This window comes from Sylvia atricapilla, chromosome 17 (assembly GCF_009819655.1).
Source record: "Sylvia atricapilla isolate bSylAtr1 chromosome 17, bSylAtr1.pri, whole genome shotgun sequence".
Classification (NCBI taxonomy): domain Eukaryota; kingdom Metazoa; phylum Chordata; class Aves; order Passeriformes; family Sylviidae; genus Sylvia; species Sylvia atricapilla.
In genome coordinates this window covers 3,165,210-3,405,467 of record NC_089156.1, presented here as the reverse complement: position 1 = coordinate 3,405,467, position 240,258 = coordinate 3,165,210, and the positions used below count along the sequence as shown (strand labels likewise).

The 240,258-nt window shown below is 45.9% G+C and overlaps 11 protein-coding genes and 1 long non-coding RNA gene across 23 annotated transcripts; 7 read left to right on the top strand and 5 right to left on the bottom strand.

The window, feature by feature from the left end:
- The first annotated feature begins 450 nt into the window (after positions 1–450).
- CABP1 (calcium binding protein 1) lies at positions 451–27,175 on the top strand. Of its 3 annotated transcripts, none has more exons than XM_066331291.1 (7): positions 463–1,236; positions 18,336–18,512; positions 22,043–22,073; positions 22,744–22,887; positions 24,147–24,256; positions 24,667–24,814; positions 26,555–27,175. In XM_066331291.1, exons 1-7 carry the CDS (start codon positions 634–636, stop codon positions 26,578–26,580), a joined length of 1,239 nt encoding a protein of 412 aa, XP_066187388.1. In that variant the 5' UTR covers positions 463–633; the 3' UTR covers positions 26,581–27,175. The 3 variants fall into 3 exon arrangements, with proteins under 3 accessions (XP_066187389.1, XP_066187388.1, XP_066187390.1); XM_066331293.1 differs by lacking the exon at positions 463–1,236 and adding an exon at positions 13,526–13,729; XM_066331292.1 differs by lacking the exon at positions 18,336–18,512 and having other exon boundaries at positions 451–1,236.
- A 4,745-nt stretch (positions 27,176–31,920) lies between these two features.
- On the top strand, positions 31,921–44,663 carry MLEC (malectin). The gene is made up of 5 exons (XM_066331289.1): positions 31,921–32,141; positions 35,697–35,875; positions 37,194–37,370; positions 37,531–37,588; positions 38,729–44,663. Exons 1-5 carry the CDS (start codon positions 31,952–31,954, stop codon positions 38,956–38,958), a joined length of 834 nt encoding a protein of 277 aa, XP_066187386.1. The 5' UTR covers positions 31,921–31,951; the 3' UTR covers positions 38,959–44,663.
- A 1,376-nt stretch (positions 44,664–46,039) lies between these two features.
- UNC119B (unc-119 lipid binding chaperone B) lies at positions 46,040–52,661 on the top strand. The gene is made up of 5 exons (XM_066331288.1): positions 46,040–46,247; positions 46,695–46,808; positions 47,317–47,428; positions 47,620–47,792; positions 48,653–52,661. Exons 1-5 carry the CDS (start codon positions 46,040–46,042, stop codon positions 48,763–48,765), a joined length of 720 nt encoding a protein of 239 aa, XP_066187385.1. The 3' UTR covers positions 48,766–52,661.
- Positions 52,662–52,837: 176 nt separating this feature from the next.
- ACADS (acyl-CoA dehydrogenase short chain) lies at positions 52,838–60,183 on the top strand. The gene is made up of 10 exons (XM_066331287.1): positions 52,838–52,929; positions 53,216–53,376; positions 54,827–54,976; positions 55,127–55,238; positions 55,614–55,765; positions 56,038–56,208; positions 57,395–57,532; positions 57,790–57,885; positions 58,155–58,211; positions 58,839–60,183. The coding sequence occupies exons 1-10, from the start codon at positions 52,869–52,871 to the stop codon at positions 58,989–58,991; spliced, it is 1,251 nt and encodes a 416-aa protein (XP_066187384.1). The 5' UTR covers positions 52,838–52,868; the 3' UTR covers positions 58,992–60,183.
- A 2,525-nt stretch (positions 60,184–62,708) lies between these two features.
- Positions 62,709–120,061, bottom strand: SPPL3 (signal peptide peptidase like 3). 3 transcript variants are annotated; one of them, XM_066331284.1, is made up of 11 exons: positions 119,731–120,061; positions 86,757–86,834; positions 81,196–81,290; positions 78,331–78,450; positions 75,120–75,198; positions 74,288–74,400; positions 68,420–68,526; positions 67,276–67,439; positions 65,884–66,083; positions 64,772–64,881; positions 62,709–64,098 (listed from the first exon to the last, which is right to left on the bottom strand). In XM_066331284.1, exons 1-11 carry the CDS (start codon positions 119,751–119,753, stop codon positions 64,027–64,029), a joined length of 1,161 nt encoding a protein of 386 aa, XP_066187381.1. In that variant the 5' UTR covers positions 119,754–120,061; the 3' UTR covers positions 62,709–64,026. The 3 variants fall into 3 exon arrangements, with proteins under 3 accessions (XP_066187381.1, XP_066187382.1, XP_066187383.1); XM_066331285.1 differs by having other exon boundaries at positions 81,202–81,290; XM_066331286.1 differs by lacking the exon at positions 119,731–120,061 and adding an exon at positions 119,309–119,491.
- Positions 120,062–124,610: 4,549 nt separating this feature from the next.
- LOC136368849 (uncharacterized) lies at positions 124,611–138,110 on the bottom strand. Its single transcript, XR_010744913.1, has 3 exons — positions 137,627–138,110; positions 131,875–132,030; positions 124,611–126,407 (listed from the first exon to the last, which is right to left on the bottom strand). It is a non-coding gene; the product is annotated as an uncharacterized lncRNA (long non-coding RNA).
- Positions 127,690–142,086, top strand: HNF1A (HNF1 homeobox A). Of its 2 annotated transcripts, XM_066331272.1 has the most exons (10): positions 127,690–128,310; positions 134,931–135,130; positions 135,251–135,437; positions 135,747–135,985; positions 136,731–136,888; positions 138,278–138,479; positions 139,682–139,873; positions 140,134–140,255; positions 140,548–140,689; positions 141,275–142,086. In XM_066331272.1, exons 1-10 carry the CDS (start codon positions 127,985–127,987, stop codon positions 141,400–141,402), a joined length of 1,896 nt encoding a protein of 631 aa, XP_066187369.1. In that variant the 5' UTR covers positions 127,690–127,984; the 3' UTR covers positions 141,403–142,086. The 2 variants fall into 2 exon arrangements, with proteins under 2 accessions (XP_066187369.1, XP_066187368.1); XM_066331271.1 differs by having other exon boundaries at positions 134,931–135,437.
- Positions 142,087–143,401: 1,315 nt separating this feature from the next.
- On the bottom strand, positions 143,402–146,928 carry C17H12orf43 (chromosome 17 C12orf43 homolog). The gene is made up of 6 exons (XM_066331283.1): positions 146,759–146,928; positions 146,325–146,372; positions 145,971–146,070; positions 145,266–145,339; positions 144,856–144,943; positions 143,402–144,470 (listed from the first exon to the last, which is right to left on the bottom strand). The coding sequence occupies exons 1-6, from the start codon at positions 146,904–146,906 to the stop codon at positions 144,125–144,127; spliced, it is 804 nt and encodes a 267-aa protein (XP_066187380.1). The 5' UTR covers positions 146,907–146,928; the 3' UTR covers positions 143,402–144,124.
- Positions 146,929–147,105: 177 nt separating this feature from the next.
- RNF185 (ring finger protein 185) lies at positions 147,106–162,550 on the top strand. 5 transcript variants are annotated; one of them, XR_010744912.1, is made up of 8 exons: positions 147,969–148,110; positions 153,794–154,026; positions 155,570–155,588; positions 156,232–156,344; positions 156,851–156,905; positions 158,842–158,959; positions 160,073–161,332; positions 161,726–162,550. XR_010744912.1 is itself a non-coding variant. In XM_066331281.1 (7 exons), exons 2-7 carry the CDS (start codon positions 153,845–153,847, stop codon positions 160,168–160,170), a joined length of 585 nt encoding a protein of 194 aa, XP_066187378.1. In that variant the 5' UTR covers positions 147,106–147,248; positions 153,794–153,844; the 3' UTR covers positions 160,171–162,550. The 5 variants fall into 5 exon arrangements, 4 of the variants coding, with proteins under 4 accessions (XP_066187378.1, XP_066187375.1, XP_066187377.1 ...); XM_066331281.1 differs by lacking the exon at positions 147,969–148,110 and adding an exon at positions 147,106–147,248 and having other exon boundaries at positions 160,073–162,550; XM_066331278.1 differs by having other exon boundaries at positions 160,073–162,550.
- Positions 162,551–162,776: 226 nt separating this feature from the next.
- On the top strand, positions 162,777–193,500 carry LIMK2 (LIM domain kinase 2). 2 transcript variants are annotated; one of them, XM_066331273.1, is made up of 16 exons: positions 162,777–162,818; positions 165,260–165,359; positions 177,830–177,965; positions 179,224–179,333; positions 179,559–179,747; positions 180,144–180,249; positions 181,578–181,774; positions 182,494–182,680; positions 185,064–185,150; positions 185,869–186,000; positions 186,268–186,324; positions 186,499–186,564; positions 187,344–187,518; positions 188,924–188,979; positions 190,758–190,915; positions 191,447–193,500. In XM_066331273.1, exons 1-16 carry the CDS (start codon positions 162,803–162,805, stop codon positions 191,601–191,603), a joined length of 1,929 nt encoding a protein of 642 aa, XP_066187370.1. In that variant the 5' UTR covers positions 162,777–162,802; the 3' UTR covers positions 191,604–193,500. The 2 variants fall into 2 exon arrangements, with proteins under 2 accessions (XP_066187370.1, XP_066187372.1); XM_066331275.1 differs by lacking the exons at positions 162,777–162,818; positions 165,260–165,359 and adding an exon at positions 172,686–172,953.
- A 754-nt stretch (positions 193,501–194,254) lies between these two features.
- PIK3IP1 (phosphoinositide-3-kinase interacting protein 1) lies at positions 194,255–200,929 on the bottom strand. The gene is made up of 6 exons (XM_066331277.1): positions 200,742–200,929; positions 200,476–200,592; positions 200,272–200,388; positions 198,103–198,288; positions 197,890–197,968; positions 194,255–195,875 (listed from the first exon to the last, which is right to left on the bottom strand). Exons 1-6 carry the CDS (start codon positions 200,824–200,826, stop codon positions 195,668–195,670), a joined length of 792 nt encoding a protein of 263 aa, XP_066187374.1. The 5' UTR covers positions 200,827–200,929; the 3' UTR covers positions 194,255–195,667.
- Positions 200,930–211,947: 11,018 nt separating this feature from the next.
- On the bottom strand, positions 211,948–231,160 carry PATZ1 (POZ/BTB and AT hook containing zinc finger 1). Of its 2 annotated transcripts, XM_066331270.1 has the most exons (5): positions 229,875–231,160; positions 227,438–227,501; positions 221,734–221,905; positions 215,987–216,124; positions 211,948–214,199 (listed from the first exon to the last, which is right to left on the bottom strand). In XM_066331270.1, exons 1-5 carry the CDS (start codon positions 231,158–231,160, stop codon positions 213,781–213,783), a joined length of 2,079 nt encoding a protein of 692 aa, XP_066187367.1. In that variant the 3' UTR covers positions 211,948–213,780. The 2 variants fall into 2 exon arrangements, with proteins under 2 accessions (XP_066187367.1, XP_066187366.1); XM_066331269.1 differs by lacking the exon at positions 215,987–216,124.
- Positions 231,161–240,258: the final 9,098 nt, after the last annotated feature.

Below are 240,258 nucleotides of genomic sequence, written 5' to 3'. Positions count from 1 at the left end.
GCGGAGGAGCTGTCCCAGGGGCACACACGTGGGCAGATGGGTCACCCCGCGGGGCAGGAGTGCTCGCCCTCCCGGCTCTGCCCTCGGGGGCACTCGGCTCCTTCCCTGCGAGCTGAGGGAGACTTGGCGGTCGGGCCTCCCCCACCGTCGCCCCCGGGACGCCGCCAACCTCGCTTTCCGCGCCGCCGGGGGCGACGGTCCCGCGGCTGCCGCCCGCCGCCGCGCCGGGGGCCGCGGCCCGGCGGCTCCCACCGCCGTGCCCGGGGCTGCCGGGCCCTGCCCGCCCGCCGCGCTGCGGGAGCGCCGCCCGCCGCCTCCCGCACCCCTCGGCGGCGCCGCTTCGCCTGCGGCGCGCCCCGGCCCGAGCCGGCCCCCGGCGGGGGGAGGCCCCGGCTCACCTGGAGAGGCGGCGGCGGCACTGGGGCGGGGGGCGGGAGAGCCCTGGAGGGGGAGACGGTGCCCGCCAGCCCCCGCCGGAGCGCCCCTGCCGCGGCCTTTGTGTGCGCTGTCACATGGGCCGCGGTGCGGGATTTAAGCGGGTCTCCGCAGGACATGCCGTGAGCGGCGCGCCGCAGCCCTGCCCGCAGCGGCAGCGCTCCGCCCGGCCGGGGATGCGGCTCTAGCGGCCCCGCGATGAGCGGCTCCTCCATGGCGAAGAGCGAGTCCCGCACTTCGCTGCTGAAGGCGGCGGGGAGCCGGCGGGCGGCGGGCGGCCAGCCCCAGCCCCGCGGCAGCCGCGTCCGGGACGGCAAAGGACAAGGCGGGCAGATGGGGAGGGAGCCGAGCCAGGAGCAGCTCCCCGGGGAGCCCAGTGCCCGCAGGCCGCTCTGCCACCCGGGCGCCCGGGAGGACGGAGCGAGGGGCGCGGGGAAGCTGTCACATGGACGGGGGGAGAGCCAGCCCGAGCCGGCGGAAGGAGGTCCAAGGAGAGGCAGCGGCAAGGAACCGGTGCGGACATCTAGGCAGCATCACCACCTCCCGCCGCACGCCAGCCACGGTCACCCCCAGGACCAGCATCAGCTCTCAGACAGGGATGGGGAGGAGGCAGAGGAGGACTTTTTCTTCAGTCACAGGCAGAGGTCCAGCAGAGAGTCCCTGAAGCTCTCGGAAGGCGCTTCACCTCTGTCCAAATCCAGCAGCAAGTGCTCCACCAAGTCCAGCGGCAGCGATCGGTCAGTGGAAGCGGATCCCCTCATCCAGCAGCTGCACCCCATGCTCAGCTCGGTCTTCGGCCAGGTAAGGGGCAAAGCGCCCCTCGCCACCCCCCCCCCCCCTTTTCTTCCCACCCTCTTTCCCTTCGCGCCCCCTCCTCCTGCGGCTCATGGACCTTCGGCTCCTCGCTCCGGAGCCCCCCGGGCGCAGCCCGCCGCTGTAAATGCACTGCTTCCTGGCCGCCCCTGCCCAACTTCTGCCGGTGCTGCGGCACGGCCGGGGCGCTGCGGGGTCGGCCCCGAGGAGGGCTCCGCGCCGGGCACGGGGCGCGGGTCAGAATCCCCGGGCCCGCCGGGCGCTGCGGAGGGCGCTCTCGGTGGTGCTGACGGGGGAAGTGCCGGTGCTCTCCCCGCCGCCGGGGGAAGTTGTGCCTCTGCCTGCTGAGGGTGAGAGTCAGAGAAGCGGATTTTTAAAAGCTATTTACTTATTAGATTCCATCTCTCTGGCTTCCCGCCTTGCTTTGCTGTATTTGTTTACATCTCCTTATGGTACATTTCTGTTCAATCAGCATATGAATCATTTCTGATGGCAGAAGCTGTCAGGAGAAGGTAGTGGGGAGGACGACAAAAAAAAAAAAAAAAAAAAAAATCCTGACCCAATTCCGAAGCCTTCCCAGTCACTATGTTAGAATGGAACAGATGCTTTTGGTGTTTGCAAGCTCTTTTGGTACAAAGCTGTCGCTTTTAGCTTTTGGTAGTGAAATTACCCAACAGGGTTACCCTCCAAAAATGAAAAGGCAGAGGGAGACTAGCTTGAAATTTTCTTTTAGAGACATCTAGGGATGTTACTGGAAAATGTAATCTCTGGGAAGATTAATGTAACTGCAATCTTCCAGAAGCACAATTATAGGTATAAGCCAGTAGCCTGGGTGGCTAAGTTCCATCCAGCCCTGGAAATGATCAATTAGACCAGTATTATGATTTTTGGAGTTTATTGTTGAGTTTTTTCTTGCTTATCTCTTTATTATTATTATTATTATTAAATGTGTGTTTGGGAGTCTTTGCAGGGAGCCGATTCAGACTGAGATTAGCGAGAGAATTAGAATAATTTTTGTGATTGAGTGGAAGGAGGTGATACACCCATATGTTTAATAAGGGAGTGTTGGCTGCTTCTGTTCATCTTGACTTCTCCAGATAAAAGTCAAAGCACATCTGTTCTCTCCAAAGCACAACGCTTTTCCATCATCGCTGACAGTCTGCTGTTTAGGAATGTTACAGTTGTGTTTAACTCAAAACCAGTATTACCTTTCCTGTGCCAATAGTGCACCTGAAGTCTAGATTAAAATTTTGCTGTAACAATAAGGAAGAGCCTGGTCAGCGGATTGATGCTCAACCAGGTTATAAAAAAGCAATATTCCAGCACCAGGCTTTGAAGTGCGTGGTCTTGGCTCTGACTTACACTGTAGTTCTGAGAGAAGTGAAGATGTATCCAAGAAAAGATTTAAAGTCTATGGGGCTGTATGCCCCCGAAACATCAGAAATACAAACAAATCCAGGTCTCCCACTCATGGAAACCCCTCTGGTTTTGAACTCAGTCCTTACCTGAACAGCATCTTTATTTTATCTGCTCTGCTGCTTGCATTCCAGTGTCAAAAGACACTTCTGAAAGCCGTAAATGTAGCAAAATTTGTCTGTGGTGTTGAACAATGCCCTTTACTGAAATGAGAGAGATACAATTCTAATTTTCACCTTTGCACTGAGTACATTGCACCAGTGTTTGCACACACACACCAGCATCTTTCTTTCGGAGTGTAGTGTTATTTATTCCATTTTCTCTCTATATTCATCTCTCATTTGCTTTTTTTTGAAGTGACTATGACAGAATGAAAATTTAGTGGAGATTTTAGGACTGACTTTTAGGACTGGGCTGTAGTAGATCCCCCTGTACAGGGGCAGGATGAGGAGCTATAATTTTTTTATAATATAGGATACACAAAGAGCTGATTACAGAAAGACATACATGAAGGTGTTTTGTTTTTTTTTGTTTGTTTTTTTTTTTTTTTTTTTTTTTATATCAAAATCCTGGGATGAATGAAGGCCCAGGGGTAAGATGTATGGAAATTCTGTCATGGCACAAAATGATACAATTTTTGTTTCTGTGAATGAAGAAATAAATGCCCAGCATTGTGTAAAAATGTTTGTGAAGGTTTGAGACAGGCAAAGAGTCTTGCACCTGCAAGATCCCAGACTGCAGCCATAGGTGCAGACGTGTCCAGGGCTGCAGTCTGAGGCAGCAGGTGCTGTAACACCATTCTGCTCCACATTGTGATTAGAAGACAGCAACAGCTCAGCAAATAATTCATTTAATATGAGAACTTCTTTCTAGCCCACACAGACCACTGTGAAACAGTTAAAACAGTAATTTTGCAGTACATAGGAGAGGAGCACAGTGATGCATATCACAGCAGCAGAGCACTGTGGTCCAGCAGCACCACAGTATATCTTGTTCCAGCTCTACAGATGTGGAACATCATCACCCTGTTCCATGGTGGTGCAGTGATGTGGTCGCAGATGCAGACACTACAGTGGTACAATCAGATACACAAAGATTGCAGGGATGACTCCATGGAGAATGTTATTATTGCAGTAACAGCAAAAAGGAGCAGTTCAGGACTAGAGGGTTTGTCTGAGGGAGACAGATTTGTAGCTGTGCAGAAAAAAAGACAGAGTGAAGGAAGAAGCGCCGTGTTTATATAACCAGCACAGCAATATAGTGCACTGTGGGTGTGTACTCCAGGAGAATGCTAAGATACTGCCAGGATACAGGATGCAGTGATATTTTATTAATTAGGCTTGTGCTATATTGGTGCAGTGATGTTCTAATACCATTAAGCAGTAATACTCTTTCAGGATATTTTACCATTTTGTAATTGAGTGGTATGTGAATTAACCAAAGTAGGGTAGTGTAATGATGCATTAAGCATAAGCCAGGATGTCATCTTAGCCTAATGTCATGTTTGCACACTGGCTCGGCGCAGCAGTTGCAGGAGAGCACTCTGCTGTGGACTTTATAGTGCCTTGGGATGCAGTGCCTGCAGCCCCGAGTGCCTGGAGAGCACGGCACTGACAATGCAGTGGTGTGGTAACGCAATCCTGGGGCACGGCAGAGACGTGATACTGGTGCCATGTGGTAGGAGTTTGGCAGTGCACGGGTGTGATAATTGTGGAGTGTTGTAGCCTGACAGAAGAGTTTAGCAGTCTACTGATGTAGTAATACAATATTCCAGACAAGAGCCATTCTGTACAGCAGTGATCACTTCTGGTGTGATATTTGCAAAGGGCTGCGCTGATCTGACAGCACCATCCCGCTGTAGCAGAAGGCAGCAAGTGAAGTGTTACCCCCATGGCAGTTTTGGAAGTATGGCTGTGAGTTAGCAAGAGGACAACGCCACAGACTTTCCTGGTGACAGTGCAGTGTGAGTATGGGCTGGTTTTATGCGGGGTGGTGGGACAGCAGGGTTTGAAAGTGGCCCTGCAGTGGCAGGAGCTCGGTGCAGTTCGAGAGCAGTGCTGTGACTCATGGGTGTAGTTGGCGAGGAGTGTGTGTATGAAAATGCAGCAAAGTGGGAAAGTGGCAAGAAAGGGAGCGTGAGGAGGATGTTTTATATGATTTTGACCTGATAGGATAGTGCTGGAGGGGCCAAGTGGCTAAACTGTGTTGTGAAGCATAAGGGAGAATGCTTATTACCCCTGCGGAGCAGAAGAGCGTGAGGGTCCTGTGGTGTCTCTAGCGTGGCTACAGATCACAGTTCAGCAACAGAAGAGGAGTGGTGACCCGTCAGCAGCTGGTGTGGCGGTGAGGTGGCAGCCTGGCAGCAAGACACAGTTTATTAATGTGACAACAGTAGCAACAGCAGCACAGAGAGCGGGACAGCAGTGCGGTGGCAGCAGGACCGCAGTGCAAGTTTTGTGGCCTTCCTGGGGCAGCGGTGATGTGGCTGCAGTGCCTAGGGTGCAGCAGCCGCTTGGCACCTGGCTCACCGCAGCTCTGAACGGGGACTGCGGCACAGACATTCATTCCTCCTGTGCCTCAGCGCTGGCCTAGCTGGCACCTTCAAGAAGAGCTTTTTCCGGGCATTTGCTATGCAATATTAATTTGTAAGCGATCCTGCCATGTGAGACCTGAACGTTTTCAGAGCCGTTTAGCTTTCACACCCTACCTGACTGTTAAATTTTTCAGTGAAGTGATTCCCCAACAGTTTTCTGTCAATTGCTTCTGGTAGCATGGGGATCAAAGGGGTCAAACAATTGCCTAGAGAACCATGAAATATTTACAGGGTTCTGCTGTTAGCACCGTGGCCAAAGGAGCTTTTGTATTTCTATTTGTACAGGGAGTTTAAAGCCTCTCCTGCACCATCTCCCATTCCTGCTTTAATGTCCGTGTCCACATTACCATTAAAATAGGGAAGGAATCGTTCTGTACTTCCTGTGAAATTTCTTTCTCTTCTCCTGCTCCATGCCCCTTTATTCTTAAGCTTTAGTTCTTAAGAGGTTTTAATGGACCCTACAGCAAACTGGGGTGACAGAAGTGTCCTCATTTTGGGGCAGGAGGTGACCCCAGACTACCTGTGTGGAAAGCATGTGTCAAGAAAATTCTTCTCCAGCTGAGAGCGTGTAGGGAAAAGGTGCCCTGTCCACATCCTCACCTTTCTGGTCTTCTCATCTGCCAGATGACTTTGGCTTCAGTTGATTCTAACGGGCGTTTTGCCCAAGAGCAGTCACAGCATCAGGACCATTCTTGGAGATCCAGCCGTGGAGAATTAGGAAGCCCTGGCCAGTCCTGCCAGGGTAGAGTGGCTCCTGGCTTAGTAATGGAAGTTTTCAGCTGGCCCTGTGTATTAGCAGGGAAGGCTGCACCATGTTGGGCTGCTCTGGAGCAGTAACGCCAGCAGTGGAAACTTTCACGTGTCACGCCGTGGGGTGGCGAGGTGAAGGTGGAAGGTCTGTGTTTCCAGGTGCTCACGTGCTGTGTTGTGCCTGTAAGGCAGGTGAAGCAGTGGCGTGTCAGGGCTCCTGACAAACTGAGACAGTCTCTAACTACACTGCTCATTAACACTTCAATCGGCACAGTAATTTGGGGCGAACAGACTTCTGGCTTAGCATGACTGACCGCCGAAGTGATGCTGGTCCCGTGGCACGGTCTTGTCTCGCTTGGAGTATGGAGCGTGGGTGCATAGATTAGAAGGCGGAAAAAAACCCGGAGAAATGCCGAATGCACCGGCTTTTCCTCCGTGTTTTATGGCACCTCTGAAGGCTTTTACCGGCCCCAAAAGGCTCCTTAAGGGGGCGGGAGGAGAGGGAAGGGCGCCCCGTGGCCGCAGGGGACACTCCCGCACACAGCAGTATTCCGTCTGCTGCCGCCCGTCCCGCCGGGGCTCCCCGGGATCGGCGCTAGGGGCGGCCGGTGCCCCCGGTCCCCCCGGTCCCCCCGGTCCCCCCGGTCCCCCTGCGGGGCGGCGGAAGGGCCGGCCCGGGCTCCGGCAGCCCCGGCGCGCCCCCGCGCGGCCCGGCCCGGGGCCCTCCGCCGTCCGGGGAGCCGCCGGGACACGGACCCGCCGCGCTCTGGGCTCCCGGGGCTGCCCTGTCCCTGGGCTGCCCCGTGAGTGTGTCACACCCGGGGAGAGCCCCGCTGCTGCCGGGAAGTAGGCGAGAGCCGCTCCCAACTGCGTCTTCACAGGAGTCCGGGTGTCTGCGTGCGGCCCGTACAGCTTCTGTGCTTCCATCCCTGCATGAGTTGCCACAGCCCATGTCCGTGCATGTAGATTGACATTACAAGCCTTCGTATACATGTCTTGTCTATGTACACACAGCCTGCTCGTGCAGCCTCTGCTACATCTTCTGTGTGGCTACACAACACGCTTATGCATTCCTGTGCTTAAAACATCGCTCGGCATTTGTCTGCACGCCTGCCTGCTGACACCTGCCACACCTTCCAAGGTACGTCTCATGTTTTATATGTAATGAACTCAGACACAGAGAAACATTGTTCCACTTGAGCATATCCACTCAGTTACCCCCTTGCTCAGCTTGGAGAAAAGTTCATCACATTTATTGCTTGTAAAGAGCTTGAGGGATGTGAGCCAGACGTACAGAATCACTAAGGGGCAATGGATAAGCCTCCTGCCTGTAGTGGGTCTGCCAGCAAGCATTAATCTTTGTCAGTGATTTACTTTTTAAACAAATCTGTTTTAAAAGGCTATAGAAAGACATCAAAATAAAACCAAGCTAAAAGAACATTCATTAAATATTCTGTTCATGAAATATACAGCAGTATGATCTAATGCACTGAAATACACAAACCTTCTGGTTAGATTCAGCTTATCTTTGGAGAGGAAAAAAAAGCAGTGATAAATTAATCATCATTTTTGTAAGTCCACTGTCCATTTTGTTAAGCTTTACCACCTTGATTTTTGTTTCATGCAATCCTGGGTTTCAACACAATGTCAGGGAAGTTTAGCTTTAGATGTAGTGGCTGGGCTGCAGGTTGTCATCTGAATTAGCTGTGATCCTTTGTAACATTCCAGCTTCAGTAACTGTTTTTCCCTGATGAGTCCATGAGTGGTATTGATTTCCGATAACAAGCAGCTATATGGTGTGCATTTAGTAAAAGATGCCTAGCTAACTTTGGGCTCCCTTTCAATAATCCTCTGACATTCCTGTGACCTTAGAGAGCAGCAGCAGTGCTCATGAACCTGAGTAGTCCTCAAATTTCAATCAAATGCCCCACTTAAAAATAAAGGAAAAGAACTGTCCTAGCTATGGTCATATTTAGATTTTTAGTTGCTTTCTGCAACAACGTAAGACCATGAACTCAATGCTATCCATGAATGAAGACATTAGCAATATTCCAATATTTCTTCTGCCCATTCCTCTCCTAGTGTACTTTGAATCTTGCAACCATCTTTGGAAGGAATACACAGCATTGTTTCATCCCACTCAGACAAAATACATTCTCTGCTCTTGGAAGGAAACAGGCAACCGTGTAACGTTGTGAAGCATCATGTCACAACAGCTGAAGGCAGGAAGTAGAAAACCACCAGCAACCCCAGTGTGTTCTGCTGAAACAAGACACAAAGGGTTTAGATACTTTGGGACCAGCTGTTCTGAGATATAGCCAAAGACCTGGGATACATAGTTTAGCCCTTTTAAAGGTGCTGTCAGATCCTTACTCAAATTAGAAGTGAGGCAGATCTCCGTTTTAGTGTGGCAAATCTCATGTAATGCTGCAGGGTTCATTCGGAGTACTTGGTTGATATTAGTTTTCAGGCCTCTGCTCATCTGATGATCAGGCACATTTTCAGTAGCACCTCAGCATGCCATCTAAACAGCGACCCCCTGTCCCTCTTATTTCCAAAGAGGTGAGAGAGCCCAGGCAGAATTAACTGCTTTTGCATTGGTCAGAGTTGGACAGAGTGGCACAAAATTCCCATAATCTGGAGCAAAGAGAAGGAACCATGTAAGGTTTATTTTAAACAACCCCTGTGCTCCATATACATGACAAATCCTCACAGCAGTTGCTGAGCTGTCAAGTTTGTACTTGTCTTTTTGTAGCCCATTGATGATCTTTAGGATCATCATCAGGAAATATCCACAGTACATTGTGCTCTGGCCAACGCATCTTCTGCGTAGGAACTTGGAAGCTGGGCTAATGCAAAATCTTGGATCAGATCTACAGGGAAGGTGTCAGGAGAAGGCACATTCCCATCTATTTTCATCTAATGCAAAAGGAAGCCAGCTATTTACAGACAGAGCTGTTCTAAACAGAAGTTGACAGGCAGTCCAGGCTTTGTTACCTTGAGAGGGATAGAAAATATTCTTATTCTTTTTAATAAACATTCTGTTGTTTGTGATTGATTATGATCCAATTGCTCTAATGGAGGAGAATATTATGCACAGCATGAGTCAGCAACACTTTCCTCCTGGAACAGATGACAGCAAAGAAAGTTCCCAAACTCTCTGCAGAATTCCTCTCCCTAGATGAGAGTCTGGACTGCATCCACCAATACCTACTGGTGCCTCTCCTTGAGATGGACCTGTTCTTGTCTGACTGGCATATGGAAGGTTCATTTGAGGTTAGAAGACACAACTCAATGTGCAACAAAAGCACTTGGAAGCGGATGCAGAAGAAGAAAGGGAAATCAGTTGCAGAAGTTCAGTGTACAAGTGCATCTTACAGTGGTTGGGAGCTTCAAAATGAGGTCCTTGGCATAACTGGCAACAGGAAGATGTTATCTAATCCAAATGCTTTGGCTCATCTGTGGTCATTCAGTAAACAAGACAGTTTCTGTAAAACTATATGTTTCCTGTGAAATATGGATATAACCACCACATAAAGAGTTATTGGAAGCAGATTTGAAAGCTACTAATCCATATGTGCACTCTCCACTCTGGGACAGGAAAAAGTTCAACAAAAATTCCTGCCCTATTAGGATAAATTAAGTAAGGGGATGTATTTTAATATAATAAATGTTTGAAGCATTTAATGGGCTCTTGGTAGAACTATGGACTTCAGTGAAGAGATACTAGGAAAGGGTTTTCCCTGCTTTACTCTACAATACCCACTGTTTACTGACATTACCCTGTAGCAGTGTTTATGTTGTGTTGAGAACAATGATGTAATGTTCCAGCACATGAAGGACTGTGCACTGAAACAGGCCTAGCATCTGAACAGTTCCTATACAAATCCATACTTCCACTGAAAATTTTTGCCAAGCAAAGCTACAGTTTGATAAGCAATCACAAGTTTTGGATTGATTTTTTTTCTTTCTGTTATGTCTGTTGGATATTTGCTGCCACTGGATGAAGTTTCTGGCAGCTGCCAAGTGATTAGCTATGAGGAGTTCCGACATTTTCCTATGAAATGAGCATTTCTGCCAAAGGTGCCAGTCCAAAGCACAGCAGTGCTGCTTTTTAAAGTATCCAGACATATTAAACACCTAAATCATTTCTTGTTCAATACCAAGTCAGCCAGCCTTCTCCCTCCCCTGTGCTCAGGTCAGTCAGGGTGCCAAAAGCTTCTCTCCCGTGAGCTGAGACCTTGCTCTGTGCCAGGCTGCATCCCCTGAGGTCTCTGCACTCCACCCTGGACCTCGGGATGAAGGGAGGGATGCATGAACAGCAGCAAGACTTGCATTTCACAAAGTTCTTACAGATTTTCAGAAAGTTTACAACAGAGACACAGACCTTAAAAGAACAGTGTGATTGCCACAAAGAACAGTGTGGGAAAACCAGTATACATGCATGTGCAACCCTCCCACATGCATACTGACTACCCCAGATATAGGCATACCCACAGATCAGCACCTACACAGAAATGTTTCTGACACACTTATTCTCAGCATCCTGTTCTCTTACAGCAGCCTCACTTGGAGGAAGGGAGAAAATATGTTCCTTCTAACCTAATCTTTTAATGACCTTTCTGCCAACTCCACTTTCCTGCCTATCTCTAAGCTACTGTGGTGGTGATGGGAACAAGATCCCACTGTAGAGAGATTTTCCTCCTCAGAGCTCTAGCTGTCTGCTAGATTGTGATGTCCTGCCCAGTTGCTCTTAAGAGAGTCAGGGTAAATAAGGAGATTAAGAAAATTGTTTATGATCACATCTCTTGGGCCTCTTGCAGCTCCACTAGAGTTCTTACAGAGCCGAAGGATTGTGACCATGCTGCAAACTTGGTGCACGTGGGTTCCCATTCCCTCTTCCCTTCCTGGATTGTGAACTCCCTGCCAAGCCTGGCAGCAGGTCTCAGCCCTCTCACTCTGCCCTGCACATTTCCTACAACCGTCTGTACCTGCAGGGAAGAAAAGCTGGAGAGTAGGCAAACACAGCGATGTACCACAGTGGCTGGCTCTGAATGCTCTGGTACAAACCAGTATTTAAAGTGTGATCAATTCGTTGAGAGGCTTTTCGAGCTCAGTAAGGCACACTCCACAGCTGTATTCCAAAGCTATCCTGCAGTAGTCTGGGGACTGGGATGGATTTTTCTGGCAGGAGAAATCTGACTCCCTTTCTTCCCCTCCCTCTCTCTGGGACAATGTGGGAGATGGGCACTTCTCAGTTGCAGGGCATTCCTGGCCTCCATGTTCCTGTCAGGGAGAGATTCATTAGCAGCAGAAAGGCAATTCTCCCTCCTCTCCGCTCTGGAATTGAAGTCGTTTGTCTCGGGAAGGAGCCCAGGCGCCTCACTCGCTGTGTGGCAGCTTCTGCTCAAGGGAGACAAGCACTTCGTCAATAAACAAGGAGCCTGGGGAATGGCTGCAGCTGACAGAGGACATTATTAATGACTAGCACTTTGTCAGAGGGTAGATCAGCCTCCCATTAGCTGCTTTAAGAGGGAAAAGAGAAATAGGGCTAAAGATGGAAGCCTGAGAGCAGCTGGGAGTTTCAGCGTCCTCCTGCAAAGCCCCCCACTGCAAGGCCCAGGGCTGGCACGGCACCCAGGGAGTGACTGTATTTTTCCTCAGCATCTCCTGTGATAGCAGGAGACAGGCCCAGCTCAGGAAGAGTTTTGCTTCCCAGCCTAATGGGTGGGCTCTGCTATGGAGATCTTCCCCTCTATCTCCCTCTCAGTCAGCCCTGGGCACAAGGGGCAGACAAGGAGTGTCTTCCAGCATCTCCTGCTGCAGCTTCTTGTTTTGGAGAGCATGTGGACCTTTGTGCAGCTCCTACCCACGTCATTCAATGAAGAAGGCATTGAGGGAATCTGAGAGGAGGCTGTCCCACTGCCTTCACTCTTGGGAAGCCGTTAGTACAAGGAAGAGCAAGAAACACCATTCCCTAAAGCCATGCTGTAACTGGAGAAGCTGTGGACTTTTGTCATACTTGGACTCCTAAACTCATCTCATTAGGTGGAAGAAACCTCTAAGCTCTAAAGCAACTGTTGAGTCACCTTAGAATCACACTTGATTTGTCACAGCACCATCAGGGTGGAAGGAGAAACCTCTGCTTTGTTGTGACATTGACAGTTCATCCTTCTCTGTCCTACAGCCCTAGAGCTGCCAGGAGAGTGAGTCCTTGGCTCCTTCACAAAAAGCATGTGGTGCAAGTACTCAGTCTGTGGAGCAGGTCTTTGTAGAAGCTTTTGTTTGGAACCACACTTGCAAACAAAGATGTGAAATCTTTCAGCTCAGCACCTGAGTGAGTGTCCAACCAGCCTGCTGCATATCAGGGTGTAAGATCAGTGTCATCCTGGTCTCTAAGGTATTTGAAGGAGGTAGCTCTTCATACTTCTTATCACTGTGGAGCTGCAGCTGTGGTGCCTTCATAGCTAAAGGTGCATTCACTGTCCTGCTCAGATCCTGTTGCCTGAGTGTGATGATGTATTTTTTATGCAATTTAAATCTCTTTTGAGGCTGAATGCTCTTATGCTCAGCCTGAGATCAAGAGAAAATGTACTGGGGACTCATCCCTTTTCTTTCAGAGATCATTCTATGTCACAGGCATAAAGTCCAAAGTTTAGAGCCAGCTCTAGGTTCAGATGTCCCTTATTTATTCCAGGATTTGGGCTCTTGCAAACGGAATGGATGGATCTGACATCAAAATTCTTTGATTCACCTTATCTAACCTGAGACTGTTTAGGTTTAAGATTCAGGTGTGAGCCCATCTTTGGCAGACTTGTGTGGGTTAAACTGCCAATTGATTTTTACTTGCAGAAAGCTGGAAAAACTTTAATGCGAGAATAGCTCAAGGTCTCTCCCTTGTGGTTAAATATTACTATCCTGGGGCTGAGAGTGTTGTAGAGTCCCAGGACTGCTGTCTCCAGGCTTGCTATCACTGTGACAGGAAAAAAATCAGACACTTCTAAGTCTGCTGGTATTTATAAGCTGAAACAGGTCCCACCCAGATAAATGGTCCATTTCTGCTCCGAAACGAGCTGTGGTCTGCTCCAAGCCCCTAAGTGGATTGCCTTCTGGCCAGCCTGGTGCTGTGGTGATTGAAAAGCCCAGAGGAGTTAGAAGGGGGGTGGGTAGGGATGCAGTGTTCAGAGGCTGTGTGGACCCAAACTAGCTAGATTCACGGAACTCATCACCGAAATCACTTCTTGCACTGCCTCTCTGTTTTAATTCTCCCTGAAACAGCCCTCTCCTATGAGTGAAACGATCTTGCCTGCAGATTGAGGGGGGTGGGAGGGATTTGAACATTAATCTGATGTAGATTATACATCCGCCTCCCTCTCTCCCCCCTTCTCACTCACTCTCTCTCTCTCCCTCTCTCTCCTTCTCTTTCTGTCTGTTTCTCTCCCCTCCCTCTCCTTCCTGCTTCATCTCTTCAAGAAAGTGAACATAAAGTAAAATACGGAGAGAGAGAGGCAGAGAGAGAAAAAGCTCCCTGAAGAGGGAAAGCCCCAGCAGCCAGTAACTGTTTGGATTTGCCTGGTGCTGCCTTTCTTGCTTTGCTCCCAAGGAATACCTTTAATGGGATCAATTGCTTCAGTTCCTTTATAACCAAGTCCAACGGAAAGGCAGCCTCAACATATTATGGGCAACTGTGTGAAGTCTCCTCTGAGAAACCTCTCTAAAAAGGTATGTTCCCTGAATCCAAGTGCGCTGTGCATTTCCAGCCCTGCTTCTTGGGATGGGTGACCTTGTGGGGCAGATGAGCCTGGGAGGTGGGAGAAACACAGAGATGAGTATGAAGGTTTCAGCTTCTTCACCAGACTTTTTCTGTAAGAGCTGCTCATGCAAGTGCAGCCAGTAGAGCCCAGGCTGCTGAGAGCCATAATATGTATAAATAAAGGTGTGTGTAGGCTCGTGTCCTGCTCACTGTGTGTGTACAGCTCTCCTCTGGCTACGTGCAAGCATGTGCTTGTCAATGTGCACAGTGTGCTGGCACACTCCTGTCAGGGCATCTTGACTTGCGGGTGTGTGTGTGAGCTTGTGCGTGTGCACGTGCTTCAGTTGGGAGTTACCTGCTTGAGTAATCACGGGTGTCATGGCTGTAGGGACATACATGCATGTGTACATGAGGGGTCATGTGTCTGTACGTGTTGCCGTTGCTGGGTAAGACTATGCACACCTATGGGCCCATCTGAGGTACGTGTGTATCCTTAGCTCTTTGTCTCTACACAGGCATCCCGAGTGCCTGAGCAGGATTGCTGTGAGTGCAGAAGGAGGGAATTTCTATGCATCACACACATGCCCTTGCTTGTATGGTGCTGTGTGTGCTCACCTGCTGGTGCATGCCCTCACAGAAGTCTGTGTGTAGGCATGCACATGCTTTTATGTCTATCCATCCTTGCATATACACACAATTAGTTTTGTTGGTATGTGTTTGGGTACAGAAGCATGTTTTTCTCTCTGTTCTGCTTGTCCATGCATCAGTTTGTGAGTGGATACACTGAGCCCTGGCTGCATGTTTGTGCATCATGTTGCACGTCAGTGTGGCCCATGCTTGGGCCCAGCTGGACTTCATCTGCAAGTTGCCACATGTATCTGTTAGGCTTCAGCCCACAGTCTGCTCTGTGCTGAGGTTTTGCAGTGGTCCGGGGACAAATTAGATTCAGGAATAGTTCTGCTGTTATGGACTGGGTTTGAATGGGAATGACATGCCCCAGAAACATTTCTTGTTTGACTGAGGAAGACCTTAGAGCACTGTGTACCTGTCAGCCACACTGTTCTCATTTGGCATTGCTGAAAATCTAATAGCTCAGCAAAAAGCTATGCAGTTAATTCTCCCTAAATGATAAAGTTATGCTGATCATCCAAAGTATTGCAATGAGATGCTGCCTCTGTGGAGACTGTGACAACAGTGAAATGCTGTTGATGCCACTGCCATCAAGATGCTCCATCCAGGAGACCTTGCCACCTAGGAAAGCTTCTCTGGGATGGAGATGTCTGGGAGAGGACCTCCATCGTAGAGTGTTTCTTTTGGCTGTATGTTGGCCTCTTCTGTATAGAAACACAATTTGCTTGTTATCTTGGCTGCTGTAAACAAAGCCAGTAATGGCATAGTGCTTCTGTGGGGGAGCTGAGATATTTGATGAGGGAATTCATCACTGAGCAATTAGGCAGTGCTGAGACCAGTCCCTAGGTCAGTGTGACCTGCAGGGAGATGTAGAAGTAGCTGAGGTTCACCCAAATGTTGCACTTATGAAAAACCAACTTGGTTGCTTGTAGATTGCCTCCAGCTTGGCATAAAAGGAGTTGGCTCCAGCTGTGCAAGGCAATTGCAATTAAAGTCTGACATGTAGCCAGGCTGCTTGAATCAAAAAAGATTCAAGAACCTGTAAATTCTGTGTTGTCAGACTTTGAGGTAATTGATGCTTTCTTTCCTAAAAGCTGCTTCGAATAACTCACTTTGTGCCTAGTTACAAGACCTGGGATGTCAGGACTGAAGAGAAGAAGTTGCAAAGCTGAATTAGAGAATTTCTCAGACATCACTCTAGTGAGCTATGAAATAAGGCTCTCATCCTGACAGGTCCTGGTTCTCTGCCATTCTTTTGATCACAGCACACATGATTATAGTGGAGACTTTGCAGATCAGTCTTAACATTGCCCAACTTCATTTGGCTGTTGTACGATCCCAGTCACTTTTCTCTGATTTTACTTTGAGCAAACTCATTTTGCTGAAATGTTAAAGAGGAGAGACTGCAGACAACATGTGTGGAAGCTGCTCTAGAGTGACAGTCACAACTCTTGAATACATGATTTCAACCCAAAATTTGGGATTCACTCCCAGGCACCAGCTGGCTTGGTCTGGATCTGGATGACACCAGAGTACCTTGCTTGTTCAGGCTCTGACCCCATGTCTGTTGTTGGAAGCTTCAGTTTCCTATTGTCACGATGTCCTCCCCAGTGATCATGGGAGCCATCCTGGCTGCTTTTCCCTCCAGGAGATACTGCAGTTGGGATCAGGGCCCCTCTTGGCTTGCTGTTCTGCAAAGTCCCTCTGACACTCAGGCAGGAAAATGAAGTGAATGCTGGTGTGCTTCTGCTGTGCAGAAATTAAAAGCCTTGGCATCCAGGTCCCTCACTTTACCACCTCCCCGCCACTTTGGCCATCTCTAGATCAACCAGGTCTCTTCCCACTCCATAATCTGCTGGTCTGACACAGCCAAGGGCCAGACTTGGCCAGGAAGGTTAGTAGTCCTTTGCTCAGGGAAGGGCCGAGGAAAGCCTCATCTCTCCAGTCCTATCCTTGCATTTTCTTTGTCATGCACACTGCTGTTTCCCCTGTCATGGGTGGCTGATGTTTCTTTGCCCCATACCAATATCACAGCTCCCTTGCCCTCGCTTCTGGGATGTAGAAGGAACATGGTAAAGGAAACTTGTGTGGATATTTGCAGGAGAACCTATGAAACTGCTGGCAGAGGGAACACTGAATTCCATAAATCCTGCCTGCAGTGGCAGGGCAGGGAGCCTCGCTGAGCTGTTCGCCTTGGTATTCTGGCACTGCAGCAGTTTGTCTGGTCACAGTCCTCAGTGGCTCTTGGCAACTGTTTTTTGTCAAACTGGCAACCTCTATCGAGACAGAAAAATAATGGGGTGACTATTAGGAGGTACTGCTGGATAGCTCGGTAATAAACTACTGACTGGAAGTGTCAGCAAGCAAACATTTGGGACTGTGGGGCTTTGTATCTTTCACATGGCTTCACTGGAATTAAACACAGAACTGATGTGGGGTATTTAAGTGATTCATATTATTTCATATATTAAACTGAAAAATGTCCCAGGAAATAAAGCTGATAATTTTGAAAATACATTGCACTGATGTCACAAAGCTGTGTAGCTCAACACAGATGTCTTGACATTTAGCTGAGCTAGTAATATGCCATTCGTGGATGGATGTTCATCATCAGTTTTTTAAGGACAAGTGTCCTATGTGTCAGAATTAATCAGAGACAGATTCCATTCTCATCCATGACTGCAACGAAAATGCTTTTCTGCTTCATTGTTTTCTTTCTCCATGGCTTGCTTTTTGAGTTATTTTTGTTTTGATGCTTGATGTTCACATGACATTATACATGAGCAGATTGGTGTAAGACTGTGTACAAAAAGGCAAATTACAAACCATGCATGCAATGTAACAGCACATGGCAGACACAGCCAGTAGATACAATAGTCTCCGACAAGTGTGAATGGGGGGTGTTTGTGTCTGGTCTTTTAGCCTGAAAATATACCTCAGGCTTTAAGGAAAGAGTTAATGGAGACAATGACAAGTGACAGAGCTTCTCTGATCACCCCTGGGAACACTGGCTGTAAAAGTAGAATCATTCCTGAAGAGGAATCTGATGTATGATTAATGTTTATTCTGTAAAACCAAGGGTCCTGTGGGTTGTGTTGGCTTTTTATAGCTGCATGGGAATATCAGGATAAGAGGTTTTTTGCAGAGCCAGGGAAATGCATTTCTATAAAAGGAAAGCAGTGCCTCCTTATAAAATCCAATGCTGGATTCTGTTCTGGAGCCTTAGCTTAGCAGGACGTGTGCACTTAGGAAAATGTGCAAATGCAAACACTCAAAAATGTTGTCCCCGTGCCTGATCTCCACTTTGGGACTGTCAGTGATTAAAAGAGGCCAGGGCAGTAAGTGCCTCAAACCCTGAGGATATAACTAATTAGTACCTGCACAAGGCAGCGGGAGCCTGCGGTTGGCCGGGCCACCCGATGCTGTAAACCGTCTTCTGATGCCGTGATAAAGCGTGTGATGCTGTGTTGCTGCACAGTACCGTGGAGCCTGTGCAGTGGCTTGGTGCCTGCTCTGCCTGGTCTCCTGGGGCTGCCCTGGCCACGGCGGCTCTGCCCGGGCACGGGCTGGCACACGTACTGTTAGGTTGGCATCTGCTTGTCCTTTGCAGCTCATTCAAGGCAGTGTTAACTCCGGGCTGATTGTGGGAGTGTGGCACTTCGGGCCGTGTCTGGGTAGATGTGAACAGTGCTCAGAGTTTGATGTCATTTCAAAGTGAATTTCTCGTGGCAGGTTGTTCCTCTTTCAGCTTTTGAAAGTGAACTCCTGGACTTACTGCTTCTGTACAAATCCTAATAGGCTGGTGGGGGGGACGCAGTGTGCACCAGATGAAAGAAACTGAGCTATTATGTCTCTGCGAGGCGGTTCAGTAAAACTTCAGAGGCACGAGATGGGGAGGTAACATCCTCTGTTGTGTTGTTTGCTTGCTGCTGGTTGGCTGGGAAGATCCGCCATGACGAGAAGACGAGCTATAAAGCTGTCCAGACGAGCGAAGAGGGGTCGTCGGCTGGCGAGTACCAGGGTCCGCTCATGGTGCTGGCCCAGAACTGCGCCGTCATGCACAACCTGCTGGGGCCAGCATGCATCTTCCTGAGGAAGGGCTTCGCAGAAAACAGGCAGCCTGTACGTAAGTTACACCCAGCGGGGCGACACACGCACAAAGCCACGTGGACGCGAGTCGGGGATGCGGAGCCGCCCCCGTGCTCCGTCTGCGTGGAGCTCTGTGACTCCCAGCCCTGGATCTCGAGCATCCTGGCTCCAGCTCCAAGTGCAGAGACAGTCACAGGCAAATGTCTAACCTGAAGGATGTGCAGATACCCTTGGGCCTAAACACCAAGAAAGGAGGATTCTAAACTCGCAGCTATGGAAGATAGATCCAAGCCTACACTCAAGTAGCCATAATCATATGAATTCAGGAAAAGGTTTTAAGACTTCAGGACTTGCATAATCATATGAACTCAGGAAGAGTCCAGTGCTCAAAACTCTTATTCCAGCAAGACACGCACCTCCCATTCCCGGGCTCTGATTAGCACTTAAACCCTAAATAGCCAGTTAAATGCAGATCAGGGCATCTGTATTGGGAACAGGCTGTCCATATTTGATACTGTTTCTATCAGTTCACGGTGAGCACACTAGTACCAGCAGAAATAAATCGACAGCTGCCTCCTCCCAGATACCCAAACATAATCTCTTGTGCACTGGCATACCCAGCCTGACACTGCAGCAATCTCAGCCAGTTAAACTGAGGAACATCAGGCTGTCCTTATATTTGCAAATAGTGCCAGGCTACCAAATGCTATTACCCTCCCACACGGAGAGAGAGAAATAGCAAAACCGCATCTATTCATTCAGTCACACCTATTGTAACTAGGTGTTCATATGCATCCAATGTATGCATTTATATATAAACAATTAAAATATATGCTTGTATGTGTATGCACCCCAATATTGGGTCTTTACAAGAACTAAAATGTATTTTTGCCCCCAAACCTCCTACTCCTGCAATAACATGAATTTAAAGACAAACAGGAACATATCAACACATCTTTTATGGATACATATGAGTGAATAAGTGCATTGTCCGATATTCACCCAGTGCCTTCCATGTTCTTGGGGTGAAACAAAGCAAACCCCAATTGCCTCAGAACCAGATGTTTATTGCCTCTGTAAGAAACCTCTGCTTCACAGAGGCAATATGGTCATCTACAGCTGTAGGAGACGTGTAGGTCTTTATTTCTGAAACCTCTGCTTTAACCAACAACTCAAAAAAGAGTAATTATGTGTCACTTTGATCAAAGGGCTTTTGTTCTTCCTAACCTACAGCCAGTAAGTAATCACATAGTCCCTGTCCCAGGTCACTAAAACATGAAACACGCTTGCTGACCTGCACAGAGCCACCTGTCACAGGAGACAGGTCCACCTCCCCAGTGGACAGCTGGACAAATGTCCATCCTGTTTAGGCCATGGAAGATCACTGTACCCTAAGTGGTCTCCAAAATAGGATTAGTGATGTTTCTAAGTACCCTGATGAAGTGCATCTAATACACAGCTTTACTTTTACTGACTCTCTAGACCAACAGGATTTATTGTGCATAGAACAGAAATAAATGAGGGTAAGACCATTAAGTGTAATGGAATCTTTGGGGGCCACATCTGCTCAAATCTAGGATCTACACTCTTGGAATAGTTTTATTCCTCTTTCTATAGGTTCTCTGAAAGCTTTAGAGTAATTCAGCCCATTTTATCCCAAACAATTTTACTCTCTAATAATTGTAGGAGATCTTTCAAATTTAAAACAGAAAACCTCTTCATGATGTTAGTTATCACTTGAGTCAGATTTTTGGAGGGACATAAACCCTCCTCCTCCCTCTGCATTTGCAGTCTGTGGCAAACACAAATTCTTTGGCGTGCAAAATTAGAGTCAGTGCTGAAGCCCCCACTTCTGACAAGTGTCACCAGTGTCAGTTGCAGTGTGGTCTTCAGTGAGGGAGGAGGAGGAGGATGATCTTGTGAGGACTGTGCTGGAGGAGGGCCCGGGTCCTGCCCTGGGCACTCTCACAAGACAGTGGCTACCGCGGGTGAGTCACAGTGCCCTTTGCCACGCGGCACCGGCGCTCACAGCCCTGCACCTGCCCTGCACCCAGCACTATCTCCAGGGATCAGTGTTTGCAGTCGCTGGGATAAAGTGCACAAGGTGCTGGAACTGATCATGGCTGGCTTTCTTCTGTTATTTTATCTAAGGCAGGAGGGCAGTTATGAGGCAATTATGCCTCCTGCATCCGGTCTGAGGAGTTTGAATTGTTTTATTACTTGGTGTTGATGAAAGCAGAACAAATGGGATGACATGTTTGAAAATACCAGGTCTGTGAAGGATGAAACGGCAGAGCCAGCAGGCTCTGACAGTTCCATCCAGCACAGAGATGCCTCTGGGAAGGTTACAAGTGGCAAGCTGGTCATTTCTCTGGCACAGCCCACTTCTGCACAGACGTAAACCAGTGTGTGTCCTAGTTTGCTATGCACTCTGAGCAGCTGCCATTAGAGTTTCCAGAGGAGCCTGTGGTTAAATAGCAAAGGATCATCCTTCTCACATTGATCAAAGGCACCGTCTCCAGGCACGTGTGGTGAGGCTGGAGGACACCTGGAAGGCAAGGAGAAACTCCCCACAGTTGGGGGGAAAAGCTGAGAGTGAGACGACAAAAGAGATCGCGTTTCTGTGTTTCCAAATTCTGAGATGTTTTGGATTTGCCTGGGAGCCATGAGACGAATTAGAAAGGGCATTTAAACCAGAAAGCAGTGCATTTCCATTCTCATCTCTTCTTCCTGGTGCAGTGTTGGAACTTTCCTATACTCTTATATCCTCCCCCTTCTTCCAAGAAATTCAAATTGGATGTTTGAAGTTGCAGTGTTTCCTGAACATGGTGAATCCTTGTCCTGTTTCATTGTAGATGACCTTGATGATGTATATGTTGTGTGTCTGCCTTTACAACTGGTTTCAAAATGCTTGTGTATGGAGTTGAGGCTGGGGGGAAGGGGGAAGTTCCTCCCTTTTTGTGGGGGCAGATTGTAGGAGATGTCACTGAGACATTGACTGTGAGAGACCTCACGGCTGTTGCTGTCCTGCCAGAAGGACAGAGATCAAGCAGTGATCTGAGCAGATGATGGTCTAGACCTGCTGGTTACAAGGACTGCTTCCAGCTGCTTTGATCTGTGTGTGTCAGCGGGAGTGGCAATAGAAATACAATCAGAGCTCCAGAGGAGATCATAACTGCTGCAGGGACAGTCTGCTCCAGAACTCGGTGCACGGGAATGATGAAGCAGCTTCATGGAGGTGCCAATAGTACCGTCAGTGGGGAGGCCACAAATGCTATGTTGGTCCAGGTCTGTTCTGTTCAGGGACCACCCGTCATCCCCCCCATCCACCAGATGAGAGGGAGAGGGGCTTCCAGAGAAATGTGTGCAGGTTAACACCCCTCTCTTTGGGAAGGAAAGCTGGGAAGCCTTCCTAGGTAGATGGTATTAAACATGTCATCACCTTCTTGTTTCTTCTCTCACTTTCTGGCTTGTTCCAGAACCCTTTGTACCAACAAGTGCTATTTTGAAACTATGTTTGTGACCAACAGAGGTCTTTAACATAATATGTTCTCTTTTTGCAGGATAGAGAACTGCGTCCGGAAGAAATTGAAGGTAAAAATTGTTGCTCCTTCTTCGTCCTCTTTCTCCCTGCCCAGTGAAAACTTACTGGCCCTTTCATGTTGGCCCCCATGGGTTAAAATAACTTGGGGAAAATCAAGGGAGATGATTATTGGAATAATTCCTGGAAGTCCCAGCAAAAGAAATAATGTATAAAACTGAAAGAGTTCTGACTGTGAAGGAATTTGCATCCATTCCATATTCTTCAGGGTGAGAGGATAAGTAAGTGATGGGATATTGGCTGTTAGGGAACTGCTGTCCCTCCAGCTCCCACAGAAACTGTTGTGGAGCATGATACTATAATATGGCTCCAAGGAAGCTGTTTTACCTGCTAATCCCTACAGTGAGGGGTATATAATGGAGTGCAGAGGTAAAAGTTGGAAAAACTTACTGGTTGCAGTTTCTTTAGGGAGCACAGTTTAGCAATGAAGTGTTTGTGACACTCGTAGTCCAAGCAAGCTTTCCTGTAAGGAATGGGTCAGCAGCACTGCTGACAGAAGAGCTTCACTTTGCTGCAGTCATTACCTCATGTAGGGAAATCTGGAGGGAAAATTCTGAGTATCTTAGAGAGTCTGGTTTCATAAAGTGCTGTTGATTCTGGGGAGTTTACTTGGAAAAGGTATTTCAAGCTGTCACTGACAATATTGTTCTTCCATTCCTGCAGAATTAAGAGAAGCCTTTAAGGAGTTTGATAAAGACAAGGATGGGTTTATTAACTGCAGGGACCTGGGGAACTGCATGCGGACCATGGGCTACATGCCTACTGAGATGGAGCTAATAGAGCTCTCCCAGCAGATCAACATGAACTGTGAGTAATGCCCACCCAGCTGTACCTGCCTGTTGCTGCTGTGCCCTGCATCGTTGCTTCAGGCTCTCTTGGTCTCTGCTGCCTCTTTTCCTTTGGATTTTCCCCCTCTCTTCTTCGGTTCTGATTTTCACTCCTTATCATCTCTCCTGCTTGCTTGTGGTCCCTAGAAGTTGATGCCTTTGTTTTTGCTTATCAAAGGGACTGTGGACTGTAGTGTATATGGAAACAGTGAGTGGAAGGGTTGTCCTTCATGCTTATGTTGTCAGGTATAAAACTGCTCTTAATGTGGGCAGTCAGGCACTGCTGCACAGGTTCTGTGTGTTGTCACGTTGAAGCTGTTGTCAGATGGTGTCAGACTGAAGAGCAAGCCTGGGAAGATGGGGATGCTTTGATCAGATGGGTGATGGACAGGCTGTTGTTCTGTGCTGGTTTTTTGAGTATCTGCTGTGTGCCTGGGGATGGGCTGTGAGCGAGCTGTGCTGCCAGCATGGGATGGGAGCATCTGCTGCAGTCATGGAAAGATGTGACAAATGCATCTGATTCACTGCAACTGTGTTTGTGGCCCTTGTCTTTCACCATCGTTTTTGTCACTTCTCATCTGTGGCAGGGCAGGGTATCACCCTCAGAGGAGAAGCATATCTAGTGCATGTTATTTCTGACACAGGATCATGTTAAAAGGACAAATTACTTGGTCAAGGGAAGGAAAACAGCTGTGACATATGCAAGCAGTCACACACGAAAGCAGCTGATAGCCCTGGCACACAAGTGCTTGGGAATTTGAGAGTGTTGCTGACAGCTCTCAGGGCACTAACAAGTGAAAGAACTAATACAATGAACAAACAATTGGACATACATTAGCTGCTGTAATGGAGCAGGACTGCAGCACTGCTGCAGGGCACTGCCCGGGCTTTGCAGGAACACGGTGCTGTGCCCTTGCCGTGCCCTTTGGCACAGGCACAGCAGAGAGCTGCTATAAGCACCACAACGATCAAGCCTCGGATACATACTGTGTGATGCAATAAGGGTGTGACAGTCCATGGCAGCCTAGGATGGAATAGCTTGGGCTCATTCTGCCCAGTCCATAATCCAGAAAATACAGGGTAAAACTACCTCTCCTTTTGCTTCCACTGTCCCGCACCCTCTGTGCTTGTGCATCCTGGAGGGCCAAGCGCTCTCTGGGGCACACAGAAATGCAAAGTGAGTGCTGGTCTTGGCTAACTTATGGAGTTCTTACACACAATCTTTTATCTTGTCCCAAGTGGGTGGCCATGTGGATTTTGAAGATTTTGTTGAGCTGATGGGACCAAAACTTCTAGCAGAGACTGCCGACATGATTGGTGTAAAAGAACTTCGTGATGCCTTCAGAGAGGTGAGTGATCGGTTCCGCATGCCCCCAGAGAGGTGAGCAACACAGGATAGAGAGAAGACCCACTGGAGAAGAGAAGAAAAGAGGAGGAGGAGAGAGCAGTGCAGTGGAAGACCTAGAAAGAGCCCAGTCAGGCATGGAATAAGGGAGGAGCAGAGAACATTGCTAAGATAAGGATACTCTTGAGGCAAGGAAGAGAAAAAAGCTGGTGCAGACACAGCATTTGCAAGGGTTTCCTGAGGAGAAAAGACAGACTGGATCCAAAAGACACCCAAAGGAAGAAAAGGAGGGACATGGAGAAGATGGAGAAAATATAGGGCACTCAGGATCAGGACAATACAAAAACCAAGCCAGAGCAAGATCTGTTTCCATTAACTGTATTTCCCCTGCTGGTGTTTTTCATGTGCTTGCAGTTTGACACCAATGGTGATGGGGAGATCAGCACCAGTGAGCTGCGAGAAGCCATGAAGAAACTTCTAGGGCAGCAGGTGGGTCACCGGGATATTGAAGAGATCATCCGGGACGTGGATCTGAATGGAGATGGGCGTGTTGATTTTGAAGGTGAGAAGGGATCAGTGCTCACTGTCCATCTGCTCTGGTGTGAGGCAGGATTTCAGATCAGAAGCTGAAATGGAAGATTTGCAGACTCAGGGCCCAGGGTTCTGAAGTATGGAGAAAAAAGAATTTAATTTTTTTCAGTCAGATGAATTGTTCATTTGTGTATCATCTCTTGCTGCATCTCAGTTTCGATTAGGTCTCCATAATTCTAGCATGGTAAGAGATAGAACCTGTCATACAGAAGCAGATCCTGGTGTACACATGCTGTGCCTACCATTGTTTTATGGGGCATTTTCCTTTCTTTAAATCTACTGCAAGAGCTGTGAGGTGGCTGGATTGCTTTGGAGAATGCATTGCACCTTCCATTTCCTCTGGCTACCTTTGCTATATTTGTTTATAGAGAATTTGTTTCTGTTTCTTTATGCCAGAAGATGGTCACATGCCAGCTGTGCTCACTAAGACTGCAGATAGCTGATCTGCAGATGGTGTCACGTTAAATTTTAGAGATAATCCATTTATTTTCACACTTTTCATGCCAGAAGGACTTTGAAAAATAAGAGTAGTTAGCTACTATCCTAGCCATTAGCTATGGCAGGAGCAGTGTTAATAGAGCCCAGGGTTTCTGGCAAGGAAGCAGTTGATATCAGACAGCTAATAAGATATAAGAGCTGGAAGGTGTGAGAGCATGGCAGGCTGCTCTTTTCCCTGGTGGAAATCCAGGTGTCCCTTTGCAGTAAGGGTGAAGTACAAGAACTATAAAATTAAAGTACAATTGACGTAAATTTTTTTGGCTCAGCAGCATTCCTGGGTCTCCTGCAGGACAAAGCATCTCAGTCGTCAGGATTACTGCAGCCTCTGAGCAGTAATCCTTTGAAAATATTAGAATACCTCCATCTTCCTAGAAAGTATCTGATAGCTGCAGTTGTTCTAATGCACTGACTGATTACATGACAGTAGCTGTACTTGTTTCCAACAGCTAAATTATGTTAGACAGCTAAAATACATGAAATGCTATCCCAGTATCAATTTCTCTGTGAGTTACCATTTTAGTTGTCAAAGGACACCTCCATCAATGGAAAAGGAGAAGTCAAGGGGGTAATTTCCACTGCCCTCTTCGCAGAATCATTAGTTCCTCAGCAATTCAAGTGCAGAATGAAAACGCATTAATATTTGGTGGCATTTACACTCAATTTGAAAAATTGTAATTGACTTCACAAACTGCGGGGTAGTCAAGAAAAAGATACAGGGTATCCTTACAATCCACATGTATCTTTATAAACAAGAAGTCCCTTAAAGTAAGCTTTTCTCTACAAGAATGCCAATATCTAGCAACACTCCTGTTTTCCCACGCTAGTATCTCTGTGAAGTGGCACGTTTACTAAGAAATCATACCGTGTTCCCGAAACTGTTACTCAAGGTTCCCTGAAGCTACAGCGAAGGCAGACAATGCTTGCTGTAGTGTTGCACAAAGAGTTGCTTGTGCAAACAAGACCGTAGGTGGCTGGGAAGGAGTCCAAGGCAATGAACTGACCTGCTAGAGGGATCTTATCACCATATCTAATGCCAGGATTAAAGCCCATGCTGTGTGAGCTCTAAGGGCCACTCTCGGAGCGCACAGACTTTGCTGGCAGCCTGGGGACTCCCAGTCTCACCCTGGCTGCTTGCTGTCCCCAGTGAAGGACAGCTGAGTTGGGGACCGTGGATGCCTTCTGGCTTAGGGCTGTCTTGTGTTGTTGGTTGCAGAGTTTGTTCGCATGATGTCCCGTTGAAGATTATTCTCAGCTAAAGAAGAATCAGCACCTTAGAGAGGGCAGAAGAGGACCTAGATGGAGCATCTAGCCCCGATGTTCCTACATGAAGGTTTATCGGCTGGCTGCAATTAGGACATTGCAAGATGACCTGCTGCTCCTCCCTCATGGTGGTCCCCATGCCCCTCCACCCTTTCACACTGTGAAAGACTTGCAACTTCCTACAACTGGAACCATTCCTTGAAGATGATTGCAGGAAACTGCAGAGCCAGGACTTGCCATGATGCTTTCATGGGATATTTGCAACTTTAAACTCCTCCTCCCCAGCTTTATTCTCCCACCAGCTGCTGCAGAGCAAAAGCAGGAGAAATCCTCTTGGCTTGGTGGATGAGAGCAAAGCCATTGGGACTGGTGGCAGCCTCAGGGCGTGCTCTGCACTTCTTGATTTCCCTTGGTGAACCATGTCTGTGTTTGCTGTCTCAGTGTGTGTCTATCTGTGTGAAGTTATTTATGCTTCCCCAACATTTATTTGCATCTCCCGTGGTTATGTTTACCAAGAGTAAATTCAAATATATGTCTTGCGGGGGGAAAGTGATAAATATGCACGTTGAAACGATGTGGAGCCTGGATGTCCCTGTGCGAGGTGGTGACCGGACTGGGGAAGAAGCGCTTGGGCAGTGCACACCCCAGTGTCTGCACCAGGATCCAGAGGCAAGCCCCTGCCACAGAAAGGGGAGTCAGTGCTGGCCACTGAGTGTGTGTCAGGACTCTGCCCTCCCTCCACCGTCTCTCTGGCCGAGGGCCTGGAGCTGCCTCACAGTGAGGGCAGTGTGAAAGGTCTCCATCGCTGCATCCCCTCCACTGGCATGGGCACAGGTGAGGCCCCCGCAGTATTGTGGGAAGGAAAAATGGGAGAAAGGGCCCAGAGGGGACCTGGGTGGGAAGGGGACAATAACAGCCAACCTCACCCCTTTCAGATCATTTTAAACACAACTGTGAGCACATGTATGGTGGGGCCATGCTGTGGGAGCTGACCTGTAACTCCACTGGTGCTGGGGATTGGCTGGGAGCCTCTGTGTGGCAGTGCCCTGCTCTCCAACCTCTTCACAGTCAGAAATGCTGCACATGTCTGCAGCAGTAATGACAGCAGCCTCCATGCCCTACCAGCTGCTTCCAGACACATCAGATCTTATCCTCCTTTCCCCAAGATGCTCCCTACCTACCACTTCTTTCCCCTGCTCTACCAGACCTACAGTTGTCTCCTTTCTCTATGCAAAAGTTCAGTCACAAGTTGCCAGGATTAATTTCTGCTTGCCTTTGAAGGCCACCATCATCACTGTGTGTTTCTTGGTGTGACTGGGAGCTGTTTTCCTCTTGGTTGCCTCCTTACTCAAACTGGGAGGTCAAGGACCAATATCCTCCTGCTTCCTGCATTTCAGGTCTTTCAATTCTGAGGTTCTCTTTCAGATTTTTGGGGTCCACAAATCCATGTTTCAAAGGAGGAATTTCTCTTCTGCTTTCCTGTTGCTGTGCCAACTGGCATAGCTGTAGTGATGGCTGATGCTCCAGTGATGGAAAAACCATGTTACTCCTTATATTTGTGTGTATGTGTGTGTTTCCTTGTGTTTGCACAGGTGTGTGCACTAGGAAGGGTTTGTGTGTGTGCACATAAAAGCAAGAAGTGTAAATAGGTACCTGGGAGTGCAGCAGTAGAAGAGTTTGTATGCAAGTGGGTGTATGCAAACTGTGTGTGTTTATCTATGGAGCTGGTCCCATCTTGGAAATGTGGGTGTGAGCCAAGAAATTGGAAAATGGCTATTTACAGATCTCCACATTTACTGGCTCAACAGCTGTATTGTTGAGGGTAATATTGGAGATGAGGGTGATAAACTGAACAGAGTCCAGAGTCCTGGTAGGTTATAGATGTGGTTAGGGTAATACTGGGGAGGGGGAGCCATGTGCAGGCTCGTGTCTGCCAAAGGGAGTGCTGGTACACAACGTGCCTCTCTTACAGTGGAGCCTGTTGAAGAAAGAGCTGCCTGTGCCTGTGGAGCAGGACAGCTGTGCTGCTGCCTGTGTGCTGCAGGGTGCGGTGCCTGCCTGTGGGCACTGGGAATGGCTTGGTTCATATGCCTTGTGCCACAGCCAGCCTGCAGGAGCCCTGTGCACAGTCAGAGGCCACAAGCATGGTGGCTGCTTCTGCCTGTTCCTTCCCAGACTTTGCCCTGAGCAGTTGCAGCTTGTGCCCGGAGCATCAGATAGCAGGACAGTCTTCATTTAAAATGGTTACTGCATGTGTAGAGGCTGGACTGATCCACAGTGCAGCATCACGGTGGCTGGGCATCTTTCCTGCAAACTATGGCCACTTTTGCTTAGGCAGGTCCCTGTGTTTGTAGTGTGGCAGAGCTGTGCCTGTCACCCCAAGAGTACTAGGCAAAGGCTGGCTGCAGGACATCTTTGTGTCATTGCAGAGGCAGTCCTGGAACCGTAGGTAACTTCTGAGGAAAGCTGAGTCTGCCAAATCATCTGTAGCTCTTTTCTGCCAGGTCTCACCACGATACAGTGAACAGGTCAGAAAGGGCAGGTCTCAAAAGCCTTCATTTTTTTTTTTTTCTTCCAGCAGAAGCTCTTGAGCTCCTGCTGCTAGCCTGATTTTACTTTCACAACAAACCCCAAATAATCCCAGGGAGTTTTACTATTTTCTTGTGTAGACAGGGGCAGAGATTAAAGATCCAATCTAAATAATCTAATTCCAGAGATAATCCTTTTGCTCTCATCTCCAATTTGGTACCAGTGAGGCTTCCAATGAGCTCTACATGGCAGGGCACAGCTGGTCCCCTGTGGGCACTTGAGCCTTGTAGTCCTGCACCATTTGGGAGGGCTATGGGACAGTGGGGCTGGCTCACACTGATTTCTTAGATGTCTCATTAGCCATGAGGCCTCCTTCTGATCCACACATCTTGGCCGCTCCTTTTGGACATCCCAAATCCTGTCCCATTTTCCAGCAGGAAATGGTTAATACCTTAAACATGTGCCCCTCATTTGCTCATGAACAATCAGGGTGGTAGGGTAGACCAGGCAGGACTGATTCAAGAAGTCATTTTGCCACAGCTACCAGGGGACAGGGAGAGATCAGGGGATTGAGAAAATCATCCTGAGCCTTTCACTTGTAGGTTACTGGTGTAAATCCAGCCTGCATCAATGGACTGACTGATGGCTCAGTGGATTAGTAACAGGATGGAGCCTTTGACATCTGGGGCACAAACTGGCATCAAGTTGCTGGTGTGACAGCGAGTATTGATTCGGGGCAGCAGTGTAGGACACCACGGACACAGGCCAAACAGCATCTGCCATCCTCTGCCAGGAGCTGTGACCAGGAGCCAGGGCCAGGGCTCCTCTTGCCCCCAAGTGAGCACAGCCACTGTCCCTCCTCACTGCTGCTCAGTTAATCCCTCTTGATTTGTGATGCACTACTGACTCTTGGGAAATGATCACCCAAGTTAATGTTTAGAAAATGCTCACCCTGGGGACACTTGGTAACACTTGAAGTGTTTATGTGCTTCAAAGTTGTGTTTCTGACCCACAGACCACTGTTTAAAGTGTAGGATTAGGGAGGATCATTTGTAATCAGCACAAATGAGCTCTAATGAGGCCTCCCTCAGCCTCACCAACTGGACAGCATTGTCCCGGCCACGGCTGCTTGCACTCCTTTGGAAACAGAACTTGGGGGACACCCAAGAGGTCACAAACACAGCAGGGATACAGGAGATTAGCCTGGATTTGATCAGATGCTGCCAGGGCTGGGGTCTGTAACGCTGAGATGATTTGCCAGGAATCAGCGTGAGGTGGCTGAATCTGGAGAGGTGCTAAGCCATTTCGTGCTACTAATCTGGATGAGGTTTCCTAAGGCACCCTGTAGTTTCGGAACCCCTTCCTGGCAGCAGTGCTCATGTGGGAGTCCAGCAGTGCCATATCTGTCCTGGCCCAGTTATACCAGGAGTCCAAGAACTGATGTCACAGCAGCAGGAACGTGCTTTGGGGTCCACTCCAAGCCGGGCAGAGCAGACTGGGGAGCAGGGGGTGGGTGGTTGCACATTCCAACAAACAGTTCACTTCTCCAAGACTGTCTGGTTAAGAGGCCCACAGGTGCATTACAAAAGCAACAAATGCATTTAATTCTCAGTCTGTAGCACCAAGTCCTTATTTATAAAAGCAAATACTTTGCGAAAGACTTGAATTAATAAAACATCACTGACACTTAGAAGCAGCCAATGCTAATGCAGCCGGTGCCAGGAGCACAACCCTGAGGCCTGGCCGGTATCTGATGCCTCAAGGAACACGGTGATTGGACTGAAGGGCAAACATTAAGTTGTTTGTTCCCTCTTTGTGTAAGGAGTGAGTTTCATTCGACCTCTGCCTGGGATATCTCACTCCAGCTACCCAAGACCTTGCCAAAGTCCTCCAGAAAACAAAGCCAGGATTTTAGATTCTTCTATAAAGTGCAAGCCAGGGATCAGCCTGCGGGCAGTGTCACGGTCACCTCCCCGCCTTCTCCTTCCCTGGCCGTTTTGCTTCTCAGGCAGATTATTGTGGTGCGAGGCGCTTGCACGCCCCCGGCCGCTTCGCTCCGTACGGGGCGGGCGGCAGCTGCCTTATTCCCTTACCCCATGGCAGGGGAGAACCAGCGTGTTCTGCCAAGGCAGCGAGCCGGGCTTGGGAGCTGCCGTTCGGAGCACCGCGGGCACGGAGCTACCGGGACGTGGCGAGGAGCCGCCCCCGACGGCGGTGGAGCTCCCGCTGCCCCAGCTCCGCTTCCAGCCCCTTCCCCGAGCACACCGGCTCCGTTCCGGTCCGCGCTGCCGCAGCGCCGTCCGTTGCCCCGGCAACCGTCCGTCTGCGCTTCCCGCCGCCGCCCCGCCGTGCTCCGCGTTCCGCCGCGCTGGAGCCCCGCGATTGGCGGCGCGGAGGGGCGGGCTCTGCCCACCAGCAGCCGGCGCTCAGGCCAGTTCGCCGGGCTGTCCCCGCTCCGGACACGGCGCCGGGGAGCCTCGTCCGTCCCCGCCGCTCCTTCCTGCGGGAGCCGGTTCCGCACCGCTCCCTGCGCGGGCGGGACCGGCCCCGAGCAGCCCAGCCCGCAGGGACCCGGCTCCCGCGCCGCTCCCGCCGCTGTCCCCGCGCCGCTCAGCCCAGCCCGCCCATCGCCGCCGCTCATTCGCCCGCCGCCTTATGAATATGCAAATATGGACCCGCGGCCGACTAATGGCAGACGGGCAGGTAATTAATATTCTCGTTTCGGCGCGCGGATTGGCCGGAGCTCGTCCCGCCCCGGCAGCGGGGTGAGCCGCCCCCTGTCGGCGGCAGGAAGGGGCGGGCGCGGCGCCGGGAGCGCGACATGGTGGGCGCTGGTGCGCGCGGGGCGCCGCTGCTGCCGCCCGTGCTGCTGCTGCCGCTGCTGCTGCGGGGCGCGGCGGGCGGCATCGCCGACAGCGTCGTCTGGGCCGTCAACGCGGGCGGCGATGCCCATGTGGACGTGAACGGCATCCACTTCCGCAAGGACCCGCTCGAGGGCCGCGTGGGCCGAGGTGAGGGCGGGGGACACGCCGCGGCCGGGGGGTTTCGGCGGGACAGCCCGCGGGGTCCCGCTCCGCTCCGCTGCGGCTGCGAGGCCCCGCTGTGCCGGCGGGCTCCGGGACCCGCGCGGCCCCGGCGCCGTCCTTGCCCTCTGCAGCCCCGGCGGGTCGGTGGCTGTCCCCGCAGGACGGCGGGGGCTCCTCTCCCGCAGCCGCCCGGGGACGGTGTGGCCCGAAGGCAGCGCCAGCGGAACCGCGGCCAGGGTCCTCCCGCGCTCCTCCCGCCGGGCCCGGCTGGGGCCGCATCAGCCGTCCCCGTGGCGGTGCGGGCCCCGGGCCCCGGAGGCGGCGGGATGAGCCCTGCGGGGTTGTGTAATGCCGGAGGGGAAGTGGCTCTGCCAGGGCTGGAGTGGGATTTCGGCTGGAAAGGCGACGGGAGCGGTCAAGGTGCCAGCCCTGCCGCGTGCACCCGCCGCTCTCTTTTTCTTTCCCGTTTTCCGCTGAAGAGTCCGTGTTCCACAGCAGGATGGCCAGTTCGCAGCCCTGTGCGCAGCGTGCGCGGTGCAGTGGGAACAAGCTTTTCCAGCCCTCTGCAGCCGGATCTGGGTCGCGCACGATGTGGGCTGATGCTTGCAGCATTCTGGTCCCGACAGCGAAGAGCACAAGCTGCTCGCTGGAGCCCCGGTGCTGGGCCCGGCGGGGGAAGGTGCAGCCGGCCGGTCTGCTCCGTGCCCCAGTCACGGCTGGGTGTTCAAGGGCAGGGACACGAGCAGAAGGACAGGCAGATGGGAAATCTTCGGCTGCTCGAACTACCAAGTCAGTAAAATCTTCAGCCTGCTATTTAAGACAGGATGGAGAACTAATTGCACTTGGGTTATCTTTTCCTACTTCCCCCAAGACCACCACAGTTTGAATTGTGCACGTTTCTGATAATTGGCGTACCAAAACTTAGTCGATTCACTAATATGTTGAAAAGCTAGCTATGCTGAGCTGCTCTGCTGTCAGTTACAGGTGAGTGGTGGTATGTGGAGAAGATGAGCTCTCTGTTGACTTTTGAGCCTAGCCTTTGCTGTTTCCATGTAGGATGGTGAGGATTTTCCTGTGCTATACAGCTGGAACTGCTATTGCATACTCTACATGAATGCCATCTCAAATGGAGAACCTTTTGGGCACACTGGATATAATGGAGGTCACATTTAAATCCTAACACAGTTTTTCACACCCATGGAAGCTGCTGCTCCACTTGCGCAGGGTGCCCTGGTCACTGTAGGTCAGCTTCTCTTAATAGACCTTTCATATTTGTAAGTTGAATGTCCTTGTGAACTTGAACTATTTATTTTTGAGTTGAGGAGAAAAAAGGGTCTTTTTCAAGCACATTGTGACATGCACTTCCTTTGTGGAAAGCCCGTGGTGTTTCCTCTGAGCAGCAGGCTGTTAAAGTAATCCTGCTTCAGCCAGTGGTGCCAGGCACAGTGGAGACTTTACCCCTTTGAGCTCTCAGCTGCCTTTCCCTCAATGGCTTTTTACTGCACCATTGTTCATTTACTCTGGGCTCCTCTCTGTGTTGATCGACATGTAGGGGCTATAGCAGAAATGTATGGCTGACTGGGAGGAAATGACCTAGGGATAGTAATTCTGGGCTGTGCTGCCTCTGGGCAATTTAAAACCCTTTTTTTTTTTTTTTTTTTCCAAGCCTCTGTTCAGCTGCTGTGCCCTAAAGGACTGACTGTGCTGATGCCAATTACAGAATAGGCAGGTGCCAAACATAGTTGGGTTACAGTTTGGTGTGTACTGCTCGCTCCCAGAGAGGACCCAGTGTGCTGTGAAATCCATCTCGCTTCCACAGCTCTGTCAACAGAGCTCTGACATGCAGGTGACAGGTCTTCCTCTCCAGTTACCTTCTCAGCTATTAAAGGACTTTCTTCCTGTGCAGGCTTTCCTTTAATAGGAGCTGACTTCTGTGGAGTCCTTGGTTTGCTATCACTGTAATCTGTAGCTGGTCAGAAATTCCTGTGTGGGAGGACAGGGTAAACTTTTCACCCTCTGTATTTCTGGTGATGTTACCTCAAGTTTGCCTGCTTTTCACTGTTTGCATTTCGTTCTCACGCAGCTTCAAGTAAACTATGTATGTTTTTAGAAATTATATCTTTTACATGCTTCTCCTTACTAGGAGGAGAAAGATGATTGATGGTGATGTTCACCAACAAGGTTGAAGAGGTGGCTACCTGTGTGGTCAATCTTGGCCTGTCCATAAAATTGTATATATATAGAGTCAGAAAAATAAAGTAGAGAGCTTTCCTGCTTGACCTCCTGCTGTCTGCTTCATCCTTTCGTGCTCCTAACAGCAGTCACATGGTGGTTAGAGTCTTCAGTCTTTATGCCCAAGCTCGAGCAGTAAAGAGAAGTGGAAGATTGCCTGAGCAGCTCTGTGTGAAACAGGAGACTAAGGACTGGCATTAATTTCCTCTTGCTCGTTTGCATTGGCTCTGTCTTTGGCAACGTGTGCTGGGTTAGTAGTTCTTGCTTTGTCTTGGCCAGTGCAGTGTCTGTTCCCATGGAAATGGGGGTGGGAGAGGTAAGTGCCAGTGGAGAACTTCATCTGGATCAACTTCTGCCTGAAGTGCCAGTGGACAGATGGTGTCCGCAGTCCCCTCCTGCCCTGCCTCGCTGGGGAATTGTTTGATGTGCAGCTCTGGAGGCATTGCATCAGTTTGCATTTATACAGGAACCCTGATGCAGTAGCATACCAAGCGGGGGTTAAAGTTTTTGGGGGGCTGCTGTAGAGATGGTGAAACACTGAAAAGGGGAAAATTTTGTGATTTCTCTTATTTTGTCAGTTATTGTTCTATTTGGGCCCTTCTCGAGGGCTCTTTAGATGTCTGCAGACAACACCCATTTCAGCTGGGTGGCTCTGACAACATCAGTTGATGGAGCTGCTGGTGCTTTTGAAATACTTGTGTATCTTTTTTGCTTCCTTCATCCCGTCTTTGTGCTGACAGGTATTGTGGGGCTGTGGTGAGAAAAAAGGGCTTTGTAAGATGCCTAATGTTTCTCACCCTTCTGCCATTCCCCAGCTTCTTAGTTGAGGGGAATGAGTCTCTAAACCCCAATGCTATCAACTTCTAACTTCGAATCTGTTGTATCAATGAGTCAAGTCAGTCCTATGGTAACTGTTTTAGTTTTGTACTTGGAGTTTGAAATTTGAAAATGTTGTAAAATTATTCTAGGTGTTTTCACTCTTTAAAGCAAGAGCCAATGGCCAAGTCCTTTGGTTTTGTGTAACGCTTTTGAAACGGGCTTTATTTCTGAAATGGAGCAAGTGAGCTTACTGTGTCAGACTGCAGCAGGTCTCCAGACCTGTTTTCCTACATTTCTTGGATTTTGGGGCTTTGGCTTCTTGTGCTTCTGCTCTGGTAGTGCCGCCACCCGGTCAGAGCAAGCAGGGGATGGGTCTGATGGGTTGTGAGTGCTAATGCCACTTACGGAGTTAAGTGCTTCAGGAATATATAAAGCGTTTCTTCCTCAGAGTGTAACCCTTCCTCTCACTGTTTTGTGCTCCAAACCCAGCTTCTGACTATGGTATGAAACTGCCGATCCTGCGCTCCAACGCGGAAGACCAGATTCTGTACCAGACTGAGCGTTACAACGAGGAAACCTTTGGCTATGAAGTTCCCATCAAAGAGGAGGGGGACTATGTGCTGGTGTTGAAGTTTGCAGAGGTCTATTTTGCACAGTCTCAGCAGAAGGTAAGCAATAGCTCCCTGTGTGTCTCTGATGTGAGTTCCTGGCTAAGAGTGCGTGTGCTCGGGTTGCCTCTGTTGCTCTGCATGCTGGAGGAAGGAGTAAGGCACTCACTGTTAACTTAGGTCTCAGCCTCTCCCAGGCTCTGAACCTTTAGAGCTCTCTTCTACATCCCAGCTATACAGTTGGACTGGAAAACTTAATTTCAAAGTATTCAAACAAATATGTGCAGCTAAACATAACTAGCAATAGTTTTATGACCTGTTTAGGCTGTGCTGGCTTTTGAGAAGTTTTTTTTTCCTTTTTCTTGAGCACTTGCTTCTTACTTGACAGCGTAGTTATGCTGGAGGAAGTACTGCATAGATTGAGGCAGGGAGGTAGCCTACTCAAAACAATTTTTACAAATGTATTAAGTCTTGATATTGGCTCAGTCTGATCCTGAAAGTGGAGTCAAATTCCACTGCTTTTTGCTTTTTAGAGAAGAATAATCCTTGTCCACTTTTGAAATCCCTCACGTACAGAAGTGGAAACAGAAGCAAGCAGAACTCAAAGTCCTGTAATAAACTGGGGGTAGGAGTGGTTTGTGTTCCTCTGATTCCATCACCTTCTTTAGGGCTGATCTTGTTAAGCACTGTGCTGCCTTCGTGCCAGAGGAATATTTCAGGGAGCAGAACTGGTGGGGCTAGCTTACAGAACGGATGCAAAAAGCAGCCACAGATTAAACTGAAGGGCTGAGGCATCTTTGGTTCCTCTTCCTTCATGTGGTTCTGCTGGGATTCCCCAGGTGCTGTGTGAAGCTTGAGTCATTACTGCCCTGAGGAGGACTTTCACTCTGAATTCACAGATGTGGTTAGCAGTTAAACATTTTACCTCCTTCAAACCCTCTGTTCTTCACCAGCTTGTTTCCTCTTCTCTCTTCTGCTGCAGGCTGTTAGTTAGAAATGGCTTAATTCCCTAGGGTGTGGTGTGTCAGCCACCCCAGGGTGGCAAGAGCAGGTTTTCAGGCTGGAGAAAAGTTGTGAAAGAGAAGCATGAATAAACAAGAATAAAACTGTGCTGTCCTCAGATCTAAACAGCTGATGTAGGGGCTGTTTTAAAAGGAGAAGGCAGATTTCAGGGTATTTGAAAGCACTGTTAATGCTTTGGTGTCTTTACCTGGCTGCTTTTGGGCTCTAAATCCTTCCCAAAGGAGTGAGCCAGAACATGTTAAAATGCTCTCTGGTCCTGCATGCATGAAAAGCAGAGACCTTTCCTGTTGTGTTCCCATTTCAACTGTCACGTGCCTGAATCTGCTCTGACTCTGTCACTTCTTCCACCCTGAAGGTATTTGATGTTCGCTTGAATGGCCACGTGGTGGTGAAAGACTTGGACATTTTTGACAGAGTCGGACACAGCACAGCTCACGATGAGATCATTCCCATGAGTATCAAAAAGGGAAAACTCAGTGTCCAGGGAGAGGTTTCAACATTCACAGGAAAGCTCCACATTGAGTTTGTAAAGGTAAATAAGCTTTTCAGGGCAGAGCCTTGATCTTCCCTTTCCACTTCTTACCCAGTCATGTGGTGCAGCTGTGTGCTGGAGGAGGGGAGGTGTTGGTAGGTGGGGAGACCTTTCCTTTTCTCAGAGCTGAAGCACTGACTGCTGCCTTTGCTTTTTCTAGGGCTACTATGACAATCCGAAAATCTGTGCCCTATACATCCTGCAAGGAACAGTGGAAGGTAAGCACAGTCTCTGAGCCAGAAGCCTCTTCCCTCTTGGAGAGCAGCCTGTTGCTTCTCAGACTATGAGATCATAGCTCTTGCTGAGCCACATCTGCCAAAATTGTTTCTCTTTCGCTGAGTTCCCACAGAGTGCAGTTGCAGAGTGAAGTAGGTGTGTACTGTCCTTATTCTCCTCTAAGTCACAAAGCTTGTGTCATTTTGGAATGAGAAAAATCAATTTGTTTTGGAATTTCCTGTATATGGGGTAGAGGAGAAGTGAACATGTCTGGTCTGTCTCAGTGTATAGCTACAGATAAATACCCTCTGGCCTTGGATATCAGCAGCAACTCCGCAGACAAATAATTTACAGTTATTTTAGCTACTGCTGAGGTATTTCTTACCTGGAGCTTTGTTTTGCCTTCTCAGCTTGAAGACAAGGCAGTGTATTTTTCCAGATACCAGTTCTTCTGGATAGCTCTGGCAAGTGCTGGAAAGGTCCTTGTTCTTTCATCGCCCTCTTTGTAAGTGAGCTGGAATTGAAGCCCCTCCAGCTTGTGAACTAGGAGGGTTTAGGATCCCTCTCTGACCAAAGCATCAATTTGCTTTACCATGGGATGGTCAGGTGCTGCTGAAGAACCTTGTGGCTAGGTGGCACCTGCAGCTCAGGCCCCAGGCTCAGAAGGCTGGATGTGAATGGGGCTTGGCCATGCTGCTCTCACAGCTCTAGCTTTGAGGGGTGCAGCCATATGGAGGTGGACTGATTATGGAAAGGGGTTTTCCCACTCCTGTTTGCACCTGTATCTGCTGGTCCTGCAGGCAGCAGCTGCTTGTTCTTAACTAGATGTTACTGAGCAGCTGCTGTATCTGAGTGTATGCTCTCAGTGTGCTTTTATGCATTAACTTGTCCATGTGACATGTTGATGGTGTGGAAGGATGTTTTTCTTCAGGCTGGATCCTTGGATGCTCTTATCTTGCAAAGAAGAGAAATAGTGGTGTGGTATTCGTCTCTTCTGGGGTGTTCTGGTTGTGCTTTTGAGGGGGTCTCAGGTGCCCCTCTTGCTGATGTTCATGTTGGATCGGGGAGAGGGGAAGGAAATGTCTCGAGTCATCTCCCAGTTTACATCCTGCCTCCTTGCAACCTTTTGTCTTGTTCAACAGATGTTCCAAAGCTGCAGCCACACCCAGGTCTGGAGAAAAAAGAGGAAGATGATGATGAAGATGACTATGATGATGGCTCCAGTGTCAAAAAACAGGCAAATAAGAACCGGGTTCAGTCAGGCCCACGCACACCAAACCCCTATGCCTCGGACAACAGCAGCCTCATGTTTCCCATATTGGTGGCCTTTGGTGTCTTCATTCCTACCCTCTTCTGCCTCTGCCGATTGTGAGAGCAAGCCCCACAGTGCATCAGCCCAGGGGCTGGGAGGGAAGGAGTTGGACCAAATATGGTTGCTTTCAATTTCTCCATATTGTTCATAATTTAAAGGAAAAAAAAAAAGAAAAAAAAAAGAGGTGATTAATTTGGAATGAATAGCAATGAATAGCAGGTCCAGGTAAGAGGGAGCTTACCTTCCCCCTACCAGCAGCAAGGCCCTCGCCTTCCCCTTCGCACCATGTGCAGCCTCTGATTCTCCCTGGGGCATCCAAGAGTGACCTGAGTCCTGGCTGGGTGTGTGTTGGGCCACTGAAAGCTGATGCTACGAGTCCTGGGCCATGTCCCACACTGAGAGAAAGCCATGTGCTGTAGGATCTCTGCCTTTACTGGTGGAATACAGTTCCTTAAGCAGGAAAGCAGTTCTTAAAACAAGGCCAAGGTACACACTTTGTCCAGGAGTGTCGAAGTGTTGTGGTGCTGTTGGGTGTCAAGTGGCTGCAGAGGACAGTGCCTGGCTCAGCATCTCCCTGAGTGTGTGCAACACGATGTATGGTACTCGCCTGCGTGAAGATACCAAGGCTCCAGACCAGCCTCCGTGGAGACAGCCCCCTCCTGAGACTGCAAGCTGCGCCAGGAGCAGAGGGATTTATCTGGCCTGATTTGCTGCACCAGTTGGGAGACTTTCCTAGTCTGGCAACTGCAATGTTGGTTCCATCGCAGAGGGATTCTGCTGTAGCCTGCGAGAGGCTGACGTTGTTAGCGTCTGATCAGATGCACTTGTTTTCTGTATTGATTATGGCTTTTGTTTCCTTTAATATCCTTTTATTTTCAAAGGTTTTGTTTTAAGCCCAGCTCCTTTTTTTTGCCTTTCCTAGCAAGTGACGTCTTCTTAGGAAGAAGCTGAGTATCAAGTGAACTAGAGAGGGAGGTTCAAGACTTGTTCCTTAACCTTCCTAGTGGTGAGCTCCCTTCTCCATGACTCCAGACAACCCGTGCCGTAGGACAGAGCAGAGCAACCTGGTGGATGCTCCCTGTGGTCTCTCATTCCCTCTGGAGGGACCAGCCCTGGCTGTGGCAGTGAGGAGTGGAGCTGGTCAGTGTTTGACCTTAGCCTTTTGCATATCCAGGCCCTGTAGTGAAGGGGCAGATGATAAACATTTCAGTCCTGTGGAGCAAGGTGGTTCTTTGCCATCCAGAGATCTGGAAGTGAGCAATGCACTGGAGACAAGGTCACCTGCTTCCCCCAGGGATATTTCTGCAAGAGGCTTCTGTTCCCACATGCAGAGCCTGTGTCTGCCTGGCAGAGGCTGAACAGAGCAAAAGCCACTGCTGCGCCTTCTGGTCCAGAGTTGCAGGCCCTGAGGAAATGTCTTCTCACAATCTCAGCCTCCATCATGTTGAGCATTTCTGGTTGACGAGGAGAGAGATGTTCTGTGCTGGAGCAGGATCTGTCCCAGGCAGGGTTAGATTTTTGCAGATCAGCTTTGTTGCTGCTGAGCTCTGGGGCTCACAGAGCGCTTTACCTCATGCTCTCTCGTTGTCCTCAGAAGTGTTCTGTCTTTCCCTAGAGCAGTGGCACTGAGCAGTGACCTCTGCCTCTCTGGGCCTGTGTTTTCCTAGCAGTTGTTCCTGGGTTTGATCCCCTGCAGTGCCTCAGCCTTTCTTTGAGCTGAGCGGGGCCAGCAGACTTACCGAGTTTCTGGCAAGGGAACTGGAGGAGCCTCTTCTGTTCTGCTGGGCCCAGACAGCTGAAGCCTTTGCTTCCTCTAAACCCTCAAGCTGTGATAGGAGCTGTCAGCTCAGGGACTCCAGAGTGAAAGCTGGGGGAGGTGACAAAACGCTGCTCTCTGCAGCAGTGCCACTGAACCCTGCCTTTCTGAGCACATCACTGCTACAGGCCTGACCCTGATTCTGTATCTGTGAGCTGAAAAACAAGCAGGACCTTAATGATCTCTCCAACTGCACAAGGGGTCGTTTGAGAGAGAAGGAAGAAAGTCCCTGCCCCAGTTAAAGGAGAATACAGGCTTTAGAGAGAGCAGATCTTGAAGAACAAACCTTAGCATGGAAGGTGGTACGCTTGAAGTTGTCTGCTTCAACTTCTAGCTACTGTTAAAATCCTAAGACTTACAAAATTGCTATAAAATATGAGCTCTGATACGTTCAGTGACAGTGCCTGCAGGGATTCTCCAGCATTTTTGGGATTGCTCTAACTGGATAGAGGAGACATTTACATCTTTATCAGTTTTGAGAACCATGAACTGTGCTGATTTGTTAAGTAAAGAACCTGGAGTTGAAAGCAGGCGTCTCTTTGAGGAGCTGCTCTCCTCCAGGCCTTTTAGGGTGCATTTTATTTGGGCATCCTTGAAGCAAGGAATCATTCAGCTTCTTGTATCTCACCTAGTAATCTCAGCACCTTGCCTACCATGAGAGAAAGGTGTGTGTTTAGCTGTGCAGAAGTTGGAGACAAGTCTTCCAGGATAGTTTATCCTGGCCTCTCCTAGCAGCCAGGGCACCCATTTGGTGCCATCGGCTGCCCCAAGGCAGAGCTCTACAGGGTGTGATCTAGTTTGTTCCAGTTGCTCAGTTCAAATGAATTTCTTATTTGAGTAAGAATAGGGAGGAGAAATAGTTCATCCTTCGTGACTTCAATTTAGTTGTTTTCCCTCTGGTTTTATGCATCTTTCTCACTACAGAGCTGATTTCTGGGGAGTTCCTGACCCTGTTACTGTCCTGTGAGCAGTTTCCTTCATGGTTGATCCTCTCCTGGCAGGTTTGCTTTGGAAGGAGCCTTCAAACAAAGCATGTGGGAGCACTTAGGATATGGGGATGGCCAGTGAGCACCTTGCTGGGAATGGAGTACTCCAGCTCCCCTGGCCATCTGTCTAGTATCTGCAAGCCAGACTCAGGGGTGTAAGGAGGTACCTGGTCCTGACCAGGGAAAGAAAAAGTTTGGGCTGGCTTGTAGCTTACCAGAATGGGTGTTTGAGGGAATATCCAAGACATTGTTTAGCTGAGACAGGTCAGAGACAAGCCTGTTTGTGCTGATTCGTCTGGCAGCAGCAGGCAGATGGAGTGCAGCAGTGTGGGGAGCTGGGTCAGAACAGACCCTGGCTTGATTCATGTTGTGTAGAGAGGGGCAGATATGGCAATTTTAATAAAGCTTCCACTTAATAAAGGGAAAATCACTGTCTATGACGTTTCAGGCCTGGATCCAGCCTCAGCATAGTCGTGTCAAAGCTTATTTTAACTGTCCCATCAGCCCCTCTTTTTAGCCAGTCTATTGAAGTCTTCTCTGTGTGTGACTAAACATCTCTGACCCTTTTGAGTGTCCCAGGTGGCAGTGAACAGAAAGCCAAATGAATTCCCTTCTCTTTTTGGTGCCTTTGTCTCAGGCTTTGAATAAAAGTCTATTTGAAGGAGCTTCTTTTTTTTCAAGGAGCTTCTGAGTTTTTTCTTTTTCTTCAAGGGACGGGCATTCCCTGCCCTTGAAATCAGATGGGGACTGTCTCCCTGTCCCCAAATGCCAGCTCTGGACGTCACAGAAGAGGTCACAGCTGAAGTAGAGAACTGTGAGCAAGTATCTTTATTTTCAGCCCTTAAAGTCAATGGAAGAAAAGTCTAGCAGGGGATAGAAGAACTGGAAAAGCTCCTTCAGGTCTGGTCTCCCCCAGAAATCTCCTGAAGGCAGGATGGAGAACTTGCAGACAGTCTGGTGCCTGGGTGTCTGCAGTTCAGAGCTGAGTGAGTCATGCCGGGTCCTGGTAGTTGTATGGCACTTACAGACTGGGGCTTGGGGGGTCCTGCACCCCTCGTTTACTCACTGAGGGCTTGCCCTATGCTGCTTAGGTCTGAGCAGAGCAGGGTCCTGTGCCTTGTCCCTTGGCCATTATGTTGGAAGAGGATTGCAACAGCCAGGGAAGTGTCTTGCTGCAGGAGCTCTGGGCTGAACAAGCCTGTTGCTGATAGAATACAGGAGAGAGAGGGCCATCGAGAGCAGCTTCAGCCCTTGATGTGAGACAGATTCTGAGCAGCTGCGAAGTACCAAGTGTTTCAGGCTCTGTTTGGTGCTCAAATGTGGGAGAGATCCGTCTGCTTCTTGCGTGTATGGTGGGGAGGGAAATATCCTTGCTGAGAATCCAAGGGAAATGGGAACTGGGCCAGCACTGAGCTAATTTACCTACTGGCACTTCTGCATCTCCACAACAAATGCCAAAGCCTAATACAATTCAAGGATGCTATTTTAACGCCGGCCTGGTTCCACCAGTCTGTCTCCACCGGCTGGTCCCAAACAGGCTCACACAAATGTTCTCAACAGCACAAACACACCAGGCTGGAGCTGTGAAGGCTCAGAAACGTGATCACACGGCTGGGCCTCCAGTGCTGCAGCCCTGCTTCGTGCTGCCCAGCGGGTCTGGGGCACATGCAGTCACCTTGGATCCAAATGGATTGACCCAGGAGTATTGTAGCATTGAAAGGTGCTGGGATGAATGGGAGAGGTGAAAGTGGGTCCATGTCTTCCGGGACTCTGGCTTGCTCAGAGTTTATTGCTGTAAATTAAATACTATTTTTGGAGATTGAGGGGAAGATGAGGGTGGGGAGGGATGTGACGATGCTGTCCCCAGTCTGATTGGTGGGATGCTGCTGCAGGTTATTGATAGGTTTTGATTTTTTTTTTTCCCCCAAAAAGTGCTTTATTAAAAAAAAAAAAAAAAATCAACAGAACAAGTGCTTTCCACCCTCCTAGAAACTGTGCTGGCTGATTAGAAAATGTGAATAATCTTTTGCAAACATCAAAGGTTTCTGCTAAAGAGTTTGTGTGATGGAGATTTGAAGGCAAGGGGCAAAGAACAGCTTGAACCAGTTTAGCTGGGAAGAGTGTGAATCCAGGAACTGCAGGACCTCTGCCCTGGAGTTGTTCCCAGTCACACATAATGGGGATGTGCTCTCCTGTGCTACTGTGGCTGTTCTGTCACACTGTGGCAGTTCCTGAGCTGGTGTTCTGGAGTGGAGCAGTGGCTGGAGACTGGCTGACAAGTGTAGGCTTGAATTTTTTGTGGTTTCCTCAGGGGCTTTGTGCATTGAGGGCTCTCCCACTTGAGAAGCAGCTGGGTTGGTAAAGCAGCCCTGTGAGAGCAGAGGCAGGATCCGTGCTCCATGCCAGGAGGCAGCAACCAGGACTGTAAGATGTGGTGTGTTTGGTTCCTGTTGGGGTAGCAGCAGTCAGCACTGGCACATGATCCATTGTTCCATAGTGCCTGGCTGTGGATGTGTGGAAGTGACCTGTGCCGCTGGCATTAAGGGCACATCACAAACTCCGCAAAGCTGCGGGTCTTAGTTGTCTGTAAAGGCTGAAGCAGTGTGGGGAGAAATCTCCATCTGTATGTGTCACCAGTACAAAGGTTTTTTGAGGAGGATTTTTCATTTTGCTGCCCATTGCTTTGTGTTATAACAACTTGCAGTGACATTTTTTAGTTTGGTTTGCAGCAAGCTTGGGCCCTAGGTGAAAAGCACAGATACCTATTTCTGATTGCATCTGCTTTGCAGGGACTCGTTTGGGGGAGATGGGCATGAGGGTGGGTTATTTTATTTTTGGTACACGGTAGCAGTTTTATTTTTTAATTTTCCCAGGATGTTTGGTCGAGGGAATGTTCTGAAATCTACTGTCTGGCAGTTTAACCAGCAGTGTGCTAAAGGAAAATAAACAAAATTATATTGTCACTTGGATGAGATGGTCCCTCTTTTCTGGTGGTGGGGGCAGAGGAGCCCCCTCTGGTTGACACCCACCGGAGGAAGGCTGAGCCTGGCTCACTGCCAGGTAACATCGTGCTGCTGCTTCCAGTACGGCCCTGGCCATCTCTTGCCCGTTGTTTGGAGTGATTAAGTGCAAATCGAATGGTACAACATCCTCTTAGAAGTGCTGATGAACTTGTTGCTTCCTGCTCAGAGCCGCAGCACCGGAGAGATGTAATCTGCCGTCTGGGGCTTTGCGAGCTGCCCTGCTCTCATCCTGAAACAGTGTCCCAGGCGGATGGGGCTGGGGCTGGAGCAGAGAGAAAGCAGCAGCCTGGTGCTCCAGGTGCCTGGTCCCATGCAGAGAAGGTGCTTTTCCAGAAGGCCTGTGTCTGGCCTTCCTTAGGGCACAGGATGGAGGCACCCAGCTCACGCAGTGAGGAGGATTTAGGAGCACTGGTGTGGGCGGGTTTTTTTGAAACGACATTTGGCTGGCAGTAGCAGGAGTGTGCTGCGCACAAGCCACAGCAAGCGTCACAAACCACTACTCCAAATCTGGTTCTGGTCATCATGAGCTTGTTCAGCGTTGGCTGGAGTCCGAAAAGACGGTGCAGATGTTTTTTGTTCTTGCCCCAGTTCCCCGGAGGGGCGGAGGTGACTCTTGGCAGCTCTTCCGTGCCTGCTGCGGGCTGGTGGGCTGCCCCTCTTTGGGAAGAAACATTCTTTCCTCCCTCTGTGTTGCTCCTGCGGGTCCCTCCAAGTGGGACCTCCCCAGTTCTGCCACCAGGCTGGGGAGACTCGTCCGATGTCTGTCACCGCCACCTCCGCTGTGTGGCCGTGACACTGACTGACCCGGGGCTGTCGCTGTCCCGCTGCCCACGGACAGCAGCTGCGGTGTCCCCGGGCAGGAGCATGGTGTGCCCTTCCATGGCATCCTCTCGCTGCCGCTGCTGCTCTCCGGAAAGCGCTCGCCATCGTCCCCTGAACAGAGCAGGGCTCTCGGCGAATACCTGCTCTGTGTCCCCGCCTGCGCTGCGGGTTCGGGCCGTGTCTTCAGAACCGGGAGCCCAGCTGGTCAGCGAGGGGCGACCACCGGCTGGCCGCTCGATGGGGCGGGAGCGTGGCCGGTCCTGTTCGTTCCTTGTGCAGTTCTCCCTCCGGTAACTCGGCGTTCCAGCCGGCCCGGCGCGGAGGGAGCGGCTGCCGCGCCGGCGGTGCCCGTGCGGGGTCTGGGGTCACCCATCCGGGCGCGACCGGGGCGGGCTCTGCTGAGCTTCGGGCGCGGCGTTGCCAGGCAACGGCCCCCGCCCCGCCCCGCGCTCCCATAGCTACCGAGGCGGGCGGCGGCCATCTTGGCATCGGCCATGAGCGGCTCCAGGGCGCGGGCGGCGGCGGCGGCGCCGGGGCCGGACAAGAAGCTGCCGCCGGGCTCCGCGGGGCCGCTCAGCCGCCTGCGGGGCCGACGCGGATCGGCCGAAGCGCCGCCACGGCAGCCCTGGACCGAGTCTGAGTTGTTGGCGCTGGAGACCGTCCGGCCCGAGCACGTCCTGGGGCTGTGCCGGGTGACGGAGAGTGAGTGCGGCGGTCCCCGGAGCCGGGGGCTGTGAGGGCCGGGCCTTGGGCCGGGGCAGCGGCGGGGGACGCGGCGGCTCGGGAGCGCTGCCCGCGGGGCTCGGGCTGCGCCCGCCGGGAGCGCCCGTGCAACTTCCAGAAAGTTTGGGGGCTTTTGTGTTGTCTGTGGGGTTTGATTTGTTTGAGGGTTTTTCTGGGTTTGTTTTTTCCTCTGGGCTACAGAACTCTGCTTTTCTGTCCCGATCTCATCCCTTTCTTGCTCTGCTACCTGGCACCTACCATGCCTTTGTTTCTCGCATCCTTAATTTTGTCCTGCTTTCGTGAAGCTTCTGCAAAACAACGAGCAGTCCATATTTTATCGGGCTGGGGCTAACAAAAAGGGAAATTGATTTGGTAAGTGGTCACAGGTGTTTTGAAATGTTACTGTATTTTTTCTGTCTCTTCTAGATTATTTGTGCAAACCTGAGGACAACATTTACAACATTGACTTCACCAGGTTTAAAATCCGGGACCTTGAAACTGGAACAGTACTGTTTGAAATTGCCAAGCCATCTGCCTCAGGTACAGCATGCAAACGTTGCAAGGGTAGAGTCAGAGAGCTGAGAGGCTGCAGTGCATGACCCATGCAAACCGAGCAGAAGGGTCCTTTGGTATATGTCTTGATGACTTAAAATCCTCTCCTTTAAGCATAGGATTGAGTTTATCTCTGCTGAGAAACTTGTGATAAAAATGTGATTATTGTTGGATGGGAGAGAACTATCGACTGGCAATCTTCCTTTTTTGGGCTGGTTATAATAGAGATTTGTTAATTTGCACTGGCAGTTGTGAGGGGAGGTATCCTGTGAGATTGAGGGAGGGGTGGCTCCAGAACTGGAGCCACCAAGGCTGGCCAACTGTCATGGCAAGTCTTTACTTTTACTTCATGCCAGTAGAAGTCTCAGACCAATTATTAAGTGTGTTTACATTCAGTCCCTAAGCAGTAGGCAGCTTGTCCTGATACACCCACTAGGCAGTATCACCTGACGTGTACGCTACGAGCAGGGTAACTCCAGGCTGGTGCGTTTTCTAGAGCACGATGAAGAGGATGAGGATGAGGGCAGTGAGCTGGACGCGAGTGCAGGTCGCTTTGTTCGGTACCAGTTCACCCCAGCGTTCCTCCGCCTTCGGACTGTTGGAGCAACGTGAGTATGAGTTCATGGAGAGAGGGAGAGCTGGATGTTTACAGAGTGGTACTTGGCAGTTTATGGCAAAACTGGGGAGAGCCTATCTTCGACTACAAATACCAAACTCTCTGTAGAGAACTCTTGTGTAGCCTCATGCCCAAGGCTCTGCTCTTCCCAATCGCTGTTTCTTTCCTAATGCTTCCATGCAGAGTGGAATTCACAGTGGGAGAAAAGCCAGTGTCAAACTTCCGAATGATTGAGAGACATTACTTCCGAGATCGCTTGCTGAAGAACTTTGATTTTGATTTTGGTTTCTGCATCCCCAGTAGCAGGAACACATGTGAACACATTTATGAATTCCCTCAGCTCTCAGAAGACCTTAGTAAGTACCTCCTTTTCCACAATGAGTGATGTTTTGTTTGTGTGTGTGTCTGCTCATTCTCTCCCTCTGCTTGTGAAAGAAGTTGTGACTGGGATTGAGGGGCCAGGAACAAACAGATACAGGTTTTCAGTTTAGCAATGTGTAATCTTGTCTGACTTAGAGGTTTATGCTGCAAAGTCTCCTTTGAAAATGAAAGCCTAAGACAACCTGTGCTGAGTTACAGGCTGCAAGAATTTATCAAAGTTACAGGGCTGACGTGCCTCATGCCTCATGGTGTAGCCCAGAAGAAAACAAAACACCGAAGAAAGGGATTTTTTCATAGCCATCCATCTGTTTTCTGCACTTGCTTGTTAGGGCTAGAGCCTCCTGCTTTGGAACAGAATTGGCTCTCCCTGAGGTCTGTTTTTAAGCCTGCTAAGATCTGTGCAAATACAAGATTGCACAGGGTATGTTTGTCCTCGGGGGTTGGATAGAGCAGAGGCACAGGGGCCCTTCTGGGGCTGCCTGGCTCTGAGGTAGGTTTGGGGTTTTCTTCCTGCCTGTGTACGTGTGGGGAGTGCCACAAACGAGCTCCTTCTGCTTAAAGAAGTGCTGGCTGCTTGGCTCCACTCAGTTTCTAAGGTTATTTTGAGTAAGGTTACTTGATTCCCCCTGTGTTTGCTTTTGACAGCACTTATCCTGTGAACAGGTAGAAAGGAAAGGGCAGGCTGCAGCCTTTGAAGTGTGCTCAGCAGAGCAGTTTGCTTCTCTTCCTTGGGAAGGGCAGAGCATCAGCCTTGTAAATCCAGTGGAGCTGGCAGAGTCCTTTTTATCCTGACTGTGGCTGGCTGTTGAATGTAATGGAGCTTTCTCTTTCACAGTCCGTCTGATGGTTGAGAACCCGTACGAGACGCGCTCGGACAGCTTTTACTTTGTGGACAACAAGTTGATTATGCACAACAAGGCCGACTATGCTTACAATGGAGGACAGTAATCATTCTGTCTGCTGGATGCTGTGATGCCCTTAACCATTCCAGATGTGCAGGAGTGGACTGGAGTTGCTGTCTCGTGCAAAAAGGCTTCTTGCCAAACTTTTTCTCTGTGCATGAGGCTGAGGACATGAAGCAAAGACGACAGCTCCTGAAAGGAAATCTCCCTGCAACACCTCTCTGTCTGACACTCAGCGTATCCTGCCTCTCTTTCTCTGTTCCTGGCTGTCTTCTGGTAACCTTGGTTAGGTCAGTGATCAGAGGCACTCTTAGACCATTCTTGCTCTTAGTCTTTCTAGTTAGGTTGCACCTTTAGTGCTTCTGATGTTTCACCTCTTGGGCGAATATACTTTTTCAACAGATCAGGTTGTTTGTGTTAAGCTATTTCTTAGAAGGAAAATCCTAACCCCTTCAAATAGTCAGTGATGCTTGAAGAGCTGATCTTTTGTTCAGTTGGATAGATCTCTTCAGTGGCAGTGGTTTTGTTTGTGGCATGGCTGACATTGTTTTTTAGGGTGCATCCCAATATTCTTCAGTAGGAAAGAGACTAATTCAGCTTCTAATCAGCAGGAATATTCCATATGCCTCTGGAGGCCTGAGCTGCCCCTAAGAACATTTAATCTCTGTTTTGCCAGAGATTTCACTCGAGATACAAGGTAGGGGAAAAAGGGGGCTAACCCTCTGATAACATTCCTCTTTGAGCTTTTGTGAGCTAACTATCGAATTTTGGAGCTCAGGGGTCAACCTTAGAGCTGAAGATAATCTCTCTGTATTTACCATTTCTCCGTCTTCCCTTTGTATTGAATTTTGGCCCTTGCTACAGAATGTATTGGTTTTTAGGTGGACAGCACATTGTCAGCCTGACTAGGGTGGAGGTGTCACTCTAGTGGGGCTTAGAGGAAAAAGGGAGAATGTGGAAAATCACTTGAAAACTTAGTAGGAAGCAGAGCTTCCTAGACTTCAGTGTATACTTGTAAACCTGACTGGTCTGTCAGAGTTGCTGTGAGCAGCACCAGCTCGTTTTCTTTGTTGCAGTGGAGATAATAGTACCTAAAAGCTTCCCAGGTCAGATTACTCAGAGTGGGATCCTTGGAAAGTGAGAATGTACATGGTTCTCTTTTCATTGTTCCCATCACTGCTCTGCCGGCTCAGCTGCTGATTTATGGTGTAGGAAGTCACGCTGCCAAGGTTGATACCACAGCTGTGTTTGTCATCTGGCAGTGGGAGATGGCATCACGCAGTGGAAGGGGAGGACCTGAGTCTTGCCAGTAGCTATGCTGGGGCCCAGCCCCAACTGCAAAATCTCAGCTATCAGACCCCTGGTTTGCCACTTTTCCTGTCTCTTGTTAGGAGAGTTGTGTCTAGACTGGTGGCCTTTCCTAATACTAGTTCCTTCTGTTCTTGAGATGGTTAAAACCTAACTCTTGGATGGTTACCTGTTACATTAAGAGGGATTCAGCATAGTTTGTGTTTTAGCAGGATTGAGTGGGGTGGACAGCAGAGCCTAGAGCCTGTTAATGCACAGACTGCAATAGGAAACCACTGCCTTTACTTCCAGATTAGTGAAAGCTGCTTTGGCATGGAACATCAGCTGGCATCAGAGTAAGCAGTGAGAGTGTGTGGGGTAGCAGCCATGAAAGAATCTCCAGCTCTTAGGAAGATATTTAATTATCATTAACCACAACAAATGACCTGGTCTGGGTGGAGCATTAATCATGAGCAACCACAACAAATGTCTTGAGAATGTGGAGGGGCAAGGTCTGCCTGATGGAAAGATGAAGAACAATTCTGCCACCATCGTTCCCCTCCAGCATCTCCACAGGCACTAATGGAATCTTTTTTAGGATCTTCAGGTTTAGTTAAAGCTGCTGGTGAGGTGGAGCTCAGTGAACACCTTCAGCAGCCCTCATGCTGTGCCTCTGAGGTGGGAAGCCTTTGCTTTAGGTTACTCACCACAAGGCAGAACTGCCTGGAAGTGTGCTTTTCATCCTGAAGTGTTCAGAAATAGTGTCTGAAGAGCTCACTAGTTACTCCCCGGCAAATTTTAGCACATTGAGCTTAGTTTTGTATGTGGTATAAACCCAGGTGCCTTGAAAGTTACTTTTATCACATTTTCTACGTGAAGCAACCTCTCGCTTTTCTTACGAGTGTGACGGTGCCCATCTGTTTCTCTTGTCACTCTAAAGGTTCCTCAAGGGCGGATGGGCTCGTGACCGGAGCGGACGGACGCGGGCGGGGGCGCGCACGGGCGATGGGAGCGCGCACGGGCGGCGCGCGCCATCTAGCGGCTGCTGGCGGCGGGAGCGCGCTGCCGGGGTTGGGTCCGCTAGGAAAAGGGAATTCCTGTCCTTGGCCATCGGCCGGAGACCAGGAAACGGCACTGAAGCGGTTGCTTTCACTCTGGTGAATGTGTCGGCTATTCAGCAATAAAAGGGAGAGCTGGAGGAGAACCGGGACACTCGCAGGCAGCAGTAGCACCCTGCGGTTTTTAGCTGGGTTTGTTTGCTTTGCCAAATCAGAAGATCTTTGCCCTAAAATCATGCTGCAGGAAAAAGAAAGTCCCTACAAGAGGGCAACCCTGCACTGAAAAAGTTGATTGTAAACCAGAAAGTCAGGGATTTCCAAACTCCCGTTTCTACTTTAATAGCTTCCCTAGGATTCATTTTCTCTTAGGTACTTTCTATAAAGCCTCTTATCTTTGTGGCAGGGATGATGTCTTTGGTAAATAATGGTTTAGCAGACCAGTTTTCTTCTGAAGTGTGTGCTATGGTGTTTCAATGATGGGTCAAAGCTACTCATGCCAGTGAGCTTGGAAGAAATTCCACTGGGATCACATCCTTGACAGGTGGATGGTCAGTCCTAGCCTGGTGCTGCAGGCAGAGTAGATGCTTTCAGTGTCAGTTGGAGTTTGAGCAAGGGAAAAGATGTCAAAGACTACTCTCAGGTTGAGCTGGAAGAAGAAAGAAGTTGGGACCATACTGAGTTCTGCTGAAAGCTTCAAAAAGAAAGGGACCAAACCCACAAACTCATAGTATGTTTTTTCCAGTATTTGTCCTCTTAGTACCAGGACCTCTTTTTCCTATTTTTGAGGCAAGGGCTTTGGATCCATGCCAGCAAACTTCCTGGAGAGCTATTTTCATACCTTGAGTGTGGAATACATACAGCACCTTGTGAAGGAAGGTCATCTCTCGTTGTATGGACTGGGTACTTCTGTCCTTGTCCTCTGTTTTTGGTAGGAAGTGTCTTCTTTTGTGTGTGTACTTGAGGATTTTCAATGCCTCTTGTTGCAGAGAAGCAGCAGCCTCTTCTCTGGTGCTTGGGGATGCTTATTCCATTATCTGAGGGTTCAGGAAGAATAAAACAAGTGTTTAGCAGTCAGAAATGAAGGAGGAAGGTGGTGGTGAAGCAGTGAGCTCCAAATGTAGCAACTCCACTTCTCAGCTGTGTTTCATCACGTCATCTTCAGCTGTTTCCCAGTCTTCTGCGCTGCTGTCCTGTGACATGGAGCTGCTTTGTGCTACCCCCGAGCCTGGCTCGCTGTTGGCTGTGACCCTCGGACATAAACACTGCCATCTCGTGTCCTTGACGAGGACAAGGCTGAGTGATGGCAGCCTGGCAGAGTCAGCACCTCTTCCTCTGCAGCAGCAGGAAAATGAACACCAGCAAACGCCCTCTCTGCCTGGATCCCGGCGCTGTTACAGGACATGTATTTATATCTCTCACAGTGTGGCCTTGGGGCTGCTGGCACATGGACTCCCCTGTGCTGTCCCCTTCGGACCTGCTCCCGTGGCCGTGGCAGCGCCGCGGGGCTGTCCTGGTGGCCGGGGTGTCCCCGCGGTGCCGCTGTGTTTGTACCCCCATGGTTTTGTCACCAGCAGTAGGAATAAAGGACCTTCCTTTCCTTTTAGCTCCTTTCTTCCCTTCTCTCTCCTCGCAGCGCGGCCCGGGCCGCCGGGGGGCGGGGCCAAGGGCGGGGCCGGGCCGCCGGGGGGCGGGGCCAAGGGCGGGGCCGGGCCGCCGGGGGCGGGGCCACCACGGGGGCGGGACCGGGCCGCCGGGGGGCGGGGCCAAGGGCGGGGCCGGGCGTCACGCTCCCACAGGCGGCGCGATGGCGGCGGCGGCGATGGCGGCGGCCGTGTCCCGCTGCGGGGGCGGCGGAGCCCGCCGGGGTGAGGGCGGCGGGAGCGGCTCCGCTTTGCTGCGGCTGCTCGGGGGGCCGCGGGGCAGGCGGGAGGGGCGGGAAGAGGCCGCGGCCTGCGCGGGAGGTGGCGTCCCGGTGCCCTTCAGGGCCTGCCTGGGGCGCGTCCCCTCAGGCGCGGGAGTGGCGCCGCCCTTCAGCCGGGCCGCGGGCGCTGTCCCGGAGTGTGGGGACGCCCGGAGCCCCTCACGGGCCGCGCCCAGCCCTGGCCCGCTGTGAGGGGCAGCGGCGGCGCTGAGTCCCCTCCCCGCTTCCAGCGCTGGCCCTGCGGTGCCGCCGGCTGCACACCGTGTACCAGAGCGCCGAGCTGCCCGAGACGCACCAGATGCTGCGGCAGACGGTCCGCGACTTCGCGGAGAAGGAGCTGATGCCGATCGCAGCGCAGCTGGACAAGGAGCACCGCTTCCCGGCCGAGCAGGTGGGTGCGAGCCTTGGGATGGCACAGGCAGAGACCCCGTCCTGCTGCTCTGGGGCCGGACCGCTCGGCCGAGGCAAAATGTACATCCAGCTCCGGTTTAGCACAAAATTGGAGCTTAGATCAACTCGTTGCTCTGAATGTGGACGTTGTATTTCTCACGGGGCATTTCAAGCTCTTCACTCGTGTTTCTCTGTATCTGGCTTTAGTACCACTGATTTTTTAGTTCTCTTACTAACTTACCTGTGAGCTGTAATACAAATGATAAAATTGATTTATAAAATTAAATACTTTTACAGACTGCACATAGTGGTTTATGGTGAGGAAGCATAGATGATGGGAATGCATTTCAGGTGATGGAAAAAAGTGATCAGGAGGTACATGCTGCTCATCCTTTGGAGCTGTAAATAAATTGAAATTCCAGCCAAACCAGTGATTTCTCCTGTGGAAAGACATACCACTGTGCATGTTAAGCAATGAAATACAAAGCTCCAGCAAAACAGATCATGTTACATTAGCCAAGGGACTCCAGGAAAACACTGTCGCAGGCATGAGAGTTTTGTCACATTTCTCTTTCTCGTAAGGCTTAAGTATGGTAGCAAGGAAAGTCACACTTACCTACCCTAAGGAAGAAAATAACTTTACTCCTTACTGTTCTCATCTGAGAATTTTAGATTTGATTCTGAGTCTTTTGAATGTGTAGGGGAAAATTCAAGATGCAAACAAATGTTTAATAAGATAAAGCAACATATATATAACATATATATAACATATATATATCAGTGGCTGCTTGTTAATCTTCTGGTTTTAATGTGGAGAATTGGTGTTTTGGGTGCCCACATAGGATGGAAATTATTTATCTAAAAATTCTCCCTGGTTGCTCTAAAAGTAAGCAGAGGCTTGTGGTTGCAAAGCAAAGGGTCTGGCTGTGAAACTTGGGGTAGATTGCAATGTAACTAATAAAAAAATTCTCTGGAAAGCAAGATCTGGCTTTATTTGGAATGAAAAACATCATCTTGCATCACTGTTTTCTGCAGTCATTCATTCTGTAAAATTCTTCCCTTGTGCAGTCCTAGGCTGAAGCCTCAGCAGACTCAAAGGTAAAGTTCTGATAATTTTTATCAGCTAGATTTCCCGTTTCTACTGACAGGAGACATGCAAGGGTAGAGCTTTGGTGGGAGGCTGAGGAAATGCTGGTGGAATTCTGTCTCCCCATTTTACCTTCAGAGGGCTCCCCCCTTCCCAGTACTGAAGAGAGCTCTTTAAACAAGCAAGAGCCTAAACATCAGTCCCTGTGTACAGCTCGTGCTGAAGGACCTGGGGACACTTGGCAGTTTGTTCAGACTCCCATTTCACCAGGAGCTGTGTGCATCTTTTCCTCTCGTGGCGTGTCTGTCTGTGTCTGCGGCACGCTGGTGCTGCAGGGGCTGTGACTGTCTGTTCCCCTGTGCAGGTGAAGAAGATGGGTGCCCTGGGGCTGCTGGCCATGGACGTGCCAGAGAAGTACAAAGGAGCAGGGCTCGACTACCTGGCCTATTCCATCGCCGTGGAGGAGATCAGCAGGGGCTGCGCGTCCACCGGCGTCATCGTCAGCGTCAATAACGTGAGGGACGGGTGGTGGTGGTGTGGCACGGGGGTGCTGGGAGGGCTGCATCTGTTCCTCTGGACGGTCCTGGGGTGCTGGAGAGCACCCTAGGGAGTTACCTGGTTGGCTGGACCTTCAAGAGGCACTAACAACACTAAATTCTTAAAGTCCCTGTATTTAGGGCCGATACTCAAGTTTGGCTCTGAAGAGCAGAAGCACCAGTGGATCGCTCCTTTCACCAGTGGAGAGAAAATTGGATGTTTTGCCCTCAGTGAACCAGGTGATGTGACTGTTACCATATCTGTTGCAAAACCTGTGGGGTAGCTTCTTTCTTTGGTCAGGATTAGGATGGACTTTTGGTCTTTGAAACTGGAACAATTTGTAGAAGGGTGGTTTATAGCAGTTCTGTGTGAGTGAAGTCTCAGTACGCAGGGTATGAACTGCTATCCTCTGGTCCCTGCTGAAAATACTCACTGTCTGTGTGAGCAGAGCTCTGCACACACCTTGCACACGTGGGCCTTTCCCTGTCCTGTGGGAGGAACAACGGGGACAGTGGCACAGTTTGTGCTGTGAGCTGATGAGGTGCAGGTGTGGGGTGGGTTTGCCCCCAGTGTGTCCGGATCACCTGAGGTTTGGTTGGTGCTGCTTTGCCCAGGGAACGGCAGCGACGCCGGCGCTGCCTCCACCGTGGCGCGCCTGGATGGGGACGAGTGGGTGCTGAACGGCACCAAGGCCTGGATCACCAACGCCTGGGACGCCTCGGCCACCGTGGTGTTTGCTACCACCGACAAGTCCCTGAAGCACAAGGTGTGATAGTTTGTATCAGTCAGGAGAAACTGGTGGGACTGAGGGAGTTGGGGAGAAGCACTCTGCCACAGCTGGGCCTGTTTTTGGAGCTGTGCAGGCATCGAGCAGAGGAGGGGCTGATGTGTGCTGGTTTTATTCTCTCTCAGCTCTGCCCTCCCTCCTCCTGGTTACTTGGACATGTGGCTTCTATGTAAAATGGAGGGTGCCTTTGACAGGCAAGGAAGTGGGAAGGTAAGAAGACACCATTTTTAAGAGTTTGGGTCTTGTTGCAGGGCATTAGTGCATTCCTGGTTCCCATGCCAACACCTGGGCTGTCACTGGGGAAGAAAGAAGACAAACTGGGAATCCGAGCCTCTTCCACTGCCAACCTGATATTTGAGGACTGCCGGATACCCAAGGCCAACCTCCTGGGGCAGGCAGGAATGGGCTTCAAAATCGCCATGGTAGGAGAGGGCTGGGGGCAGCTGTGGGTGTGTACAGCCCTAGCTCCCAAGGTTACTGTTTCATAAACCATTCATAAACCAGCGGCAGTCACTTCAGTGGGACTGCTTGCATAAGCTGTTCTCTGTCATGTTAAGCTGTTAACCCTTCTTGCCAACATGGGAGGAATCATTCCTAGAGCTTGATGAATGTTTAATTTACACAGATCTTTGACAGCACTTTTATTGTGGCAGTTCTTAGCTGGAGTAGTGCTGATGCCACTGAGCTGCTGTTTCAACAGAGGCAGTATATTTTAATTTTTCTTCTTTCCCAATCCTCTGTACCTCTGTACCCATAGATAAAGGGAAAACATGGCATTTCCCCAGGTGAATACAGTGGCAGAGGAAGGTTGTCCTGGAGGCCCAGGACAACTTCTGGAGAGTGTCCCAAGGTGAATGACAGCTGAGTTATGGTATGCATGTGACCTCTGAGGAGGAGCAAGGCAGTAGGGAACAGCTTTGTTTTCTGCAGTGAAGCACTGTCCTGTGAGAGTGGTCACTGCTTTCTCTGGAGGGGCAAAACACCCTTTGTTGGCCTGACACTTTAGGCCAAGCAGAGCCCATTCCATTATGTCCAGAACTAAAAGTGGTTGGTGTCTGAGGGATTCTTTAAAAGACCTTCAGCCTAGGGTTGGGAACATGAAGCCTTTTCTCCCTGTGCTGTGATTTCTTCCTGTGCAGGAGGGGCAGAGCAGGTGTTTGTACTGTCAGGTAATTGGGTTCACTAATCAGTTTGAAAAATGCTTTCACATGTATGTCCCAACAATGAGGGTAAAAAAGGAAAACTGACGAGATTTCCAAAGTAAAATCAGCTGCAGAGTGAGGTGGGTCTGCCTGAAGAGCTCTTTCCAGCCCCTTGCAGAGCAGATCCTTGTTGAGCTCTTTCCCTTATTTTGCCGCCTCTTGTTTTCTCCCAGCTAATAAGCAATCCCTCTCCTTTCTCCTTCTGTTGTTGAGCTCCTGCCTTCCCTCTGCAGTGGCAGTGCCTGTTACAGCTCTCTTCTCCTGGATACCTGGGAATATTCTGAGTTGAGGAGGTCTCTGACCAGAGGATTCTAAGGCTACAGCAGCTTTCCAGCAACACCAGAAATGTGCATGTACTGTCCTTGGTCAGGTATGGCTTGACATATATATTTCATGTCTTTCTCAGCAAACTCTGGATGGAGGAAGGATTGGTATTGCCTCACAGGCACTTGGAATAGCACAGGCAGCTCTGGACTGTGCTGTGGATTATGCTGAGAAGAGAATGGCCTTTGGGTCACCCATCACAAAGCTCCAGGCAGTGCAGGTATGAGCTGGGCACACGGGGCAGTTCCACAGGGGGCTGGTGGAAGGTCTGTGTGTGCTCTTGGGCATGGTATCAGGCACACAGTACACTTTGTACTGTCTGTGATAAACAGGGTGATAATTCTGTTTTCAAATGCTGTTAAAACTAATTGCAGAGGCTCCTTTTCCTTAGATAGCCACAGGGCTGGGAGAATTCAGCTGTCCCCTTGTGCAGGCAGAGGCCTGGACCAAAGGCACTGTTTGTGTTTGTTGTTGCAGTTCAAGCTGGCAGACATGGCTGTGGCCTTGGAGGGTGCACGCCTGCTCACCTGGAGAGCTGCTATGCTGAAGGACAATGGAAAGCCCTTCACTAAGGTATCCCCAGCCCTTTGTCCAGCAGCCACAGCACAGGACACAGCTCAGGGCCAGGAAAGCCCAATCCTTAGAGCACTGCTGGGCTGTAACTCAGGGCAGCCCCCTGGGTTCAGGCTGTAGGCCAGGGGAGGGGTGGCTGCTCTCAGCTGGCACCATCATCAGGCCTGTCTCTCTGCACAGCTGCCCTGGCAGCATTCAAGCCCCTCCTGCAGGTGAGGGGTTCCTTTTTGTGACAGCTGCACCCTCAGTGATGTTTTCCTTCCCCAAAGGAAGCGGCAATGGCCAAACTGGCTGCATCAGAAGCTGCAACGTCCATCGCTCATCAGGTAACTCAACTGACAACTCTGACATATGTCACGTGGGAAGGGATTTTGGATGTCTCACAAGTGCTTTGAGAAGGTGGGATGGAATTTACTAATTTATGTTTGAAACACACCAACCAAGCAAACAACCATCCCTGTGGCTGAAGCTGATTAGCACAACCATCTTCACAGGTTATGGGGAAGTAGGAGGATGGCAGGGGTTTATACTGGCCTGTGGCAGCTGTATTTAAAGTGGCCTGTGTCTGCTGCTGTCCAGAGCAGTGGCAGTTTTAAGAAGGAGCAGCAATGTGGTAGAGAGCATGGAGCCAGCAGTCATCACCACTGCACCTGGATGGGATCCTCTGTTTAGTGTTCCCTGTCTTTACTGAAAGCATCTTAGAATACAGACCACTACCAATACCTCTGAAGCAGTAACTGCCCACGTGGAATACCCATGTTGCTGTTCTGCAGATCAGTCCTGTGTACTCCTATGGTCACAAATGGCCTGCAGTCATCCCCACGTGTCCCGCCCTCCCCATCATGCTTGCAGTGGGCTCAATTCCTCTTAAAAAGGCTGTGTGTGTCTGTGTGCATTCTGTGGAAGAGATTTCTTGAGCCCACTTCGTTTCCAAGCTGCTGCCTTTGTTCCAGGCCATCCAGATCCTGGGTGGGATGGGCTACGTGACAGAGATGCCGGCGGAGCGCCACTACCGCGACGCTCGCATCACCGAGATCTACGAGGGGACCAGTGAGATCCAGAGACTGGTGATTGCAGCCCAGCTGCTCAGGGCCTACCGAGGCTGAGCTGGAGCAGCCGCTGCCCCAAGTGCCTCAGAATGGTGCACACTGATGGAGTCTGACCCTCTTGAATGAGCCTGTTGATGGAGGTTTTCCCCACCAATGAGTAACTGACCCTCTAGTTAAAATGTGCTGATTCTTCTTTGGACAAAGTATGGCGCACAGAGGCTGGACTGAGGTTTGTAAGTGATGGCTGTGAGTGCAGGAAGGAGGAGACAACCTGTGCTCACAGGGCAGCCTGGGGCTTTTCCTAAACTGGACTGCTGGAAGCAGTAGTTTGGTAGTGGCAAAAAGACAGCACTTGCCAGCCAGTGCCTGTTTTGCTAAATTTGTCACTACATGGCACTGGATAACCAGTGCCAGAGTGAGAGGTGCTGAGAGCCATGACCCCTGTGCCCTGCTTCAGGCTGCTGGTCACATGCCTCTGCAGATCAGGCTTCAGTGGAGTTCAGGTGTGGGATGCAGCTGTGTGTGAGCCCCTAATGGCAGAGCCTGGGCTGAGGTGATCCCTGCAGCAGGGCCCTTCTCACTTCCAGCAGGAGAGAAGCCAGACAGGAGGACATGCAGGGACAACCCACACACACAGAGGGCTCTGAGCACAAACTGTGGTTGCTCTCTGCATAGATGTGAAAACACAGATCAGAAAAGATCCCTCGATATGGGCCAGCAGAGGCCAGCACCTGCTCACTCAGCTGCTCTGGGATGTAGGGATAGAAGCAGAGGACAGCAAAGCTGCAATGCCTAGGACTACTTTGTGGAAAAAAAAAAAAAAAAAGCCACCACGAAAACACCTCTGCTTCCAAGTCTGCTTCTCCAAGATGGGGAAAAAAAATCTCCCTGCAGGAAAGGAAGTGCCTGATAGGGCAGTAACAGCTTTTAATCTCTACGTGTTTTGGGCAACGAGGCAATGAAGAGATGACATGCAAACCTCAGCAGTAGCACATCCTCAATCGGTGATCATTGATAAGACATTAACTTTAGAAGTGTCAACAGCCAAAGGAAAAGCTCTGAACTCAGGAGAAGAGGGAGAGGATTAAGACTAGAGCCTGTATGGTCCAGTCCGCCTCCTTGTCCAAACAAGTACACTAGAGGGAAATGGTTATTTTTCTGTGGTGCCTTTTATTTAGACTTGTGTGCAGAGAAGAGCTTCTGTTACACAAGAGAGCAGAGAAGACAAATAAAACCTGATTTTAAAGGACCACCACTCCCTCACCTTTTTTTTTAAATGCAGATGTGAATTAATTTAGAGTAATTTCTTCCCATCACAAGACAGAGGAGCAGAAGCCAGCAGGGCCTGCGTGCACCAGTGGGACCAGTTCTCAGTGATGTCAGTCATCCCTGACAGCCCTGGGGGGCAACAGCGTGTTGGGGCAAGAGCCTCAAGTGCTGAGTTTCTCCCTGTTGTTCTCCCATGCATAAGGATTGACAGAACTTGCCAGGCAGGGCATTCAACAGGATCATTCCTACTGGAAAACCATTCCAGTGATGGTGAATGTGTTGTAAATTATGGAGGGCTTCTCTGGATGAAGCTTGATTTCAGCCTGTGTCACCACTTTGATTGCTGCAGGCTCACTTCTATGATGGATGGCACCTGAACATGTGGGATACTGTTTTACACTAACTTCTTTCAGCCACCCAGGTAGAACAGGAGCTGCAGGGCCGTGAGGAGTTCAGCAGTGCAGAGTTCCTGCTGTGCTGTGCCCCAGCTGGATCCCCAGTGAGCCAGCACAGTCAGTCACTTCTGCCCTCTCCCCTCTGGTCCAGGTGCTTCTGTCAGCTCTGCTGTGCTGTCAGTGCTTGCTGCCTGCCTCTCCTCACCCTCAGCCGCCCTCATTCCCTGCTCTAATTTGCTGCAGTTCAGAGTGAAACATTCCCTGTTACTCCTCCTGGTGGCTGCGACCACCTCAGCTGACAGAGGAGAGAGAACCTACAGCCTTGAGGTAGAGACAAAAAAAGGAGGTGCAAAAGCTTTCAAAAAGGTTTCTGCAAGTTTTCCCCTGCTGCCATAGGTTCAGAGAGAGCTCAGTGCCCTGTGACCCTGCACTGCTTTGAGGGTAAACAGCAGGGTTACACACAAAGGCCCAGAGCTCCCAGAGCAAAGCAATGGCTTTTCTCAGAGCAAGATACTTCCAGCTTACTCCTTGCTGCTGCTGGATGAGAGAACTTTGTGTGCTGAGTGTGCTGCTCCTCAGGGCTGTTGCAGAGGAACTGCTGAAAGGGCAAAACACAAACGAGTTCTGCAGCATTAAATGAGAAGCTCTTACCAAGCCACCCTCAGCACAAACCCAGGTGTGGGCAGGGCCAGGCTCTCCGGGGAGAAAAGGGTCTGTTCACACATGAAGCCACAACTTTCTGTCAACTGAAAAACTCAGCCAACATTGCATTTAACCTAAAGTTCTGGGAATGCACTTTCTCTTAGGACAGTTAAACTTCAGTGAACCTCTGCCAAGCACCAAAATCCTTTTCCTGTCAGCTGAAGGGGCAGCAAACCCCTCCCAGTGCAGTGGGTGCTCACCTGGGCAGGGCCCCAGCCCGACCTGAGGGGCAGAGACACAGGGCTCAGTAACAGCTCACTCGGGGCTCCTGGTGCAAGACAAGGGCACAGAGTGCAGGGAGGGGCAGGACAACAAGGAAGGCCAGGCTTTTTCAGCAAAGCTAAATTGATTCTCATTAATTGTGTTTATCAGTTAGCACCTGTAGAACTTTCTCCAAAAATTGTTCATAAGGACGCTTACCAGGCATGGCCTAAAAATGCTGCTGCAAAACAGAGAAAGACCTTGTATTTTTTAATTCCAGAGGAAGTCCAAAGAAATAATTCCAAAGGAGGGAACTGCTGTGAAGCTGATGGCACCTGAGCTGTGCACAGTTGTCAGGCAGGTGCAAAGGCTGGAGCAAAGTGGATCTGAAGCTGCTATTCCACTGCTTGGAACCTCTCCGCAAAACAAAAGCCACCAAAAAAGTATTTTTATTTGAATACCCACCTCAGTATTTTATTCACCTTACTTTTGAGGTATAGCTCAAAACTGATGCCTTTTTACTGTCCCAAGCAAGTCTAGGACCTAGCACCTGGCACGAACAGAAAAAGCAGATTCTCAGAACTATTAATTTTATGAAAAAGTGACAGTGATCTGAGGATGAGCACTGCAGGCACATGGCAGAGGGAGTGCTTTCATCTAAGGGAAAGAAAAGAACTCGGGGTGTGTGAAAGTGCCAACATCCCCCCTGCCACACCCATCCACATTTGCTAAATCAGCACCCTTGCCCTCCACCCAAGGGCTGAGCTGTGTCTTACTGTTTTTCCTGGGACGTCCCAGCTGTCTTGGAAGTGCATCCCAGCCCTCTGCCACCTGTGCCACACCTGCCTGAGAACAGAGGAAGGGTTAATTAATGACATTAATGACAGTGCACACATGTGGCTGAACAAAATCTCCTGCCATGTCCAATAAGCTCTTCTTGTACGACCTGACAGTGCTGAGAGCTTCAGGTGTGTGACCAAGCCCTCCCTCACCTGGACTAAAACTGGTCCCACAGTCCTCTCACTGCTCAGTCACCGTCACTCCTCCTCCCCTGCCACTAACACTTCCCAGCACCTGTCAACTAACAAGAGCCATCAGCTCTCAGGAGAGCTCCCCAAACCCTGCCCGGCACAGTGCTTGAAAGGAATAAAGTTTAGTTACCTCAGGGGAGCCTTTCAGTCAATAAAATAACAACTGGAACAGCTGGTTTTAAAAAAGAAAGAATAAAATCCACATTTTAACAGGCTACAGGTACAAAGCAGTCAACACACAAACTCCAACCAGTCACAACAGTAAAGGACAGTTTTTTTCTTTTTTTTTCTTTGAGGGGCAGGGGCATGGAAAAATACAGCACACTAATGAAACAAGATGCAAAAAATACAAAAAAATAGAAAATAGAAAAAATGTATTTACAAGTGATACATTACTATGATCAGAAAGCACAAAGACATTTGCTGCTATAATACATGCACTGGTCAAGAAGGAACTACTAAAAACCTGCAAGGGAGCTGTTTGTAAAAAAAAAAAAAAATCAAAAAAAGAGAAAAAAAAGAAAAAAGACACCCCCGATCTCCTCCCCCCTCAGACACACAGGGCTGGGTTTGAACTTTTTTCTTCCCTAGTTTGCTACATTGATCAAATCAAATATCCCCTAAAGTCCATGGTACAACCAGTACAAATACTACACTTGGTTTTAAACTGCAGGTTCAGTTGTAGGAGGGGGGAAAAAACAGCAGCTCATTGTAGATCCATATACATAAAGCCAGAGTAACTGCGCTACATGCTAAAAATTACAGCAAGCCCCTGTCTGCTACACAGCATGATCTTAGCAGGTTTTCCTTTTATTTATTCATATATATATCTATATGTGTGTATATATATATGTATAAAAATCGTGCCCTTTTTCACTGCAATATGACATCTGGGTGGAAATGTAACTTGTTACAACAAATTTTTATATGTATACTGCAAGAAGTCACTCAATGTCTGTGGATTTAATAAGTAACCTCACACCACAGGAAATATTTAATAAATCAAAAAACCCCAGTATTGTGACAGAAGACCTTCTGTCTCAGTTCTTTTCAAAACCGAAGTCCCGCAGGAAACTGGTCCCAATGTCCACGAGGGGTTCGCTGAAGAAGCCTCAGTTTGCTTCACTGTTTTTGTGTTTAGTGTTCACGAGTTTTTGAACGACTTCAAGCCGTTTTTAGTTTCAAGTCTGTCTCTTCCTCTCTCACAAAGGTAATAGTCTGGTACTAATCCATCCGAGTGAGGAGAAGAGGAAAGTGGCTGCAGTTGCACAAAGGGTCCCCAATTCCACATCTGCAGGGAGATACGGAGTCACACGGAGCTCGGTGATTTTAGCTTTTGTTTCTTTCCCTCCTTTAATACAAAGTCCTTTCATACATATCCCATCACTGGTACCTTCCCAAGTACCAGCCAGTCCAGCTTTAGGTGACAACAAAGCCACAAGTTAAAGTGAAAAGGACCAAGGCAGAAGTTCAGGTCACTTCCTGTCCATTCCATCATACTTCCAGGAAACGGGAGCTGCTGGACTTGGAGTGGAAAGGCTCAGACCACATGCGACGTAGATCGCCCTAGGCAGGGAACCAGCACAAGGAACATGCCCTCAGAAACTCAGCTCTGCTTAGAATTCACATTTTAAAATGCACACAGAATTGCAAACATGTCTTAGAGTAAATCTATTCTTCACCTGTTTTGCAAATTACAATAAAGACAGTAAAAACCTTTCTCTGTCAGGCCAGAATGCCTTACTTTTAGAGCAGATATACCCAAAATAGGTTTCTGAACGGAAGGAAATAATTACTCAGATTGAAAATCCTGCCCTTTCTTATGTTCTGCTCTGCAGAGTGCTAGATGTGTGCTTCAACAACAGCCCAGGAAAGGAAAGGTAAAATTTACAACTTCTGTTCAGAACAAGTGACTGGGAAGAGGCAAGTAAGTTCTGCCTCTCCAGTCACTGTTCAAGCTTGGTGCACATGGTATTTCATGACCAACTGGACAAGGACAAATTCAATTATTCAATCAAAGCAGAAATTAATATTTCAGAATTTATTTCTTTTAGAATTACTGTTACTTTATGTGCATTAATGATCTTCTATTTCAGGCACTCCTCTCAGTTGCTCAGTCCTCTGAAATGAAGACTGAGCCGACAGCAGTGGCTGCTCTGTTCTGGCCCAGGGCTGCCAGGGACACTGACCCTGCTGCCAGCTGGCCAGAGCTCCCTGTGCCCACGTCCTCCCCTCTTACCTTTAAATAGGCCATGGTGAGGAGTGGCAATAAAGTGAATGGTACCAAATAGAGCAGGGCAGGCTGGGCTGCCCGGTGAATACGAGAAGCTACTGTTGCAGTTAATAAACCTGTAAGAGAAAAAAGTCACTATAAATATCTTCAGGTTGCAGGTGGATGTTCTCAGCATTTCATCCACTGAGGCTTCCTTCACCCCCATTCTGAGAGACAGGTGAGCATAAGTTATTTCTCTGCACTTTGCTTTCCCCGAGTGCAGTTGAAACAAACAACACAGTGAAAAATTATTCTATTTTAGCATTAGACTGTGTTGGGCCAATTTTGAATCTCAGACTAAGCCAGGAATGATTCAGACAAAATACAACACAAGGTGCCGGGGGAAGCTGAGTGCCCTGCACTGAAATGCTGCTCTTGGCACTGTTGTTGTGTGGCCCTGGCCTGAGCAGTCAGGGCTCAGAGTAAGGGCTGTGCCCTGGACACTTGCCAGAAAGGAATACGGGGGAAATCGAGGTGTGGGGGAAGGAAGGCTATGGGCAGGAAATGATCTTTCCTTTTCAGCCTCACAAGGGCTGTGGGAGGTCAGGATATGCACACACACGCCCTAAAAGCCTATTTTATATTAGGTAGGAAACGGCTGGCTACAGCAAATTATAAACAGCATTCCAGTTGTAACTATTGATGATTTTCTGTACTGCTATGTCAGGATCAGAATACAAAAATGCAGGAATTGCCTAAGTGAATTGCTTAAATTTGCTCTGTACTATGCACAGCATAATTCATCTGGACACTTCCATATTTTTCCCATCACTCAGGTATGAGCTACAACACTTTTTAAGCCAATGAAGCAAAGCACAAGTGCTAGAAAAAACACACTGATATTCTCTTTCATCCTCTAAATAAAATACAACACCTACAAAACAAAAATCTTGAAGACTATAAAAAGGCTTTTGTCCCTAGACCATGCCAATGAACTCAAAGAGAAGAGGATTAAAAAGAACAGAACCAAGCATCCTCTCAAAGCCTCTTTACACTTGCTTTCATCATCTTTTAAACCTACTACAATAATCCCACATCTGCTCACTTAGGCAGCTCTTACTGTTGGACTCATTACTCACCTACAAAATAGCCAATAAGTGTGCAGTGAAAGTAAGAGACCTTCTGCATACGCCCAGAGATGTTCCCTGGTCCTGGGGCACCGCAGGAATCGCTGTTGGCTTGTTTTTTGTAGTTATCATAACGCAGGACAAAGCAGAGCAGAAGCCCTGGCATCACAATATCTCCAATCCCCAGCATGGAGAAGTGGCTGCCTGTGGAACTGAAGAGCAACTGGAATTGGGTTCATGGCCAAAACAAAAGGTGACAAGCTCTAGACTCCACCACTGTGGTTTTGAGCATCGTTTGGCACAGCCCCTCTTTTGACCAGCAAACTTGCTCACTGCAGAACCCAGTGCTGGCTAATGAGGTTTCCTCAGTGATTTCTTCACCACCTCCGCTTACACAAACCCATCTGGGCAGGGATGACATTGCTCCAAACCAGTTTACTTCTCTCAGTAGTGTTTGAGCTGCTTTAGCCCTTAAATCTCTCAATGAAACAGATCCATTTTCCCAGTATTTCAGTCCTCTCCCTCCTCAGCATTGATGGGAGGGACCAACTGGCCCTTGGATCTGACTGTTGATTACCACTGAAGTGCATCTTCACCCCTGTGCACACAGATCTAAAACAAGGCAGTACACCCATTCGGGACATTCAGACAAAACAGAAAACTAGTCTTGCCAGATTCCCAGAAGACAGCCAATTGTGAAAAAGACTGGAAACTAAATTCATCCATTATATTAAATCCAAAATACTTTTCATGAAAATGAAGGCAAATTACGTTATCACAAAGTTGACAAAGGGAACAATTTTGGTTTTATTGCTGTAGACAATCAACTTCTAAATCTCTGTAATTTTAGCATCCCAACATCTAAAGAAACAAGAAGAGAGTAATACCCCAACAAAACTTACTGCCTGACAGCTGCTGCACTGATCTCACTGCCCCACCAGGCCCTGGGTGTGTCTGCTCACAGATCTGAGCCACCAAGGAACCCCTGGAGCAGTGACATGGAATAATCTCCCTTCAGCACTGTGCTTGCCTGGTAAGCCCATCTTGCTTAGATCAGTTTCCAACCCCTTCCCTGTCATCTGCAATTATGCAATAATCCAATAATTCTGATGTTATACTAAACCTCAGATCTTTTGCTTTTAAGTGTGAGGTCACACTTACAATCATCAGGCTGCAGAACTCTCACAAATGCTGAGAAATGTATCCTGCTCTGAACAGGGCACCTTTACCCCAGTCAGGGTGTTTTTGCTATGAATAACCCAAGTGTTCAGTCCTCAGTGCTCATTACACTCTCCTTTAGCATGAAGAGGGGAGGACTGAACAGGGATTCTCCAACAGAATTAGTACTACTAGGTATACAGAGGGAATATGTTTCTCATGCAGTACAGTAAAAGAAGCCTTTACCTTGGGAATACAAGTTTGCCAGGCAGTGACAGACGGGGAACATCTCTGCCTACATTTGGTCCCAGGTGAAGTTTCCGGGATAACACGTCCAGGGGATTATCAGCTGGTTGTGTGGCCACTTTCACCATAACATTGCTGTTAAAGATGTAGGCAGAAAAAAAGACCTACAGAACAAGGTAATCAGAAGATACAAACTGCAATTACACAGCAGCACAAGCTGAATGTATTTTTGCTTTGCTATTCAAGGAAAGAAAGGATATTTTCCTTATACATACTCCATATATAATGATAAAAGGCAAAATGTATTTCAAAAAATGAGATAGTGCTTTTTACACTATTAATCCTCAAGAATAACTGGAATATACTTTCTGATATCAAGATATTGATTAATATCTCGAGATGCTTTGATAAGGGATCTGTCTGGACAACAAGCAGATAGTGTGGGATGACAAATGCAAATAACAGCACCCTGAAAATAGAAGAAAGCTGCAGAACAGAGAGGAGGTGAGCACGGTGCTTTCTCACAAACGGAATGAGGCAGCCCTTGTCTCCAACAGGCTTTTATGCTCCAGCCCATCCCACTGGAATCTTTGGCTGCCAGAGCTGCCAGTGGCTGCTGCCCTGGATCAGTGCTCGGTGTTATGCAAAGGTAAAACAAACCCCTCTCGCTATTTCAGAACACATCCTGTCAGGTTCCTTGTAGAAGTACTCTAAGATTTTATGCCAACCTGTCTGGTTGTCCTGTAAGTCCATTTGCATTCCTGTTGTGCAGATTTCACTGCTGATCAGAAGGCAGCATGTGTGCTCTGTGCCACTGTGGACACAGCTTTGTGTGTGGGAAATGCTTGTTCTCATCTTCAGCCAGCTTTCAAAATTTGAGGTCCAAATTCCTTTTCTTTTACTAATATGCAAAAGTCAAAATATTCTAATCTTATTTCTGCTTTATTTCAAGTAATTAGTAAGGAAATAATTCTGTATCCTGTTGTAGAATTCAGCATCTCAGAATGGAGTGGTGGAGCCCATCTTCTGCCTTTGCCAGATTTCCTCAGTTTCATACCAAGAGAATTTATGTAAAACTGGCCCAAGGCCGATTACAAATCCAAAGCATAAAAACAGTTTTAGCAAAACCAAACCAAACACTTACCCAAAAGACATCATAAATTAGTAACCCAGAGAGCAGCAAGCAGGAAACCTTCAGGCTCGGCAGGCGAACAAAGGCTATCATTGCAACACACAGGCCCATAGCCAGAGCTACAAAATGCAAGACATCATTAGTTCATTAAAAATAGCAAAACAAACAGAAAAACACCAATCAAGACAGTATCTCCCCCTCCAGGACCCCAAAGAAGCCTCTGTTTGCGCCTGTGCAGCTCTGCATGCACTAGGTGACTGTCTGTCATTTCCAGACAGTGACATCCTCCTTACCAGGGTTAAGCACAGTCAAAATGTGTCCAGAGCCAACTGCAAACACGTCCCCATGGAAGCAGAGATCCCTCTGCAGCACAACCTCCTGTTCCACTCAACTTCCACCACCCACCACAACAAAATGTTTCCATGTCCTCTGTCCTAGAGACTCCAGCTCCTCTGTACAACCCTGACTACACAACTTAGAGCAGAAGCAACAAAACAACTTTGAACTCTTTGTGCCCCAAACACAAACATCTACTTTTCCTCTAATGGTTTTTTTTAAAGAAATGCCTAAAATAAATAAGATCCTTGACTCTTAATTCAGAAAGGGCATGGTTACATGACTTGTTAGAACTTGGTCTGACAAAAACCCACTCAAACCAAACTTCTGCTTGGGCAAGACTGTGCAAGACTGTCTGAACACTATGAAACATCATCATTTGGATATCCAGGGATTTCCCAATAACCAAAATGCGTGTGAAAGCTTCAGGGAAAAAAATATGGGTAATTTTTTTTCCTAATTCTTCCTAAGGGTGAGTTTCCAGCCAGATCAACAAGCTGAAAAACATGACACAGCTCAGATTTTCACTCTGTACCAAGGGGAATTCTGTCAGGGTAGACAGATAAGATTTTAAACAAAAACCCAGCCATCACATTTGTGTCATTGCCTGCTTCTTTGAGTCCAGCCTCATCTACCAAGGATACTCAACTGACAACTGAATGTGTTTCTACTGGTTTTAAGTAAATCCCCAAAGAAATACTTACAATAAAACAAATTTTAAAAATACTTAAAAAGCAAATCAGCTTTCATCTGTGATATCAGTCTATCTGCAAGGAATAATGGAGCCCTGTTGGGATCAGATTACAGTCAGTCATGCAGACATTTGTCAACAAAATGTCTTTGTCTTACATGACACAGAATTTGTAAGAAGTTACAATGCCATTTTTGCCAACTGGAATTGCAGGGGAAGCCAATTCATTACACACATGCCCAGCAGTGTGACATCTGGACTCAGCCAAAATGGACAAATTCACCTCTGGATTCTCAGGCTGCAATTATGGGGCTGTGAAGCCACCTTCCACCTGCATTTCACCTGAAAGCTGAGAAGCTCTTCCATCCACTCACCAGGGAAACACATCCATACGCATTCAAGGGACACACATGCCCTGGGCCTCCATCCCAGCAATCCTGCCCAGCCCATCCCTTATCTCCTGAGAGCTGGCAACTTTAGCACAACCCCAAGGGTCACTTTTAACAAAGCTGTGGGATCACTGACATAAAAACATACCCTAAGTCACACTGCATGACTGTAACTAGTAACAAAATGTCACCAAATTATTGAGGTTTAAAGAATTTGCCACAGCAAAGCAGCAGGAAAAAGAACTGCATTCAGTAATTCAGAATAGCCCTGAGTTACAGACTCCCTCGGCAGAAGAGCAAATACAAGGGAACAGACTGTTTTAAATCAAAGAGGTTTCTCTAAAGCCAGTGTTAATAATAGCTCAAGTAAGCCTATATTTAGGAGAGGATTTCCAGGTTATAATTAATGAGAAATGGAAATACTGTAGCCAGGATGAGTTTTATCTATTGTTCACACATTCCATTTCTCACTCATTGAAATGAGCACAAGCACATGCACAAGGCATCAAACAAAGCAAATACTGGGTAGAAAAGAAGATGGAAAAAATCCTTCAGCTGGTAGTGAAATACACATGCTAATAATTACCCAGTTTTGCAAATGCTTTAAGAAACTCTAATAAATTTTAAAAACAAGCAGGAATGCCCGAGAGCAAGTACAATTAATATGGGCCAAAGTGCAGGCAATGGACTTCTCTAAATGGAAGCCAGCTCTCCTATCCAAGCTCATGCATAGTGTTGACAAACTATATACTGCAGATCTTCACTGAAATATACTTCAAATCATTAAAAAAAAATCCAAAGATGAGAGGAAGACAGAAGGAGAGGCAGAGCAGCCACACAGCCAGCAGCTCTGGTTTGGAATTGCTGGGCAATGCTTAACAAGGCTGAATAAGGAAGCACTGGAGGAGTTAACCACCAATTAACAGAACAAATTAACTCCAGGGTCCCTGCAAACACACTCTTTATGGAACAGGGATATTCTGAGGACTAAGAATATTCTTGCATATGTGATTAGACCCTGTGGCAGCTTTCCAGCTCTCCTGCAGCCAGAGCAGGTGAAAGCTCCAAGAAGCTGCTGGTGCAGGGTCAGGCTTGCAAAGCACTGTGTAAGCTGGGAGGCTTTAACTTCCCCCACAGGCCACCAGGTGAAGCTCTGATCTGATCACAGTGTATTTTAAAAGAGGGAATATGAACACAGGCCAAACTGCTGCAGCAGCTCCCGGGGTATCCATGACCAGGCAATTCACTCTGTACCAACAGATACTCCACTCATCTATAGCATTCCAGCTCTGTCCACTATTTAGGAAGGCTTTTATTTTAACCAGGCTTTACCAGGGCCCAGTGACCATCCCTGCTGATTCTGTCATCCAACAATCTCCTCTGAGAAATACTCATTTCAATACCTATAAAGGTGTCTCGCCACAGGCCAGAACAGCCCCCCAGAGCCAACACGGGCTCACTGTGCCCTGTAACCCGTCCCTGCCTGTAGAAGCACTTCAGCCAAGGGCTGTGCAGGCAGGGGCAGGGTGGGATTTGGGCACCCAGAGCTGTTCCAGCAGGAACCACCACACCTCGATTTCGTAAGGACTGGCAATTACCAAGGAGCATTTCCCGTGTTCTCCTCAGCTCTGGAGCAGCAAAGCTCCTCTGCAGTGCCCCCCGAGCTCCCCAGGCGCTGCTGCTCAGCAGGAAACCGCGCCCCGTTCCTCTGCCCGTTCCGGGCCACGAGCAGCACGGTCACAGCACCGGGCTCCTCCTGTGCCGCGGCCGCCCCCGGGACCCGCACCGAGGCCCTGCTGTCCCGGGCACTGCCGGCAGGACACGGTGAGCGGCACTGGGCACGGCACCGAGGCCCTGCTGTCCCGGGGCACGGCCGGCAGGACACGGTGAGCGGCACTGTGCCCCGCACCGAGGCCCTGCTGTCCCGGGCACTGCCGGCAGGACACGGTGAGCGGCACTGGGCACGGCACCGAGGCCCTGCTGTCCCGGGGCACGGCCGGCAGGACACGGTGAGCGGCACTGGGCACGGCACCGAGGCCCTGCTGTCCCGGGGCACGGCCGGCAGGACACGGTGAGCGGCACTGTGCCCCGCACCGAGGCCCTGCTGTCCCGGGCACTGCCGGCAGGACACGGTGAGCGGCACTGGGCACGGCACCGAGGCCCTGCTGTCCCGGGGCACGGCCGGCAGGACACGGTGAGCGGCACTGTGCCCCGCACCGAGGCCCTGCTGTCCCGGGCACTGCCGGCAGGACACGGTGAGCGGCACTGGGCACGGCACCGAGGCCCTGCTGTCCCGGGGCACGGCCGGCAGGACACGGTGAGCGGCACTGTGCCCCGCACCGAGGCCCTGCTGTCCCGGGGCACGGCCGGCAGGACACGGTGAGCGGCACTGGGCACGGCACCGAGGCCCTGCTGTCCCGGGCACTGCCGGCAGGACACGGTGAGCGGCACTGGGCACGGCACCGAGGCCCTGCTGTCCCGGGGCACGGCCGGCAGGACACGGTGAGCGGCACTGTGCCCCGCACCGAGGCCCTGCTGTCCGGGCACTGCCGGCAGGACACGGTGAGCGGCACTGTGCACGGCACCGAGGCCCTGCTGTCCCGGGGCACGGCCGGCAGGACACGGTGAGCGGCACTGTGCCCCGCACCGAGGCCCTGCTGTCCCGGGGCACGGCCGGCAGGACACGGTGAGCGGCACTGGGCACGGCACCGAGGCCCTGCTGTCCCGGGACACGGCCGGCAGGACACGGTGAGCGGCACTGGGCACGGCACCGAGGCCCTGCTGTCCCGGGGCACGGCCGCAGGGAAGGAGCAGATGATGCGCTCCCACAAGCAGCAGCACAGGACCAGGACTAAACCTCCCGGTTGTTTCCCTGACAAAGGCCAGTAAAAGCTCTTCCCTGTTTAGTGTCACTGGCAATCACTGATTTAATTGGATCTGAACAAATGACACGAGGATCACCTATACAGTTCAAGCTCCCTTAATAAACTACATAAAATAATTCAAAGTGAGACAGCAACAACACAATTCAGTAAATCATAAAAAACCTCCGAGAGAAATAAAAGCCAGACACCATTCTGCACCGGCAGCCCAGAGCTCTGTAGATGAATTATTGCAAGTCCACCATATCAGACTGAAGCACTCACAAAAATAACTATTTTTAACTAAATGCTTCTGCTGATACCTCAGTGTAGACAACTCTTCAGATTCTGCCAAAATCCACACTTGACATTCCTTTAGCTTTGCAGCTACTGCAGATCAAGTGCCACCCTTGATTTCATGGTGGGCTACTCTGCTTATCACAAAACAGACTTTGTCTGCATTTTTTCATTTACTATCTGGTATTTTAAAAAAGGTATTTCCCTTCCATTTAACAGGTGGGACTTCTAAAGCAGTTCAAACTATGAATGAAGCACAGTGCCCATATACAGAAGAATGAATGATGGTGCCAGGAGAGGTTTCAGTGCTAAGGGTGTTCTGCTGCTGCAACCCCATTTCGGAGGAGCTGGGAGCTGGTAAGATGAATGTTTTCTATTGTAACAAACAATTTCAAGGGTAGGTAATGTTGTTGCAGTAGTTTTTCCTCAAGCAATCACAACCTCAGGGTGCCATTACGTGTCCCAAGCCAATTTAGCTGCCTGACAAGGCTGAGAAGCAGAGGTTCTGCTCCTGGCTACCCCTTCATACCTATTACGTCCTCTCCATCCCTCAGATCCCATCATGCTGCCACTTACCTTCTGCCAAATTTAGCACATACCTGACTACACAATAATTCAATTCATCTCCCTGCAGCAGCAGAAAAATATGCTGGCAAAACCCAAGTATGCTGCCATTCTAGTGAGCTGGATCAGTTTACCATGTGATTAAATGAGTGCCAGAAGTAGCACAAGAGATGTGGAAGGCAGGAGGGAAGGATGAAGGCTCCTTTTTGGAACAGTAAGCTCTAAATTCAGGTCAACCACCACGAAAAAACCTAATAAATCACAGCCTCAAGCCAGCTGGCTGATTGCCAGTTTTGCCCATCTCACCACACAAACTAAGCATCCCTGAGATCAAAGACAACCAGCTACTGTGAGCTGCCTCACAACAAATTACTTCAGCATCAGAACCAATAAACAAGATGTACAGCAAAAATGAACCAGGTTTTTTAGGATCAAGCTATGAATCATAAGCAACCACTGTCTCCACACATCTTTAACTCAATCTGGCATTTACCCTACACACACAGGTACAGAATATCTTTCATGAGTGTTCTGGCACTTCCCTGGAAGCTCTGACAAACCAGAAAAACAGGTGTTCCAAGCACTCCTCTGGCATGTTGCTGGCAGTGGCTCTTCAGGGAGTCTGCCACACAGCCCAGCAGCCAAGCCATTAATATGAGAAATTTCACCCATCATCACCAGGCAAATGATGTGTCAGAACAGGCACAAACCAGGAGAAAAACCCCTTAACTCACATACTCACCATCCATTAGGAGCCAGTGGCCAGTTAGGACCCAGATAAGGACAAGCATCACAGACAGGGAAAATGAGAGCAACTCAGCAGCAGTGAAACGCCCACAGCAGCCAAAGGAAATCCTAGAACAACACACAAACATCAGCTGGAAGACTTCATGTTTCCATTTAAAGAACAGAAAATGGACACTGTTGGAACAAGGCTCAACTGCTGATGAAAGATGCCAAGAACAACTGAAGGGAAGTTCCTTTGCCACAAATAGGTACCAAAACAGCAACAAAATAAAAGCTTTCCCCACATTCAAATACTGTGTGTAAAGCATGAACTGCAGAGATGGAAAAACCCTGTAAATCTTGGCACCTCTCTTGAAATTGCCACCATTCCTAGCACCACCTATGATAGTGCTTTTAGCAACATGAACTCCAATCACAAGGTTAAAAATAAAATTGGTTTCAAAACATGACATTAACAACTGTAATTTCCACTGGTTTAACTACAGTCTTCAAAAGAGCCAGCATGAAAATCCAGAGTCCCATGTTAACAAACATTAAAATCCAATGCCAAATCCCAAACTCTGAAATCTCAGCCAAAGCAAGCCAAACTCATTAAAAAATCACTGTTGGGAAATCTAGTTCCCTGTAATGGTCTTGCATTTCCCAGGCTGGCAAGTGTGAGTGACTTGCAGAAATTGTGCTTCCTACTTTCAAAGGGGGAACATGATGTTGGCACAAAAAATATGCACAAACATCAGCCCTGAGGTTAATGCTTATTAAAGAATTCTCATTAAAAGAAAGAAATACAGCACACAAGAAAAGGAGCAAAGGATTGCTCAAGTCCTTACTTGTTCTGAGGTGAGCAAGGCCGTGTCAAGTACTGGCACATCGGGAGCAGAAGGAAAGCAAAAGCTATTGTTGCAAGGACTAGGAAAAGAAGAAAAGGTAATGTTAGGACATTCAGACCTAATTTCTACAGTACACAAACAGGCTTCTCCAATTCGAAAAAGCTCTTGCAACAATGTCCTATTATCATATGCTCAGCATTATTCCAGCATGAGCAGCTCAAAGCTCTGAGGTTTTCTGCACAACAGTGAGCCTTCAGACTGAAATAAAATGAAAGTTCTCAAAGGAATGTAACGCCCCATCCCCAAACCTTAAAGAACAAGTCTTAAATCTATTCATGATCATGTCAGGAAAAAGAAACAGTTTTCACATATTCTGAGTTAAAAAAAATCTACTACAAACTGGTTGTGAGCTTTTCTTACAATCTTTCAACGTACAACACAGACTAACTCAGCATAGTAAAGGGTTTTTTTGCACTGTTTAAATCAGATAGTAATTTCTCCCTCATCTCACTCAAAACTCTTTATTCATTACTAAAACACAGTACAACTTCAAGTAACTTACAGCCAGTAGCTGGCAACCTCACTATTTAAAAATACAAAGTACTTAAAAGTTTTTGAAAACAGAATGATAAAAATACATAAATATCTAAACACACTATTTCAATAAACATTTTCTTTTTCAAGCAGCATACTTATCCCACCCACACGTTTGCAAAAATGTTTAGTAACTGCTGCTAGTTATAATCATTTTTCCATCCAGCTTTTTAAAAGGACTGTTTAAAAGGCTGGAGCATGAGGGCGTGGAGACACAGACATGTCAGCAGCACCCATCCAAAACTGTGCAGCAAGAACAGACTGCAGTGAAAATGGAAGTAATTTGGAAATTCTTGCATGCTGCTGTTCAGATCTTTGTGCTGTCCTCTACTTATTCCTTTAGAAACTTTGATTGCTGATTTTTAGGAGGGATTTTTCTTCTCTTTGCAAATGAAGATGATGGGAAAGAATCAAACACTCTCTTACAGTTTAAGCAATTTTCTACAGTTTAAGCCAAGTGGAGAAAAATTTGTTTGGTCAAACCACATCTTTCCTTCTGGTGGGAGGAAAATTTGAAACGAAACAAAACAAGAACTCAAATGATCTAAAAAGAACATTTAAGAAGTGTCTTCATACAAACAACACCGCAGAAACTCAGAGTTCTATCAGTATTTCAGAGGGAGGAAGAAAACCAGAAGTGGTGGGGAAAGGAGGAACAGTGTGGCAACTCTGCACAAACTGAGCTCAGAACCTCTCTGGAGGAGCTTGGCAAAGAACACCACCCAAAACCCTGTGTCCCTGCTGCCCCAAGTGCTGCCTGCCCTCCCTGCTCCCTGCCTGCCTCCACCAGTACAGGCTCAACCCCTTTGCCCCTGGAATCTCTCCTCCCCTTTCCTCTGGTCAGCTCTGCCCAGAGGGAACCTGCACCTCCTGCCCTGAGCTGGGCTCCTCCCGAGTGGGGTTAAACTGCAATGACTCCAAAGCAGAGAGCCCAGAGGACCTGAGGGGCTGCTCCCAGCCTGCTCAGGCTTCCAGCCCCAAGCCTCAATCCCGATGATTCCGTGGGGAATCCCTTCACTCCTGTGTGCAGGCAATGGCAGCTCTGGCCTCTGCCCTCCGCCGAGCACGGGCTCCTGGCCTTGGCTGCTTACTGCACCTACGCTTGCTCCTGACTCTTCCCTGAAAGCAAATCTCTGTGGGAGGAAGAGTTGAGAGGGGCTTAAGAAACCACACATCAGCTGTAATTCAGCAGTGCCCCACATCAGCCCCTACTAGCTACAAGAGCATGACCTGAGCTTGGTCTGTCCCCCTCAAGAGACAGAGGCACCAAGTTCCACAGCCCCAGGTTTGCAGCTCCAGCAGATCCCCATCCTGCTGCACAGCCTCTGAGGAAGCTTTTGCATTGCAGAGCTTCTGGGCTTGATGACAGCCTCTGATGCAAGCCCATGGAAAAGCACAAATATACCATAAAACCAGGTTCAAGAATGAAGATACCCAAGAGCACTGACCCCCAGCCCCCTGAGACCTGCAACAAGCCCCAAGGGACACAGGATCCTTTAGTTACACACGGAATGTTACAAATAAAGTTACCAAGGTCATCTTATAAATAAATGGACCAATAACCCAAACAAATTAAAATTACTCTTCTACCATAAATATTTCCTTGTAATATATTAAGTATTTGTGTGTATATATCTCCTTGATATCTAGCATACATTAGAATCTATCTGAAGTACTTTTTTTAATAGGAAAGAACATATGTGTCATAGGTCAAAGTTATAAAAGCAGAATTCAACAGGCCTCTGCAGGAGGTAGAATTAGACAAGAGTCTCAAGACTAGAGATTTAGATTTCACCCATCAACATCAGCCCTCTTTAAGAGGCTGGCACAGCTCAAGAGTTAAACCGTAAGGACAAAGCCTGCAGTGAAGTAGGAGAGGATGAGAGGTATTTAGAAGTTTAAGAATCTTCACAGACTCAGTAGGTGGACTGAGTACAATTTTTAGAAGCTGCTGTGTATCTAGAGCAGTAGGAAAAATCTTGCTGCTCTCAACAGCAGCTGGTCTCTTGAAGAAATGCGAAAAGATCAATAGGCCAAAATTTTCCAGAAAGCAATGCCCTGGCATTTATTTAGAAGACAAAATGTAAATGCCAAACAGGACTGAAGGATCTGCAATTTATTTGCACGTAAGCTTCAATTTTGTTCTAAATTCAAGCAGTGCAAAAAACTAATATTCAAATGTTAGTGAGACCAGAAACAGAAAAACTGCATGAAAGCAAAACAAAATTAAAGTAGGAAGTCAGTCTCTGGACAAGATCCCCAAAGTTATTTCCCATGAAGTACTTGAATTATGAAATACCATGTACAGTTCTGAGCACCGATTTATAAACAAGTGAACTTCATGCAAAATAACACATCTGGGCATGTTTAGACCTCTGGCAATTTATAGTTCAGTAGGTTGAGCACATCTCCAAGTGGAAAATACTTCTCAAATAATACTTATCACTTTATTTATAGCTACACAGACATGAAAATACAACTGTGAAACCTGATGATTCTTTTCTTTTTTTTTTTTAATGTACTGTGACACATATCATAATTCTTACCAACAGCATTTAATTGTATCAACACTTTGTGCTCTATTCCAAGCCTTATAACGAGAAGAGAACTTAGTCACCTGCTGTGCATATTGTAAAGACGACTTGAACTGAGTCGAAGAAGAAGAACATAACGAGGAGAGACACGGAGGCTCCGATGGGCAGGAACAAGGCCTGGGTGGAATCGATGGTTTGAATACCTGCAGGAGAGAGGGGACACTGGGCTTGTGTTTGGGGACACACAGGGACACTGCCAGCACATTCCCTCCCAGTGCTGCTGCAGCAGGCACTGCCCTGGTGCCCCCTGAGCCCAGCACGTGTGCAGGGACACTCTGAGTGTGCACTGCACAGCCCCGGGGGACGAACACAGGAACTGAAAGTTCAGCTTGATCTCGTGCCACAGATAGAACAAATGACAAGTTATGGAAATATTATTTAGGGATTAGAGTCACTTTACACAGAGACACATAAATGTGTTCAACAGAGAATATGTAAGGTTTATTTAATCTCTGAACAAGGTGAAAAACCTGACCAGTGTTAGTCTGACCCAGTTCATGCAGAGAGTGCCACAGCTTCAAATTCCACTTGGGTGAAGGCCACCAAGCTCTTAGATTTCATCACAGGCTGCAGTAATGAGATAATATCAAGCCTAACAATAAAGGGCAGTTTTCAAAAAACACCCGAAGTCATTTACCTGTTTATGAAACCACCAGGTCAGTGAAGTGCACTGCAATTGCCTTCTTGCTAAAAACCAACATGAATTCAGGCTCACATTTCATAGTTGGCAGTAATTTTAAACAGGGCAGAGATGCTGAACTATTTTATTCCTAGTATTTCCCTCATCTCACCCATGCAGTGCATACCAGGGATGTTAATCATGGGATAGGACAACTTTTACTGTATTTCTGAGTTTTCAGAATTAACAGCAAAATTGAGAAACCCACCTAATCCCACAAATTCCAAGACTTTACCAGTCTCTGTAGCTTAATTTACTTTTGATCCCTGAGGGGGAAAGAAGCCATAAGCAGCAACCCAATTAAAAATACAAGACACACTTCTACTTGTGGAGCACTAAAGTAACAACAGGGAACATCTGAAGTTGTCACTTGGTAAGTGACCAATGGAAAATAATACAAGACTAAGAGGTTGAAGAGATGTAAAACCAGCTTGACATCAACTGTGTTATCCCAAAACAACCGAACACTGCTGTATGAAGGAGGTTTTACCAATCCCAGGATTTGAAGGACAAACCTTTAAGGTTGTGAGACAAACCCAAGTGTGACAGTTTTGGCTGTAAATACACACACAGATTGCGTGTCTGTGCTCCTGTGTGAGGCTGTGTCTTATTTTATTTTTCCCTGTCAGGAGTGCCAAGTCATATAAATAACAGGGTACCTGGACAACTCAGTTACCAATGTATCTGATTATGTTTAGAGACCTCAAACACACATGAAATACACTGACTACAACTTAGTATTGTTATAAATATTCAACCATTTTCTTAAAAGAAAAGTTGAACAAAAAGCATGGAAGTCATGACACTTGCACATGCTCATATCAATTATTAGTTCATGCTATTAAACATAACTTAAACATAAGTTGCACAATAAATTCCAAAAATAAAAAGCTGAAGAACTCAGTCACTTGGGATTTCTACATTGCTGAGGTCCAGTACATTAAGGTAAAGTGCAATGTAGATAGTCCAGTGATGACAGTGTGAAGACACCAAAGTTCTAATCTGTGACTTAGATCTGATTCCTCCTGCTCTGAGAAAGCAAATTTATTCACATACCCTTCATCTTCCCAAGGGAAAACCCCAACAAAACAAAACCCAAAAATTACACCCTCCACACCACCTTGGAATCTGGGAATTAGTGCCTGCAGCATTAAATGTCAGAGTTCTTCATTTCATTTCTGATCATTTTGACAGCTAATCCCCTTAATGTGCTTATTCCCCAGCCCCAAACTGTCTCCTCTTCCTTCCCAGATGCCAAAAGCCTCAACTGCTCACTGCTGTATCACCAAGCACAGCAACCTCTCTGCTCTGTGCTGCCAACAGAAGCTGTGCTCTGACAACTATTTAAATTAAAGAGTCTACATTTAAAAAGACAAAATCAGCAAGAGACATGCACAACATATGTTATTTCATTTACCATTTTAAAGCTATACTTCTTGCTTTAAACACAACAAGCTTAGCATTCAGGCTTTTATGCCCAGGGCTTCTCACTCCTGCCTTCTATACTCTGGCAAACTATTTCATTCTAGAGCCTTTTCTCAAAATATGGCAATATAAATTACCTTAAGTAAGGCTCAAGTCTGAATTTATAACACACCGAGTTCCACTCTAACTGATCAGTTCCATATTTTCACCTGCAGAACTGTGCATGTCAGATGGCCAAGCTGCCTGGGATCTATTTATAGATTACAGAAGGGACAGTCACACACAGGAGCTGACATGTTAATCCCACTCTGAACAGACAGTGTGCAGACACATATTTTTTTGTGCATTATAAATGAGTTGCCCAGAGCCATGTGAACTCTCTACTTCAGTTTCTCTACTGATAAGGTGAATTCTCTTTAGGGACTTGTCAGCACACCCCCAATCTCTCCCTGCTTACAGACTGGCCAACACACCAGAGCACTGAGCTCCAGACAAAAAGGAATTGCTCTCCCTTCTCCTAACTGTGAGGTGACTTTTTTAAAAGTAAAGCTGTTTCCATTTCCAGTCAAACCTGACAAATTGTGCCACATGCCATGTTTATGCATTATGGAAATGTTGATGTTTTAAATGCAGGTTGCAGGGGCGTGCCCCAGCCGTGGACAGCAGTATCAGAGCACAGCCTGGGATCAGGTGAATCTGCAATGCAGCAGCTCACACACGTGCACTGGTGAAGCAGGAGGTGCAGCACTGAGGTGCAGCCAAAAGGGTGAGGGGTAAAGCTGACCCTTACTGTTATTGGTGCTGTTGCCATTAAAAGACCCAGCGGCGCTGCTGTTGTCTTTCTCTTTGTCTTGATTCTCAAAGTCCATGTTCAGAGACCTGCAGGGAACAAAGCAAAGGTGGCAGGTGAGTTCCAAACTCCTGGTTAGGCTCATCAGCTGCAGTCTCATTCCCACTGCCACAGCACCCTCCCCCTGGAAGCCCTGTAATGCTGGTTATTAGAAACACCACCAGACACAGTGGGAAATTAAAATAACTGAAGTGCTTAGTTCCAAAAATGAGGCCCCACAACCCAGATTCTGACAGTGAGATCAGTCACCAGTGTCTACACTGGGGAGTGTTGAGTATCTGTGCTGCTGTTTGTTGTTACCTGATGTCTGGGAAGTGTAGAACATGATGGAAGCACAATAAACATTTCAATTCTCTTGTGAATTTGAACTCCTTCACTCATTTTTGTTCCTTTTCATTCAAATTTGACTATCAGGTTTCATTTTTAAGACAATAATATTTCCTTCCTCGAAATGTTGTTATGAATGACCCGAACTAGCTTTTAAGTGTCTGCTTAATGTAAGGTCTTACCACACTGAAAAAATTTCAGCAAAGCCTAGAAAATAACCAGACATGCACACAGAACAGATGACTAGAGAATCATCTAAATGAATAGTACAAATTGATACACTTTTATTAATCCACAGGAGCTGACAACAGTGGCCTGAGTACCCAGCTCAGTTGTTAATGATTAATCTTTTCATGCTGATATAAACACTTTTTAGAGTTCCAGTTTAGCACAGTATTCTACCCCTTTTGCCACAGTCCTTCATTTTGATACAACTCCCAAATTATATTTTAACCGATTTGGCATAACTTTCTGAAAAGGAGGAATTTCACTTAAGGTCTGTTTTGCCCAGCAATAATTTCGATTGTTAAATCTGACGTGCAGCAATCAAGTTTACCATGACACTTTCTCATTCTGAGGCATGGATGGTATCCACGATTTAGCTGCCTTTGATTTATTCAAACCAGCTACAGAGAACCACCAGAAGCACTGTGCATCTCCCACTGTACAGCTCCTGTCTTCACCTTACAGCAGAATGCAAGTACTTAAATAAAACCTCCAGCTCAACAGGCATTAAACTTCTTTTCAAGTTTAGCTTAACTGAATTACACAAAGTCAACAAATTCTATTCATTTATCAGAACACTACTAAATACACCACCATCTTCTAAACTGTTCTAGAGGTGTCACAGATATTTTATTGTAGTGCATCTACTGCAATGCCCAGGTGAGCATGTCTGTGCTGCAGTCCCAGAACCTGGAATCAGGCACAATCTGGTCTATAGGATCAAAACCTGGTGTATTAAAGACAGAGAGGTTGAGCAACTTCACTCCATGAAACAAAACCAATAAAAAGGCTTCTCCAGCACAGAACTGGTTTGTTTCCTTTGCTTCTATTAAGCAAGTGCTCCCCAACAGTGTTATGAGATTAAAACAGCTTTTGGTCTCGGGAAGAACACGAGGAAGTTTCCACCTCAGACCCACAGTGCTTCTACACAGGCCATGGATCATCAGCTGAAGAGTTATGGAAAATACAAAGAGGCAATGGAGAACACTAAAATTCTAACAAATTAATCTGTTGTTCTTAGCTTGTTCTCCTAAAGATCTCTTTGCTCTGCCCTTTGTTTGGAGTGCCTCCATCCTTCACTCACACTCCCTTTTTCCCCATTATGCATTGTAGCTTTATCATTTTCCTCTCAAGCTATAAAAATCTAGGAGGAGGCTGACAGCCCTCCAGGACTTGGTCCAAGATTCAGGCAAACAAGATAATTCTTTTCTCAGTGCAGTGTTTTGTTCCCCTCTGAATTAACACAGTTTAGCAGGAACCTCACACCATCATTCTCCCAGTGGCATCAGGCAACTCATAACTTAAAGGATTGCTACTAGCAGAGAAAACTGTAAAGAAAACTATTAGACATACTGCTCATAAACAACCTCAGCCCCTCTCTTTTCATTGCCATAGTGTCAGCAATTATTATTACCTATAAATATCCCTGCCTCCAAAATAAGCATAAATTAGGAAATTACTTTCACTTAACAACACAGCTGCTCCTCCAAGCCAACCTCTGAATAATCTCCAACTGTTTTATGATTTGGCTCTTCCCTCTGCTACAAATTATCACTAACATAATGAAAAAATTTGAGAAGTGATCACTAAAACACCTTTCAAGAAAGTTCAAAATCATACTGTAAAACAAGATAAACTCCAAACGACTGGGCTGTAGAGAAATGACCAGCTGGGAAACATTTGCTGTTTTGTTCAAGTCTCTCTTGGGCTCCCAAAGGGAATGTTGAGTCAGCATCTCCCCTGGGGCACTGAACTGCTCCATTGTTTCCTCTGTGGGTCCTCAGAGCTCCAGCTGGTTGCATTTCCAGCGCAGGGTTTCAAAGCAAGAGTCACCCTCCCACAGGGAGCCCCTCGGGAGGGTTACACTGAGGCCACAGGAATGAGTAAGCTGCTGGCAGGGCACTGCCTGCAAAGTTCAGATTCAACTATGGATCACTCCACTGCAGAAATGCCTCAGGGAACCTTGCAGGAGATGTTCTTAAACAATGGAGAAAACAGGAACATGAGGATCTATCTATAGAAAGATGCAATTTATTGAGAAGTTCCTTCTTGCTCTACCAGTGAGGACAGTCACCCATCCCAGAGCTCTGGGAGCATGGGGATGCCAGGCTGGAAAGCCAAGCCTCAGCACACCACGTCCACATGGCACTGGGTTCACCCTGGGAGCTACTCTGTACTCACACCCACACTGTGGATCCCCAAAGCCCCAAGGCACAGAAAGCCCAGGGTCATCCCACACTTCTCGGTTTGGCTCAGAAGCAGGTATCTGAACAGGGAGATTCTGGGTTAAATCTGGCTTTGCATAAGCTGAGAGCCCATGTCTGGGGCTGTGATAGGATAGAAAAAGATTTAGCTGTTACCTGCAAAGCAACTCCAACATCTAAGTCACAGAGAAGCATTTGGACAAGAACAGGTGCCTGTCTTGCCCTCAGAGACAACCTGTTCGAAGCTGAGCTCACCTTCTTAAAAATCCACAACTAACAAATCTACCAGTGTACAGCTTGTTTAAAGGATTAGAGCTGCCCCTTTGGCAGCCAACAACAAAAGTATGTCAAGCTCAAGGACTGAGAGCAGTCAGAACGTACATGGGAGAGAGTTCACAAGGGCTGGGAGCTAAAACTCCTGACCCAGCCCAAATGTGGGCAGGAAATGCTCGTTCATGCACAGTCAGAGAAGGGGAACTCAACTCTGTCACTGCACTTTGTTCTGCTTCTGGGCTTCACCCACGATTTATTAGACATTCTTCAGAGCATACTGGGGGTTTGAGATTTTGTTCATTTGTTTTGGACAAATGCTACTTCTATTAATAAGGACAGTGGACCAAGGCTTTCCTCTGTTCCTGCCTGCCTTAGATTAGATCCACCACACACGTGGATTTTATCCTAATAACTCACCCACCCAATTCTTTCTGATCCTATTACTGCACTTCTGTTTCAGCCACTTGCCAGGAGCACAATAACTCTACCTGCTTCTTTTCAGTTGAAAATCAGAAACCAAATCCACCTTCTGCAACACAAAGGTTAACTAAGGAGTGCTATTATTATCTTTTTGTCTTACACCAGCTCTGCGGGAGACCAGCACTCAACTCCAGATGAACACACCACTGCTGACAGATGAGAATGAGCACCCTAAGCTGTAACTTTTATCTTTCCAACACATCAGTTTTCTAAGAAAATTCATCCACTTTGCCAGTTTTCATTTTACTACTTTAAGAATTTCCAGATTAGTATCATTTTGTAACTTACTGCCACGTTTCAATTTCTTAAATAACCTAACTGCACTTCAGACTACTTTGTTAACACCACTGCACAATTTTCTGTAAAAATCTGCTCTTGACCTTGCTCACTGATCAAAGACCATCAGAGTTTGTCCAAGTCCCCAGCATAACTGTGGGTTTCAGCTCAGACACTTGCCAGAGAAACCACACATAGAAGAATTATTAGGACTCTGGGACCCTATTTTGGTCTGTAACTGACTTCAGGATACACACAAAGGCAAAGGACTAAAAGAGGACATTTCCTCAATGGATTTGTATCCATCACCATCCCACCACTGCATCCAGTGAGTCAGATTGCTCTGGAGTTAGCAGTCCTTGCTAGGTGAGTAGTTTCACATGTGAACTACAGGAAAAAATGCTAAGAGTATGTGTAGGTACCAATAGCAATAGGAGGGCAAACAGCAGGGGAATTTTTGAAGGGCAAGGAGCTCCAAGAAAGATAAGCAATTTAAGCTCACTCACTCCTGCTGTTTTATACTGCACTACATTTCCATAATCAAATTCTAATAAATGCTATGGCTTCTTGCAGGCAAATGCATAGTTCCTTTTTACACAACTGCATAAATTGAAATAGTTAAAAATTTAATTAGTCCCTCAACTATATGCTAATCTGACTCACAACTTGAAGAAAAAACAAACAAATACAAGCTCTGATTACTTTTTTATTCTGATCATCTCTAGACTTTGTTTTCCCAAAGCCTTCTATTTTAATTTCACAGCAGTGCTGTTACCTAACGCTTGCTAACAACAACAGACAGCTCTTGCAAAAAAATTGGCTCTTTCATTACATGACTTTGTTAACTTACAGTAGTGATATAAAACCTCTTATCCTAAACCAGCTGCAGCTTACATCATATGGATGAGCACAGCCATCATCTATTTCAGGAATACTCAGAGCAGTTCAGACACTCCGTAGTGAGTCTAAGGCCTTTTATCACAGAGCTGTGAAATGAAGCAATGTTCTTCATGAAGCAGAAAGAAAAACATGCTGTATTTAAGTTTAGAAAAATAACACTTTCATATTGTGGCTATATTGTTTTAATGTGTCAGTATGAGCCTCATTTCTTAGGCGCCCCTACAGTATAACAACTGGAAGCCTAAAAGCATAATTGTGTTTTCTCTAAACTACACTCCAGTCTCCTAAAATGAGGCCAATTTGATTTCTGAAGACTCAAACTCATCCTGCAGCAGTGCTCAGATGCTTTGCAGGAATTTAGCACTGCCAGTGTCCCCCGCTCTCTGTGAAGCTTTAAGTGACACTGGAGTGGGACCGGGGTCGCTGTTCTAAGGACAGGTTTGAAATCCCAGCAGAGCACTGTCAATCCACCACCACTGGCTGACGCACAGAAAATTCTGCCATTGGGAACATCACCTTCTGTCTCAGCAATCCTTTTCTACTCTAAAATACGGTTTTACAGAGCTGTCCTCAAGGACTGACTATTACGTTATCTCATATATGCTTGTACCATGACAAACAATTACATCTTTCAGAAACCCCAGCTATTATTCCTTCCTTTTCCATTTCCTTCTCAGAAGCAAATAATTTTTTTGTTGCCTGTGTCTGGCAAAGATACAATGAAACAAAAAGGCATAAACTGTATTCAGTCACTTGCAATATATTTACACGAAAAATAAAAACTCTGCAGAACATTAAAAAAAATCTTACCTGAAACTCCCATAAACTATGAGGAGAATAGAAATCAGGAAGGTAGACACTTGACTGGAATCCACAAGGGAATATGCCCTGGAATTAGGAAAAAGAAGGCAGGTTTGTCATTCTGAGTGTCCACTTCTCCAGTGTCATTTGCTAATTCTTTTTCTTATTTTAATACAAATACAGAACTAGATGACAAATCACAGCTGCTCCCTCTGAAGTTCTTGTCTCACCTAGAACACAAAACTTGTAGCTTGTGAGTTAACTTACTATATTCAAGGCTGCGCCATGGAAAATCTGTACAACCACCAAAGGACAATTCCTTAAACTCATTAAAAGTGCTTCAATTGAAGCTACTGCAAAACCTGCATGTCAATAACAGTAACAGTTTTCCATAACACTTCTTATATCTTCAAAGTGCAATATATATATCTGCAATATATATATATCTGCAAACTATATATCTGCAATATGACAGTTAAGGTTCACCGAGCTGGGTGGAAAACCCCCAAACAAACAAAAGAAACCCCCCAAAACCAAAGCCCAAACCTGACAACAAGCAGCAAGGTGCGTTTATTAAACCACACACAATCATTTCCCTATTCCACCTTACAGATCACTCAGTGCAGGATTACTGACGGACATTCCAGCAGGAAGCTTAAACCCAGCTTTATGTGATTGATTTCCTAATGTAACACACTGTGTTTAAAGCATGGAAATATGAACATTAATGCAGCAGAGGCCACTGTGCTGACAGGGGCAAGGAGAGGCTCTGGGAGTCACTCTGCAACTCCCAACAGGTTTTCCATCACTTCTGCTAAAGTAATGGAAAAGAAGAATAATACTCCATGTTAATTGCTTCAGACTTATCCTACAAAAGACAAAACTGAATATTTCTGAAACCAACCAAAAAGCCTAATTTCAGCAAGGCTATATGGATATGGAACAAAGTTAATTGAATTACATGACTGCTCCAAATTAAGTATCACTGAGCAAATAAAAACTGAAGATACGAGACAGTTAAAGAAACACTCATCTCGTTCCCAATTCAAAAGCAATTCAGAGGTAATTACCAAACCACTAGACACACAATTTAAAATACTTTCTTTTACTATATAAACACAAATGTGAATATTCTACGACAGAAATCCAATATTAAACATCACTGACAAACAGACTGCCTCTTTTAGATGAAATTATATACTTGTGCAATAAGCTTTTAAGAAATTAGAAACTACTTTGGTTAATTACCATGAAAAATTTCCACATATCTCCTCCACACTAAAAGTGAAAAACAGGTATCTTATTTGCTCATAATGTTGGCCAACACATAATGACAATCTTAAGCTTTAAGTATCAACTTTTTTTCTGTGTGTATGACCTTTAGTTACCAGGCCGTGGAATAGAGGCCTAAAAAGCATTTGTGAAGATCAATATAGTGATTTACAAATACACAGAACGTAATATCTCAGCACTTACAACCAGTGCACACATAAATGTTCAGTTTATACACAATATAGTTCACAGCACATTATTTTCCTGCTATGGTTACAGCTCAACTCCCACCAAAGGAAACAGCCTGAGGACAATCACACAGGTTTGGTTCTAACTCTGATTTCAGAGGGAAGCATTCCCTCATTGTGCAGAGGGAAAGGAAAGTTTTGCATTGTTTGGATTTGAGAATAAATAGTGGAACTCTTCTATTAAAAGAATACTCAGAACCTCCACATCTATGAGGAAAACAAAATGAATGGAATTTCAGAATGGATTAAACATGGCCAGGATTATGAACTGAATTTTATTAACTTATGTTCATAAAATTTTATCTTCACAAATCGGCAAATACTTCTGAAATGAACAATGTTTTCTACATCATTCTTCACTCAGTGACAACACTGGAGGCTATGATAATTAAAATGCCATTTTGTCATAATTTCAAACATTAGTCAAAACAACGCTGTAAATGTTAAAAAGATTCATACAGCAGATAAAATAGAGATGATACATGGATCAGCCCTATGCATAATCCATAAGTTTTGCATTAAAACTGAGCCCTCTGGTTTGATGAAAGAAACTGAAGGCAGGCAAACCCATGCTGGACACTGATCTAGCACACGCCAGGCCTGCTGACAGGACAGCAACCTGCTGATTCTGTGCAAGGCAGAAATGAGAACTGAAATCCTTCCATCCTGCATAAGAGACGTGCAACAGAATAACGAGAAACTTGTCACAGACCAGTGATGTTTCCTGACCCTTCCCATAGAGATCTTGTAACAGGACAATCTAAAAGTTGGTACCAGGATCATGGTCTGGGGAAATTCATGTTCACTGATATTCCAGCAAACAGGGCCAGGGAGATACAGTCACACTTTCCTTCTTCCTGAGGCAGATGGAAAAAGAAAAGGCAAAACACACAGAGTGTGACAGGCTGAACCAGGAGAGCAGCTCGGGCAAGTCCAGATTCCATCCAAAGTTTCCAACACGAGTAACCCACAAACAAACCTGAAGAATAATTTTACAATGCCCGGGTGAATCTCACTGTAATAAAACCTCCCATCTTTTACACATTAAATTTCCCTACATTATCTAATGTATTGCACAAGACCTGGAACCAGAAAGACCTGAACCACAAGATCTGAAACCTGCTTCCTAAAATCCTAACCACTAACTGGATGGATAGTTGGTTAAGAGACTAAAATTCCTTGATCCCAAACAAATCCTTCCTAACACATTAATCTAGGTTAGAGCTAATAAGCAAATGACTGTCACATGAAAGAATCAAAAAGTATTATTACTTCCAAGTTTTTAATATTATTCAGAATGACAGTGTCTTGCAAACAAATGTGTAATTTAAACTGAAATTTAGCTAACCTTCTACAAATCCAGCAGATTCCACATGCACACAACGGGATTCTCCTATAGGCATATTCCAAGTATGCAAGTTCATATATTCTCAAACCAAACAGCATCAGTGCCATGTTCTTCTCAAGTGGCATCAGCCAAAACCAGAACCCACACCAATGACAGTTTTTAGAAGTTGCAGTCACATTCAACCAGCCTTCCACTGCACATATAAAAATGAAACCAGCTTCCTTCTAATAAGGTATTTCTGTAAAACTGTTCAATCCTGGAATAAGTAATGGAAGTTATGCATAGAAAATGACTGTAACAAGCTTGTGCACAGTTGTCCTTTGCCTTAAATGCTGATTTTAGATTTTAGATGCTATTCTCAGTACATACAATATGACAATCCGCCAAAAAAATACTATTCTTCATCCTCAATCTGAAAATTAATACTGGATAAGGCCATACTAAAGGCTCCTTTGATGACTGCCTTCAGTGCAGTTCACCTGGGTGCCGTGTCACAAGAACAACTCCCAACTCATTTCCAAACTCCAGCACATGTGCAGAACACTGCTCAAAATACAAAGACAACATTGGTTTTCCCAAGGAAGTACATTTTTCAGGATTCTTGCACTACCACACCTGAAATTCAACATCCATGTAAGGAAACTGGTGTAAGAATTGTAATTAATAAAGCTATCAGATTCTTACTTAGTTAACTAACAAGTAACTGATTATGACACCCTAGTACTCAATAAAACCAAGCACACCGGTGCCTTAGGAGCGTTTTCTCATCCAGCTGCTGAGAGGTGACTCCTCCTCTGCAACCTGAGATCTCCCTCTGAACCAGCATCTTTACATGGCTGAGATCTATTGTCATAAATTCTCTGCCATTAGGCAACTCCTTCTGGCAGCTTCATGGGCAAGTGCTCCCAACACAGAGCCTGCCAAGGCCGCCAGGGCAGAGACACAGCAAGCACTGTTCCATAAGATATTCTGTGTGTCTGCCCTCCAGGCTCACAGTGAGAGCATTGTCCACACAACAATCCCAGCAGCGAGCTCCCCAGCCTGGCACAGGCTGCTCCATAGACCTTTACCTACAGAACAATTCCAGGGATGCCCAGACACTGTGACACACCAGCCCTCCCAAACAGTAACCATGCTAAATACTCCACACCACCGAGAGCCGGCGTTCCAGGCAGCACTCTCCCCTCTGCTGGGAAAAAATGAATAACTTCTGTATTCCCAAGGGAACAGAGACCCACTTCATTCCCAGCTAGGGAAGTGGGAACCAGCTAAGGAAAGCTGCCACAACAACAGTAATGGTGCTACACTGGAAACACTTGTAAGCTCTTTTCTAGGGATCAGCAGCTGCAGGTCAAGCTCTTCTCCTCCTGGTCCAAGCTCACCTGTCTTTGTGGACATTCACCCTACAAGGTCTCTGCCATCTGCCTACTGTTTTCCTATTCTCTACTTTTTGGGGTTTTTATCTTTTGCATTTCCACTCAAGAAAATCACTCAGTCAATATAAGCACTGGTTTTCATGTTTCAGCTCCTCCTTACGACCAAAAGATAAGCAGTTTCTGGATATCAGTCCTTCCAAGCCTACAGAAGGAACTCTTGGGCAAAGTCTGGTGATTCATTTTGCCCTCTGTGGTGAGCAATAAGAATCTGCAACTCGCCTTGTCCAATGAAGACGCAAAGAAGGAACCAAAGGTGTCTCCAGATGACAGTGCAGAGCATTACCCTCTGCACAACCCACCTGTCATGGGCAAGCTGAAATGACCACAAGGCAACACAGCCATTACAAAAGCAACTTCTCACCTTTTCCAATCACCTGTTCTTTTTCATCTCATCTCTGCGAAACCAGACTGAGGAACCTGCCTGCCTGAATAATACTGAAGGTTGAACAGAAAATTTCTCAAGTGACTCATACTCCTGATCTGTCCCATCTCTGGACATAAAATCAAAATGAAAAGACTTTTCAGCATTAAGCATTAGCTTAAGTATCCCAAAATTATTGCTCAAGGTATCAGGGAAGTTTTATGTATTTGGAATAAAAACCTGTTTCTGTTTACACAAGATGCCTACTAAATGTATGATCATAAAAATTCAGCCCATGGATGTTTCAGTGGCAAATACCACTCCTTACTTCCAGGTACAAGGGAAATTATTGTGAAGAATTCTGCCATGGGGGGAATGAGAAGCCTGTGCCCTGAAGTTTCCATAGCAATGCACACTAAAGGCCTTGGACACGCATCATTCTCATACAAAAGCTGCTGTAACAGCAGCAAGACAAACCTTCCCTGCATATCTACTGTAGCTATACAAGAATGCAGACAATAGGCAACAAATAAATCACAATGACTTAGAAAGTGCAGCAGATGAATTAAGTTCACTAAAGCTCACATGAAGACAGATTGCAGTTCATCATGTATTTTTCTTTACCAGTGATCAAAACATCCAAGAGTTCACAAGATTAAGGAAAACAAGCCTATAAAAGGATGGTGAGCACACCAGATAGGCTTGGGGATGGATGGATTAAAATAGAGGAGCTTTTGCTGTGTCTAATGGAACTGAATCTACAACTTGCAGACATCACAGAATCACAAATTCACACTAGGAATGTAAGGAGGTAATTTAATTCACTGATCTTATTCTGGGGAGCGACAATCAGTCATGACAAGTGTTTACTTCATCTGTTGTTTAACATACTAACTGGTGAAATTAAGGGACTCTCTTTAAATGTAATATCAATCTTTTTGCCTACAATTTTATTTCACAATTCTTCTCCTATACAAAAGTCCTTTTCAAAACTTACGGAGAGCTTTTCATACTGGCCACATCTTGGGTACAATGGATCCATACATGAATCTACTCACATATTTCAGTTTCTGAAAGATGTGGCTTCTTGAGAAGTGACCACACAAAACTTCAAATGTTCTTCAGCCCACATTAAATCCATGACTATTTACCCAATCAGTATGGTGCTCTTCACCTGCATTTCAAATACCACCCTTGTAATCAAACGTCCACTGTCTCCTCACAAGGTAAGAGACAATAGTCCACACCCAACAAAACACACATCCCAATTATCTTAGAAAGGAAATTCCTCATCGGTAGGTACCAGCACCAGAAGAGTGACAATAAAGCACCTCCCTCTCTCTCCCTGCTCTGTGCTCATCATTCATTTTCAGAACTTGCTGAGGGCACACATTCAGTGTGAGGGTCCCATCTCAGCTGATGGGCAACTCTTTCAAAGGGAAATAGGAAAAAAAACCCAACAAAACATAAAAAAACCCCCCACTAAACCAAATCCAAACAATCAACTTCTGCTCAAAATCTGGTGCTCAGTGTCAAAATCAAGGATGGAGAAAGTTTCCATTCCCATCCCTCCAAGGATTTCATATATTTCAAGGCTTTTTTAGTGTGTTTATTCCATCAGTGATTGTCTTAGCAACAGAAAAACAGAAAGTCAAGAAATAGCAGTTGGTAAACTCAAGGCAAGTTGAAAAGTATTTCTGCACTTCCTCTGCCCCACACCAGGTTTCAGAGCTATTAACTCCACACAGAAAACATTCACCTTCACACTGCTGCACTGACCCAGGACCTGCGGCTTTTTTGGATCATTCAAGAATGTGCCACTCATGAGGAAAACATTTCCCTGAATCTATCTGTTTTGTAAGCTTTTAAAATATTCTACTATTTTATTCCTTAAAAAGAGTGTGTGGTAACTCAGGGATTAGGGCTATTTATTGCTAAGAGCAATTCACTTCTGATGCTCCAGTACCTGGCATTTGAGAGCTGCCACTGTAGAATTATTTATTAAGAGCACAAATCAAACTCAAGGACTCCAGAGCGCAGTCCTAGGGCACATGAAAGAAGAGCACTGCCATGGATGTGAAGATCAATTACAGTTAATTGCACAAATACTCATTTTGGCTGGGGGTGGACTCACTCCATAGGTAAAACCAATACTACTTTTTTCCTTCACTGGATTCCAGGTCAAGGGTATGACTAAAAAGCCTCTTTCAGCTGCCTTATGTGTGTAAGATATATACATATTTAAGAGCCTCCATTAGGCTTGCTGCCAAACCAAAGTTAAACCTGAGTGTAACAGTTAAAGGTATAATTTTAAGCATGAAGTCATGGCACCCACAGCTGTAAACATATCTCAACACTATTCCATTCTTTAGTGTGATTCATAGGAAAAGCAAGCAAATGGCTGTGGCTTCGCTCACGTTAAAGGAATCGCTGTTTTCTAAAGCAAGTTTACAATTCCATCCCATTGTCACTGCAGATAAGGTATGCTAAGTACGAGTGACTCATGGAAACATGGGTCATGTCAGAAATAAACTTAAAACTAGCCTTAAATGAAACACAACAACAACAAGAAGAAGAAAAGAGTATTATGAAATGTCCCACTAAAACCAGACTTTGCTACACAGACTCTGTTAGGGCTCAGGCAGGCATTTCAACCTGTAACCAGAGAACAATTCTGCTGTTTCCCAGGCAGAGGTCTCAGAACAACATTTTCACACTATTAAATACGATACATATATATTTTTTTCTACCCATACAATTTTAAATCCCAACTACCTCTTCTATCCTTTGCAGAAAGATGTTTTCCTAAATTATCTCTGCAAAACCAAATTCGAAGCTCCCAGCTAAATTGCTAAGAGCAAACACTCCTCTGAGCTCACTTGGAGAGGAAATTGAAGTATCCAGTAAGGCGCTGGGAGACACAGTCTTGAAAAAGAAAATATTTTCTGTTAAAAACATTCTCTAAGCTACTCCTTTGGTTCACCCGACTGTTTGCCAACAGAACAAAGAATTACATGTTTCACAGTGTTTAGGAATTACAGCCACTGGAAGATTTCCAGATTTCACATTCAGCTTGGAGCACTCGTTTCCTCGCAGGAATGGGAGCACAATTTCCAGTCCTGCATGGAGGGATAACAATACTGCACTCATTGAAGGAGCATTACTCCAAATCAACACAGGATAGTGCCCACATACCTCAAAAGTATTTTCAGCTCCTGATATCCCCAGAGCTCCAGTGGAACCACAGTAAACAGGATATTTGAGAGCAAAAATTTGCCATCAGTGGTTAATGGAGAAAAATTAACCAGTACAGCTTCAAGTAAGTTGCACTGGACACACACATCTGAGTATGAAGCAGCCTGAACCAAAATAAATTATCCAAAAATCATACTGATTGTCTTTGACACTGTTGTCACAGAAAACATTGCCTTTTTTATTTTACACTGGAATGGGAGCCTGGATACATAATCTCTTACCTAAACACACACACACAACACTATTTTGATGCTCCTTATGTTATTGAGGAGAGTTGGTTGATTGATTTAGAGTGGGTTGAGAGTTTTGCTCTAAACTTGACAAATGAAAAAAGATCTGGGAACTTTCCCTCCTTTCCTTCTCAAAGAAAGAAAAAAACAAGCAGCCATGAAAAGCAGGGAATGCTTTTGCTGCCAAATACATGTGACCACCAGCCAAGGAATCCTCTCCAGGAGCAAGATTTTGAAATTGTATTACCAGGTTTTTGAAAATGTGAAAAGAACATCTATACAGTGATGTCTGCAATAGGGGACCTCCACTGAAGGAGGAGTATCTTTTCAATGAGTTAAACTGAACAAGAATATGTGGAAAAACACATTTGATATCAAGATACAGAACTTGTTAGTAGCAAATGTTTTACTTGGTTTCGTATTTTAATTGTGTCATGTTTGTTTTAATTCAGCTGTATCAGATCAGGCAACTTCTAGAACACTGGCATCCTACTGCAGACCAGCCCCAGCAAACTGCTGAGCCAAGGCATAGCCCTGCCTCCATTTCCTAAAACTATTGTTACTTTTATCCCTTCCTGACCATTAAATCTGAAGGACTCCAGCTTATGACAGGATTTGCCTATGTTGGTTTGAAAATCGAAGGCTTGAAGCAAGAAAAGTCTAACAGGCTCCACTTCAAGTTGTATCCACTTCAGTTTGCTCACGTCTGACTTCAGCGGCATTAAGAGTTTTGCCAACAAAACCTGCTTTTTCAAATACTAGCCCACTACAATTCGCTTGGGTTTTGATACTAAAACTTATTCAAGGACAGGAGAGGAAGAAAAAGTGGAAAAATTGTTGCAGCCCCATTTCTGTGAAGTGAGTTTTCATTCAGGACAGCAGCTGCACAGTCAGCAGGTGAGACAAAGGGGAAAGGAGTCAAGATGTGGCCAGGACAAGGTGGGACTAAAATCCTTTTGGGAACAGCTTACAGTGAGATCTCACTAAGCACATTGTAATACACACACCTGTAATCCAAGCTTTGCTGGAGCTAATGAAAATGAAACAAAACTAACCTTCCTATCGTCCTGTAACTAACCTTCCAGGCAGAAGTAAGCACTGCTTTAATTAAGTTAATTCTCAAAATGGACCACAAGCACTGTAGTTGCTGCAATATATGACAACATTTTCTAATATTTTGTGCTATTTCAGTCCTCCCAGATGTGTTTTTCACTAGTAGACTGCAGACAACTTTGCTCCAGCAGCACAGCCTCACCACAGTATAACACCTCGAGGCACTGGCAATAAACCTAACGAACAATAAACCCCAGCACCAACAACAAATGGGGAAATCAGTGAGGTGCAAAAAGTAGCCATACTGCATTTGCAAGGGCCAAACTATCAGTTTGTTTAAAAGATGTTTGAGGATGAAAAAAAAATATTAAATCCATTTGCTGAACTAATTAAAGAACCTGTATTGTCTTTAGCTGTCTTCATAGTTTATCACTTTACAGAAGACTTCGGTTTACTGCGGAGGGTAGATTCAAATTTTGCTGCAGTACCATAAAAACTGCCAAACAAAAATATGAATACAATGTTTCTGTGGAAGAATTAAACCCAGCAAATATTAGAACAAGATGCAAATATATAACTATGACAGTGCACATAAATATATGTATGAGAGAGCAAGAGAGTTGCAGCTTAGCCGCAAGGAAGAACTGACCACACAGGGAGACTTTTCCTCATCTAGAGAACTGCTTCCACTTTCCACAAATAATCAAGAGGAGTGGAAGGAGGGAGAAGAGAGGAGGTCAAATCAAGATCTGTTACGCACAATCCTCTCCTGCCAGAGCCACAAGTATATTTCTTGATGCAAATTTTCAGATTCCAACAGACCAGTGAACTCTGCAAAGGTCAGTCCAATATTTAGCCTACCCCAAAGACTTGCTGAAACAGCTCTTCTATCTAAATTACCACTTTCAACTGTATGAACTTCCAAAAAATAGCCCTTTTTACATCAGGAAAAAACAAATCAAGGGTGTGGTTACTGTAATTCAAGTCTACAAAGTACCACTGTGCAAGCTGTCTACAGTTTTATGCTAGACAGCCTCATCGTGATCCAAGTAACATCGTGTTTCAGAAAGGGCCATTTGGAAAAGTCAGTGGTTATCCTTGGCACAGGAAGGTTTCTGCAATTCTGATGGCTAAGACCTCTTTGGGTTATAAAGGTATCAATTTATATCCCAGTCATATATGTAACCTGGAGTTTTCAATCACTTGGTGGCACAGCTCTGCATTTCAGAGAAGGCTGCTCAGTGCTGGGTATCATTTTATGGCACTTATTCTAATTACAGGGAAAAACTAAAAACTTCCCCAGAATATTCACCCTAGGCTCCCATCTATGTTTTGATCTCTGTAAGTCTTTTTTTTACACTTGTGAAAAACGAGATTCACTTTTTATGTAAATTTGAAGAAATAGGATAATAGATAAGACAATTAGGAGATAAAAAACCAAAGTACGACCGGCCAGGTGACTTGGCATTCAGCCAACTCCAGCCCCTGCTATTTCAGAGACTTTCTTTAAATTTCCTTTCTATTGTATCAATCTGTTGAATATTCCTATTTTTCCATAAACTAGTTTCCATATTCCAGGGACTGTTTTGCATGGCCCCTCCTTGGGTGTGCCTTTTTAGAGCATTTGTGTTTCTTGGCTGTGTCTTCATTATCACCTCCAGATTGGGCCTTGGTCCGTGCTTTCTTCAGATGGGAGATGCTGATAGCTGGTGTATCAACAGCAGAGTCTTCTTTTCATCTTCACTGGATGTTATCCCAGCCAAACAGACAGTTTAAGCATACTATATCACTACTACCCCTATGCCTAATTTCCTTTACTAACAGCAGAAATAAAAACTTATATCCTTACCACAAAGTTATTAATCATATAGCACATGTCTTGCAAAAAGCCAACTTTATAACAGGCATTTATACCACACTTAACAGAAAAGTCCATTAGAATGCCAATAATCATACACAACAGGAGGATGCTGCCTATTTTCAGTTTCCAGTAAAACACATTTCCCTTGAAGAGCGAGTCCCAGGCTCTGCCAGAGAAGGATCCCCCAGGCCCTGAGAAAGCCCGGTGCAGGTGACACAGGAGATGTCTGTGCCCAGCAGCTGCTGCTGCCAGCCCCAGCTCGGGCACAGCTCCCACAGGAGCCCTCTGGGGCAGGGTTAGCGGCATCACAGCGCCGATGCTGACGGCGATTTCTCCCGTGACTCAAGGCTGTGAACGCGGCCGCCACACCACAAGTTCTGCATTCAGCCAACACATCTCAGAGGACCCTAAGCCATGAGCTGATAAAACGTGGGAGTTGCTGTAATTTGGAGTTAAATATTTATCTCAGTCCTCACTGCTGCTCCATCTGGACCTGGAAGACAGCGGTGAGCAAATAGCTCATTTCTGCCTCACAATTAAGGGATTCATATTTACTCTGCAAGTTATTGCCAAACAATTCATGTACCACCTCTGACAGTGTTTTCTGTGACACTGTCTACACACACAGTAATTCATGTTTTCACTAAAGGAAAATTAAACGGAACCAAATCCAACCTTCTCTCTAAAACAGCCAGAGGACATCACAACAAACTCATAAAATTGGACATAGCCTTACTTTTGAGTATTTTCAAACTATGACACTCAGACTTCAACTCGTTCTAAATTTAGAAAAGTGGGATAGGAAGACTTCAGCTCTACACTTGTTCATGTCAAGCACTACAAGAAGCTACTTGGCTCTGTAACAGACCCAAAGCTCTGTAGGAGTATCACGTTACCTTGGCAGACACAGGCACAGAACTAAGCTGAAGCAGTCTATATTCCAAATATACAAATATGATCAAAAGACACCCTGATATAAGCAGAAAGTGTTATCATTATTCCTGATGATACAAGAAAAAAGTGCTGGTGGGGCAAAAATGAGCTTCAAGTAGGTCAAGGAATACCAGCAATGACTCCAGAAAATGCAAGGTACATTTCTATTCTTCCTTGAAGCACAAGCACTGACTGACCCCTACTACTTTGTTATGTAAGTGAAAAGCAAGGAGTTAAAAAGAAAAAGAAAAAACCAACAAAACAACAACAACAGCAAAACCAAACCTTCCATGGAGCTAGAACAAAAAGTTTGAAGTAAAATCTCACACCTGTAATATTGTAATGATAATATTTCACAGGTTTAGTACTTCATCTTCTAAGAATAAGGCACTGCTATTCACAAACCCAGAAATATAATTTGCTTTTCAAAAACCAAATGCAAGGCAACTTCTTTATAAACACTAAACTCCTTTAAATAGGAAATAAATTAGGATCTGCATTACCAGTATGTCAAAGAGCAGCTTTTCAGTACTGAATGGATCCCACCCAGAGAGAATGCACAAAGGCCTATTTGAACACACCAAGATTCCCATGCTTAGTTCAGTTACAACTGACGTGGTACAAAGGGGAAATTAGGTTTAAAACCGGGAATTTCCTCCTGTTCTGATGCAATTCACACCTACAAGCACAGGACACACTCCACAAGGTCTCTTAATCAATGGGAAGCAATTAGTATTTTACTTAGCACAGAAGGACAACCCAAACAAGCAAATGTGTGTTTATTAGAGGAAGAAAATTTCTGAGCATAAAGCACCGAGATGAGACACTACACACAAATACAGCCAACCAATGCAAGGCATCTGTGCCAAAGGCTGGGTGACTCAGGGTGTCATGAAGCAGGAAACAGAACTGCAGCTTCAATTGTTAGCATGGCACTAAATGCACATAAGCAGACTCTAATGCAATTAACTTGTTAAAACTGCGTATGATTTACTACAGAACTCAATTAGGGTTCTACATTATGAGCATTATGATTTCCCCATACTAGTGAGCCTACTAACGCCAGTATTTGGATGGACACTTTTTTTTTCCCTGAGGTGTTCTCTTAATTTTCATTTTTTTGAGTCATGTGGTGTAAGAGCACACAATCTCTCCAGCACAGAAGGGACAGAGGACTGCAGAGGGGGAAGGAAGGCTCGGGTATGAATTTAGCTTCAGTGTGAGCAGAGTTATTAGCCTGTCACTAGGATGAGGGCAGAGAAGTTTCTAAGATGACTGGGAGAGATAGGAACTGAGTTTATTTAGTCTAGAAAAATAGACAGTAGGGGGGAAAGCTGGCTTACAGGCAAAAGGAAACACCAAGTGGGAGAACTACGAGATTAAAACGACCCCAAATTGTTGCTCCTCACAACAGCGGAACTTACACTCTTTCCCAACAGCAACCTGTAAACTGATCCAATTTCCCCTCAAATCCAATTTCTTTTTCCAATTAACATCTCCATAGTCACAGCAACACTAGTGACAACACAACAAGTGGCAGTTCTTCAAAGTTTCACTCACTGTGCTTTTTTGGGGGAGGGGACACTAAAACCCAAGGAACACAAAAACCAAGTGGACCAGTTCCAAATGTATTACCCAGTATGCTCTTTTCAGCCTCGAGAAACAAGAAAAAGAAGGAGAACATGTCCTACTGCTCTTTTGTACTCACTTATTCTGAACAGTAGAGGTTTAATTAAATGGTAATGTTCAGAGATTATTAGAGGCATCTCACATGCTGAGCTGAGCCTCCAAACTCTGAAATGCTTATTAACAGGAAATTTTCTTAACAGCAGCTGTCATGTCTTCAATATTGCATCACACCAACCTTTTGGACAAACTGAGGTACAGGAGTCTTCATGTATGAGATCAAATGAAGTCTCCTTTTGACCAGCATCACATTACATCCACTTGAAAATTGAACTAGTTTTATCAGAGATATTGTCATTTCATTATGTATCATTCTCCTGCAAACGCAGAACTGAAACACACACCCCAGATCCAGCATCAGACAACACACAGGGTGAGGCTGTAATATTCTGCAAGCTCAGGGATAACCAGGTTTGAAAGCTACTAGAAATCCCAAACCAAAAGACTATTTTTACTGGCCAAAATGTTTCCCTTTTAAAAAGCAAATTTCTAGGGAAAGGCATTGAGAAAACATTACATAGGAAAGTAAGTTCTCTCCTGTTTCAGGCCATCCACTAATCTGCACCAGTCATTCTAAACACACGTTTCATTAATTCAAGCTCTACTCCTTTAATGTGTGTTTGAGGCAAGAGAAACTGCAACACAGCAGAGATCCACTTCTAAACAGTTGTTTTTCCTTCAATATTCATTAAATGCCACGGCAGAGTCAGATGACATCTTTCCCAGCATACACTGAACCCAGACAAAACACCAGTCCAGCCCTGACAGGAGCAGCCACATCAGATTTTTCAGGAGTTAGTAAAAATCATGACACTTCCACCCACATGGATAGAAAGGAAAACACATAAACGCAAGCCAGGTTAACTTCTGTCCATCTCATCTTTAACAGAACTGCTTTGAAAAGTGCAAACACACTTTAGTATGAATCCTGAACCCACAGAAACAATGGTCTCCAATTTTGGCATTAACTTAAAATGATTTCCCCAAGGGTTGGGGAATGGACAGCTCAATTCTTTCAGGAAAAACACAGAACTCAACAGGATGTCCATGCAGCAGCAGGCTCAGAACAACTTAATATATGCCTGGCATCCAGGAGCTACTATAAAACAAACACAATGTGGTTTTGAGCACAGGCTGCTGAGGCCATAGCAGAAGACTCAGCTTTCCAGGAAATTTTACATGCTGGAAGCCTGAATGCTGATCCTTCACCATCTGTTTCAGTTCACATTTTCATGTAATGTATGTAGTGAGTAACAAAAATACAAATCCAAGCGAGTGACCAGGTTTAAGCAATTCAAATAAACAAAACAGTCTTTTCAACTCGCACCAGTCTCCCACTAAGAAGAGGCAAACCAGTGAAATCAAACTGTATTTGTGGGGAGGAGAAACCCCTCATCACACCAGCAAATACAGAGCTGGAGAGAGCCCATACACACAAGAGTTTTGATATCCTCAAGGGGTACATAAAACAACTATGCATCAATTAGTTTTAAAAATTGCCTCCCACCAGAAGTAGATTTCTCATTTTATCAACAATATTAGAAAACTGGAATAGTAACTAACATTTGAAAATCTAAAGTTTTCCTCCTTTAGGAAAAAAAAGAATATAGAGCTAAAGACACTCAAAATGTACTGAAAAAATGAAAAGGGGATATCACAGTTCTGTAAGCAGTGCCTGGAAACTGCTGGGGGAGAAAAATAACCCTGAGCTGGAAATGCAATGTTTCAGCAATCAACATTTTCATAACACATTAGCATATTTTCATAAGACTTTTGATCTAGCTATTCAAGGTCCAAACTAGGCAGCCAGGATACATTTTAAAAGCAGTATTCTGTATAATCAAGGGTGCAAGACAGCTCATATAAAAGAGAAATCAGCCTCTTTTTGAAGTTATTTCAGTTTTAATTCATTTAACTTTCACAACTGAGCTTGAGGGTTTTTTCCCATACACATGCAACATACATGGGAAAGACTTAAAATCATTACAAATAGATTTTCTACTCCAAATCCTGTATCATACTTGTACCATTTTTAAAATTTCTGAATCCAGAAAACTGTTTAACACTGATAGAGAACAATTTTCTCCAATCAACAGATCTCAATTTTTTTCAGCCAGAATGCAAACACCTGGAGTCCTAGAAACATTTCAAATATAATAATAATGTTCCCCATAACCACTCCTAATTTGGCAACTCTGCTTGGTTTCATCCCTGCTCTGGATTGCAAAGTCTCAAAGACACCTACAAAAATACTACAGACCTAAATCCTCCCAATATCCTTCCATAATCCCAGAGGTACTTTAAGCAACAGACCAGTCTGAAAATACCCAAGTGCCCTGGGAAGACAGAGATTACACTCTGCTGTGCTGCATCTATATTTCTGCTGATATTTCTTGCTCAGAAACAAAATGCTTTCTTGGAAAGGGTTCTGTAGTGAACATCCAGATGTTTAACCTTCCTAAAAATAACCAAGTTCACCCTTGGAACAGTCGTAATTCCAGAGGACCCTTCAGGCAAAAGCACTCACATCAGAACTAGAACATACATTCACTCCAACCAAAGTTAAACTCAGGAAAATGTTGTAGCAAGATGACAAAGCTGATTTGAACATTAGAATTTTTGGTTGATTGTCGAAGACACCTACTAAATTTAGACAATACAATTCACAGTGAGTTTGTCACATGCATTGATTCCTGTACCTAAAAACAATATGCTATTTTGAGACCAAAATAATATGAAAATGATGTTTCACTTTCATAGCATTATTCAAATTTGATTGTGCAGAGCGAATAAAGTGAAATGAAAAATGTAAAAATATCCCTTAATCATCCTTAATGTTTTGTTTGAAAACTACTTTTGCGTAAGAAGTAAAGCGCTATGAGGAAGTAGGTGATATAAATTTTAAGTTGTTTTTAAAACACTGTCTCACCACTGTTTGGCACTGGGGAGACTTTCAGTTAAGATTTTACACATGAGCAACTGCAGCTTGTGTTGCCCAACAACAACCACAACAGCCCAAAGTTTCAGACATCTCCCCTGCCTCTTTTATTGTCTATATTTAAAGATAGTTCTAAATCTAAGTATTTGAAATGCAAGAAAAGGCAAATAATTATGTAATATGAACAAAGTTGGGCAACATTTTAATATGAGAAAGAGAGAAAAATGTGACAAAAAGGTGACAAATATGACTTGTAGATGAAAAAATGAAAAGAACTTTACTTCCAAGTGAACTTTTTTGACTCAGGACTGAACACTGGTTTGTCTAAATATTTTTCCCTCTCTCCCAAAATTACTTTTAAATATAACAGTATATCTCTTGGAAAACACATTTTCAACCCCAAACCAGTTCTAGAAATACTAAACACATACAGAAGCCCACACCTCTTAAGGCAAGGGCTGCATTTATTAGTGATGCTGCAGGAAATGTTGAGGCTGCACTGGTGCAAGTCAGAGCCAAGTTGTCAATCAGCAACCAGGACTTGCTGCACCTCAGCAGGGAGATGGGAACAGTTCCCTTTCTCTGGAACTGCTGTGCTCTCTATAAATTTGTAATGTTCAGTCAGATTGACACAGGTTATCCAAGTCCCTCTTCCCCGGGCACCTGAAGCCCTTCATTTCCCAGAGCAGCTCCCTGCCCAGGGCTGACAAGTGTCCTCGGCTCTCTCCATTCCCTTCAGGTGCTTATCCAACCCTAGAGCTGAAGTTTAGAGTTTAGCTGATGTGAATAATCACCCCATAACTTCTGATATATTTCTGGTATACACCAGTAAGAATTCAATTCATCTACCTAAGTTTTGTATAATAGTTGGTATTTTCTGTCTCTGATTAATAACTAATCACAAAGGAATGAAATACTGGGATTAAAAGGAGTATGATTTTAAAGGACTACATGCAAAACATGCATGCAACCCCCTAGAGTTTTTGCTCAGTTCAGCTCATGATGAAGTTTTCAATCTCTCCTCTTTCAACAGCTCTCACTTATTATGTTCACCTAAGCAACCCCATGGGAAACCACAGACATTACTAAATATTAGAAACTCTGTGGAAGGCAAATGCTGGATTTGACCAGGAATGTGATGACAAAGAGTTTGCTCTAGGCTTCTTTCATGTTTTAGAAAGCCAATTTGCTTTCAGTTCATTTTAGGGGGAGAATGACATAGATTCCAGAGACGTAGTCAGCTATATGAAATCTTGTTTCACAAAACAGAAAATAGGAACCACAATGTCTGCTCTCCTGGGAACAGAGGATAAACATCTAATCACACAGGCCCTTACAAAGGAAAACATTCTCTTTTATTAAGAAGAAAAACTAGAAAAACATTCTTTTTCAATATTAGGCATTTGATTTTCTGCAGTAAGTGTGCAATTACAGTACAACCCAGTTCCAGACACGGTGCAGTATGAATTACCACAATGCCATTGGTAAGGCTGATGATTTTCATCTTTTTCTATCAAACAAGATCTAGTAATAACTGTTTTTGAAGAGAGAAGAAAGTATACAAATCACCCACCAAATTTCAGGCAAGATGGAATTTAATTCATTTTACCTCTAACAACAGGAAAAAAAAAAAAGGCAGAAATAGGATTTGGTTCACGATACACAGCCACAACATAGCAACAGAATTATTAGTTTTAGAGTGTCCACTCTAAGACATGGACAACAAAGACACTGCCATCAGCTTTCTTCAGCATTGATACTTCCCTAGTGTTTAACACATTGCTTAAATAGGACTCCTAATTTTTCTTTGAACTCCAACCAACATCAGAATAATCTATTGGACTTATTGCTCACTTGCCAGGTTCTCCAGTGGCTTCCCATTTATTTCACAGTTACAAAAGTCTCCTTTGGGTTTGCAAGACCCGTGCAAGAATCTCTGCTCAGCATGAAACTGCCAGAGTCAGCAGTTCCTCAGGGAGCTCGTGGCCTTGCCCGTTGTCAGCCCTGAGCAGCGGGTCTCTCTCCATGTTTCTCCCTTGTGGAGCAAAAACCTGGGGCACAGCACTGCTCCTAACCCTGTGTCTCCACATGCCCCAGACAAACCAGGTCTGGCTCTTCCCTCCTCCCTTCAGGAGACAGACCATGAATCAGTAGCTCATGTATCTTCCTTGGTAAACCATGAGCCACCTTGGCTCTAACTGCTCCAGAAATTTATAAGACAGATAAATTGTGAGTGTAAGTAAGCTGTATTCCTTCCCTGCCCATCCTTCTGCGCAATTCTAACAGTCTTAATTAGCAGCATGAATTATTTGCCATGGTAATAGGGAGATATTCAAAGCACAGAATGATAATTTCCCTGAAAGTTCAAACGAGACGCTGGCTGGAGATGCACCTCCTGAGACATTATTAGGAAAAGACACATAAAAATATAAGCATCTCTACCACATCCAAGGGCAGACTATTGCACAAGTGAAAAACTTCTTTAGAAAATACAGGTACATGAATGCTGTGAGGCTTCTCATGGTGAGCTATGAAAAATGTAAGTAACTAAGCCTGGAAAAGTCCAAGCACAACTGTGCTAGCTCCTAATGAAGTTCAGACAATTGTCACAGGCAAACTGTGGTGAAACAGCAGCTGATTACAGACTTCTGGTGCCATAGCATAAGCCATTCAGTAGCAATTATTTTCTTTCAAGGGCCTAAACAATTATCAATTGCTAAAAGAAAGAAAGAAAGACAACAAAAAATAAGCCCTCAGCCCAAGTATAGAAGCCATTCCACCAAACAGAAATCCACATCAGCTCCTAATTTCCATTCTGACTGTAGGGAATGTGCCTCAGTGTGGAAATCACACCTGGTACAGAACCCAAGTGTTAATAAGCAAAGCAGGTATCTGATTACCCTGTCACTAAACTCTGATATCATGGCCTTCCAATTCTCTCTCAGTGTCATGAAAACGACAACAGATCTTAAATCCAACCAACACAGTCACAGAAAGGGTTTCTCAGACATTCTCTTCACATTTACTACTTCAAGTTTTCCTAACTTTCCAGGTGGGAAAGCAGAGTTTGGCTGGCAGCAAGGAGGGTCTGTCACTGATCTAAACCAGAGCAACACTTCAAGAGGAATTCAGAAGCACACAGCAACCAAAACACACGACCTTCCTCCAGCCTTACCCAGCACACCTTCACATTCATGGGATCTTTCCTCTTGGAAAGAATGGGACCCGATTCACTTTGGTCAATTCCCTAATTGCAAAATCAAAAGCAGCTTCTGACACATTTAAATCTTACAAAGCAACTTGAAAGAAGATTACTTTTGTGAAGCAAATTGCAAATGGCAGTAGAGTTGTGCGGGATTTTTACCACCATTTGGCCTTAGCCCACTTGCCTCGCATCAGAAATGGGTAGGTGGCATATCCTTAAGTTTAGTGAGATTTTTTTTAAAAAGGAAAAAAAAGGCCTAGTTACAACATGCTAAAAATTCCCCATCATCAAGAAAACATCCACTCAGCACTGATTACTAAAAATATCTCAACATACATACCCAAGGCACGTTTAGTTACAAAACATCTACTACTCAAAGCAACTTTTGTTTCCAAAATAAAAGCCCTACAAATTTCTGTTAGCTGGCCATTTTGCAGAGTTACTGCCCTCAGGTGTCTACAACTATTAGAAAGTCTAAATTCTTGTTTCATTTTACAGTGCTTGCATAGAACAACTACAGGACATCGCTCTCCTGATAAGGTGCCACACTAGCTAAGATCCATGAATTCACATCATTCCTACAACTATTTTTAAATTATTTCCTTTGTTCCTCTCTCTGTACAAACTGTCAGCAAAAGAATTAACTGTCACAGAAATGAAGGATAAGTTGGATCTCTTTGGATGATTTGGGGCATTATTCAGTGCCCAGAGGGGTCGGGAGATTCTGTGATCTCACTTCAACAGATTTGGAAAGACTATAGCACTGCAGCCTTTCCAAATTAGTCATATAGACACTATAAATAGATTTTCACCGAGTTCTAGAATCCTGCTCCTCCAAAGCTATCCATTTCCTACGCAGCACCAAGGTACAGGACATTCAGCAGCCAGTTTCCTAACAGCACTGGAAAACTCCATTACAATAAAACTTCCAAGAGTTGAACTATGATCAGCAAAATAAGGTCTAGCTACTATTAGTAACAAGGGATAACAAATTTTCACACTTTACCCTAATGAAAAGGAACTGTGTTAGTGTCTTTAGAACTGGAGCAGTAAGTTATTTGAACCAAGTTCTAGATAATTGAGTCTTTAACATAAGAAAACACAGCCTGTCTTCTATTAATGCAATTCAGCCTCATCCCAGCCGCTGACATCCAAGTCCACAAGTGGCATTTTTCTGAATAAGGTTGTTCAAGATAAAAACTCTACAACTAATTGCCCAACTCCACCCTTCTCTTGGTCCTCTAACAGCCACATTACCCAAGAGTCAGAATGTGCTGCAGATCCAGGGCTAAGTTCATCTAAAGTGCAGCTGAGGCAGGCACATCATCCTGGGCATATTCTTTGTCAACGTTCCATCATACACAGAATATTGTGGTTGTCATGGTGCCAGGGAGAAGTCAAAAAAGGACAAAAGAAAACAGATTATTATGTGGCAGAAAGGGAGGACTCTCAGGATATAGAGGGCAGTTCTTGCTGGCCTGCACTACTGTGCCAAGAGCCCCAGAGCAGTGCTGTGCTCACTGTCCCTCAGCCCGGGACACCAGCACAGGCTCTGCAGGGCCCCGGAGCTCAGCCCGTCTGACACCTGCCAAGGTGTGAACTGAACTCGCTGCTGCTCCCTCACTGCTCCAGGAGCTGCCACCGCCCTGCCGAACAGCACAAATGACCCAGCACCACAGACAGGACAAGTGTGTCGCCTCTGAGGACCTCAGGAATGATTTCACCTTGAAAATCTTACTGCAATGCTCTGTAAGACAAACTGTAATAGTTTTGGCAGCTTTGCTTGGGCAGGGAACAACACACTGTACAAAAGGACTGCTTCAATATTTATGACAACAAATCTTACTGAATCTGTAACCTGACTTCTTATGGGATGCAGAGAGGTGGGTAACAGACTAAACCAAAAAAGTTCAGACCCAAGTATGTATCTCCATCTGAAGCAACACAAAGAACACGCACAAGAAGTACAACAGGTTTCCTAACAAGCACACAGAGGAATACCACTATTTGATGCCATACTTGATCACTGATGCTCATCCAGAATCCAAAACCAGAAGATGAAGTTGATCCTCTCTGATGTGGACAGTTTCACTCAAGACACCCAGATGATACTTGAGTGGCCTAACTTGCTCTCACAGTATTACCTAAGGACAGTCTGTGCAAATTCCTGCTTAACCTCTTTACCAGCTCCATCCTTCACCCCCAGCTCTCACTCCAGCCCTGCTCCTCACCTTGCACAGCCATCTCAGGGTTCTAATAAAAGCTGCACTCCAGGAGACCAACCTGCCCCAGATCACCAAAAGTCTGTGCCCAGTTCTGGACTTGGTCACTCTCGATGTACCAGCAGTAGAGAAATTCTTCCATCTAACCTTGTTCTATCTGGAGAATGATTCTCACTGCAGTGAAGGACTAATAGAAGAAGGATTTATTCACATTCATAACATTTCTCTTGTAAGTGACAGAGTCGGTCATGCAGAGCAGAACTCTGACAGCAGAACGCACCGCAAATCCCATCTCCCTGCTAAGTCACTGCCTCCCCATAAAGCAAATGCAACAACTGAAGAAAAACAGTGGTTCAGAGCAAGAAGGAGCAGGAATACTTGTACTAGAACCATACAGCTGGTTTATCTGTGAGACAGAGGTGTTTCTGGCAATGAATGTGGCAAAAGGTTAACATATCCACCCATGCTGGCACTACTGGGTTAACACCTAGAACAGGTCCCAGGAAGATACCACAGCAAAGACCCCAGGGTCTGGATCTTTTCCCTAAACCAGGAATCATCACTTTGTAGATTACACAGGTTCAAAAGGGCAGCTGGCCTAACTGATGGAAGGACACTCACCCAAGACATAGTGCACAAGGACATTACAGTTGCCTCAGGCATGGAGGATATTGATCTGAACACTACACTGCTTCCCAGACAAAACACATCCTTCCAGCCCAATATAAAACAAACAAGTCTTATTTCGAGGTTTCATTTCCACAGCAATTCTTGTACTTAAGTGACAAATATGCTGAATACAATGATACTAATCTTTTTTTTTAAGTTATCAAGACACAGTGGGCTCTCTAGTATGAAAGAGGTTGGTTGTTTTTATCACAGAAACCAGAAAACAGGATGTTTTCTCACCTATACTGACTCTACCGTTGACTTAAAAAGTCAAACCAAAACCTCAGCTCATACCTCTGACATTTAGACTGGTGCTTAGATTGCTTATGTGCTTAGAAATCCAAACTCTTTTTAGCAATGTATTCAGATAAAAAAATAAAACTAACAACTAATAGTTTAATCGAAGCATTTAACAATCACGCCTTACAATGAACAAGGCAGAACCAAAATCAGATTGACCAATATGACCTTGTCAGAAAGAGCAGCTCTCAGTGCTACTGATGAGTTGTTTTACCCACAGAGGACAGAGTTACATACTTTATCACCACGTGCCTGGGTGGAATGAAATATTATTTTATCAGCATTCCATAAAAGAATCAGCACCCAAGTACAACTCTCCAGTGACAGTGGTGAAAGTACACTGCTGTGTCAGTCAAAGCCATGGAGTAGCCAGTCTGTCTAGCCAGATGTAAGCAGCTTTCCTCGTGCTGGCCCTGTATTAAGACAAATTCATGTTGTCAGATGACGGCTGTGAGAATCTGAAATGAACATGACTATTCACAACTGCACCAAGTCACGAGGGGATGCAACTGGCATGAAAATACAAAATACTGACCATCAAAACAGGCACCCTGCTTTTGCCACCTCCTACTGAGATGCAAACTCAAAAATAAAAGGGTCTTGAGTTGTCCTGAGCTCGACTGGCCAGGGCCTGATCACTGCCTCACAACCTGCACGCAGAAGCACAGGACACTAACAGCCCCAAGTGCCAGGGTGAGGGCAGCTGAGTCAGTTCGAGGTGTACAAAACAGGTAGCAGGACAGACAGAGACTGTTTTCAACAAACTCGCGCCCAAATAGCAAAGAAGCTTTTCTCCCGTCAACAAAAAGTAGGAACATTCTTTAAAGAGGATGTTTTGGAAATCTTATGAAACTTTTTCCAGTAAAGCCCCCCCGCAGAGAAGTATTTTTGGTTTATGGCAGACTCTTCTCATCTTTTGATTCAGCTTTAAGGTAGTGTGCTTTTTTTATCTGCACAAATATAAAATATAAAGAGAAAGATTACTAGCTGGAATACTAACATTGGGGTTCTTCTAAGGCACTTAAACATGATAAAGAGGTTCTTTCTGTTCTGTACCATCTGTAACTGCTTACAGCTGCATCTGCTTTAGAAGTAGTCAACCTAGCAGAAAATTAAAAGAAGAAAGTTCAGCTCTTCACTATTTAGCTTTAAAGTTTCCTTTTTCTTGAGAAAAAAAGCACTCTTTAAACTATTTTCAACATAAAGCTTAATTAGATTCTACTCTTCATCTTCAAAACCCTGCAGAGATCATAATATTCCCCATGAGAGCTTTTAGCCCTTTGCGGTAACTTCTTGGAGCAGCTACTGAAGTGAAGGTATAGGATCAGCCACTTCAAGGAGAGTTCAGGGAGCAGATAATCTTTCCTCCAGCACACAGCCCATCAATCTGAACTTCTAAAAGGGAGCAGCCACAATGACCTTACGCCATCAAACCTAGAAAGCAAGACAGACACACCTCACCTCAGCAGTCTGCAACGCAGCCTACAGAAATCCACAGAGCCAGCTCTGTTTGCTCCTTTGCCTCCTATTTCACCTACCTCACCTTTAGCTAACAGTGACCTAGAGAAGGGACTTCCCATTGACTAAATAAGTCTAAGTCACACTACACCTATTTTATCTTGCAAATGGGTCTGACAGAGATGATGGTGAGATAAATCACAAACTGCCACCTGTGAAGTGGCACCAGTAAAATCACTTCTTTGTATAACAACCCACCACTGAGCTTTGGTCTTACACATTCAATGGATCTGTACCAACAGCTGGCTGATACTAACTACAGTCATTACTCAGAATTCACTGCTGAATTCCTACTCACTACTAAAATTTCCAGAGAAATTTAAATCGAGTTGTAAGCCTGCTCTATCTGTCTGACCAGGGAAGGGGTGTCAGATGGCCAGGAGCCACAAGACACCAGAAAAAGACTGAGTGGAGCCATAACTCAGCTGCTGTGCTCACGTCTGTCCTGCTAATTGCGCTACCACAGAGCTCAAACATTTTGTAACATTGGGTCTTGTCCAAGCTGTGCTATCTCAACTGGAGTCACTTGAGACTGACTGATAATAAGCTGGGCTTATTATTCCAGTAATGACTCAAATTCAAATAAATCCTGAGGATATACACTTGCTACTAGCTTAACCCATATAGAGAACCCCTCTGCAAAACTGTGTGTGCTGAAGAGAAACGTCACTGCTGTAGAGAGACGTGCACAAATTTACACACTGAGATCACCCGATGTTCTTTTTACCACCTGAAACACTCTGCACCAGGAACCCACATGTACAGGTTTTTGCTATTCTAACATGAAGCTGCTACTTGCAGTACTAGGGTCATGAAAAAATGGCTTAAGCAGAGCTCCCAGACTTCTGTGATTCAGTGAAACACTATCAATTCTTAACATTTCTATTGATCTCTAAACTTTTGAAATACTGTGAAATATACTTAAAATTATGTATCATTGCAAGTTTACTAGAAGTTACCTGCTGGCTACTTATCAGATGAACAAAAGGACTTTTAGAAGATATTTCTGCCCAAAAAAACAGCAGAGTCCATAGGAAGAAGAAGGAAATTTGGACTGCCAAAATCAGCAAGCAGAGAAGCACTAACTGTACAACTATGAGGACTGAAGGATGCTCAGCTTTAACAGCCAGTAGTTAATGCTGCACAGAACTATTTTTTTCCTTTTAGATGAACTGAATAATAATCTAGATTTGAACCTATTTCTTGAACAGGCAAGGTAAGCTTGCCAACTCATGGCTGAAGTTAAAGACTGTGTATGAACAGAGGGTGGAAGCCCCTGGGTCTCCTCCTGCTTCCCCCCACAACCTTTGCTGTGGAGGTGCCTGCAGGAACAAGGTTATGGCACAAAAATGGAAGAGAATCCTGCCACAGTCTTTGGCTACAAACCTGCCTGCATGGGAAAATAGCTTTTTGAGTCAGAAGTCTATGTACTAGCTGCAGGAAGTAAAGGAAGAACACTCAAACCTGGAGTCACAGTAGGAAAAAAATTAGAGTCAAACAGTGTAATTTTGCCTTCAGATTCTACTGGCCAGGGAAAATGGTACCATAGACAAACTCCGAGATATGATTTTATCCCTCCAACTTCTACATTGTCAGCTTCAGTAATAAAGGAGGAATCTCAAACATAACACTGTACAGTAGAGAATTATCTTCTTAGTGCTTTCTCCCCTACTTTGTGACACTGTGATGGTTTTAAAGAACCTCCATTCTGACACCCTGAAAAAACAGTAACTTCAGCCTTATTTCTTACATTTATTATTTTGAATCATTGTGGTAAGATATTAACAATGTTTACTTGGTTAGTTATCAGTTACAAAGTGTCCCTCCAAAGAGCCAGCAGAACATTCCCACTTTCTGACAGCCCCGTCTCTACCACAGCACTTGATGTGACACACAGACATGGAGGAGATCCAAGGGAATCGCAGACCTCAGGCGTAGGTCTGGCCCCAAAAAGAAATACTCAACAGAATCTAATAATGAAGATGACAGCAACACAGCTACACAATTAATGAGCTCTGGGATAATGTCATCGTGGTGGTTCTGGTGGACAGAGAGACACTTAATGTATGGTGAGAGCTGAGCTGCTCTCGGGAAGCACAGGGGGGAGAACCCTGGTCTGGCAGAGCAGAGTATTTCAGGCACAGACACCGAAAGATTTACAAGAAGAGATCATCAACATAAGCATCCTTGGAAGAATTAAAGAGAAAGGGGATCAGCAAGTGCTGCAATGACACATATGCTCCATTAATCTTATTAAATCATCACCTTCCAGAGTGGCTCTGGCTGCCTGGACCCTGTCCAGCCACACACCAGCTTCACTCCACACAGTGCCCAGCACTGCCTGCAAATTTCCGTCCTAATCACTGACACCAAACCACCACAAAGAAAATGTGCACAGCTTTTCTCCTACAGGTTTCACCCTTGGTTCTTTGTGGAAACTTTCCTCATACGTCACCAGAATCAAATTAGACTGTTTTGACTAAACAGCGTGTGCCAATTATTTGCTTTTAGAGTATATTGCAGTGTTTAGAGTCATCATAAAATGTCAAAGGGCAATAAAGACAATGGCACCTATGCCACAGATGTGGATATGTCACACTATCAAAATAATGATAAAAAATAGCTGAGATACTGAAAAAGACCAGAGTCTGCTCTGTTCTTATTTAAAATTTTAGAAAATAAAAATCACTGCATTTTAAAAAGCATGACATATTTTTCAAAGTACTTTTTGTAGGAAGTTTTCCTAAGTACCCATTTTTTGGCGTTGTGTTTCTGTGACAAATGATATGAGTTTTCAGCAACTGCATCTAGTATTAAAAACGGTGGTATTCACCAAAACACAACTTATCTCAAAAGAACTCAATATCCTCAATTAACTTGTCTGGTGGTTCCCACTAAATTCCTCAAATTCCAACAGCATCAGGCTGCTTAACTCATACCAAAATCCCAAAGGGCACAAAATAAGCAATTTATAGGATCTTACACTTCAGCAGAAGAAAGAGATGCTCTCAAGTCCATCAAACCTCACACAGACCACAAGAACAAGTATTGATATTGGTGGATCCAAACACCTAAGCACTCGCTTACCTGTGACACAAGAAATCATATTCAGGTCATCTTCTGTTCATGGAAATTCAACCTTTCATCCCTAGAAAAGCAGCCTGAACTACCCCCACCAACTACAGACCCTTCAGTCTTCCCAACCAGGGTTTTATCCAGGCAGGAAGTGCAATCCAGGTCCCTCCCTGCCAGTCCCAGGCAGAAAGGCATGCCTGCCTCCTGGCCCAGCAAATATTTACAGTATTCTATACCAAGTGAAACAGATTTCAGCAGATACACAAAGCTCAGCCTCTGAATAACACATAGTTTGGTGATGAGAACACTCCCCTAGAAGGTGAGAGATGCAAGGCCAGAAACCCTGGGGGATGGAACTGATCTCCTGCACCCTAGCCAAGATCTCCAGTCACTGGGTAAAACTAAAGGAACCATTAACTTCTATTACATTGGTACCCTGAAAAGGTTAAAGGCAGAACTGACAGAAATCTTAATTAATACAGGTCACAGAAATCTCAATTAAAAGAGCAGAATTGATTTATGTTCTCCACATTAAATTTTTTCTTAAAGAATTATGAATGTATTAATAAATACAGCCTTACAATTAGCAATCACTGACAGGAGGGTTTTTTTCCTTGTGCTGATCAGCCACTACACACACAAACATTCGAGTAACTGTAAACTTCTACTAATCCTATGCTCTTTGCTTTATTTGTCTTTCAGCCCAGAGCTGTCTGCAGACAGTGCCCTGTCTACAGGACCCACAGCCTGAGATAGCAAAAGCTCCAGGGAGAGAAACAAACAAGTGAAGTGAGACTGGTCCTGAAAGACAAACATATGAACTCTAAACCTGATATGCTCAAATTTACTGAGGTTTAAGTCACTTTTCTCATGCCAGATCCTCACGCACATTCGTACAATGACATCCTTGTTCTCAGGAGGCTCCTAACAATCCTTAAAATGGAATGTGGCCGGTAATTTCAGTTCCTGAAAAATGTAAGACTAAGGGCCAAGCTCCTGGTTTGCATGCCAGGATTTCAGGACAGATTTTTGACAGCAGCACAACAGAATTTCATCTATGTGCTTTGCAATCTGCTGCCTATCAAGTGCAACGCTTTAAAAATTCAGGTGAATTACCTGTTTTCTGTTGTAAACTGCCTCCCATCCTCCAAACACCTTAATTAGACAGTTAAGGTCTCCCAACCTAAACTGAGTGAACAAGTAAAAAATCTTGAATGTAAAAAATTATTTTACTAGTACTTGACAAGTTCTGTCAACAAGCTGTAGCTCCTCTCACTCCCTGCCCTCCCACAGACACATCTAATCCAGCCAACTAAGACTTGAAAGCACCACCTGAGTCTTCTGGAAGAAACTGCATTTTAATTCATGGCAGCAGCATGTTAAATGTTAAATTGCAATCAAAGCAAATTCTCAGACCTCTGAATCTAGAAAGACTTCTAACACCAACCAATTTGAATTCTCCCAGGAGCAAAGACAGCACTGTGCACTTACACTTATTCCAAAACCCAGTAGTTTGATTACTCTGACACATCATTAGATTTAATTTCCACACCCTTTGCATTATGAAGAGAAGCTTCTAAATATATCACCATTTCACTCATGAAACATTTGATGGCTAATACAAGAATCATCCCACTGATTATAACATTTAAGAGGGAGTTCAGTTGTTTTTAAGATTAGTGACTCAAGACAGTGCCTTCTTTTTTTGTTCTTAGCTTGCTCTCCCAGTCTGTCTCCTAATCACCACCCTGAGAGGGCACACATGGCAATTCTTATTGCTTATAAAACACTCTTGGAAAGGAAATATTAAAAATACATTTGATTTTGGTGTAGAAATCCCCTTCTCCGCTCTTCACAAATGAAGGAAGCTGTGAAAATCTTTTGTGCATTCAAAGGGCAGAAAAAGAACAAAGCAATCTCTATTGCCAGAGTGGCCAGCAGTAAAAAGGGAGGGGGTGTTACATCAGGCCTTGAAAAACACTAAACACCTACTAACCGAAGATAAACAAGATAGGAATGGTGCTGAGCCTTCTCTACAGGCTTGGCACAAAAAATTCACCACAAAATGCTCCAAATTAAGGACGGATCAAGATCTGACAAAGTAATGATCCAGGTCCTGCTGCTTCCATACTCATCTGCTGTCATACTTCCAAGAGCTTGGTGCCTGAAGATAAATTTATTGACATTTACTAATCTCTTACATACACACACACATACATATATATACTGCTCTGTCCATACTCATTCCCTCCTCGGCTGTAGCAGAAACTTTTGTCACTATCCAGTTCCATTTCCTTGCTGAAGCACAGACAGGAAGCAAGGGGAAAATGGGTTTTCAACAACCTCTTTCCTCTCTCATTCAATTCCACTTGCAGAAAACTAATTTTAGCTCCTATTTAATCTACAAAATCATGAACAACCTTGCCATGCAGCAGTATCATACACAGCTCTCCTTTCCTTCTATTATTGCAGGAACTTGACAAAGAAAGTTTCTCTCCTCACTACTGAAAAGCATTTAATTCAAACACCCTTTCTTTTAAAAAGCCCATATTCTTTGAAAGAGTACTTCCATCTGGGACTTATCCCTCATTTCACATTAAAATTAGTTTTTCCAGGAAGACAGTATTTTTTTTTTTTCAGCAGCAACATTCTCAGCAGAGCCTCCTTTCAGGATAAGACACTTCTGTCTGAAATACTGGCTCAGCAAGATGACTTGAGACACTAAAAAAGAGTTAAATAAAAGTACATGTGGTTATAGGTGTGGGCATTACTGAAGAAAAAAATGAAGTTGTGAGAAGAAATACCTTACAAAAACAGTGTCCAAAGATAACTCATGTATTTAAAACTACAACAGAAATGGGGAAAAAGCATAAGTCTCTCCTTGTTATAGTTTCTTAATAAAAGAAGGCAATTGCATTGAGTCCACTTTGAAATTAAAATAAATATATCAAGCTACCTTAAAATCTCAGATTCATATTTACAAAACAATTAATATAGCAATACGAGAATTAGTTCTCATCTCTTGAAAACAACACCATTAACAAGACAGTCACTGAAATCAGCCCTATTTTTCATGCTTGCCAGTGCCCATGTCCACTAATCACAGCTGGCAAGTATCTTTTTTCAAAGCATTTTTAACACAACTGAGGCGTTTTTGGGTTTGGGTTTTTTTTTCCCAAAAACTCCAACCCACAGTAAGCCTTTATCATACCTTCTGAAGCTACAGTGTGTGTTGTCAACACAACAACGTGTGCAGACAGTCAGGGACAAACAGATGTAACCAAGCCCTATGCACCTGGACAAAAGGGAAGTGCTACTGCAGCCAGGAACCGTTTTACATCCATGCAGAGAGGGGCTGTGAAAGGATTTTTCTTCATTATGTATTTTCAGATGTGAGGGAAGGTATGTGCACACTGGACACAGGACACACCTGCTTTGGAAAGCTCCTCTGCAACACAGAGGAAGGACCAGGTCTGGGATCAGCCAACTCCTAACTGGAGCTCCTGGGCACAGCTCTGCTGCCCCTGAGCACCAGGCTCCTCAGCTGACAAAATGCACATTTTTCCCCTAAAAGTGCTAAAGCACTGGCCAGTTCTACGCTGAGCTGCGTTACCACAACTGTAAATAAACCAAGGCAAGACTGTTGTTAGAAGCAATGAAATATCCACAGAGAAAGAATAAGATGACTGAAATTGGAGTTTTGCTCTGCCCAGTGCTCTCAGGCAAGGCCGATTACAGGTAAAAATGCAAAGTGACAGAAACCTCAGATCCATGAGGACACCACAGAGAACACAGACATAAAATTACAGTGTTTTAAGACATAAGCATCATGTCCTCATTCTGCTACAACCTCAATACTGTAAAAGAACTTCCACTCTTCAGATCCACCTAGCACACGGTGAACACCTTAAATCACAATTTCATTCCCCTAAAATACACAGCCTACAGAAGTGCAAATCCTTCTCCCAGCTTCTGTTAAAAATCCTCCCTTTAGACTATTACCATGGCAAAAACACTCATTCAAAAAAGCAAATGAGTTAAGATCAAAATCACGTATAACTGACATTTTGTTTCATTTACTTCTTTCCAGAAAGCTGACAAATCCCGGAATTTATGAATTTATAATTTCATTCTGCAATTAAAACACACGAAGACACGTTTAACTGAACTACATTAAATTGCCTAAATCTGTATCAATATTCATTTACTATGTCAATAAGTAAACAATTTCTTAAGTCAGCAGAGTTGTCTTTTCACTGCTGTTTTAAAGCAGACCAGACCACTGCCTGAACTGAGCTTGTGAAACAAAGTAAGGAAATCTAAAAAGCAGAAGACTGGTACAAATACTGGTTCTTGACAGGGAAGAGACGGGAGAGGGAAGAAGGGGCTGCCAAAGTCTCAACATGTGGCAGAACAGAAATCCCCACTGGGTTCCAAGTTTTAAAAAGTAGTGAGACCATTCAGAATAGAGATATTTGTTGCATATTCAATCCCTTCTCCACATTCAGCACATACCAAGGTCAAAACCTAAGATTTAACTCCTTTTTAAATAAGGGGCTTATTTCAAAACAAGTAACTTTTTTCAAAAAAATCTAAGAAACAACTCTGGATGACATCACTGGATGTAAAATGCAGTGAGAATATCACAATAAATTGCTGCAGTGACCAGGTCAATAGAGATGATGTGCAAGTGGATTATTTGAGATATTTTGGCCGTGATCCACAACAGTACAAAACCCCCAGATTTAAAGGAAGAAACTGCACCCCCTCTCTTTGATCCACTGCCAGCTAGGCCCGAGACAGTGTCAGGACACAGAAAAAAATGCCCTCTCATTTGCTATACTTCATGTCTTTCCACAGGAACTGGTCTCTTCCTCGTCCTTCTATTTCCTGTCCACAGACCAAGCCTATTGTCGCTAGGTGAAAACACACACACATGCCACCGACTTACCAGCCCGCACCGGCATAAATCTCCCTTCAGGCAGAGGTGACCTGCAGCCTCACAACGAGCTCCTGTCCCCGTCCAGGCCCGGCGGATGGCAGCGCCGGCCGTGCCGAGCTCAGCTTACACGGAGCCCTCCGGGACAGGGGCTGACAGGCACGCCGAGGCTGCCGGCGGTGCTCTCCCGCTGCCCGGCAGCCGGCGGGGGGATCGCACAGCCCGGCCGCCCCGTCCCTCCTCCCTTCCCCCTAAGCCCTCCTCCTCAGCCGCGCCGAGCCCTCAGCCCGCAGCCCCTGGGCCAGCAGCTCCCTCAGGCCGCGGCCCCCCACCGCCGGTCCCCCCGCCCCCCGCCCGGGACACGGTCCCCGCGTGGGGCGGCGCTCGGCCCGGCCCGGCCCGGAGCCCCCCGCGGCCTCGGCCCCGCGGCTCACCAGGAGTACGTCTGCTCCGCCATGGCTGCGGCTGGGCGGCCGGCGCTGGGCTCTGCGGGGCGGCCGGGCCCGGGCTCCTCCTCCGCCGCCTCCTCCGCCTCCTCCTCGCGGGCTCCGGGGCTCAGTGGCGGCCCCGCTGCGGCTCCCGGCCCAACATGGCGGCGGCTGCGAGGAGGGAGGGGAGCCGAGGGGGGGTCCCCGCGCGGGCGGGAAGGGCGATGGTGGCGGCGGGGCGGGCGGAGGCTCAGCAGCCGCGACGCGGGGCCGCGCTGGGGCGCCGGCGGGGCCTCATGGCCGGCGGGGCGGCGGCGGCGGCGGAGACGGCGGCGCGGGGCGGGGCGGGGGCGGGAGGCGGCGGCACCGGGCGGCCGGGCCAGGCCGCGCCGCGTGCCCGCGCTCGCGCACGGCGGGGGCGGGGCCGCGCCGGGGGGCGGGGCCCGAGCGGCGCGCGGGGTCACGTGCCCACAACACCTTCACGTGCCGCCGCCGGCCGCGCGCAGGCGCCGTGGGACGCGGGGAGGCGGCGCCGGTTGTCGGGCCCGGCCGCGCCGGTTGTCGGGCCCGGCCGCGCCGGGGCGGCCCCGCGGGCGGGCGGGTTCGGTCCGCGCAGCCCGGTGCAGCCTCGCCGCAGCCTCGCCGCTCGGGGCCGCGGCCGGGCCCTGCGGGGTGAACGGAGCTTCGGCCGGCGGAGAAGCAGCGCGGGCTGCGGCTGGGTCTTGGGGGCTTCCAGCGAGGAGCTGCCACTCCCGAGGTGAATTCCGAGGCGGCGTTCCGTCTCCGCAGCGGTCTCGCCGTGCGGCTCCCCCGGGCTGGCGGGGAGCCGGGGCCGGGCGGTGACCGCGGGCTGCTCCCGCTGGAGCCCGGGACTGCCAGGACTGCTTTGTGCCGCGGGGCTCCTCTGAACGGGGCTGGGTTGTAAATGCGCCGTGCAGGTAAAATCGTCTGTTAGTTCATCAAACGCACAGGTGTTTCTGGAGATTGCTGTATTTTTGAATTTGTGATCTTTGAAACCAAGTAAAAGCAATTGGATCAGATGCTCAAAATGTTGGGTTTTTTTAAGGAGGGAAGATAACACTTCAGGGAGTTTGACCAAATAAAAATCATCTGCTTCATCTTATTGCCAGCCCGGTATTAAACCTGTGCGAGTCTCAGGCAGAGAAGCTGCTGCGTGGATATTGGTTTTGTATCTCTCCTCCCTGGCCTCTGCTGCCAAACCCTCAGCCCTTCTTTCCCCTCATTACGTTTCTGCCAAGTGCAGAACTAGTGCTTTTTGCTCCCGTGAGTAATCCTGACCTCCTGGGAGTTCACTTGCAGCAATTTTGTGCAAGTGTGGCTTTGCAGAGCCTGGATCGATTGTTTACTCCAGCTATGCATTCCCACTCATTGTCCCGTTCAGTGTTGGGGGAGAGAACAGCCAGTTTGAACATACACAGTTAGAGATGATGTAACTGCATCAAATAGAAATAGAAGAACAAATAGAAGAAAAATAGGTATTTCTTTTAAAAACAAGTATGAAGAAATTCTATGCCTCAACAGAGTTTTGTTAAAATCTTCCAAATAATGGGACATTCTCATTGCATCTGCAGGGATGCCAGATGCCTCTGAAATTTGGAGTCCACTTTCGTTTGTTTCTATTAGAGGACTAAATAAATTGTTCTCATGCTGTCCATCTCATTTATTCTCTTAAATGGAAAAACCTTAGGCTGGTGTGCAGTCATGACAAAGGATAAAACGTAAGGAACGTCTCTGTTAGTCTTTGTTGTCACCAGTTGCTGTGTAATCCTGGGCAGATGACTTCATCCCTGCTAGCTTGGCTCCTTAGTCACTACAGAGGAAACTGGAAACTGTTGCAGCCACCTGAAGTTTTGGGGAGCTGCAGCAGGAAGATGCTGCAGCACAGGTTTACTTGGTCTTGGTGGAGGGAATGCCCAGGATTCCTGTGCTCCAGTTAAACAAGGTTTTTATTAAGATGGTGCTGGACTCTGAGGGTCTCTGTATCTTTATGGTTCCAAAACAAGTGATTTGGTTGTGTCCCTTCAGCGTCCAAATCCCCTCTGATTTTCCCAGCCCTTTGGCTAGGAAAGGACAGGAGTGACCTTAGAGCTCCCTACATAATCAGCACTTTACCCACTCACTGACATCTGTTTGAGAACCAGATTTACCAACCACGAGGTGGAAACGCTCCAAGTGCTGTGCCTGACTGGGTCATGGGCTCTGCTGGGGTCACTGGTGGCAGCTGGGTGTGCTGGAAGGATGAGAGGGTGAGGAATGCTAAACTTGCCTCCCACCCAGTTCAGGCTGGACTACCTGGAAGAACTTCCTCCCCTCTTTGATGTCTGCCCTCAGTCAGTGCCTGTGCCCATCTCAGTGGATCTGAGAGGAGAAAGGATTAGTCATGTTCAGAGCTGGAGCTGTGGGGCCCACAGCCCTGTCAGTCAGTCTGGGGGGAAACGCTGGTGCTCCCACATACACATACCCCCTGTCTTAAAAAAACCCAGGCTCTGGGTAGGATTTGCACAATGGATAAGTTCTCTGCTTTTGTTCTCAGTACAGAAGAAAGACCTGCAGACAATGCTTCCATAATGAACAAATAATTTGGAATCCTCACTCTACCGTGGTGCAAACCTGAATGCCTGCAATGCCTGTTTGTGCTTCCCTTTTCATTGATTATAAGACAGTAAATGTAAGAAAAAAAAAAAAAAACACCTCTCAGTCCTTTCAAATCAATGCAGGGAAAGATAAATCAGGCTTCAGCCTTGTCTAGATACTAAAGAGCCTTTCCTAATTTTTTTTTTCCTGAGAATAAGGATGTAAAATTGATATTGGTATCTGTGAAACAATATCCCTGCTTTGTGTTCATCTTCAAATAGCTTCCAGTTTCTCAGTCTTGCAAAATTTCCAGCACATTAATTTGGCACGAATGATTTATAGCTGATGAGCAATTAAAGTATAATTTCTTTCCAGCATCTCAGGCTTTGTGACTAGACTATTAAATGATTTTGCAAGCTTGCTCTATCATTACAGGGTAGCGGTGGGATGAATTCACAGGAGAAATTTATTCCTCCTTGCAGACCCAGCAGTGCTCCAGTTTTCACTGAGAGCAGATGGAGCACTGCTGGCATTCCTCAGACAATTTTCTCAGCATATCTTTTGTCTTCACTCTTTCTTTGGACCTACAAGAGAGCTTTAGTCTGAATTTCAGTGACAGTTTACTCTGACATTACAAAGTCCTCCCAAAATACCTGTTCTGCCTGGAACCTTTGATGTAGACTGATGCTTTACTTAGACCTGTCAAGGTATTTCAGGACTAGCAGCAAACAAAACCATTTTTTAAAATATTTTTGTATTTGGAAGGGCAGCTCCCAGAGGCAAGTGTGGTAGAGAAAAATCAGATGAAAGTACTGGCTACAAAGAGTCCTCACCTCCAAGTTGTTTAAATGTCAGCAGATGACATTTAGCTAACCATGTCTTGATTCTGCTGTTATGGAGGTGGAAAGAACCAGAGGAGCTTCATGTAGACACTTCACCCTTCAGGACAGGACATGACAGGTATAGTTGTCAACCCTGCTTTGTTTAGGAAGGAACAAATAGCATGGAAATGAGCAGAAAAGGAAGGAAAAAAGCCCCAAAAATCAAGAGACCCACTTCTGACTGTACAGCTGGAAGCTACAGTAGGCTATTTGCTTGTAAGATGCTTGTGGGATTCCCCTTTATAAACCTAATTAAAATGTGCACTGACCATGTGTGACACGATTCTCTTCACTACCACCTAGTGGGAAATTCCTTCATAACCCAACTCCAGAGCTGCTCCTGATGTCCACCCTCAGCCTCAGCCTGATGGCAGAAACAAGGAGTAGGGGGAGGAAGAAAATGACAGATGACTGGGCAGGAGGACACAGTCCTGTTTCCACATACAGGTAGAGGAGTGTGCAGAGAAAGTCTGTAATTTAAACCCATTTGGCCCCGTGGATTTACCACACCTCAACTCCAAGCTCTGCATCCAGTCCAGCCCACTGATGAACAAACCCAGCTTCCTCCTTGGTAAAATCACATTTTTCACTTATAATCCCATATTTACACCAAAGGCCACTACATTAGAACCCAAATGGGTATGTGTTGGAAACATTAAAACCATGTATTCAAGCAAATCCTTCCCCACTGAGATGCTCAGGGTTTGCACAAATAGCTGAAATCCAACCCTATGAAAACAATGTAGAAATGACAATTATCTCTGATTTTTCACACTCCTGTGTGCCTTTTGGGACTAAGCTCCCAACACACAAATAATAATCAGTTTTGGTACTCATATAGCTTCTTTCCCCCCAATAACAGAAATAAGGGGGAACATTACCATAATAGCTCTCACATTTCAAGGAGGGGATTATGTTAATGTTGTTCAGGCCAGTAAAGCATTTAGCAGTCGCAGCAGGAAGAACAGTAAAATGGTAAAGAATTATTAAAAGCACCATTTCTCCGTGTTTCATTTGCCAATGGCAATTTCACCACTCTATTCAGGGAACACTATGGGCTCCGTCTCGTAGCACTTTTATCATAAATATACTGGGGTTTTTTTTTTCCTTCTCTGTATGCTCCTTGAAGCCACATTACACTGGCTTTGTACCAGCAAATTACTGTATTTTTCATCATGTACACTTCATAATAGACATAATTCAGTAAATGAAAACATCAGAGGCAAAAATGGTATTGATAAAGCAGTCAGGCTTTGGGAGTCTATTCTGCCTTCCACAGCCCTGCTGTTCACAGGACTCTGCTGTCCCTTACTGTGGGTTTGCCCTAGTGCAAAAGGCAGAACACAGACCAGTAGATGTAAAATAAGAATAATGCTCCTATTGTGTACCCATTCATACTTTCATGCAGCATTTTCAGTGTTCAGTAATTCACTCACTTTATTAGATGCAGGGGAGAAGAGATTACTTTGGAACAGTTAATACAAAACCAAGTACTGCAAACATGAGAAAAACAAGCAGGTATCTCTTGGTGTCTTAAAACTTTAAGTTTCCCTTGTTACAATGACCATATTAATATGACAAGATCATATTAATCAGAGTCACTTGATAATCATGTCATGGCCTGGGAAATGGTTACAATTAAGGAAATTAACACACAGTAAGCACTGGTAATAGATGAAAGTGGGTATAGGAAACCCAAGTCCCCTTATTTCAAATATTCATCCTCAAGGCACAATTGCTGAGTACAATTCAGCTACAGGAGAACATTGTCTGATCATGGCACTCTGCAACTGAGCTCTCCCTCCAATAGAATTACAATCTAGTTTCCACCCTTGACCTCTGCTATTCTCTCATCACCTCACAACTGCACTTGTAATAATCTGAGAAATAGGATATTGCAATCCTTGGTGCCAGGCAATAAAATAGGGATGCTGGCTAATTCACAACAGGAATCCTTTCAGTCTGACCACTAGCTATTTTTAACATTTAAGGAACACTGAAAAGCTCACTGGTTTTCCTGCACTGAGCAATCTGAAATACTCAGTGGGGCTGAGCCATTCACTGGCACAGCCTGGCAGGTTGCAGTGAATGGAAAAATGAAAGTGGGTAAGTTTATTTGGTTTTTACCTAATTGTCCAGGCTCCTATAGTTTAAAATGGATAATTCTAATAGACAAGGGGAAAAACCCTTCAGGATGAAGTGATAGAGAATATTTACCTCCTCCTCAGTATCTCAAAAGTTTCTTTGTTCAGTCAAGAATTCTCCACATGGCATCCAGTTGCAGCATTCAGGGAGGTCCTATCATACAAACAGATGTGCATTTCTGCTTTTATAGACTTCAAAGATCACTGGTTTCAAAAAAAGCTTCTACAGCTGAACGTCTTCAAGGCAAGCAGAAGCAGCAGCATCAGGACCTCTGGGTGCACAAGGAATCCTCGAAACCACATAATATAGACACAATTTGTTGCTATGCTTTCTTCTCTTTACAGCTTCCATTGACAAATATTGCTGTTCTTTGTTTAAACTCAGTGATCTGTGTCCCCATTGCCCCTCAGACATTCAGTAGGTTTATGTACCAACAGAATATGGACAATCTTTTTAACAAGAACTGTGGTAACATTTTCCACCTTGGTTTATGTAAAGGAGATCACCATGCCAAAGAGAGGCAGAAATAAAGTAACACAGAATGACAGCATCTCCTCTGTCACATATTGCAAGAGCTCCACAATCTGTTGTGTCTGTTCGCAAAATCCTTGAATTATAAGGACATATCATGCAGAAACTGTATGTCATGGTTGGATACTGTAATTACAATTGGAAATTACTGGTTATCAGCCAGTAATGTTGTCATGTCTACCTGAGGGGTGGGAATAATGGAAAACTGTAATAACAAATAAAATGCATGGAAATTGTATCAACACACTGTCGGTACAATGCCAAAAAAACCTCACCATTCTTTAAATATTCCTGTGATGGGTGCAAAACCAGCACAACTCTTTATTAAGAGTATGACCCCCAAAAAAATCTTTAGAAGCTGAAGTTGTCTTTTTAACATTAATGTTCACACGAAAAATTCTTACAATAGATGTTTTTACATGCACTCAGGAATTCTTACTCCTTTTTAGCCACACGAAGTCATCCGTATCCATGAGAGCTTTGTTCAGGCCCGGCAGGGAGGGGGCGTGGTGCTCTGGGCGCACACCAAACCTGAAACCCAAAGGCGAGAGTCAGCACATCCCGGCCGGTGCCTGCAGGGAGGACGGTCCCTCTGCGGGAACTCGGACTCGGGAGCCGGCAGAGCTTGGCCAGTGGTGCCCACGAGGGACAGCAGGGGACAAGGTCCTCCGCAGCATTGTCTTGGGACACTGCCCAGTCTGGGGACAGCCCCACCAGGCTCGATGGAGTGTATGGACACAGGCAGCTGCCCCTGGCAAGCTTCCACTGGGACAACAACTTCACATCCTCCAAGGAATCACTCGCATGAGACACTCCTGCATCGAGTCCACATGTGCACATCGAGTTACTCCCTAATTCAGCCACTCAAAGGACAGAGATTCATTCATACCATTTCAGAGCAGAAAAGACAATTTAGTCATAAAGATTCCTGGAGAACCAGGGACCGTGTTTTAGGAAATCACACAACAGGTGGGAGCAGAACCTCAGAGCAGGGCTGGCAGGAAAGAGGATGGAGGCAGAGGATAAAGGGGAACCACAAGCTTGCCCAGAGCACTCATCAGAAGCAGCAGCGCAGTTGATGACAGAGCAGGGATTTTGAGCATGACCCAGCACCCAGGGCTATCTATCCTTTATCAAACATGTGAATCACCAGCTCAGAGGGGAAAGCCCTGCAATCCCCCACATTATGTGGGAACACTGCTCCTGCTCATAACTGAGCAATAAGCATGGCAAGGGAAAATGGACGTACTACCAGTATTTGCACATCAAGATGCCCAACAAGCCCAAATCCAGAATTGAAAAAGCCACTTAAGTCTTGATGCTCTGCCACAGAAATCAGCTGGAGCTTCAGAACACCCTGTGAGGCTTGGGAATGTTCACATACAGCCAGTGGTTGCCTCCCCCTCTGCTGGGGGCTGCACAAAGGCCAGTGCAGCTGCCGGTGTGGCTTTCTCTCAGCCCAAACCCTTTGGCAGAGCATGACACTGGCTGTACTTCACCACTGCCAGAGCTCCGAGCAGGTCCTGAGATATTCCAATGGCAGCACCTCGTCTTGAACCATGGACAGCCAACAAAGCTCTTCCTTTTGGGTAGTCCATGTCCTTCCTTCTCCAAAACTAATGGGGCCAGAAGTAAGCCATGATTCTCTATCCCCATCTTCCTAGTTTTCTTTCCATACTCACTTTTGCACGCTGCAGATTTTTTATCCCTTCATTTTCTTCTCTTTCTCTCTTCTGCTTCCCTCCCTTTCCCCCTCCCCCTGCTTTCTCTCCCTCTGCACTTTGTGAACTGCTGCGGCGGTGCTGAAGTCCAAAGTTCAGTAACTTGCTAAAGCACACAGATAAATATGAACCTTGGAGAATTTACATTTGCTCCAATGTAAACAGATAGCCAAGGGTCCCTTTATCAGCACTGGCTCAGGACAGTCGTGGGGGGTCTGAAGTGGCTCAATTTTGTATTTTGTTTTTTTGGGGGGGGTGTAAAGGCGGGAGGCCGTGCTGTGCCCACTCTCCTGACAGTCGGGCGTGTTACCTCAGGAACATGGTGTAGGGAAGCTGGACGCAGGACAACCTGAAATCCCCAACCCAAGAGACACCAGGCCGAAGACCATGGTGTCGAAGCTGACTCATCTCCAAGTGGAGCTGCTGGAAGCGCTGCTGGAGTCGGGGCTGACCAAGGAGACCCTGATCAAGGCGCTGAGCGACGCGGAGCCCTACGGGCTGCAGGGCGAGAGCCAGCGCGCCATCAGCGCCCTGCAGCCCGAGAAAGGGGAGCCCTGCCCCGACGTCCCCAACGGCATCGGCGACTCCCGGCCCTCCGAGGATGAGACCTCCGACGACGGGGAGGAATTTACCCCGCCAATAATGAAGGAGCTGGAAAACTTGAGCCCTGAGGAGGCTGCTCACCAGAAGGCTGTGGTGGAAAGACTATTACAGTAAGGACAGATTTACTGCTCCTCTTTCGCTCCTTTCTTGCACTCTCCCTCTAACTCTTTTCCTTTCCCTCTAACTCTTTTCCTTTCCCTTTCTCCTCAGTGTCCCTAGTATTCACAACTGATCTAGCTGCACAGAGACAATCTTCATCCATGCCAGGACTAGCAGCCCCCCAAACACCCCCAAATGCTTTATAAATGCTCAGATTTTCCTTTTATTTCACCTAAAATGTATTAAGGAAGCTATGGAACTTGATTCCATATTTGACACGCTTATAGCATCGGGCTTCAGGATAGTCCAAGGCCTGTCTAACTCTCATCTCTCTGACTAAATGTTAATGTTTAGGATAAAAATTCTTAATACAATTCACAATTTCAGTCATCAGGAAAGAAAAGAAACCTGGTCACTGAGGTGATACTATATTTGTATGAATGATACAGTGAAGTTGCAACGTTCCCCAGCTGTATTTAAGGAGAATGATATTGTTATTTTCACTGGGGTTTGCTATACATTATTGGCCCAAGCCAAATCAAGAGATCTTGTCCTTGTCATTCTTCTGAGTGTGAAGTTCCCTGACTTCAGTGGGGATTTCTCTTGTAAAAAGCACACATCAAATACATGCAGTGGTTAAAAACTGGACAAAACACTGTGCTTCTACCATCCACTGCCTGTCACAGTTACAAAGTGCATATGCAGCAACAATTACAGGCTTTGCTGCCACACACATCTGTCTTTGCATACAAGGATTTCTGAGATCAAAAGACAGGTAAAGTTCCCTGAACCAATAAGCCTCACAACAGATTCAGAGAAACATTCACTCAGTTTCCCTTTTGGGATCCTAACTGGGATAGAATTCCAATGGGAGACCCAAGAGGTTTGTCCAAGCAAGGATCAGGCCCATCCTACCATCTATCACAACAGGTCCTTGCCTGTTTTGGGGTTATTTTGAAATGACAAGCTGAGAGAAAAGAGAGGACCAGTAACATCCAGCACCCAAATCTTCACTAAAAGTCCAGCTAGAGAATTTCTCAGGCTCTCTGATTGCTCTTGTTCATGTGCAAAGGAAATCAACAGAAAATATAGCAGCAGAAGCAAACACAAATCCCATCACAAAAGGCCAGAGCTCAGATAGTGCATGACAAGAGTTAGCATTCACTGTAAATACTTAAAAGAAAGCTTCTTGGCAGACTGGGAGTTGATGATTCTGCAGAACCCAAGAGAGGAAAATTCACTGGATCATCTCTTACCTGGGTGGGGAAAACATCCCCATTAATTCAGTCTTCTTCCTGGCCCAGTATGTTTCATTTCTTCCCAGCTTCCAGCTCTTCCACATCTTTAAGTTTTCTCTACTTCCTTCACATCGTTCAGATTCTTTTTACCTATTTCCCTTCTCTCCTCACGATTGTTTCTGCTGCTATTCCCCCCATTTTGTTGTCTGTTGGCTGTTTCTCCCTCTGCCTCCCACTCTTTTTCTTCCCCTCATCCTTGTCTCCTTCTCATCCTCCTGAGTCTGCGTACAGGTCTTGGGGCAGTTTGAGCCCAGTGGCACCGGGCGGGCCCTGGCTAGTTACTAATTATCCAATGGCTTTATTATTTCTCTTTTGTCTTATAAATTTATAGATGAAAAGACCCTGATAAGCTTTTTGATCATTAACTTTTGATGGTTTATCAAGTATCTTTTCTCCAGAAAGGAATCCATGGAAGTTGAGGAAGATCCCCCTGGCTCTGTCCCTTTTTCTCTAATGAGTGGGTGAAGCAGGACTGAAGTGACATCCGCTGTGATCTGAGAACAGACACACGGGTGGAGGGAATTCCTTCCTGTCACCCTCCCTTCAGCACCATTTCTGGTTTCTGATCCTCTCTGCCTCTCTGGGATCTTGCTGCCAGTCTTCTCTGTGCTCACCAGCCTCGCCACAAGTCTTAGCTCTCTTCCAAACCTGTGAACACTTTCTGATGAACAGATGGTCTGCTGAGCAGCATTTCCATCTCACAAATGGAAACTGAGGCACAGACAAATACTAGGACCTACCTAAACACCTGAGACAGCACAGAGGAGACTGGGCAAGGACAGGGATCTCCTGAGCCTCACACTGGCTCTTAATTACCAAGGCTTCACTCTGAAACATCAGAGATCAGTCCTCAGTCTCCCCCACCATAGGACAGAGCAATTCACTTCTGCTCTTGAGGACATTATGAAGACCTCAGAAGCTTCAGTTTCAGAAAAAAATTACAAGTACACTTATGGAGGTCTATAATAGATTGAAATTAATCAAGTTAAAATGAAAATGGTAGAAAGCCTGCATTGACACGTTTCAAATTTCTCACCAAATCAACTGTGTGTCTAAAAATCTATTCAAAGCATCTGAACCAGCACCAGGGGTTGTTAATACCTTAAGAAGGTATCTACTAATAAACTTTTTTTGGTTTTAAGATCAAACCTTTCCATTAATAGATGCCTAAAAGTAATGTCCTTAAAACAGTATTATAAGTATTGCAGAGCAGGGCAGAACAGTCTATGGCAGAAATGACTTCCAGCAATAGATGAAAGAAAGGTGGGCAAGAATCTCCATGCCCAGGGATTCCCAGAAAAACGTTGATGCTTGCAAAATTATTTCAGCATCTACAAAAGGGTTTCAAATGCAGAAACCAGATAGAGGCAATTCTCCCTTTAGACAGAAGCCTCTGTGGGCATTATTAACAGTTCCTAGTCTGCAGACCAAATTTGAACAGAGAGATAGACTTGTGGACAGCTATTGCTGATACAGGAAAGTCTTTGTGGCAACTGCAGCCATTGCTTTATAAAGCAGAGTAAGGAAAGAGAGAAAATTGACAGCACCAAGAGACCAATTGTGTCTTCACAGGACCACTGAAATTGAAACCAGTTTGAAAAACTCATGTCAAAGCGGAGTGTAACAGAGAAGATAGAGGACGGGGTGCACCCTTGGGTGTTGATTAGATTCCGTCCCTGCAGAGAAAACAAGCTAAGAGCAGTTCAGATAAAGGTTTCTCCAGTGGGGAATTAACATAATTTCATTTTGTCCTTTCATAGGTCTCACTCATCTCCCATAGATTTACAGTTTGAATAAAAACATTCTTTCCATATCAATCCACACAGAAAACAAATTGCATTTATGATAAGAAATAAATGACTCAGTAGGGAGGTAGAGCTGTGTGGAGAAACTCCCAGATATTCCCAGAATATAAAGCAAGAAGGAAGCTACCTTGGGGGAAGGGACCATCCTACTGCAGGTAAAGCAAATGGAGAGAGGTACAGCAGCAATCCACCTGTAGGGCAAGGGGTGAAATTCCATTAGGAAAGAGAGAAATTGAGATAAGCAACAGATTTCCCCTGGAGGCAGGGATAAAAGCGTGTTTTCCAGGAGAAAAAAAGAAAACGAAAATACATAATGACAAAGGTCCAGTCTTTCCCCCTGCTCAGAACAGCTCTAGCTGGAGAATCTGGAGATGAAGCTGCCACACCCCTTTCATTTCCACATATAAACCAAGATGAGGCAAACCAGGCCAAGTTCAACAGAAAGGAACAGTGCCAGGATGGATGGTCTTACCTTCCCTGTGCCCAGGCTGTGCTTGTGCAGCAGTTCCAGAGGAAAGGGCTGGGAGATGGTCCTGGGCACTGCACAGCTCTGAACCTCTGCTGGAGCAGGGTCTGGTCCAAAGCAGCAATTCAGAACCCACCTCAGGGAAATGAAGGCTCCTCCAACCTGAGAATCAGAACAGGAAAGAAGGAGAGAGAGAGAGAGAATGAGGAAGAAGAGGAGAAAGAAAATAACAAAGGAAAAATAAAAAGTCAGCAAGAATGAAGGCGGGAGAAGGTCCCCTGAATGTTACATCTCCAGCTCTCTGGAATGGGTTTTCTTTAATGCTAACAACTTGATATTTACTTTCCATTTAAATTTGAGATGTTGCTATAAATTATCAACCAGCCTCTTGTTCCCTTTGAGTTTATAACTAACTACCTGGGTTACTTATTGTTCAGGTAACAAAAGGGAGGTGAAAACGCCCTTAAAAAGTGACCTCAGAACTAAGAAAATGAGAAGCTGACATGGAGAGAGGACCCTGGCCCCTGTGGTGGGGATGAGCAATGGAGAAGGGCTATGCTCACATGGCAATAAGCAACTGAGAGCAGGAGAACAAGACTTCAGAAGAAGGAAGTAAAAGCTACCTGTGTGAGAGCAACTAGGAGACAGTTTACGCCCTGGAGAACAAGATCTTGGGGAGACAGTTTGTATCTGAGGAGAAAGGAAAACTAAAAGGCAGGAAACAGTCTTGGAGATAGGGAAAGAGAGCTTGAGCAAGGCAAACTCATTTGTGCAGTTCTGACTCGCTGAAACAATTGAGATTTGACAAGCAGGAGAATTCAGTTTAGAGTTAAATCCTCCCCTCTGACAGTCAGTGATAGTCTTATAGCCAGGCAAAGAGAATAGGTTCCTGCTTCTGATGTCCTAGCCCGTGATGGAGGCTCTGCAGGTGGAACTGTGTATTTGAGCCAGGGCTCAGCTGGCCAGACTGTCCCCACCTGGACTGTGGAGTAGCCTTGGGCCTGAAGGACCTGCTCCATTGGTTTTGCAGACTGGCCTTTGACAATGAACAGAGCAGCCAGGATTTCATACAGCTGGCCTAGTAAACCACAGGACTAAGATTCCCTGCACTATTTTGCATCACAAAGCTCCCTGCTGTGTCAAAAGAAGACAAAACCCACAAGTCTTTAACCACTGTGAGAAGAGACCCACAGAACTTACTGGTTTATTCCTGCCACAAAGTGAGGATCTTAACAGGGGAGACAAAACTGACTCGACTGGGGTGCAGAAAGGAACTAACACATAACAGAGGCTTCCACCAGTGGCAACAGAGTCTTTCCTCTTCCTACCTGAGCCAGAACTCAAATCGAAGAGGCCCAGTCAGAGTCTTCTCCTCTCTACAGGGACTTGGACAATGAATGCAGGGTGCAGCTGCTGGCCAGACTATCACAAGTACAAAGGCAGGAGACTTTGCAGGAGACTACAAAGGCAGGTTTAGGCAGCAGGAGGAAAACAAAAACCCAACAAAAAAAAAAAAAACCCCAAACATGAGGAAAGAAAAGCTCTCTTAAATTCAGCTCAATTTGAGGCTTTTGAAAGACAAAGATAGTTAAGGGAAGATGCTAAAAATAAGAAGCCTCTATGGCAAGTGCTCCGATGTAAAAGAGAAACAAATGTTCTATTTTAAGCAGGTTCTTCAAAAAGCTGTAACTGACAGCATTAGTGTCACACTTTAACTGCTGCGGAGCTTGCTCCTTGGACTACACAGCCCCTGGGAGAGGGGCTGCAGGGAACAGAGATAAGGATGTTTGTACTGAGAGAACAGGTGTGGACTTTGTCCTCCTTATCACTGTGCAGCCTCCAGCAACCTCCTGAGTCAACAAAGCCATGAACAGCACAATTGTTGCCTGCTGCTCAGACATGTGTGCTCTTGTGACACTTTCTGCACCAGCCCAGGGACCTTTCTTCCTCCCCACTGCTCCTTTGATGCTGGTGTTGAATATGACACCAGTGTCTTCCTACAGCACTGCAAACCATTTCCTCCAGACATTTCACACAGAAGGCACAGAAGGATGCTCTTGTTCAAAGTGAGCCAGGAGCTGTTCTGCAGAGGTGCTCTGGCACTGTTTGAATTTAGACTGACAGGTTTCACATCTTTATTTCTACTGTGACTTTCAGCTGTGGTGAAATCAATACACATCATGTTTTCTCTCTTTCATGTTTTCAGTCATGTTTTCTCTATTTTCCTCAAGCATCTTTATGGATATTCTAACTGGAGATCATAAAAACTCAGAGGAACACTATAAAATCCCAAACTGTTCCTCAAATTTTGTGAGCAGGTCTCAAAATGTTCTATTCCCTCAGCTGTTCCCCAAAAAAGGGCAGCAGCAGGAGGAATTGGTTTGCCTGTAGTTCTATATCACAATTAGAAGCTCTGAGTAGATCTAGGTGTGAACCACTGTGTTTGAGTAACACGTAGCAGATGTGTAAGAACATAATCCTGGATGATTTGTCACATACATATGCATAAAGAGCTGTCATGTCACAGTATAATGACAGCCTGTTTCCATTTACTGAATCATTGCAAGGCAACCCAACCTGGACCAGAATCAGGGCATGAGTCAAGTTCAGTCTAGCATCACAATCAATCTGTCTTGGAAAACTCAGCACATCTGCCCCATCTGCTTTAATGAGAAGGGGATAGGAAAGAAAAGTTATGTAGGGAAAGGGAAGAGAAAGGTTGCTCCTATGTCTTGGGAAACTCCCCTGGTAAGCAAAGTCTCCTCGAAGGGCAGACCTAAGTGTGTACAGACAGCTGTTAAAAGGAAGCCAGTGCTACATCTTTTGCATTTTATTTCCAACATTATGCAGTTTTACCCCTCACTCAGAGTCAAAACTGAGCAAGGTAGCACACTGAGGAACAGCTTTGTCCCCTGCAGCCAATGAGCACTCTGGCCTCACCAGATGTGATGGTGATGACTGACAAGTGCCCCTCAGGAGCCACTACTGAACTTCCTTGAAATCCAAGTCTGCTGAGAGTGTTTGATCTCCCTCCCCTGAGAAACCTTTTCTTTTCCTTCCAGAGAGGATCCCTGGCGAGTAGCAAAGATGGTGAAGTCTTACCTCCAGCAGCACAACATCCCTCAGCGGGAGGTGGTGGACACCACTGGCCTGAACCAATCCCACCTCTCCCAACACCTCAACAAGGGCACTCCCATGAAGACCCAAAAACGGGCAGCCCTGTACACCTGGTATGTCCGGAAGCAGCGAGAGGTGGCCCAGCGTAAGTACAGCAACAACTGCTCTCCTGTCTCACTTTCATGGAGGCTTCTGCTCTGCCCTGCTCCTCCTTACTCCTTACTGTTTTCAAGGAAAAAACTCCCCTGCCCCTGTGTGCTTGCAGAGTTCACACACGCTGGCCAGGGTATCCTGACAGACGAGCCCATGGGAGATGACCTGCCCACCAAGAAGGGAAGAAGAAACCGCTTTAAGTGGGGTCCTGCCTCCCAGCAGATCCTCTTCCAAGCCTATGAGAGGCAGAAAAACCCCAGCAAAGAAGAGAGGGAGGCACTGGTGGAAGAGTGCAACAGGTAAAGGGTGGGTGTGTGTCTTTGAGGAAGAGGGGCACAGCAGGGTCCCTGGTCATTCTTGGTGTTTGCTGGTGCCACTGGGAGGCAGGCCAAAGACACAGCACTGAGTGGCACCACCGACACCAGCCACGCTTGAATTAAATGTCACAACTGATCATTTCTTGTCCACAGAGCACAAGGAATGCCTGAGGTCCTGCAGGACCCTTCCACACAGTGTGCCAGCCCACAGCCACTTCGGGGCTGTGCACTTACTTTGTGTCTCTGACTAAGCCCAGCTCAGCAAGGCTCTTCTTGTGCTTTTCCCAACAGGGCAGAGTGTATTCAGAGAGGTGTTTCCCCATCTCAGGCCCAGGGACTGGGCTCAAACCTGGTGACAGAGGTCAGAGTTTACAACTGGTTTGCCAATCGCAGGAAGGAGGAGGCTTTCCGGCACAAGCTGGCCATGGACACCTTCAGTGGACCCCAGCCCACCTCTGCCCCTCCTCTAACCCCCCACAGCTCCTCCTCCCTCCAGCCACCACCTGCTCTCTCACCCAGCAAAGTTCACGGTAAGAAACAACCAGAGATCTGAGAGAGGGGTGAACCTCCCCAGACTCAGCCACCCAAACTGTCTCCCAAGTCCAGCCCTTCAGGAAATGAATCTATAGACAGAAAAAGCAGATTTGCTGGAGGGAAGAGCAAAGGTGACAAAGAGACCATGTTTCTGGGTGAGAAGAGTGGCTAGCATGTCAGGGGAGATAAAATTCAGTAACAAAACCCACAGCCAAAGCTTCTCACCCATTGTGAGGCCTCCCAGCTGGCAGCCATCAACCCCAAACTTCCTGTTCCAGGAGTCATCACTGCCTATCAGAAGTCAGTTCCATGCCCTTTCAGTCATGTGTGCCCCTTACTCCTTTCAACGCCAGCCCCATCAAACTCTGTCAGTTTTTAGGCATGAGGAAAAGTCATTCTCCATCCAAAAAACCCACAGCTTGTTCAGCTTCACAGGCCAGAGCTGGGGGTTGCTCCTGCTCTGGGAAGAGATGCTCTCACTGAGAGTCTCTTTACAGCCACATCCAGAGGGGTGGTTTCCTGCTCCCTGCAGCACTCAGCCAGTCAGGGTCTGAGGGGGCAGTTACACCAAATTACAGGGAAAGTCAGGGCAGGGTGTGAGTGCCTGTTCTTCTGGTTCCCTACTGACCACTAAGTATCTGCCCAAATATCTGGTGACAAGTGCCTGCACAGCAAACTGAATTTAGGGCCTGCCCGAGTTTCTCGGTTGTGACAAGCAGTTTCCCTCCTGTTGTGATGCAGGAGTGAGGTACAACCAGCAGCCAGCCAGCGAGGCAGAGTCCTCCAGCAGCAACCACCACGGGAACAGCTCCATGGTGACCACCCAAACCATCCTGCATCAGGTTTCTCCCCCTGGACTGGAGCCCAGCCAGAACCTGCTGAGCACAGACACTAAGCTGGTAAGTTCTGCTGACTGTACAGATGTCAGGCCATCTGCCTACGGCCTTAATATGAACTATTCATGGGTATTTTTCCCTAGCATGTTCTTAAATTCACCTTCTTATGTTACATAGTCATATGTAACATATTCTTACATAACCTGTTATTTAACAATTTGTTATATTGGAGTCCCTTTGCACTGACCATGTAAGATCAATAGTCCTGAGATACATGTGCCCTTTAGACTGTGGTGAGGGCAGGTATTAGAGCAAAGAAGACATTTCCTTATGAGCAATTAAAAGTCTGTTCTGGAAATACAGCACTCAAGGTATGATAAGATTTCCTTCTTCCCTGGAAACCCTGTTCTCCCCTCCTTTGCACAGAGAGATTCTCATCTCTCTTATTTGGACTCTACCCATCTCAAGAGCGTTGATCAGACCAGTGGGACTACCACAACACAGACCTATACTTACATCTGTCTTACCTGTAAAAATGAAGCCAAACAGCCTGGATGCAGACATGTACATGTACTGGATAACTAGACTGCATCCTCAAAGCAAATTTCCTACTGAGATCTGACCAGACCTTTTCCCACATCATTAACAACGAAGCATCAGAACTGCATGACTGATCATTTTCAGTCTGCACATGTTCCCTTGCTTTCAGTCAGCAGAAGTTTGCATTAGCACAGGCTGGCCAGAGGCTAAGTTAAGGTCACTAAAAATAAACATATGATTTAAATCTCATCAGTCACTCACTTTGCTGGCTTTCTGGTCTCTTGCTGAAGAAAGTAAGTCTTTCACGAGGTCCTGAAAATCTTCAAGTCTGTCTTCTAAAACTGATATCAAGGTGGTTTGTCCCACTGTTTAACTTCTTGGTGCTTATTCTTACTAAAGATTCCTTACAACTTTTTGTCTGAGGGGAGAGAAAAGAAGTATAAGGCATTTAACTTTCTCTATCAGCCAAATTATTAGAATGCTTTTTTGCTCTTCCATAATACTGTGACTACAGGTCTCTTAAGGAAAGAGGAACTCTTGGATTCCATGCTGAACTCTGCTACTAGAATTACCATGTAAAGTTACCTGAGCCTCTTGATTTCTCCGAGCTTCGCTTTCTGCCCTCAGCTTATGAAACAGATGGTCTTTCCCTATAGAGAATGCAGTGGGCTCAATCTCATTTTATGATTTCTTAAATGAGAAAGAACTAAACCAGCAGGAATTTACTCCTAGTATGTCAACAGCTGACCTGTGCTAGTTAATTATGGGCACACAGAAACTCAGAAACTGCAGACAAGGGTATGTGGAGCCTTTCCAGATAGCAAGGGGGAAGAGCAGGAAGAAAGGTGTTTTATCACAGCTTTGGGACTCACCTGCTGCAGGCGACACGTTCAGGGTTCTCCTTTCCCACAGGTATCAGCCTCTGGAGGAACCCTCCCTCCTGTCAGCACCCTGACTGCCCTGCACAGCCTAGAGCAAAGCCCACACACGCTGAGCCAGCAGACCCAGAACCTGATCATGGCATCCCTGCCGGGGGTGATGGCCATCGGGGCCGGCGAGACGCCGTCGCTGGCGCCCGCCTTCACCAACACCGGGGCGTCCACGCTGGTGATCGGTGAGTAGCGCCTGCACCCACCCGTGCCTGCTCCCACAGCAAGGGCTGCCCCCCTGGTACCACCACCTGCCCATCCCCAAAGCCTCATCACCATGCTGCCAGTGATACAAGCCTGAGGAAATGGCCACCAAAGATCAGCGGCGCTGCTGGCAACTACCAGTGGGATTGATGTTCCTCATTCATGTTAGAGTTAAGTTACACACAACCCCCACATTTTAAGAGTAAGAGACTTGCACAGTCTATTCCTGTGCCAGTGTTTTGGTTTGCTGCTCTTCATCGTTCCAAATGTAAATACAATACTTCCTTAAAATGATGAAAATTGAAGCATGTTCATAGCGCTTGAAAGACAAAACATCCTGTTTCACTTCCTGCAAAGAGCAGCATATGCCTTCGGAATCCACAGCAGTAATTACTGTATTTTCATATTTTTCAGTTTGACAGCTTTTCTGGACTTTTAAGAGATTTCCTTTCATTCCAAGACTAGTCTACTGCCAAAGTGCATCTCATTAGAGAAAGGAAAATAAAATGTATACTCTTCTCTTACACTTTCTTCCCAGAAAGAAAGAGGCCTTGTTTTGTTCCATGGTGACAGCTGTGAACTAATTTCCATTTCTTCCCAAGATTATGATATGGATTTGAATTCTGTACAAACCAAAAAAACCAAACTGGAGTGCTGAAGAGACCTGCTGATTTACAGGAACAGGGTCTGGACAGTTGTAGGAAATGGGCAGTAATGCATGAAACCCTCTACCTCTCTCACTGATCCAAATTCCTTAATTTGGCAGCCCTAGCAAAAAGACTTGAAACTCCATTCCACATGGCTGGACAGCCACAGCCTAGTTGTCTCTGTTGCCAATAGCTTCATAAAATAAAAAGAGTAAATTAACTGGGCACTGAGGTGATGCTCTGAATTTATATTCGAGCAAGACCTCCCTGGTGATCTGGTACACAAGGATGGAGACAGGAACAAACACTGGAAATCAGAGATGGGTTTATGCAGTTTTTGGACATTTCCACTTCGCTCTCACAGGCATAAAATCTATTCTTAACTACAGACAACCAAGGGAACACCTGAAAAGCAGGATCTGAAACCACCCTGCAGCGACAGGCTGCCACCAGGGCTGTTCAGATGCCCCTGTGGCAGAGCAGCCACACTCCTGCTGCAGTGTGGGACACCAGTGCCACCAGTTCTTGTTTTCCAGGCCTGGCCTCAACCCAGCCCCAGAGTGTTCCTGTAATAAACAGCATGGGGAGCAGCCTCACTACCCTGCAGCCTGTCCAGTTCTCCCAGCAACTGCACCCATCCTACCAGCAGCCCCTCATGCAGCAAGTCCAGAGCCACATCAACCAGAGCCCCTTCATGGCTACCATGGCCCAGATACAGAACCCTCACGGTAAGAACGGGAACTCACTTGTTTAAATAAACAAAAAGGAAGACGCTGTTCTGGAGCATTTGCTGGGTCCTTGGCCTTTCAGCACTGTTTCCCTCCTCTGTTATTGTCGCTGTAATTATGAAGTTATTTTTCTATTGCATTTATCTCCCTGGACCCCCACCCCCAGCACTCTGGAGACAGAGAGCAGGTCCCACTGCATGAGCAGAACAACTCAGCCAAAGCTTCAGCATCCACATGATGTTGTTTTCTTTCATGTACAGCTCTCTATGGCCCCAAATCTGAAGTGACTCAATACACACACACAGGCCTCTTACCACAAACCATGGTGATAACAGACACAGCCAACCTCAGCGCCCTGACCAACCTGACACCAACTAAACAGGTAACAGCCTTTGTTCGCCTTTGCTCCCCCTCCTGAGAGCTGCACCAGTCTGCAGCCAGCTCCTTGCATGTCAAAGAGGTTTTGGGTGTGTCTACTCCATCCCAGCAGAAGCATCTTTCCTATCTCCTGGCCCTGCTGGCACCAGCTGCACCACTGAAGGCACTAAAGCAAGTTCTTCACTGCATCATCAGGGAGGATTTCACCTCCCCAGAAACTGCCCCTGCTTAATGCTTCTCTCCCGGCTGTCAGAAGGGATGTAGAAGCCAGGCACTATCAACTCTCTTTTCTCTAGGCATTCACACCTGACTCAGAGACTCACACCGAGTCTGGGATGCACACACCAGTGTCACAGGCACCAACAATTCACCTACAGAACCAAGACACAACCATCCAGCACCTTCAGCCAGGCCCACGCCTCACCTCCAGCCCTGCAGGTAAGATCAGCTGCCACTGTTGTGGCTCTTAAGCCACATATTGCCTAGTTTTTCTTGCCAACATTGCAAAATCCAGTTAGGAAATGGTAATTGGCATTCACAATTCCCTACATTGGCTCTGCCAGTGTCCTGAGGGGTTTGAAAAGTCAACATAAGGAAAAGATTCAGAGCAGAGTCCGTGTAAGGCCAGACTGTGGAAATTGGCCCCTTCAGAATCTAGAAAGTACCTTGAAAAATATCAACAAAATCAGTGTCCACGAGTACCCAGTCCTGTGGGCAGTTTTCAGGGCTGAGAAGCCCAAGACTCCCTCATGATGACTCCAACTGGGTCTTCCCAGTTCTAAGAGGAGAACTAGGACATCGACTAGGACTCTTAGAATGGAACACTCTGGAGATTGCTGCCCTCAATGTTTTCAGGCTGGCTGTGGACCCAAGCCAGGTATTTAGCAGCACACAAAACACACAGACAAGAGCAGTTATGCCCCTGAGCCAGGAGAGCACAGCCATGCTGGGAATGGGGGGTGTACCTGCACAGCAGGGCAATGGTGAGACTCTGCAACTGACCTCTGCCTGTCCCTTTGGCAGTGTCCTCCAGCAGCCTGGTGCTCTACCAAAGCTCTGACTCCACCAACAGCCACAGCCAGCTGCTGCCATCCACTCACAACGTCATCGAGACCTTCATCTCCACACAGATGGCATCTTCCACCCAGTAACCACCAGCAGCAGCTCCTGACTGCACAACCAACCTGCCAGGTGCAACTCCAGCCCTGTCTGCCACCACAGCCTCACACAAACCCCTGCTCTGCTGCCTCCAGGAGGGAAAACGGCTCAGGCTCAAGACAGAAAACATGGAAAGATGATGCTGGCACTGCTAAAATCCACTGCCCCCCCACCAAAACAGCAAATCTAAACCCCAGGGGCCAGCTCAGAATGGCCAGACATCCTTTTGTGGCTGCCCAAGAAGAAATCCCAACAGTGCCAGGATGTGGATGGGACTTTCATTCAGCTCAGCTTACATCAAGCTGTGCCTGTACAGACCTGACAACACCAGGCTATATCATGTGGGAGACAGCAAAGCTGAGCTGCCAAAGGGACACCTTTAAACACTCTCCTTTGCTGCAAGGAAGCACCAACAGGAAGAAACAGCAGCACCTTGGAAGTTCCTGACTTTGCAATGAGAATAACCAAGAAATAGATTTGGGAATGGCTTGGCACAGACCTGTCAGTATGGGATCACTGACAAGCTACAAATCTGTAATTAACTACCAAAATAACAAACATTCTCAGTTAACAACGACCTGCTCCAAAATCATGCTATCCTAATGGAAATGGCTTGGTTGTTTTTGATATAGCTCTGCTTTGTTTTAAATGCAGAAATTAAAGTTTAACAGCTGCAAGGAGATTCCAGTTCTCTGCATTAACCCTGTGGATTCTCATGTTGTCTGACTTGCTGAATGATTTGCAGGATGGCATTCCCCACTGGCCCCTGACACTGCCCAGCACCTGGGAGGTTCCCATGCTCCACACAGAGCAGAGGTTCCTCCAGTCTTCTCTGTAAACACTCAGCCTGGATTCATTTCACAGAACATGGCTCATTCTCAGATTCCACGTAGGCTTGAGTTGTAGTTCTTGGTCTGCAAATAACCACCCTGGGGTCTAAGAGTCTTGCTTGCACTAAGTGAAGGGTTTGAGTCCCAAGGATCTACTTTATGTCATTCCTCTTCCAATTATTCCTGTCTATTTACTCTCAACATTCACATCACTGATACGTCATTAGTCAGATGTGAGAACAGCCCCAAACTAACAGGTTTTTGTCTGGGACTGAAACTGAGCTACTCTTTCAACTGTGAAATGGATGAAAAAGCCTTGAGACTGAAAGGGAGAATTGAAAAAGCCCAACAGTGAACTCTTCAGTTGTCATATCTGGGAATGTCAAAATAGCAGATGTCTGTGAAAAGTTTCATTGATAAGAGCTTCCTCTAGATACCATCAACAATTTCAGTAACTAGATTCCCTGAGGAATTTTATCCTAGAATTGTTTCCTAATTTCCCATGTACATCAGTTGCAAATACATCTAATTTCCAGTTAGCATGAAAATAAACCCAAAACAAAGCAAAAGGAAACATTTAGGCCACCATGCATTTGAGAGGCCAGGTTTAAAATTCAGTACACTGAAGTTTTAACCGCACATAAGACAAGTAACTTCTGCTGGCACATTCTGCTAGATTACAAGCCAGGTTTCTGCCTAGCTTTTCTATTTTTGGATGTCAGCTGTGTTTTCTGGACTAAAAACCAGCAAGAATCTTACAACAGTTTCCCATGCTCAAAGAGCTACACTTCACTCTTTTGGTTTCTCTAATCTGGCTTTCTGACCTCCTGAACTGGGCCAGTAAATTGGATTTACTGACACCCAGGAATCTTTAAAACAGAAGTATTTATCAATAACAGTTAACTCCTGAAAGACTGGAAGTGAAGAATAAGCAGATAAAGAGTCATACTGAAAACTACCAAACCTCACAGTATTTCAGAGAGACAAAAGTCATTAACCACCCTAAACAAAGACTAAAAACTGGTTTTTAAACCAGGCTTAAGTCCTTCCTGTAGCAATTTCATAGCATTGATCACCCAGCAACTAAAGAGCCATCCTGAGCCACCTCTCTCTGCTGGGGAGATCTGAATACAGCAAGAAAAACACTGTTGTACAAAACCTATCAAATTAAGCAGGTCCAAGAGTGTAGTAAAATTTAATAACAACAGATGCCATAAAAAAAAACCCTATACATGAAAAAATATTTCAGTGGACACAACTGGAAGAGTAGGATGCATTTACACCAAGCCTGAAATCAGCTCACCACACACTGTTTATGTGCAGGGGCCCTGGTGAGGTGCAGATTGCAGAGGGATTAGTAACACAGCAGGTTTCAACAACAGATTGTTATGATGATTGCAGGGAAAAAAATAAGGGGCCCTGATTTCTGACAGGATGCTTTTGATAAATGAGTCTCCCCAAGGGCTGGAGCTGTTCTCAGTAGTCTGCAAAGAGAAAAAGCAGCTGATCACCTGTTGCCATGTAAACCAAATTCAATTCATCACATACTTTCTCCAGAAAGGTTTCATGATGTGAAGGAACAGACCAGGAGGAATGCAGCTATGATCACATCCCTCTGCCATGCAACTCTGGCACATTTAATCCTTTTAGATTGGGGCTGCCTAAGCAGCAGCACAGACAACTGCTGTGTGAGGAGAACAATGTTCCCTTCCTCAGGGACGCCAGTGGCACAGGAAGTCACTTAATTAGTCTCTCAGGCCACTGAGCTTTTAGAACAGAAGCTCTGCCAATTAATTTTCCCTCATCTGCAGCAACTCTTGTTGTTAGGTTTTCTTTCAGTTTCCTTCACCCATCACAACCACCTGCTGCTTGCAGAGCAAAATCATCATTCTTTTTTCTTCTTCTTTTTCTTCTTCACAGCTCCTGGCAGCACAGAGTTCTCTCTGTGATTGCTGTTCTGTCTCTCCTGCTGGCCATTTGCAGTCACCAACCGAGGCAAATCTTTGCAGATCTGGTCACACTCTGCTGGGTCTATTATTTTCTCTTGAATATTGTTCTCTTTCCTAATTTTCTTTTTCTTCTTTTTTTTCTGCTTGGGCTCTACATTAGCCTGACTCTGATCCTGGCTGGAACCATGGGACAATGCAGGAAAAGCACTTTGCTTCAGAATATCTGCAGCTGACACAGCAGCCTCCTGGAACCTCTGCCACTCTTGGTCACTGTCTGTGTCACTGGAAAGGTAACAAGAGGGAAGGAAGTTGTGTTGACTTTTGCCTTGAAGTCACCCAAAACTTGGACAGCAGAGTAATCTGAGATGAGAACACACAATAAACACTCAGTGACTCTGGGACTCCCACACCTGCAGTTTGCATTTAACCAGTCTGAAGGCCAAAGTGCTCTTTACACACTCTGGGAGGGGAAACAAAATCTCCCACGAACATTTCTAGTTCCCCAACACTAAAAAAGAAACAATATTCTGGTCTAGTCAAATATAAGAGCCATAAATACACACTTCTCAAGCTTTTCAGCTTCCTATTCTCTTGTGGGAGTCCCATCTGCCTCTGAAATGTGGGATGCAGCAGTACCTGAGGAGCAGAGCAGCTGCCAGCACCTCACCTGGAGCTAACTGGCCTCCTCCTCCTTGCAGGGCAGGGCTCTGGTTTCCCACAGTCTCCAGGGACAGAGGAAGAGAAGAGGCGAAAACCTGAAGTATGGAAAGGGGGGGTTTAGGCAGAATGTAAAACAGAGGTGGAAGCAGCCAACTGCTGTTTCCCTGGAAGCCTCAGTGTGTTCCTGTATTTTCCACAGGGCTGGACAGCAATTATCTGGGACTGTGTGGGAGGACTCGGGCATAGAGGTCAGAGCTGCAATGGAGCATCCCTCACAGACACCAACAGAAATCCTTTTGGTGCAAATGTTTATTAGTCAGTTGGATGTAGAGCTGGTGATGGACAGGATCCATCCCACCAGCCAGCAGTTAACAGTCACAAAACAGCCAAAAAACCATGGCTCAGACTGGAACTCACCATCATCTTCAGAGTCAGACTGTGCCACCAAAGTCTGTGACGGTCCTGAGGAGTCCTTCAAGACAGTGATGAAACTAAACAGAAAACCCCAGTCAGATCTTGGACAGGTTTGTGCAAACTGAGCTAAACTTGGGCATTTCTGGGAAACAAGACTAGAGGGAGATGTTGCATGGATCCTTTTTTGTTAGTGAGGCTGCCTCAGCTCCCTGTTTCCAGAGCAGACCAGGCCTTCTCTCCTCAGCAGTGCAAGCCACAGTAATAGTTTAAAAACAGCATTTGTAAAGCCAGCTCTGAACAGCAGGAATTCCAGTTCTCCAGGGCCATGCCTGCACAACAGATAAGAGTGACAACCCAGAACCAGGCATTCTGCAGCAGGGCCCCAAATCAGGTACTGGTATAGGTTGTAAGAACAAATCAAAGATTCTCCTGCTATCCTTTACATGATGAAAGTGCTAAGGCACCCAAATTCTCTTTCCTCCCCACAAGATGTTCACCACAGGGGCAAATGGAGACAAGCAGTGCTGCACAGAGAGTTTTGACCAGATGGGCACAGCACATCAGCAAGGTTAGGTCACAGAACACTGGAAGCTCGTACTTAATACAGGGATGAAGGAGACAAGATGCCGAATCTCCTGGGCTTAGCGTACAAACACGTCAGTGAAAGTGACCCACAGAAGAAATGTTTCTAGCCTTGCACAGCAGTACCTGTCTAGCATGGTTCCCAGTTTCTTTGCAACGTGTGCTCTGAACTCGGGAGTTGTCTGGAGCTCATTGTCACCCTCCTCGCGGCCGATTGCCTCACGCCCGTTTGAAATAAGAACAAGGATTAACTCTTTCGAGGCCAATAACATCTGCCCCCCTCATCCAAACCCTTAAAAACATATTAGTGTGTTCAGATTTAAGCATCATTTCAGGTCATGGTTGGGCTAATTCCCCAGACAGAACTGACCCTTTCAGTACAAAGTATCACACGATACAAAGTAAAATCAGCATAAATATTACACATCAATTTTTTTTCTTCAGGGAAACATTAAGTCTGAAACCAGAAGCAAAAATACCTCAGGCTTGGCTGATCTTTAGGCTGCAACCGATCCTTTCTAAAGGCCCCTGAAAAGAAAGTAGCAAAGACACATTTAAAGACCTGCAGCCAGGACCCCTTTAACCCCCGTCAGGCACACGTTAGAGCATAAAGAATAATGCCTGAAAGACAGCCCTGAGCCCCCTTCGGGGGAGAACAGTTATGAGGGAGAAGGGAACTCCCCGTGGGCCAGGATTGCCGGGAAGGGGCTCTGGGCCCGGCTGGAGGCCGCACATTGCCTGGGGAGGGCCGGGCACAGCCGCCTTCAGCTCGGACACCGGCCCCGCGGCACAGAGGAGTCCCCTCGGGTCAGGAGGAGCTGCCGAGGGGGCCGGACCGGAGCGGCGGGGCGGGGAAGAGAGGGCAGGGCACGCCGCAGCGGGGAAGGAGAGCCCAGCCTGTCTGCCGCCCTCACCGCCCCGCGGCTCTGCCCGCGTCGCCGCCGCCGCCTGCACGGTGCAGTCCCAGGCAGCCTCCCGGAACCGCGCGGCCGCTTCCCCGCCGCTGTCCGAGTCCGAGCCGCTGTCACTGTCCGAGCCCGCACCGCCCCTGGGCGCCGCCATCTTACAGGCGCTGGGCGCTGTGGAGCGGCCGCAGAGCATGCCGGGAGCTGTAGGCCGGCCGCAGGGCATGCCGGGAGCTGTAGGCCGGCCCCCAGAGCATGCCGGGAACTGTAGTCCCACACGGCCCCCCACGTAACCGAATTTCATAAACCCACCCTTGTTTTAGTCCGCTTCCGGAGGATACGGTTCGTGTCTTTGGGGCGCTGGTAATTTTCTAATCAGTTACTATACTGACACGGCGAATTTTTGCTTGAATGTAGAAGCTGTGCCCAATCCTGCTGCTTTTCTGACTACTTGAAAACGAGAGAGCTGCTTTGTTAGAGATTTTCACTGCTCGTCCAGGTAGGACTGCTCTGTGTGTTCCTCATGCCAGCAGCACTATCACGTTACATACTATATTTTCATCCCAACAACGTGTTCAGTGGTTCCAGGTGGGATTCTGGATAACCGTTTTGCTGTGGGTTTTACCAAGCTTCCTGCTGAAAGCAGCAGGAAGACTCCGTATATCGGTTTTTATCCTGCTGGACACTTCCTGGCTTGCACCTTCCAACCTTCACACTGGAGCTGTGCAGCCTCAGGCCAGCTGGCAGCAGACAGGCTGCTGACAATACCCTTGGGCTCTTTCCGAGGGCTCCCTTGGCACCAGGTGCCCTTTATTTCTTCACTATTTCCTCATAAAACTCACCTTCTTTAGTGGAAGACCTTGGTTTAGGATGCACCCATTCGCCGCTGTGTAAAAGAACAAGCAGTTTTGGGCTGGTTTACACCTGGAGTCCTCAGGACTGGTGGGTGCCCTCAGAGCTGGGACAAACCCTCAGAAGTGCCTTCTCGGGCAGGTCACCTCCTCTCCTTCGCTTTGGTCCCTCCGCTTCTTTGGTTTCTCACAACTGTAGAAACACCTTTATCAAGCCCTAAACACCTTTATCAAGCTCTCTGTTTCCCTCCTGGAGATGTTTCTCAGCTCAGATTCTAGCACTCTACACTCAACAATTTGTTGCCCTCGAACTTCCTTCCTTCCTCCCTTCCCTTTCCGTCCTTCCCTTTCCGTCCTCCCTTTTCTTTCCGCCCTCCCTGCCGGGGCCGAGCGCTCGGTACGAACTTCTCGCAGTTCCCGTGTGCCGCCGTTTGGCCGCGGCACAGCCGCACGTCCCGCAGATCCGGGGGCGGCGGCGGGGCCGGGCGGAGCAGCCCCGAGGAGGCCGAGGTGAGGAGCGGCCGCGGGCTCTGGCGGGGCCGGGGCTGAGGGGGCCGGGGCTGAGGGGGGCCGGGGCTGAGGGGGCCGGGGCTGAGGGGGCCGGGGCTGAGGGGGGCCGGGGCTGAGAGGGGCCGGGGCTGAGAGGGGCCGGGGCTGAGGAGGGGCCGGGGCTGAGGGGGGCCGGGGCTGAGGGGGCCGGGGCTGAGGGGGGCCGGGGCTGAGGGGGGCCGGGGCTGAGAGGGGCCGGGGCTGAGGGGGGCCGGGGCTGAGGGGGCCCGGGCTGAGGGGGCCGGGGCTGAGGGGGGCCGGGGCTGAGGGGGGCCGGGGCTGAGGGGGGCCGGGGCTGAGGGGGGCCGTGTCGGGGCCGTGTCGGGGCCGTGCGGGCGGCTGTCACTGCCCGGGCTGTCGCTGCCCGGGCTGTCGCGGCCCAGGGTGTCGCCGCCCGCGGTGTCGCGGCCCGGGCTGTCGCGGCCCGGGCTGTCGCTGCCCGGGCTGTCGCGGCCCAGGGTGTCGCCGCCCGCGGTGTCGCGGCCCCCGGCCCGGTTGGCGGAGCGGCGGCGGCCGGTGGCGCGGGGGCCGGGCCTTTCCGCCGCTTCCGGCGGCCGGTGACGGGGCCCGGCGGCCGGCGGCTGGGCACGGGCGCTGCCGGAGCCCGCACCCGCCGGTGAGCAGGGCCGGGCCGGGGCTCGGGGGACAGCCGGGGCCGGGCTGCGGCTCCGAGGCCGGGCCCACGGGCCGGGGCCGTGCCTGCTCCCAAGGAGCGGGGCGGGGAGCCGCGGGACCCCGGGCCGGCGCCTCCGGAACCGGGCCCTGTGGGCGTCCCCCGGCCCCGGCGGCACGGGTGTTACCCCAGAGGCCGCGGGTAATCGCTGTCGCGCTGCCAGCTGTCGCGATAGATGGGTCTGGCTCCGGGTATGTCGCGAGGCGTCGACTGCTGGTACATGATATTACTTGTATTTTGAGAACTGTTCATATATTAACATTAGCTTGTTATATTTTAAATGACGTCTGTTGTATATAATAAGCGTTGTATTTGGTATTTTTACCTTTGCTGCTGACCTGGGTTAGCCGGGTCCGTCTGTCCCCCCGGCACTGCAGACCGGGAAAACTCGAGTTACCCAACTGCTTATATTTCTTTCTTTTTATTTTTTTTTCTTTGGATTTTGCGAGGTAAGAGGATAAAATCTTTGTTGAAAGATTTTTCTCGGAGTCTCTGTTAAACCTTTGTGGAACGGATAAAAAGCCCCTGCTTTAATCAGCTGCGGGTTTTCTCTGTTTGCATTTACCAGCACACGGCCCCGGAGCCGGGCCCTTGCCCCGGCAGCGGACTGTAACACAGATGTGCATTGCAGAAGCCCAGTTAATGAAACGAGGCCACGCAAGGGCACGTCGGGCTGGAAGGCAAAAGGCTGCTTCTGCAAGAGCAAGTGATCACATGAATTCATGTTTTGGGACCACTGCAGGGGGATATTAAAAAGCAGGTGCCCAGTGCTGTACAGGTTACAGGAAGTGGAAGGATGAACTCAAGAAATGTTGCCAAGGAGTTAAAATGTAACGTGTTTGGGGGACAGAAAAGAGTAAAAAGGTGGTGAGTGATAAATATGTATTTAATGATTAACAGCAGGACAGTCGTGTTTGTTAAGAATATCTAAAATGACTGTCAAGAAGCCAGTGCACTTTCTTGTAAGCACTGTCAGCAGTTTTCAGCTAAGGTTACCTGGTTGTTGTACCTGAAGCCCAGGCAATTGTATTATGTTAAGTATCAGATTGTTGTTAAACTTATGAGTGGGCTTATTTATATAAACTCTCAGTGGTAGTTTGAGATTTAAATTAATTTTCTGATGTTAAAATTCCTTTTATAAAAAATTTTAAGTGTCAGAAAATGACACTGTTGCCTTAGTGATAAGAAAAATACACTGACCAGTTTTCTTCTTGATTTAAACTGCAAAAGGTTCAGGAGCTAAATCAGAACTTGTTTCATAAACAGACTGGATTTAGATTATTTCAGTTTCATTGATCTTAGCTAAAATAAGATTCATTAGGAAAAAAATATGAAAAAGAGTCTTTCCAGAGGAATTGCTATCCAACAGTGGTGCTCTTTTTATTTCACTGTTATGGCAAAGAGGAACAAAATTTGGATTTTGTTAATAAACTAGCCAGACTTCTATATTCTCACCAGAACTTTTTCTCATTGTTTGTGAAAAAAATTAAATACTTGCAACATCCTAATGTCATGCTATGAACATGTATCAGGAATTTTGTATAGCTGAAATTACCTATACAATTTACATTCCCTCTCTGCCTTTCCCAGGCTGAATGTTAATGTTCACCTGCTGTTTCCAGCAGATATTTTTTGTGTACTTTAACCTATGGTGAAAAGTACAGGCTGGACTCCTCTAGCCTGTCTTAAAGTGTTTTTGCTGTGTTTTGAGGGTTGGGCCAGTGTACTTTGGCAAGTGCAGACATTGTCATTTGCTGAGTTCAGAAGTGTGATCTTTGACAGCAGCCACCCAGCTTTCCTGGTGTGCAGTTGCTAGCAGTAGATTTACAGGTGAAGTTTTTAAAAGATTAGAGGAAATGTCTTTCTTACTCTTTGTGAGATCTGTCCCCAGTACTCACACCCTGCCCATGGACGTTGCCAGAGCCCTGCATTTCTCCTGTCGTGGACGTCCTGTGCTCTTGGCTGTCAGGACATGCTCCGGTCCCAGCTGCCCCTTTGGAGTTTCACCCTCTCCTGTAGCTCCATTTCCATGTCTTCACGCTCCACCAGACTTCTGTATTTGTTTAGGAACTCTGCTTGCAAATTGTTTCTTAACCATTCATCTGCCACTGATCTTGTTCTTGGGTAAAAGTTCAGTCATCTTCAGAACAATCTGTTGGGATGTGACATAGGGATCGTGGTTTAAAGGAAGCAAAGAGCTAATCTGGATGCCTTTTATGGAGCAAAGATACTGTTTTCCTGTAAATATGTAGAGAGCAAAGAAAAAAGAAAAAGACAAGATCTCTGAATGCCTGCGTTTAGGTATCAGCTGATTTTTATATCCTTTCCCTTGTTTTGTTTGCTGTTCGTCATGCCTCTAGGGTTGATTTGGAGACCTGATCTGAAGGACAAGGATATAGCAAACCTTGTCTGGCATCTCTCAATTGTGTTTACTTAACCCCAGCAGTCATGTTCTGTCCCAGTGTACTCATAGTCTTCCTCCCAAACCCTAAAGCAAAATGAAAAGGGGATTGGTTTGACCTGCTGTGTTAGCTGTTGATTTTTTTAGTTTGTGATTTGCTTATGGTTTGGTGGGGTTTTTTTTTCCCTAGAGAGTTTAGTCTCAGAGTTTAAGTAGTTTGAGTGACTGTTCAATTTTGAGTTCAATCTGCACTCAGAACAAGTTCCATTGGCAGTTGAATTCCTCCTTTAGGATTCAGAGTACACTCACAAGCTACACAATATATGATTATCAAATGTAAATTTAGCCACTGGAAGCTGTTTCACGCTTCTTCTTTGTGTATGTGCAGATGTACAGAGCCCAGCAGCACTTGTTACACACCCAGTTATGTTAAACAGTATTTCAGGGACAAGAGGAATGTTTGAGAAGGTTTTATTATTTTTACTGTTGTGTTTTGCTACAGTTTTGATATTTTAAATTGGTTATAGCCTAGTAGGTCGCTGAGCTCCATCAGCCAGTGAACAAATACTTAGGAGAGAATCCCCAGTAGAGATTAAGGAATGACCCTCTTCTAGGAGAGGAGATTCAGTGCCTGTTGCATGATGTCATTTTAATCTTTCTTCTGTCTCAGCCATCTTTACTCCATTTCATTACGGGTATTTCTTTGTCATCCTTCTTCATAACATTTTATTTATTTGTTGTAGTTACTAAAAACTGAGGGGTCTTTTTCAGTAAGTTTTTGTGGAGATACAGATTTTATCTTTTTGACAAATGTGGAAAGGAACTTTCCACATTGATAGTAGGGACTCAGAATTTTATTTGCCCTTTGTACACATCCTTTCCTTGTGTTATTTGTAAAGATGTTTCTTGTGACCATTCCATAAAGGCATGCTGTATTTTTTACAGTGTGTTGAACTCCTTAGTTTTAAGGAGGTTTTCTCAATTTTTATATTAATATGTATAGGTCCAAGTTGATAAGTTTTCTCTTAAACTACTGAGCAAGACAGGCTGAAGATTCTGGTTGTAAGGATGTGTGAAAAATCCAAGTGTCTTTGGCATACAGTTTGTGGGTTGGCAGCACTTCCATCTGCCTTGATCTAACAGGGATTTTAATTTTGTACAATGAACCGAGTGTAAATGGAGTGGTGGTGTGAAATGCTAGGAGTCAGCACTGCTGAAAGCAGCGTGTGTTGAAGTGTAGCATCTGTGGATACAAATCTGCCCTTCTGGGACACTGTGCAAAATGATGTAACAGAGTGAAAAAGCTCTGCAGAAATACATTTCACCTGCTGTAACTGAGCCTTTGCTGCAATACTTCACAAGGCTCGGGTGTGATGCTTTCCTGGCTGTGCAGTGGGGTTGTATTGTCGGAAAATAGCTGTTGCCAATAACAGCTGGAGGTCCTGAGGCTTTAGTTTGCTGCCCTGCACCTGTGCTGCAGCTCTGCTACAAAGAGGCAACACTAAGGAAAGCCTTTAGTGCCTGGGGGGTAAGTTTGCAAAGAAATTACCTTCTGAAAAATTCAGGTTACCCTTTAAAAACACTTCACTGTTTGTACACTTGCAAAAAGTTCAGATAATCACCTGTTGGTTTCTCACAGCTTTATTTAAGTATTCCTGTAGCATCAACATGATGTTAGAGTTTCATGAAAAGCACAGTGGAATAATTTAAACATTTTCATTTTAGTGAATTTATTTCTGTAGCTACTGAAATTCTCTTAGTTCTTGGATTAAAGAATCTTGTACTGTGTTTTTAGAAATGTAAATGCCTTGTGCTGAGTCTCAAAGTTTTAGGTACTGTGGAATTTGCGTATCAAGGAGTTATGCTGTAGAGATTGTTGCTACTGGAATAAAATAAATGCTGTTCTTTGGTAAATATGATAATGTTAATGAGAGGCAAAAGCATTAAAGTAAAATCCATGCACATTAAGGTAAATTTTTTGATACTTCTGCATTACTACCTTACTACTAGATTAGAAATGTTTGATAGTTTGAAAGTACTAGGAATGTTTGACAGTCATATCAATGCTGCTGTGATAGACAATTCAAGTTCTAACCACCTTTGCCATTATTGTCATTAATACTCCAAACTAATGAACATTGAACTTAAAACTCTGCATTGACAGTCTGTTCAGACTGTTAATTACTCCACAATTAAAGTCTGCTGCAGGCTGCATTCTCAGATATCAGTTGTGTTGAATTTTGGAAGAGCGTGTATGACTAGGTGAGCTCATTCTCCTTACAGCAAGTGGCATTTGTAAGGAATGACAAGAGGGGTGTTTTGGCTGTGGATGTTTATCAGTAACAGTAAAAGAGAGGTCACACATCAGCCAGGTCATACTATGGGACTGTAAAGTAGCTTAGTTTCTAAAAAAAGATCCCTCTTGGCTGTGTTAAACTAAAACCATCAACAGCAGGATTCAAGAGCTTCTTAGATAAATCACTACCAGTTTGGAATGGGGCCAGAATGCAATGTTTATAATGCCAATAAGTTGTTTAGGTTTGTTTGATTTTTTTTTCCCTTTCTCACAGCTAGGATTCCAAGAGGAAAATTCTCTTGACTTGTCTGGGTAGTTCTTGAGGATGGCAAGCAAAGGACCCACAGCTTCTGCATCGACAAAGAGCTCCAGTACTGGAGGGACCAGTGGCAGCAGCAGCAGTAATGGTTCTGGGGACAACATCAATCAGGACAACACTTTTGAATGCAACATCTGTTTAGACACTGCCAAGGATGCGGTTATCAGCTTGTGTGGGCACCTCTTCTGGTGAGTGCTGCAGCCCCACTCATCAGCCAGAGCACCATCTCTCTGATCCCATAAAACCTGGGACATTTGTGATTCTGGAGGGACCATGGCTTTGGTTTAGAAGCTTGGGTTTGCTCCTCAGCTGGTTTTCTTTGCTTGTGTTCCAGGCAGTGGGTTTCATGTGTCTTAAACCCCCTGTACTTCTAACTTATTGTGTAAAAGCAAACAAACAAGCAGCCCCACACAGACAGTTCAGTGCTCATTGACACTGTTTGCTTATGTGTGTTATTTTGTTTGTGCTGTCTGGCCTGCCACCGATGTGTTCTTTGGACCTAAATTCCTTTCTAACCTCTGCATACCTAAACCTGGATATGAGTCTAGGTTCTAGAGGCCAAATTGTAGTTTCTCCTAGAAGCTTGCTCTTTTTTCTTTTTAAACCATAAAAAAAAAAAGAAAAAATAGGCAATAAGCTTTTTATATACAGCCTATTTATTTTTTTCCTGTGATATTGCACTTGTGTTAGGAACTTTTCAGTTCTTTAATTTGACTCGGGAATAATGTACAGCACAGATATAGTACATGTGCAGAATTTCTGATATGGGTAACCTGGTTTGAGTATACCCTTTCTTGAATGTTAAGAAGTTAAGGATTGACATGGCCAAATGTGGGAGGGTTGGAGTTTATTTTACACAGTGGGCTAAATCTTTAATAAAAAGAGGCCTGGAAGTGCTTTTCTCCTATGTAAATATACATAACATCTGAAAATCCAGATTTTTATTTGATGAGATGGAAAGTCACTGGCTTAGGGCATGTTAAGATAAAGTAAGATTAAATTATTGCACAAAAGGATTTGGAAGAATGGAACCTTAAAAATACCATGTGTCTTGTCTGAATGGTGTTATTGAGACCATTTTGAAAGCAGATGGCTGCTTAGCAGTTTTATCTTGTAGCTTGCTTGTCTTTGACCTTTTTTAACTTGTCACAGCAATTTAATCTATATAATGGGAATTTCTATGCCCTGAGCTACTGAACCTGATCTCAATAGCTGACCCTGCTCTGAGCAGCAGGTTGGACCAGAGGCTATCTGAGGTACCATCCAGCCTGAGTTATTCCATGATTCTCTGAATGTGGCTGATGTTTCAGCTCAGTCTTCTAAGATCCTAAAGTCTCATTACTGACATGTTACTCATTTGCATCTTGGCTCTGGGATACCTTTTCATGGTATCAGAAGAGAAAATTTGTACAATAAACCCTAAGATTAATGCAGCCTCTGTCTGGGCCTTTGGTCTGGATGAGGACCTGGGAGTGGGAGATGCACAGAACCACATTAGGAATTTAGATTGTGTAACATGAAAAAACCAATGGAGATTAATCTTGGGCTGTGCTTGCAAAAATTATTTTAATGGGAGGCTGCAGAACTGGCCCAGCTGGATTCCAGGACCCTGTTGTCACCAGGCTGTGCTATCCCTGCACACTGCACGTTTGTCATATCAAGTTCAGTACCTAATTCCATTTTCTTCTCTTTTTCTGCTCTGTGAACAAATTGTCCTGGGAATGCTCACAGTTGGCCTTGTTTACACCAGGTAAGACAGGTTTTCTTTTACTTTGTCTTTCATCAGCTCCAGTTGCTCAGTAAAGCCCTTGGCTCTCTGGAGTCTCCCCCTCTTTTCAGTTTTGCCTTTCTCTCCAGGGCAATCACAGCAATCTCATGCAGCTTCATGTGCAACACCTTGCAATCTGCTCTTTGAGCAACAAGAAAACTTAGATCCTGTTCCACTTGCTTCCACTTTTGAGTTTCTTAAACCCTGCATAATTCCAGTTTTGGTACAATTACTGTTGGAGCTTGCAGGGTTTAGTTTGCACGTTTAAGTGCTGAGTGTACTCTCTTTGTGTGAATAGTGTTTTACATCATTGTACCAGTATAGAGAAGGTGGATGACAGGAAGGCTATGTGCACTAGCCCTTGGCCTGTGCAGGACTGCTGGTCTCTTTATTTCTTATTTTACTCCAGCACAGGTCTGAATATGTACACATCAGCAAGTTGTTCCCACCAGAACAACAGCCAAAGTGCCAACTCCACTTCGGGGAGTACTTGGCACTTATTAAAATGTTTTGCTCCAGACCTTTGTGAGAAATTGCTAAAGTCTTTCTGCCTGGCTGCAAAGGAGGTTTGCACAGTCGTTTTTGTGGTATTTTATTAGTTTTCTTATAATTTCCTTTCTTTTAGTGGCTAGAGACCAGGCCAAACAGACAAGTGTGTCCCGTGTGCAAAGCTGGAATCAGTCGAGATAAAGTTATTCCTCTGTATGGAAGAGGTAGCACTGGGCAACAGGACCCCAGGTAAGAAACCTAAATAGAACTATTTTCATTTGAAAATGAAAGATGAAACTTCATTTAAGGTCTTAAGAATAACCTGTTAAAGTGCTGGATTCACAATTTTAAATACTTTGTCGAAAAACATAGATCTGATATTTCTGCCAAATACTTCAGGCTTTTCCAGAGCCTGGGTTTGCACACATTTCTTGTTCAACTGGCAATTCATTTTAATTTGAGTCAAGTATTAATTACCAGTTACAAGTGACAGGATGCAATGATTGTTATCTGACCAGAGAAGGCTTGTATCAAATGTTCATGTCCTCAGTTTTTAGCCTTTGCAGTGGATGTTTGTTACTCAGAAGTGCAGCATTAATTCAGTGATGTGCTGCTGTAGGTCCAAAGCTGCTCCAGCTCTGCTGGATGGCCCCAGGAGACTGTGTTTTATGGAGGTTCTGCATTATTAGCCAGGCTACTGCAGATACTGTTGTCTCATGTCCTTGCACTTGAGCTAATTTCACAATTTCCTGCAGAGAGAAAACTCCACCACGACCCCAAGGACAGAGACCTGAACCAGAGAACAGAGGGGTAAGTGGTCAAACAAGCCGGAGTGGTTTAGTTGTTTTTATTGTGATATTTATTCATCCTGGAGGACATAAATGTGTGTGAGACATCCTGCATGAGGATCCTGCAGCTTACACATCCTGCTCTTCCCCAGCTGGTTGTTCATGGAACATTGGTAGCTGTGGTGTGGCAGAAAGCTCCATTCCCTTGGTATCCTTTAGCTTCCCAAAAAAACAGCCCAACTCGGATCCTGCTTCATGAGCACAGCCCAGTGTGGTATCACTGGAAAAGCCTTTCATACTTGATTGTTCTCCATGCTTAAATACAAGGAACACTTTGCTTTGAAAAGTCTTTGTGCAAGTGTATTTCTGTAAAAACACATGTGTCAATGAAATACGTAATCCACCTATGAATTTAGATTTTTGACACTGACAAAAACCTGCTTCTCTCATTTTGATGGGATGTTATTGTACGCAAGAGAAAGTGAAAAGCTATTGGATGTGTGTTAATTTGAAGAGGGATCTGTGGTTTTGTTGAGGAGATTACATAGGGTGAATGCAAACAGCAGCTGGCACAGATGGAGCAGACGTGGGAGTAGGCGGTAGGACAGACCACAGTGTTCTTCAGCACGATGGCAGCGAGCGTGACCTGATGAAACAATGACACATTTCCATGTAACTCAGCCCGGGGTCCTTGGAGAGGATCATCTTCCTCATGCTTCAAGCAAACAACTCTGCAGGGTGTGATTAAGGTGCATTTCTGTATTGAATGTATTGGGAGCTCAGTTCTCTTTCACTAGGGCATTGCTGCCTTATTAAATCAGCTCCTGTATCTTACTTGAACCTTTCAGCTGGTGCTGCTGTAAATCAGAGGGATGGGGTATGAAAGCAGGGCAGTGGTGGTGCTGCTTCCCTGTTCTCTTCAGATCCTGTGCCTGCCACAGAGAACTTTGCTGTCCCTCAGAGTTAGTGGCAAAATACTCAAGAAAGTATGGTCAAAAGACCAACTCCTCAAAGAGGGGCTCAATCAAGAAACACTTGGCTTTTATTATATGAGTAAAAATCATCTTTGTCCTCCCATTGTTGATGGTGATAAACCAGAAGGTCTTTCAGAACTGGTTATCACTGTTTTAATCCTGAGGTGAGAGGACAGATTGCTGGGTTACAGAGCTGTGGGCTCTCCACAGTTGTTAGGTGTGACACAAGCCCCTGGATTCACACACGGTCAGTTCTCAAACAGCACACGGCTTCTGCAGAGCAGGATTCATCTCAATTCAGAACACTTCTCTTCGGACTTGATGTGGTATTTTAGTCTGGATCCCACGGCATCAGTGTTACTGCATTGTAACTTCCTTTTTTCCTCCTTTCCTTATGTCTTGCTTTCCTCCCCCAGGTGATTTTGCCACCTTAATTTGGGTCCCCCTGGTAAATTTTTTTTGTACTTTTCCTTCACATGCTCTATGCATCCCACTGGCAATTTAGCATTTCACTGAGTGTTTAAATAATGCACATGTATCACAAAAATCAATTTAGATTGTTTTCTTAAGTACCTTTCTTATATGGCTAACAGCTGTTAATGTATGATACATTGTTAAGACACTCTAAACATAATTTGTTCTGTTGATTTTGATACATTGGCAGATACCCTCTACTTAAAGTTGAGAAAGGTTACAGTTGAGAAACACCGTCCTAATTTGTGGCCCTCAAGCAAGAACTGCAGTTGCAAGTTTTCATTTTTCACTCAATCCTTTGGGTTGGTTGGCAAATTTGTTGCTGTCTGAAACATTTTAAACCCAGGAGAGCAAAGGGGAGATCTACAAAATGTATCAGACTGAGAGTTTCCAGACAGCGTGGCCCTCCTTCAGCCCGGGAGAGGGAATGTCTGCACTTCCACAAAATACTCTGAAATAGGCTCTAAATGACAGGTACCTTTTTTGTCTTCTGTTCTTTGTTCTCTGCAGGGATTCCAGGGCTTTGGGTTTGGTGATGGTGGCTTCCAGATGTCGTTTGGAATTGGGGCGTTTCCCTTTGGTATATTTGCAACAGCCTTCAACATAAACGATGGGCGACCTCCTCCAGGTACCACGGATCCTTCTCCTGTCCTGTCACAGACAGACCTTTTACACACTCTGAAATAACCTGCTGAATGACAGAATATTCTGAACAGTCACCAGTGTTGTCAGTAGAAACACGAAGTCAGGGCAGAAACACTCAGTAGAGAATATGGTCTGTGGGTGATATGTTTTGTACACAGACTTATAAAAGAAGCAGGTTTGTCACATCCATGTAATTTGCTTAAGGCCCTCCCGGGAGACCAGTGACTGCAGAGAAACAGTGGCACTGGAGACTGCTCTCTTTTAATTCAGATCTCAGCAGACTCCTCCTGAAAAGTGAGACAAATAGGACTAGACTTTCTAATAATAATAAAAATGAGTCACTAGGGGTGTATGAAGGAGACCCAGATTTTAAAAACAGCGGGAAAGTACCATTTCCTGAAAGACAAGAAGGAAAAATTTAAACTGGTGCTCTGTACCACAAAATAATGAATACAAAGATAGTAATTTTTCAGAAATTTATCTCTTGGACAGTCATCTGTATTCTACAAGAAGTAACTTTCCAGTGAAATTACTTCATGTTTTTGATAAACGGAAAACAGTTGGGTTACTCCAAGGGGTGACCTTGCTCTCTAATAATTAAGTAATCCCTAGAGAACCTATTCCTGTGTTCACTGTAGACAAACTGAATCTGTTTTGAGCAAGAACACCTACTGCCCAGGGTTTTCTGAACTTATTTTATGAAAGGTTATGCCTGGCAAATCTTCCAACATGTCTTGTAGCACAGGAATTATGAGGAACAAACTCATTCTTCACATCACACCAGTGTTGCCACAGTCCTGTGCTGTCCTTGGGTCAAATGATCTTCCCTATTAACTGTAGTTCAGTGTCCCCTGAAAATCTGTTGAGGATATGACTGAACTAAGGAATCCTGCTTCAGGGATCTTATACTTGTCTTCCTTTTGATCTTCCCATGCAGCCAGCCAGGCTGAGGATAGGAAATAGCAACTTTCTCACCAAGCAGATTCTTTGCATATTTTTCAATGTATGAATATACTATATTAAGAATATACACAATCACAGAGAAGAGGAAGGAGCTGAGCTGTTGTTTTTGTTTTTTTTACTTCTTGTTTTCCAGCTGTTCCAGGGACTCCTCAATATGTGGATGAGCAGTTCCTTTCCCGCCTCTTCCTGTTTGTGGCACTGGTGATAATGTTCTGGCTGTTGATTGCATAAGTCTTTTCCATTATTCTATATATTCATGACCAACAAGGCCACTGAAACAGTTACAAACTGCATCCCCATCCCATTTTAAACCTCTTGGTGTCTGGTTCCATAGCTAACTATGGGCTTCAGGAATTGGTGGTACTACAGCACAATGAGGAATCTCACATTTTGCACCAGAGTTGGGAATTAAAACATTGGTTTAAAAGCGTATTTCCGCTCAGATATCTTGTACAACAGGTTCCTGCCACAAACCATGGGCCTAGTGTTGAGCTGCACTCTGAAAGGGAGTGCTGCTTTGAAATCCTGTGCCAATCAGTGACACCAGGTCTGTGGGATAGACAGTTACCCCAAGGTAGACTGGGCAGGTAAGGGAACTTCTCCAGTGCGACCAGTATCTCCTGCTTTGCAACCACGATGGATCTGCCAGATCTGCAGATGTTATTTAATGTCTCCATCAACATCTGACCTTCTCCAGGAAATCATCTGCAGCACTGCTGAGACTCTCTGGGCCACAGCACGTGATGCAAAGGGAACCAGGGCTGGAGACTGGTTCTTCTCCGTCTGTTATTTCCCAGCGTGATGGAAAACCCTTCCTGATGGTTCTGGTGGCTGTTAGAAGAAGGGATACAAATTTATGCTGCAATTTTTTAAAGCCTGAGCATGCTGGAGCCAGACACTGGAAGATTCTCTGGCTGTGGGGCCAGGTGGGGCTGCTGGACCCAGCCCAGTTCCTCACTGACAAACAGTGTTGTCTTCCCCAGCTCTGTGCAGCACCTGTGGCTGCACTCACGGATAATCCCCTCACAACCTCATCACTGTAGCCACATTTATCTTTCCCAAGGCTTTGAGACTTTCTACATAAGGTCATGTACTCCAGATAAAATCCTATTACAGATCTGAGATCAGCTTGTTTGGGGAGAGGAACAAAAGGCATCTTTACTTGAGTTTTGAGGTAAAACTTGTCACACTGTAAAATCACACGGGAGGAACATGTGATCCTGCCTTTGCCAGCACATGCTCAGTAGGGAACGTTTGGAAGACCTCTCTGCAGGTGCACACAGACCTTCTCCCGTGCCACAGCCAAGAGTCTCTGCGGTATCTACCAAAGATTTTAATTTGAAGTGCTGGAGGAGACCACAACCATTAATGTGCTGAGGGGATATTTCAGAAGGTGAGCACTCTGCAGCCGCTTTGGAATCCTGTTGAGTATTCAGCTTTAAAGAGTACTCCTGATGTATTTGTGTAGATTCCTTCGAAACAGGTATGAGAGATTCCCAAGCAAGATGAACAGTTCATATTTCTCTGACTAGGCAATTCCTTTTTTTTTTCTCTTAAATGTTATTAGATTTTTTTTGATTCAGGTCGCTCATAGTCATATTGATTTCCTGCAAGATGAATGTTGTGACTTCCCTAGCAGTAGACAGAAAACTGATAAATCAATTAATAGAAACTTTGTTTCAATAGCTTGGGATTTTTTAGCATATGGAAGAGTTTCCTGGGCAGGACACCTTTGATTAATTGTTATAGAAGTTTATTTATGTAATTATAAACTGTTCCCTTTTAGTGTCAAGGCAGAGGATGACTGAAGTTTAACTTGCCTACCTCCAGAATTCCATCTGGCAAGTAGAATGTTGCAAAGCTTCTGCAGTGTTTTGTCACGTCAGATTTATACCTGACTCGATGGTAATCTGACAGAATATATTGCTCAACTATTTATAGTTGAGGTGGTGCTTCAGCTTTTGTTGTTCGACGCTTCTGAGAAGTTGAACTTCGGGATGGGGTTCTTGTCAAGTGCATAACGTGGTAACTGGGGCCCTTCCCAGGAGAAAGGCTGGGTTTGTTTGCTTGTCCTGCAATGTCGCGGCTTTGGGTTCCTCTCCTGCGCAGTCAGCACCACCTGCTGATTGGAAGGGAAGGTTCATGTGGCAGCAAGAGATGGATTCCTCCTTTGGTACGGAGAAACTCGATGCTGAGAGCTTATGCAGGGAGGAGAAGGGTAGCCCTTTGAAGCATTTATCCCATAAAGAGGATAGAGAAGTGACTGCAATGGATTAAAGAGGTACCGAAATATATTTAAGTAATACATTTTAAAAAAACACAAATTTAATGGCTTGTGGGGATTTCCATCTAGGAAAGAGAGAGAGAATGGATTTCGAGAAGGCTGCAGAAACATGACTGAGAGCTCTTATTTTCCGGCAATTCAAGGATGAAATAGTCTGAAAGTGTTAACGCTTGGTTCCCCTTTTCCCTGGTGTGCTTTTGTATGTACCCCTGCCCCTTAACCCGACCGCACACGGCCCGGACGGCTCGGTTAGTGCGTTACCGTTCCTCCTCACTAATTTTCACTGTTGTGAAAGTGATTTAGAATTAAAAAATGGTTTTACATTGAGCGGAGTGCGCCGCCGTTCCTTTGCGCTGCCTCGGGGCCGCGAGCGGCGGGGCCGCGCCCTCCGCACCGGGGGCGGGGTCGGGCTGCGGGCGGGGGCGCTGCCATTGGCCGGCGGCGCAGAAAGGGCGGGGCGGGGCGGCGCGGGGATTGGCCGGGCGCGGAGCGGGCGCCGCCGATTGGCCCGCGGCGGGGGGCGGGGCGCGGGGAGCACGGCCCAGGTGCGGCGGGCGTCGGGCGGGCGGCGGGCGCGGGATGGAGGCGCTGCCAGGTGAGCTGGGGCCGGGCCGGGCGCGCCCCCGCGGGAGGAGCCGCCCTCCGCCACCGCGGGCCGGGCGCGCGTACGCGAGGCCGCGGCTCCCGTTATGCGGCCGCTGGCGCTTCGGCGGTGCGGCGGGGGGGCCCCCGCGGGGCTCGGCGGGGCCGCTGCCTCCTGAGCCCGCGCCCCGGGCGGCCGTCAGCCCGCGGCTGGGGAGCGTTCCGGAGCCGGCCCGCGGCTCCCTCCAGCGGGTGGCACCGCCGGTTGGCGGCTACAGGCGCGGCCCGGGGGCTCCCGGCGGGTCTCCGCAGCCCCGGTGCCATGAGATCCGCGGGAGGGCCGTGGGAGATGCGGCGTGTCCCGGCCCGAGGCGGCCGCAGGCGGCACGGGGTCGCGCAGCGCGGGGCCGGCCGGTGCCGCTCCCCGTGGTCCCGGGCCCGCGGTACCCCGAGGCTCGGCCGGTGCCCGCCGGGGACGCTGAGCCTGCTCCTCGCTGGTCTCTCACACATTCCTCCCGTCCTGGGGAACTCGACAGACCTGTTACATGGATTATGTCCGTTCGCGTTTCCCTCGCACTGTTTCCTGCTCTGTTTTGTTCATTTCCGTCCTTTCTCCTGCATACTGGAGCAATTTCTGTTGGATTGAGGATTGTTCGTTTCCGTTCGTGAGCTATTCAGCCTTCCTGGGCACGCTTAAACAGATATAGCACTACAGCTGAGAGTAGGTGACTGCTTCGTGGAGTTCTGAAGCTGACGGGTCAGATTCTGTAAGACGGTCGGGGAGTAATTTGCTGCTTTTAGTCAGCTGTGGTCACTGGTCTTTCAATGTCTCTGATAGGATCCACGGACCGTTTTGACACGTGTGTGTTGTGCCGGTGACTCTGAACGGGAGGGATGTTTGTTATGCGGGTGTTTTTGGCCTGCAGCTATTTCAGAAGTTCAGCTGACTTCCAGGGCTTGTCCTGCTCGGAGAGGAGAGCGCTGGCTGTGAATGGAAGCACAGGCACACGCAGCTTTGCCTTTTATTCCCAAGCCTGTTGGGTGTGCTGAAAAGCCATTTGCTTTATAGGACAACAAGGGTAGGGTTAGGTTTTTCCGAGGTTCTCCCAACCTTTACTCTGCTGTGCAGGTCTCAGCTCAGGTGGAGTTCTTGATGTTCTGGATTAGCTGATGCACAGCTGGCAACTGAAGTAACAACCTACACCACTGGTCACATTTGAAGGAACCCTTCAAGTGTTACAGTCTGCATGGAGACTTTTCTGGGTACTGCTGGTAATAGTGATGCTTGTACCTGAGCAGCAGATGGTTTTTTCCTGAAATAGCTATTTCTGTAAAAAGTGCAAGATCTTCACCTTGGTTAATTTTAAACGTTCTCGTTGACCTACACAGTGGGGTAAAGGTGCATGGAAGGCTGATGGCTTCTGTTCTGTGTAGCTTCAAAGAACTTAACAGGGTATCAACTGGCCTAAGCAACCACCAAATTGGACCATTCTTTGGAAAAGGGAAGTCTGTGGTTTGTGGTTTTCCTTGTCTAAATGCACCTTCTTCTTTAATGCAGCCTTGCTGCAAGCAAACTGTTGGTAGCAGGCAGAAACAGGTTTGGGATCTGCTCAGCTCTGTGACACATTTCTTGTGCCATCCTGTGCTGAACTAAGGTTCCTGACTCTTTAATATGCCTGCACTGCCCTTGGGATTTTGGATAGCATTTATCTGTGTGCCAAATGTTCTTTTGTGCACAAGCTTTCATTCTGTTTTCCTAGCTTGCCTGCATCTAAGTAACCAGCTCTCTCTGGGGCTTTCTGGCAGTTCTAGCAAAAACTATTATAGCTCTATTATAACTATTATAAGTATTTTCTGGAAGGGCAATAGGCCAGTAGCATCACTCCCCCTTCCTAAGTCTGACAGTAGTCTGGTGTTGGCTGTACAGTCTCTATGGGAATATTCATTCAAGAGTGTAATTCCTTCCTGGTAGCCTAGTTGTTCTCTATTGAATAAAGTTTGCCTTTCCTTTCTTTCAGTTCTGGGAAATCCAGTTAATTATACAAATGAGAGCAAACGTTATGTGCTGAGTCAGTGGTGTGGAGGAAGCAGTAGTGTGGCTTCCTGGCCTAGCATGGTTCTCTGTTGGATTGTTGTAATAGACCATGTTGCTTCCTGAAATATCTGCCCTGACAGAACTGTAACTGAGCTGTTTTATGTGAAAAGTCATATTTTTTTCTTCTGCAGAATGTGAAGGAGCAGATGTCACATCTGGAGGAAAAAAAAAAACCTACAAGATATCAGAGTTTGATTTGGGAGGTCCCACTCTGGGGTTATGGACTGCCTGCAGCTTTTCATGTGGGAAGGCTTTCCTGTCAGTTACTACATTTAAGGTTGTTCTTTATGAAGGCTGTACCAATCTCTGTTTTCTCTGGTGTAAACTGGTTGCTGTTTGTCCTGTCTTGCTGCCTGCAGGTGAAGAAGTGTGGAGATGCCTGGGATGTGGGGACAGCATTGCTGCTGGGCAGCGCCTCCACAAGACTGTCAATGAAGCTTGGCACATCTCCTGTTTCCGGTAGGTGAAGCTCCTTTAAACCCTCCTGGTGGTGTTCCGCTGGCTGGACCTGGTGGTGAAGGCTCAGCATGAGCTGGGAATTGCAGTGATGTGTGTGCCTGAGCTGTTCCAGCTCCTCTGTGCCGTACCTCAGGGACAGCACCCAGCCCCAGCAGCAGCTGACACGGCCTGGCAGAGCGCGGCTGGGTGACGCAAACGGGACGCAGATAAAGTGCAAATAAAAGCTCTGATTTACTGCTGGTGGCAGAAGCCATGGCTTGCATGTTTGTCTTCTGCAGCATTCCAAAGTAGTGCCCAGGCAATTTGCACAGCCTGTTGCTTTTTCCACGTGTGGTAGGTGCAAGGCTGTTATCAGGGTGCTGATAGAGAGGAGGGAAGAGAGACATCTTGCCTTTTGCTTTCTCTCCTCTTCAGACTCTTAGGACAGACAAACTTATCAAATCTGTTAGATAATTCAGCTGTCAGCAAGGACAAAAAGTGATGTCTGCCATGCTTTTTCCTGGTGGCAGGAGCAATGCCTCTTTTTGATGTTCCATGAATTCTCAGTCCAATTTTCATGCTCCAGAAGCTCATTTCTGAAGGGGTCTGTATTTTTGAGAGGGGTTGAGTACCTGTGGTTTCTATTGGCTTGTTTGTTGCCTTGGATATGGGAAGGCTAATGTTTTGGGTACTGTTAAAGAAAATAGGGGGAATGGAAGCCAAAGTGTGGTTTTGGAGGAATGTTTTCTGTGCCAAAATAAGCATCTATAGTCCTCGTTTAAAGAACAAGAAAAACCCCAACAAAATACCCCAACTTTGTTGAAGTGAGGATTTTGGTTATTGGTATATTTTAAAAAATAAAGCATCTCATGCTGCTAAAGCAGAGCAGGCTCAGTTGACTTGGAAAATGCTGTTACAGTGACACATTAATAATCACAATTATACTTTGATATCATGACAAATCCCAGTATTTTGGATTTCTGTTGGTTTTAGTGTTCATGTTTAGCTATAATGAAGCAGCTTTTCTTAATCCTGGTTTTCTTTTCTCCCTGAAGGACTAGTATCCTGTTGTTGAGCTTTCCTAGATCGTGCCAGTAGCCAGACCTCAAGCTGTGTGTGCTGGGAAATCTGTCCCTCTTGCCACTGAATGTATTTCTTGTGGGTCTTGATTGGCAAATGTCTTGTTTTTTCTTGTTTTGGGGGCTGTCGAGGTGAGGAACAACTGAGCTGGAGGCAAATCCTGCCTTTGGGACACTTTACAGAGAATTTGTTTTCATAGGTTATATTGTATAATGGAAGTTTGGTTGTTGTTTCTGGGCTGGTTTGTTTTATACAAGTGATGACACCAAGCTTTCTCTGAGCTGTGTAGTCACTCTTTGCATTTAGTGATCCACTTGTGCTCTGTGCCTTTGGTGAGCTCGAGCACCCACCGAGGTGCTGTGCTCAGGGAACAGTGGGGACCTACAGGAAAGGAAGCTGCCCTTCCCTTTGTCCTAGTTCCAGGGTAGGACTGTACATGAAAACAAGTTTCCAGTTTGCCCCGTGTTCCTCCTTTTCTTCTGCTGTCCCTAAAGCATGCTGAGCAGCAGTCTTGTGCCTGATATCCCAAAGACAAACTTTAAAAAGCCTCTGAGGGTAGGAGGCTTTGGCAGCTGGGAGCTGTGAGTTCCGGCAGCTCTTGTGGAGTGTTTTTTACAGTCTTCCTGTGGATTAGCTGACTCCCTGGCCTGGCACATAATTTCTCTAATGCAGCTTGGCACTGCTCCAGGCTTGTTAGCCCTGTTTATTCTTGGTCAGGCTTGGCGCTGGCAGGAGCTGACGTACATGAGCGTCTCTGAGGATTTAAGTTTTTGTCGCTTCCCTCCTTCCTCAAACTGCATCTGCAGGAGCTTTTATCTCTGAATCCTGCATTTTCTCTGCTGTGGCTTGAGGATAGAGCAAATCCCTGTTTGTAGATCTTGGATATTTTAAACTGTTCTTTGGCCAGCTGGTCCCTTAAGCTTGAATCTGATGGGTTGGATCTGGCTGAGGAAGTTTCTTAGATGCTTCTGTCACAGTGTCTGTTGAGAATTAACTCTGAATGTGCTTTTGTGCCTCTGAGTTCTGTTGAGACAGCACACGCTCTCAAAGGTCACTGCTTTGCACAGTTTGACTGGATTTGGAAGTGCACTGCACAGAGCTTCAAACATGACACCAAGAAAGGGAGAGACAGAAGTGAAAAGGTGCCTTTTTCCTAGGTCTGGATCACTTTTTCCTCAGGGGATTATTGGAAAAGCTTTTTTTGACCAAGAGCTTGCTGGTTTTATTGTTTTTCAGTCCAACGTTTTTTCATATTGCAAAATAGAAGGTAACAGCTTGAGTTATACTTTTGAATAAAGTATTATTAGCAGTGTTTATTTTTGGTGTTTCTTGTTGGTTTTGTTTTTCTGCAGTTAATGACAAATGAAATTAAAGACAGTCCCTACTTTCTGTAGGGACATTGTGTATTTGAAGTGGAGTAGGATGGAATGAGAAGACCCAGACATAGCTGTATGGCTTTGCCTTAAGGACATGGGATTTGTTAAAAATCCAGTTTTGATTACTTGAAAACCACAACTTCAGATCAAGCCTGTAGACTACATCCAGGTGGAAAATGGATAACATAGGAGGAAAATCATTGGAAATGGTGGCAGGAATTCCTACTGTAGCAGGGTGCTTAAGCACTTTTTAGGAAGGAGGACAGCTGAGGCTCAGTTCCTTCCTAACCATGAAATAACAGCATGTCTAGTTCTGTGGTCTATAAAATAAACCTAATTTAAGTAGCCAAGCAACACTGGCTTGCTGCAGAAATCTCAACCAAAAGCCAAAGCCAGAAAAAATGTTCACAGTATATCTTCAAAAGCAGCAGAGGGTGATGGATTACTGGTGATTTTACAGTCACAGATTTAAAATATACCATTTAGTTTATACCCAAACCAGTTAATTAAAAGCTGAAAAACCATCAGGAGTTTATCCATGGATAAAGGGGGTGCTCTAAACTCCAGCCTACTGAGCTAATTTCCCAGCTCTAGTGATTTGATTATCTTATAAAGATGTGGTTTTTCTCTGCTGAATGCCGTATTTTTTGTGCTACAGATTTATTTTTTTTCTCAGCAAAACTCAGTAAATCTCTTTGGTTCTTTTTACATTTGGGGGCAGGGGAAAACAAGCCAGGCAAACTTGTATGAAGACTATGTAGAATTAAACCTGGTCTGGGGGTGCAGGATAAACAAGATGATTCCCGAAGGCATTTTTATAAATCTCTTTTCTGTTTTTAGTGTATCTATCAACTTACATTTGAAGCAAGTAATTTTTGTGGTTTAGGGGTGATCAAGAAGTTGGTCATCAAACAATCTCCAGTGACTGTAGGATTTTGGTCTCCCAGACTGTCTAGTAGCACTTCATTATCCTCAGGGTTAGAGCCTTCTGCCCACTATCTTCAGAAATCCCGTGTTGCAATTTAAATCCATTTCTTCTAGCCATTTTCATGAAAAACAAGCTTTTTCCCTGCTTCTGTTATGCACATAACCTTCCCCTGAACGAAGCAGATTGTGTCTCCCATCAGTCCCTCATACAGAAGCCCTGCACTTAGCTGACTCTGCCTTTTCTCCAGACTGGATTTTCTAGACTTTAGATCACTTCTGTCATTCAATCTCTTTGGCACAGGCCTTCATTTTCCAAAAGCAGTTCCCTCCCCAAAGGACAAATGATTGAAGAGGATTTGAAGGACAAATGAAGATGTAAGCAAAGATGTGTATTAGGAGGAATTTAAATTGTGGGATGTTTGGTGCTTTGAATTTTCCTTTAGCTTTTCACCTGTGAGCAGGTTCATACACAGCAGCTGAGTTTGAGAGCTGGGAGAAAGAGCAGTAGTAACAAAAGGCAGCTGAATTAAGGTAGAAGCAGGAAGATAAAAATCTCTTCTCTCTCTCCAGTTTCTGGCAGTTACAGAAAGTTAATGATAGGGGCCTCAGAGGTGAGAACTCTTCACTAATCCTGCAGACTCCTGGGAACCTTCCTGTGGTGGTGTCTTCTTCAGCATTGAAATTCAGGAGCTCACTATCAGATTCAGGGAGAAATAGTTGCCTATTGGCACACAGATCACTGTGACCCAAGAGTTTACACATTCAAAGGAACAATGAAGCACTTTGCAGGTGGCCGAATTCCTCAGGGGGATCTATCAGCTACAGGGCATCAATGACCAGCCTTTATATTTAAGGAGGAATGGAGCATTCCAGTGCAAACTTTGCTTTGGTTGAATTGGCAGCTTGTCCTTTAGGGCACTGTTATCGAGCGTTATTATATCAAGGTAATTAGAATTACTCACACAGTTCAGAATGTGGTAGGCTTTCACAGGAGTGAGGCAGGATCCTTCCATGGGGAGTTCCCTCACAGGAGGAGTTCTTGCACGTTAAGGAGTGAGGATGCCGTGGTGTAAGTGCCAGTCTTGCTGTCACATCTGCTCATTTACAGAGCAGAAAGCCACTGCTTCCCAAACCCTGTATGAGCTATGAAGTTTCAGTGGGTTGAATTTCCTTGGTTTGCTTCTCAGTTTGCACACACTCAGGAGAGCTGCAGCCATCAGGCGAGTGTGGTGGGGATAAAAACTCCCATTCCTGATGTGTTTGGTGATGTCCTGAGAGCATCAGGGTGTTGTTCTGGAGTTGTGCTGCTGCTCAGGAGTGAGATGTGGTGATGGAGCTGAGCTTCACGGCGCTGTTTGTTTCAGTTCACTCCAGATCCGTGTACACGAGCTCTCGGAGGTACGTGCAGACCCAAACGGTGCTGCTCTCAGGAGCTGACTGTATTGCTTTCAGGAGCTGACTCCTGTCTTTCAACAGCAGCAAAGCACGTGTCACACGTTAAGTGCCTTGGAAATACAAGGAGGAGTTGGGATTGCACTGAAGTATTTGGAATGCCTCCAAGCTGCGCCCATGCTGAAGGAGAGGCTTGCTGCAAACTCTTCAGGCATCGAGCAGATTCCTCTTCCCGCAGTCCCACACACCTCGAAGTGTCTGTCTGTGCCAGGATGAGTGTGTATCTTAGGACTGGTGGATGTGCTGAGCAATACATCTGTCTGCAGATATGCAGCACGGGATGTGTGGTAAAGAGTGTGCAGAGGCTGCCCAGCCCCAGCTGGCTCAAGGTGTTCATCACTGGAATATCACAACAGCTGTGTGATTTCATTTCCGTGGGGATAAATCTGTAATTGGCTGAGACTCAGTGATAAATATCATCTTGTCAAGGTTTTTCATGTGTTCCTTTTCATTTGTTAGTTATAGTCTTTCTGGCAAAAGTTACTGTGCAGTTCTAAACCACAATGAGGAACAAAGCTCCCCCCATGAGGACTACCTGTTTGTAGTGGAAATGCTGTCAGCATTTCCAAGAGAGAAGTTGCTGATGTCTGACTTTACTTGGTGAAAAAGAAATTTCCTCCTGCGCGTTTTGGCCCCCAGAGATGGTATCGGTAAAATTGCACAAGGTCCCACTCCCCCCCATACACACCTGTTATCAGCATTTTTGAAGTACAGTCATTCTGGCAGGAATTCAGATCTAGAGTATATGAACACATTAACACCTTTTCCAGAGCCCTTTTATCAGAGACATTGTGTTCTCAAATAGGTAATAAAGACAACAGAAAAAGCAAGAAGTAACAAGACATTTCTGTGTAGCCGAAGTAACTTACTGGCTGCTGCTGCTGGGTCTTGCTGCAGAAATAAAATAATTTTGATAAGAAGTTTCCTGTTTAAATAGACATTTGACTATGTGTCCTTTGGCTTTAAGGAGGTCTTAAAAATCCTTTCCTAGTTGCTTAGCTGTCTGGGTGGTTTTTATTACTTTGAAGTTCGGCTTTATCTGCTGGCTTCATTCACAGACTAGCTGGCTGCTTATCACATCTGTGGATCAAATCTTCAAAGGTTTTGTCTGAAGAGTTGGGATTTATGAGGTCACGTGGAATGCCCCTCGCAGGGCATTGAGCCCATGGCAGCAGGGTTGTGGGGACAGGCTTTTGTGTGTAGGTGCTAGAGGCAGGAGGGGCTGGGGCTGCCTGGAGGTGTGTGTGCTGGGGAGGTGCTGATGGCCAGGGAAGCGCCGGATTGCCAGCGCTGGCCCCTTTTCAGCAGCATACAGAGCTTGTGGGAGACCAGAGCACATTCCTAGACACAGACTCACCGTGTTGCCGCTTCCAGTAGAGCTGTGTGAAATGTCAGAAGGAATTAGACCCGTGCTGGAGCTGACAAGCACATCGGCCTCTGCAGCACTAGGCTTCACTGCACTTCTACAGCCGAGCTTACCAACTACTCGGAATGGGGAAAAGAGAGGGGTTTTTTTCCCTTCAGGAAGGTGGCCTCTTATTAAAAAATAATAATAAAAAAAAGTTTAAAAAGGAGAAAAAAAGAACACAAAAAGCTGCCTAGATTTCTGCATACTTCAACAGCGAACAGCAGCTGTCAAATCTGCAGCCAAGACTGCCTTGTTCCAGCCCCAAGCGTCCCTGGAGCAGTGTGCCAGCTGAGACGAGCATCTCCAGGAAAAGCACACTGGAGTGCTCTTGCCTCTGGAACAGAGCATGGTTTTCAGGCTGTGTTCGGGCATGCCAGGCTTTGCTGACTGTACAAAAATGGGCGGCAGTATATGTTTGTTGCATTTTTGAGTGTCTTGCGAGCAGCTTTAGCTGATTAGGTCACTAGAGATCATGCTTGGCTTCACACAAGCACAGTGATACAACTCCATGTGCTGGAGCTGGAGAGAGTACTCCGTGCTCATTTATACCTCTCAGCTTCCATTCAGGACATGATGATTCAGTGAAAGGATTCTAATGATGTCTTAAAACATTATTGGAAAGAAAGCAGTTTTTCCGTGGATGAAGCACAGTGTGAGTTACCTCCTGCGGCAGGGTGAACAGGTGCTGCGAAGGCACGATAGCCCCACTCACTGTGAAGGGTTTAGGAACGGATATAGTTAATTTGATATACTTGGAGATGTGGCTCGTTGCCGTCTTTGACTCCTGCATTAGAACATGCGGCTGCTGCAAAGACAAGTTTCACGTGTGTGTGCTTGTATTCTTTGGCCGAAGCTGCTCTCTTTCAGCACTAAACAGGCAGCCCCCTTTGGGTCAGGGCTCCACCCCTGTGAAGGAGCGGAGCCTGTTGAGGCTCCGGAGCCGCCTGCCATGGCTCCTCCTCCCCTCCCACCCTTGGGTGGGACCAGAGAAGGGAAACCTTGCCCGTAGTCAGCCGGCAGCCGAGCTCGGGGAGCTACAGCAGCAGCATGTCCCAGTAGCCAGGTTAGCAGCGATCCTGTCCTTCCCGAGTGCTGCTGAGCACAGGAGAGCACGGTTACAGCAATGGGAGCCAGGAAAAGTCTGAAAAGGAATGAGCAGCCGAGAGACCTGGCATTCCTTGGGCAGCTTCAAAGGGAGGTGAAGTATCTGAATCAGCGCAAGAGTAAATGAGCACTGGCTGCTGCCATGTTGGCAGAACAGAGCTGTTCAGAGGCAGTTGGACAAGTTTGTGGCTGATCCGGTTTATCCAGTGTTGAAGATGGGAAGTTACTTGTCTGCTCCAGCTTACTTTGCTCCCAAGGATCCCTTTCGGTAAGTCTTGCACAGGTCAGCAGTGGGCCTCCAGAGTGTGGTTTTCCCCCTGTGATGCCATTCCAGGCACTCAGTGTGTGAGGCTGGAAGAATGAGGTCCTGTGCTTGTGTACCGAAAAGAGCCTCCAACTGGGATCCCGTATTGCTTTGGGGAGGTGTCAGGGGAGATTCCTATTGCCAGTCCTTTCCCAGCTCCCTGGTCAGAGGGAACAGCTCCAGTGTGTGCACAGCCAGGGAGGCTCCCTTCCCGAGAGCACTCGATGTGCCACTGTACCCTGTGCCCCTGTGCTTTGCTCACCAGCAGAGGAATGAGATTAATGTGGCTGCTGCTGCTTCTCTTCCAAAGCTCCTTGTGACTGGGTGAGGTGAGGTGCTGCTGTGGGAGTTCAGGAAGGTGATGTAATCTGCACCGAGGCAGCACATAATCCTGTTTAAGAAATCAGGCACTTTGCAGGTAGCTAGGGATGAGCAGCACACTTCCCTTACATGGAAAGGATTCTTCTGCGATGTTTTGGTTAATTCAACTTTTAATCGGTTTTGGTCCAATTGAACAAATGAGAATTGAGAAGGGTGATAGTTCCAGAACAACACTGTGATTGCATTGCATCTCCACAGTGAGAAATCAGTGGGGCTGAGCACAGCCCGGCTGGTGATTGACACTGATGTGCTGATTAGGTGGATGGATGGGGAAAGGCACAGCTTGCACTTTCATTGTCTCCCTCCTATCCCCTCTGCTCGGATTTGCTTGTTATTGATCCTGTTCTGCAAACACTTTTGTACTGGTTTGGGAGGAATTGGTAAAACAGTCTAGGATAGGAGTCGATAATGCTGCACAGTTGCTGAGCTTCTTTAGGCAACTTTCTGAAACAGCAGTTGCTTTCAGAAGAAGGAAAGTGAGCAGACACTCATTATTTGAAATATGTGTGGGGTATTACACTAAGCCATAGATACACCTTCTGTGTGTGTGGAAATGGTTTTGCATAGTCAGAGCTTAAGCACTCTGTCTTTCTAGTGGTCTGTTTTCTAGCCTCTGCTCCTCCTTGTCTGGTGTCTCTTACGTAGCCAGTGCACACACTGCTGCTAAGCCCGGGTGAGTAAGCCTTTGGGTGAGTTACAGGCTGGGGTAATGCTTTATTCTGCAGCTCTCTGGCTGTGTGACTGTCCTCTCCCTGCCCTGCCTGCAGAATTGGAGCCACGGCTCCCCCCGAGCCTGTCTGGCGTTAACTGATCTGGCCTGACAGCGTGTGTGAGGGGGGCATTTTGTTAATGAGCCCTTCTCCAAGGGATCTGTCTCCTCACTGCCAGAGGAGTCTTTGCTTCCACGAAGGTATTGGCTTTCATTTAGCTATAAAAGAGATGCCACCCGGCACCAGTGCTGCTTTTCAACTGAAATTAGGCTGGTTACCTGTTGTGACCTGATCCTCCCACCACCCCCCACTAAACCAGGAGTCCAGGGAGCAGTGATTTGTGAGCTCTCTCTGCACTTGTTGTGCTGGAGAGCATCAGGGCTGAACTCTGCACTGAGATGCTGCCTGTGGTTCCTGGAGGATGGCTGTGGGAGGCAGATTAATTTACAGCCAAAGCTGGGAAGTGAAGGATTATAATGTCTGGTCTGTAAAATCAGAGCAGGGTTCTGCAGCTCTAAAAATGGTGGCTGGGCAGCAAGAGGAAACATGTCAGGTATGGCTGTTACCAGTGCTCCCTGAAACTCCATTAGCATGGTTTGCTACTCTGTAATAAGAGTAGCAAATAATCTAGGAGAAGATTAGTGGTTTCTAATCTATATAAGATAGAGGAGCATGGCATACTCCTTTCTTTTGGTTGTGGTGACTGGCAAAGGTTAGCTTCCTTATACTTGTAGGAGTAATTGTATTCCTGTCTCAGCTGATGTGAACCTTGGTGCAAGGGCAGAGCTCCAGTGAGGCGGGAGAGGAAGAAATGGCAACTCTTGTATCTTCTGGGATAAAATTGTGACATATCTCTTCAATGAGAGCCTTGTGGAACAATCATGTGATGCTTTTATCGTTTGGTGAAGGGATCAAAGCCATACCTGTGTGCTGTCAGCCAGTTTCCCACACCTGCCAAATCTAAGGCTTTTCAAGGTTCCAGAATGCATGGTGAGTAACAAAGGTCCTGCTGGGCAGCATGGGCTGCAGTGTCCTGTTCCTGGCAGGGATTAACAAAGCAGCCAGTTAGACCCATTCCAGCATCCAGCCTCTGCAGGGCTGCTTGCTCTGTTCCTCATTGCCCAGGGTGGGGTTCTGAGCCTTAAGCTGCAAACTTGTCCTGCCCAGATTTGTTTAATTACATAGCAGAGAAGTGACTGCTTGCTGGCTCCACCTCCTCACCTTCATTTTGCTAGGGGTGTGTTCCAAATTAGATACCAGTGCTTATTTCCGGATAGAAGCAAACTTAGCTAAGTGCTATAAGGTTGAATCAAACCATTTAGTACTAGGGGAAGGGTAAAGGGAAGATAAATGCACGTGATCCCATGGAGCCCACCTAAACAGAACTGCAGTTTGTATTGCTTTTGGAGAAGTTTTACGTTTACTTAGGGAGAAAAAGGAAGGGGTTGAAGGTGAAATTGAAGAGGGATGAGGAGGGGAAGGTGATGTGCTTAAGCACAGGTAAGTGACCCACCTGTGTGGAGAGAACATAGAAAGTCAAGTCCTGAAATCTCGGTGAAGCAGTCTCCAGCATTGCTGTCTGCATCCCGAGTGCAGGTCTGGTCACAGCTCCCTGTTTGAAGATGTAATCACTCTGGAGCACACACACTGGTACAGGCATGCATGGAGGAGTTGGATAAGTCTCAGGGATCCGATTTGCCCGTGCTGAGCCAGATGTTTCTGCCACAAAGTGATAGAAATCTTTGCTGTTAGTCTCCACTTGCTCTTTTTTCCCTCCCACTCACCTATTTGCTCATTCAGCACGGGGTATTTACTGGAAATGGAAGCCAAAGGCCAGTGGTTGAAGGCAGAATGCACCGGGATGCCCTCTGGGTCTCTTGCATACCAGCAGCAGGGTGTAACCGTGACAGTGCCCCCAGGCTGGGGCTCTAGTGATGTATGTACCATGTACAGCAATCTTAAATTACTGTTCCCTCTGCTTCACACAAAATTGGCAGGGTCTGCTGCATGTGCTGGAGTTCTTTCCCATCACTTGGAGGGGGGACAGGACTTGATGCTCCTCAGCTGGGAGAACAAACACTGCAGAAGCTAGATACATTTTAAGGAGCAGTCTTCCTGAGGGGAGGGTATGGCACTGAATACTCCATGGGGTGTGTTTTTCCCTAAAGCCAAAGGCTGCTTACAAGCAGCTTTACCTCGTTGCTTTGCAGTCTCTTGAGATGGAGCAAATAACTCTCCGTGCTCTCTTGGAGCATGACCAGCCTCACATATCATTATGCTCATTACAAGCTGCTGGAGTTTACAAGGAATGTCTTTGGCACAAATAAGCTTTCAGGAAGCTTGTGAGAGGTGAAGTCAGCTGTAGTTCTCATCTTAGCCCTGGGAGCACGCACAAAGTGCTCCTCCAGTGCCACCAGCAGACTCCAGCACACTGGGTGCTGAGGGACACCCACCTAAACCCCCACCCCACTGCAGTGGTTCCCCCTTGTGCAGTAACTGAGACAAGCATTGGGGTAGGGGATAGGAGAAAGTCTCGGATTTGAGAAAACATTGTACCAATGACACCATTGATCCTCAAGGTGTTTCTTTGAACCAGTTATTGGTGACTAACCTGCTTTGGATTCTGCACTCAGAAATGACCTGTGCCAGACTTATTTTCCTTTTAAAGTCTGAGAACGTGCTTCCCAGGGCTAATGTAATAATCCTCACTGATGCAACTCCTGTCTGTGCCTTATCTTTCCAGTAAGTCACACCTCCATGCTGCTGAAGTTAAACTCCCTTGCCCAGAGCATCTTGCTGAGGCAGGATTATTTTGTATTCAGCAAGCCTGGGTTCTGCTTGTGATTTGCTGAAAAAGTATCTGCAGAGAATTGCTGCATTTTTTCCTTGAGTTTTTTTTGAGGGGGAGGTTTGTATCTCGAAAAGATGTAGATAGATGATTAATAATGATTTCTTGTTGAAATAGAGGCTGACAGATATGTGAAGGATTTGGAGATTCTCTTAACGAAATCAGAGAATTAGTTTTATTTAGGGGTTTTTTGGTGGGTTGCTTGTGGTTATTTTCTCATGCACTGTGATCAGCAGAAGGGAGAGCAATAGCCTGGAAGAGGTGGATTTCATCACAGTTAATTGGTGGCTGCAGTAAGTATATGGAGCTCAGGGGAAGAACTGCTTTGAAAACTCTCCCTCAAATGCAGAGTGCTGCAGTTTACCTTTTGGGAGAGGCCTCCTTACAGAACAAAAGACAAGCTTTCTAGAAAGGTTGGTGCAAAACTGGCTTTGTATTTCAAAGGGAAGTGTATCCTGCCTCTCTGTCCCACTTCCTAAACTGGCTGAGGAGGCAAGTGCCCTGGTACAGGAGGGATACTATAGAAACACTAAACAGAAACAGAGCAGAGCTCTTGCTGTGCTGGGCAGCTCTGCAGCTGGAAACTTGTATCCAGAAAGAGGGAGAAAGCAGAGGAGCAAAATGTATAAATCTACTGATGCGTTTGAATGTGTGGGATTTGTTTTAAACTTTGGAAGCTTCTTTTTCTTCGTACTGGTTGAATCCACCTCGTGTTACAAACCTTGGGTTTGGTGCTAATTTTCAGATCAAAGAGCACTGGGAAGTGCAAGGGTTTAGTACATCCATAACTGGCAGACCTAGCTGGTGGTGAGCTGCTGCTGACTGTGTTCTTCATGCAGGAAAGGATCGTTGATTTGTGACTTGTTGCCAACTGGAACTTTGTTCCTTTGTTTCCTTCAAGGTGCTCTGAATGCCAGGATCCCCTCACTAACTGGTACTATGAGAAAGACGGGAAGCTGTACTGTCACAAAGACTACTGGGGGAAGTTTGGGGAATCTTGCCATGGCTGCTCTCTGCTGATGACTGGACCTGTGATGGTAAGGACTTTGAAGGACTCCTGCCTGGGGGTAGGACGTGCCTGCCTCCATCTCCTCCAACTTAGCTGGGAGTTATCTGTTATTCAGATAACCAAATAAACTGAGGATAATAATCTCCTTGTTACTTTAATCTCTAATCAAAGATTAGAAATGAAGCTTGTGTGGCAGATTCTAGATAAAAATTAATTTTGAATGTGGGTAGCTGTTACAGGAGGGAGATGTGGGGGTCTGAAGCATATGAACAAATCAGGTGCTGAAAAGTACAGACCTGAGGAGCAGAAAGGTGATTCAGGGGACATTGCTCAGTTTCTGCACAGTGCCTCAGTGTCTCCAGGGGTGATTTTCCACTGCACTGTGGAGTCAAAGCTCTTGGCTCAGGAGAAGCAGCAGGTTCTGGCTGTGGCAAGGTTGTCATCCAAGTCCCACCTGGGTTGTGGCCAGAGTGCTTTTTCAGGCTGATGGTGTCTTGAAGCAGTGTTAGCCCCAACTATTTTGATGCACCAAATTTTTCCTGCACAATATGGGCTCATCTAAATGTTCCCCTCCTGCCACAACCTTGCAAATATTTAAACTTTAAAATTGCCAGGAATTAAACAAAACCATTATTTTTTTAGAACTTAAATAAAAAGCAGGATGGTACTCAGTAATATGATTGCTAACTGAAAAGGAAATACTGAGAAATGTGCAGGCAGTTTCTTATTGCCTGCAAAAGCCTTTATGTTATAATGTCATTAAAGGAAGTTCTCATAAGGAAAATAGAAAAACAGAACAATTAATAAAATATTCTTTAAAGGTATTTTTTGTCTCAGTTCACGCTTTTTTTTCTGTCAGCTGGCTGGTTAAATACCTGAATTTGTGCATTGTCTGTCTGCCAAAAAAAAGCCCTTTGAGCTTTATTAATTCAGGCGTAACATTAGTTATCTTGCCAAGAGCAACTGAACAGGAAGGTTTAATACCTTGTTTACTAGTCTGCAGCAGACTATCAACTATTTTTGATAGTTGAGCAGCTGCCAAATACAGCAGTGGTTCCTGGGACACGAGTTTTGCTTAGAGTGTCGATGTGTTTGTTTTGGAGTTCTGCAAACAAGGTGCCATGGATGAGGTTCAGGAAAGACAGAATGGACTAATGTGACTCTCCAGTAAAAAACTGCCATTTGCCTTGGGGATGTGTATGAACGCGTTAATTGGAGAGGAAAGCAGGAGCTGCATCTGCTGATGGGTTTTGGCCCTCCTAAGCTACTCCCTTTCCTGTCTGTAGGTGGCTGGCGAATACAAGTATCACCCCGAGTGCTTTGCTTGTATGAGCTGCAAAGTGATCATCGAAGACGGGGACACCTATGCACTGGTGCAACATTCCACTCTCTACTGGTAAGAGGAGCTGCTTCCTGCTGAGTGTAAGCCGTGTGCAGCTGGCTCAGAGTGGTTCAGCCCAATGCTGCTCTGAGGAATGCCAGGAAGCTGCTTTTGAGGGAGGGAGAAAGGAGTGGTGTAAATGCTAAAACTATGGCTTGTGGTCAGTGAGAGAACTCAGATGTGTGAGTTTGGCAGGGAGGGATGGGACATTGCTATGATGACTTTCTTCACTTCTTCCAGTGGAAAATGCCATAACCAGATTGTGCTGACACCGATGATAGAGAAACACTCCACTGAGTCTCTGCGAGAGCAGCTGCCTTATACACTAACCCTCATCTCCATGCCAGCAGCCACGGATGGCAAGAGGGGCTTCTCTGTGTCTGTTGAAGGTGGCTGCTCCAGCTATGCCACTGGTGTCCAGGTGAAAGAGTAAGTATGACCAGATTTTGTACATGTCTGTGCAGAGGGAGCTGTTAAAATCCTTCAGCACTGTTGTCCTGAGGGAATCTTGGCATTACAGGGACGTAGGTTGGCTAACAGTTTGTGTTTGTGTCTTCATTTCAGTCTTGTGACAACCTTAACTGATAATTGTATCTCTCAGTGCTGTCTCCATCAGTGAACACAAAACATTTGGCCTAAAATTTTACCACTGGTGATATGAAAAGCTCTCTCCAAACCAGCTCAGACCTAAGCACTTGGTTTAATGGTAGCTCCCTGTGTTGGTAGATTAGCATTGTTTTATTTCAAACTACCAATATTTTAAGCATATTTTTGATAATTCTGGCTAAACCGACTTCACATACAGACTGTAATTCCCATATTTAGAGTTAACAGGATGCACATCAGCCCAGATGTCCGAAATGCCATCCACCCTGCAGACCGTATCCTGGAGATCAATGGAGCTCCCATTCGTACACTACAGGTGGAGGAGGTGGGTAGAGTTCTATTGTGAAGGCTCCTTCTCCTCTACCTTCCTACATCTTTTCTCTTTCCTGACACTGTTCTCCCACCCTACATACAGTGTGTGTACACTGCCAGTACTCCTGCTGACAGGAGGAATAAACATGAGGGCAAGCTTTGCCTTCCAGCTGGAGAGGAAAATGTAACAGATGGAAATGCAGTTAGGATTCAGTCCTGATTTTGTGGCATTCAAACGTGAAGGGAGGTAATAAGGAAAGTCTGGGGCTGTGACAGAGGACAGAGAGGCTGTGAAGACTTTCCCATGTAGTGCTGGTGAAGTGCACGTTTCTGATTCTTTAGGAGTCTCTGATAATACACAAGGGCCCAGCCGATCCTAGGGACATTTCCCATTGCAAAAACCCTATTTGCTCTCTGTATTTACAAGTAGATGCTTTCTGCAGATATCAGGTGATGCTGCCAGAGTGTAAGGGAAGCACCATTACCTTCACTTCCCAAGGGTTTTATTTACTTTTGGTGCTGAGGAAAACATGAGGAGCACAAGGCATCTCTCAGATAAATCTCCATGTAGCTTTTTTAAAGCTGTTTTTTTGCAGCACTGTTTGAGGTGGAAACTTGTGTAGTTTTTGAACACTTCTCAGAAAAAGAAAAAATTTTAATAGAGTCATAAAATACCAGACTGGAAAGCACCTCAAGGATCATCTGGTCCAATCTTTCTTGGCAAAAGCACTATCTAGAGCACTATGTCCAGCTGAAATATAAATGTGTCCAGTGTTGGGGAATCCACCACTTTGCTGGGGAGATTATTCCAAGGGCTGATTGTTTTTTGTAAAAAACTGTCTTTGTGTCTACCTGGAATCTTTCCAGGATTAATTTGTACCCGTTACCCTTTGTATTTTCCATGTAACTCCTTGTAAAAAGGGAGTCTCCTTCTTTGTAGCCGCTCTTTAAATACTGGAACATGGTGATAAGGTCTCCCCTAAACCTTCTCTTCTCAAGGCTGAACACACCCAGTTATCTCAGCCTTTCCTCACGTGGCAGCTTCACGGTCATCTTTGTGTCTTCAGTCATCTTTGTGGCCCCTCTCTGGATTTTCTCCAGCCTGTCCACATCTTGTTTATATAGGTTACTTGTAGCTGACCAGAAAGAAGTATTGGATAGCACAAGGAACTTCTGTGTTGCCAGCCTGATTTGTCTGGTAGACAGCTGTGGTGCAAACAACCAAACCACAACTATGGAGTGATCTCACTGAACTCTCTCCTCTGATTCCTGAGGGGCATTCCCTGTGTCTCCTCTGTCTCCTGTCATTTGCATTTATCCTGCCCTTTGGTTTGATTTCAGGTGGAGGAATTGATTCGCAGGACCAGCCAGACCCTTCAGCTGCTGATAGAGCACGACCCGGTGTCGCAGCGCTTGGACAGGCTCCGCCTGGACTCCCGTCTGCCCAGCCACATGAAGACACCCATGTCCCCGCGCTCCCTGTCTCCCCTGGACATCAAGGAGAACCTGGAAGGAACACTCCGACGGCGCTCCCTCAGGTAGAGACTTGGAAGCACTGCCCCTTTCCTGTCCTGCCTTTGCCCTGTGCTCCCTGGCTGGGCAGCTTAGGCCTTGTGATCACAGTGACTGTGGGGACAGGGCTTATCTCTGATGTGGGCCATGGTATAAACCACTGGCCAAGTCATGGAGAGCTTTGGATTCTGCTGTTGAGGTATACTCTCTCTCCATTCCCTTTCAGGATGACAAACTTTCCTTAATAAAAATAAGGAGCTCAGCTGTTAACAGAGAAAAGCCACTAAGTTTCAGAGTCAGAAAATGTAAAGGTCAGCTTTTTGCCAGCCTTAGATGACTGGGGAAGAACATGTCCTTAAGGGGAATCTGGCTGAGACCTGGGACTTGGGAAAAAGTGTTTCTAAGAGTGGAGCACTCAGCTGCTCATCTAGTCTTTTACCAGAACTTTGTTTAAAGGTAGGAAGTGATGTGTCTTCACAGCTTCCTCCCCCTGTTCTCAGAGCTCCACCTCAGACTGCCAGTGCAGGAGAGGTGGTTGTTATTGTTGTTGTTAGGCAGCTTTGACTTGGAAGCTGCTCTGGATTCATAAGGAGCTTTCACAGTGCTGGGAGAGCACCTGGCTTTGGAGACAGCAAAAGCACTGGAGCACAGTAGAAACTGGTCCCTTAGCAGTGAATGATGGGATATGCTGGACCACAGGTTACCCAGTAGCTTCCCTGAGCTTCCTGTCATCCTTGTTTTCCAGGCGAAGTAACAGCATTTCCAAGTCTCCTGGCCCCAGCTCTCCAAAGGAACCTCTCCTCCTGAGCCGTGACATCAGTCGCTCTGAATCCCTGCGCTCCTCTTCCAGCTGCTCCCAGCAGATCTTCCGGCCCTGTGACCTGATTCATGGTGAAGTTCTAGGAAAAGGGTTTTTTGGACAAGCCATCAAGGTGAGGGGGTCCTCAAACATTCATCGATTACTTTGAGTCCAGCAATGTCTGCCTGTCTTGGCATCCTTCACCCGATCTTGGTGGTTTTGCCTTGCCAATAATGATCAGTCTTGGATCTTCCCTGGTTTACTCAGAGATCCATTTCTGTTCCATTCCCTGACCGTAAGTGTCTCTGACTGCAGATAGTTTTGGCTTTGTCCCCTTTGAATGTCAACCTTGGCCATACATGTTCATCTCCTGAGTCAGATTTAGCACTCCAGGCTGCCTGTCACAGCAGCCTCCTGGGTGAGGTGGGGAGAACAGGGAACAGGCTACACTTCCTCTTACAAGCATCTTTCTTATGATGAGGTTCATTCAGCTCACCAGCATTTCTTACCCACCCTTAGTGGGGCGTGTTCAGGGGTTTGCTAGGCTGATGTGGTGACCAAGTCTGAACCCCTGGCACAGCCTAAATGGCTTGTCAGTGTGGGGGTAGTGGTCAGGTTGTGCATGACTCTCACAGTTCTAATCTCAATCAATAGCAGTTCTCTTACATTTAACCTCTCTGATCTTGACTGAGGGTACTCCAGCAGTTCCTATCCCAACATTCCTGACAGCATCAGGGACAACTTCCTTTGCCTCATTAAGGTTCTGTGAGCTCCTCAGACTGCACTCACCATGGGATGGGACTTCTCCCCTTACACTGGTATAAACTTGAGGTGTCCAGCACCATCTTCATCTCATGCTTCCATGGGAGGTGATGAGCCAGCACTACCAACCCAATGCTTGTTCCATACTAATGAGCATATTTCTCTTCTCCTCTGCTCATAGAAAAATAACAGGTGCAGGTAAGTGGAACCTTTGCTCTGCCGCATGCTTTTCTCATCTGTGTCCCAGCAGTTACTGGCACAAAGGCATTTCTTTTCTGCTCAAATTACCCCGTGGCTATCCTGTTCTGGTGCATGCTCTGGGAGTTAAACTTGCCCCCGTGGAGTTTCATGTGACACTTGTTTCAGTTTTGCTGGTATGTCAGCTTAAAAATTCCACTTAGCCTTGCCTTTGTCTCTTCACTTCCCTTCATCATTGGATATTAGATGTCCCTGGCTTTCATATCCCTGGCTGAAACATGCAGTGTTCCCTGGCTCATTACTTGTGTATGGATGCTTGATTTCAGACAGAAGCAGAAGAATATTGTACTCTTGTTTCTGTTGTGTTATTCCATGCACTCACATTCCACCTATGTCAGCTTGGTTATGTCCATGGCTCCAAACTGAACCTGTGTGTCACGGTGTTTGCAAGAACTCATAAGCTTCCTAAATACTATAGCTGGGTCATGTGTTCTGGATTTTAGTTTTAGAGGTTTTCTAAAGAACTTTTTTGCCTCCTACCTTAAAAAAAAACCAACAAAACAAACTTTTTCTTAGGCTTCAGATTGATTGGGTGTGATGCAGCAAGTACTGTATCTGGTCACATAATTCTCTTCTGATCAGAGAGGCAAGGTGGTTGTTTAATTCCCTGGAGATCTTAGGGAGCCAGAGCTGTCCAAGTTAAGCAAACAAAGAGGAGAGGATTTCCAGGAAAATGTGCGCATAGGAATTTGGACTCTTTCTACTCACTCCTGCACCCCATGCAAGCAAGCCTGAGCTGGTTACAAAAAACCTCCATAATACAGCAAAATGCCAGGAACTAGTTGGAGACAGGCAAACAGTTCTTGAGGAACTGGAAATGCTTTCCATGTCAAGAGCCAGGAAATTTATTACCTTTTTATTATGATGGATTTCTTTGTATTTTCCACTGTTCTAGGACATTCCTTGCAGGTTGAGACACACTGCTCCAAAGGAGCAAGGTAAAATTAACTGCTTCCTGCCTTAACTGAACAGCCTGTGCAATCCAGTTCCACTTACATGTGGATGAGATTCAGATTCCCCATAAAACCAAAGCATTTATAATGCAGTTTTTTGGGTTGTTTGGTTTGGTTTCTGATGCAGGTGAACATTGATTCCTTTGCTGATGCAGAATGTAGCTGGTAAAGCCTGTGTACAAAATGTGAGCATCCCTCTGGACAGTGTGTTCCACAAGGGAACTTTGAGGCATGCAGCAGTGTGGAGGCTCTGGTAGCCTGTGTGCACACTCAGCCCTGTCAACCCAAACTGGAGCCTTCAGCTCTGGGTCTTGGCATGATCCTCTGTCAGCTTTAGGTAGCTTCTGTTTCACATACAGCATCTTCAGTGAATTCCAAAAGGAGAAGTTTCACGCGGTTTCTGGCAGATCCCTGGGCTCTGAATTTCCTCCCATCTCTGTTCTCTGCAGGGTGGGGAATGTTACAATTTTTCAGAAGTTGCAGGAGCATTGGAGTTGTGTATTCTTGAACCTTGCCTGTAGTTGTGGGTTTTGTTTCCTCCAGGTGACTCACAAAGCAACAGGAAAGGTGATGGTGATGAAGGAGCTGATTCGTTGTGATGAGGAAACACAGAAGACTTTCCTGACAGAGGTAGGAGCAGGATTTCAAAAAGCTCCTGAGCCAGTAGTGTAATGGAACTCTCCCATCTTCTCCAGAGAGAGAGATCCTGCCAGCAACCTGGCAGGAATGAAGGTGCTGAGGAGGGAGACATTGCATGGGGAAAAGCTGACATGAGCTGAATGTTTGCTGCAGTGAAGTGTGACTCACACTGGGCAATAGGCATTGCTTTAGCTCCAGTTCATTAATTTTTCAGTGATAAGAGCAGCTTCAGTCAGAGGCAAATTGAGCTGTGCAGCACATAAAGGATTTATCCCTTGAGCCTTGTGCATAAGTACAAAGGATGAAGGCCAATATTTGTAAGATATTTAAGACTCATGCTGTATTTAACCAAAACTATTTTCGTGGTGGCTGCCTACCATGTTTTTCAAAGTCAGATTTAGCTTAAAGGCAGCTCCTAAACACCTGATACTGCTGTTGTGGCCCTGACACACAGAGCACAGCTGCCCTGGACAGTTTCTCACTCTGAAGAGCCAAACTCAAGGGTGCTCTCCTTAAAGACTAAGATCAGATTAATGGCACACTATGGAAATGAAGAGGCAACAATTAACTGACTGCCTCAAGGTTGGGGTTTGAGTGTTCTGTGTGATCCCTGAACAGGACTTGGAGCACTGCAGTGCTTTTCAGCACAGAATGGATCTGTCAGGACGTGCTCCATTCACTCTTTGGGGTGGGATGTGTCTGCTTGCAGGTGAAGGTGATGCGCAGCCTGGACCACCCCAATGTGCTGAAGTTCATTGGTGTGCTGTACAAGGACAAGAAGCTGAATCTCCTCACTGAGTACATTGAAGGGGGCACGCTGAAGGACTTCCTCCGCAATGCAGTGAGTATGGACACCCGGGAGACCTGTACTCAGTCAGCCTGACACTGCTGATGGTTCTGCCAGCCTTATGTACTCATTATTAGTCTTCTTCTTTGGAGCTGTGTAGTAAAGCTGCCTCGTAGCTGGGGGTGAGCTTGAGGCAGGAAGCCTTTTCTTTCTGGGGCTGTATCATGTGTCTCTGACTGCTGTAAGAGTCCCTCTTGTGAAGGAACTGCTGTCACCACTCCCTGACAGATGGTCCCTGACCATTGAGGTTTTGTCTTTCAGGACCCATTCCCCTGGCAGCAGAAGGTCAGCTTTGCCAAAGGGATTGCCTCTGGAATGGTGAGTTGGACTGTCACTTCATAACAGAGCAAACTCTGGTGTCAGGCTTAGTGGCTTCAGGACGGTGGTGTATGAGGGGCTGTGGAGGCTGCCTGACTACTGGAATTGGGTTGTTGAGTGTGTAAATGCTCAGCTGGGAATCCCTAACACCAGCTTTTCTCCTTCCTGTTCCAGGCTTACTTGCACTCCATGTGCATCATTCACAGAGACCTGAATTCACACAATTGCCTGATCAAGCTGGTGAGTTACACCTCAGTTCCCACAGCATACTGCTCCTCTATTTGGCATCTTCCTCCCTTGGTTTTCTCCACATGATGTTCCCTCTTTTGTCAGGGTGGAACTGATTTCAGAGAGGCTTTGTGCCCCAGGCAAAGGAGCTTTATTCTGACAGGATTTTTCTGACTGATGTAGCTTACACTGTTTCTGTGTTCTGTTTTCTTACCATACTTCCTCTGGTAGCAGTGCCTGTAAGAGTCACTTTCTGTTAGTACAGCTCTGTTCTTTACCTCAACTATGAGATGTTCTCTATAGCTGTTTCTGTTCTTTTAACCACTTGATGACTTTTTATTGGCACTCAGGATTCACACAAGTGTGTAGGTATGTGCACGTGTGTTCTCTCTTTTTTTAAATGCTGGGTCACAAGATTTTTGTGTCGTTTCATTCCCTCAAGCCTGCCCTTTTTCACTTGGCTTCAGACCAAGGATGAAAGTCCAAGTTAAGTCCTTACCAGGTGAAAGAGGAATATCTAAAAGGAAAGGTCCAGTATTCCCCTGGCAAGTGTAGTCAAATTGATGGGATAATTGCTAGCAACCCCACAGGGAATAAGACAATGAAGGGAGGGAGGAAGTGATGAATTTGGTATCTTACACCTGTCTGGACATCTTGCTGTGCTCACATGGCTGCAGGAAACCTGGATAGTTGCCCTTAGACTATAGCTGGTAGTGAACAGGAATTGCAGGCTCTTGGCTCCTGAAAGGAGCTGAGAGTGATCAGTGGCTTGTGCTGAATGCCCCGTGCAGGACAGGACCGTGGTGGTGGCTGACTTTGGTCTGTCCCGGCTGATTGTGGAGGAGAGGAAGAAGCCCACTCTGGAGAAGCCGTCTGCCAAGAAACGAACGCTGCGCAAGAGCGACAGGAAGAAGCGCTACACGGTGGTGGGGAACCCCTACTGGATGGCCCCAGAGATGCTGAATGGTAAGAGTCCAGTACAGGGAGCAGGCAAGGACACAGCCTGTGACAAGGTATAGGATTTGTGATACTTTCAGGATATATAATATATATAATACTTTCAGGATTACTGATAGTTTCTGTACCCCAGTAATAACCAAACCTTTTAGGGCCTGTGGTTTTAGACCTGCTAATGTGGAAGCTTTTTAATACACACAGAGGCCATAGCTGCAATCCTGCAGTACCTGACCTGGTAAGCCTTTGTACCAGCCCAGGTAATGTTTCTGGCTTGACAACAAAATTCTTCAGGAGGACAACAGAAGTAAACTTGCTACAATCCAAATAAAAGGGAAGACAAAAGAGACCCGAGATAAAACTGAACCCAAGATCAATTTCTGTTATAGCCTCATGCTTTGGAACTGCCTCTTGAAACAGGGAATCATTGCACTCTGGGATGAGGTTTACATGTGCTGTTGCATAGATCTAGAGAAAGACCATCTGCTGCCAGGTTTGCTGAAGCCTCAGGATTCAAGTGGGAGTTACCCAAGTGCGGGAAATCTGGGTTTTGACATGCAGCCCTCAGTTGCATGAAGGTTAAGCTGTGACCCTTAGAGGAAAAGCTGCCCTGCAGGAGTTGAGGAAGACACACAGTGGATACAATTCCCTGCTAAGGAGCAAGTCTCTGAGCAGCTTGGGCAGTTTGGCTGGCTGGGATATCAGCACTGACCAGCACAGTTTGTTGGAGAAGGGAGGACTGGGCTCCTTTCCCCCAGCTCAGTTCTCCATGTTGCTTTCTTGTGTACTGTTCTGTTTGCCTTTCCTCACAGCCTCCAGCCCTAAAGGAGTCTGAGGCTGCTTCTCAGAGCTTGTCTCAGTCCTGGCATTTGCCTAGAGAACAGCAAAGGCAAAGTCTGACATCACCTCTGAAAGCAAGGCTGTTTACCAGCTACTGGCTCGGGAGGGGTGTGTCTGTTAGCAGAGCATGGCGTGCTGGAGCCCGCAGCTTTCCCAGGATCAAAGTGCTGCCAGTGTGTAATTTATTATCTCTGCAGTCACTGCAGCAGGGACTCGCTGGCTGCTGGGGAAGCTGAGCACTGGCTCCATGCACTGTAGAGATCCACAAGAACAGCAATCAATGGAAATAGGCAGAAGCTTTCTGTAGTCATCCTTAGCATTTGCTCAGACCTGATACAGTGTTATCCTGTAATTCCCCAGTAGGAGAGAGAAGCAGGCTTAACATCTGTAATGGCAGTGTAATGCAGTTGGTATATACAGATCTTGGGGTGACTGATCTGCTCAGGTTTAAGCCTTGCTTTGTCTCCTGTTTTAGGGCCCTCCAGGGAATAGTCTTAGTTAAGCTTTGTACTGGCAGCGCCTGAAATAGCTGGATGGGTAACTCTTTACAGAGCTGAATGTCTCATGTTTCCTACAGGACAGAGCTACGATGAGATGGTGGACATTTTTTCATTTGGGATTGTTCTCTGCGAGGTAAGACAAGCACATTACATGGCATCTTTAATGGACCTTGTGCCCATCTCTGTGCACACATGGTATCACCCAGATCTCTGCATCTGAGTGTGCAGCCTGTGACCTAAGTACAGTATTAGTGAATTAGACTGGGAGAACAAGCTTACCCTGCCTCTTTTTCCTCACAAAAGATAACTGTCTTGTAGTTTTCTGGTCCTAGTTTCTTCCTGAACTGAGAGAAGCTGCAATAAAGTCATCAGGTTCTGCTGAGCCTGGTATCCATTTGAAAGTAGATGTATTCCCCAGAACTGTGATGCTTTTTTCTTTTTCTGCCTGATTAGAAGAACAATCAGCTGCATAATCTCAGCAAATTCAGGGCCTCCACTGGGGATGGCACTTCACTTCAAAGAAATGGAAACAAAAACCTCTTTGCAGGTCGATTAATGAAGCTTGCACCCTGAAGTCTGTTGGCTTAGTTTTTTAGCATTTATTTCTGAGCCAATGCAGAGTCTGGCTTTTATATCAGGCTTTTCTATCTGTAGAACAAAAAGCAGCACTTGAAATCTGCACGGTATTTTCAGTTTAAAAGGTGTGTATGATAATGGAAATACAGATGAAAGGCAGGGCGTTATATGTAACACAGCAGTTGCAGGAACACCAGGGGATGCCAGCACAGTTTTATTTCAGTGTTTGGATGAAGGGGACAAAGAAAATGCCTGTGCATAAATCTTTGTGGCCTCATCTGGGGCTCTGTTTACATTGGGCCCTCCTCTCAGAGAATGTTGTGGTTGTGAGTGATAGATTTAGGAACTTGAAAAATCTGTATGTGGGATTACAACAATTGTTTCATCTAGAAAAAAAGACAAAAAAATGTTAATAGCATATGAACATTCTTCTTGTCACCAAAACAATGATGCTAAAAAATTAAAATTAAACACTCAAACAGATAAGGAAATATACCTACCAAACTACATAATGTGTGTTTCTGTCTAGTTACAGGATGTGGCTGTCATGCTGAGTTATTGGCATAGAAAAGCCTGGGTGGTTATAAATAACACCCCTTGTGTGATACCCCATGAGGCTTTAAACCTCATGCTCTGTCCATGTGAAAGTTTGTATTGACCTTGTGAGTCCAGATGACCCCACAGCTCTCTGCTGTGGGCTCCTTCCCCCCTACACTTGTGCTGGAGGTGAGCACTGGGGCAATTCTGGGGCAGGGCTTCCCTGTCCACCAGCCTTTTACTGTCTCACCTTTATCTGCAGCCTCCTGGGTGTCAGGTATAGTTGTTCTTGCCTGTCCCAGCCCGCTGGCTGTGGTGGGGGTTCAATCTCACTGGCAGAACAACTCAGAGTTGCTGCTGGCTTCCCAGCATTTCAGGCTTTCTACCTGAGGGCTTTGCTGATGGTGTGGTAAGAGAGGGGTTAGAGATGGGATGAGATGGTGATGCAGGTTACCTTGATTACCTGCAGTCAGGAGAGGCTGCATCATCCCCACCTGCAAGACACTGTGGAGCTCCCTGAAAGGGGCACATCATGCTGTGTCTTCTGGCAGAGACACCCTGGGCAGAAGGAGAAGGCAGCTGGGACTTCCTCCACAGCTATGGACACATCACCAGGTCTTAAAAAAGTTTCCAGTGAAGTTTGTCTGTACCTAGTGGCTTTATTGGAAAGGAAGAAGTGTTTCTGTTGTTTCCTTTCCACCATAATATTTTTAAGGAGTCCCTGCCTGATGCAGAAGTTCCCTGTTTAACACTCTGGAACTGTTGCAGTATTTAAGTGCTTCTCTCATTTTTCCCTAGATCATAGGCCAGGTTTATGCTGACCCGGACTGTCTCCCACGCACACTGGATTTTGGCCTTAATGTCAAACTGTTCTGGGAGAAGTTTGTTCCTGCTGATTGTCCTCCAGCCTTTTTCCCTCTGGCTGCTATTTGCTGCAGACTGGAACCAGAGAGCAGGTAGGTTTGGGGTCTGGAGAACTCCTCTTTGGAAGCCTGCAGGATGTGTCTGTGTTCCCATACTGGAAGGACTGCTCTGCACGGGGGGCAGCTCCAGCCTTCTGTGGGAATGCTCAAAGGCTTCCACGAGGGAGAGACTGCTGTGTGGGGGAGATGTCTGAAGCAATGCCAAGACAGAGTAAAGGAGGAAGGATTGTTCAGGATTTCTCAGGTACAAAGATTAGGGGCAGACTTTGACAGTAAAGTAAATACTTCATTTGATTTCAGTTATGAAACTTGTAGCTTCAGAACAGTGTTGCTGCCAAGTAGGTTCCAAAGAGCCAGACTTCCCTGGTCGCTCACTGGCTATAAAAATGGGTAGGCCAGACAGGTGAGGGCTTTGCAGTATTGGAAGCTGAATGGGGAGGAAATCATGGCCCTGTTCACCACTCTGTACTTGGTACAGGGACCTGGATGGACAACTAGCTCAGTCTTTTCAGATGCTGTTCTGCTTCCTCTTTCCTACTCATGTTTCCTCACTGCTGCTTCTAGGCCCCCTTTTTCCAAGCTGGAAGATTCCTTTGAAGCTCTCTCTCTGTACCTGGGAGAACTTGCCATCCCCCTTCCATCTGAGCTGGAGGAGCTGGACCACAATGTGAGTGTGCAGTATGGACTGAACCGTGACAAGCTACCTGAAAACACAACCTAGTCTGCTCGTCCTGCTGCCTGCATCACTTCCATTGGAGCTGGGATGAGCGTCAGGGAGGGAGATGCACTTCAGCCACTTCCAGGGCATTAACGGGGCACCACGCTGTGCATCTGCTGCACTGCCTCTCTCTCCCCAGCCAGCTTCCCTCCTCTTGGATATCCTGATTCACTGTGGATTTCTGGCATGTTTCAGAAGCAAAAAGGATTGTTTCCTGCCAGCTGCACCTAGGAAAGCCACTCAACACTACTTTTCTGGCTGGAGAAATACTTCTCTGGCCTTTTCAGGCTTCTTTACTGTGGTGCCTTAGAACTTGGCTGCAAGCTGTGAAGCCACCCTGGCCTGTCTGCCAGGGAGGGAATTGCTATAGGAGACTCTCCTGGGTAAGGACCAGCACTCCTGGAACAGCTTCTCCCACTGACTGCCCTGCCCAGAATGGTGGGGAAATTGGACATCCAGCAGTATGTCCCACCAGGACAGCACATGTATGTATTTGCATGTGTTTTCCAGAGCAACCCACTGAGATTTTGGCCTCTGGCACACATCAGAGGAAGGAGTAAAAAGCCCCAGGAATTGGGCAGCTCTCCTGAAATACCTTGTCTCTGGGGAAGCACATATGAATTGTTTTGGTTTTGTGGGCTTTTATTCCTTCTCTGTCTCTGAATACCTCCAAAAGCCTGCCTAGAAACACTAAGACTAGAAACACTAAGACTGAGCTCTGCTTGCCCCTTCTGATGGCAAATGAGGCAGGCTGCAAATGAGCCACTGGAGCATTTTCAGACCCTGCACCTGCAGTGAGTTTGCCTGCCCAAAACCTTAACCTAGGTAAAAGTATTTGAACCTGAATGTGTAGTTCTGCACTAGGCACCGGGTGTGGACATTCCTGAGTGCTTGAGCTCTTGGCCTGTGGATGTGAGGTGACAGAAATGGCAGCAGAAGGTGCTTGTCAAAAAGCCAAAGGTTTGAAGTGGCCCAGACCTTGGGCATGGACAATGGCAGAAGGGGACTTGCCCAAGGTTAACTAAAGGATGGACTTGTAATGAATAGAAAAGTGCTGGAGAATGTCCTATCCTCCTTGCAGTGGCAGCTGAAGAATAATTCAGTTGCCACTACCTCATTCTTTCCTGCAGATTGTGCAAGTTGCTCCCTTTGAAGGTCCTTCTTGCAGCTGCTGCTGCAGCACCTGAGCTGATTCTCCAAACAGAAATTTTCCTCAGGGTCATTCCCTGCTCTGGGGGGAGAAAAAAAGGCTTTGGAGTCATTGGGAGGTTGGTAGGGGTGTATTTTCTTCCAGTACTTCTCTTTTTCCTCCCTTGGTGGGAGAAGGAAGGAAAAAAGCTACTGCTGCAGTAGCTCACATGGTTGGCAGAACTGAACAAAAAGCTGGATCAAGTTCTGCTCCTAAGTCTCAGAAACATCACAGTTTAACTGGATTTCTCCTTTTCCCCTCCTCCTCCCTTCAGCACTGAATGGAGGGGAGTGGGTGTTAGTCTTTGCTGTTACTTTGGTTCCCTCCTCCTACCCATGAGTTTAAAGTATTATGTAAAATAACATGGGACCAGCCATCACCTGACATCAGGTATGCAAGGGGGGTGTTTTTAGTCTGTGTAGTGGTGTTTTAGAAACACTGAGGACTCCCTGTGCTGTAAGTCAGGCAGGAGCCTCTCTAAACTGGGTCCAGTGGATCCAGGATTGTTAACAGGATTTGCCCTTTGATTCTCTCTCCCAGGCTGGTTTGTGAGGGGACCCCTGAAGGGAGAGTCCTGGGTGATGTGTGGGTGGGGTTTATCAACTGTGATTTGCACAGCTCCACGTTCTAGCTAAATTAAAAAGCAGTAACTGTATGGTATTGAGAACAAGATTTTGTGGTCTCTGTGTTAAATAAAGCCGGAAGCTGTAACTTTCTCGGGTTTCTATTGTAGTCACAAAATGGCAACAATCAGAACAGGCCAGATTAGGGACCAGCTAGAACACCCTTTGTTGGAGTCAGTGGGCTCTGCCACACTCACAGAACTGCAGGATCACAGTGCAGTGCTCTGTAGGACTGTTTACCTGGAGTGAGGGAAAGGGAAGAAATTAAGTTCTGTTCATTCATTGGTTGGTTTTTAAGAGTGGACAGGAGGCAGCAGATCATGGAGCCTCTGCATTTTCCTTTTCTAATCCAGGGATAAAAACAGAGCCTGTTCTTGGAAACATCTTATTCTGAAATATATAGTTCAGGGGACATTTGTTAAGACAACAACTGAACAAAAATGCTGGCTCTGTTAGTAGCTCCTGTAACCTGCTGTGCTCTGTCTCCACTGTACTTCTCAAGGGCTGGATGCTGAGCAGCACCACAGCAGACCCAGGTCAGTGCAGGAAGGGGCTGTAACCTAGACTGTCCCCATGGGCCAGCCTGAGTCACCCACAGCTCACACCCCCACAGCTGCTTTTCAGAAACAGTCCCAGTCTGAGAGCAGCTGCTGGCGGCAGGGAGACAAGCTCCATGCCCTTGTCAGTGCTGCCAAGTGCAGGCACTGCTTGTAGGGGTTTACCTTTGGGCCTGGCAAACTGAAGTAGCATCTTCCCTTCTCTTCAATTCACAGTCTGAAACAAGGCAAAGGATGCTGCTCTGGCAGGAGGAATGCACAGATGAGCCACAGTTCACACAGGTCTACAGAGCATTCTTCTTTTAAGCTTTAATACAAGCTAGCACAGTCTTTATCTTCTTATAATGAGGTATTTAAAACATTTTACAAAGAAATGGTATTCAAAGGCATTTAAAAATAAAATATTTCCCTTTTCTGAATCAAACATTAACACTAAAACCCCTGCTGCCAAGTGCTGCTCCCTGTTATGCCCACAGCTATAAAGCAGATGGCTAGAAAACTTACTTGAATGGCTTGGATCCCCTGAAGCAGGGATAGATGTTTCCCTGAACTGGCCTTGCCTTGATGGCATTAGGGAGACACTGCAGCAACCATCCCTTCCAAACCCCCTGAAATGCTAATAAAAGTTGTTACAAAACCTTTCTAATAGGACCAGGCTCTGTAAGTAAGTAGTCTTGCTGCACAAGCTGAGTGTGTGACAGAGGCTGGGCCAGGAGCCACGCCAGAACTTCAGTATCTTACAAAACAGCTGCCCTGTTCTGCCCTTAGAGCCAGAACTGCTGCAGTGTGATCAGGGTGACCTTCACAGCTTGGCCACTCTGTGGCCCACGGCCCCAAAGCACTGGCTCTGTAGGAAGCCAAGGGAGTTCAGAAGAGGATGTTACCTATCCTCAGTTAACCTGCTGTAAGGAACTGAAGGGCAATTTGTTTTCTTCACTCCACAACTGTCTACCACTCGTCCTTGCTTTCCTGATCTGTATAAGTGAGCAGGAGGCACAGAGAGACCCCCCTGGACACCTACAACTGTGGCTGTGCATGTAGCACCACAGGAGAATGGCAAAGTGGCCTCAGCCCTGGAAGACCTGGATTTGTCAAGAGCTCGAGGAGAGCACTGGGGCTAAACATACTGCTTCTGGCCAAAGACATCCCTCAAACAATCTCTTTCTTGGAAAAAAAAACCTGATCCAGTAGCAGGACAGTGCTTCCAGCTCTCAGCCACTAAAGCAAAAAGGCAGGAACTACAATCAGAGTGTAATTATCTAGCTAAATCTGACATGAAGCTCCCCTCAGTCCCTGCAGTACTGTTCTCTCCTGAGGTTCCAGGCTGAAAACTTAAGTAACAGTGCACACCGTTAAATAGGAAAAGAACAGAAAAAGAGGAAGCCACAATCACACTCCGGGCTATGAGATCTGTGGCCAGTTGTAAGCCTGGCCCATCATCCCTCCCAGCTCCTTGGCACACCATGGAGATAGGTGGGAGGAAGCAGCAGGGTCCACCACACCAGTCCCCAGCTGGTCATGCACTGAATGGTGCCCCTCAAACAGATGATGAATAGCCCACTGTTCTGTTCCTCTGCATCACCTTCATCCGGCGTTCATCAAAAAGAAAACAAAATAGAAATGAACACACGCAACCCCTGCACTCACAGTGGGAAGCTGGAGGCTTTGCTCAGCCTGTAGTGCTCCTGCCTGGGCTGCTCAGGCACCAGGAGTCCCTGCCTGCCCCATGAGGGGCCCGCTGCCATCCCGGGTGTCCTCCACGGGTGTCTGGCTGGTGTGCACGACGATGGTGTTCTCGTCCACCAGCTCACATGCAGGGTTGGTGAACGCCGACAGTGGCAGTGTGATGCGCTGCATTTCACGCTCATAAGCCTTCTGCTCATGCTTCTCCTTCAGGTCTTTCCCCCTGCATTAAAACAAAAACCAAAATATATACGTGGGGTGAGTGCTGCTGCTTGGAGGGAGAGTAAAGCTGATAGAGTAGAGTAGAGTAGTAGAGTAGTAGCTGATAGAGTAGAGAAGCAGGGGCTCTACTCTTTAAGATAAACAGAGGTTTCTGCTGCATACAAAGGGCCAGAAATATTCCCTACTGTAAGCAGAGGACCACAGCTGAGCATCTCTGAAAAACAAGCAGCCAAGTGACGTCTGTCCCTCCCTCAAAGTGGCTCATTCACTGACATTGCTGCTGATAAATGACTAAAGCCAGGCCCCTCCTTCAAACCACCGAGCTGCCATATGTTTCCTTATCCTTTACAGTCCCACAGCGCTGCCTTGTGCAGGCCCAAGGGAGAAGTGAGACAGTGCAGAGGCCACTGCTGTGGAAAAGAGCTTCTGGAACTTGCTTCATCTGAAACAAATACTGGAGGTGCTGACAGCTTCTGCCTTTTGTTGCAGCAGCAAATTAAGCTGTGCAGAAAGTATTAAAGCTGACTTCAGAGCTGGCCCTGTTTTTTGCCACTGCAGCTACAACAGCTTAATGCCACAAGCGGCTCCCCAAACCTACCTCAGTCTTCCGCCTGTTGCTAAGGGAAGTAACACCTCTGTAATTTGTGCTGCAGAAGAACTGCCTTGCTTTAAAAATGGATTTGGCATTAATAGCATGTTGTCTCCAGAAGAGCTGTGTATACCAAAAACTACTAAACCCATTAAAGGTTTCTCACCACACCTACTACCCAAACCTGCCAGCTTGCACATGCAATTTTGAGATCAAGGCAAGGAGACAGTAAACCTGTGCTACAGCCCTGCTGTCAGCTCTCTGTGACTGGAGAAGCCCATTTGGACAAAGCCCAACACTGGTCTCTTGCTTCCTCCTGCTAAGGATAGAAGAGAGGTGGGACAGGCACCACTTGCTCCTCCTGAGACTCGTGGTCTCAAGCAGGCAGAGCTGCTGGGGTTTCCTGTCACCATTTTGGCTGCTTTTCAAAGCTGCCTACAAGCGTGCAGCAGCGGCTGCCATTCCTGCCAGCACACAAGACAGCGCTCTCTGAAGTGACACCTCAAATCACATATCTCGACAAGCAGCACTCTGTGTTTTGCCCCTTATGTAACACTCCTCCCTCTGCTTTTTTTCTGTCAGCATTTATTATAAACACTTACATAAGGACGTGTCCCAGCTTGGGAAAGGGCTCCTTCTGCTTGGTTGTGTCAGACTGTTGTCAAACAGCCAAAACACAGAACAAACCCTCCCAGAGGAGGGAGCCTGGGCCTCTGCTTGCTGCAGGGACAATCACTGCTATTTGTTAATCCTGCCCTCTTTTCTTACAACTAAGCAGCTTGCTACTGCCACTACCCTCAAACACTGCTGAGCTACAGAAACATTTCTGTCCAACACAGTGAAGTGGCTAAAGAAATGGTAACTGAAGTCCAAATCAAAACTGACCTTAAAGTACACAGGAGCTTTGCTAAAATGAACTTAGACCCCAAAAAAAGTGCTACCTGATAGTCAGCTTCATAGAATACACTGCATAAGTAGGAAAAAAAAATTGCCAATTGGTTTTCCTTTAAAGATAGACTAGAGAAATCAGGGGAACAGGTGGCCTACTAGAAGGATTGTTCTTTTCCTGATCAAAAGAAACTCCCTGTGCTGGCACCTGGGGTCTGCTCTTTCCAGTTCTGACAAAATCCAGCTCCCCTGGACACATCTGCAAAAGCCACATCAAGGTGCACATACACACATAAAACGCCCAAATATTAAAGAGGGCAATTTGAAACTTTAAGTGAGGCAGAACATCATAATAATGGGGGAAATGGAGAAGAACAATTAACTCTTCAGTAGTTCTTTCCTCAGTGTGACAAGTAAACTTGCTTAATGTGCAAACATATGCTTCTGTCCCATTTCCTTGGGCTCTGGTTGGGTCTGGAGGTGCTCAGACATTCCTGCTCTATACACACCAGTTTTTGAACAAAGAGCAGCCACTCACCTTTTATAGATGTATCCCACGACAATGCCAGCCCCGATGGCAATGATTATCACCATCATGATCAGCCCCAGCACATAACCTGTGAAAAGAGAAAGAAAAGAGCCAAAATGAGAGGCAGTAGGTCCAGCTATAATGTTGCTTTCAGAGTATCAGAACAGGTCTGTCCTGCCAGAATTCCAGGAACTGATCCATCACGTCATCCTGGGTTTGTACCTAGTGTCCCTAAGTCCTTCTTTTCTTTGGAGTTCATCTGTACCCTCTGACTGATGCCAATGACGGGCTGCACCGCGGCCGCCTCGCTCCGGGACGGCAAAGTATCAGCTGGTTCAAACACCTGCTCATCCTCCTGGGAAGTACCAACTTCTGCTGTAGGGACTGGGCCTGTGGTAGCCGTAGCATCTGTTGAGAGGGGGAAAATGTATATAAATATATATATATACAACATACTAAGCACTTATGAGTAGTTCAAAACATGTGCCTTGAGAGTGGGACAGCTCTAGACTGGGATCACTGAACTGCCTTCAAAGCACATTGAAAAACAGCTGTTGCCCCTTAAGTTGTTGCCAGAAATCCTACCAAAGTGGACAAGAAATGTACTCCTCCCCTCATTTTCCTTCAACATGAACCTATTTAACTAAGAGTCCAAGGTACCACCACAGATGAGACAAGTCAGACAGCAGAATAAAACCCAGGTTCAGGGCATGAGTCCAGAGGATGCACAATGACTTCATTCAGTGTATAGATCGATAGACAGGCTGCAGCTTCAATCATGCTGAACAGACATGAACAAGATTATGACAATCTCCATCCCAAATCTCCCAGGAGCCTATTTATCTCTCTTCTACCTCAATCTTCCTGACACAGGAAAGTTTGACAGGAGACTCCAGCTGTTGTAAAAGCAACCTGGGGATATACTTCTCTAGCCCCTCTTTGCAGTGGTGGACAAACTCTGATAGTCTGAGACACCACTGGACAGGCTAAGTCAGGGCAGCCCTCAGGCAGCACAGCCACTGACTAAAGTTCCTCCTCAGCCAAGGCCCAGAAAAGGTACCCAAGGATACAGACAGGTTCCTTTCCAGCCCTGGTTTTTATCAGTGCTCTTTTTCATCAACAGCACTGAAAGATTTTCAAGGTAGCTCCTTCTTTCATGACACAGAGTTTAAATGGAAGCTGTAGCATTGTAAAAGCTGTAAAAACAGTGTGAAGTAGGTATCTATCACCTGTTCTACACAAAGCCCCCTTCTTTTTGGAAATTCTATTCACAGTATGCATCCACACCTGAAAACTCACCCCACCTGCATCTCCCCCCACAGCAGGCAATAACTCCATGTGGATTTTCTACCTGCAGCCATTTTGAGACCTCAGTGGAATGTGAAATGGAAGTATAGCAGAGAGTCAGAGACAGGAAATCAGGGTAATTTCAGACAGTAACTTCATGTAGGGTCAGCCCAGGCAACTGAACCAACCTGAACTGCTGGGCCATGAAAAAGTGCCCACTCTGAGATGCAAAAATATGAAACCTATTAAACATGCAAATGGCTGAAAGGTCAGGTAATTCTTCTGATTCTAAAGCTGCAAGAGTGTTTTGAGCAAGGAACTTGGCAGCAAAACAGGCAAAAAAAGAGCAAAGTGAAAAAAAGAGGAGGGTGTATGTGCATGGGGAAAGTATTTATATGCAAGGATAGCAGTCTCAAAGGACAGTGGTGTGAGTAAATCTTGCAGGGCTCAGAAAGTAGTAAACAGTTAAAAAAACCCAAGTGGTTACTGTGGTGTCAGTCAATACTGACACCTCCTCTCCCTGAAACAGGCTTATCTACAGTTCTTTTGGCAAACTGTTTCTCACTGTGACTATACAGGAGGAATCAAGTGTTTCAATTTCTTACTGTCCTCCCTTCCCTTCTAGTTCTCATTTTTTCCACATTCTTCCCCTGCACCCCGTGCTCAAATTCCCACTGGCAACCCTTTAACAGGAGGAAGCTTCTTTAGTCAGCTGTAATATGTCCCACAGCAACAGTCTACCCACACCTCAGCAATTCCTAGATGTCCAGACCTCAGCCTTTTGCAACACAGCTAGAAAGCGCTATAGTGAATAAGTGAATTACGGGGGAGTGGGGGCTTTTCACAGGCCTTTTCTGGCACTAATGGCAAAGCCATTTTCTAGAGGCGGAGCACGGCATGGCCGGGAGGCAGATGTGCACACACAGGCGAGGGCTGGAGGGGAGCCCTGGGTACGCGGTGTTTCCGAGGGAGGTGCTGGCGTAGCCCGGGGTTGTTTGTGCGCATGGGGGACCCCACCCTGGTGACAAATCCAGCTCCCCGCGGTAGGGGGCACACCAGGGAGGGCAGGAAAAGGGGGGGGGGGGCGGCGGCGGCCACTCTTACCTGAGCACTGGGCGATGTCGCAGGATCGCCGCTCGGGAGCCCCGGTAGCGCCTTGGATGTAGCACCAGGGCGCGGCGTCGCCGTCCGGGTTCCTGCAGCTGTTGTGGTCCTCATCGACTGCGAGGGAGCAGCGGGCCGTCAGCGCGGCCGCGGCACCCTCGGCTCCCCCGGGAACCCCCCCGCGTCCCCCGGGCCCGGACCCACCTGCCGGGAGCGCGGCGCTGGGGCCGCTCCGCACCGTCAGCCAGTTGAGGCACGGGGCGCCGCCGGAGGCCACTCGCCGGCTGCCGCGGTAGGAAGCGCCGTTGCCGCGGAGGCACTCTGCGGAGAGACGAGCCGAGCCTTGCGGGCGGCCCGGGCGGCCCCCGCCGCTCCGTGCCGCTCCCCGACGCGGCCCCCGCCTTTCCCACGGGGATGTTCCCCCTCCCGAGAGCGGCCTTTGTCCCCCACAAAGCCGGGCCGGCACTCACCCTCGGCGCCGCGGGCGGCCCCCAGCAGCAGCGAGCCCAGCAGCAGCACGGCGCGCAGCGCTCGCCGCGGGCCCCCGGGCAGCATCCTCGGCTCGGAGGGTGAGGAGCCGCCGCCAGCCCGGCCGCGCAGCTCGGCTCCGCTCGGCGCCGCGGCGAGACCTGCCCCGGCACTCCCCTCCCCGGTAAACAACCGCCGGGCTGCGCTTCCCCCCCCCGCCCCGCCGCCGCCGCCGGGTCCTAACGCTGCCGCTGCCGCCGCCCGCCCCCAGCAGAGGAAGGGGCGGCCGCCGCGGGCAGGGCTCGGGCAGCCGGGGGTCTCTGCCCCGGCACCCAGCACGGCGAGGGCTGCCCGGTGCCCACGGAGCTCTTTGGCTCGAGAGAGCTCCGCGTCCCTGGGCTTGTCTCCTACAGTCGCAGGAAAAGTCTTACACCAGAAGAGGAGACTTTCCACGGAACTACGCTTGAACTACTGCCTGTGGCAGAAGTGTTTATCTTCTGAGACGCAAAACTGCACTTTCTCCTAGAGAATTAGCATGAAGGACTAAATCCTGCTGTCCTTACTCTCCCTTTGGGTTCCCTTAGCTCTAAAGAGACGTTTGATGAATACATACTGTCCACGGAGGCTGTGCACCTCCACCTTAGAAGGGATTTATATTCTCGTCTCTGCTAATCCATTACTTTTCATTTACTACATGTACTTGCTCTAAGAGCTGTGCCTGCTTATAGAAAAAACCAAAGTAAACAGCATGAAGATGGTTTAGAGTAGCTCTAATGCAGGCATCCAGCCACTGTGATAAAGCCTCTCTGCAGGTATTTCACACGGCTGATAATAGATACTTGTGTTTCTGAACATGCCAAGGGACTGGGACAGTGCAGTGCCACTGTCTGTACACGGGCATCTGGAGTCCTCAGCCCTGTTTCAGTTTTACACCACTGAAAAACAAACCACTGAATAGCTGGTCCTGCTCAACAATGAGCTTGCAAAGCAGCCTGGGCCAACTGATGGGTTTGTGGCCAAGGCACAGGCCTGCAGCACAAGGTGCTATTTCTAGGCTTCCCACAGAGTTTTTCCTGACCTTGGCCAACCTGCCTGCCTCACTCCTTTGCGCCTTCCCTTCCTTTCTCTTATATGAGGTACAATCATTCCTTCTTAGAATAGGAAGGAATTCCTATTAGAATTCCTTCTTTTCAAGTTCTTTGAAATCACGTGGAAACCATTAAACACATAAGAAGTATTTCTATGCCAGGAAGCTGCTTCACTGTTTGATGAATTATTTTTCAAGGCAGTGTTGGCTGGAGCAGTGGTCTTTCCCTTCCATTCCTAGATGTTTCCATCCTGGCAGTGCTCTCTGTCAGGCTGCTACAGGTAGTTGTGTAACAAACCTGCTCAAGATTCTGATCCAACCCAATTTTTGCCCCTTTTTCACCAGGTCATGAACACTTTAAGCTTTTACAGCCAAGTCACCTGCTGCATTCAGTCCACAATGGAGCCACAAAAGCCCAGATGTACCAGCATGAAAGACGGGTAATGAGGAAACACGTCAATTAAGAGGCACTACTGCCAAGTATGAAACCACAGGTCTTAGCACACATTTGTGTGACTCGCACTTCAACAACATGATTTACCACTAGAGAAAATTTAGTTTAGTAATGTCAGATTAAAAAAAAAAAAAAAAAGGTTGCAAAAAATCAAAACAGAAAACCAAAACCCAACTGTATGTGGCAGTCCTGACTGACATCACCAGCTAAGATGCAGCCTTTGTGCCATTACACTCACTGTCTGCACAGACACCCTGTTACTGCATTCCTGATGCTCTCCAGTTACTCTCTGTGAAGGCAAGGCTAACTGGAGTCAGCAAGAATTTTCAATAAGGGCTATTCAGTCAAGCTGCCTGTTTGCAATAGCTCTTCATCACAGATTTTATGGGACAAATTCCATTCAGCAGAAACTGCAGGGCCACACGTGCACCCAGAGGCACTGGATGCAAAACTTTGCAGATGGGCTGCCAACCTGCACAATTAATTTCTTTTTGCTTATTTCATGAGACTAACTAATGCTTCCATGCCACCTAGCACAGAAAGCACCTCCTTCTGTACATACTGATCCAAGAACTGCAGTAATCTCTTTGGAAACAAACTTCAGGCCTTCCTAGATCTCTCTCCTACCATGTAACAAGATAAATTTGCACTTCTCATTACACTCAGCCAAGTTCCAGCAAACAATCTGAGTTTCTAGTCCACAGAAGGACAATGGGGAATCTGGGAGAAATGCAAAAACCTTCACATTAATGGTAAAGATCAAAGTCTTTTCCACAACTGACTTCTAAGCATAATTTTTTCTTTCATCTCTAGCTTTCTCCGGGATGAGGGATGATTTATGCCTGGCAGTTTCACAAACTTAAGTTTAATAGGATGCCAGGTGGCAGCTGTCAGAGGCAGACTCAATTGCTCTTTCCACTGCTGGGGAATGGGTTTGCTCTTCTTTCTACACTTTTAGAAAAATTAAACATCACGTTATTTCATAAGACTTGATTTTAAATTACCCAAACTATAAGTAAGTTAATAGCTTTGCAGCTACTTCCTCACATAGTTAACACTTAGATGTCTGTAGGTATATAAAAAGACATGTATCACAACACATACCCATGTTTTACAGGAGAATATATATGCTATTTCTAGGAATGAGAGACATCAAGCATCCTCCCTAAACTCAGTGTGAACCAGTTTCAGCTGTGAGCTGGTACCTTTTTTTATACAAGTTCCAGAATGAACAATGTCTGCTTTCTCTCTCTCTCCTGTGTGTCAGCTGCTCTTTCTTGTTTGTTTGTTCTACTTTTTCACCTGTGGAAAAATTCAAAGTGATTTGAGACTTCTATTTAAAAAGTAAAGAAAAAAAAATCCAACTTGTAACACTCTGTGCCAAGGGAGGTAGCCCCAGACCTATAGCTCTGGAATGACTCCATAAGAAGCTATCAAACCCACCTCCTTCTCTGGCCACAGCCAACTGTATTCAGATCTTGTGAGGCAGAAGCTCATCTAACCTCCTATGCAAGAACTGACATGCTTTATTACTTAATCTTACTAAATAAGACACTGAGCGGAGTAAACAAAATGAGTTTTCTAATCTGAGTAATCCCTCCTAGCCAAATTAACATGGATTGCTTAAAATGGAAAAAGTTGACCATTGCCCTCCTTTAAACAGGACATACGTCATGTTCCCATAACCTCCCCTTTCTCCTTCCTAGGTAACCAAAAGAATTGTTCCAGTTTTCCCCAAAAGTAATTTTTCTCATTTTTCTTTTTCATTCATAAATGGTAATGCTTGAGAATAATGATAGTACAATTCTGAGACCTCACCATGAACAGTTTGTGCTTAAGCTTAAAAAGCTGCAACCATAGAATATTACTGAACACTATTAAGAACTTGAGTACTTCCAACTCCAACAAAAGCAGGGGGTTTATTTCTTGCCTCTCTCTTGATCATGAAAACAACTGTGGGTCTCACCTGTAAAAACCCTTCTGTAAGCAGTGATGTAGGAGTTGGAAAGAAATGTGTTTCATTTCTAACCTAGATACAATTTGAACTTAATAAAGGAACATCAGGGCTGCAACAAAAGGATCAGATATTGGCTTTCTGAAACTGAGCCGAGTATAACCAAAAATCAAGACAGAGGCAGTGACTACAAAGGAGTCGGCTGGCACTGTTGCATCGTGCTGCTGACATGCTCAAGGAGAGGGTTTCTCCTCCCCCTTCAGTCTGACAGCATGAGCTATTGCTAAGTAAATGCCAGCCACAGCCTCCAAGGACTAACAAGGAAGTCTGCAGAAGCAAAACAACCATATGCGATATTTGAACTGGTTCAGACTGGTTCAGGGTTGGCTCCACTAACTCAAGAGTGCTTTCTCAGATGAGTTTTGTGTGTGGGCTGTAATAAAAGGCCAGAGGCCTCGGGAGGGCAATCTGGGTCCTATTGTTTACTGGGGAGAAGCACTGCAGCTACACTTCTCCAATATTAAGAGATTAGCACTAAATACTCTTGGCAGTCAGTGACTTAAGAAATTTCACACACAGACTCCTCTCTAACAGCATCATTTTTTGGTCCCTTTTTGTCAAGAACTGTCCAGTGCATTTCCAGTTTTCTCAGCACTTTTTGAAGAGCCCAAGTGTTGACAGACATCTGTGTTCACACTGGCCCAATGCAGCAGTTGTGCAGGTCCCCATGGACCATCCCTCAGCTCTTCCCCTGGCTGCAGCATTCCAATCTCGGGATCTGGATCACAGATTGCTTTACCTGCTATCCAGTGGGTGGGTGTGTCTCGTAGCAGGATACCATAAAACCACAGCAATATTGTTAGGAATTGGGTACAGCTTCTAAAGATGTTTTAGTCCCTAGTTGCACTGGTTGTTGTTGGCTTTTTTGTTTGTTTGATTGGGTTTTTTTTGCTACAGATGCAGGCTGCTACTGACAAAAACCAGAGCACACATTTCTAAGGGTGGAGGAAGGGAAGCTATTTTGAAACATACTGCGATCTGCTCAGAGAACACATAAGTGTGAGCCAAGAACAGGGGCTTTACTCTCAATTCTTAAACTGATCTTCGCCTGACCTTAGGGAAGCTTCTGCCTTGGTTTCCCAAGTTAATATATACTTATGTCACAGAGGCAGAAATTATTACATGTCTGCAAAGCTCTTTGAAAACTTCAGACATCCAACACCTACCTTATGAAATGGTTTTGTAGGGGAAGGAATCCTGGAGACAGATATGCATGAGATGTTCTCAAGTTCTACATGTGTAGTGCTGACTTAGTACAAGTAAGTACAAATAAGCATTAATGCAAGAATTCATTAAAATAGGAGAATGTCTTGTTTGGTTGTTTTTGAAGGTATAAAAGTACTTTCATAACTTTGTTTCTCAAACCACAGTTGTGCCCAGCAGTATCTGGCAAAGCTAAGCAGTTTGATAACCCAATTTGTTCTTGTTAGAAAATGCCTATCTAAAAATAACTGTTTATTATTTGCACATGAGGAATGCGAAAAGGCAGCATCAAAACATCTGGAGACTTCAATCGAAATGAATAAAGATTTCTGTTCTCATATCTGTTCAAATTACCCTCCAGTGAATTGGATGGGATTATTAAATATCCTTCTACCAATCTTCCACTCCCCATGGAAGCCAATTTCACAGTTAAACAGAAGTGAAAGCGCAAAACTCTGTTGTTGAAACTTCAATAGTAATGGAATATTACCACAGTAATAGTTAGATTTCATTGTGAAAAACATAAGGGTAAAGTTGCACTTAAATATGCAAAACTCCTACTCTAAATAGCACAAACACTCATGTGACCTTTATTCCAAGCCATCAGAAAGGCTGTAAGGTTATAAACTTGAAGACATAAAAAAGCCAGACATGTATTTTCTTCTCTCTTTAGGGCTTTGGGACTAGGACTGGAGTCATCAACATAAGAGCAGAAGCAGTGACTCATTTTGTAATGGGTCTCTCTAATTCAACATGTGAGCAGAGAAGCAGAGACCAAACCTTGCACTGGAGCTACTGGTGTTTCCTCAAAAAGTGTAGGATTCAGGGACATTTACAATGCAGAGCTCACACTTCTGGATTTTATTTCTTAGCTGACATGGAAACAGATAAAATCACTGGTACTGCAAAAGATCTCTCTCCACAGGTATTTGTCTGAAGGCTGTGGGAGGAGTTGTTAATTTGGGGAAGCTGCCCTTTTTTTCCTCTGTAGAAAGGCAAATCTCTATTTTCTCTGGGTCACACACATGCCATAAGCATGCAGAGATGGCCTTTTTCATGACTGACATAGGCACGTGGACTTTTTTACATCTATTTACAAAAGCAAAGACACTGTTCCTTTAAATATGTTTACAGAACAGGGCAAACCTTTGTTGCTATTTTGGTATTTAGTTTGCCATTCTTTTAGAAAGTTATGGCTCCAACTGGTAACACCATGAGGAGGTAAAAAGCCAGGAAGAAACAGAGACTTAATAAAGTTTCACATAATACTTGCACTTATTTCTTTAGTATGTAAGGGTGTGGAGTTAAAACACTGTGCATTTGACCAACACCCCAGCAGCTGAAGTAGGCAGCCCAGAAGCAAAACTCTATTTATATGACCTCAGTTTTATTTCACTGCCATTCAGTGAGGACAATACCAAATTTCACAGATACTTGTTACTCCACCCACTTATGCTAAGCCAAGAAAACTCACCACTCAGTGCCAGAGAAAAGATTTCCTAGTTGAAATAAGGCCATCCTGATATAGTGTTGCAACCTGCCCACCACACTATGAATTCTCACACGGAGCTCTGGAAATGTGCAAAGGCAGAACTGTCTCTGAAAAGGGGAAGATTTTGAGATGTGAGAAGTCCAGGCCATCTCTCTGTGCACTCATGGTCTCTACTCTCCATCTCCAGGAAATGAATGCATGCAGCCTGCAGAGTTTAATTCTCTTTTGGTTTATTACTATTTAAAAATCAGGTTTTGTATCCCCTTCTACAGAGGCTTCACCTTCCAACAGAACATACAAAAAATACACACAATAGAAAAAAAAAAGATAGGTAGGTAAGTTGCTTTATACAAACAGGTCCCTAAGAACCCAAAAAGGCTAAAACAGGCTCGGTTTCAATAGAAGCAGGCCCATAAATAGGCAAGAGACTTCATTCAAGTAGGGAAAGAGTCATCCATCCTCACCTAAGATCCTTTCTTGCTCCACTGAAGACAATGGGAGGATTCCCAACAACTTCAGTAGAAGCAGGATTGGGATTCATCAGAGCCAATGGCAAACTTTTCTGCTCCTTCCCTTCCAAGGCACTGTCTCTTCCATATGGCATACAGCCAGGGAAAAATACCAGTTTTCCTGACTCATCCCACACTTATGTTTCAGTTGTTCACTCTACAAGACATCTAAGAACAGCCTTTTATTTTCTCTCTTACTCTGGTATTTGCACTAATTGCAGTAAACTTTCAGATTACAACAGTACCGAAGAAAAATTCTGAGCCCAAGAGCAAGGCTTGGTTGGTTCCTTAAGAGCCAGCAGTCAGTCTGACAGCTTTGCAGAGGGCATGTAAAATTTGCCTGGAGAAGGCACCAGTTTGTAGACACAGCAGCCAAAAAGGTATTAGCAAGCAGGAGATTGATTTATTCTAAAATCACTTACCCAAGGTCACTATGTGACTGCAGGGTGCTCAAGAGCATTTATGGCTGCATGAAGTGACTCCATGGTCCACATGGAACACAGGAGCTGGGAGGGAGTCACTGGAACATCAGTGAGACTCCAGTTACCTCCTTCCTTCAGCAGATCTTGGCTCAGAGCACTTCCAGGTCTCAAAAATCGCAGTACAAGTATGGAGGCCACCCAGGAAAAGCTTCATTCACATAAACCCTGAGAGCAGTTCAATAGTGCCAGGCAGTCTTTAAATAAATTTAAATATCACACCTTTCAGGAAAAAATGTGGCCAAATGTTTGTTTAACTTTGCATTACACCTGAAGTCAGTGAGGCCAAACATTTGTGCCAGAGTTCAGCAGCACAATTTGGCATGTCAATTAAATATTGGCACATTCTTACCCAAAGGTTATCATCATCTCATCTTACAGACAGGAACACAACACACAAGAGGCTAGAGATGGCACAGGGTGTTAATTCTTGGCAAACAGGCCATCACTGCCTGCCACCAGAGAGTGCACAGCTGTGGTTTCTCACTGATGTGCCATAACCATTCCAACCATCACCACAAGCCCTCACAGCCAGGGCTCCTGCTCCTGGGCTGCATCACTGAGTTATGACATAGCACTCCTCTTAAGTGGTGCTTTCTCTTCTTTCTTTTTTAGCCAAATAGCTCCCTGCTTTGTTTTACAGCCAACATCTGCAGAGCTGCACACATCCAAGCAGGCACCAGAGTGCACAGGATGTGTGGAGGGTCACAGCAGCAGGCAGACACTTTGCCAGTGCTGGTGCTGAGCTGTGGCTGCAGCCCAGGAGCACTGCCTGCCCCCCTCCCTCTGGGTCCCAGGCTCAGTGCTCTGGAACATGCTGCCTTCTCACAGGGACACGGAGCTGCAGCACATTGGGCTGGAAGCCAAATCTGTTCCCAAGGGCTCATTCACAACAGCTGAAGGATCTTGTTTTGAAAAGGATGTTCAGGATAAAAAAACATGGCTCTTTTAGGAGACACTGGAGCCTTCCAGGATCTGTTTTCCTTTTTAAGTTTTCCTAGTGGGTTGTTTTCCTCCCTCTTTGCTCATTTGTTTTTGTCTCTCAGGGTGGAACTGAGAGCCTAAGCTCAGAGATTCACTGTGAGCTTCTGCTCTGTTCCAATAAAACTCAGGAACTGTGCCCAAGAAAAAGGTGAGCAGTACTAAGCTGGCTTAATTTACATTCAGGTATTCACAATGCTGTTAAGGTATAATTGTAATGCTGAAAAAGCCAGCACATTCCATGGTGTTGTCTGGCATTTGCTCTCAGACTTTCTGCCATGGTGACAATTGAAAATATTTTATTATTTTTGTGGGTGGTAAAGAAAAGCCTTTCCAGTTTCTTTCATTACTTAGAATTTTGGTGGCTGTTTTTTACTTTGTCCATTTATCTCTCATGAAACCCAAGGAGAGCTCTTGCTCTCCATTCTTCCAACACTGAAGTCTGGAGTTCCTTTGAAGTTTACTTTGGCATCTACTTCCTCAAGCAAGCACCTTAAAAAAAAATTAAAGCTGAAAGTGGTACCCCACTCCCGACTCAAGACGTAAGTTTAGATACTGAATTCTAGGAACAAAGATTTAGTGAAAAAACAAGACACTAAAGTTACAACAGAGCCTACAAAATCTAGGTTAGCTTTCATACTAGCAATTCAATTAGTTGAGTTATAGACATTCAGTTACACAGCTCTTCTATTCAAGTCATTCCTTACTGCTGACAGCAGTTGAGGGAGGAACAATAATTTCAGGGAATACATGGGAAATAACAAATATTCCCTAAGTCACTGGCACTCAAACAGGTCTAAAATTGTGACTGGGCATTTACAATTATTCAAAAGATTGGTAGGAAGACCAACTCCACACCATCTTAATAGTTCTAGGCTTTAAAAACCAAAAAAAACCCATCCCCCCAACATATAATACTTTGCCCTAGTATAATTAAGGCACTGGATTGAGAGAAGGAAAAATCTGTGTTCAATTTCTGGTTCTGCTATCAATTTCCCGTATCACCATGGGCAAATCATTTAGGACTGAGAGCTCACAGGCACATTGCTATGTGTCAGGTGAGCCACACTGCTTGCACACATTTTAGACATAACAAATGCAAGGTCACGTCACTTAATTTAACTCAGTATGGAATAAATTCATACTAAATTGCTTTACCTTGCATTTGTTCTGGATTAACATTTATAAATTCAGGCAATAAAAGAAGCCTGAGAAGTTTGTCCCCCCACATTTAACACAACACTTGAGTATGCATGCAAGTGGTTTTTAGTCCTTCATCTTTCACTCATTATCTTATAAGGATCTATTCCTGTCTTGTCTGTCTTTAATATTTAGATTATGAATTACTGAAGATGTTTTCATCATACCTAACACACAAGGCTCTGAGCCTCAGATGAGAGGTTATGGGACTCCTATAAAACAAGCAAATACTACAAGTCTGATTATACAAATTTGCATGAACTGAAGTTTCCTTGTTGATATGTGCACCAGCTCAAACATTGGCTTGCAGTCCCTCGAAAAGGGAAGGCAATGAAGGGAAGGTGGCCCAAAATCAGAACTATCATCTATACACTTATATGCCAATTAAAAATAAAATGTAAGAGCAACAAGCTGCAGCTCAGGGCATGTTACATTCTTCCCTTTGAACTCTGAACTTGTGAGGCTGTTTTCTGTTTGGATCTGTCTCGTGTCCTATGAGAAACAGGCATTTCCCAAAGTACAGAATAGAAAGAATTTGCATGTAGATTAAATTACTGTCCAGAATGGAACAGTATGCCCCTGAAGAAGCAAAAAGCACTGAAAACACACCACAGCTAAGGATCTGCCCATCTTCCTACTGACACTAGCCTGCACCAGCCTCCTCTGTTGGTACAAATCTCTCCCATTTACACTAGGATGATCTAGAACTGTCATTTCAGGATTGTTAACCTCCTGCCTAATTGTTTCCCTGTCCACTAGACTGAGAAGTAAGTAGTTTTCATTCAATGTATTCATGACAACTTAGTAAGCATTTTCTTTGACAAGCAGAATACACAGTGTTTTAGAAGGCTTCGTTTTCAGATAAAGGCTTTTCTTTTGTTTCACCAGGTCAAATTCTGTAGCATTCAAAATTAAATTCTGATAGATACAGCCAAAATTCAACCCACTTGTAACACTAAAGTCAGGGGAGCCAAATGTAGGATGAAAGTATTCTGTACTCTGGACTTAGCTTTTGAAGTTGAATTTTATGACTAATGCACCTTCTTTGAGTGCAAATAGGAACACCGGGGACAAAAACTTCTGTCTTTCAGCATAAAGCCTCAGTTCAACAGAAATTTCCCCTTGTGGATTAATTATGAGCTATTAGTAAATTAGTGACTGCAGCTGCATTTGCTAACCCAAACAAATTGTTATGCTGACTGGAAAACCTACTCTCTCCTGATTTGCTTGGAAACTTACAAGGTTGTCTCAGCACTAGATTTGTAAGGTATTTTAAAATGTTTTGTCACTTTTCTAAGATGTTCTGTTTTTACCTGTCTACTAATCTTACCAGTACAAGAGAAATTCCATGAAGCTTTAGTGGTGGGGTTTGTGTGTTTCACTGGTTTTTTCCTTTTAAATGAGGCTCATACCTATTCCAGGATTCTGGGAGGAGATGACTGGAGAAGAACATGTCCTTCAGTCTCCCAACACAGATTAATAGCAAAACATCAAGTCCACTGCAACATGCTCTCAATTTAGAAAGTGCTGGTGCTATAAAGAGAAAGCCATTGATTATTCATCCTTGATTTATAATAGTCGAGAGCAAGTACAAAAAGTAGTTTCTTACAAGAGGGAATCTGGGTCTTCTAAATCTGTAGAATTTAGAATGTAGTTCCAAAATCCATAGTTACAAAGGGCTCTCTAATTTTAACATAAAAGCAAAATGGAAATATCACTTAAGCATCAGCTATAGGTCTTGGATTAGAAGCCCCTGGGCAATGCAGGCTGTGGTACAATAGCAGCACGTTTACACAGACAGATCAGCAAATGAGAACCTGGTCCAAGGAGATAGATACGATTTCATGGGATTCAAGTTTGGTGCAGGACACGGGCTCTTCAGAGGGGCCTTTAGAAACATTCAGTACACAAAGCAGTTTACCAAATCACTGCTAAACCTTTGCTCAATAACCCTCTCAGCAACTGTGATGTAGAGAAGATTCTTCACAGGTATGAAATTAAGGGATAAATTCAGGAAACTGTTCTATGTGACCTTGAGCATCAACAGCAGAACCATAATTAAAACTCAGAGTATTCCTAACTCCTAACCCTGTGTTAAACAACATTTATACCTGGGTTTGGTACATAAAACCGTGACTAGTTACATGGAAGGAAAGGGAGGGTCAAGAAAGGACCTTATTTCTGCACAAGTGCTATTTTTAGATTAAATGGAATGTCCAACAGCCTGGAATGCAGCTTCTTTGCATTTTGTAATCAATTCTTTTTCAAAGATATGCTGTTTGCAATTCCCACCTCTTATACTAGAAACCCTTCTCGTTTGGAAAAGAAAGGAGTAACAGTGGCTTTTGCAAACCTGACTAGAGACAGATCAGGAGAGCACAACTGTGGCCAAAAAGCCCAGCTCACTGAGAATACAGCACAGTGCAGAGTGGGATTCACATATTATTTACTGGCTCTCATTTGCACACCTTTAGGACAGGTGGCTAAATTGCTCAAAAACCAGACAAAACGAGGGGATGCAAAGTAACATACTAACTTCTTTAATAGAGTCCAATCCAATTAAACCAAAATCACTCTGTGAACCCCTGGGTTTATTCACACTAAACAAGTCAGTGGTACATCATGTTAACCCGATAGCTGATTGTGTTCATCCCCTAGGTCCCCACATGAAAAATGAGCACCAGCCAACCAGACTGTAATGGTATTTTTCCTTCCTTTTTTTTTTTTTTTCTTTTTTTTCTTTTTTTTCTCTTTTCATAAAAACTATGTCTTTCATAAACTTAAAACAACCAACTAGCCAAGTTATTAATTATGGTACATCTAAAAAAAAAATTAATACTAACCCTAATGTGACTGCTGCTTTACGAGTGCTCTGTGTATCGCCTTAGACTGGCTTTTCAGTAGCAATTCACTACAACAGGTCCTAAAATAATAATAATAATAAAGAATTAAAAACCTGACAGCAAGTTTAATGGTAAAAAGTAATAAAAACAACCTGTTCTGAAAGGTGATTTTTCTCAGCAGCTCAGTCCTGCTGCAGCACTCACAGCCTCACAAAGGCAGAAGGGGCTCAAATTCACCTTCTTTAAATGTTTCTGGTTTTAAAAGGACAACTGCATTGTAACCTGCTAGGAACCATGGGGCATTTTACTTAACATTATATTCAATAATGGGTCTGTGTTTTAAACTTACTGTTTTTCTGGGGGAGTGTAGGGTGGGTGGGGGAATAGAGAGAGGACAAAATCACAGCTCCCTGTAGCTGCAGCTCCGCAGGTGCCTCGGTCACTAGGACTGTCTCATTCTCAGACCAGTGCTGGTAACTTTTGATTACTCTCAAACAACACAAACAAAACACCAGCAGCAGCCTCTAAAGCTCCAATTGTTTTGGGTCATGTCTCCTATTCAAGGCCACCATCTTCTGTAATTTATCAGCTAAAGAAGCATTTTCTCCCTCTCCCCAGTGAAGGTTTAAAGGTGGGGTAGGGCATGAGACAAAGAGGGAAGCTAAAATGAATAAAAATTTCTCAGCTATAGAACCAAATTCCATTATTTCCTCTTTCATTCACAGCATCTTATCATTATAGCCAGACTGCCGCTTTGCTTTGTTAAGATCCAACTGATCTCATTTTCCCTCTGGCCCCATTGGTTGCTGGTCGACCTCTGGATCCACTAGGGATGATGCAAATGCTGACTGGACGATCTGAAACCCAAACGACTCCAGAAGAGACATGTTCTGTTGGGGTGAGAAGGGGGATCCTAGAGCAGGACCCAGGTCCCCCAGTGGGCCACCAAGGGCCCTGACGTGAACTTTCTGTATGTGTTTGTTCAGATAAGACTTGGATCTGAAAAAGCTGCCGCATTCAGGGCACGGGTACTTCTTCTCTCCTTCCGTCTCCATTTTGTTTTTGCTGACTGCCAGGTCACACGAGAAGGACCCATTGGTGCTCTGCTTCTCAGGAGTCTTGAGGTCACTGGTGTCAGAGAGGTCTCCATATGAATCAGAACTCTCAATCGGGTCCGAATGGGAACATTTCTGGCCTTCTACAGGAAAAAGAAAAGAGGGAAGTTTTCAGAATCTTAGCTCCCAAAGGAAGATATTTAACATGCATCAAAATTAATTAGATTGGTTACCACCTGATCACATTAATGCCAGTCACAACACAATGATACACACTTAACATTCAATCCCTCGTATTCTAAAGCCCTTGACCATAGGTCCCCTTTCCAAACCACCAGGCTGCCATCAGAGCAACAGCTGGGGTTTCATTAGGGATTTGTCATGATACTGAATGCAACCACACTGGGTCTCTGGTTTATATAACACTTTGTGAATCCCAAGGATGTCTCACAATGTTTACACCTCAGACACTACAAAAGGATGGACCTAATGATGAGTTTTCAACTGTACAATTCACTTGCACACTTCTGAAATGCTGTTGATACTTTGGGGGAGAGCCTAGAAACTTCATGAAGTCCAACAGGCTGCAGCAAGATGTGAAGAAACCTGGAAACACTCAGCAAAACACCAGTGAGCTACTACAATTCAAGAAGTGCAATTCCATTTAGTCTCAAGGAACTCTTTTTCACAAGCGCAACACTATTAGAGGTTCACTTCGCGACCTAAAATTATTCTATCTTTAAATACTGCAGTGTGAAACAGCAGAGAGGTTAGGGATGTTAAGTTATTTGGATGTGTGTCCTGGCAAAGGCATTGGTATGTTTGGAGTCTTCCCCATTCTCCTCTGGCATTATGCCAAGGAAGTTTGTCCACACTTTTTTGCTCAGTGCATGTGAATGAGCGTGAGAAACCCAGACTGCTCACTAAAGGAGTCTCTGAATACAAATAGGCTCTACCTACTATTAACTCAAAGAGACCAAAGAACCACTTGGCACAACCCAAAAGACAGATTTGCTCTGGACCCAGCATTACAAACCTAACAGGATATGCATGAAATCAATACACCACTGAGCTGGAATAAACCCCTTGTTAAGTCAGCACACCACCCAAAACTAAAGGGTTTCTGTAGTAACTCTATCAAGACTTCAACAGAAATAATTACACAACTCGAGCTTTCTGCTGGCACAGACTTTGTTTAACCCAGCCTACTGTGATCTCCTGAGTAAGAAAAAACCCAGAAAAACTATGGCCTTGAAGAATTTTCTGATGTTTCGCTTTCACCAGGAATACTGACAGCTCAAACCAAGAAGCAAAAACCTATCCTACACAGATAAACACACTGCTTTATTTGTTCAGAAGTTCAGTACTCCTCAGCTATGCTTACAGTAACATCTTTTTCTCCCCCTACCCAAGTTAAATGAATGTCAAAACCAACAAGAAAGCACCAGTAGTATTGCCCTTTACCTCTCCTCCCCAACAACTGCATTTGGAAGTGTAAGTTTAGCTACAGACAGCTGGCTGCATGTACAAGATGGCTCCTATCAAAACCAGTCACGGGGTTTGACTGACACGAGATTCAAGTGGAATGGGACTAATGAACTTGTCCTCAGGCAAAGTTCAGATGCTGATTGCTCCAAGGAAGAGGGTCAAGATGAACTAACAAGGTGTTTCCAATTTTCCAAACTGAAGAAGCTGTCAAAACTTCACATACTCTTCTGTGTCCATGTCCCTCCCCTAGACTTGTTAAATCAGCTATCCAATGACAGGTGTTAGAACCTACGTGATGCTATGGGATTTCTCTGCATCTCCCTAAGCTTCTCTCCAGTATTCTCCCTGTCCTTCCTCCCTCCCCTTTCTCGTGCCCAGCCCAACGCCCCACAACACAAAGCTCTGCCCAGAGCAGCAAGGTGCAGAGCAGCGAGTCTCTTGCCTTTGATGCCATAGGTCCTGACGCAGTGGAACGCTGCTCCCCCATTCGGGATGGACTCCTGGTGCCTGGAGACCTGGGGAAGGGGAACACCGTGGTGGGTTTTAACATGGACCTTTAAGTAGGAGGCAGAGGAGAAACCTAAACAAGATAAAAGGAGATGAGATCCTGCCACCAGCAAAGACACACATCTGCCTTCCCTGTTCCTTTAATCTTTCTCTTGCTCCTGCTCCCTATTGCAAAGCTGCTGTTCCACCAGTTCCCTCTGACATGCTCACGTAGGAGTCCTGTCATCATCAGGCAATAATGCAGTGCACACTTCTCATCAGACTGGGTTTGCTTTTTGTTAGTCACAAAGAGAGAACAGCCTCCTTAAAAAACAAATTCTGTGTAAAAAGCAAACCTAGCAGGTGACATGAAACTTTCTGGAAAAAAAGGCAGAAGAGACATCATACAAAAAGGCACCCATGTCTCTTCACCATTTTTTGTGCTGTTTTATTTATTTTAATTAAAAATGCTTTTGCCATCTGATAATACTTTGGAAGATAGCTCCAATTAGTTGATTTTATGCTGTTAAGATCTGAAGGAATGCTGTCTAGTAACAACCCTCGCTGGTTTTTAAGCACTTTCCCCTTAGGTTTCTAGCACTTATACTGACTTCTAGAAGGCAGAAAGCTGAAACTACTGACTTTTTAAGGCATACAGTTTTGCTCTAATTTTTGAAAAACATTTCCTGCAGTCAGCGCATCCCGAGTTTAAAAAAATATGCTAGAACTCATATTTTGTCTACAGTTAACAAAGAGTACTAAAAATAAATTTCAGTATTTTTATTAGCTCTAATCTGTAAGATCCAAACACTGAAAATAAAAAACATATATATCAAACAATTAATTTCTGAACAAACCAGATTTTTTTACATTTGTGCATGTGCTTTTTAAAATGTTGTTTTTTTTTTTTAAGTCTCACAAATATGTTGTTTTTCTTTAACGCAATAAATGATCTCACATATACTTTGGAATGTTTTTTAATTCAACCTCAGTAAGATCTGCAATCACTACTAGTATGTTTGGACCACATAGGAGGCACAAGGAGGAGAGAGTTTTAAAGGCTTCCTACAGAGGTAAAGCTACCACCACCAACCAGCTAAATTTTCTTTTATATTTTGAACAGAGTATTATGGCACTTTCATGTTAGAAACATTTCCACTAACAACTAAGAAGACAACACAAGGTTCACCATCACACACCCAGAGTTGCAGGTTCCCTTTCTGGAGAGAGAAAACCCAAGCTCTAGATTTTTTTAAACCATTTACAGCTCAAGTCCTTGCAAGAGAACTTTCGTAACAATACTTTGCTTAAAATATGAATAGATATTCTACCATAAAGCCATTTTTGTAGTGATTTAACTGCATTTACATTTGATGATATACAGCAATATATTAGGAAGCCTGCAAACCAAATACTACACACCTCTCTGGGGTGGATTTTCTGACTGCAGCTGTTAGTTTCAGGTGCTGAATTTAACAATGAATGTGGCTTTACACTAGATTTCCCCGTGCCTAGCACACAGAATATCCCTCTACCCTGACTTTTATCCAGGGGTTATTAAGAATTATCTACACAGGACCTGCAAAGCAAGAACTCCACTGCAACCTGCTGAAGGGAAAAGGGGCAGGCTGCTGGGAATGAACAAGAGGTAGTTACTGTGGACCCCTGAGCTGAAGATAAAAGTACAGAGAAGTAGATACATCACAACTGAAGAAACCAAGAACACACGACTCTCAGAATACAAGGGAGTAGAATCACCAAGGCCAAGTCATCTGGGGAATTAAAGTAAGGATTTTATCCTCTGAAATAATGCAAGACCTACCCTCAGACACAAAATGCTGCATTGAAAATTCTTACAAACACCAAAACCTCACTGTAGACCTGAAAGAACCAGTCTTTGACTGGTAGAGAAAAGGGCACGGTGCACATATAAAATGGTGACACTTCCACCTATGAGATGCTTTCCTTATTTCACACGTGTGGCTAACAACCACATGCATGCTGAGATCAACCTCTTTGATGCAGCAATGCATTAAAATCTCACTGCCAACCATTAAAAAGGACTACATGCAGGTATTCAGTGTTTTTCTACACCACAACAGGGAAATCTGAACTTGTAATCTCTGCACACAATATTTTTTCTGAACTCTGCAGTTCTATTTGTAGAGTACATTGTTTTATATAATGAAAACTGCTGCAAAGTGCGTTAGCTCCCCTTTATGCACTTGGCAGATGAACATGTGAGTCATCAGCTTCCATCAAAACCATAAGAATGCCAACTGCTCCATGGGAAACTGTATAAAGGGAGACTTTTTGGGGTTGTTTTCATCCTAATTTTTTCCTGAAGCACTTAGCACTGGCCTTTTTATCTCCACCAGACTTTAATTATGAATGCCAGTCCTAGGAAGATGGGGGGTTCATAGATCATAATCCTTCACTCTTAAAAGTCTCTTTCAGAGCAAAGTCAGACTAATCCAGAGGATAAAGTGGCAGTATTTTTCAGAGAAGGAATGTATTTATTGCTTTACTCATACACATTTCTCTACTTTGCAGGGCAGATAATTTCCTCACTACACATATTTGTAATATCGGCTTTTCTAGTATGAAGAAATAATCTCCTTTATATAAATGAGACCTATCCCTTGATCTCTTGGATAAGATCTATAAGGAGATAAACTATAGAAATAATTGCAGGATGCTCCTTGTTCAAAAATTGTAATTGAATTTAGCTGGAACATGAGGAGAATGTGTCTAGCTTTAATGGACTCTGTCCACTATGAAATGTACAAGAACTCGGAATTTTTTAAATTTTTAAAAACTCAGAATTATAAAAATAAATTCTCATTTGTCATTGGAATAGTTACCCTTTCCCTAACTAATTTGATTCTGTGCAACAAACAATGTGTATGTGTTTGAAACACAACCCCAAAGTTCTGAGTTGCAGGTGTTATTACTGAGTACCAGCTCTAGACCTGCCAAAGTCATTAATCTCTTGAATTCTTTGTAAAAGCCACACAAGCAAATAAAGTTCCTAAGGATGGTAATAGAAGATTGTGTAACAATGCAACAGGAGCATGTCTTCTTCATTTAAACTGATTAGAGAGAATTTGTCTTAAAAAAAGTGAAGCTTGAGGATTAGTTTTTTTTAGCACATTTTGGACAAATTCTTTAAGGAAAAAACAAAACCCAACAAAATATCAAACCAAAAAGAGAAGAAAAACAAACTCTAAAATCCCAGGGAGAAAAAAGGAACCAATACAAAACCCCCCAAAACCATTTCACTGTTTCCCTGATTTAATTGCTGCCATAATTACTCTAAGCAAAAAACCCTTGAGTAGGAAAACAACCTGGAAAAAACACCAAATCACAGCTGGTAGTTTTTTTAAATTATACTGCCACATTGTGAAAGTAGTAAGTATGATCAACAAATGAACCCTCATGAAATGGCAAACCATTGGCTACCGCTTTCTGTCAGGTACTGAGATCCCTTCCCATCTCCTAAACCCATTATACCTTTAAAACAACATGAGACACTTCATTAAGTTCCAGAGAAAAGCTTTCAGTCCAGTGGGATAAACTGAGGGAGTCTAAGCTCTATCATTAACACTGGGAATGTTGAGCTGCGTAAAGAGTCACCTTTTCATCCACTTTTTTTTTTTTTAAGTGGCCAGCATCCAAAATTCTCTCCACAAGCAGCTTGAGCTTGTAGAGCATTCTTGCTTGACAATTACTATATCCAGAGGCTGACAATTACTATATCCAGAACCAGCTAAGTTTCAATTAAAAAATACATCAGCACATTAGGCAAGGGAAGAATAAACACAATTCCACGGCACAAGCACCTCAGCCATGGCACAGCTGTGATCAGGTTACTGTGAGGCTTCTGATTGCACCAATGCCTATCAAATAGATATTTTTAATCCAGAATTTTTCCACTAGACCTAATCTTGCCAGGCTCTACAGTTTTAAAAATAACAATTTAAAACAAGGAACATTATACTTTGATTTTAGAACACCTGGGATTAAAAATTCTGCTCCCGTTGATCATAAAGCTATAATCAAAATTTACAGCATAAAACAATGAGTTCACAACACAACTGTTGGACAAATCCAGTCTGTAGCTTCCCCTTCCTATGAATTTCAACACTTCCTATGAAATTTAACATTATTTATTATTACATTTTTAAATCCTGAAATTCACAGTAGATAATTCTGACAACTCCCATGAAATACACAAATCATAAGAAGAAAGTAGTTGATTAAAGTTTGCTGTACAACAGGTTCCCTATCCTTTTACAGAGGTGTATTTTATTTAAATTGCCACTGTACATTTAGACTTGTAAAATGTGAATAAACCACTTAGTCATTTCATTGTTTGAATGCCAGGTCTGTCTTTGTCACACTGGCTCCATTTCCAAAGAACTGCAGTGACATCCAGTGGTAGTTAAGCTGAAAGTCACGCTTCAGAATCGTGGAAACAAGACAACTCCTCCCAACCCATCTGAGTTTCTGTTTGGCACCACGTTCAGTGGAAGGAGAGCAGGACAGCACCTGGATGTCAAACAGTATCTTCCATGTTGTTGTCACAAAAAGAATCAGGATAAACTTCAACCCAGACGCCTTTTCCACTCACACTGATAACATCACTTTCAGGATTTACAGACTGTTCAATTAGTGGAAACACCTCCCTTGCAATTTAATGTCTCATTGTTCATCAACTCCAAAAGCTCCCTTACAGTTTGCACACTAAACATAGCAGAGCTTTATTTTCTCAAGATTTCACCTTTCTTAAACTAGAAAACAGAACACAGGTCAGGAAAGAAGACTCACCAGAAAAAACAAGATCCCAAAACACAGCAGCGACCTCCTCTAACACCTACTAGCTGTGTATACCTGTGTGAGCCAAAAAGGCACTTCCAACTTGTGAATTAATCCCTCAAAAAAAAGACACCAACAAATCAAAATAATTTTTCCAGCTTGTTTTACATCCCACAAAGCCTAAATTTCCACCTCTCTCCAACTGAAGAGTACCACAAAGAGATGGAAAAGCTTCACAAGCTTAGTCATATGGTTTAGTTTTACATGGTGCTGCATGGAGCAGGGAGTTGGACTCAATGATCTTTATGGGTCCCTTCCAACTGTGAAAAGCCATATTTTACAAATAAAGGTAAAGCACATTTCTAATGCTCTTTACAAAGTATGCCTTAGAAATGTACACTAGTACAAAGCAGTTTCTTGTGTTAAGAGGGAGAAGCAGCTTGACTCTATTGCACCAGGAGGTTAAGTAAGACTTAGTAACATAATGTAGATTTATGTTCAGTGTATGATTTTCAACCTGATGTTGAAAGATACAAAAACATTCTTCTTCCAAACTGACTGCAAGGGCTCAAGTCTAATCAGGTATAGAAAAAAAAACAGATCTATGTTAAACAGCAGCAAGGCAACTTATCATGGTTATTGTATAGGGATCTGGCTAATAAAATTTGTTTCGAATTTAAACTGAATTTCTTTGGGAACAATCTGCTGTGTGAAAAGGCCAGACCTACACTCCATCAGTTTCAGGGTTAAGTATTCAGTAGGAAAAGCAGAGTATGTACATCAGTAGGGTATAACCTCCTCCTGTTGCAGAGAGTCACGCAGCCTTACAGCTCCTCTCGAGTGCTGTCCCATCCCACTGGAATAAAAAAAGAGTTTCTTCATTACCTCGGTTACAGATAGTGCAGAAATTGCTTGGTCCTTCACTATGCTTCTTCAAGTGATCTGCCATATATGCTGCTCTCAAGTACTTCCCACACACCTGGCATGGAACTTTGTCTTCATGACATGCCAGGTGTGAGCGCAGCCGGTCACGCGTGGCAAAGGAAGCATTACAAGTCTGCAGGTACAACGAGAACCATGTGACTCATCAACTCTGCTACCAGCACTGATACTGTTGAATAGATTTAGTATTCTTTAGTGTAAATACCTTAGATCCTGTGCAAACACAAAAAATTACATGATGCACAAGCCATTTTCCCCCAGATAAATTCAGAACACAAACACAAGATGTAGTGTTACTACTCAAAAGAACTAAAGCAGCAAGAAAACAGCTCTGACACATTGCAGACAATAAAACTTACACCAAGATAGAGTTGTAAGGCTTTAGCTCCTTTATGAGGATGAAGATACTAAAATTTTAAGTAATTTTTAACAGAAGAAATAGCAGAAACCACTTTGCTCCATTTACAATAAGTTCTGCCATTTCACTGAGCCATTACAATCACTTTAAGCCACTCAAATGTCCTCTCTGTCATTTTCCTAAATTATACTCTTTGATGAGATAAATCTAACTGCAGTACACAGAATTCTTTTGGAGTGTGAAGACACACCAACAAAGGCTCAGAGAATTATCTGGGATGACAATATGACGAGAGACAGTAGAAGAGTCATCCTGGCATCCACAGCAGCAGTGCAGACAAACCGTGGAAGTGAAGCCTCAAAACTGAGCAGGTATCAAAATAACTGCATGACATCATAATCTGTTTTAACTTACCCCTGGTATCATATTCCATTTACTAGCACAAAACAAGCTTGATTTGGCATAAGATAATATTGATTCTATTTGCCCACTTTCCAGCTGAAATCTGCATGAGAAGTGAAGGCTCCCTCCCATTTTCATAACGCCAGCAAGGGGCAGGCTTGGCTGTGCCCACAGTGGCCTGCCAGTTCTGAAAGGCTTGCTCTGTCTCTAATGTGTGAAGGGAAATAAATCACCAGCAATATGCTGCACAAGGTATTAGAGTTATAATCTAAATCATTTCACAAGTGCAAGAGGAGAAACAAAAGCAAACACACATCAGAATGACCAGACCAAGCCAGAGCAGTGACATTCAAGAGTTTACAGTGTTTTGTTTATACCAACTTCATATAAAGTAACACAGTTTTAAGAGCTATAACCAGAATCCCCAAAGAAATCATATGAGGCTGTTCAGAGTCTTGGGAACTGGGTATAATCTGCATTTTTAAATATCAGTGTGTAATTAAACCACTGTTTCAATAGAGATAAGACTTGTTAAAGTAACAATCTTAGTAAAATTCCAAAATTATAATTCAAGTAAGAGAAATTGATAATACAGAAGAGGATAATGTAATTACATGGAACTCAGTTAATCAAGAGCTCAATCCAAAAACCATTGAAGGCAGCAGAAAAGCACCTATCAATTTCAACAGGCTTTACACTCATTTGATCATGTGAGATGCTGAAGTGTGGAAAACTCCCATGGAGCTGAGGCTGCTCCACAGCAAGTATGGGACTTAACACCTCAGAGGGTCAGGACTCAATGAAATTAAAAAGGCAACAGTAAAATTATCTGGATTTCTGCGACATACAGAGTTTAACTAGGCCCACCAGACAAAGATTTATAAATCACAAGTAGGGAGGTTTAAGAGACAAATTCTTGAACATGAATGATTTCTCTTCATTTGTAATCTCAGTACACAGCGCTGAGCAAAACAGGTGCAGCTTTCACTTACTAAAGTGTTCTTAGAGGTAAGCACTCTCCTAAGGCAGGATTGCAGCACTGATACTAACCAATCTGTTGGATATCAACTAAAGACATATGACTGGACTATCAACAATGACAGCCAAGAGATCCATCAGCAATAACTCTAAAGCTATGGAGCTGCAGGAAGGTCCATTCCTGAGCACTGGGAGTGCATTAGCCAATGAGAAGCAGACCAGAGACAAATCACATAAATACAGCAATGCCAGAAGTAAAACCAAATCTAGCCCACAATGAACTTAGCAAGTTGAAAGCTTAGGGAAAAGCAATATAAAAATGTATGTGTTTGATTTCTCACTTGCTGCTGAGCTGTGTAAAGCTCACCTTTGGATAAGCTATATAGCAAATATATCTGCAACAAAGCTTAAAAACAATAACTAAGTCCAGTGGAGAAAGCAAGAACCAGTTTAGCTGAATCATAACAATGGGAGACAGGACTAGGGTTAAAGAAAACCCCAAAGTTAATATTCAAATAGTTAATATTTATAAAAGGTATAGAGAAAAAAAAGTTTTATTTTATGAAAGATGTGAAGTGCTAAATAAGTGCTAAGTATTTATCATTAATTGTTAATTATAAAAGAAAACTCTCCAGTGCTTTCCTATCAAACATTGCACAGGTATATAAATAGACCAAAAAGAATATATAAAGTTTAAAAAACATTGTTTAAGAAATACCTCTTGAAGTTTCAACTTTTCTATGGATGTGGATGTCTCTGAGCTTATTCCATGGTGGCTGCCATTTTCCTGCTAATAGGCAGGAAGTAAGAGAAATTAGGACAGGAAGAAACTCATTCTGCATTGAAATCAATGGGATACGCACTGGACTTGGGATGCCAATTAAGTTGTGCTTTGATTTAATCTGCATTTTTCTTTTTTAATTTGATTTGCCAGAAGAACACCCTGTCTTGTCTCTGAGAGGAGCAAACTTCTGTTTTCTCCCCTTGTTCTTTCATGTCCACAGATTTCCAGATCACTGTTTGCTCCCAAACTGCAGCCTGACTTTCATACATCGACATGCCAAAGCTGACAGCTTCACCCCAGCCCATGGGGTCAGGAACTGAGCTGCCCCATTCTGGCCATAAAAATGACTCACTCCTCCTTTAGCCAGAACTCAATGGTCAGACTGGGGCAAAAAATATAAATTCACCAGTGCAACAATCCAAGGAAAAAGATCCACAGGGCTATTTGCCTGGACACCAAGACAACTTCTTGGATCTAATTTCTCAGCTGCTTTGGCTCTGTGGAGATCTTGCCTAATCTGAGTCTATCTTATCAGTAATGAAAAAGCTGGAGTCAAGACTTTGGCATCAGGTGCTAGAGGTGCTGGAATTCAGGATACTTGTGAAAGATCTGTGAAACACAGCCATTATTTCAGGGGATGAGTGCAGCATTACAAACTGAGCACTGAAAACTACAGCTGTTGCAGGGATGTTCAGCTTAAAATCGTCCTGTCTCTCATACTTTCATTTATTCTGAAGCTGGATTGACACCTTCCCACTTTTTTGTTTTGTTACTCCAAAGTGTACTGTGATGCCACACCAACAAAACATTACATATCACTGGTCTGCAAAGACACCTAAGAGCTCAGGTAAATGGCCACTTTGTCTAAATCGTAACAGAGCACAAAATCCAAAAATGCCATTACAATAAAGGATTCTGGAGTGCTCTTCTGTTCACTGACCGAGTAATTCTCTTTTCCAGTAAACATAAACAAAGCATGACAATAACAGGAATTTTCAACAGAACTGAACAGATTCAAAAAGGATGCTCAATGCTGTTCAGGCTGCTCTCAGGGGGAGCTAATTTGCCAAACAAAATCAATGGAAAAAGAGAATGGAAAACGGGCAAACATTAATATTTTCCTTCTTGGTGGCCAGATCCTGTGTTAGATACACATAACAGAACAGACACATAACTGGTTATGAGATAATCACAGGGAGAACTTTATCCATTTATACATCAGTTTTTATATTTGAAACAAGTTTTCAGTGACTGCATCCTTCTGTTGTTTCTACCATGTATAGCAGATCTGTGCATATTCAAGAAGAGTTTCTAAATCTGATAGGATATTACAAAGCGTTTTCTGCAAAGACACACAACAGGTCATTAACAAATTTTCTGTGCCTTAAGATTCATGAAAAATTAACTCTGCAGGGCTAAACAATCCAAAATCAAGAACAACCCAAGCCTGAAGTACAATCTTGACTCTGATGATTGTAACCTATAGCCTATACCTTTTAACTGAAATGAACAGTGCATACAGTATTATGGCACTTTAGACAACACACAGTAAGAAATACTATTCCTGGAAACTGCTATCACAAAACACGTGTGTGCAAGGAAATGGAGTTGAGCTTGGCTGTGCCATCTTAGCTTCCATATTTCTCTACTTCTGAGCTCTTAGTGTATCCTCTGATGCACACAAAGTTGATATTTAATATTCTTAAATCAATGTTAAACTATAAAAGCATTATCAGTCATCAGCTGGCAAAGGACAATTCACAGCTAACAACAATTCCCTGTTATTTGTCAGCAGTGTTCATCCAGTAATCTTGGCATCAACTAGCAAAGACTGAGGAGTGTCTCTTCATGTTGGGAGGTAAACACTCATCATCAGTTCATCCACAGACCTCTTGCTGTCCCCACATTGTGAATTCTTTTCATGAGTGGAATTTTGCAATTTGTATCAATCTGTAACCCATAAATCACCTCAAGAAGCTCGAGCCAATCTAAGGCTTTATATAGGACCCAGTTAAATCAATGTGACAGCTCTATGGCCTGACTTTCAAATGTGCTGGGCTTCCACAGATCACATGGATGTCAACAGAAACCTTCAGATGCTCCAGCTGCCTGGAAAACTTCTCAGGATTCTTAAAACTTAAAAATGTTTCAAAACTCTAACAATTTGAAGGACACATAGGTGTGTCAAAATATGCAACAATGCAGATCAGGAGGCAGCAATAATGTAGGATTGTCTAGGCTCATAACATGTGGTTAAATATTTTAGAAGAAACAATCCTCTAACCTTCACTGTCTTCAAAAGAAAAAAAAGAAGAATCTTGCTCCAGCTTCTTTAAACAAATATGAAATATTTCTTCAGAAGCTAAGCATGGAGATTGTTAGCCCAACAACTGTTTTAAAAGTTTGCCCAACATCTCTCTGATGGCAGTGTGTGATGGTGGAAGCTGATTCTCAACTTTGTTTTAATTGATACTTCCAGGCACCTTTTAAATCTCTCTATAAATGGATTACAAAATACCTACCTTCATTTCATCTTTCAAACTTTATTAACAGTAAAAAACTATATACAACATTATGACACTGTACAACAAAGGACATTGTGATGCCATTATTTATATTCTCCCTGAGATTAAAAAAGCTTCCAATTTTGCTCAGTGCAATGTTCTGAAGGCTACGCAATTAAAAAAAAATAGCATCTTGACAAGTTACGATAATTACAATTTACTGATTTTTTATTGAAGCTATTCTAAAAAAAAATGAAGTCAGCATTGGAGCCTCCTGATGGCAACAACTGCAATTAAAAAACCAAGGAGGGGAGGGATGGAATCATCAGTGACATGGCCCCCAAGCCCAGGTGGCTGGGAAAGAGATCCAGGGTGAGACTGGGACAGCACAGTAGGAAAAAACATCTGGAAGAAGGGGAGGAGGGAGGCAGGAGGACCAAAGCTCTAGATGAGGTGAGGGGGGACAGGAGGGATGTAAAGCAGATGTCACTGTGGAACACTGTTCTTTACAAACATTCATCCCAAATCACATATACATGGTATTGCTACTGGTATTTCAGAATTGTCTGCACACATAAATGCAATGCCAAAGATTGCCCACAACATCAGTCTGGCTCCTACCTGACATTTGTGAGGTCTCTCTGAGGTATGCACCTGTTTGATGTGTCCATTCAAGTGGTCTGGCCTTAAAGGAAAATACACATAAGAACACTTAAAACAAATACTAAAAATAAAGTTACAATTTTAACAAGAAAAAAGAAAATAAAAGGAAAAAAAAATATCCCAGTGCTGTATCTATGACAAATGTAGTGATTTTTTATACTTTCCCAGAACCAGATGGCCAACAACTGGGACACTACCTTGTTATGCACCCTCTCCAACTTGCTAAAAAGCAGCGTTTTCTCAGGAAGAAATCATTACTGAATGATCAGCGGAAACAGGAAATACAAGTTATGATTTTCAAGCCTGCACGTCCCCATCCAAAATCTTATTTAGACCTTAACAATCAGGGCACTTTGATTTAGTTGCTGAATATTTGAAAATCAGATCCTTTTGGTTTATGTCCTAAACACAGATGTAAAAATCCAACTTTAAGCACATCTTGCAAAAAAAGACTATCTTAACTCTGTTGCTGTGACACATTTTCCACCTGCAAGATGAAGAAATACTCCTAACTTACACCTTGGTAGGGAGACTGCATTAATACAAATAAAGTGCTCTGAACACTCCAACTAGAAGGTGCAATGGAAGAGCAAATTATTACTGCAAAAAGTTAGACCATTCTTCACAACCAGCAAAGCCTACTCGGAAGGAGAAAGGACTGAAGAGCTGCAGATTGTCCTGGTGGGAGTTTCTCCTAGTGGGAAGAAAGCTTTTCATTGTATGAGACCAAAACTGCTTGGAAACAAGTTCTCCGCCCTCTCCTCCCCCAACTTCCCAGCCGCACCAATGAGAGGGCACGGGATGGAATTCGCGCACTGCAGACACCAAACGGGCTGGACTTTGCGGTGGGGCTCTTACACGCGATGTGCAGCGCTGGGCTGGAGCCGTGTAACCGGACAGACTGGTTGGGGTCCCTCTGGGTACCTCAAGCCCAGCGACCTCACGTGCTGCGCTACTGAATACAGGAAAGGACACTAAAATCAGACTTCACACTTCCAGCTTCCTCTGGCTGCTCCTAAGAGTGAACACTGAAACTGAGGAGTCTCTAGTTTTCATTCATACTTCGGTTTCACAGACCCGCAAACGGATTTGTTGATAACTTTCGTAAGGGCATTCCCGCCTGTTCACATTAACTTACCGGGGAAAATAGGAACTCAACATGTATTTCTCACTTCCCCTTAATGACAAAAACCTTTCCTGCAGCAACAGCAGAGATCTTTAAGAGTCAGTAAAAACAATAAAACTTGGCACACGATCCCAGGTAGAGCTATAATAAAAAAAAAGTACTTTCACTTCTAGCCACAGATGCAATGTTCATTTTGTGACCTTCCATCACTGAATCTGCACTCCTTATGAAGATGCGTCCCTAATTACTGCCGATCTAAAAGAAAAACGGGGGGTGGGGCTACATTTTCATAATTTATTTCAGTAACAGAAAGTCCTTCTATCAAAAAGAGAGCAGGGGCACAATTCCTCAATTTACGCAGCCTGGCCTTTTGATTTGTTTTCAGATCTCCGTTCCTTCCCTCACGTCAGAGCAAATCAACTGCTGTGGAAAACCGACTGCTGGTACAGAAATAGCAGAGTGTATGCATCCCCCTCCCCCCGCTAGTTCTACACTCAAAGCGAGCGGCAAACTTCCAAAAAAGTTTCAAATTCATTAGCTCAGACTATAAGATACCACTAACACAACTACGTGTACCGAACTACTTATTAAATTAGCTCCCACAAACAGCGACAACAAAAAAATCAGCAACATTAAATGCACAGATCTTACGTATGTTGCAGGGCAGAAACAGGATCCCCTTCAGAAGGATGTAAACCCAAAGGACACAAAGATCATGTATTAAAAGATACTTGATGCTGCAGCCTTTGAAATCTCACCTCTTCCTTCACATTTGGGTGATAAAAAACATTACGAACTAAGAGAAATGAAGGGAAGTTAAGAAAAAAGAAAATTTAAAATGGATACGAGAAAAATAATAATCTTGAGATGTATTATTTTGCACTTCAACAGCACCTTCAAACTACCTACACATCAGCGATCTCAAGACACTTCTGTGAGGTAGGTAATTACTTCAACACCCATTTCACAGAAGAGTCGTCTGAGGGAGAGACTAACTGATTCGCCCAAGGACACGCATACAACCAGCTCTGGGACAAAGCTGGGAACGTTAGCCAGAAGCCAGCTGACTCCCAGTTCAATGTCTTAATTACTTTTAAACCCTTCCAAGAGACTGCAGAATAGCATCCCAGAGGAAATGATGGAAGTCTCATTCCTTGAAACATTTTAAAGTGGAACAGTCAAACTATCCTAAGAACATTTCCAAGGGATAGGAAAATCAACTTCCTAGGTCTCTGTTTGTGTCAGTGGTCCATACAAGCACTCTCTTACCTGGAAAAGCCTTTTCCACAGCTCTGGCAGATGTAGGGCTTTCCCACAGAGCCATCATGCGATCGAACATGATAGGACATCCTGTCTTTTCGCTTGAACCGCAAGCCACACACCGGACAAGAGTAAGGCTTTTCGCCAGAGTGTGACAGCTTGTGCCGATTCAGGTGGTACACGTCCCGAAAAATCTTGCCACAGATCTCACAGGCCACCTGTTTCCTCGTCCTGCTTCTTTTTCGAGGCGCGTCGGGGTCATCCTGACCAGGAACACCGTTTTCACCCAGTCGTGGGGGTGGGATGTCTATGTAGCCCAGCTGCAAGCTTGTCACCCCATGTTGAGCCTCGTGCTGCCGAAGACGATTAGCATCCGTGAATACTTTCCCACAGAGACCACAAGGCAGGATACCAGCCTCTCGCAGGCCCCCTGGGGTACCGAACATCATGGAGTCCAAGAGATTGGCTTTACGGGGACGCCCTCTGCCCCTCTTGGTGCTTAAAGTGGGAGCGCTAGCAGCAACATTCTGGAAGGGCGAGGCCAGCAGTGGTGGGGACAGAGGTCCCGCCACCATGGGCAGGCGGTCCACACCCTGCAGGACAGGTAGGGAGGACTGCGCCGCGGTGAGCGCAGCCCGCGTGGCCTCGTCTTCAGGCATGCCAGCAATGCCATTGCCATTGGGTGCCAAACTGGCACCGTTGGTCATGTCAAGAGGGAAGCCGAGGTCAGCGGCTCCTGGACGGAACAGCATAATGTCGGGGCGTGCGGGGGGCACGAGGAGCTGCACGTTGGACTGCTTGATGACCTCCTGGCAGATGTCGATCACAGAGCGCATCAGCAGGAACTTGGCGGCCGTCATGAGCTCCGGGAAGCTCTCCAGCCGGACCACGATGCGCGACGTGTAGGCGAAGTCCAGGATGTCTCCGAACACCTTGGAGCTGATGGTGTGCATCTCCAGCTCCCGCCCGCCCCCGGGGGCGCCGCCGGCCGCCGCCGCGGCCCCGCCGGCCGCCGCCTCCGCCGCGCTCCCCTCCGCGCCGCCGCCGCCGCCACCTGCCCCGTCGCCGAGCTGCGCGCTGAACACCGACTCGAAGTATTCGCTGCAAGCGGCCAGCACGGCGCGGTGCGCCGGGAAGCTCTCGTCGCCCACGCGTAGGAGCACGTCGCAGAAGCGGCCGCCGTTCTTGCGCTGCTGGTTGAGGCTGTGCAGCACGTCGGCGCTGTGCCGGCTCACCTGGTAGGTGTAGCAGCCCGACGAGGGGCCGCAGGCGGCGGCCTCGCTCACCCGCTCCATGGGCGCTGCGCCGCCCCGCCGGCGCCCGCAGGGGGCGCGCGCGCTCTCGGGCCGCCCGGCGGCGCGCGCCGCCTCCTCCTGCTCGTTCCCCGCCCCTGCCCGGGCCGGCGGCGGCGCGCGCGCGGCGCTCCCTGCACGGCGCGAGGGGCTCGCGCGGCGCGGGGGGGGCGAGACAAAAGGCTCGGGCGGCCGAGGCGCGCGCGCGGCCGCGCGAGCCCCGCCCGGGCCCGGCCGCCACGAGGCGCTGCGGCCGCGGGGCCGCCGCGGGAAGGGGCGGGCGCGGCGCGGCGGCGGCCGGGAGGGACGGGGGTCCGGCGGCGGCTCCGGGCTGCCGGCTCCGTCCGTCCCTGTGTGTTTGGAGCGGAGGAAAGATGGCAGCGGCTGCACTTCCTCTTGCACTTTCACCCCTGGGGGGAGGAGAAGGAGGGGGCGATACCACCCCCCCTACAAAAATCCAGCGGGGGCCCCCCGGCTGCTGCTCCCCCGACCGAGCGCCGCCGCCGCCGGCCCCGGTCCGGGCCCCGCCCGCTTCGACGCACCCTCACCGCCGGCGCCGCAAACTTTCCTCTCTTCTTTAGACGAGAAGACCCCCACCCTATTCACGGAGACCCCCCCCCTCCAGCCACTCGGGCTCCCCCCCTGCCCCCCCGCTTCCTGCCCCCCTCCCTCCCCGCATCCGCCAATGCAAGAGCAGCCAGAGCCAGCAGGCCGGCCCCCACCCCGCCCGCCCGCGGGGGCTGGGGGCTGCAGTCTCCCCCTTCCCCAGCCCCGCTCCTCCAATGCCGAGGCGGCAGTGAGGCCCCCGCCCGCGGCTCACGGGGGTGCTGGGGCTGCGCTCGCCCCCTCCCCCAAATATCCGGGCTGCAGCTCGCCCCCCGGGCCCCCCTCCCGCCGGAGAGAGGAGGAGGGGCCGGCGGGGGGGCTGCAGGGAACCTTCCCCCCTCCCCAGGCGCCAATCGTCCAATGCAAACCCTCCCGGAGCTGCAGAGGCGCAGAGCGGCCCCCACCTCCTCGGCTCGCCTGAGGAGAGCCGATCCCAGAGGGGCCAGGGGCTGCAGCGCGGACCGGCCTCCCCCCGGTCTTTCATTGCATTTCTCACCCCCACCCCCCCCGTCCACGATCAACTCTCAGCCTCGCTGGAGGAGCGAGGCGCCGGCATTGTGGGGGAGGGAAGGGGTACAGCGGGAATTCTTGCAGTGCGAAAATGCCCTCCCCTCGGGAGCGGCTGCGTGGAACGGTACCCGCGGGCCGGGGGCTGCGGGAGGCACGGGCACCTGGCGGCCCCGGGCGCGTCCATGTTGGGGAAACTGGTGCCCGCGGAGCCCCTCCCGCCCAGCCGGGGTTCCCACGGCCGCCGGAGCGCCCCACGCCCCAGCGCGGCCACGCTCCCGCTCCCTCGAGTTACCCTTCCCCGGGCCCAGCTTGAACGCTCCGAAACGCGCTGCCGAATTCACTGCGCGGGCTGCCTGGACTGTCCTAGTGCTGAATCTTCCCTGTCTGCTCCAGGTCTCTCTATGAAGAGCTGCTGTTTCAACATCATCATTATCATTACTCGTTTGCAGCTGAAATCTGCTTTCTGTCTCAGACGAGAATTTTTCTCTACTTTTGAAGAAACATCTCCCCCACACATATCACACACACACACACACACATTCCCCAAACAGAGTTCTTTGTTTTGTTAAAGACAATGCTTGGAAAAAAGTGTTCAAGGACACTTTTTTGCATTTGTAACGTCAAGCCTAATTAAGAATGCTTGTACCACCTATTCACGATCTAATATCGTCACTTAAACTATTCTGTGGAAAATACTGAACTTGGCACATGTGAGGGCATCAGAAACTACAGAGCCTTCCAAAAGCTCAAACCCAGCACTTGAATTAAATAGTGGTGGAACTGAAAAAGCATTCTGGGTACTGATGTGCTAATGAGCACACCAAGCTTCTAACTCCCCAAATACTACATTTAACACTTAAGGCCACACAGTGCCCTCAGCCTGTACACCAGATTTCTCCTGCTTTTGATAGGAACTGTTTGTCTCTGCTGCAGTCAGAGTATAACTAGTAACTTTTGATTACTGCACTATGTGTGCGAACACCCTGATATGAACATATACTCGGGAAATTTGTGGTGGAGTGGTAGCAATGCTGACAAACCCAGCCTAACTACACCCTATTATATAGATAACACAGTGCTCGTGTTCTCCTGTGTGCCACAGACACGCAAGTTGTACTTGCTACAGTGAGGAAAATGATTAAGTTTAACTCACTAGCCAGGCTGCAAGCACACACACACATATGGAGCAGTTAAAGAATCTGGAATTTGCTTATCTTTGCTAGTGGCTTTGGACAGTTGTGTGCCTTTCCCCCATTGGTTTATTAATTTGCTTTCTTTTAGCCCCCAGCCTCCTGACATGGTTCCTGCTTCCTATTTCAGTTCCCTCCTCGCCTGTTCTTTGTCTCTCCTCTAGGCAGGGGGAGGGGGGTCCTGCCTCTCTCACAGCACTTTCCTCAGAACTTTCTCCAGTTGCCACGGAATGTTCTGGTTTCAGCTTCCAGCCCTCCTGTTTAAACGGCACCATCCAACACACCCTGCCTGCTTCTCTGGGGCAAAAGCTAAAAAACCCCGAAGCGCGGCTGTTTCTTGGCAAGTGACCCACTCACACTTACCACGAGGATGCCAGATCAGCACACTGGGAGCTCACACTCTGAGTAGTTGCTGGGTGCTCGTTCAAGATGACCGCCAGCACCTCGCACTCCCGGGCAGTCACAAGGACACAGACACAGCCCTTTGCCTTGGCTCCTCAGCACTGTGCCATGGCAGTGGCTGCAGCTCTCCTCTTGGTACTTACAGCCTTTCTACACTGGCTTACCCTATAGCTCCACCAGCACATTTAAAGGACTGCTGCTTAGAACATTTTCTGGTCCCAAACTTACCCTGTCTCAGAATATGAGACTATTGAAGTAGCCGCTTGTCTAGCATTTGTTATAACATTGCCAAATTTCTTCTGAAAATGAACAGGTACTAAACACACTGAGCAAAAATTTGGCTCGTCCCTATGAACACACTTGTAAGGTGAAGTTCCCCAAATTTAATATAATGACTAAATGGCATTTCTCCATACATAACTGTGCAAGCAGACAGGAATTATTACCTTTGAACTCAATTACCATCACAACTAGCAAGTTACTTTTTGAAGACAAAGTTCCAGATAACGTGAAAGAAAGTTTTAAATTTCCATTTTAAAATTTACGTTTTCTGTATCCAGTATTTCCTCTCCTTTTCAGATGATCCCTAATCTATTTTCTTAGACATCTTCTGCACTGGAATGTGCTGAACTTCTTTTGAATCCATCCCTCTTTTAAATAAAGGCATTTTCCTCAGCTACTTTATTCAGCTTCTCACTATTTCCTGTCTCACTTCTGCTCAAGGGAATTCTTGAGGTGTCCCTAAATGTTTTGCAGCTGCCTGGTGCCTGCTGAAGCACTTTGATTGGTATTTCAATAGTATTAATAATCCTCCTTTTCTCCAAACATGTGTGTACCATTTGGGACTCCACATTGTACATTGCTCGCTTCACTGCAGATCAATTGCTACTGGCCTTACTCAGAAGTGCAGACCTTAAATTGGTGTGCAAATATAGGAGGTAACAAAAGACTGTTACAGTCGAATCTGTTCAAACATATTTGGGTATATGTTAATTAGAGTTGAGTCATACCTATTTGTTCAACACTTTCAACTCGTGGATCTGTGTAGGTCTTGAGGCTACTGAAACTTTTCAGAATAGTCCCATTATTATACTCTTTAAGAAGGTTAGTCACAATTTCACATGGATTATAATATTAGCAGAGACATTTGTGCATAGCACTTGTGCCAGCTAATCAGTCATATGAACCATTTCCTTTGTGTGTGTGTTCCACAGAAATACAGAGCACTTTGCAGTTCATGGCACACTTGCAATTTCAGTGAGTAGCTGTCAGTTTTTCTGAGCTTTCACTGGTATTTTAATTAACTGCTACTGATATAACAAGCAATTAATTCAGCATTCATTACTTATTAGGTTGATTATTACTTAAATTTAGTTTTTAAAGCTTGCTCAGGTTATTATTGGGAGCCGTCCCATGAGAATGCCAACCCTAGCAGCAAGGATTCTCAGACTTGGAGACAGCAGATTCCTCTGTATCCCAGACGTGGGTTTAGTGATTTGTCAGCTTTCTTCTCTAGAAGCAGATGAAAACTCTTTAAAAATACCCAGCAACCTGACAAAACCGACAGCAATAAGATGGTATATGATGCTGTGGAAAGTACACGGAAAGACTTACTTTAAAAAGAGAAAACAGCACTGTTTGTTTTTCCTCTTTTTGATCACTCTCCTCACAGCACTCATGTGCTGTGTACTCTGTGTGTTGCATGGCAGTCCACGACAGTGTGAGGAGCTGATGCTAAACTATACAACTTTTAGTTGTTATACTAATTTTACACAGTCTTGGAAGCCAACCTTTGATACTTAATCTCCCTTTTGTTCCCCTCATTTCTTCAGTCCGCCCAGTTTAACTTATTCTAGACTGCCTGGAACCAAAGCAACCTGACCCATTCAGAACAAGGTTGCCACATTAGGGGTCTGTGCAACGTGGAAACACAGCCTAGGATTCCATATCTTTGCCTGAATTAGGCAGCCATGCCTACCTAAGCAAACCTGACGGACAACTTTTACTCCTAAAACATACATTACAATGCAATCCTAAATATGCAATGAAGCAACAAAGGTTTTGTATTTAAGATTAACAGTTAAACTACTGTGCTGTCCCCAGGAAAACTACTTCCTAGATAACAAGTAAACTGGCATTAAAAAAAAGCAGTTAATCCTAGAAGACAACTAGAACGGCTACGTCTGTACATTTTACAGCATTCAAGAGAGACACAACTTTCTGTCTATTGGTTCAAGAGTTAATTAAGATGTGAATTGCATCAACTCTCAGAGTCACTTCACCTCAGGCAATCAGTATTATGCTTCCATTGAAGATTCAGAACTATGGATTTAAAAAATCTTACCTTTTGATAGAGGATTTTCAAAATCTCTTTCCTCCAAATAGGCATGAAGCTGGCCCTAAGTCAACTCATTACAGCTCATTATAGTTTTGTCTCCTCTTCAGCATGAGCAGTTCTTCCCTGAAAGACAATAATAGGGTTAATTAGCAGCCAGTTCTCAAATCAAAGTACAATTCATAGGGTAAATTTGCAAAACTGTAAAAATAGAAAAAAAAAAAAAAAAAACCACAAACGAAACCGAACAAAAACCCACAGGAAAAAAAAAAAACACCCTAAAATGAATCAATTCTCTATATGCCTTAAGTTGCAGTTAGCCTTTTTTCATGAGGAGCTTTGGCAGGTTGGTTACAGTCCCATATCCATAATTCTTAAAATCGGAAGTACTCAGATCACCGTTACCATTTGATACATATTATTTTTCACTGGGCTGGCGATTGTTTCTGAGGGGATATGAAATTTCAAGATCCTTGCTTCACCTGAAATCGTGCTTTCATTTCCTCCCTGTCACCTCCTCCCCACTTTCTGAAATCCTGCAGAAATCCCACCACTAATCTAGAAATGCAGTCTGTAGCAAGCCCACAAACACACAGCATCAGCTGCTTGCCAGTATTGTCAGCAGCTTCTGCCATGAGGTGAATTACCAAAACCACAAGTACTGTACTACCAGAGTGGCTCTTAAGCTAAAATGACCTTCTCAGTGCACTGTGAATAAACTTCATATCCACAAGTATTTGAGTTATTTATTAGAATATAAAAGAGGGGGGAAACCTCAAAGCTGACTAGGTGAGCACACACTGCTTATTTTTAACAAGGTACTTAATGTGATTTTAACGAAGCATACACGAGTTATCACAATTAATTTCATACTCATAGTGTTTACCATGTATTGTACAATGATAAGTTTTACATGGTTATCCAAAAGACTTGCAAACCTCTTCTCAATATATTTTGTTTGCATCTCACCATCTCATGTAAGTAAAAAGCTAACTCAAGCTAAAATACTAGTTTTTTGTTTTAGAAAGAATTTCAGAAATTGACCCATAATGAAGGAGCTTATTTATAATTGGTAGTTTGACATAAAACCTAAATGCATTAGCTCCTAAGCTCTCCTATGGCAGTGAACTACAGTTATCATACTTGCAGGGCAATGCTATGGAAACATGAAAGTTTCAACCATTCTGTGGCAGCTGCACATTCCTGTTGTGTAAAAATAAAACTGAGGCACAAGTAAAGGAAATGACTTGCTCAAAATCAGTGTCAGCAGCACTAGAGAGTGTAGAAGATGGATTTCTGAAACCCATTTTTCTACAGCCCTCCATCATTCAGCTCTTGCTGATGAGATATGTGCCATTTCAGTCACATTCCTGTCATTGCAGCTTGGTGAAACCAACACTCCTGGTTTTTCCCGGTTACTGATTCCACGCTGTGTCATGTTCCTTAAGTGTTTGATGAGACTGCCTTTATGTCAGATGCAGCCTTTGTCCCCCTGCTGAACACCCTTTAGTATATTGCTCTCCTTATCTTATTAAGAATATTATTAGAGAAGTGCTGAAGTGATACACAGTTTATTAGTTAGTCATTCATACCACTACTTAATAATTTGTGGGTTTTACTTCAGATCTGAACCTTCATCCTGTGTCATCTGACTTTATAGGCAATTGGTCCCAGGAGGGATTGACTGTTGTGCAAGTTACTTCCTTTGGAAGTATTCCCCCTGTTACACTTCATCTCGATTCCCTAAATGGAATGATTACAGTTTAAAAAACACACATACACATTTGAATAAAAAAGATGGCAATTCACATGCTCCATCTTCCATCAGTGCCCATCATAAAGCTCAATTAACCTTTCGAGCAGATCTCAGTCTCTTGCATCTCCTTTCATTTTCTGTCTGATTCTACGGGGGGATTTTTTCCTCTCCTGACATTATATCAAATTTTCTATTAATATTTTCCTTGATATTACCCTTCTCTGACTTTTTTTTTTCTTTAATAAGGCTTTATCATTTGCACTCTATTTACTAGTTTTGATTGCAGTCCTCAGGGGACATAATTTATCCATTCCCACTCACCCACCCTTCAGTCATTTTCCCAGCTGTTGCACCTTATTTCCCATGGTCAGAAGCCCCCTGTTCTCTCAGCACCATATCACATAAAACACCTTTATATTAAAAAATTCACAGCAGTACTCACAATAAAGAAAAGTAACATTACTCTGTTAACAAGCTCTGTTGAACAAGCCTTCCTGAAGCTTAAAAGGTGGTGCTGTTATAAACTAATATAAACTACTTTAAATCTTAACCAATCCTAAAATAATCCTAACCAATTAGAAAGTGTTAATTTGGCTACCAAAAATCAGACTAATTATCTCTATTAAATAAAGTCTTTCTCCCTTCAGGTAATCAAGGACAATACTCAACACTGAAAGAAGTTTTTAGGTGCCTAAATTCTTTTAGCCTTTGCTTCAGTAACTGTCTGGGCAAAAAAGAATTTCAGAGCTTACTGGGCAGCTGTATGTTAAGAACACTGTGGAAACATAAACCAGGAACACAAAAACCAGCCAGTAACTAAATTTTCACACCATGTATTTTATTGACATCTTTGTTCATTCAGCCCCCACTTTGAAAAATAATTTTAAGTAAGATTCATTTTATGGAGATTTGGAGTGAGTTTGTAGAGAACAACTAGCAACTAGGTTCTGAGGTTAACTATGATCTACTGCACAGAAGAAGGGGCTCTTAAACCCTGACTGAGCATTCAGAGTCTGTATTTTTATCAATGTTTTTTTTTTCCTTTTAGCAAAAAGAACCATAAATGTGGGCTGATGGTATGGCTGAATTCAGTTGAGCCATAGACAAGTCCAACTCCACCTGAAGTAAGTAGGAAAAAATTTATACCAGGGTCAAATCTCTGTCCCATGTTGGAAAAGGATATTGTTCACAAGGAATAATTAGAAAACCATGAACAAATATACAGTGGGTAGGTTTATATTTATATTTACCCTAGCTTAGCTGAACTAACATTGCTAGGAATAGTAATCCCATTTTATTTGAGATTCTATTTTAGTAAACTCTGTATAAACTTATATTAATGACAGTTCCTACCATAAACAGTTTATGACAATAAAGGCTGCTTTTTTGATTGAAATGAGACAAAAAGGGAAACGCAGAGGCAGAGACCACAAATAGCAGTGTGGTTCCCATTGCACTAGCACTTTTTTTTTTTTCAGTCTAAGTTAAAGAAGATTTAATGATCCCATAATAATTTTATCACCAAAACTGTTGTAAGGTTAGTAAAGTTTGTCAGCTGTAACATACTCAGAATTCTGTCTGAAATGTGGCAGGTGTGTCTGTAAGTGCTCACAATATGGGCCCAGGAGAGTGTGGTTTTGGCTTTTTTTTTTTTTTTTTTTTTTTTTTTTTTTTTTTAAGTTTTACATTTAGATACACCCTATAAAAACAGAGTTCACAATAAATTCATGTAGAAGAGCCTTCCTGGAAAGGATACTGAATATGGACAAAAAAAGGTTTCTAAAAGTATTCGAATTCAGACAAAATATGACATGGAAACAAGCTTGGAAACCAAAATCCTGAACAACAATTAAATCGTATTTCCTTATAATAAAAATAATTTTAATTTTCAATCCAGTTGTTTGGCTTCTTGTGAAACAGCCAAACGCTGGAAATAGTTGGCATTTTGAAGTTCGAAGGGGCCTTTAAAAAAAAATCCTTTCTCTATTTAATTAGCCCGCATTCAGTGCAGAGTTACAGATGTCCCTGGGGCGAAGCGGTGCGGCCAGGGCTGAGCTGAAAGGAGCCGTGAGAAAGCTCCGGCACGAAGTCCCGGTTTGACAAAGCACCGGCTCGGGAAGGCTCCGCCGCGGGCGGTGCGGCAGCGCTGCAGAGCACGGGCTGCCACAGATACACACCTGGCGGGGAGCAGAGCGGGCTGCGGCCGGACCCCGGGAAGGGCACACGCCACCTCCCCTCCCCGGCTCCTCTCACACCCGCGGGGCCGCTGCCTCAGCGCACAGCTCCGCTCGCACCGCGCTGT

What these genes read in the sequence shown, in the direction of transcription:
- CABP1 (XM_066331291.1), top strand. Translation starts at nt 634, where the DNA reads ATGAGCGGCTCCTCCATGGCGAAGAGCGAGTCCCGCACTTCGCTGCTG. An exon ending in GCGTCCGGAAGAAATTGAAG is followed by an intron (nt 22,074 to 22,743) that starts GTAAAAATTGTT and finishes CCATTCCTGCAG; the next exon opens with AATTAAGAGAAGCCTTTAAG. An exon ending in TGGGCGTGTTGATTTTGAAG is followed by an intron (nt 24,815 to 26,554) that starts GTGAGAAGGGAT and finishes TGTTGGTTGCAG; the next exon opens with AGTTTGTTCGCATGATGTCC.
- MLEC (XM_066331289.1), top strand. Translation starts at nt 31,952, where the DNA reads ATGGTGGGCGCTGGTGCGCGCGGGGCGCCGCTGCTGCCGCCCGTGCTG. An exon ending in TTGCACAGTCTCAGCAGAAG is followed by an intron (nt 35,876 to 37,193) that starts GTAAGCAATAGC and finishes TCCACCCTGAAG; the next exon opens with GTATTTGATGTTCGCTTGAA. An exon ending in TCCACATTGAGTTTGTAAAG is followed by an intron (nt 37,371 to 37,530) that starts GTAAATAAGCTT and finishes TGCTTTTTCTAG; the next exon opens with GGCTACTATGACAATCCGAA.
- UNC119B (XM_066331288.1), top strand. Translation starts at nt 46,040, where the DNA reads ATGAGCGGCTCCAGGGCGCGGGCGGCGGCGGCGGCGCCGGGGCCGGAC. An exon ending in TGCCAAGCCATCTGCCTCAG is followed by an intron (nt 46,809 to 47,316) that starts GTACAGCATGCA and finishes TGCGTTTTCTAG; the next exon opens with AGCACGATGAAGAGGATGAG. An exon ending in CTTCGGACTGTTGGAGCAAC is followed by an intron (nt 47,429 to 47,619) that starts GTGAGTATGAGT and finishes GCTTCCATGCAG; the next exon opens with AGTGGAATTCACAGTGGGAG.
- ACADS (XM_066331287.1), top strand. Translation starts at nt 52,869, where the DNA reads ATGGCGGCGGCGGCGATGGCGGCGGCCGTGTCCCGCTGCGGGGGCGGC. An exon ending in TGGGCTTCAAAATCGCCATG is followed by an intron (nt 56,209 to 57,394) that starts GTAGGAGAGGGC and finishes TGTCTTTCTCAG; the next exon opens with CAAACTCTGGATGGAGGAAG. An exon ending in CAACGTCCATCGCTCATCAG is followed by an intron (nt 58,212 to 58,838) that starts GTAACTCAACTG and finishes CCTTTGTTCCAG; the next exon opens with GCCATCCAGATCCTGGGTGG.
- SPPL3 (XM_066331284.1), bottom strand. Translation starts at nt 119,753, where the DNA reads ATGGCGGAGCAGACGTACTCCTG. An exon ending in GCGGAGCAGACGTACTCCTG is followed by an intron (nt 86,835 to 119,730) that starts GTGAGCCGCGGG and finishes TCCTAATTCCAG; the next exon opens with GGCATATTCCCTTGTGGATT. An exon ending in CAGCACCAATAACAGTAAGG is followed by an intron (nt 78,451 to 81,195) that starts GTCAGCTTTACC and finishes TCTCTCCTGCAG; the next exon opens with GTATTCAAACCATCGATTCC.
- HNF1A (XM_066331271.1), top strand. Translation starts at nt 127,985, where the DNA reads ATGGTGTCGAAGCTGACTCATCTCCAAGTGGAGCTGCTGGAAGCGCTG. An exon ending in CTGGTGGAAGAGTGCAACAG is followed by an intron (nt 135,438 to 135,746) that starts GTAAAGGGTGGG and finishes TTTTCCCAACAG; the next exon opens with GGCAGAGTGTATTCAGAGAG. An exon ending in GGCGTCCACGCTGGTGATCG is followed by an intron (nt 138,480 to 139,681) that starts GTGAGTAGCGCC and finishes CTTGTTTTCCAG; the next exon opens with GCCTGGCCTCAACCCAGCCC.
- C17H12orf43 (XM_066331283.1), bottom strand. Translation starts at nt 146,906, where the DNA reads ATGGCGGCGCCCAGGGGCGGTGCGGGCTCGGACAGTGACAGCGGCTCG. An exon ending in CTGGGAACCATGCTAGACAG is followed by an intron (nt 145,340 to 145,970) that starts GTACTGCTGTGC and finishes TTTTCTGTTTAG; the next exon opens with TTTCATCACTGTCTTGAAGG. An exon ending in GTCTGACTCTGAAGATGATG is followed by an intron (nt 144,944 to 145,265) that starts GTGAGTTCCAGT and finishes TCCATACTTCAG; the next exon opens with GTTTTCGCCTCTTCTCTTCC.
- RNF185 (XM_066331281.1), top strand. Translation starts at nt 153,845, where the DNA reads ATGGCAAGCAAAGGACCCACAGCTTCTGCATCGACAAAGAGCTCCAGT. An exon ending in CTGAACCAGAGAACAGAGGG is followed by an intron (nt 156,906 to 158,841) that starts GTAAGTGGTCAA and finishes TGTTCTCTGCAG; the next exon opens with GGATTCCAGGGCTTTGGGTT. An exon ending in CGATGGGCGACCTCCTCCAG is followed by an intron (nt 158,960 to 160,072) that starts GTACCACGGATC and finishes CTTGTTTTCCAG; the next exon opens with CTGTTCCAGGGACTCCTCAA.
- LIMK2 (XM_066331273.1), top strand. An exon ending in CAACATTCCACTCTCTACTG is followed by an intron (nt 179,334 to 179,558) that starts GTAAGAGGAGCT and finishes CACTTCTTCCAG; the next exon opens with TGGAAAATGCCATAACCAGA. An exon ending in AGGACTTCCTCCGCAATGCA is followed by an intron (nt 186,001 to 186,267) that starts GTGAGTATGGAC and finishes TTTGTCTTTCAG; the next exon opens with GACCCATTCCCCTGGCAGCA.
- PIK3IP1 (XM_066331277.1), bottom strand. Translation starts at nt 200,826, where the DNA reads ATGCTGCCCGGGGGCCCGCGGCGAGCGCTGCGCGCCGTGCTGCTGCTG. An exon ending in CAGCGCCGCGCTCCCGGCAG is followed by an intron (nt 200,389 to 200,475) that starts GTGGGTCCGGGC and finishes GCTCCCTCGCAG; the next exon opens with TCGATGAGGACCACAACAGC. An exon ending in GTGGGATACATCTATAAAAG is followed by an intron (nt 195,876 to 197,889) that starts GTGAGTGGCTGC and finishes GTTTTAATGCAG; the next exon opens with GGGGAAAGACCTGAAGGAGA.
- PATZ1 (XM_066331270.1), bottom strand. Translation starts at nt 231,160, where the DNA reads ATGGAGCGGGTGAGCGAGGCCGCCGCCTGCGGCCCCTCGTCGGGCTGC. An exon ending in AGAGACCTCACAAATGTCAG is followed by an intron (nt 221,906 to 227,437) that starts GTAGGAGCCAGA and finishes TTGTACCTGCAG; the next exon opens with ACTTGTAATGCTTCCTTTGC. An exon ending in CTGCACTATCTGTAACCGAG is followed by an intron (nt 216,125 to 221,733) that starts GTAATGAAGAAA and finishes TATCTTGTTTAG; the next exon opens with GTTTCTCCTCTGCCTCCTAC.